At 38.5% G+C, this 285992-nt stretch overlaps 5 protein-coding genes, 1 long non-coding RNA gene and 1 other non-coding gene across 11 annotated transcripts; 5 read left to right on the forward strand and 2 right to left on the reverse strand.

Annotated features, from left to right (window-relative positions):
• The first annotated feature begins 4585 nt into the window (after nucleotides 1-4585).
• On the forward strand, nucleotides 4586-157727 carry LOC118823500 (latent-transforming growth factor beta-binding protein 2-like). The gene is made up of 38 exons (XM_036593176.1): nucleotides 4586-5271; nucleotides 9822-9895; nucleotides 30437-30716; nucleotides 62358-62578; nucleotides 66204-66374; nucleotides 71895-72098; nucleotides 75739-76013; nucleotides 78850-78952; nucleotides 92401-92475; nucleotides 100211-100333; nucleotides 101772-101936; nucleotides 103365-103712; nucleotides 105029-105045; nucleotides 105496-105529; nucleotides 106063-106161; nucleotides 109102-109227; nucleotides 110424-110552; nucleotides 111022-111141; nucleotides 112176-112295; nucleotides 116581-116703; nucleotides 116796-116918; nucleotides 118544-118669; nucleotides 118790-118915; nucleotides 120134-120259; nucleotides 123875-124000; nucleotides 124376-124492; nucleotides 130380-130502; nucleotides 131667-131792; nucleotides 143358-143483; nucleotides 144696-144845; nucleotides 147823-148023; nucleotides 148830-148916; nucleotides 149431-149559; nucleotides 151481-151621; nucleotides 151734-151910; nucleotides 152464-152751; nucleotides 153380-153529; nucleotides 156160-157727. The coding sequence occupies exons 1-38, from the start codon at nucleotides 5090-5092 to the stop codon at nucleotides 156333-156335; spliced, it is 5607 nt and encodes a 1868-aa protein (XP_036449069.1). The 5' UTR covers nucleotides 4586-5089; the 3' UTR covers nucleotides 156336-157727.
• Nucleotides 157728-160874: 3147 nt separating this feature from the next.
• On the forward strand, nucleotides 160875-160956 carry trnas-aga. The gene has a single exon. It is a non-coding gene; the product is annotated as a tRNA-Ser (tRNA).
• On the forward strand, nucleotides 160907-172384 carry hs1bp3 (HCLS1 binding protein 3). The gene is given in 8 exon segments (XM_036593331.1): nucleotides 160907-161458; nucleotides 162361-162526; nucleotides 163728-163935; nucleotides 164027-164064; nucleotides 164066-164238; nucleotides 168993-169111; nucleotides 169365-169503; nucleotides 171361-172384. Coding segments are annotated over 8 exon segments (1116 nt in total). The 5' UTR covers nucleotides 160907-161432; the 3' UTR covers nucleotides 171608-172384.
• Nucleotides 172385-194101: 21717 nt separating this feature from the next.
• Nucleotides 194102-210302, forward strand: LOC118823714. Of its 3 annotated transcripts, none has more exons than XR_005008548.1 (4): nucleotides 194102-194341; nucleotides 194844-194947; nucleotides 199342-199469; nucleotides 206212-210302. It is a non-coding gene; the product is annotated as an uncharacterized LOC118823714 (long non-coding RNA). The 3 variants fall into 3 exon arrangements; XR_005008546.1 differs by having other exon boundaries at nucleotides 194104-194341; nucleotides 206089-210302; XR_005008547.1 differs by lacking the exon at nucleotides 206212-210302 and adding an exon at nucleotides 203734-204251 and having other exon boundaries at nucleotides 194104-194341.
• Nucleotides 210303-213368: 3066 nt separating this feature from the next.
• On the reverse strand, nucleotides 213369-215401 carry LOC118823713 (rho-related GTP-binding protein RhoB). Its single transcript, XM_036593473.1, has one exon. The coding sequence runs from the start codon at nucleotides 215184-215186 to the stop codon at nucleotides 214596-214598; it is 591 nt and encodes a 196-aa protein (XP_036449366.1). The 5' UTR covers nucleotides 215187-215401; the 3' UTR covers nucleotides 213369-214595.
• Nucleotides 215402-217899: 2498 nt separating this feature from the next.
• zmp:0000001267 (b(0,+)-type amino acid transporter 1) lies at nucleotides 217900-230689 on the reverse strand. 3 transcript variants are annotated; one of them, XM_036593373.1, is made up of 7 exons: nucleotides 225820-226062; nucleotides 224609-225550; nucleotides 221076-221209; nucleotides 220790-220919; nucleotides 220459-220583; nucleotides 218724-218811; nucleotides 217900-218613 (listed from the first exon to the last, which is right to left on the reverse strand). In XM_036593373.1, the coding sequence occupies exons 2-7, from the start codon at nucleotides 225317-225319 to the stop codon at nucleotides 218383-218385; spliced, it is 1419 nt and encodes a 472-aa protein (XP_036449266.1). In that variant the 5' UTR covers nucleotides 225320-225550; nucleotides 225820-226062; the 3' UTR covers nucleotides 217900-218382. The 3 variants fall into 3 exon arrangements, with proteins under 3 accessions (XP_036449266.1, XP_036449269.1, XP_036449268.1); XM_036593376.1 differs by lacking the exons at nucleotides 224609-225550; nucleotides 225820-226062 and adding an exon at nucleotides 229964-230689; XM_036593375.1 differs by lacking the exons at nucleotides 224609-225550; nucleotides 225820-226062 and adding an exon at nucleotides 221387-222615.
• Nucleotides 230690-255681: 24992 nt separating this feature from the next.
• On the forward strand, nucleotides 255682-268678 carry LOC118823629 (syndecan-1-like). Its single transcript, XM_036593348.1, has 5 exons — nucleotides 255682-255885; nucleotides 264441-264525; nucleotides 264846-265501; nucleotides 265849-265972; nucleotides 266785-268678. Exons 1-5 carry the CDS (start codon nucleotides 255820-255822, stop codon nucleotides 266949-266951), a joined length of 1098 nt encoding a protein of 365 aa, XP_036449241.1. The 5' UTR covers nucleotides 255682-255819; the 3' UTR covers nucleotides 266952-268678.
• Nucleotides 268679-285992: the final 17314 nt, after the last annotated feature.

The following is a 285992-nucleotide window of genomic DNA, read 5'->3' on the forward strand; positions in this document are numbered from 1 at the left end:
GACCCTTGCTTTTGGAACGCCCCTCCGGACTGTCTGAGGGCTCCACAGACACTTTTAAAACCAGCTTAAAGACATTTTTATTTAGAATAGCCTTGTCTTAAATGTTACTGCATGACATTGAGCATGGCATGGAGGTATTTTATTTAGAAAGGCCTTAAAAGTTCGCTGCTTTTATTGTTTACTTATTTGTTTTTGTCTTTTTCTAAATGTTATGCCTTTTTTTCATTATAGTGAATTTACACCTTGAAATTTTCACCTAAATTAATTTATTATTGTGTAAATATGTCTAGTACCCTTGAGGATGATTATTGATACTGTTGATTATTGTGATAATTTAAATAAGTGCTGATGTTATGCAAACTATCTTTCATTCATTCTCTTTCACATGCCATATTACTATGTTTTTTTAACTGCTTTGCCTTTCTTCAGCCAATCCCTTTTTACAATCATTCTAATCTATGGTTAGTTCAAAAATGTATACAATAGACTGCACTTAATTATAGGCTTTACAAACAGAACATCAACTAACTGCACACATGCATATTTTGAACGCCACATGGAAAGATTGCAATGTAGATTTTCAGTCTGGTAAAGAGTTCATAACACTCACAACATTGTTTGTTGAATACTTAAGTATAATTTACACACTGGACCTACCTCTGAGAATACTGCACATATTTTGCACGTACACTGTATATACTGTCTAGTGTCCCGGACACTTCTGTGTCTCTAGTCTATTCTGTATTTATTGTCTATTTATTGTTTTTGTACTTATTGTGAATATATACAGTCTGTTATCCTACTAGTGCATGTGCAATCATGTCCTTGTCTTAATGTTTATGCACAAGAGAAGTAGACCAAACATGTTTCATTATACTTACAAAATACAGCAGATCATTGCTTCATGTTGTACACATATATATATGCAATGACAATAAGGTTAAATGAACTAAAGTGAATTGAATTTAAATGAATTGAACTAAATTGAATTGAATGCTTGTGGTTCATACAGTGGTTTGTATGGCATGGTGGGTAAAACAACTGCCCTCAATGCAGCAGACTGAGGCTCAATTCCTCACCCAGGCAAACACACCATTCTACACCAAAGACAACCCTTGGGCAAGATTCCTAACAGTGCATTGGTCTGTCTCTCTAACATGAGTTAGAATGAGTGCTGAATGAGTGAATATAAATACAAGGGTACCTGTAAATTAAACTCAGGTGTATGCAAGCTGCTTTTTGGGAGAGAGCAAAACGGCTTGTCCAGAAGGGGGCTGCAAGTATGACAACTTTTGTTTTCCAACCAAATGAATGTGGAGAACCGCTGGATGTTAACAGTGTTAGACGGTGTCTGTGCAGAACATAGTTGTCATTATAAATGATTAAATTATTTTAGAAACTAAAAATTTCTAAAGTTGGCAATTATATGAGGTTATAATAATAATTAAGTAATTATTATTCAATTGTATGGTAATTATGTTTCCATCAGGGAAAATGCACACTATAGGGTCAGGCGCTGTAATGCTCACATATAGTACTTCATAACTAAATCTGAAACACAATGATATTATTTTTGCAAAAGATAATCCTTTGTCTAAGTTTACATTACTGTCCAAGGTTTGTCCAACTGCATAAATCAATTGCTGAAAGTGTAAACAGGATCAGATTGTTTTGGATGTAAAATTGTCCAATTTTGATTCCATTACAATGATGGTGATAGGAACTAGGGCTCACAATGTCTACAGTGCAATTATAGCCATTTTATTTACTACTCAAATCTATCTGTGAACCTACATGTGTCTTCTCAGCCTCTATACGAAATGTTAGTAAGGGTAAAATAATGGTAAATCTGAAAAAGTTAATTTTCTTTATGTCTGATTATGCATTACAATGCCCTGTATATGGCCCTGTGTTATGAATGGATTAAAAAAAATATATTTTAGGCCAAAAGTTTATCACAAAGCTGTCATGAAACAATGTCTCAAGCATCAAGAAGTGTATTCATGACTATTTAATGTAATAGTTTTCTGTAATGCATCTTTTAGAGGCATAAACCCTTAACATGTCTGGTTCCTATCACCACCACTGTGAATAAGTTTTTTCAGAATGGAGCAGTTCACAACAAAAACCCTTATGAATGACTTTGTTCATATGTTTGAAAAACAGATGGGATTGCCATTTAATATGAAGAAGATGTCATTTTTGTACCTATGTTCCATGTTCTTCTGTTACTGTTACACCCAATTTTCCCTTTGAGGCACATCTACACTATATTGCCTAAAGTATTTACTCATCCATCCAAATCACTGAATTCAGGTGTTCCAATCACTTCCATGGCCCCAGGTGTATAAAACCAAGCACCTAGGCCTGCAGACTGCTTCTACAAACATTAGTGAAAGAATGGGTCACTCTCAGGAGCTCAGTGAATTCCAGCGTGGTACCGTGATAGGATGCCACCTGTGCAACAAGTCCAGTTGTGAAATTTCCTCATTACTAAATATTCCACAGTCAACTGTCAGTGGTATTATAACAAAGTGGAGGCGATTGGGAATGACAGCAACTCAGCCATGAAGTGGTCGGCCACGTAAAATGACAGAGCGGGGTCAGCGGATGCTGAGGCGCATAGTGCGCAGAGGTCACCAACTTTCTGCAGAGTCAATCGCTACAGACCTCCAAACTTCATGTGGCCTTCAGATTAGCTCAAGAACAGTGTAGAGAGCTTCATGGAATGGGTTTCCATGGCCGAGTAGCTGCATCCAAGCCTTACATCACCAAGTGCAATACAAAGCGTTGAATGCAGTGGTGTAAAGCACACCGCCACTGGATTCTAGAGCAGTGGAGACGTGTTCTCTGGAGTGACGAGGCACGCTGGCTATCCGATGGACGAGTCTGGGTTTGGTGGTTGCCAGGAGAACGTTACTTGTCTGACTGCATTGTGCCAAGTGTAAAGTTTGGTGGATTATGGTGTGGGGTTGTTTTTCAGGAGTTGGGCTCGGCCCCTTAGTTCCAGTGAAAGGAACTCTTAATGCTTCAGCAGACCAAGAGATTTTGGACAATTTCATGCTCCCAACTTTGTGGGAACAGTTTGGGGATGGCCCCTTCCTGCTCCAACCTGACTGCACACCAGTGCACAGAGCAAGGTCCATAAAGACATGGATGAGCGAGTTTGGTGTGGAAGAACTTGACTGGCCTGCACTGGTCCTGACCTCAACCCGACAGAACACCTTTGGGATGAATTAGAGCGGAGACTGCGAGCCAGGCCTTCTTGTCCAACATCAGTGTCTGACTTCACAAATGCGCTTCTGGAAGAATGGTCAAAAATTCCCATAAACACACTCCTAAACCTTGTGGAAAGCCTTCCCAGAAGAGTTGAAGCTGTTATAGCTGCAAAGGGTGGGCCGACATCATATTAAACCCTATGGATTAAGAATGGGATGTCACTCAAATTCATATGTGTGTGAAGGCAGACGAGCAAATACTTTTGCCAAGATAGTGTATCTGTCTATCTATTTATCTATACACTACAATGATGGTTCTTTGCAGGTTCCTAGGTGAAGGCAATGGTTCTATTTAGAACCATGAGTTAAATTGCATGCTTAAATAATTCTTTGCATGGTGAAATGGTTCTTCAGATTGATAGAGATTATAATGAGATAATAAGATAATTTTAATAATGGTTGATGTCAAGCTTGTAACAATAGCAGAACCCTTTTTGGGGGGACCATACAGGACCATTTTCAAAAAGGCAATGGTTCTATTTAGAACCAGAACCATTTCATGTTTAAATGGTTCTTTGCATGGCAAAACAGTTCTTTGGATTAATGGAGAATGTATTGAATGTGGTTCTATGTAGAACCTTTTTTGAAAATGGTCCTGTATAGCACCAAAAAGGGTTCTGCTATTGTTACAACCTTTACATTGTAAAACCATTTTCAGAAACCATCTTCAACACATGAAATGGTTCTATACAGAACTTGTGGTTCTAAATAGAGCCACTGCTTTAACTAAAGAACCCCCAAAGAACCATCTTTTTTAAGTAATACTGGTTTCAGACACCATTAAGGAACATAATTTGTTTTGTGTTGTCTGTGTTTCAGAATAGTTACCTACACAACATGTTGATGCAAGTTAATATGATGCCAGTGAAGCTTTTTCTGCAAGAGACACAAACTCATAAAACCGTCCAAGGCAGAGATGCACAACTACTGTGCCAGACAGTGATAGACGGTTTTATGGGTTTAAAATACTTTTTCAAAAGAAGCTTTACTACCATAATCCTTCATACCTGATGTCCAATGCTCGTATTCATCGCAGCAGTGTTATTACAGCCCTCATAACACACAGATGTTTTCTCCCATTTACACACACATAAGGCACAAGAAGAAGACCAGAGGTGGGGAGTGGATCCCAAAATGCATCAGCATGTTTTAGAAATTTACATGAACCTATCGCCTACAGCCCATCTGTGCCAGATGCATCCTGAACACAAAGCTCCTTCACCCCGAGCCCGTGCATATATCACGTTGTTCTCGAGCAGCTTTATGGCTCAGTTTCCTCGCGCAGGCAGACAGACAGGGGGAGTCCAGCCCTCCTTAAACTTCCTGATGACTTCAGCCCTGAGGAGGCGGCCAGAGAAGCGCGAGCTCCATTCAAACTGCTCGAGAAGCTACACGAGAGCAGAGTCTGAAACACACACGCCTGCACGAGAGCAGAGCCTGAAACGCACACGCACGCGCTTCGCCATCACCATGAGCCCAGCCGCGCGGCTCCGTTAGCGCGCCTGGAAGTGCAGACTACACTGAAGGACACGGTCAGAAACATCTGAAGAGCCTTTTTCTGCAAACTTCACCAGCTTACCTGAAAACTATGACGCCAGTTTGCGGACTTTTTTCGCGTTTTCTGAAACTTTGCACGTGTCTGTGACAACAAACTGTGGACTCGCTTGATTTCAAGCACTTTTTAAGCGTTGTGTTTTTTTGAACTCTGCACTGGACAACGACTGCACTTCTTCTATCTTCGCCGGATTAACAGCACCACTCACCGTCGACGTCTCTCTCTCTCTCTCTCTCTCTCTCTCTGACACCATACGATGGAGCGGCTGTGGTTTCTGCTCCTGGTCTCCCTCAGCCTATCCCTGGCTGCTGCCTCTGGTCAGCTCTTGGTCAGATCCCCCAGACAGCTGAGGATGGTGGGCAGAGGCCGAAGCAGCGCGAAACAAAGCCCAACTGACCATCAGGAGAGCAAAACCACACACCCCAGGAAGCTCGTTGGGTAAGAGTCAGCCAGTGGTGACAACATCTGGACCTGTAGGTCCATCAGTAGCTACCTGTCCACTCTTAGCAAAAAGTGTTCTGTGCTTTGTTGAAGAGTCTTTGAATAACCATATACAAAAGGTTTTCTGTCATACAGAGGAACCATTTAACCATGCACAGAACCCTTTGTGGGTAATTCTATGTATAACCATTGCCTTTGCTAAAGATGAACTGGTTTTAAGGGTGTAGAGTTGGGTCCGAAAGTCTGTGTGCACTACCAGGAACTGCCTTTATTTCAGTTGAGGCACACAGTTGCTCAGTTACCTTTTTATTCAGCACTACTGAGACTGAGACCAAACCTTTAAAAAAAAAAAACCTTTTTTCCGATAGACTTTAACCCTATTGGGCATCTTTGGGAAAGTGGTGAAACATACCGTGACATCCTAAGACCTGCTGTGGTAGCCGAAATACTGCTGGTTCTCCAATTCTGCAGGAACTTGCAGAGTCTGAAGAACAGAGTTTTTTAGTTGGGATTAAGGCAAATAGAGGACAGACCCCAAATTAAAACTTTTTTACTAGTATTAAAGATGAATGATGCAATCGTCTTGCAATTCCATTTGACAAAAGTGTTACATCAGTTTTTCATAACTGATTTAATAAAACACCTCTCAGCTTTTGGAATTTACTGCACCTATAAACTGCCTGGAAATACTTCAGTGACAGTGAATGGCAGGAATATGGTTGCCACCTTAAGATCAGCAGTGCTTCAGAAGGTTCTGAATGGCTGTTTATTATGAGTTTCCTAAAAAAGAAATTAAACTCCCTTAATTGCTTTCTCGGTCTGCTCCGTAGGCTGTTTGCTAACACTTAGGTGTGGGCAAATATGCAGGCTTAAAACTAACTTCATTGCTCACTTTACTTGCTTTCTGCAAATGACACTTGCACTGAATGTTAAATGGTCTTTGACACATGATATATGACCAGTTCTCTAAACCGTTGGTTGGGCAAACAAGTAGAGCATAGTAAATGAATATTTGACTTCAGTGAGTCCTGGTCCATGAGGGATAAACTTGCCAAACCTGTGGAATGCATGAATAGGATCAGTTTGTACTGTTAATTTGAGACATGCTCTTATTCTTCTCAGTTTCTGATCTTAAAAACTAGTTTTGTAATAATAATTCATAGCAGCTGAGTGTAATTGCACTATTACTGTGTGGACTGTGTTCCCTTTCCATACATTCTCTTACTATCTTGCCTGTGAATAAAATGAGAGCAATTCAAAGCACGTGTACTCAGTTAACTCGATCTCATTTCATTCATTCTAGTCAGTATTTGTTCCCAGTTGTTTCTAAGTTTATAATCAGATTTAATCTGTAGGTATGAGTAAAAGTGTGACTTTAAAGCCTCTTCTGTTATGCAAAAAAAGCACTGTTGGCTACTGGTAGTAACATTTGATGTTAACGCAGCAGCATTCCTTTTGTATGTGCCTCTTCTTGTGACCCACATTGAAGCTATTGTGTGAGCTTGGACTATTCCTGGTGGAGAGAGAGAGAGAGTGAGAGAGAGAGAGTGTTACTGTGGATGCACACAGCCTACAGCCATGTGGTTCTCCCTCAAAGCTCTGGCACCCATTTGCACATTCAATTTGTGATCAGAAACACCTGTTTCTCTTGACGGCCGTCTCTCAATGTTAAAAAGCCCTCGAGATTCTTTTTACCTTTTTTTTTTTACCTAAACAGATCCATCACTAGTTTCCATCTCCCTTTCTTGTCTTACTCAATGAAGCCTCGTGTTTTGAACATTTGTTCCATCACATAACAAGGCATTCTGAGATGAGAGAGAAGTATTCACATGCTTACACAATCCTTTTAATGTGTTTTATAAGTTCAGCTTGGGTTACCAACAAGTGTAAATGCCACATTCCTAGTGTGTCATATTGGGACAGGGCACCAGGCCTTCTGGGAATTGTATAATTTATAGGGGCAATTTCTATAAGCCCATTTATGATCAAAGGAGGGCCCGATTGTAAGTGGTCCACCATCTGCAGATAGATGTAGGTCATGCTTAGAAAACACATTTGCCCCACAAATTCACCTTTATAGGAGCTATGCCAGTGTCATAACATAATCATTGACAAAATCAGAGACTGTGTTTAAGCAAAATACTTTATGTAATAAATCACAGTTAGGCATAATAGTTTTAGATATAGCCTAGTTTAAAGAGCCCATTTCATGGAAAACTGAATTTCCCTCACTTTTTTTTTAAATAAGAATTTGATGTCGTGTGGGGCGTCATTAAAGTTTCAAAACGTGATGTCACAAAAACCAACATGTTTACGTATATCTGCTGATTGAGCCTACAGAGGTTTTACCCCCCCCCCTTGCCCCCGTTACAATTAAGCTATAACTGGTCAGAGGAGCCAATCAGAACAGAGTTAATTTACATGTATGTCTTTAAGGAACAGTGCTACAATTCTAAGGGATAAAGAGGGGTTAGAAAAAGGAAAATGACCATGAAAAAATGAAATAAAACTGTTTTTTGGAATCCACATGAGTTGTAACAAACCTGGGCAATGGTTACAAAGTGTTGTAAGTGGACCTCAGGAAAAAAAATAATGAGACATGGGCACTTTAGCACAAAATGCCTATGACTTTGGTTATTTCAAGGCCTGCTCTGTAAGTCATAGTTCATATTTGGTTTCAGGTAACTGTTGATTCTGTCGTCCAACTCATCACTCAGTGTGATGATGGCGCCTCACATACGCATTTGATCTATTCATGCTGCCAAGTCTCAGTTTATATCTACACCATAGTCCAACTGGGGATTTACTGACTTTAAAACATATCATTGATACTTCGTTCGAAGAACCCATTTTGCTTGTTACTGAAAACAGCACCAAACTGCCATTCAGATATTTCACTGGTCTTACTTTTAAGGCTTCAGTTTTTCCTCAGTATCAGTTGAATTTTATTCTTTGTGTAAGTGCCCGATTGACTTTGAGCCAGTGGTGTTGCTAAAGTAGACTGTGATATGAAACAGGTGTCATAAATTATTAGTCACAGTATTTTGGATAGTTTTTTCATGCTTATTAACTGTAACTAAATCATCTTCGAGTAACTTGTGTGAGCATGTTTGGATGACACGTTTTCTCTGAAAGTTCTTGCCGCTCTCTGACTCACTTGTTTCTGTCTTACTGTTTGGCACAGTATCCATACTATATAAGAAAAGCTTTAGACAGAATTGATCTTATGTATATCCTTTACATCATATATCATCTGTTTTACATATATCCTGTAGCCAACATGCTTTCTTCTCTGGCCAGGTATCACTGTGCTAACTTTAGATCATAATGTTAATTCCAACATAAAAATGCATCTAAACCTCAGAAATGCTATTATCTGTTGACCAAAAGCTTTTAATAAGCTTGACCTAAAGTGTTATAGTATCACAGTCAATACCATCAAACGTCTAGGCCAGGGCTGCCCAAAGTGTGGCCTAAGATGACCCGTGAGGGTGTTTGATTTAGCATGCCACAAAGTTACACTAACCCCACCCCCCTCACCCAGTGGGAGAATAAACATACAGCATTTTTATGCTATTAAATTATAATTTTCTTATTATTATTTTTATAAAATATATAAAATGTAATATAACATTCAGCTTGAAACCTACCTACCTTCTTTATCTGTATATTGTTTTGTCTTTTGGCCATCAGCTCACCACAAACATTGACTTTACCCCAAAAGAAAAAGTTTGGGCACCCCTCATCTAAACCCTTTCACTTACAGAAATCACAACAATCATGTGATAAGCATTTTGATAAAACATGGACAGTATTATCTTGTTCGAAGCTGATTGTAACCGGTTGATGTGAATTGTAATGCTTTATAGTAATTCCAGTACATTATGCCCTTGTTTCTGTCATTCTGACTCATTTACACAAAATACTGATTTTCAGACACATTTCAGCTGTCCTTACATACATTTCAGCTGCACTAAAGTTAATTTTTTTTTTTCTGTTCATGTTGCTGTGGGCAGTCGGTTAAGTCATGGAGAGCCATGTTTGTGGACAAAACTATGTCAGGAATCTAGTTATTGCAGTATTAAACTTGTCATCCTTCATTTGAGAGGAGATTTATGCACGGCACAGGGTGCTTTTCATATCCACGGCTGCTGCTGTCTCCCCCAGTGTTTCAGATAACCTCAGTATTTGTTTTCACATCTCTCCCCATGCATAACACAGAGGCGGCCTGCGTGGAACCACAGCCCCAGCTAGAATTACGCACCCCGCTCGAAAATGTTATTGAATCAAATACAATTTAAGTGTAATTCTCAGAGGTGTTCCTTTCCTGGCTCAGCCACATCAGAGCAAGCTGAAACCATAATGACCAGCTTCGTGAAAATCTGTAGAACGTTGAAGTTTTGGGTTCAGCCTTGAATTAGGGCTTCAAGCTAGGTTATAGACTCGGAGTCCTTTATTCTAGTTGAAGTGTTGAAATACTGTACCATGCTGTAGTGTACTGTATGGTCTTAATAGAAAGGTATTTCTGTAACCCTTTCCTCCTGCAGGCCACATGTGTGTGGGGGTCAGCAGTGCTGTTCAGGATGGGCCGTTGCACCTGGGACAAATCGCTGCATCAAACGTAAGTGCCTCTCTCACAGTTTACCCTATAATCCCAAAAGTAATAGTGCTAATAACTGTTGTTTTCACAGAAGAACCATTTTTGATTCCTTCAGGACCCTTTTAGTGGATGTTCTCTTGAGAACCAATTTTGTAAATGAGAAAAGTTTGAGGAACTTTCACATAAAGCAAAAGTTCTAGGAAGAACCCTTTAATTGGAATGGAACCTGTACATTACATAAGGGTTCTTTTCAACTTTTTAAAAGGTTCTTCATACTCATCTCTTTTTCAAACATGTTTTTTTTAAGGAACCAAGTGTAGTTCTTCTATAGCATAGCTCAAATAACCCTTTGTGGCACCTTTTGGTAAGTGTGCATATTTAGGAGTGTTCAGTATAGCCACAATATCTTGATTAGGGCTGCCCAATTAAAATAATTAATTGTGATTAATTGTGTTATTTTGTGTGTCTAGTCACAATTAATTGCATTTGTCTTATTTGCTTATTTAAATTTTGCTCATTTAAAAAGCTGTACATTTTAGTGTGCAAAATAAGTTTAATCAGAATGTTTTATTACTTTCAAAAATGTAAGTGATTTACTTAAAAATTCAGTGATAAACAAATTCTTTGATGTATCAAGAAAGCCATCAGTAGAACTTATCATTTAAAACTGTATTTGAATGAGAGGGCTACAATTCCACAGCGCATGAGCAGCTGGGCTTCGGCTTGGAAGTATGGATGGTTTAAAATCAACCAGGAGAACACATTAACAGCGTTAATGAAATAGTGCTGTTAAAACTTCATGGCATTGATATGTGATTAATGCGTTAATTTTGACACCACTGATCACTGATTATGATGCAGAATAGATAAAAAGATGCAGTTTTTGGGCTTTAATAATTAGGAACACCAGTAGCACCACATGTCCAATTAAACAGCACTGAATATTCCCTTTTGGGCCTCTAGGGCCACTGTCAGGATTCAGACTTCTCTCGAACTTCTCTATGCTACCTTAGTGCCCCTGCTAAATCACTTTTTAAAACAACATACTGTGGGTCATTGCTGTTTAAGGCAACAAATTATCAAAAAAGCTTATCTCAACGTAGTTTATTGTGATAATGATATCACATCATCTTATTGCCCCATAGTCGTAGTATTACAGAGGACAGAGCACAAACAAATACACGTTTTACATGATTATGTGAATTTGAGTGTATGTTTGCATCTATTCAGTCTTTTCAGGCTCTACATAAAGAGAAGAATTTTTGCAAATTGTTACACTTACACATGAGGGTTAGCTTATGCATGTTTCTAATCAATGTTTTGAGGCCACCACTTATCTGAGGACACCCTGTATCTGAATGTGTACATCAGATTTATAAAGGAATTAATTAAATTACTTAACCACTGTAATGTATCTGTCCAATTTCATCCAGACTGTATGATGGTCCACCACTACATCTATATACATAGGGCCACTGGTGTTTTGAAATATTACACGTTACATAAAACAGTGTTGGAAGAAAGTGTATTGCAAAGCAGCAAATTGGTGTGCATGCAAATATCCTGTTTGCTCTGGATTACAGTCCCAAAATAAGTCATTTATGATTGCCACATTGGGTTTTACATTGTGTTCATCTTAGGGCATCAAGCACAAGCCCTCAGCATCTGGCTCACACAGCTCTCCCTCTACAGCAAAGAAAAGAAAAAATCCCTGACACAGGCGCTTAATTATGGGTGTAGCTCCACTTTTTTATTTGACCACAGCAATATTGGATACCTTAATTGCAATGTAATTAAAAGCTAAAGGGCAGATAATACAGGAGGAGGGGTGAATAGTGGTGCCCCTTTTTTAAAGGTGCAGTTTCACCAGAATGTTAACAACTCTCAAGTGTTGCCCCACTTTCTGTCTGTAATTGTGCCTTTGGTATTTTAGAAAGCTTGTGACTGAACACAATAGGCTGTAGGAAAGTGCTCAGTGTTCAGAGGTGCTGTAACGTTTTTGAGGCTGATACAGATACAGACACTTTGACTTTAATACAGATTCCAGAAGTTTCCAGGTAGTTTTTAAAAGTATTGTAGCATTGGCGTAGAGTAAGACACAGGGGAGGCCATGATTCCACCACGAGAAGTGCTCTTTAAGTACAAACCCACGGGGGAGGTCATTATTAGCCAACTACTTTTACTCCGCAGTGACTAACCCCCCCAACACAAAACATTTAAGTCCCTTTTCCAGAGGGCATATGCCTCAAATGAGCCTCCTCACGAGAGCCTAGAGGCCACTGCCAGCCAGTAGCGGATCGCTACAGTATTAAAGAACACTGACCATCTACATGTTTCAATAATAAGGGATTTAACAGGGGCCCCTGAGTAACGTAGCTGTCTATGGTTTTGTTCTATTGACAGGAGATCATGAAGTTAAACCCTGGCACTACTGGGGGTCCAAAAGGGCATAATATGTCCTTGTTATGTGGACATAGTAATGATCATTGCACTCATTGTTTTTTTCTTTCTCGTTTATATGAACTTTTCAAAGATCAGAGATATTGCATAATGTTGTGCTGCTCAACCCTGATTGGAACAGAGGAAAAAATGTTGCAGGACTGAAACTGTGAACTAGGGCTGGACAATATGTTCACATTTATCATTATTATTATTGATAAGTTACATCATAATATGTCACAATATTTTTTTCTGAGCATATTGTGAATAACGTCAGTGCATAAAAACACTTCTAAACCACCTTAACTGTTTGATTCCAGAGAGAGCATGATTAATCCTATGTGCCCAGCTATGCTGTGAGCCACTTTTGTAGTAGTTGGGGATCTGCGGGTCAAGAATCTGACATTAGTGGCTTGCAGATTAGAGTACATTAAAAAGCTTAATGAAGGCACCATCATTTGATACCAAATGATAGCTTTAATGATTAATGCCTCTTTTTCATTTTTTTTCTGCAGATTTGTCTGTTGTGAGCCGAAATAGCTGGTTTAAGAAAAGCTGTTGCCTGCATTATCTTTCAGTTTTACAAGCTCAGTGTGCATGCATGGCATTTCTTTGCTGAAACATGGTGCTCACTGAAAGAAAGCCTCAGTTATAACTGACCTGTGGGCAGAATTGTGCTTAGAGAGAAAGTCTTTAATGTCTTAGATATAGGTTGTTACTCTCACAGACATTTGTGTATCATTGATAGTAGAGGTGGGTGAAATGGCAAAAAAAGTAATATCATGATACGTGAGATGTCTATATATTTTTTCTGATGTATGATAACTTGGAAAAGACCGTAAAAAATAGTGCCACATTTAAAAGATACTATTCAAAAACTATCAATGCAATGACTTATTTTCAACATTTCACACACTGCGCTGGAGTAAGTTCACTCAAATAGGACAAATTGTGGTGTCTTTGTAATCAAACATGCAGCCGTGAAGTGGTTTTAAGCACACTTTATGCATATTATTATGTAATTTATCACGATAATGATAAATATTATCATATTGCCCATCCCTAATTAATAGTTTGGCAAAAAATAAATGCTTTTCCCCTTTATCTCAGATGCAGCTGATCAGACATGTTTGGTGTTCAAAGTTTAATTCTTTAAAGCTTCTTCAATGAAAAACCATGTAGTAACCGTTTGCACCCTTTTTCGATTATCACTTATTTTGTTTTCTGTTTTATTTTGTAAATGACATTCTGTGATCTATAAAAATTGGACAAAAGTACTGATAAAATTCAGGCTTCATGGTGGCTGCTACTACTGTTTTTAACTATGCAGCATACTTTTTTATAGATAACAGTCAAACTTCAGACACCAAACATGTCCTGGCTGGTCGACTGCATTTGGAGCAAGAGAAAAATTGGGCTTAACTATTCCTTTAAAGCCTGTATGAATATGCCAACTTTAGGTGGGCAGTCGATTTACTTGCTAATCAGTTACATTTTTTCTCTGTCTCTTTGAGTGAAGATGCACTCACAGTATTGTCAAATCTAGAGGTGCTGTCAACATTTAGAGACAGTAAACCTTATATTCACAGCCTCCAAACTGTATAAATTCATCAGTGCCTGTATAGGACATTTCTAATGTACTCTATTGTTATCATTAGCAACAACAGCAAGTTGTCCAGTTTTCATGTTCTTTCCTGTGATATATTTCTCTGCCAATCATACTAATTACTCCAGATACAGCAACTTACTCTCTTTGATCCCTTGAACGACAATCTCATTATTACAGCTTGACACTTTTTAAAATTCTGTCTGGTTATGGTCCGATGAGTCAGCCTATGTGAGGCAATATCTGTTTTGTCCGTGTACAGCATGTTTGTGACCAAAGAATTTCACATAAATCAGGGAGCCTGTGCTCCCACCCCAACAGCTGCAGTCTGACTTTTTAGTCTAGTTAGTCTAATAAAACAGAAAAGGAAAAACAAATCATAAAAACAACAGGATGACTTAATTGTCTAAAGTGAATGGGCAAAACAATATTAGGCTAGATTTTCTGTATACAAGTCTTTTAGGACAGTATACCTCCAAAATTGCAAGGAAAAGTGTTTTATGGGGGTAAACTGTATAGGCTGATGCCTATGAAAATGCATTTGAACAGCACAAGTGCTTTCAAGAAATATGTAAACATTTTGGCTCAGAGAGAAAGTTGTGCATCCTCTCTAAAGCCATTTGCGCGACAGCATCAACTTGTGGCTTGCAGGATCACTCTTCTTTGTACATGTGGTCTCTTTTAGCACTTGGCTCTCAGCCAGGTGGGACTGTACCACACCATCAGCTGACTCTCTAGAGCCAGGGGCCAGGGGCCAATACAAGCGCCATAGTTCCTGGCCTGGAAGACCTCACACTGAAGACCTCCACTGAGATGGAAGCTTCTTCATGTTGCATGCACAAACACTTAGCCACTGGCATACATGCTTTTTTCCCCTTATACACATACACATAGCTCCAAATTCACATTGATATATCCTAGAAATGTAACACGATCAGGCAGTACACATACTTACCCACACACACACACTCACACACACACCCCAGAGACTGCCAACAAGGAGGACTGTTGGGGGGGATTAGAGTTGGAGGAAGGCAGGCCACTAGAGAAAACATACGCACGGTGGGGGAAAGCAAAGGAACAGACTGTCATCTTTGCCATTTGTAAAAACATTTTATATTGGGGTTACTTCTTCACCTCCCAGAATTCTGCAGGAGGGAGCTGGACATTTGATATTAACACTGGCAGTGGTGAGCTTTTCCCACTTGGGTGGATCGGATGTCTAGAATTATGGTAGTGTAAGAGTGCCATACCTCAATAATTCATGTTATGACTGGGCTCATGTATGACAGGAACGAATGCCAACAACAGAGGGAGATTGAGTTATGTAATATTTTTGCAGTGAAAAATACCAACATTCACTGTAAAAAAGGGGCCTGACTTTGGATGGAGCTTACACCTTTGGAGGTCCTGTTCAGGGTGGTCTAAACGAGTAATCCAAAGACTAAAGAATGATAATCTCAACAGTTAGTGTCTTCAGCTCTATTTGGATTGGATTTGTTTATCAGGGGAACGTCTCTAATAAAAGTTTTAAAAGTCTCCTCAGTGATAAAAAATTTTGCACCTGGATGGCAATAAAATTACAGCAAACACTTTCTAATGGGTTGTATTTTCTACAAAACCAGATGTTTTTGCATCACATACGGTCATTGATGTATGATTATATGTGAATATAAATGAAGGTTTTATCCGTGCCATTATAATCACTCCTTAATTTCTTTCTCCTCCTGCTGCCAGTGTAGAGAGGATGGAGACAAAGTTCTACCATACAGACCAAGTAAATGATCAAGAGACTCTTCCAAAGCATCCATCATTTCTAGAATTGTGTACTATGGATACACATATTAGGAGACTAAATATAGTAGCAGCAGTGGTCACAAACCTTTTTTTCCAATGCAAAGAATGTCTTACAAATCTGACACGGCTTGTTTTGTTTGTCTTATTTTGTTCTGTCCTGACCCTCAATACTTGAACATGAATACCTGTATGGACAGTACTAGAGCTTCTTTGCTATTTTGAGGCATTATATTCCTTAGATTTAGTGTTTGGTTTCCCAAAGTAATGTAGGTAGCAGAATGATTCATTATCATTATTTTCCTCTTTGTCAGTTGGTTGTGTTCCAGAAAACATTTAGTCAAGCAGATTTTTGTTCTATTTGTAATAGTGATAAACACTGAGAAACGCAGGAGGTTGTTATTCCCCTCATTCCTTTTCAGTTCACGATCTTTGCGGGGTAAACAAACAACTTCATTAAAGTTAAAAACTTGAGAATATATTTATTTATTTATTTATTTTGTTTGTGTAGAACTTTACAACAAAGTCCAGTCCATCTGTTACTTTTATTGGTGGTCTCCATTACAGGTGAGGTTCTCCAACAAAAGTTATTTCTTTCCAGACCAGTAAAAACCAGACCAGATTCTTGGCTCCACCTTCAGTCACTGAATTGTTTATCACAGAGGTTACCTATAAACAAAGATGAATAGTGTTACGCTCTGTTTGAGCTGGATTGGTTTTACCTGGGCAGGTATTGTAATTTAAGTTATGATATTAATCCAATCTGAATCTGCAGTGTTTATAGCCTGATAGCAATAATTGTGGATTGACTTCTAGAATTGGTGTAACCTGGAGCTCCTTCAGTAACAGTAGTCCTCTTCAAAGAAAGCTCATGCCAATGAGAATGGAACCTGACAATAGATATGATCATGTGCTGTTTTGGTATTTGTTTGCTATTTTTGGAGTGTGGCACCTGTTTTGTAGTCTAGCAAGACAGACTCTGTCTGGTACATTTTGTCGCTGAGCACCAGGAATGGGCTACTTTGACAGGAAAGGGGCTTTTGACTAACATGGAAAATAACTAACCACAAACTGTGGTTTTGCTGATGGGGCTGCAACAGAATCATTCAGAGGGAGTAGAATGTGTTGGAAAACATTCATGGATATCTCTATTTACTAGCTATTATCTCCATTTTTTTGATGTTGTGATGCTGTAAAATTCACAGACATTTGTTCAATTCAGCAGCTATATCCTGCCTTGAAACACTCCTTATGGCACGTAGATCACGCAACTGCTTGTAAAAGTTTGTTTCTCATTGGACAGATTAAACACAGAAGTGTGTAAACATGGACATACAGCCAATTAGAATGAAACTGCCAAAATCCTGATAGTCCAGATTCTGATAGTGGCCAGCTTATCGTACAATAGATATCAGATGCTCTGTGAACAAACCCAATTCCAAAAAGTTAGGACAGTACATGAAATGCCAATAAAAACAGAAATCAGAGTTTAGTAAATTCTGTTTGACACGTGTGTTTTCTTGTAAACATATGCTCATTACAAAAATTCTACCTCCAACACACTCTAAAAAAGTTGGGACAGAAGCATGTTTACCTCTGTGTTACATCACCTTTCCTTTTAACAGCACTTAATGAGTGTTTGGGGACTGAAGACACCAGTTTTGAAAGTGGAATTGTTTTGCCATTCTTCAGGTAGGCATGTCTTCAGGTGTGCAACCGTATGGGGATCAAAGTTGTCATACTTTGCTCTTCATAATGTACCACACATTTTCTCTAGGAGACAGGCAGGTCAGTCTAGCACCCACACTCACTGAATACACAGCCTTGCTGTTGTAACACATGCAGAACGTGGCTTAAAATAAGCATGGAGGTCACTGAAAAAGATCTCCTCTAAAAGGCAGCGTATGTTGCTTCAAAATGTGTATGGATCTTTCATCAATCATGGTGCTTTTATAGATGTGTATTAGTGCCCATGGCATGGGTAACTTAGCCCATGCCTGGCCACTAATACCCCCCCCCATACCATGACAGATGCTGGCTTTTGAACTTTATGTTGGTAACAGTCTGGATGGTCTGTTACTTCTTTGGTTCACAGAACATGACATCCATAATTTCCATAAATTCCACTGTCCATAAGTGTCTTAACTTGCATTTGTGGATGCAGAGACAAAAATGTTTATTGTCAACAACTTGTCAAAGTATTCCCGAGCCCATGTGGTGATTTTGAGTTACAGAAACATACTATTTTTTAATGAAGTGCCATCAGAGGGATCAAGTTCATGGACATTCTTTTGTAGTTTCTGGCTTTGATTTTTACACCAAGAAATTTTTCTGGATGCCCTGAATTTTTTTATGATTTGCTGACGCATTTATTTGCAAAGTGGCAAGACTTGACTCATCTTTGCAAAAAACAAAACAAAACAAAAAAACGAATTGTTAAGATACAACATTAGATATGTTGTCTTTGTACTGCTTTCTTTGCATTGCACATACTGTTCCAACTTTTTTGGAATTGAGTTTGTACTTGTGGAGCATCTGAGGACATTTCAAGCCCATCTGTGATAATTTGGAGAAATTACCCAGATTCTTTATCCTGTATGTATCAGCCAGTCAGTTCCTTAAGAAATATTTTACAGAACTTCCTCTGGTAGAGCTGATCCAGCTCCTGTAGTGCCTTAGACGAATTTGGAAAATTGCGTGTTGTCCATACAGAGAAGCTGCTTAATATTCTGTTCTGCTCTTCTGCACCTCAGAGCAGAGAAATCAGGGCTGTGTGTTTCCTCCCAGCTCTGTATAATGACACTTTGCTCCACGTCAGCAAAACGTGAAGCATTCAACAGCTCCACTCCCCACATAACACATCACTCCACTGCACGCTGCACTTTGATTGGCTCCTGGTCTGTGCTTCTCACATTAGTTGTCCTCTTCAAAAGACTTCACTCTAAGAAGATTGTTGTGCATTTTTATTCATAATTTTGTAAGCGTTAGCCCCTTAAGATCATTTGGTTAGCATATTATAAGGCTTATTATTCAGTAACTACAAAGAAAACAATGCAACTTTATTGAATTAATAGAAAGTTATATGCATGAGGAAAGGATGGCCTTGCTGACAGGTTAATAATAGTTAAGAGGTTAATAGTTTCTCTGTCTTTTGCTTAAATGTTCAATATTCATTTCATGCTGTAGCTGACAGTCATTAAGCATACAGACCTGCAATATTCAGCCTCTCATTTAGTGACAGCAAAGCTCCTTGCACCGATTTGTGTTCTCATTGTTATTTAGATTGATGACATAGGTTGTGACAGATACCACACAGATGATTCTGTTTAGATGGGTTCGCAGTCCTTCAATACATGGATTAGTTGGGAGTTTCTGGAAAGGAGCAGGATCCACTGAATCCTGAAAGTACTTTATAATGCAGAAGTTCTCACTCACAATTTCATTCTCTCTTCTTAAACTTCTCCATGTAATTTTACTTAATCACTACCTGCCTCTGACATTTACATATCACTCTTCAAAAATACTGTTTGAATTTTCTTCCCTACCTTGCATTTGTGTATACCAGGGCTGTGCATGTGTATTCAAGCACTCGGTTAACTGTTCCAGGTGCCAGTATTAGAAATACAGAATTCACCATATGGGCAGTCAATACACAACTTCAGGAAGTCAGAGTGAAAATATTCAGCAAACTACAATGAAATACGAGTACATTATTGTGGGCGTGTTACCCAGGATGCAAAGGACGTGATTGAGAAGGCAGAGTTAATGCAGCTGTAACTAGACCTACTTCTCTAGCTGGTGTTTGCTAGAACTAGAAACAATGAGAAGATATTTCTCTGTTCTCACTGCCTCAACAAACAGTAAAAAATATATGTAGAAGGCAGTTATCACCATCTAGTGTTAGCATTAGCTCAGTAGCTCTTAGGTCATCTGAAGGGGCAGCCTCTGTTACTCAAGTGTAATGACCAAAAGATTTCCCTTGGCTATTTTTAATAATAAGATGTTTTCAACGTCTATGAGTTGTTAAATTGTCTTTTGAGCTACTGATATTTTAACAAAATGTTAATCTCTTGGAAAAGTCTGTTTTTTTTCCTTGTTGTTGGATAACTAGAGTTGAATATTGGTCAAGTTCAATATCAGAATTAGCCAGAATGCATATCACTACTGGTTAATACTGGTCTTAACCTAAGATATTTTAATGCTATATAATCCTTCACAGTCAGCACTATTGCACTGTAGGCCTGTGATGGACTGCCAGCCTGTCCAAAGTGTTTCCTGCCTTCTGCTCAGTGAGCGCTGGGATAGGCTACAGCCCCCTGCGATTCAGGGGGATAAGCGGCTTAGAAAATGTGTATGTGTGTGTGTGTGTATTGCACTATAGTGTTTGTACTTAACATAAAAAGAGCTTTAGAAAATAATTTTTCTGGGTTTTTTTTTTTTATATTTTTAAAAAATTGTTTCTCAAATTGATGTTGGTGCATACTAGATGAAGGGCTTTTGTTAAATGTATGACATGCATTTGTACCTGTTTGAAATCAATAATTCTGATCACCAGCACTGTGAAACTACCATATCACTGTTTTCGGAAGAAAACCTTGTGTCTCCAAAAAGGTAACAGAAAAAGGAAAAAAAAATTGAATGTAAGTCAATGGAACCAGACTTTTGTCCAAGTCATTTTGGGCCATTTCTTTTGGTTCATTCTTCATGAAATTTACACACAGTGTAAAGGACAACAGGCACTTTTAAATTATGTCAAAAACTGAAAAACGAACAAAAATGGAGATGCAAGGTTTTCTTCCAACAGCAGCGATATGAAACAGCAAACAAGCATTAAACTCTCAGTTGGGACTTGTCAAAATTGGGATCATGACTGCAGTACGTTTGTGTGTGTGAGAGAAAAGGGCAGAGAGACAGAGAGAAGCAAAGTCACACATCACCATGTGTCTACCAGCTGGTTATGTATCAAAGACCTCAATATGTGGGTGGTTGAACATCAGTTCCATGAGAGGTTCTATCTGATAAAGATGGTCAAAGTGGTATGAATTGGTGTGCTTAACACATGCTAATACCACCAGTTCATAAGATCAAGATCATTTCAATGTCCAAGCATTTTGAAAAACCATGGATATAATGGAGAGCCATAGTGAAGCATGCTTCCTTTACATGACCCATGGAAAAGCATTTAAAACAGGTTGGCCTCTCTTGTACGGTTATTAAGCGAGGCCTAAGGTAATTTGCTACACAGACAGTCATGGAGCCCTTTTTGTTCTTTACTAGGCCTGGGTGGGTTAGCAGAAGGGTTACACAGTTCACAGTGCAGGGACATAACTCTTTCTGACAGACTGGAGAGTTTTATGGGCCATCAGACAGAGCCTGAAATTAATACACACCATAGGAAGAGGCCATCATTACCCTCACCAAGCTGCTGACATGCTTTCAATTAGTAAGACAGACCAGGGTTGCTGGCTTGTTATTCTTGCTTCCAATCTGTGGATTAGCTGATTATTTCACCAACATTTTATGGATCAACATTTATGAATCACAGTTACAGTAATTTTGAGTTTATTACTACATGAAACAGGGAATTTTGGCCCAGAATTCTCATAGATTAGTTTGTTGTTAAATGTGCTGTAGTTTTGCTCTCACTTTGAAAGACTCCTGTAGTGTTTGGGAAAGATCTACCCTACTGTGGCATAAATGTTGCGTTTCTGAAATAGCTAAGGGTAATAATAGCTCATTTTTACTCTGTTCCACACCTCATTCATGTTCTAACAGCAATGAGGAACCCTCAGGGCCTTCTAGGCCTTCAAAGAAGGCCTAATGATTTCTGGGAACTAAAATACTTTGTGTTTAAAGTCTGTAAGCGTTGTAGCAATACTCTTATTCTGTTGTTAAGTATTAGCAGGACACAAAAGGGTGAAACGTTTTGAAATGGCCAGCAGAAATTTGTCCAAGCAGGATCTTTTTTTACCATAGTCTCTAGGTAGATACAGCTATGTGAGCCACCCGATGGTTCGGCCTTTAAGAGCTGGACTGAAGCCCCTACATGTTATAATTAGGATATAATTAGGAATTGAAAGACAAGTCAACCAATCAGAGTTTGATTTTCAACAGGAACTATTAGAAATTCTATAGGGGTACTAGCAGAGATTAGCACGTGTTTTTTCTTATATTTCTTATATTTATGGCCCAAACTGAAATTCTAGCTCTAATAACAGTTAGCCACTGTGCAACATTAGTATAAAGGCTTCAAAAATATGAGCTTACTGGCCACTTCATAATGCACGGTCAATTGTGAATTGCGTGCATGATTCCTCTTCATTCCCCTATGGAGGCTGTTCTTACTGCATATCATTCTCTTGAGGTTGCTGCTCCAGAGTTTTGGGTGTAACACACTGAAGTCTGGTTTACACACCAGGCACAATGATTAACCTCAGAGAAAGAGTCAGGTAAACTTGTCCCTCAGAGTATTTCATCACAGATCAGATTAATGTTCAGTTAATAGAAAGCAGTAAAAGGTTTAGTACCCCAGGGTCACGGGTCAGATGGAGGTTACTGTAAGATTATATTTATATATGCTTTCAGAGACGCATGGAGTTCAAATGATAAATTATGCTATTAGATTTTAAGTAGACCTACAGAGTGACAGAAATGGTAGACTAACACTGAAAACCGTGTTGTGAAATTCAATCACTGCTGTACATTACATTTTCATTATACAGGGGAATGAACCTTGTGAAAGAGGTAGACCTTAGTCTCTTACTATTCCTTCTCCATCATGATTAATCTTTGTCATTATCAATATACAACAGCCATTCCTGAGATTTTAAGCATTTGAACCCTAGGTTTAGTGTTCAGCTGTTAATCTTAAGACTTATTATTTAGTAACATTGAATTATTCACTAACCATGAACCTTACACTGTATCTAAGTTATGTAGTTATGAGAGGAACTGAAGTGTGGGCAGAAAAAAAGGCCCTAGCAGTTTAAACACCTTTTTGTGATTTAATAAGATTATTCTTAGCTTCTCAGTATTATTGATTTCCAATCTTGATTCTTTTTTGGCAACACTGTATTTATATAATCCAAACCTTAACCTTAACCTTAACCTCAACCCAAAACCTAAACCTGACCCTGGTCCTGGTCCTTAACTCTGGTACTAATAGTAAGCCTAACCCTACTGCGATTGAGAATCATCTGAATTCCACCAGATAGTTTGAATTTGAACATCTGTAGATAATCAATCGGGTGATCCAAATAAACTGGAATTCTTTTTTCTTCTATCAGAACAGTTTTGAGCAAATAGCAAAGCCTGGGTTGCCTTTCTTTTTTATTACACATGAATTAGCTGGCACATGCTTGAAGCTTATTCCCTAATGAAGCCCATGCCTTTCCCGAGCTCCAGAACAGTTGGTGTTCTAATGGATCCTGACAGCATTGTCAACTCTGTTGGTGACAGTGATTATTTTACATGATGAGTGTCCGTACAAGAGGAGGAAACCCACTCAGTAAAAGTAAATTCTGAAACATCACATCCTCTTTGGACTGGCTACTCTATCTGGTGACTGTATTCACTGTGAAACATGTTTAGGCTACATTAGCTCAGGTTCCCTAGTGATTGAAAACCTCTGAGCCACAGTGAAGCATTGGCCATGTATTGTAGAAGCTGTCAAACCCACCTTCCTCCTCTTTCATTACCTATTGCTCTGTACTTGAAAGATATATTAGAAGTTTAATTGTATATTCTTTCTGGGTATTTTCAGAGAGGAGTTTAGGTTGAATTATTCCTGGTTGTTTGGTGGAATTTGAATTCGGTCCCATGGTTGGTCCAGTTCAAAGAGTAGAGAGTAAAATTAGTTGACCGCATTAGACTGTGAAATTTAAGCATTGCTACATCAGGTGTGAACATGCTTAGTTGCATCCTACAACTGTGCCAAGGTAGTCTCTAGAGTGAGATTGTCCAGGTTAAAGTGGAAGTAAACTTTGAAAGTGAAAAAGTTTGATGAGCAGTTGAGGTTCATGTCCCTAATGCTAGCAAGCACTCCAGATACATTTATTAGCCTCTAGATCAGTGGGCATCAGTCAGGATTTGTTGTCTTAGGGCAGGTATTGGCAAGGTGTCTGGAGCCAATGCGGCTTTTTTACTGCCCTGTTGCAGCTCCACAGCAGAATTTGATTTTTAAGTAAAATAAAACAGTCATCGTTTGCAGTAAAATAAAGCTCTGCTGATTGTTCTAACGATTTTAACAATAAATGCTCTTAAATGCTGGAGTTAATGTATAACTGCTAATTCAACCTTTGACCATGAAGGTTGGCGCGCAGACTGTTGGTCACATAGCAACGCAGAAAATAATCTTGCCTAGCTAGTATCTAATGAAAAGGCAAAGAGAAAGATTTAAGATGAACATCGATATTTTGGAGATTAATGGACTTTGCATTTATAAGCACTCAGCTGGTTTCCTGATATGTTTAATCTGCAATGAGAAACTGTCAGTCAGAACTCAGCTTCTTGTTCGCCAGCTTCTCATTCGAATTTTCCCATTCCACTTTAAATGCAGAATGTATTTCTACTGCTAGAATGTAACTGCCATGCCATTTAAGGTGAAATGGGAAAATTCGAACAAGAAGTTGGTGAATGAGAAGCTGACTTCAGCCTCGTAAAAATCAAATGTTTCCTGGGAAAACCAGCTATAGCTCAGCTAAAGCCTAAAGCAGAGCTTAAGTCTGCATTTTCGTTTATATAAAATTTATTAGCTTATACTAATACATTAGCACATACTGAGACATTTACAGCCAAGATGTTAAAATGGACATAAAATATTGTGGCTCCCAAGGTGGTTTGACAAAATGGCTCTTCTTAACATTTGGGTTGCTGACCCCTGTCTTAGAGAACCCCAGTGTTTGTGTGATGTATTAGTCTAATGCTTGCTGTGTATTGTGGGAGATATATATATATATATATACAATATTGTTTCCCCTCCAGCTGATGAGACTGAGGAATATAATGCAGTGTTACAAAATACTGCCTAACATAAAACATAACATATTAAATGATAGTTTTAGGATAGAATACCCCTTTAAGTAGTTGTCACTGTTCTGCTAGACTAGTTAGAACAGTGAGTCCTCTTAATGGGCTAAAAAACAAGCTCTCACTTGTTGTACATGACCCCAGTTAGCTTTATTCATTGTGTTCTTTTAGATGCCCCTATTTCTATCAAAGGAAAAAAATAAAATAATGAAATAAAATGAAGTAATGGTGGCCATCAGAAAGCATGCCACCCATTCCACTGATTAACAGGACCATTACGTCGTAAATGAGCAGTCTGAGTTTGCATCATGCTCACTCTTTGGACCACTGCATCTCTTCTCCTCTCCACCCATGACTGGACTCTCTGTCCCCACTATAATTATTATGACAGTCGCTATGCAGAGAATGTTTCCCATTTCATTTTTCCTTTACAAATTTTTATTTTTTATTATACCCTAATGCGACAATTAAAGCACATTTTTGTCAAATGAAAGGAATGTGAAGCAATTAGTTTTAATGATGTGCAAGACAAATCAGCACGACAGCAATTAATGCAACGTTCTTAGGCCGAGCTGGGCGTGGAGACTCACGAAGGAGTGACGGTGCAGTAAAACTGAAACTACAATCAGACCACAGTGCTTATGGTGTCAGAGGTATTTTTAGTCATATGATTTAAGGTACTGGCTGGTGTAGGGATATGAAGGCGTTACCTAGACCTGTGCCTGTATAAAAGACCAGGAATCAGCAAATGTTGTTAACACTTTATGTATATTGCCTTAGTCTTTCACTTACATGGTTATTAGAAAGTCACCAAAACTGAAAGATGAAATCTGCATGCTCTTCAGAGTCACGCACAGCCAGATGTGATCTTATAGTGAGAATACAAGTCTGGGGATAACTTAGTAAACTTTTATTTAATTAAAACATAGATTGTGGCAAAATCTGCTGCTAACAAGAGTACACCCCTCTAACACCTGCCCCTGAATTCCTCTACTCTGTGCTGTTTTAAGGTAAGGAGTACAATTGATAACAAGATAAAAAGATAATGTGTATTTTTACCACATGTACTGTGTTCCCTGCACACAACATATATCTGCTTGCTTAATTGGAGTTTTTTGGGGGAACTTTTCAGCTATGCTAACTTACCATACATACATGGGTTAATGACAGGCTTGATGCCTATTGGATGTTGTTGACAAGCTCACCATCACCCCTACTTTGAGCTCCATGTTTCTAAGGCATTGGATTGGTGTAGAAACTTCACACCCAAAGTTTACATTCTACATGTTTACATGTTTGACCACGTGAGTCTATTCATAGACAGGTTAATTCACCAATGCCATAATAATGTTTATTTCCAAAATTACACATGTGCTGTTGAGAAGGGAAGAACAGTGCAAAGGCCCGAGAATCTGTTTAGGTTAAATGTTGAAATCAAGTACATGGGAACTTGCCAGACTGCAAATAATCAACCCCTAAAATGTACTGAGTGTGTCAGAACTCAGATAGATTAAGGCTCCTCTGACTTTCATTATGCTATTCACAGATACTAGGAAAGCTGGCAAGCTGGACAGTATTTACTGCTTGCCAAACAGAGCACATCTTAATTTATCCCCTTTCTGGCCTACACATTTACATACATAAGTCATATAAATCTGCCAGTAAGGACTAGACCCTGAGCTTTTCATTTCTTTTAGAGTGGTTAAATGCTGACTGCGAGCATGCTGTTCTTCTTTATATAGAACTGAGTGTACCATAAAGCAGAAGCATGCATTCTGGCTTTGGGCCCTTTTTAATATATACATAGAAATGTGGACTGAATTAAACAGCTTCCTAAATACTTATTGTTGGATCTTGTCATGGTTCAAATGATTGATTATACATCTACTGCTGTGTGCAAAGCTAAATAAAGCACTGCATGAACTGTGCTGTATGCACAGTAGAATATCAGAATAAACATTTACATTTGAGTAGTAAGCCTCTACTTTAAACCTCAGTTACTGCAACATGATGCTGTAAGATATCATTAAATGAAACAATGAAAATGTAACTAATCACAGAAAAAAACATATAATTGGATTGTTATAATTAACCCACAATTAAATTACATTGATAGAAGACAAGGCTGCAAATGTGTATCATTTGCTAATCATTGTTATTATATTGTACTTACAATAGTGATATTTCAGATGCAAATTAGCCCCTAACTAAATACCAAATGTTGAATTGTGTGCTGTGTGCACCCAATCGCAGATATTCTTTTAGTGTTTGTTAGAGGTGTGCAGATATTTTCAGATTTGATATGATTTTTGATTGTGAGGTAGGGATTCAATTTGATTTTTGATATTCTGTGTGATAAAAATGTCTTGATTCTACACAAATCGGTTTGTAAAAGTTCTCCAGTTTAACATTTTCAGTGCCTGTTTTGCTGCCCTCTGACAAAAAAAAACAAAAAAAAAACAGAAAAATCACAATCCCTCAAATCTGTTGGCAACTGCAGAAAAAAAGATGCAGTAATCATGCAAGTTAAATTTAAGGCTGCATTTTAGAGTGAACTATATCTCTTGCCTCGCCAACTGTTGGCCGCTTTGGTCAAGTCACTAAAACATGAGCAGGAGTTGTATTACACTCCTGTGCCCTGAAGCAGCCTAATATTGTTTTAAAAACTTAAAATCAAATAAAAAATTCACCCAACATAATATTGTCCCACTCCTAGTCATGTTTTCAGCCATTAGAGTCATCTCCCACTAGATGTGCACAGAGTGTGTCTGTATCAGTTTGGTCGCTGTGTCTAGTATCTGTGTGCAGACTTATATTTTTGTCTCTCTTCAAATAATTCAAAGGACAATGGAAAAAACAGCATAATGTATTTAGCATTATGTCACAATGTTCATCACATATACACCGATCAGGCATAACATTGTGACCACCTCCTTGTTTCTATGCTCATTGTCCATTTTATCAACTCCACTTATTATATAGGTGCACTTTGTAGTTCTATAATTACAGACTGTAGTCCATCTGTTTCTCTGCATACTTTGGTAGCCCCCTTTTTGTTAGCCCCCTGGACCCTCACAGAGCAGGTACTATTTGGGTGGTGGATCATTCTCAGCACTGCAGTAACACTGATGTGGTGGTGGTGTGTTAGTGTGTGTTGCACTGGTTACAGTGGATCAGACACAACAGTGCTGCTGGAGTTTTCAAACACCTCAGTGTCACTGCTGGACTGAGAATAGTCCACCAACCAAAAATATCCAGCCAACAGCGTCCTGTGGGCAGCGTCCTGTGACCACTGATGAAGGACTAGAGGATGACCAACACAAACTGCAGCAGCAGATGAGCTATCATTTCTGACTTTACATCTACAAGGTGGACTGACATGGTAGGAGTGTCTAATAGAGTGGACAGTGAGTGGACATTGTGCTTAAAAACTCCATCTATATTGTGCTGCCCAAAGGAAAGTGACTTGCAAAAAAAACCATGTCGGTTAATGAACAGTTGTTTGCATTTATGACAAGGCCATTTAGTAGAGAAGGCCAACATATTGTGTGATGACAACTCTAGGTCTTGTTCTATCGCTGGGCAGCCCAGTACCGCATCACAATAACAGGAAACACAGCAGTTCACCCAGTCAGTGGACCATGTAGCTACTCTGCCCCCCAGCTCTCTGCCAGAATAGCCAGAGGAAGCTTTTCTGCTTGAAATCTGTCAGTGTCCCCAGCATCTGTGTCAATAGCATTCCAGCACTGTTGACAGAGCGCCACTGTTTGCTTTAGCCGCTAGAGAGCGACGGCCTGATTTACTGTTGGAGGACAACGCCATAAATTTTGGGTTGCCTTCCAGTACATACAGTCGTGTCACAAGATGGAGAGGTCTGTTTGGTTTGTATGGCATGCCATAGGCCCCTCTGGATGCAGTTAAAGTAGCCAGGCGGCCACTCGCAGGGGGTGTGGATTGTTTTTCAGCCAGCCGTGACCATGGAGTTACCTCACACTGACTGTATTTGCAGACAATTGATAAATATTGCTTGTCCATCAATCACTAATTGTGGAGAGGGGAACGTATGTGGACAGATTCTAGTTTATTTAGCAAACATATGACCTTTGTATATAAAGTGTGAGGCAGAATGAAATATTTACTGTTGTGTTTGACTTGGTGTTTTGAAATGTAGATTTCTTCACTGTAAAGGATCTGGTGTTTGCTTTCTGATTCCTGCTAGCTTTGTTTTAATGAATCTGAGATGTTTTAGTATTTCCTCTCAGGGAGTGAATTAAATGCATGTCTTTTAGGAATTGTTTGATTTGGTGATCCAGCAGTGATTCAACTAATGCGCTCCAAGACTTAGTATAAGAATGACTGAAAGCTAAATGCAGAGGAATGAGTTATGTGATTTAGCATTATTATGTGATTTAGCATTTAATAAAGGTGTGGTGATAATGTTTTAAGGGATTTCCCAGTATAGGACACTGAGCAAGTCCTAGTGTAAATTTATACTAAAGAAAGGTTAGTTCAAGTTGTGTAGGGTGTCCCAGCCTAAAACTAGGGTTTTATGTTTCATTAGTCTTGTTATGCAGCAGTGCTGCAGTATATCACTCATCCTCACAGAATTCACAATTTTAAAACATTTATTGATAAAGGAAAATATGAAAATGTTCTCTCACTTCAATGCCCAGCGTGCACTACACAACCTTCGGGAATCGCCCAATCTTGACTGCCAGCCTAGCCACTCACCTATAGGCTAATTAATACAACCAAGCTAGCATTAGTGTAACTCTTACCTCAATCATTGAACAAAATCATAATAAAAGCACAACATGGACACGTAGACAAGATTTACTTGTTCAACTGAAGAAAGGAGCCAAACTGAGGTAAAGGATCTTACCTCTAGATAGCTTGGTAGCCCTTAGCTGACTTTAGCTTTTAGCTTGTCTTTTGAGTCATCCATTCGGCCCTCTTGCTGAAAATAAACCCCAGAAGCATTTATAGTTTTTCAGAAGTTCCTCCTACCTTCAAGATACGTCATCAGAGAGGGGTTTTTCTGTAAACTGGAATAGGTTCTAGACAGCACCAAAAAGGGTTCTTTTATTATCAAAAGCTTGACATTGTAACAACAGAAGAACCCTTTATGCTGCTTTACAGAACCCATTTTCAAAAAGGTTCTATGTAGAACCATATACAACACATTTTCCATCAATCTGAAGAACCCTTTCATGATACAAAGAACTCTTTAATCATGCAAAGGGTTCTTGGAGTGTTCATGGTTCTATTTAGAACTATTTTCTTTACTAATGAATCCTTGAAGAACCATCATTTTTAAGTGTGTAGAAAAGTGAGTGAACAGATGTAGCAATTGTTTCATTTTTCATTTTGGCTGGTTGTGTCCCATTAACAATACACTATGCGCTATTGCCATTTCAACAGTTTTAGATTCTGTAAATAAACATATCTTTAAGTTGAAACAGTGTAATACACTGTCTGTATTTGACCTTAACTGTACACATAGACAATACTGTGTTACAAAACAGCAACAAACATCTATTTGGATACTGTATATAGCATTGTTATAACAAAATATGTACTTTGGCAGATCATAATGTAGGTCATTGCAATAGTCAGTCTGTTTGAATGACCCTAACATCTGTAGCAGCATGTGTATTAATCCACTGATGAGTGTTCACATTTTTTTGTCTCTATAGCGGATTGCCAGCCTCCCTGTAAGAACCGCGGCTCCTGCAGCCGTCCCCACACCTGTGTGTGCCGCTCGGGCTTCCAGGGAGAGCGCTGTGAGGAGGTCGCCCCAGAACAGGTCTATATCCGTACCGGGACGTCCAGAGTGTTGACCCCTGTCCGGGCTGGCAGCGAATCCAGCCAGCGACAGCCTGGCCGCAGACGACCCACTGAGCGACAGGCAATTGACCCTAACGTCAGAACCCAAACACCCAAACCTCCGACCACCAGGCTGCCCCATTCACCTGTGTAAGTCTCTCTACATCTTTACTGTCTGTAGAGGATTACAAAATACATTAATGAATGAAAATACAGCAGGAATCACAGCCTAATGAACATTAATACTACAAGGTGCTAAGAAAAAAATGAAAATGATTGCTGTCTCTTTTCCAAAAATGTTTGTAATAACTGGTTTATATAATATATTATGTAACTAAATTACCTTTCATAAGGTCAGCATATTTTTTTTGCTGAACACTGTAGCTCGTTATTTGGTATGTTTTGGTCTATGGAAAAGACTTCGGGTTGTCATTATGTTTCCCAAACATGGTCAATTGGATGCAAATGATCTTTCTAGTCCACTTACATAATCCAGAACGACACATTAGAGAATATAGTCATTTTTATGCGAGTTCTGCTATAGTGATTACAATATGTATTGGGCATATCAGTTTATTACCTCTTTTTTGGGTAATAACCACTGCCGATTCTGACAGAAACTTCAGCTTTTGAGATGACAAACATATATGACCATATGTAATCCATTACTATTATATGAAACATCACTAACAGAGCAATTAGGCCATATAATTTCTACTATATGTTCTTGGATGCTCCAGTAACATATTATTACTGCATATGCTTTAGTTGACGTTAGTTATAGCTTGAGACGTATATCAGAGCAGATGACAGGAGTTCAAATTTAATGTGTTTTGATAAGACAGCAGAATAAGACATAGAATAGCAATCGACCCCTGTGGGCCATTTACGAATATGTTATCCCCTAGATCTCTCAGTGGGGATTGGGGGTGGGAGGGGGGGTCTTGGAGGACCCACAGTTGAGGGAAACAATAAGCAAAACATGTAAAACCAAGGAAAAACAACATGCGTGTAATTTGCCAGAGAGGAAAGATGTGGTAACTCTTGCCATTTGCAGCAAAAATAGTCCAGTGATTTGGAGTGAATAATGTATTTTCTTTTGGCTTTATGTAACACCATAAAAATTCAATTTGGTCTATGAGTCATTGGACTCCACAAACAATGACTACTGGTGCACATAGCGTGACAGATTAAAGCAGCACTGCGTGCCTCCCCTTACAACACATCCAGATACTCTTCGAAGACTATTCATCATTCCATGTATTGGCTTAAGCCCTTGCTTTCGACAGAATTCCATGTTTGCCATAATCTGAAAGTACTTCTCAGTATAATACCTGCAAGCCGTACAGTTCTGAATGCTGTTGTTTGCTTAAGCATGCTTTGAATTTTCCATCCCATGCCAACTTCTTTGATTGGACTTTAGGGCTTGAACCCTGTTCTACATTAGATGCTGAAAGGATTTAGTTGTTTGGCAGTACAAAAATATCATTGGATGTGGACTGTATACAAGTGAGGCTTTATCTTGTCATTGTGTTCTTCATGTTAGCTTTAATTGCAGCAGCGTTCTAATCCTCCAAGGGTGCATTAAGTGCTATTTCAGCCAGTGTGAGTAATTTGTAATACCTCAGCAAAGCTCTGTAATATATTTGATTTTACTAGACATTTCAGAGGTGATACTTCAACCTTCCTCAAGCTGATGACACACTACTTTTGGTGGTACAAACACACCACCAAATATGTATATATCTATATTTTATCCAGTGTTTTATAGGTTGATACTTTTCGATACTGATCTGATACTTGAATTCAAAACCAAAACGATGCTTTTTATGATACCTAATTTGTGATATCTAATTGTGACAAACAAGACATGGAAGAAAGAATTAATGTTTATTAATAATAGTTTCATCTTCCTCTCTGCTTGGTCCTCCACATGAATCGCTTTACCTGGATGCTGTAGTTAAAAAGTGGAAAAAAATACATCTCAGATCTCCTGTGGTGTAGATATTTTGTTAATGATTATCTCTAATTTTATATTAAGCTGACTGTAGAATCTGATAAACACTTAATTGCTAAATATATTCATGCAATGTAGGGAAAAATACTCTCCAGGTAGTTAGCCTACATAAATCAGGGAGCTTAAACAGTCAAAAATAGCTGTAATCATTGTTAATGATAAATCAGTTTACTACTCTGTGACATTGCCCCCCAACTGACATCCTTGACTTTTTTTCCTATTATGAAAGATATAGTTTTTCTGTGTATAACCAAATTAGATGGAATGGAGAAGTGGAGAATAACTGGCCCTAGCACGACCAAAGCTCTCACCTACAACATGAAAATGAAACATTGTAGTCAATGGGGCTTATTTATGAAACCCTGGAAGATTTATTTAGTATTTATGTAAACATACATAAATACATGTATTAAGTATGCATGTATCTAACTAGTAAATGCGAGCTTTGGTGCCAGCTGAATCTGAATGTGTTTGTCACAATAACAAACACCGGAGTAGTGAATTTTCTCTTTTTTTTTCTCAAAAGTTTTTCTCTCTTTTCTCAAAAGTCAGAAAGCTGGCTGATAAACTATTGACTTACTTGTTGCTATGTCCTCACTGAAAATATTTGTGTCTGTGTTTGGGGTGAGTTTCGCCCAAGTACTCCCATTTACGACAGTGATGGATTAACTTTAGTTCTGCTGTTCGAGTACTACACTTGGCAACTATCAGTTTAAGGTGCCATAGAATGGAAATCTGTATTTACATTAGCATTGTTGAATAAGGGGAGTTTGATACGTGGAACTTGAAACATGACAAACTGTGAACCTCAAATACTTTTGTCTCCTCCTTCAAACGCAAATCTCGCAAACGTAGGCGATTAAATGGGCCAATTCCAAAATCCGAAACTGTTACATAACAGTCTTGACTCATTTATATTTACGCTCCCAAACTTTACACACGAGCCCAATTTCTAGCCCAGGAGGTATTGTGAAGAACGAAAACAACACAGTGGAGCAGCAGCAACAAAAATGGCAGACTGTGCAGAAATGTATCGTTCTAGGCTGTGAAGGAGATGTCGGTACTTTTCGCACCCCTCCCAAGAAACCAAGCTGTCAACGTGCATGGTTGATGTTCATCTTTAAACAAGGATAAAGTTGTCTTCCTTTTCGCCAGCTTTTTATTCAAACATTCCATTCTACCTACAGCTTATACAGGCGCCAGAATGTACAGAGTCAGAATATAACTGTGGCACCTTTAAGGTGGAACAGGAAGCCAGCTTAACCCCTTAAATGGCCAGGACTCACCGACAGGGCCAACAAGTTTTATTATACACTTCTTTAACCTAAGAATAGAAGTCCCTGTAGTTACTGAATAATAAGCTTTAGTATGTAATAAGCTTGGGATTTTAAGGAGTTAGCATTACAAGCCCAACTGCAACCTGTAAGTAAAGCCATGCTGTGTGATTTTATCCACTTTTTGATATGAAGCAATATCATCTTAAATCGAAAGTTTCATAGTGAGCTAACAACTTTAATTTACTTTGTATTGTTGAGATAGAAAACACGTAGCTAGTATAGGTTAGCTACTAGTAAGCTCCAAGTAACTAGCATATCTAACTAAATAATATGACAACCTAGCTCATTTACCCAGAGGTTCATTTTATTTGTCTTGCCTGTGTCTATTTCGACATGTTGCTTCTGTGTGAGCCACCACGGTGCCTCGCTGTAAACAGGCAAATCAGAGCATTGATTATCATATTATTCATGAGCCCACCAAGATAGGAAGACAGTTTTTTTTAATTCTAGGGCCAAATCAGAAATGGGTGTGTAAAACCACCTCTAGGTCGCATACGTTCTATGTAGACATCAGAGAACAATTTAAAATACTGAATGAATGTATTCTCTGGCACCTTTAAAGTATTTAAAGCACAAAGGACTGTTCTCATCTAACATGATCTTACTTTTACGAACTACCACCACCTCTACCTCTACCTCTGCAACTGTGTTATGGTTGTATTGCTGTCTCTTCATCAAAATGCCAGATGTCACATCATGTTTTTTCTCTTTTCTATTCTTCTTCTTACTATTTTTTAATAATCCTAATAACTGTTATGATTTTTCATCCACTGCTACTAAAAATAGGCACTAATATATTTTTTAACTTTGTGGTAGTCAGCAGAACTGAGATGTTTCAGTCCGTATGCAGCACTTGTGTTTAGCAGAGCGCTTCTCTGAAGTTTTTGTGTATCTTCGGTTTTCTCTCCACATGCTATTCTCTGCAGTCAGTCTTTGTTTTGTAATTAATCCAAGGCTTCTGTTTAAAGTGCACAGTTGCCGTGCACATGTTTTCTTTGATACATCCTCTGTGAACATTTCTGAAGTCTGAGTCACGGGCCTGTCACCAGTAGAAAGTGAAGCTTAATGTTCCAAGAGCCAGACATCAGACCTGAGTCGTACATTCTGAGGTGGTGAGCGGTCACTGCACCCTGGCTGACTAATTCCACTGAAAACAGGTGTTGCTAATCTACATATGAGCCACTGGACACATGAGGCACAGAAAATGAAGTGTAATTCAATATTTGTTGTGGTGCTCTTAATATGTAGTGGTGTGACACAAGCAATTCAGTGGCTAGAGGCTGTGTTACCCCATTAAACTGCAGGCTTATTAATTCATTATTAATCTAAAACACTATGGGTCGGTTTCCCAGACAAGGATTAAGACTAGTCCCAGACTAAAATTTATTTTCAAAGGAGATCGCCATTCAGAATGCTGTGTAGTCTTGGAACAGCCTTAATCCCTGTCTAGGAAAGATGTCCAAAGGTTTGTAGACATGAGCTCATCCCACATTTCATGTGAAAGCAAGAGTATTAATTAAGAGTTTGTCGCCCCTTTGCTGCAGTAACAGCCTCTGCTCTTCTAGGAAGGCTGTTTGTTTGCATTCAGTCACAAGCATTAGTGAGGTCGGGCACTGATGTTTGATGAGTAGTTCGGAATTATAAATGCTATGGCAATTATACAGCTGTATGCACAACTGAATGCTTGTATCAACAAGGCTGAATTCACTAATGTCTAAATACTTATGAAAATTTTGTGAATTATTCAGTAAATACTACCCTGCTCATTTTTTGGTCATACTATGAAACAAATATACAAGTTATATACTAATATACAAGTTATGAAAACGAGAAGCTGAACAGTAGTCCTGCATACAGTCCCTCAAAATCCCAGATTTATTACATTCTAATGCTTATTATTCAGTAATTACAGGGACTCCTGTGCAAACTGGTTGAGCTATTCTTAGGTTATAGAATTGTGTAATAAAACTTTGACCCTGCAGACTGGCCCTGGCCTTTTAAGGCGTTAACAATATTAAGGCTAAATCAAATTTAGGTCAGATTGCTTATTTGCCCTACAATATGTCTAGTCCCATTTTGTATTAAAAAGCTTTTTCCCTGGCAGGAGAGTCCAGAAGTGAACCTGCTGTCCTTGGGGAACAGTAAGTCTGGGTCTTTGTCTCAGATATCAGACCATACTTCAGCACTGCTGTTGAACTCGCCAGCAGTGCAGGAGTAATATGAGGTCAGCGCCAAAAAGCTAAGTGGTGCCAAGCCCACATTAACAAGTGCGGAGAGCTGCCTCCGTGCAAATTAGAATGTCCTGCTGGTTTTACCCCATCATCTCTCCATCCTCTTCCTCAGCTCCATCTGGAGAACAGTCACCTCAAACATCCGGCTCAGAACTTTTCATTAAGGTCAATCTACTGAACCTACTGAAAACTTTTGAGTCAACTCAGTTTGCTCAGAACACTTTCATAGTAGTGAACTCAGTCAGTCTGTTAAGAACATTTCATGAGTCATCTTAATTTACATGGTCAACTTGATGGTCAGCTCAGTCAATCTGCTCAACACATTTCATAAGAGTCAGTTCAGAACCTTTCAAAAAAGTCAGCTCATTTAATCTGCTCAGAACAATTTATGAGTCGTCTCTACAAGCCATCTTAAATCAACAGTCAACTCAATCAGTCTACTCAAAACTTTTCAGAAGAGTCAACTCAATCAGCCTGCTCAGAATCTATCAGCTTTGCCGACTGGCCATTAGCTATGCTGTCCAGTCCTTTCCTGTCTTCTCAAGCAAGAAAGTGTGAAGTAGGTTGTGGTCTGTGTCTGGGAAAAAGATTTGAGCCATTCACGCCAGCAAGTAACACCTTCTCACTGCCATAGCCTGTGCTTCTGTTTGATCTGCTATGCAAGGCCGCAAAAAAAAGTTTGCACTGTATAGGACCCAAGAGGTGTCTTGGCTATGGTACAGAAAAGCCGGACATAGTGAAGGACTTAAGAGGTTGTCTGGCTGTGCTGTGTCTAGCTGTCTGAGTCCAGACGGCCTGCTCCACTCTTCAGCCTGTTGCCAGTTGGCTTCATGCTGCAATGAAATCACTGTTTGTGGACTGTCAGCAGAGCGGCATATGGTGGAAATGCGCTATCTTGCATCTGTATTTTTAAGGGAAGCGGTTTGTCACCAGTGAATACAGGATTAGGTCCATTAAACCTTTACTACATGAAACCAAAGTCCTATTCGGGCAAGATTAGTTTTCCATAGGGAGGTACAGTACGTCTGTAATGTTTGTGACCAATTTGCACGGGATAAAACATCTCAGTATAAATGACTGAGATGGGAGTGGCTACTCAGTTTACTTACCGCCTTTACTCCAGGAAAGTTATTTCATTTACCGTAACCATTTACCTTTCTGTCTTAAGTGAATGCAGTGCATCAATAGCATCACCATTTACTTGGGAATTCATAGTGAACTTCACTGTATAAAATAAAATGTTTTTCTGTAATTTTACATGTTTTGAGTTGTACACATGAGATAGGACAGTGATGTTAGATATTGGCTTGATTTTAGCCACATGGAACACAAGCAAACACTTCTTGGAGTGCCTTAATACTTAAGAAACTCAATTTCTTAGCATTTTTACTGAGATATATATATATATATATTATATATATATATATATAAAAAAATAACCTGTGGTTATTTCTACTGCTCATTTTATAGAAGGTAAAAGGCACAGGAATCTTTACTGATGTGGGAGTGCGTAGTTGCTAAAAATGTTGGACATGCCGCATTCGGACGGGACTAAAATCACTGACAAACATCTGTAAAAATTACATTAAAACACCTCCTGATGTAAAACTAATCCTGTCCAAATAGGGCTCAAGACATTCAGCTTGCTCCAGATGGCAGCATAATGTTGATATAAAGGGGCTAGAGAAGAAATACTACATTATAATATTATACTAACAATAATAATGTGAGCACTATATTATAGACATTACAGGATATGCATAGATAGGTCATGAACTAGTAAATGAATGCTCTAAAAATGGACTTATTGTTTGCAAAGCAAATCCCAAAGAGCTCATTTTCTGTCATTAGGACACATGCTGTTCTTATAATAGATCCTCAAATGTGAAGTAGATGCAGGGCAGCAAACATTTACGTTTTTAAGTGTGGGGAGGGGGAGCGGGCATTGGCGGGACAGGTTGAGGAGTTGGAAAAGGACACGAGGATAAGTGGTATGGGGTTGACAGGGTAAGGGAGTCTGTGGTTTTTTTTCTTCTTTTTTTTTGTATTTTATTTTTTTGTGTGTGTCCTGGTTGCACATTTATCCTATTTACCCAATAGTGCAATTACATTATATGGACAAAAGTATTGGGACACATTACACCTACAATAGCTTTTATAACATTCCATTCTAAATGAATAGGCATTAATATGGAGTTTTTCACCCCTTTGCAGCTGTCACAGCTTCCACTCTTCTGGGAAGCTTTAGGGGTGTGTCTGTGGGACTTTCTGCCCATTCATCCAAAATAGCATTTGTGAGGTCAGACACTGATGTTGGACGAGAGGGTCTGACTCGCAGTCTCCGTCCAAGTTCATCAAGATGTTTGATGGGGTTGAGGTTAGGGATCTGTGCAGGCCAGTCAAGTTCTTCGACACCAAACTCACCCAGCCATATTTTTATGGACCTTGCTTTATACACTGGGGCTCAGTCATGCTGGAACAGAAAAGGGGTCTTCCCCAAAACGTTTCCACAAAGTCGGCATACAATTGTCCAAAATGTCTTGGTTTGCTGAAGCATGAAGGTTTCCTTTCACTGGAACTTAGGGGTCCAGGCCAACCCCTGAAAAACAACCCCATAGCATTATCCCTCCTCCACCAAACTGTACAGTTGGCACAATGCAGTCAGGCAAGTAATGTTCTCCTGGCATTCGCCAAACCCAGACTGTTCCATTGCTAGATAGACAACCGTGATTTGTCACTCTACAGAATAAGTTTAAACTGCTCCAGAGTCCAGTGGTGACATGCTTTACACCACTCTATCTGACGCTTGCCATTTTACTTGGTGATGTAAGGCTTGCATGCAGCTTTTTCGCAATGGAAACTCATGCTATGAAGCTCCCAATGCACAGTTTTTGTGCTGATGTTGATGCCAGAGGAGGTTTGGAACTCTACAGTTACTGAGTCAGCAGAGCGATGGCGACTTTTATGCACTATACGCCTCAGCACTCTGCAACCCCGGTCTGTAACTTTACATGGTCTCCCACTGTGTGGCTGAGTTGCTGTGGTTCTTAAACGCTTCCACTTTTTCAATAATACCACTCACAGTTGATTGTGGGATATCTAGAAGGGAAGAAATTTTGCAAACTGACTTGTTGCAACGATGGCATCCTATTACAGTACCACACTGAAATTCAGTGAGCTCTTCAGAATGATCCATTCTTTCACAAATGTTTGTAAAGACAGACTGCATGACCAGATGCTTGATTTTATACACCTGTGGCAAATGAAACACCTGAATTCAATGATTAAGAGGTGTGTCCCAATACTTTTGTCCATAGTTTATGCTCACTATTGTAGGCTCTAGATGCACATTTTACCACTTGAATGCCAATACATATAAATGTTTAACACAGAAACTTTTTAATTTACTTTCTTTTGAGCTCGCAACATTAGATTTCTGTTAGGAATACAGCCGTTTCTAATTTTCCAGCCACTGAAACACCATCTCAGATAATTTGAAAAACTTGCATCAAACTTGCATCTTTACCCTGCTCAAATCTGCTGTTTCCACATCAACACTACATATATATCCATTTAAAAATAAAGCCATTACTTTTAAGTAAAATATAATATGTACAAATATATATTATTAAAAACATAGTCATAAAATAATACTCTGTCACGTTAATTGATTTGATGAAGAGTGACAACATTTAAGCCTTCAGAGGAGCAAAGTCTGAAAGCTGGCAAGTTCTGCTTTTGTTCAGCACTGATAATTTGTTGTTATCCCTCTGCTGAATTGTTAGCCTGCTCTAATGAGGGCAGAATACAGTCCAATTACATAAAATGTAGGATATAGACCAGTTAAAAAGTGCTTGTTATCGGTAACCAGCGGTCAAATTCTTCAGATTCATCGGTAGGTCGTTTTGAGGAGAGACTCAAAAATGCGTGAGAAATGTAAAGTGTGGCGTAAAAGAGTGAGATTAGCCCTTAATGAATGAGTCTCCAATGTGTGAGAGCTGACTGCCCTGTAGATGGAAGGAATATCATTTTACCTCAAAAAAATTAGGCAGGAAAATTAAAAACATCCTGTAGCTTTGTGTTACGTTCCATGGGGAAGAACAGGCCATATTGAAGGCCACCTGCACTTTTTCACTGGCTCATTCTCTACAGTTTTTTATTGGCTGTCGTATTAGAATAATGAGCACAGCAGCTTTTTATTAAACCTAAAGTCTACTATTTTATGTTCTGTTGTTAGCTGATTTAGCTAACACAAGCTAACATTTAGGGTAAGCTAATGCAAATTACTTGTAGTATTACCAAATGTACTAAAATCTAAAGTTACATTTGATGTTTCATTTATGTAAAATACCACATTTTAGACAAAGTGCAGTACCCTAGCTTTCTTAAAACATTTTTCTGGGTGAAGAACTGCTAACAGCTAATGCTAACAGCTAAACTCTTACAGCTAGCAATCAGCTGTCTTGGCAATGTTGGAATGTATTACTGCCTTCGAAGAACGTCTCAAACGAACACAGCCATTGTTTTATTCATCAACAGATACACCCTTTCCTCTTCTGCTGTACAGAGTACAAGAAAACTGCTGTAAGGGCGCTCCTTTCCATAAGCCATGTTCCTCTCCATTGAAGGTAGTGCCCAGCTCCTGGGTGCAGTCAGACTTTTCTCCTTTTATGAGGTACACCTACTATATACTGTAGGAGTACCTTGGAAGTTTAGAATTGCTGACTTTAGCCCATCTGTTGCTGCACGATTAATCAGCCCTCCTCTACATTGTCCATCAGTGAAAAGACACAACCTATTTGAGGGTGATGGTTATCTCACCCTGCCTCACCTTTAGAGAGCTCCAAGTGTTTAGTCAGAGCTGAAGGGTCATGGAAACATACTCAAAACCTTAAAATAAGGGCTTCATGTAATCAGAGCCAGTTGGTTCCTAAAGCCCCTCTTACCTCTATACCTGGGCTCATTTTAATGGCTTTTGGAACAATCTTTAAGCCTTTTCCTTTCATTCTTCATCTGTGGTTTCCCAGTCATCCGGAACAGCTGGTGAGGTGATATGTTGTAGGCAACAGGTTTGGCCCTGGTGCCTTTTTTGGCCTCCCCTCCCATCCTCTCTGACATCAGGACTCCACAGGAAAATGATGAGGGCTGCTTCAGGAAGTATGTGCCTTATGCACTTTCAGTGCTCCGAAAGGTGCTGTCTGTAACTGGCCAACTCTTACATAATGGTAGATGAATAATGGTTAGCTTGGCTTTTGGGCTGTTTTGGAGGAAGTGCTGTCTTGCTGCACTGGGCTAACCTTGTGCTTGGAAAGTCTTGAAAAATGACTGAAATCACAAGGCTTAGATTAAAATGTTAATTACAGCAGAGCTCTGAGGACTTCTTGGCTCTTAGTCTTGAATTGGGCCACAACAAATGTGCACCTACATTCTATACAACTAAACTGTTCCCGTTGTTTCGTACATCCAATATACTATAGGAACAGATGTTCATAGTAGAATTGTCAGTTTTATATACTTGCAAACTGGTGTAAATATAAAGTGTACATTTATTAACTGGACATTAATTTAGCAGTGTGTATATTCTGCATTGTTACACAGCAGAGGGAAAGTAAGACAATGTGGGTGGCTTCCTTTGGTAGGATATTCACATTTTCACTTTTGGCCATTGTTTAGCATCATCTCAACCATACTGCTGAGTGACAAATTGAGTAAGTGCATGTTTTCTTTTGTACTGGTCTTGGTCTTAGTCATACTACGCTCACTTGTTGCTGTATGACTAAACCCAGCAGTGACTGACCTAAGGCTCCTCAGACACCAGAACCCTTCTTCGGAGGAAATTTGAGGTTTCTGTGGGAGTTTTAAAAGCATTAATCATGACCAATCATTTCTTTTATTGTAACCTCAACTCTAAATATAGGTCTGTGGGACAACTGCCAGTAATGACTGCTGTTATTTGTTTTAGAAGCAGACGTGTTGATATGAAGAGGTAATACTAATACTCTAAGGGCTAGTAGCAGCCGTAGTGTCAGTAGAAAATCTGGAGCTGGTTTCACACACACACACACACACACACACACACACACACACACACATACCTAGAATAGAATGGAGTACCCTTTTTTGCTACAGTGACAATAGCATTCAAGTATACACACGATACTTAAAATTACATAACATGATCTGCTTCCTGTACCCACATGCAGATGGTAGTAGACATAATAAACAATGGTCCTATTCAGAATAAATACAAAACTCATCCTAACCCACCAAACTACAAACCACATAGCAAATGACTAAGTACACTGAGTAATTCTAGATTTCAAAAGATCAAAAGAGAATACTTCTAAAACTCCTGCTAATACAGAGTCCAGGGAATAATCATCAACATCACAGTCTAATTATATACAGTGCTGCGCAAAAGCCAGAGGCCAGCTTTCATTTATTTTGCATCCAGTCAAAATAGCCATTAAGTCCAATAGTAAATTATTAATTTTTCTGGAGATACTTCTAAGGAGATTAGAAATAAGATAAGGAAGGGGAAAGTCAAAGGAAAATAAGTAAAAAAAAACAACATCATTTAAGTGGACCAGAAACCACAGGAACTGGTCTACAAAGGTGTGGAAAAAGTGATCTGGTCAGATGAGTCATCCTTCACATTGTTCTCCACAAGTGGGTGGGTGCATGTGTGGGGATCATCAAAAGAACGGTACAGGCCTGAGGCCTTGACCCCCACGGTGCGGTGGCTCTGTTATGCAGTGGGAGCATTTTGCTGGCATGGGCTGGGTCCATTTGTCCCCTTAGAGGGAAGATTCAGTGCAGTGTTATTCTGACTGATCATCTTTATCCTATGAGTTATCATCTGTGGGAGATTATTGACATTACTAGACAGTTCTTACCAGCACCATCATCAAAACACCAGCTGAAAGAGGAATTAAATGGTGTACAATTCCTCCAGTACAGTTCAAGAAACTTGTATAATTTAAGCCCAGTTGTGTAAACCATGGTGGCCTAATTAAAAAAAAACCACCTAATTAAGACAACTTAATTTGTTTTATCCTTCCTCAACCGCTGCAATTTTACAATTAATTGTGGTATAATTAAAAAACAGTACATTATTATTAATACATGCATCAATTTTAGTAATATTATAAATAAGAAGCACATGCAGTTGTTTGGGTAGCTGACAAAGCAGAGACAGTACTCGTTGTGAAGCATTAGCTGTCAAACGTCATATATCAGAGTATTGGAAAAAATTCTAACCCACTTCACATGGCTTTGCTCTTGCATAACCTGTGGTCTGTGAACATGTTCTCGTCACAGTGAGCTCAAAGCCGGGAAGTTTTGTGTATAGTTCAGCAGAAGCAGGGCCTCAGCCTGGGAAAGCTATCCCACTCTACCACCTGGAAATCTGCTTTCCCGATCTAACAGGAAGGGCCAAGACAAGCGAATGAGCACTCGGACACCTCATCCTGTGGCCCAGAAAGGAAGCCACTCTCCAGGCCCCTGAGGGGGATAGAGGGTTGGGGGGCAGTGGAGGGCCAAGCACTTCCATGACAAACAGCAACCTTCACATATGGAATATCTCTTGCTGCGTTTCTGACAACCACTTAGACTCCCTTTCTCAATTTATGTTAACCTGGGAAACCCATAGATCTGTTTGAGCTGCATGTGTCCTCAGAGTTGCTGTGCCTGGGTGGAGTTCAGCAGTGTGACAGCGGTCAAGGCTGGAGTGTGTCAGAGGGGATGCAAGTTTACCGCTGACACAGGGTTGACCTCTAACCTTAGCGTTCCCTGTTGAGCAGTGTCACTCCATGCTGTGGAGGGCGTGTGAGGCATCAGGGTTATCCGTATTGGTGGTGACATCCTCTCCGGTGATTTAAAGCAGTCTGTTTTGTAAGGTTTCTCTGTGGTTACTGGATTACGTAACGTCAACAGGACAGACTACGGGCTCAGCAATCACCACGGCCTCACATGAACCTACAACCTGCTCCCCAGCCCAAACATGTCATTACATCTTCAGCACTTTAAAGGTGCTCACTTAAACTACCAGTGCAGAATAAAATCACAGATCTGTAAACATTGTTTAAAATGCATCAGAATTGTTGATATTTATTATTTTGTATATTATTTTGGTATTGTGACCTTGGCAAGGTGGCACCAGGAAGCATCTTGAAAAAACATTGTGCTCTTCATCGAGCAGCTTAGCAGGTGTTTGGTGGTTAGCCATAGAACTGACCCACCTGGGAAACAGCAGGAATGTGATGATTTCAGCTACTCTTCACGTGAACAGTGAGGTAATTAAACATTCCCAGACTCACTGGCTAGTTCAATAGACACACATACATCCATGTAGTTCATAAAGAAAATGCTAAGATAGGCTTAATTCAGCTATATTAACTGTACCAGATCATGCACATATCGACCTAACCATCCAATACAATGGTATATGGAATCTTTCAATATTTAATCTTTAACTAATTATATTTTAGCAATCTATGCCTATTACAGAGCTGGAATGAATCAAGGAGGGAAAAACGTCTGAGTGAAGTTTATAGTAATGAGGGAGACAGGATTTCAAAACATGTGGTAACACTTTTCTCTCAGATTTCCTTTTTGTGTTCATGAAATTGCCTGCAAGCCATAAACTGCCATCACATTGATATATTTATTATTAAAATGTGTTTTCCTTATAATTAATTAGGGGTCAAGTATTACAATTGTTTGTAAGAATCGAATTAGCAGATCTTAGCTGTGAAAAGCTTACAGGACATGGTGAGGCCTGGCCTTCAGCTTTCCTCTGTCCCCTCTGCTTCACAGTCTGTTGTGCACCTGTTTGGCTTGAGTGCAAGCCCACAGAGCTGTGTCAAAGCGAAATCTTTATGTTTTTAGGACTTGGCATCACACAGGGCCATTTCCGCTGTGGCTGCCTCCGTCTAATTTGGCAAATTAATTACATATATGTATATGGCTGGAATATTCCAGAGATGTTTTGCACGATCTCTTAAGTTCGGCACTTTGCCTGCAAGCCTGTTGGGCCAATGCCTTTAACCGCAGAACCACAGCCCCTCATCCGCTCCCCCCACCTCCCTGGAGCCAATGGTCTCTGGCTGTCCTCTCCGTCCTCTATTCTCACTCCTCACTTCAAGTGCTGAGGGGAAAATTGATGGGCTGGTGCATGTGACATGTTATATGTGCCTCCAGGGGAAAACAACAGTTTCAGTTATTTCACAGTTTTCAAAGACCTTAGCCAGAAAACATGCACACATGAAAAAGCATCTGCAAGTATCAGGATGTGATCATCTGCTGAAAGAGCTGCGTCATTTTGTGAATGCAGTCCAGAATGGTCATTGGTCACTGGCTTATCTCACAGATTTTCTTCTATGTGATCCGAATGCCTCTGTTTATATTTACTACAAAACTTTAAGATTTTGCATCATGATTCTGCATGGCTCACAGGAGGATGGGTTTCCCTTTTGAGTTTCGGTAACCTTTCCCACTCATGTTCTTGTAGAGTTTTTCTTGACATATACTGTACATTAGGGCTGTGATATTTAATAAAGCTGATGGATATCACAATGCAGTATGAGAAGTGATCAATTATGTTTAAAATATTGTGCCTTTGACAAGGTGTGCAGTAAAGACCCTGTTGTTTTCTGTGAAATTGTAGCAAACCTCTTTTTTAAGCAAATACCACATATGTTTTAATGTCTACGTAGGCCTACAAAACTGAATATAGATTTAAACCCTAAAAATGTTTCTTATGGTGATGCAGGTTTGTTGTGACAATTACTGTTCACACATTTACACATAACACTGGGAGTGAGAATAATTGTCATGTTTGAGACCTTTTTACAGGCTAGGAGTAAAGTGGTTTTTGAGCTAAACATGCATGGCTCTCTAGCAAAGTGGTTAAGTCATCCACTCTATACTCTATTGTTTTGCCAATCTAATATTTCACTCTGTTTTGATCTACTCTGTCATCACAGCCCTTAGTGTTTATTGTGGAAACTCATCTGATTAATTGTACAGCCCTGATATAAATGAATATCAATCCATAAAGCTTAATGACAATGTCAAAAATACTACATGAATAAAAGTGAATTGGGTGAAAATAGAAAAGATCAGGAAATTCAAGTCAGTAAAAAATCACATATGAGAAAAAAAAGTCTGTCTATTGAAATAAAGCTCAAGAAAAGAGCGTGAGTACGTAGTACTTGTGAGTGGGTGACTGGTTTAATATAACCTCAGTTGCCATTACTCAGATACCATGAACTCAGGCCCAGCATCTATATCTGCTACATTAATAGCAGGTGGGTAGAAAAGAGGGAACACAGATTGATTTGGCCTTTGTTCCTAAGGAAGTTTTGTCTCGTGACACAATTACTTTTTTCATAAGGGAGGCAGTATATGCCAGAGTCTGCAATTAGCCAAAACCACAACAATTTGAGATGCTATCAATGAACAATAGGCTAATCGGAAACATAATTGTTCACTGATGTTTAGCCTTGTGCAGTATGGGTAAATGTGGGGACCACAAGCCCCCTGCTTAACGCAGGAAGATGGTCAGTGTCCAAGGCACCATCTTAAATACCAGCTGCATGGCTGTCTTGCAAGCAGAGTAAAAGAATATTCTATTTATGGCAGTTTACTGCTATTAATTTGAGTCAGGATTTATATGATTCATGCATCAGAATCATTGGTTTAATTACATTTGCAGTTTTCAGAAAATTCTTAGCTTAACAGTGAGAGTAATTGTTTACATGTGTTCATCTGTCATTTAAATCATAACAAAGCATTAAATATTTTACTGTATTTTACAGTTTGCACAGGTATTGGACATATGTAGGTAGAAACCTTTTTAGGAGCAATGAAGAGGTTGAATGCTTTCTTCCAGAGCACAAGACCAGCTCTCTATAGAGCTAGTCTTAAAGCACATGCTGTCTTTGTCAATTTCCTCCTCCTTATCATATCCTAGCATGTGAACATGAGAGTTTTCTGTGCAGTCTTCTCGAGAGTAGCGTTTAACATGTCTTAGCAGTTTGTTGGTCCTCTTAATGTGGCAGACGAACTGTAGCCAGCAGAAAGAAAAATGCTAATAAAACTCTCAGCTAGCTTCCTAGTCTGCTGTATGCCTGCTCCCATAAAAACAGAGAATAAAAATGGAAAGGACAGACTTTTGGAGAAGGGTGTAATGAGTAGACTCGAGAGAATGTTCTCCTTACTCCTTCATCATGGAGTCTCTGATTGAATCCACATGCTTCTGGTAAAATATTACTACATGGTAAATTGATAATGAGAACGTTGGCTCTTTACATACCATTGAGTCTAGGGAAGACAGATGTTGATAAAGTCAATTACAAAATGTTCAGATTTTTAGAGAATTTCAGATGAAATGTAGCGATGCTTCCTGGATGGAGATGTCATGTTTGGCTAATGTTGTGTCTTCAGTAGAAAAGTGGAACAAAAGTTACAGTGTTGTGTGTAAGTAATTGGACGGTGACACAATTTATGTTGTGTTGGCTCTGTACTCCTGCAGACTGGAAGGAAACTATGGCTATGAGGTTAAAGCTCATAATATCAAGTTTATATTTTAATTCAAGGATATTAATATCTATATCGGGTGTATCGTACAGGAATAACAGAGTGCCCTCATTTGAAAGCACTGTAAGTACTAGTACAGTTAGCTGCTCAGTTGTTTCTTGGCCAGCTGTGCATTGTTACATCATTAGTCCATGTACAGGAGAGCTAAGAGAAGATGTAGAGTTGGTTTAAATGTGACATTTACATTAGTAGTCTGTTGATATCTATCAGCATGAGTGCCAAAGTGTAAATGCTGATAATGATGAGGCTGAAAAATCAAAATAATCAATCAGAGACAGAACCAAAACATTAGCTGTGTGAAAATAACTGCAAGGTATATTATAAAAAGAAAATATGCACTAGTGACCTTAGCAATGGCACATTGGCACACAGCTGACCGAAAAACAACTGAGCAGCCAGTTTTCTAATTATTGAAATGAAGGACTGTTTTCAAGTTTTGTTTCCTATGTGATTCACCCAAAATAAATAACCTTAAATTAAAGCAAGAAGCCTCTTTCTGCAGGCCCTCTAGTGGCCGTTCTGCCAGCAGATATGTTTAGTCAGTATTATCAAATAAAACATTTCCCTCTGTATCTCTTTTATCAGATTAGCATTGAGTTGCTAGGGAACAATTAGAAGTGAGAAGCCCCTGCTGTGAAAACAGTTCGTATCTCTCCACAAACGTGGTCATGCAGAGATAAAATGGACAGCAGAACTGCAGTTCTCTTGATATCAAAAAATCCTGTACACCTGCCACAATAAAAAAAAATTAACACAGGAAACTTATATAAATGTTGATCTGCTTGCTCTCCTACGAAGACAGGAATTCAGTTTGCTTCCAACTAAAAGCATATGTCTGTCACACAAATACCTCCCATCAGCATTATCAAAGTAAAAGGTGCATAGTTTAACTATGGGACCTCCAAAAGGTGGAAATTGCAGTTTATGGCTACTGTGAAAAAAGGTATAAAGATATTCTGCACTTGATAGTCATCGTTTCATTCCAGTGTGCTGGACTTGAGAGCCAAAACACCACAAACTGTGCCACCGTCCAGTTATTTACTCCAGTGTGCCGTATATGTGAGCTGGCAGAAAAGGCTAAACAGTGTTTCTCCTAAATCCCACAAAGTAGCAGCTCAGCTGAGACCTAAGAATAACCACGAGAGATTTAACTTCCCCAAAGGGCTACAATTTACGTTCACGCTTTGAAGTGACATAAACCCCTGGGTTATTTTAGTTTTATTCCTCTGAGGACAAAGACCATACCAGTTCGCCTCTGTGAAAAACACCATGTTGTCAAGAGAGATGCGTCACAACAGCTTTTATTGAGCTCTAATTGACATATATTGAGGGAGAAAAAATGTTGCAGTTTATATGACAGAGGCATGGTAAATGTTCTGGTACAAGGGCCTCATTGAACAGAGCATGGGAGCAACCTCAGACTCTACATATAACGCCTGGGAAAGTGGAGCTGTCAGTTAGGGGTGGTTGACCACTAAGAGGGCAGCTGGGTGTTATTTTTGTGAGTAATAGCGGATCATAATGTGAAAACGGCATGGCTACCGCACCCCTACTGCCTCCCTCACATCTCATTTAGAATTTCCCAGAGACTTCCAAAAATGAAAAGGATTAGCTAATCTTATTCAGGAACACACTGCTTGACATGTTTCTCTGTCCTCCAGTCGTGAGACTGTAGGTTTGGGATAAGGCTGTGGCAGCGTAAAAAAGAAACATGTCACAAGTGTTTATGATAATTAGACTGTTATCATGTTCGGGGACTCTGGAAATATTACACTGTGTTTTTCCTCATAAATCATAATGACAGATATTAAGTCTAAGGCTTGGACTCAGGGAAGACAGGACAAGTCAGCCAGTTGTGATTTTGTTGGTGAGTCCGGTTCTTACTTAAGCAAAATTCAGAAAATCTAACTTCCTACAATTTATGGTCCAGTCTTTGTCCTTGTCTTTGCATGGCAGTTTTGGGGTCATCTCATAACCTTACAGCAGTAGAAGCATGCAGTGCTCAGTGCACCCAGATGTCCAAGCCAACATTTCCTGCTTTACTTTACTCAGTCTAGATTTACAGAAATAATGCACATTAACCCCTTTAAAACCCAAGCTTATTACATTCTAAGGTTCATTATTCAGCAGCTGTATAGACTACAGTGCAAACCTAAAGGGCTACATCACACACTACAGTTTTCTCCCATTAATATTTTTTATCTCCTGAGTTCCATTTATGTGGTTTGTATGGTTTAATATACCAAATACATTTTCATACATGACCTCTCTTCATCCCTTAGCATTAAACAGGATGTTTTGTTGTCGTGCCTTTGAGACTGATATATGTAAATCATTGGCTGGATTCTTGTGCGGTGGAATGTGTGAGACATAAATCTAAAGCGTGTGGCGCAAATAACTGAGCTGTTTGTAGGAGCTGCAAAGCAAATACTTGTGGTTGTGTTCAAGGGAACATACATCATCACACCCATTCAGCATGACAATACACCTCCACCACATAGTGAATTTTAGTCATGCTTCCACCATCATTGGTTGTTTGTGTAAAATATACAGTAGAATTACTGTATTTTTTGGTAAGGTGAGAACACCAGGAAAAAGACACAGCAAAAACCCCCTCAATTAAGCATGTATTATAACACAGAGCAATGTAAAATAAATAAATAAATAAATAAATAAATGAAAAATAATTAGATATATTGTAGATGATGATTATTATTATTATTATACAGTGAACCTATTCTGTGTTGTGTCTGACAGACAGTCTCTCTAGAAGAGGACAGGGCCAGGAGATGATCTAAAATGGCTCAAGTGTGCCATATTTTTGGACTAAAATCAGCCCAAAGAATTGAAATGAATGTGGAGCGTCTCTCAAATAGCCTAAGTGTGCCTAAGCAGCTCATTTCCAGGGACATCTTTTGAAAGGCAAAAGCTGTGGCCCTTTTTCATTATCCAGTATATCTATTATCTCTCTCTCTCTCCCTCTCTCTCTCTCTCTCTCTCTCTCTATATATATATATATATATATATATATATATATATATATATATATATATATATATATATATATATATATATATACTATCATGTTTAAAACTGCATTTTCATAGTTATTACAGAGAGTTATACACTGTTAGAAATAAAAGTTCTGTGCAGGTACATTTTACGCTCATCAAGGTACAAACAATGTAAATGTTCTCTCAAAGGTACAACAGTGGTTTTAAGGTCTAATTGTGAACCGTACGTTTTTCCAGGTGTAAAGTACGTAGTCGTACCTTTTCATAACCTGTTTTAAAACTGAACAATAAAAAAAAAGCCTGGAGACGAGACGGGGTGTGTGGAGTCAATACAACTTATCATTTCAACAGATTATGGTACAGTTATGTTTCCTGACTAAAGGTACTGAGATGTACCCTTGAGGGTGCCACCCCAGTAACGAGGCATACTGTCTGAGTGACAGTTTACTACCTTTATTTCTGAGCTTTATTTCTGACTGTGTAGAGGCCGATTAAAGCACCAGGTTTAAGTCACTGATGTGTAATCTGTGAGCAGATGTCCATATGTTAGGCCCTGTGTTTTCGCTGGTTAGGCATCATCTACTAAAGTAATTTAGATTGATGATTATAGATTCTTTCAGCAAACGTCATTATTCTTTTTTCTTTGATTTGTGTACCTATGCTGTCTATGACAATTTACAACGTTTATGGCATTTTTAGATCTATCTGCACTGTTGGTGAGACTTGGCCAGATGTTAGTTTACCTGATACAGGAAAATATTGTTGTGTTTAAAATCCATTTTTACTGACCATTGTAAGATCATAAATTGGTTTCAAACATTTTTGAGTCAGCAAGTCATGCATTTGCTTTATCTTATGTTTTTATTACATCTGATTCTTCCACATGTGACAGATGTGGTTGTGTTTACATGCACAAGTGGTATGATTGCATGAAAAACAGGGCAATACTGCAGACTCAAATGTCTGTTTGGAAGAAACATAGGCTTGAGTATAAACAACTGTGGTGGACTTTAAAAGCAAAAGCACCATCATTTGTTTAATGTTGCCGAATGACCTTTAGCAGAGGACCAATGGACTGTGAAAACACATTATGACTCAGTTCAAAGTAATAAAAGCAAAATATGAACTGGCGGAAGGCATTTCTGCAAAATCTGCTACAAAAGTCGTAATATAACACTCAGATATTTTCATCGTTATGTAATCTTTCCTTTTTGTATTTATATTACTTTTTTCATAAACAAGCAATTAACTTCAATATTTTTAGTCTAAACACACTTAAAATGTCTCAGTTGGGACTGTTGTATAATTTTTACAGCCTTTTTTTGCCTTGGAAGCAAAGAGATTTTGCACAATGTCCCCCCTGTTTTAGCTACAAGCCACAAAGCTCAATAACAATTATGCCATTTGCCAAAGTGCTGTTGTTCCAAATTAGTCTGATGATCTACATGTTCTGTTACTAGCTCTGAAATTAAGAGCGCTGTGGTTTGAATTTTTTTTTTTTTACAAGATCTTTGAGCATACTTGGATTTTCACTTGACCTCCATCAGTCGCCACTTACTGGCCTATTTGCCAACCAGCTTTTTGATTGCTGCTAATTATGCCGAGCTCTGAATGCCATTTGGATGAATCGTCAGTTCGTTAAGAGGGGAACAGGAACATTAAGCATATTGTGTAAATATAGTTAAATCTTTCTTTTTTCCTTTTTTTACAGGTTATTTCTTGTCCTGATGAAGTGTCTCAGAGTGCTCAGAACTGTGTGCTGAATTGTTCTAATGCTCTAAACTGGGCTTTGGCCACTGCAGGCCCCTCTTCTCAGGTTATTTCCAGTCCATTGCTAAATATAAGGCTCGGGCATGGGCCGTTTTCACTGTTCCTTTGTTGCTGGCAATTTGAGCGCTGTGCGCTAAATCCCAGACCAAGCAAGCAATGCCAGAGAGTCCTGCCTGATGTCAGACAGCTTTGTTTAGACAGTCAGTGCATAGCCAAATGACTATTTCCAAGCCCCAAACACACTCCTCATATCAGGCTATTTCTGCATTAACTGACCGATGCCAAATACTGGGACATCAGATGTGGGTTCACTACTTCCAAACAACTCAGGATGACAAATGGGCTTTGCCATAGTATGAGAGTTTCTCTGAGCCCACCTTTTGATGTTCAGAGACCACTGCAAACCTTAAAGTCGTATTGTATGCTTGGTCCTCCGCAGAACAAAGACTCATAACCAAACAAAATGAAACGTGTTGACTGATATGTTTGCTAATGCTACTCATAAATCAGAAGTGTGGATTAATTTTTCTTAGCAGAAATGCTACAAGTTAAACAGTGCAGTTTATTCTGGACCATGTACAGGGACAAATGTATACTATAAAATGTTAATGTTGACTTAAACATGAGAGATGCAGTGTTGTGCCTTAAATGGCATCATCATGTTAGAGTATTTTGTGATTTAGTGATGGAAAGGAGCCAACTGAGACGATTAGCGCTAGACCTTCAGTTCAGGCCATAAATGTCAAAACTAAAATCAAAAACAAGGAATAAAGCACCTAATTTCTGCTAGCTAGACATTAACATAACATTAACATAACATTTCAGTGAAGAGCCCTCGCATACAGCCGCCACTGTTTTCTATTTCTAACAGCAGACTTAAGTAACGGACTTAGACTTAGTCAGACATGTGTGGTTAAAGTGCGAAAAAGAGACTTTACTAGTTTGTCCAAAATCCACAGTTGAGGTCGAAAGACAGGTGCAGGTCAAAACCGAAACCAGCCAACGATGTACAAACATTACAGAGATAAATCCAGGCAGCCAAAGTCCAAAAAAGGCACAAGGCTTAAGGGAGAGTCGAAAATACAATCAATGGGTCAGATACAAAAAGTAGATCAGAACATGGAAAAGAACACTCTACAAAAGAAGCAATACCTCACAACTAACCTAGCCTAAAGCCCGGGCTTATAAACTAACTGGATCTAGACACATGATAGATAAAACAGGTGAAGAATAAAAGTAGTCAGGGGAAGCTGATCTCTGATAGGTGAAACCAGGTGACCACTTTCAGTTCCTGATTATGTTAGTGGTTAATCGCAGGCCTTCAGTTCAGCTCCTGATGTCCTAACCAATGGGAGAGCTTGCTTGGCTGTATCTAGATGCCTCAGCAAAAAAGATATTGCAAGAATTGAATCTTTCTGTTTTCAGCCAAATGAAATGAGTATAACACTTTAGTTTACATACAACAAGCATGATGATAATATTAAATTAAAATGAACTAAAAATTACAGACATATATATTTTTCCCAGAAATCATAAGACCATGAGGCTTCCCCTCTGGTGTAACAAGAGATATTGCAAATCTTTTGACATGTAAAGAAACAAACCCTAGCTGTGCACTGTATGGGGCGGAGCGTTGTCATGTAGCAAAAACAATTACAATTTATGTTCATTCTCTCATGTGAATTATTTTGTAGAAACTAGGTCAAGTGTGTTTAGCTGCCCGTGGTTTTATTTCTGCACCCTTATGCCACCAGTGTAGTTCAATGGGACCTACAGGGTTGCGGTTTCCTAAAAGCAAACATGAGTGAATTCAGAACTATAGGAATGGAAATGAAACTGTTGTAATGGCTCTTTACTCACCTGTCCAAACCCAGTGGCTGGCAGACCAACAAAGCCCACATCCACACTGTGACAGCGGAAACGCTCCTTCACCCCCTTTAGCTATGGAATGCCAGCCATTTTGCTTGGCTCATGTCACTCAGTATTTTTTGCCCCCTATTTTACGGGAAGTCAGCATCATGAAAATATTTGTGGAATCTCTTTTTTTGGCTTTTGAATGCCTTCCAGTATCCAATATTCATAAAGTTCTATTTTATTGCCCTGGTTTTACCCAATCTGTTCGTTAAATGGTAGCAGAGGGGAGAAACGTGCTCCTTTTCTCCTCTGGAAAAGATGCAGTGCACATGACTGAATGCTGCTGAGATCGTATGGGAAATAGAGCGCTTTGCCAAAAGAACTGCAGTATGTAGAAGTGCGCTGGAACACAAACAAGCAGAGATGTTTTCCTTCGCTGAGCAGTTAACATGATTAGTTATTTCCCAGGCCTGGTAAAACTCATTTAGTAGCTATACATGCTATACATCAGGGGTGATAAACTAACTCTGTCACTGCCAGATGCATTGCTGCACTCATGAACTGCTTCTTCTCCATCAGGTGCAGTCCCATGGCTTTGAACCCAAACTGACTTGTATGTTTAAGGTCCTCGAGGGCATGACAGAGTTTTGATTTCGCTGCAGCGAGTTTTTGACTTTGTAAAGTAGAAGCAGACCCACTGCACTGGGAGTCTCACCACTCAGAGCAAACGATCAAGTACATCCAGATCTCACACAGCCATAGTTTTCCCCTGCTTCTTTGCTGCTGAAAGAACAATCCTCATAATGGTGTCATTGTAACTAGTCTGCAGATGCCTATAGAGCCTGAAAAGTGTGGGAAAATGAAGATGTTATCGTCCATATAGGCTTAAATTTCATGTGATATTTGACTGTGGACAGGACAGTGTTTTTCAGATGGTTCTATGTTGTATATCTCAGCAAAGAATAAGGAGCATTGAGTATATCTTTAACTGATTTGTTCTGTCTACTAATTTTAACTCCCCTCTTTAATATTCTTTTAGATGTCCCAATCTGATCTAAAGGATCAGGACTGAGGCTGTTCCAGGCATGTTTTAACCCTTGTGTGGTGTTGCATCTGTGGGGCCCGTTTTCAATGTTTACCAAAAGAAAAAATGATGCGATTTATTATCATTTAAACCTCAGTTTCTTTGGCCTTTGCTCATTTTCTGTGAAGAACATATAAAATAACACATTTTTAATGACTTCACACTGTTCACCCCTACACAGTTATATTACACGTGTTGTTGAGGGTGAACCTGCAAGGAAAAAAAGTATGGAGATGCTGTGTCCCTTCACTCTGTTCTCCTCCTAGATGGCCTGCTGTTAGTGTGTGTGTGTCTGTGTATGTATGTGTTTGTGTATGTGTGTGGGTATGTGAGGGTGGACAACATGGACAGGCTGCTGACTGGCTAAAGCTGCTTAAGTACAACCCTACGCTGACCACTTATTATATTTTAAACATCTGGTATTTTTTACATAAATTGTTATGGCTGTATTGATTTAAGAAACAGTAATGCGGTGGGTCCACCAGACCACGACCCCGGGTAACAAAAACACGAACACCACACAAGGGTTAAAGAGCCTGTATCTTGGAAAACTGAATTTTCCTCCCTTTTTTTAAATAAAAAAGTTTGATGTAATATGTAACATTGTTAAAGTGTCAAAACATGCCATTCCCCAGTCCATACAGTCCCTATATGGACACTAAGCAGGCCATTTTGAATTCATTGTTTTTGTGATGTCACAAAAAACACATTTACATATATCCACCTGCCTATTTAGCCTACTGCAGTTTAGCCCTGCACATGTTAAAGTTGTAGAGTGTTTCAGCCTAGACTGCTTTTTCAGTGAGGCGCAATGCAGGGTATCCAGGCAAAACAGAGCTCATTTACATACCACACATTTACACATCTGTCTTAAAGACACAATAACAGAAACAGCCTGTTTAATTCTAATGGATAATAAGAAGTTGATCATGTCAATATGAAATATTGTGGTATATAAATTAAAATGAAAATGTAATATGTGAGACAGCAGCTGTACACTTTGAGTCTGTTTTCTGCCACTTATTGCAAGCAGGATGCCACCAGAAACATGTACAAAATACACTCCCACCAGTTGCGACCTGTTGAAAACATTCGACTTTACCGGCCACATTGTGTCTGGTTAAAAACCGTATTTAAAACCAAGAGAAAGGAGCAGCTACTGTGTATCCATCAGAGAAATATGCAATCATAGTATATTCCTGACATTCAAAAATGGTTATTTCACACAATCATCCCACCAAAACACTAAATATATAATTGAGTATACCACCATAAATCTTTAAAAAATGACATGATTTCTCTACATTATTTTAAAGTAACAGGCAGGTAGATCAGGTAGTTCAGTCAGATTTAATCATGAGCCAATATTAAACACACCATAAAATGGTCATTTAGAAAGCATGCCAAAAACAAGACATATCCGGCATATCAAGACATATTTGCAAATACTAACTGTAGTAGTAACTATCAGCCTGGCATATCTTCCCTAAATTATGTGGCTGTATTATCTATGAAAATACATCAATTACATTGGATTAATATCGGATGATACTCAACAAAGTATCCAGATCGGATCGGGGCAAAAAACCTGGATCATGACATCCCTATCTTTTAGTGAGCTGTTGACCACACTGATGTCTGCTGCCTTCTTAAATATTGTTATGATGATGATATAATCTGGACCTTCTAAATTGTACAATTTACATTATATACATTATTTACTGTACATTGTATATTATACACCGATCAGGCATAACAGTATGACCACCTCCTTGTTTCTCCATTTTATCAGCTCCACTTACTATATAGGTGCACTTTGTAGTTCTACAATTAGAGACTGTAGTCCATCTGTTTCTCTGCATACTTTGTTAGCCCCCTTTTACCCTGTTCTTCAGTGGTCAGGACCCCCATGGACCCTCACAGAGCAGGTACTATTTGGGTGGTGGATCATTCTCAGCACTGCAGTAACACTGACATGGTGGTGGTGTGTTAGTGTGTGTTGTGCTGGTATGAGTGGATCAGACACAGCAGTGCTGCTGGAGTTTTTAAACACCTCAGTCTCACTGCTGGACTGAGAATAGTCCACCAACCAAAAATATCCAGCCAACAGCGTCCTGTGGGCAGCGTCCTGTGACCACTGATGAAGGACTAGAGGATGATTAGCTCATACTGTACAAGAAATGAGCTATCGTCTCTGGCTTTACATCTATGGGGTGGACCAACAAAGCAGGTGTGTCTCATAGAGCAGACAGTGAGTGGACAAAGGGTTTAAAAACTCCAGCAGCACTGCTGTGTCTGATCCACTCGTACCAGCACAACACACACTAACACACCACCACCATGTCAGTGTTACTGCAGTGCTGAGAATGATCCACCACCCAAATAGTACCTGCTCTGTGAGGGTCCAGGGGGTCCTGACCACTGAAGAACAGGGTAAAAGGGGACTAACAAAGTATGCAGAGAAACAGATGGACTACAGTCTGTAATTGTAGAACTATAAAGTGCACCTATATAGTAAGTGGAGCTGATAAAATGGACAATGAGCGTAGAAACAAGGAGGTGGTCATTATGTTATGCCTGATCGGTGTATATAATTACACATTTTTCTCTGCCGCCTTCTGTGACTAAAGATCTTGCTACAGCAAAGGTCAGCATTGTGTTGCTATTTGATGTTAATTTGCTCTTTGCTCTACAACAACTACACTGACTACATAATCAAATGCATCCGATAATCAGCTTTGTATACATTTGCTTTAATTTGTGCCTGCCTGTATCTCTGTAGGGACTGTTTAGAGTTGTCTGAAGTGTGGTCCTAGGCCTTAACCACATAAAGCCCATCAACAACAGCAAGGCGTTGCAAAATCCATAGCAGGGAGAATGCTTTAATCATTTGAACAGTAATAGTGTTTGGGCTTTATCTTAGCTGAGTTCACTGAGCAAATGTGACCGATAATTTGAAACCATGTGCTCTTTAAACACACTCTACAAAGTTTTGCTTACCCCCTTATGTAATTGGATTTGTCTGTTGGGATCCCAGAAAACATGACTTGGAGGTCGCACGGCTCTCGTCATGCTCTTTTTGTTGTCCAAGGGACCATTGATGTCTAGGGTGTATGTGATTACTCTTAGTAATGACCTGTTGGAGCTGTTGTTCTCATTTAGAACAGTTAGAATTGTGTTGTACAATTCCCTCTTCTTCAGTTACGCACTACAGAGTCAACAAAGAAAAAAGCCATCATTATTTATTTAATCATTTATCTTTTTTGAGCAGAAAACTGGATATACACAGAGAGCACGAGAGGCAAATTAAATAAATCTTTCCACTAATTTAATCATTTTTCACAAAATCACTCCCCCACATCATGACCACGCATATATATGTTTTCAGATCCAGATTTGATTAGCTGCGTCTGCCATTATTTGACCCTTAAAAGCATTTTTCCTGCTCCCCAGCAGGTTTCCATAGATGTAATCTTGGCCTCGGTCTTTTCGGATCGCCTGTTGTTCACCCGAAGCATCCAAGGGGATTCCTCCCACCTTAGTGCAGTGAGCCTTGAAGTCATAATGATGACATCAAACAAAGAAAATGAGGCCTCTCCATCCAAATATAGTGAGGGCAATGGTGACCTCATACTGAGAGGAAATGGATCGAGATTGCAAGGCGAGACATCTGGTGGGGCAGAGCGAGATCAGCCAGGTGTCTCTCACAAAGCCAGTGGAAAAAAAGGCTGGCAGGAGGGGCTCAGGCTGCTAGACCTCTGCCAGTACGAAGACTGATAACACCACATTGTTTTGCTCCATCGTCTTCCCTGTAAAGAATGTGGCTGGTGCATCTAGCAGCTGGGAACTGGGTCAACAGCTGTCTGCTAGGTGTAGGGTTTTTGGCCTCGTTGAAGGATGGCATGACAAACCATTATCAAGTGTTGTTTTTTCTGTCTTGCTTTTCATTGTTGGCCCTGTTACACTGGCAGTAAGAATGTAGCCTGGACTCAGAATACAGGGACATGCTGAGACTTGCCTCAAACTATTCAGTTAAAACAGAAATTGTGTTTGTGTGTGAGACTGTTAGGGTACGTGTTCGGAGGAATTCTGTAAGACTTTGTTAAAGCATGTAATCTGATGGATAATAATAGAGTTTTTTGTCTGGTACCCACGTAATGCAGGCAAATGAAGGCCCTGTCCATGTTCTACCTGTAGCCCACACCTTTGATCCTACTGTCTGCTCTGTGCGGTGAGGTCAAAAACTTCTCTTAAGTGACCTTGATACACAAAACATACATTTTTGATACTCTCCATAGTTTGATATTAATCTTTTTGGGCCATCGGCAACTTTTCAAAGCAATATCTCGCAGAGAAGACATCTCTTAAATCACATTAAACATATTTTTAACTCCCTTAACTCCCATAGACGTTGAGAGTTATTACTTTGACTTTGCTGTAATCCAAATATAATTACATTATAGTTGCATATAATTATTATTATATATACATATGATATCATGACATATTTTATTACACAGTGAATAAATGAATTACATTTACATTTGATTTGCTTGCTGTATTAACGGCTTCAAGATTTAACTTGGCAATTACAAAAATTTGGCAGCAGTGCAAATTCTGTTTGGTAACACTTTTTTTGAAGGCTTGCTACATAACACATGCATAAATGTTGAACATTTATAAACAGCTTATGCCAGTGATCACCGAAGTTGCCAAAAATCCTGTACTTCAGTAGTAATAGAATCCCCTTGGTAAAAGGTTCCTGTCTGCTTTTCTACTTAAGTACCAAAGTAAAAAAAAATTTAACTTTTTAAGTTTCAAAAATGTACTTTAATGAGTTATTAGAGCTATTATGTGATATTATTTTGATAAAAAATATGTGGCAAGAGTTAGCTGTTGCAGAACAGAAAATGTACATTTGTACTTTAATATAGAAGTTTTAATGCTGATATATGGCATTCTTTACTAGGCTTCTGCCTTAAAAACCTGGGAATGATCCTTCATTACAGTGTAGTAACAGAACAAGTGTCCATCACTTTAGTTTAAGATCCTTTATGTCACTGCAATGCCATTTACTTGATAAAACATTATGTCATCTTGTGATAAACTGTTTAAAAATGTTCGATAACACTGCTATAGGGCAGTGTTCATAAGGCTACATGACATCTACATAAATCCTTCATGACAACACTTATAAAGGTGTATTTCAATAGCTGTCATTTTTCATAAAGACTATTTATCAATCTTAATGTCAAGTTGATGTTACACCTTTGGTTGTGTCATGGCACTTTTTTGGGTGAAATGACTTTGCAGGCTTTGTAATAATCACATAATGCTGATGATGTAAAAAAGCTTAAATGTTATAAATGGTGAAATGAAACTTATTTTATACAGTGCCACAGTGCAGGCTTCAATCAGTCTGACTTGGCAAGCTATTTCATATAATCAGCATTATGTCTCTGTGACATACACCGGGCTACAAAGTCTATATCATTTCACCCCAGAAAGTGGGGATGAAATAGTGTCATGACACAACTATGTCACCTGATGTAGATGTTACATCAACTTGACATCAAAGCTGGCAAAAGCAACCTTTATGTGAAAGGTTGCCTATTAGAATAAGCCATTATAAATGTTTAAGTAGGTCTTTGTCAGTTTTCGTGAAGGGCTTATGTAGGTGTCATGTAGTTTTTAACACTGCTATACAGTGAAGTGTTACCAAATATTCAAGTATTGCTTTAGAAATATATTATTCAATGCTTTTGCCTGCCAGTTTTTTCAACAAATTTCCTTCCTTGTTTTAATGAGCTGTGATTACTATAGATTACTTTTTACTGGTAAGAGTTATTAGTGCATTGTTTCAGTACATAGTCACACTGCTCTCAATGCGGAAGGTCTATGATCTGTCAAGTTGTATGCACACCTATAATTTACTGTACTCATACGCCATTCATTTAGCCAGTACAACAACAACTCCTGTAATTTGTAACAGCAGTGTTCATGTACCTACATTTTTTGATGATGATGCAGCCAGAATACAATTAAACAGAAAACATAATTACAACCTTTTGTGATTAGCTGATTGCAGAGGCCAAGATTTAGACTGTAAAGCCTTATATAGAGTGATTCTGGCTTCTTGCCGATTTGTTCTTCATTCTCCTGCTGTAGCTGTGATTAGCTACAGTGGAAAGCAAGTGCTAACTAGCTCAGTCATCTCATGCTTTATTTTCTGCTAATCAGCAATGACTGTTATTATGCTATGGAATGGTGTAAATATTAAACAGAAATCTTCGATTAATTAGTCCAGCTCGCGTGTCTCTGACACGCTCCAGATGTTTAGTGAATCACAAGAAAGGGCCTTAGTGAGGTGGAGAGATGGCTCTTGATTCAATTAGTCAAAATTATGTCCAAATCATGGGATCTGATCTATAGGATCCATTAGCTAATGCTATGACCTAAGATGAAGTGTATCTTTCCATGCATTCTCTCTCTCTCTCTCTCTCTCTCTCTCTCTCCCTCTCTCTCTCTATGTTGAGGCAGTTGCCTTCACTGTGAATGTGGAAGGATAAGTGAATGATGGTGTATCTTTTGAACTGTATGGTCAGGGAAAGTTCCTTCCTTTCATGATTTATAATGGAAAAGAATGGCCAGCAACAAAGAATGTACCAAGTATCTCTCAGCAATTAAATGGAACAGATTATTATGTCTTTGCAGTAATATTCCATTAAGAAGTGTGGAAAATTACAGCTTCAGCACTAACCAGTGTGAATATTTACCAAGCACTTGTTGCCTTTGATTTGTACGTCCTTTTTTTTAACCATATGATTAGTGATGAAGCTAAACTCCAGCCTGACCTCCAGCTCCCATGTGTTCCTTTTCTCAGAACGCAGGTCAGACGCGGCTCACCAGACATTTCGCCCCAGCAGACCGGAACGTCTAGGACTGTGAAGCGTTACCCTTCGTCCTCCGGACCTATCACCTCCAATGCTCTGCCCAGCGGCAATGGAAATGGACACAGCAGCCGTGGATACTCACACACTCAGCACCGATCATCCTCCAGCGGTCAGCTACATGATACCCACAGCAACTCCGTGTCTGCAGCAGGTTATAACCCCAGCTATTCTCTCACATTTGCCATCACTAGGGGTCGTATCCATGGAAGTGAACTGTGTTTGGGTACAGCAGATACTCTTGTTAGTTGATAGATGGAGCACTGATATGTCTCTGGGGAAATGCGCACGTAAACAGGCACATAAACACAGGCATAAACACATAAACAGAGTCATGAACAAGTACCCATTTATCGCTCACTCAAGATCATTTGAACACACTCACAAATACACATGCTGAGTTTCTTGCCCTTTTCTTTTGTATGGTTCTTACCAAATTTTCTAAACCTAATCTAAACCTAAGCTTAATATGGCCTTTGTTTTGCCTTTAAACAAGTTTAAAAAAATGAAACATAGCTTTGTAAACAACTCATACAATCAGGACCATCTCTTTTTCTTTGACATTCCTACAAAATCAGAAATATTTGTCCTCAAAATACACAAAATCAAACACACTCTAGGCCTGATGTTTGTGCCTTGGCATAACTGCATGTGCCCAAAATGCATCTGAATCGGAACATTCAGTGTACTAAGACTGCAGGTTACCATGCAAAGTGTGCGCAGCCCCACTCACTAACTACTCACTTGTGAGGCTCAGAGGCTAACCCCTCGAATGGCCAGCCTCGATGTTTTATTGCACACTGTTATAACCTAAGAATATCTCAACCAGTTTGCATTGAAGTCCCTTTAGTTACTGAATTATAAGCTTTAGTACGTAATAACTCTGGGATTTTAAGGGGTTAAAAGGCTCAGTGAAATAATGGAGCTGCCAGCAAGCTCAAAACAAAGGACAAAATGAAAGTTCAGTGATGAAGAGATAGCAGGGTTAATAAATTACCCCAAAAGCATTCTGCAGAAGTGTTATTTTACTCAGGTACCTCCATCTGATGTGCCTGCTCCCTGTGTTAAAGGAAATCTCTCAACAACATGTCTTTTGAGACACGCAAATTTATGTCTGTTTTCAATAGACAGAGGAACATCTACACAAAACTGGCTGCCCTGAGTTGCTCAATTTTTAGTAAATTAAGTATAATATGTAGTCAGCCACACCCATGTTATGCACAGCCATCCCTCACTTGCACGTGTAAGGAAGAGAACTTGCATTTTACCATGCATACAGCTTAGAAACTGTGCAGTCAGCCTTTTTCACCAACTCTGTGTGTAACACACAGGCTTAACGCAACTGAAACTGTCGCAAAAAGCTTTGTACTTGTCTCTGAGTGAAACATTAGTCTGAGGGAAAGAAATGGCATGCCTTCAAGCTGCTTCTTTTTGATTTCTGTCATAGAAGCACCATCCGTTTGATATATTACTCTTAATGCCTTAAGGCCTGGTTCCCTATCCCTGACTAAACTCCGAAGACACGCAAACCTGGAACAGTATAACATGTTCTGAGCCATATCTTTGTACTCTGGCTTCAAAACCTCCTTTTCACTCAGCTCTCTTCGGCATCAGAGCTGGGAAATTTCCTGTAATTTATGTAAAGTGATAATTGCCATTTTAGGCGAAAAAATTCATGCCCCTTGATCTTGTTATGAAAAGAAGAGAAGAAAGACTACAAGTGAACAATATCATACAACACCTCAACAATCATCTTACAGGGATGAGCTGCACAACTGCACAAACCTGGAACAATATGGCATGTTTTCAGGCATATCTCTGTACTTTAGCTTCAGAGCTTCTCCATCAGACCAGTCTCTTCAACATAAGAGTTGCAAGTTTTGTGCAATTTGAATAAATTGATAAATGCTATTTAAAGAAATAAATCCACACTAATTTAATGTGTTACTAAAGGAAATAAGAAAAGAAAGACTGCGAACGGAGAGCACCCCAAAAATCATATTGTAGGGATGATTTTTTTTCCACTTTGCTCCTCACATAACATACATTATATTATTATACAAGACATCAGGAGTTGAACTAAACAAATCTGGAATTATTTGACATGTTTTAAACCACACCTTTGTACTTTAGCTTGCTTTTCATCGGCTTCAACATAAAGACATTTGAGTAAAGTGATAAACGGCATCCAAAGAAATAAATCAATGCTAATCAAACTTGTTACCAAAAAAAAAAAACCCAGAATGACTTTATATGGACAACAGAGCCCGACGGATATATCAACAGATGTGTACAGTTGGATGCAAAAATTTGAAAATCCCCAGTAAGTGAAAATAAGTTAGCACATCCTCTACAGGGAACAAACTTGAACTGGCATTTTTTCTGCATATTTTAGTGCAGTATTTCTGTTTAAGTCCAGCATATTGTAAAAAAAAATAATTGTGATCCCACTTTTGCACAGGCCACATTTTGTGTTTTTTGTTTTTTTCAGTATGTTGATTTCAGCAAATAAACAGTAATTGTGCCTTAACGTGTGCAGATGTTTCAGTTCATCAACAAAAAATCTAATTTGACCAGGGGTGCCCAAACTTTTGTATATGACTAGTAATTATATTACACACTATGGACAAAGGTATTAGGACACCTACACATTACACCTACAGGAGCTTTTATAATATCCCATAGGTGTTAGATGGGGTTGAGGTCAGGGATCTGTGCAGGCCAGTCAAGTTGGTCCACATCAAACTCACTCAGCCAAGCCTTTATGTGCACTGGGGCTCAGTCTTTCTGGAACAGAAAAGGTTCTTCCCCAAACTGTTCCCACAAAGTTAGAAGCATACAGTTGTCCAAAATGTCTTGATTTGCTGAAGCATTTCCCTTCACTGGAACTAAGGGGTCTAGGCCAACCCCTGAAAAACAACCACATAGCTTTATCCCTCTTCTACCAAACTTTACAGTAGCCACAATGCAGTCAGGCAAGTAATGTTCTCCTAGTATTTCGCCAAACCCAGATTCGTCCATCAGACTGCCAGTTTAGTCACTCCACAGAATACGTTTTCACTGCTCCGGAGTCCAGTGGCAGCATTAAACTACTGTTTATTTGAGTTTAAGAAGTTTGACAGTTAACCATCAGAGTATAACATTAAAAGCTAAAATATATCAGCTGAAATGATCTGTTACTGGAATTATGCCTGTAAAATCTGCATCAGCCACAAAGCGTTCATACTGGTCAGGACCTAATGTACCTACCAACACTCTAAAAGTCATATTACACTGATGCTTTGTTGGCTGTTTGATCCTCATAAACATGAGTGCTCTGTTTTGGTTTTTTCCCTCATTTACAAGGCAACAGGAGTTGAACCTGTTCCCACCATTACACACAGCTTCCCTTCCAACCGCAAACAGATACACAAGCACACACACACACACATTCAAGCTCTCATACACACCCAACTCACCACACACACACATATAAACGCCTTATCCTCATGATAAAGTCTCCTGGAGCTGGGCCCAAGCTTTTAACTGGCCTCTCTCCTCCTCTGGAGAGTTTTTCGCAGTGACACATCCTTCCACCAGCTGCACCGTGCCACTATCCAGGCGCTGGTCTACACACACACACATTTACACGCATACGCAAGTCCACTGTTATAAACCTCCGTTCTCTCAGTGCCCGGACGAAGGGAGTGTGTTAGTGGTGAAGATGCAGCAGCTGTACTTCTGTCTCCTTTGCGTTCAGCTTTTCTTCTCTCACTGTCTCTCTGATCTGCTGTATCCAGGAGCCAACCTGACGGCCGGCGTGGACCGCATCAAGATCGTCTTCACCCCCATGGTGTGTCGGAGGACCTGTAATGGGGGGCGCTGCTACAACAGCTGCGAACGTGGAGATAAAACTACTATATACAGCGAGAGCCAAGGCCCAGAACCCAAAAGCCAGGGCTTCAGACTCTGTAAGTGCTTTCTCTCTCTCCTCTCTCTTCTCTGTCTGTCTCAGTTCAATTCAACATAGCTTTAGTGGTGTGACAGCATCAAATACAATGATTCCAAAACATTGTGAAGTTAAAAGCTTTGTTGAACACACTGAGTAAATGTAACCGTAATGATAATAGTAATAGTCATGATAATAACAATGGTACCACAAACAGTAATTACAATAATAAGCAAGCAAATCTTTCTCTTTCTCTCTCTCTTTCCCTTTCTGTGTCTGTCTATCTGTATGTCTCTCTCTCTCTGCTCTCTGTCTCTCTCTCTCTCTCTCTCTCTCTTTCTCTCTCTCTCTCAATTTAATTCTAACTTTCAATTCTTTACTGGCACAACTGTATTGAGTATGATGTTGCCAAAGCACGGTACAGTATAAAGGGCCCATATCATGGAAGACAATATAAGTTTCCTCACTTTTTTAAAATACTGTGATGTAGTGCATAAATCTTAACCCCTCAAAATCACATTCTAAATTACATCCTAAGGCTTATTATTCAGTAACTACACAGACTACAATGCAAACCAGCTGAGCTGTTCTTAGAAGTGTAGTAAAACTTTGGGCCCCTTAAATAGCTGATGGGCCCTGGCCACTTAAGTAGTTAAAGCATCAAAATGTACAGTTTTTTGAATTAACAGTCTCTTTTTGAATTAATTGTTTTTGTGATGTCACAAAAAAAACATTTATTTACATAAATCTACCTATTCAGACTACAGCAGTTTAGCCTCACCCATTCAGACTGAAGTTAGGAATGTTTCTGCTGCTTTTTAAATGAGGCACAATACAGAGCAGCCAATCAGAACAGAGATTATTCACAAATATAATTCTTAAAAATACAACACCAGAAAAGCCTATCTAATTCTAAAGTATAAATAGAGGTTGGAAAATAGTCATGTCAAAATAAATTAAGACATTGTAAGTGGACTTTTGTGGAAGAAATAAATTGCAAAAAATGTAGAATATGGGCCCTTTAAAGCCCAGAAAAGTGTAGGATATGGGCCCTTTAAAGCCCAGAAATATGTGGGATATGGGCCCTTTAAAGCCCAGAAAAATGTGGGATATGGGCCCTTTAAAGCCCAGGACAACATCAGTAGAGGTAAAAGTAGTAATGGAGTTAATAACAGCAATAATAGCAACCATATAAATAAACACGGATAACAACACAGTGTTATTTTATCAATAATAATAATAATAGCAGTAATAAGCAAACAAACCAGAGATGTTTGAACTTCTTACAGGGGGTCTGAGAAGAATCATCGGGTGGGAATTTGTCCCTGATTGTCTCACTGTGTCTGTGTTTCTGAGTCAGTGTTTCTGGATAGAGTCTTATGTAATTCAGCACAGTTTTGTTTTGTTTTCCTGAAGTGTTCTTTCTCTCTGTTGAGATGCACTCAAGGAGATATTGAAACACTGACGTTCAGAGAAGTGGACAATTCTCTCCATTCCGTATTAAGAAGTAAAGGAATGCCAAGGAGAAAAGCAGCCATGTAGCTGATTCTATGTTCAGTTAAACACAGAGCTTCTTTACTTTTCCTGAAAACTTTCTCTCTTTTGAGATGCACTGAAACGAAACATTGAAATCCAGAGAAGTGGGGATTTCTCTCAGTTCAGCATTTAATAGAGAACAGGATGAAACGAAAGGTAGTAAAAGAGCTCTGTGGCTGTAAATAGGGAATGTAGTGGTGGCGGGATATGGTTAAGCCACACACGTGGGTGTGCTTGTCCCACGCTCCCTCTGCTTTGCCCCGTGTGTGTGCGGTTTACACCTCACTTTGAACCTGACTGTTAACCATTTAAAGTGCTCCCCAGGAGAGAAAGAGTGGGGAGAAGAGAGAGAAAAGGAGCGAGGTTTTACACGGATTACTCTAAAGCCACTATTATCCACATGGTTTATCCCGAAGCTAGCTTGGAGGGCCTGAGGAGAGGGGAACAATGCTGGGGGATGGGGGGCTGCCACACAGGGACAGCATACACTACCCCAGTGGACCTGTGTGTGGTTAATGAAGCATATTTTAGACACAAGAGATCAATTAACACCAGTGGAAAGCTTGGCGCCATCCCAAATCTGTCCAGTGGTGAAGGTGCGCTTCTGTTTGAACTTGCCCATGTTTCATTAACTGCGTACAGATCTGGGGCTGAAATTATTTCTGTAGATTTTTGTTTCATGCCATTTTAAATCACATATTACATATCATTACCAGAGGCAATTTGCCTTAAAGGGGTCATATCCTAAATTTTCCTTCAAATTCATTTATTTATTTATTTTTGGACATATAAGTCTTTTAATGTATGTGTAGCTTTATGTACCACAAGCAGTCATATTTCATGTTTACTTGACCAATTGCCATCCTTTATTTATCCCTTAGAAGTAAACAGGCTGTTTTTGTTACTGTTCCTTTAAGACTGATTATATGTAAACGACCTCTGTTCTGATTGGCTGCACTATGTTGTGCCTCGTTCAAAAAGTGGTCCAGGTTGAAACACTCCTTATAACTTCAACATGAATGGGCAAAGCTAAACTGCTCCAGGCTGAATGGGTAAATATATGTGTTCTTTGTGACATCACACATTCAATGTATATCAAATAGGCTGTTTTTATAGTTTAATTTCCATATATGAACTGTAAGGATTTGGGAAGCTAATGGTATGTTTTGAAACTAACATGCCAAACTCTTTTATTTGAATAAAGTTAACTTTTTCTTTATATAAGCCCTTTAAAGTATGAGAAATGCTAAAATCTCTATATAATCATGGTAGTTGGAAGCATATTCAGCTGATGATTTATCTTATTGCAAGAAGAAATGATCTTTTTCTCTGCAGTAATGACCGTGCTTTATTGCGGTTGAACCCTAAATTGAATTAATCTTTTACTGACAGAAATGTTTAAAATGTGTCTTTGACATGCATTTTCTAACCACACACATTGTGTGTGTCCATATTATTCATGGAGATGTAATGCATTTGCTTGAATTACAAATGTATAAACAGGTTGTTTTTCAGATTTATACTCACATTAATAGCTGTTTGGAACATGTCGGGGTACTCCAAACACACACAGTGTCTTGGCAGTGTTGTGTGTGCAAAAATGCATTCCTGGCGCCTAACGGCGTTTGAGCAACGTAAGAGAAGTACATTGTGTTTTTATTCCTGTTTCCTTACCGACGTGATCTCGGATCATTAAAAGCCTGTAAAAGACGGAAATTGTTCACTCGTGCAGCGTGTTTGATGTTGTTGGTGTTCCATTAGAGGTGTGAGGTGGCAGGTAAACACTTATCTCATGCATGAGTTATGTTCAGACTTCCAGGCTGCATAGCTTCCCCAGTTCCTCCGTGTTTAACAGTTACTGTACTCCTAAATTTAGACGTGCCCTACTTTAGCTGGGTCTGTTTGGAGATGAGCAGTGAAATCTGGTGACAGTTAATGGGATGAGAGACAGTGAACTAGAGGGGCTGTGAGTGAGTGTGTAGGTCACACACAAACACACACACACACACACACACACACAGAAAAAAAGACACAAACCAGCATGTTTGTGTGTGGTTACTCTGTTGGAGAAGGTAAGAGGCTGAGACAGAGTGCCGGAATTCATGTCGCAGAATAGTTCCTGCCCCATGCTGGGACCGTTAGTGAGGCTGCATTAATTACGCTCTTTGATACTTTGGCCAGTCTGTAATCATTATGGTGCTCTCTCTCTCTCTCTCTCTCTCCTCTCTCTCTCTCTCTCTCTTCTCTTCTCTTCTCTCAGTTTCTCTTCTCTTCTCTTCTCTTCTCTTCTCTGTTTCTTTTCTCTTCTCTTCTTACCTCCTCTCTTCTCTTCTCTCTGTTTCTTCTCTTCTCTTCTCTTAGTTTCTCTTCTCTGCTCTTCTCTCTGTTTCTCCTCTCTCTGTTTCTCTTCTCTGCTCTTCTCTCTGTTTCTCTTCTCTCAGTTTCTCTTCTCTGCTCTTCTCTCTGTTTCTCCTCTCTCTCTTTCTCTTCTCTCTTTTCTCTTCTCTCAGTTTCTCTTCTCTGCTCTTCTCTTGTTTCTCTTCTCTCAGTTTCTCTTCTCTCCTCTTCTCTTCTCTTCTCTTCTGTTTCTTTTCTCTTCTCTTCTTACCTCCTCTCTTCTCTTCTCTCTGTTTCTTCTCTTCTCTTCTCTTCTCTTCTCTTCTCTTCTCTTCTCTTCTCTTCTCTTCTCTCAGGTTCTCTTCTCTTCTCTCTCCCTCTCTCACTTGTTCTCTTTGCTTCTCATAACAGTGTCACAGTTTCCATGTACAAACTTTTTCAGATAAATAAAGATAGAGACAGGAAATCTTTTCTTTCTTTCTTCCATTTCTCTGTCTTTCATTTCTGCATCCCTGTTTTCCCAATACTGTTCAAACAGTGCTTTTAAAGAGATGAGAAGGTGTGCCTTCCTGAGGTCAATGCAGAAGTATTTTCACTGTTATGTGACTACAAAAGCCTCTGCCTTTTATTGCCCAAGCTGCCTAGGTATTTTTCATTGCAACTCTTTGAAGTCTGACCGCAAGCAGGTTCAGTTTGGGGTGTTTTTACGCCCCTGGTCGCAGGTATGTGGGGCATTGGGCTCTCCTGCCAAAAAGATAAGGAGAATTAAAGGGCCGGCAAAACTCTCTGTCAAACTCCAGCTGTTGTATCATTCCATTGTTGCTCTCCATAAGTGTATGATTGCAGTGCATAAATCTCAGCCTACACAAAGGCACTGTCAGGACTGTGATCTTTCAGAGCTTTCTCTTACCTGCTCTACTCAAGGGGAGATGAAGGCCTGGCTTGTAGACTGAAATGGATCAGTGTTCTTGCTGTGTTGGTGGCCATATGTTAGCATTGCACAAGAAACTTGGAAGTGATCTTAGTGTGACAAAATGTCCATAGTTCTTTGTAGTTCTGTCTAGTGTCATAGTATTCACATTAACAGCCAGTTAGGTTACACCAAAGTGCAATATCAGTTTCTTTTGACCTTGTGAACACCCTGCACATTTGCTCGGTTTGCCTGAGTTCAGTGGTTTTCGCATTGAATCCGTCTGTTCATTGGCATACAGGAAGTTATTAGTGGTGCTCAGGAAGGCATTATTAGTTGAAGGAAGCAGAGGTCAGCCCAGTAATGTCTGCTCACTAATATGAGGACCATCTTGGTGTGCTTCCCCTGAGGGCGAATTTGAGACTTCGTAAATCCTTTCCTGAACAGGAGCTGTGCTCATGAATGAAGGATGTTGCCGTATACGCACAGCAGCCCACTTCAGGAGCTTTGCTGCCCCCAGAAAGCCTCATTACTTTGCCCCCTGCTTGTGCCTATTTGTTGTGACTCAATTTGGTATGGGGATACATAAATCAGTCCAATTAAAAGTGATGTTCTTCTGGTTTGGTGCCATTCTGTTTTCAGGTTATGAATGTGTGAGTTATAAGTTACAGTTGGACCACCTTTTCCATGTTTGCACTATTTTGTATCAGAATATGAGATTGTTTGTCTTACTTTTCTTTCTTTCCTTTTGTCCTCTAGTCTTCTGTCAGCTTCCCTGTTTGAATGGAGGACGCTGTATTGGGCAGAATGAGTGTTGGTGTCCCTCAAACTCCACGGGGAAGTTCTGTCACCTTCCAGCGCCCACTCCCAGCAAACCCACCCCCAGCAGAAGGGCCAATAGCAACGGAGCGCAGAACGGCTCCTCCCAGTCCATGTATACCCTGCCTCTGTCCAACCAGCAAGGTAAAGACAGTACTTTTAACACTATACTATTGTAGTACAGGTCAAACCACTGTATAAAACCCTCTGGTCAACAGAGAAGGAGAGGTAAAGGGAGCAGGAGGCTGCTGGAATGTGAATGTTGACTTGCTGTCCAGTAATGTGCTTTTGTTTCTATTTGGTTTGTTTGGTTTATTTGTCCTGCAAGATGTGGAATGTGCACACTGTTTCTTGCTTGTACCTTTTTAACTCCAAAAAGTCTAAAGTTACTGTATGATTGTCAATTTCCAATTGGCTGTTTAAATGTACTTATATACAAGGGAATTTGTATGGATGATTCCAATTCCTAAGCTAATTTCTTTATGCCTTAATCATTAATTCATTTTTGTCTTTTTTTGTATAGTTTTAGAAGCTCACACTGTAATGGCTAAATGAATCCATGAAACACACTAGCAAGTTTCCAATACTTTCAATATAAATAATTACAATATGGATTATTTGCTTTTTAATGGGCCATAATAGCATTTTTATTTTGTAAAAAAAATATCAATTGTTTATTTAAATAATATGAATAGTGCTACCATGCTACATTGAAAGTAATAGGCAACTGGCTATTTAGTACAGTGAGCTTTGCATAACAGCATTCAAATACAGCATCAGTGCATTTAAATTACCTCAGATTATTCACATCATGGAATTGCAATACAAATCTGCCAAATTCAAATTCTGATCTTGGCAGTTTTTTTTATTTTGCATCCACATTATATACATAAACATTAACAAAATCTGTAATTTACATTGCATACATTTAAAAATAATATAACTAAATTAGCTCAAAAACAGTAACGTTTGAAGCATTTTAGTCATCTGTCTGACAAACATACTTTCATTCTAATCAATGTTCACACTGGTTGTGCTATTTATTGTCTAATGTCTATCAAAATGCAAGCTTTTTTTAACTTATGCACAAGTGAAGCGTAAACTCTGAAGTGTTCCAGTCCAATCACACACTCCCACTTTCTATAGCATTCTAAACTACATTTATGACGGTAATTTACCAAAATGTGGTGATTTTGTTGGTGCGGTATTTGCAGAGCAGCTCCTGTGCTGTACTAACTTGGTGTGGAGGAGACTGATGGTGTGAAAACCTGATTGTGATTTTGTCGAAATAAACAGATCTTAAAACTGGTTAATTAGAAAAGAAATTAGAAAAAAAACTGATGCTCCCTCCCTAAGCAAATACTTGATGGAGCTCAGTTGGAGGTAGTGTGGATTGGGTACAGGGAGATGGAGGGGTATGGAGAAGCATCACTATACTTACATATTTGAGATGATTCAGTAAACTTGTTATGCTTCCATGATACACAAAAATTTGAATTTCCTTATTGCAGATTAGATTTTTAATGTCAGATAACTTAAAGTGCTTCCACATGTGATTTCTGAAACATCTTTGCTCTTTTAGCTTCAGTAGCCACATGGAAAGTGATGGAGTTTGCACCTCTGAGGCAAGGTGATGTGGATGTCTCACAACTGAATCTAATTAAAGTAGCTGCAATTTATTTATTTTTATCTTCCATATATCAACAGTAATTGCTCTATCTGAAGGCCTTTGCTGATGGATTTAATTTTACACTAGAATTTTTGTGATTTTAATAAAGAGGTTTCTGATACTAAAGTGAGTAACAAATACCAACCTGACTAGCAAATACTCATGTATTAAAGTAGTTTGAGACAGCCCTAAACATGTTTGATTTCATAGATATGTAATTCATTATTTTTTATTTACATTCTGGATCAGCAGATTCACATCTAACTTCAGCCATTTGTTTCAATGTCAAACAATGGCCAAATGTGTATTTTTGTCAAATTCAAACATAATAATATATCTCCTCTTTTCCTTTCTCTATCTCTTCCTCTCCTACTTAGAAACACAAATGTGCTGTTGATTTAAAGTGTAGAATCTGCACTTAATATAGCTTTAATGTGTCCAATAACTGCAAGTTGTAATGGTTAAAGGAATGAAACACTGTTCAAATGGACAAATTTTACTGGTCATATTTGATTCATGTTTTCTACTGAAGATGAAGCACATTTTTGGAGCGCTTCATATTGTTCACAGAGTGCTCTTTTTTCCAACAAACTCATCACGAATATAAAAGCCAGAGTATGCTTCACCAATGCCAAAAATGTACACCATAACAAAGAACCACTGTCATGTTTTTCATATTCTTTCGTATTTCTTCCAGTTCCTTCCCTAGTTAATATTAAATGTTCCTCGTCTCTTGGCTTTTCCTGCGTTTTGTCGTTCCTTCTCAGTATGCAGCAGTAAGTAGAAGCAGAAGCTCCCTCAGATGTTCTACAATCCTCTACATTCCATTCTGCTCTTTTTCGCAGCGTGACCCCTGTCCTGCATTCTAATAAGACTAATTCAGTGGCAGGGATCACATCTGGCCGCTGTTACATCACTGTACAAACATCCTAGTCTCTGTGTGGCAAGCGATGGTGCCTCGTTGATGAGACAGAACCCTTTAAGAAGCTCTCTGTATTCTATCAGACACACTCTCCAGGACCGGTGATTTATGGAAGACTTTATGAGAGCAACATTTTCTGTGAAATTTTGCTTGGCACTTTCAGTGATGGACTTTCTCAAGTGTCAGATGGTCAAGGGAGGCTTACATTATCTACTATTTATTAGTCAAAGCACCCATTTTATCTGCATTTTGATTCATTATTATGAAATAGTAAACAGATTATGTGCGTTTTGATTTAATAGCTGTTTTGGAATTAGGGTCACTTGGTAACACTTATAAAAGAGCACAGAATTTGTGAAATGGTGTTTTAGTAAAAGACAATTAGATGCAGGACAGCTGTGTTGTGGTCTAATCCTGTACAAAGCATTCTGTAAAGGATTTATAAGTGGTATTAACCACGTTTTTGTCATTTTATGTGTTTATCAGATGGCTAGCTAAATTTGATGCGGTGTGATTGTCAGGGATTAGCTGTTAAACTAGCTTAGGCTAAAATATGACTTTATTTGTTTAGGCTCATAGAACTGGCTAATTAGGGTCAATCCCCTAAAGAATTCCAAGGGAAACACCAAGCCCACCACCTGCAGCATTGCTGGGTCACTGGGTTCCTTTGGCATGTGCTTTGTCTGCGCTGTGTCAGCTTTGTTTTATTAGCAGCATCACTGTTTCTGACCCCACATTGAAGCGTTCAGGCAGCTCGCTGAGTGTAGGTCAAGGTTTTGTTTGGTGTGGTGGAAAAGGTTAAAACTGGTTTGCAGGAAGCCTGCTCACAGAATGGGTCATGATCCAGCATCACTCCTTTGATTCTGATAGAAGTACAGTATTTCCAAAAGATGCTATTTTAGCATTTACAGATGTGCCAAACTTACAGTCCGACTCAAGCCTTCATGAGCAGAATTGACACAGAATGAGAGACGCTTCCTGACTGTCTTGTTTAAAGAGGAAGGGCATCATTAAGAATGAGCCAGTGCACTCTGGCAGACCCAAAGTCTGTTCCACAGCTTGAAAATCAGAGCAGAGTCTATTTGAATGACATGTGCTGAAGCTGTTGGGAAAAACCTGCACTGTAACGGCTACAACATCAAAAACTAATTTTGTCACACTGATGTCATGTTTTTTCCCTGTTTTTTACTCAGCCTCAATGCTCCCCTCTCTGGTGAATGTGCACGTCCAGCACCCTCCAGAAGCTGAGGTTCAGATCCACCAGGTAGCACGAGTCAAACAAGGCCAAACTGCCGATGGGGCACACTCAGTCCAGCAGCGCTCTCAGCCTGGCAACGGCAATGGGAATGGCAGTGGGCACTACACTGTCCACAGCTATGGGCAGAATGGTGGGCACAGTCACCATGGGCCTCATCACAGGCTAAACGGATATGTGGGAAGATGCTTTCAGGAAACAATTGATGGGCAGGTATGTAAACATATTTATATCACTGATTGATTGACTTGACTGAAATGACACAAATAGTAAAGTCTATAGTAAAGTCATAAGGAAGAGTTTCAGCCTTGTTTCTAATATTAACCTTAAACGTTACTTGACCTCAACTCATTCCCGTCCACTGCTAACTTGTTCAGCTGTCTCCAACTTCACCCCCTCTGATCTTGATTTGGTCCTGACTGTACACCAGAATGCTCATCTCTCTAACATTATGATTATAAAACAGTTTGGAGTTCTAAAATCTGATTGGCTTTCATGGCATTCATGGTCAAAGCTATTGATAAAATATGGGCATGTGAAGAAGTCACCACCCCCCATCCCAAGTCAAATTACATGTTTTATTCATTTTTTAAAATGAAAACAAGTTACCACATCCTCTACAGGAAGGAGACTTTAATGTATATATAATTTTTCTGCTGATTTTAGTACCTAATTTCTGTTTATTTGCTGGGTTTAACATGTTACAAGGGTTAAATTCAGCAAATAAACTGTAATTGTCACTGAACAACAGCACCGAAAACTGGAGTCAGATTGTTTGTGTGTAAACTATGTACTTGGCCAATAAATTGCATGACTGTGTGAAAAGTTGCAGAAGTGTGCTCTCTGTAGATGATGTGTTAACTTATTTTTTTGACTAGGGGTGCCCAAACTTTTGCAAACAACTGTACATGTTACGCACATTATTAAGAGTAAGAGTAAGAGTAACAAACCTCTAATCTTTATTTACATAAAAATTATATGATCACACATCCCGAAAGCTCTGTTTTAATGTGCCGAGTTCTCATCACAAAAGGGAGAAAGTTCATGGACTATTTCCCATTTTGCATTCGTTCTCACCATTTCTGGCTCCACCCTGGCTCCGCCCACTCATGAGCACACACACCTGTAGCTAGTTCTGGTCTCATTAGCTCTAGTGTATGTGTTCTTTCTTCTTTTCTTCCTTTTTGCAGCTTGAAATACACAAATACACAAAGTTGTGGCCAGGCAACCTGCAAACAGGAAAGAAGAGGCATATACTAGAGTTAATGAGTCCAGGGCTGTGTCCAAAACCACGTACTACCATACTACATTGCTGAATGCACTATTGGTGCTGTACTATTTTGATATACTGTTTAGTACAATAGTAGAAGGTGGTTTTGGATGCAGCATAGATGTAAGCTTAAGTTCGAAAACGTTCAAATGCTGAAAATAACTTGTGTAATCAGAGAGGCAGACACAATATTTAAAAGTGTGACTGGAGCACACGCGGTGTTTGACTGTGAATGTAGCTGAGTTAGCGGGTTGCATTTGAACACTCGCATAGATCCGTTCACAATGCTCAACTTTCTCAGGACCGGGACATTCACATCTGAACAGATTTTGAACACAATTCTGGTCACTCGTCATGAAAGTCAATGTTGTATACATCGTTAAAGTAATGTTAAGGTTAAACTTGGACAGATAAGGATTTAGGATTAGGAAACGGGAAGCATTTATTGTTTACAAACTGCGTTGCTTTGCTCAACAGTGGTTTACTGCAATCATTTTCAACAACAAACAATTATTTATTGAGCATTGACAAACTGTTGAAAAACTCATCCACATACATTTTCTGTGTCCATGTTTCATCAAGGATTTGCCCTAACACAAACACGATTTTAAGGAAAAGCTCCTTCAGGCGTTGATATGGAGGAGAAAGAGAAACAGAAAGAAATGGAAAATGTGGCTAGTGTTTTGCTGTGGCACAGGAAGGGGACTCTGCTTCTGGTCTACACCTTAGTCTGAGTTTAATTTCCTCACCCTGTGAAGTCTGACGTTCTCAGGTTCCTGTCCCGGCAGAGGAGTTATGATTTGAGGCTGATGGGGCATCTGCTCTTAAGCAGCATACGTAACTCCATATATCAGTCTGGAAGTGCAAGAGAAATAGAGTGTAGCTAATATGATCCTTCACTGTGGTACTGCAAAGTTTATCATACCATGAAAGTTACTGATTTTTATGTTGATAGGGAAAGAATTCACAAATGCTCCAGTAAAGGGGATTAATATGCGTGGTGCTAGAGAACTGTAGAATGTAAGCCAAGTAAAGAATTTCCCAGTGGCTGAAGGATGGTAGAGACATGTCCTGGATATGTCTCTTAATTGTCTCTGCTTGGCCAGTCAGTAGCCTTGACAAGAGAATGCTAACAGAACTCATTATGATTCAGCATTGTTTCCATTTAAGACGGCACGTCGGTGTAATTCAAATATTGGCCAGTGTATCGAGAATAGAAGGTGGTTGCCAGTGCCCTAGTAAGGTATTTGACACAGCGCTGGCTTGGCTGTCCCATAATTCACGAATTACCAGGAATTCAGCAGGGGCTGATCCTAATCTGCTCTCACAATTAGCTCAGAGCCCTGAGCGGCGTGCCAGGGAAGGAGAGAGTGGAAGCAGAGGCTGTTTTTGTCCTCTCTAACCAGACTCAGCTGCTCTTAGACTCAGACCTCACTTTTTCAATGTGAGGAGGCACGCTCTGCCTGTAAGTCGTTTCAAACACAGCACGCCTCCCTATTTAGATTAGGAGAGGAAGGAATCCCTCTGAATCAGCGAGAGTAATACGGGACACTCCAGAAGAGGAGATAACCCCACTGATTATTCTGGCTGCCTGCATTTCACGCAACTCCGCTGAGGCTGGAATAGGCCTGAGTTTCATAATATACCTCCAATGCCTGTTCCAAAGCCTTTTGTAACATTTAGCCCCTTGAAAAAGGCCCTTGTGTTTGTTCAGCCCTGTAACAGGAGTCGATGGAATTCTGTGTTGTGCTATTGTGTGTTTGTGTGCTTATGTTGCAGTGTGGGAAGCCTCTGCCGGGCCTTACCAAGCAGGAAGACTGCTGCGGCAGTGTGGGGGCTTCATGGGGTCTGAACAAATGCACCAAGTGTCCAAGCAAACCCGGTAAGACTCGCAAAGACACGCATACACCACAGTCATAAAAAAGGCTACTGTACAGGTACATTTTTGTCCCCCAAGGTACAAACACTGTAAACATACCCTCAAAGGTACGGCCCTGAAAGGAATCGTTTGGTGAAAAATTAAATTTACACAATTTTCCACTTACCCTAGTAGTCGATCAGCCAAAACATGTTTAGTGTCCAAATTTTGCTTCTTTGGTTTAGCACTAGAGCTATGAGGCTAACGATACTAACAAACACTAGAAGCCAATAGTCTTTTCTGTAAATAATTCTCCAAAACTTCTCTCAACCTGCTCAATCCAGATCCAGATCTTCATTAAGGTTGCGAAGACTTGACACTGTGGTTTAGAGAACACTGTGGCTTACTATGAACTATGAAAATGAGCAAAACTTCACCAAGTAGCTGAATGCAGCAGGCAGACAACACTGTTGTCCAACTCCCCTTCACATGCACTGGATATGGATGCTACAGATTACATTCAGAATTCCTGTTCTATTTTTAAGTAATTGTTAAGCTCAAAATTTTTAGCTAAAGGTGTATGTTTATAAAGTAGCATACACATGACTGCATGACATGCGTGTATGCGAGTCACGTTTTGGCACAGCACCTCTGTTGCCTAAAGTGGCTGCCTGCTGCATTTGGCTATAAGATAAAGTTTTGTTAGCGGTAAAAATGAACAGTAAATCTTCTAAATCATGTCAACAAGACTGCGCAATCTTAAAGAAGAGCTGGATGCAGTTTAAGCCGCAGCTTTGGGGACATATTTACAGAAAGGACCCGGGTGACTATTGATTTCTAGAGTTTGCTAGCATAGTTAGCCTTGCAATTCCAGCACTAAACTAAAGAAGCAAAAAACATGACTTGGCTGATTGACTACATCTGGGCTAAGTGGGAAATTGTGTATATTTGATTTTTTGCAGAACCATAACTTTAAGGCCTAATTGTATATATGAAATGGGTTGTAAATTTACAGTACATTCACTTTCACAGGAAAAGATAAATATTTTCATAACTTTTTAAAATAGAAATAGCCTGGAATCAAGAATCAAGACAATGTGTACAGTGGTTTCACATGAATACAATATATTACATAACACAATTGCTGCCTGTTTTACTTTTGGCTGTAATTCTGTTTATGTAATACATTTGTTTCATACAAAATTGATGTACACAATTTAATCCAGTAAATTCAAAGCACTTTTTCATTGTAATAGAATCTCCTGTCTCATCATACTACTTAAGATACAGTGCATTCACTCTAAAAGAGATGTCTGTGGTTGTAAAAACCAAACAATGCAACAAATGCAAGCCAGCATTTCCTCTGAATTGGCAGAAGTGAAATGCTACCCACCATGAGCGATATCTTAGTTTTGCCCAGCTGCAAGCAAGCCCCTCCTCTTCGCCAATCTGTGGTCCTTTTGAAAAGCCACAGTTTACCCTCGGGGTGGTTTTGTTTGTGTATGCGAAATAAAAGTTGACTGTTGTCAGTGCTGGCAGCCGTTCATGCTGTGTGGGTAAGTACTTTTACATTGTGGTCACACATTGTGATTCAGATTATCGTACTTTGTATATTGATACATATTTATTGCATCACATAACTGTTCACTCCCCACATCCATCTATTGTTTCTTTCATGAGGCAGGAACGTGCACTTGCCCTTATACTGTATATACCAATTGGCAAACAAGAAAGTCTGTCACACTCAATTCCCTGTTAAGCATCTGCAATTGTCTCTAATCTGACGCAGACATCGGCTCACTTGCGGCTATTCTGTAGATCATTGGCAGCCGTCAATTCTCTTTTTTCTGCCTGCCAGAAGTTCTAGTACCAAGATCTGTTGGCATGCCAAATGTGTCTCTGCTCCCTGTTCTTTGAAGTGTGGATTAATAAAAATTTCCATCCGTTCTCTCATTTTCAGTTTGTTTGGGAGCAGTTCTGAGAGCAACTGCTTTGGGAGCATTGGGAGTAACTCTGCAGGCTGTGATGGTGTTGAATAGATGCAACACTAAACATGTGAACAATAAGATTTCACGCAGTCTCACTCCAAGCATTATTAAGCTGATCAAAAGCAGAATTCAGAACATGCACAACAAATGAAGATGTTGCATGAATTAGACAGCAAGGGTTATTGGCTATACAGTGCGTTGTTTACGCAATATGGAGCAATAAAACATTTCTGCAATTTGGAAATATTGTTAATGGAGAGCTCTAGCTTGACCATTGTTTTAAGTGTAAACGTCAGTGCAGCTAACACTGTGCATTTACCAGCATGCACAATAGCGCAGCATAAAATGTGCCTTGATGCAACTTATGCCCAATTTACTGCTATTGCATTTACACCGGTCTGGCATGGCGACAGAGGTGAATACAACATCCAAGTCCAATTTAGTCTTGCTAAGTAAATATTTGATTAATTTAATTTTTTTTTATGTTGTATGCATCATTAAACTAAAATGCTGATAAGGTTAAATTTAACAGATTTGGTTATCATTTGCAGTCCACATCAATTATTTCATTTTATTAACACCCACCTGATCGTTTCTCTGCAGATTTTAATTTAGGTGCTAAAACAGTTGTGTTCAAATATAACTGTTTGTGCTGCTGCTCCTCCATGTTGCACAGGATCGTTTGAAAAGCGTAATGAATATTTACACACTGAGCTGCCGACAGACACGAATCACACAAACAGCACCTGCCTCCTAAATGGGTAGGTGCAACGCATTGGCCGCATTTATTTGCATCAGTCAATCAATCAATCAATCAACCTTTGTTTAATCGCGGAAAACATTGAGGGTGACATTTACATTGTTGCTGAGTTAATACAGGAAAAAGGGATTGATAATGTGTAAGAACATCATCATCATCATCATCGTCGTTAACCGCTTAGTCCAGCTTGGGTCGCGGTGTGTAAGAACATATCAAATAATAAAAGTAAATTTAATAATAAAAATACACAAAAACAGTGGAAAATATAAAAGAATATTAAAGCATAACTAAAATGTAAAAGTTCAAATCAAGTAAAGCAGCTGCAGGCAGAGTGGAGGTGGTTAGAAAATCAAAGTTTAAAATGTCTGAGTGACCCAGTGAGCTGGGCTTTAGTGTTTCCTGTAGTGAGGTCCAGTTTGCTGGTGCTCTGTAACTAAAGGCAGATTTTCCCAGTTCGGTAAAAACTCTCAGTATCTGGCATGTGATCCAACCACTGGAGCGAGTCTGATAATTATCATTATTTATAGACATCACTGAAGTAATATATGCTGGCATATGGTCGGAGAGTGTTTTATAAATAAAAAATAAACCAGTGTGTTTCCCGCTGTGCTGCTAGTGAGGACCAACCAATGTTTTTCTTTTTCATAAAGATACATTTCATAAAGTTCAGCTCTTGAGTGGAATATGCACTGAGACACTTTTCGTGCAGTCCTGTCTCATTCTGCAAGGAAGAAAAGTGCATTTTGCATTTCACCATGCACACGGCCTATAAGCTGCATAGGCTTGTGCGGCAGTTTCAAACATAAAACATGGGCAGAATGTATCCAATTTGTTCCTGAAACTGGCTTAGTAATTGAACTTCTTTAACACAGCATAGGTTATTCTTTATTGCATACTTTGGTTTCTTTGTTGTAAAAAAGTACTCCCTACCAGATTCGTGCCAAGCTAACGTATTATTTCTGGCACCTGTGATATTTTTGACTTTTTCTATCTGTCTGTTAGCAGAGGTATAGTGGAGGGTGGGGTGGTGTTTCGGATGTGCAGGGCATGTGCACAAACTCAATGTAATGGAGCCGATGACAGTGAAGAGTGCCCATTATTTCCATCTTACATGCAAGTCTACATCCCTTACGGATGCAATGCATTACCATCTCAGACATTGCAAATTTCAGACGGTAATGAAAACCAGACAAAATAACAAGGAGTCCACCAGGCTTAAAGGATAAGTTTGGCAAAAAATCAAATTTATGCAGTTCCCCCTTACCCCAAATGTAGTTGATGTGCCAAGACATGTTTCTGAAGTTTGCTTCTTTGGCTTTCTCTGGAGCTATAAGGCTAGTATAGTTAACAAGAAATGGAAGCTTAAAACCACCAGTTAGCACTGTACAAACTGCAGGTGTAAATCAAACATTGCCTCAAATTGAGTGGAGTTATTCTGATGCACAGTAGTCTATAAAAATGGACAAAATTCAGATCTAGAGGTGATTTAGAGTACTGTTAGCCATGTGATATACTGCTTATGACAAATGTGTTATAAGTTAGGCATGCAGCTTGCGCTAAGCTTATTGTTCACATAAGCTTCCATTACCTGTTAGCTACATTAGCGTCATAGCTCCAGTGAAAAACTAAAGGAGCAAACTTTGGACACCATGTCTGGGCCTGTGGACTGCATTTGAAATAAGGGGTCAGTTGCATAGATTTGATTTTTTTGCCAAAAGGCCTCTGCTTTAAGATCTGGATGAGCATTAAAAATAGGCTGTGTCAATTACTAAACCTCAAAGACACATCAAAGGCAATTCTGAACTCTATTAAAAAAGTCTACTTTTAATAGATCTTTGAATCAGATCTTCCTGATGATTAGGCTTATGAACTTTACTGACATAAGGACATTTTGTAACAGTAAAGAAAGAGTCCAGGAGATGGACTGTAACTGAAAGAGGGATAGATAGAGTTCATATCCATGTTTCGGGTTCTTGTGTTACACAGGCCATGGGAACTGAGGCATCACACTGCTCTATTGTGATCCCAACTGGTTTAACTGAGCTATTGAGTGGCCAGAGAGCAATGCCAGAGGGTTTGAGGTCAAAGCTAATTGATTAGCCGCACTGTTGTCTGTGTGTGAGTCCCGTGCGCAATATCTTAGCCAATGTGTAACAGTGCTGTAAAGCAGAGTGCTACAGATGGGCTGAATCCTGGCTGTGGCGTCTGCATGTCCAGAAACAGGTGTCTGGACAAGGGCTTGATTTTCTCCAAGGATCAGTAGGATTAGCAGAGACATAGACACACAAAGAGACACACGAGTGCAGTGAAAGTAGATTGAAACTCACAGGATGTGAGAAAAAATGTGAAGGACATGGTTTGAACGAGTGCAACATGTAGTAATGAGAGGAGCCAAAAGTGTATTGGCTGATGTAAAACCACGCCAAGGGGTCAGCACAAAATGTCACGGCTCCTAATCATTTCCAAAGCAAGCACGGTTTGCCAAAATGGACAGTCAAAGCAGAGTAAGAGAAAAACGTACTGACTCATAAATGAGATATGAGCAAGTAATAAGTATCACTGCTCCAGAAATTTTTGTAATTCATATTAAAAATAATTTTGTCTTATTTGCCATTAAATACAACAATACTAGATGGCAGTGAATTTGTCATTTCTATTGTTTTAGGTGGGCATGTTTTAGAATTTTCTCAGTATTTTAACTGACACACATCCTGAAACCCAACCCTATTTGAGGAGTAGGGGAGCTGCATAAGTTTATCTGTTGGAGGTTCTATAATGTATTATGTAAGGGCTTTGACTTATTTTGACTATTTGTGTTTGTATGTTTTTAAGATTGAAGTTGTCTTGTTTGGTGTCATTTGGGAAATTGATTAAGCTTAACTAATGCAAGATAGAAGAGCGTTTGGCTAGTGAAGTGGACTTATTCAACTTACCAAATGACGCCTAACGAGAAATTTCATTTGAAGAGGTAAATTCAGGGTATTTCATTATCCTTCCCCTTCTAATTTCAGCAAAAGGGTTGTAGTTTACACTAGTCCTGTATTGAGGATGACAGAACTGTGCCAAGTTGTGCTTTACGTATAGGGTTGCCAGGTATCCATTTTTGGACTGATTTTTGAGTCCAATTTAGAGCTCCAGTGTCCCGTTGATACTGTCGCCCGGATGTTAAAATGTCCGGTTGAGTCTCTCTCCAAATGTTTGTTCCCCTCTCTCTCTCTCTCTCTCTCTCTCTCTCTCTATAGAACAAATAGTATGCTGTAACCTTTATTTGTACAGCCTATTTGCTTAACCTAAAATGTTCATTAAAATAATTTGAAGAAAATGTAAACTCAATGCCTACAAACCCCCACCCATCTGGCTTGGCCCTCAGGCTGTCCGGTTTTGCCATGTCTGAAATCTGGCGAACCTATTTACACATCTTGTCTTCTTGTAATTTAAAAATATTTGAGCAAGATTATTTTTTAAACTCCACCCAATGATGTGGGATAGGCTGTAGTTCCCCTGCAACACAGAAGGATGAGTGGCTTATAAAGTGTGTGTGTGTTTTTTATACACATCTCTGTGACAAATAAAATTGTAAAACTTTGTTTTCAAGTATGAGTGCAAATGTTCAAGTTTGAGTGCACAGCTTTCCCCATAGATGGGGTAGATGGGGTAACAGACTGAGGGACTAGTTGTAACAGTTGTTAAAACATACAAAATACAATTAATTCAACACTGTTTTTAGTTATTTGAATTAGACAAGCTTTCCAACCTACACTCGTAAAAATATGTGCATTAAAATAAACGTGATTAGTAAAAGAGGCAGATACTACAAATTTATTTTGATCAAAACGTTGGACAGCAAATAATAGCTTGGTAAAATGGAAGTGTATTTTACTTGCATGACATCTGTAGCATAAAGTCCAAAAATAGCCTGTTTTGGATTTTTATGAAGGGAAAATTAGTTGTAACACTTAAAACTGACTAAATGCTTCCACACATTTTACTTTAATCTGCTGAACAACAAGTCTATGTTACGTTTTACCTCATGTTACGTTGTGCCCTGTACGCTCCCTCCTCCCTTAAGTAGAACTAAACCATTGAAAAGGGCTTCATACTCTCATATGCTGTCTCACTGTATGTGGCATAGTGCTGATCTGCTCTCCTAATAAGTATGTGTGGCTGGGATACTTCCCATACTGCTATACTTACTCTCCCAGCGGCCCAAATAAATCATGCCTCCTACAGGAGCCCTGACCCGTACCCTGTTTCCTCCTAAGGGCCAGTAGAGTCACAGTGATCTCAGTTGCCCCTCCGAATCCTATAAATCCCCCACAGAACCTCCCCATCTGAGCCATTTCCCCTGCTGAGGGGACGACTCTGTCTTGGAGATGTTTTTCACGAGTATCAGGATCAATAAAATCTGACAGGATGGAGCGTCCAAGCCAAGTTCCACATCCTGCCACATGAGATCATCCTTTTCCCTCAATCTGCATCATAGCGTCGTTTAATCTGCCATTAATCGAAGACAAAGAAATACTCTTATTACGTTTTATGGGGCACGATCAAACATCGAACACTTGTTAATGACCAACATCAAAGTTAGCCGTTTGGACTACAAGGAAAAAGGGATAATTGGACATATGATCTAGTTCCTGTCTTTTCCCACACAGCATCACCTTAATGCTGTAAGGCACAGAGCTTAGGCTCCGTCTTGAAAGCGAATAGAAATATTTTGCTCCACGTCACTTTGGCTTAGCGGCGTCTTCAAACTATCAACGGGTCTATTAAAGGGATTTCTCTGATTATAGCTAATCATAATTAGCTCTGAGGTCTCACTGTTAAAAAATGGAGTGTACATACCTTTCTTTATATGCAAGATGCTATGACCGAATATTCATGGCGTAATAAATGACATGTAGCGTAGCTCAGAAATGTATTTCTAATGAGATCATAATTGATGCACGGTGTGCCTTGCCTGTGCCTCACTGAAAGTGGAGCTTTTGAGGATGCTGGAATAATTCATAAAGGTTCCCATTGAACTCCCTCAGCCACCTTTTGAGGAGAGCAAGAAAATCAAAAACTGTCCAAGAAGAAGAAACAACAAAGTCTTGCCTCTTTATACATTATTCAGGAAGGAATCGTTGACGTCACCGCTAGCCTGTCATCTTTATTTTGTTGCCAACAGACACCAGAGTACATGAAAACAGCTTAATCACACAGGCGGCTTGAAATGCTATTTGTTTTCAAAGTACTATACTGCAGCTGTTAGACAGCAACCACATCATACAGTTTCACAACTTTGTATCGGTCATCCAGTTGACTTTCTTTGATTAATTAGAGAACAGTGTGTGATTTCCTTCAATACCACATTGCTTAATCTGAGTTGTTTACAGCTAATGCTTTCAAATTTCTTGGAAAAAAGACACATCTCTTTGAAAAATAGGGACTTTCTTTAATCAAGCTCAGTCTTTGGAAATGCAGGGTGTCTGCATTGCGATTAAATAGAGATGATGTTGTCATGTCAATGGTTGGGAGATGAAAAGCAGTGATTAAAGAGCTTAGGTTTTCTTCTGATTTTGACAATTAGCATTAGCTAATCCCGCTCCATTTCTTTCAGGGGTCTCACTCTTTCTTGAGTGTCAGTCTAGCCTGCTTGATTTCAGTACTTAGCAGCATCCACTGAGTGGAGAACTTGAGGAACATTGTTGTCTGTTCTCCTGCTCATTCTACTCCCTCCCAGTACTCTTTGTGTGGCTCTCAGTGAAGCATGCTAGTCCTGTTTTTGGGCCCTGTTTCTCCGTCCAGCTCACAGAGCAAGGCGTGCTTTGCACCCCTGATGTTATTCATGCTGTAGTTAAGACTCCACTGATCTCCATCAAACAGGGTGGTCTTGCCTGGTGAGGGCACTAAATTATCAATAAGAGACTTCTGTCAATGAACAATGACGTTCCTGAGCCAACATAGCTCCTATTTTTGGCCTTTCTAGCCAAAGCAGCCTCCCACGCATCTTCTTAAATCTTTGCTAGGACAGCTTGCTTCCCATATGGTTCTTCCATAAAGGTCTTTTCGAAACATGTTTGCATTCACTTACATACATCTATGTATTAGTGTGATCCAAAACTCTGAAAAGGGAATAAGAAGAGCAGGGTTGTGCAGAGACTCCCTTAACGTGGCAGTTTTGCAAAAAATGCATGGAGTGTTAGAAACAGCTTTGACACAGAAGGACAGACACAAGTGGAACATAAAGCTCATGTCACGTAGTCCCACCTTCCAAACCACAATGGATTTATCACAGTGCTGGACGATGTATTTACTTTTCCATCTTGTCAAGAGTAGTCCTAACGTTACACTCAGTTCACTTGTGCATATTAGTGAGTTATGTGTAATAAAATGTGTGGTTTGAAAGTAAACATTTAGATGTCCTGTCAATAAATATCCTAATTCAATTCAGTGCGGTTAAGTACAGTTTGGTTCTGTTCACTTCAATACAAATTCAGTCCAATCCAGTTAAATTCAATTCAATTCTGTTTAATCTAGTCAAACCCAGTTCAGTCCAATCCAGTCCATCTTAATTTCAATTCATTTAAAGAAAACTCAGTTGAATCCAAGTCAGTTCAGTTCAGCTGATTTCAATTCAGTCCAATCCAGTCCAATTCATCTCACTTAAACTGAGTTCAATCCAGCTCAATCCTGTCAAATTCAATTCCAATCTAATAAAATGTTTTTTTTATTCAGATTAAACTCAGATCAGACCTATCCAAACCAATTCCAATCCAGTCCAATTCAATTTAATTCAGGTGAACTTAATTCAGTTCATTCCAGTCCAATCTAGTCAAACTCAATTCCAATCCAGTTCACTTCCAATTTTACTCAAGACAGTTCAGCTTAATCCAGTCCAATTGAATGCAAATTCAATTTAATTCAATGTAGCTCGGTTAAATGAAAATAAATTCAATTTGATTACATTTTGTCATCATATCAGTGTCTTCAGCAGTAAACACAGTTATTCAAAACCTGCAGAATGTAATACTGTAGACAAATACTAGTGCAGTCCATTGATGAACAGGACTAGCATATTATGACTGTCACAACAAAACTCTGTATGTCACCAATAGAAACTTTAGAAACTGGAAAAGTGATGCGCTGTGATACACTTCATTGAAATGTCCACATCATCCACATCAGACCTAGCTGATTTGCTGAGCAGTGATCACTTGTTTCCTCTCAAAGGAAAGTAAAACTGAAGCATTAGAGATGCTTTCGATGATTTGTTCATTTCCTGACACCCTCCCCTTGGTCCCTTACCAAAGGTCATTCCACCCTTTCACCAGCTCCTGTGACCCCCATTTATCTCCTCATCAATTCTCTGTGCTGTCACTGCCTGAGAAGTGACCTCTGCTGGGAGAGCAACAGCTGACCACTAAAACTCAGTGTTTCTGGACAGCAGGATGGGATTACTGTTTGAACAAGGATATAGTGGCTCACTATTAATCAAATGAGCAGCCATGATCCCTGACCCTGAATGCTACATGATATGCTGTGTCCCGTTTCTGAACCTCAGGCCGACTCCCCAATTTCTAGCAAGACTAGAATTTGAGGAACAAAATAAAGTGAACAGACCAAAGTATGTTGCAAGACTTCCCAATTCAACTGAGACCCTCACTAAATCTGTTCCGCTGGCCAGCGAGTCGACTGGACTGTCTTTTGGCTTTATGAATCAAAACATTAGCCTTGCATAAATCACTTTGAGTCTGAAAACAGTTACAGTTTAATGATACAGTGCAGCAAAGTCAGAGCATCGCTGTGAGAAACTTTTCACACTCGCAAGGCTTGAGACTCATGTGTACATTTCAAGTTTGTCTTTTCAGTTCAATTTTACTGAAACATTTTCCTTACGTCTGTCCACGGATCACTTCTTGTAGGCTCACCTTGACCATAGCTGGTTCTTCTGCATTGACAGCCAGTTTATGAAAGGGAGGTCAGCAGAGTCCCAGAAGGAGAAAGCATTGGCAGCTTAGCGTGAGTTTGAACTCTCTGTAATTTTCTTCCATTAGCACTTGTCGCTTATGTGTGAGGAAAAAGAAAACAAGTAAAGGAGCTTCCTCAGACACACACTGGATGGAAAAGGTCTGCAAATGATTGTATATCTTCTCTCACCGACTGCTGATGCTATGAGAGCCTATAGCAGGGTGGTGTGAATGGTTTTGTACTGTGCTGTATTGCACTGTAGTCTCTAGTGTCCAGTTCTCTAAAGGGTGTGTGGTGTGGGTTGATGTGGCTGGTTTTGTACTAAATTGTCATAGTGCTGGGCAATATTGTCTGAACTGGTATAATGGTAGTTTAGGTAGGTGTTTTACAGCATTACTGATTTGTAGTTTTAATGGCATTGGTAGAAAACAAAAACCTAGCTAATGCAAATTTATGTCATTCACTGGGTGCTTTATAGTGTTTTGAGAGAACTGCTCAAACTACGTAAAAATAAATAAATAGTATGTTTCCTTTCTGGAAATTTGCTTTCTGTTTAATTGTCTGGTACAGTAAGGTGTACAGTTCCTTTTTTGTCATTTTAATACAAGATAAAGGTCAGTTAAGGTCAGCTACATTCGTCTGGCATTGATTAGCCATACTAATCGGAAAAATGGCCTCATTGACTTTACTAAAGCAAACTTAAGTATCATTTGACATCATGATTCCAAGATATATAGTTGGAAAATATTGTGATGTTGAGTTTTATCAATACTTGGTATTGACTGAAAAATTGATGTGTCAGTACGCGGCTTTTTTGTATGTGTTTTTAAACAGAAGTCTAACTCATACAAATTTACAAAAGCACCATTCATGGTTGTACAAAGTCCAAAATAAAAATAATGCATACTGCAAGAAAATCAGTCAAGATTCGCTTAACAGGCCTATGAGAACAATTTAATTCCTTAAAAAGCTTCTTGTGGTGATACAGATTTGGATTGACTGAGCCATTACTGCTTCACACATTTTATACACAACACTGGGATTGAGAGTAGCCACCAAGTCAAGTGCTTTCACAGACTTGCAGTGAGGGACAATAGCTTTTGAGCTATGCTTTTTAATTGGCTAAATAGCGGAGTAGTTATGTTACTCACTCTGTACGCAGAAGAACAGAGTTCCACTGCCTTCTCTAATCTTACACTTAGCTCCTTATGCTACATTCCTGCCAATGTAATTACATCACACAAGCTGTGCATGTGTAATGGAATTTGATAAATAACACACAATTAATCATGCAGCCTTAACTGTCCAGCACTTGTTTGAAAGGTATGTGTGGACCTGTCACAATTATTACATAACCACCTGATCACTGTTATCTGAGCTGATTGCAGTTATTTAAACTGGCTGCAATTATTATATATTATTTTCCACAGTTGTTCGTTTTCACAGCTATATGTTTATGTAACAGCAAAAAGAATGTGAATTGGTTGTGTTTTCATCTGTTGGGTTGTGCACATACATGTAAATAAAATAAAGCGGAAAAAAAAAAAGTTGTATCTTCTTTGGTGCTGTCACACATTTCGAGGGCAGCAGTGAATTGAATTTGTTTATTTTAAGCATGGACACTTTAGGCTTTATACTTTAATGGAATGAAATGAACTAAATAAAACTGTTATCACAGTTATTTATATGCCTATTAATTGTCAGCTAAAATTTCATGATCATAACAGGCTTATGTATGTGTAGTGTGGTATTGTATTTGCTGGTCTTATACTGTACTGTAAACACATCGTAAAGACTACAGTCTAATATTACTGTACTGTACTCCCTTGTTTCCCAATCTAAGCATATGTAATGTGAGATGATGTAACTTTTTTTGTTGCTGTTGTTTTGTACTATAATTCTTAAGATCCAGTTCTATGAAGATGATGGGTATAATGTGGGATTGTACTGTACTGTGTTGTAAGGGGATATGTAGCCTGCTCTGCCCTGTTTACCCACTGCATTAAGAGATTGTGCCGTCATCCTGGATTGGTTCATTTTAACAAGCCCTCACGTGTTCCCACACTATTTTAATAAAGTAGGATAGAGTTTCAGGCAGCTTTATAATTTGTCACCGGTGAGGTTTTTTTTCCCCTGATGAACAGTCCTATATTGCAAGGAAAAGGTTAGGTGAGGTTTTTTTGGTTTGAAAAATGGTAAAACCTGTGATTAATGGTCCAGTTCCGCTCAGCCTTTCAACTCGGGTTACGTTTGCTTTCCCCTGCCGTCTACTCCTTTAATCCATATTCTCTACATGTGCTGGTCATCGGACCATCTCAACATCCTTCCTCTTCCCAGGGAAACACCTTAATGTGCATGCACCGTTTGGGGAAAACTGCCTTTGTTGATTTATAAGACACTTTATGGGTTGCATTTGGAGTAGAGTTTTGAATTTTGAGAGAGATGACTCAAATTTGACAAGAATATATTTCAGCCTGTGAGTGCTGCCCTGAGTTATGCAGGTATTTCTCATCGTTTGCATGATTTACACACTTATTTTTAGCTTTCTTAAGAATCTTGACACATGGCATGACATATTTTGTTGCTGTATTCTGCTTGATGGCTACAGAAACCTCTAAATGTAATAATGGGGATCAGTTTACATATCTCACTCTTACATCTTATTTGGCTCACCTAACAGACTCCTCATTTCCCTCCCTGCCAAGAAATGCACATCTGTAATTTATAGCTTTAGGCTCTTTTTCATTCGCTCTTCTCACTTTTCTTCACAGCTTACGCAGTGATTGCGAATGGCCAAGTGGAATGTCCTAAAGGCTATAAGAGGATGAATTCAACTCATTGTCAAGGTAAGTAATCTGAGATTGCTCAGTAGCTGCTAACCTGTACTTGCTCTGACTTTTGCGTAGGACCTCGCAGCTTCATATGTCCAGATGGACCAGTAAGAACTTTAATTAACGGCTTGTGTTTTCAAATACTGAATGGAAAGAAGGCTTTTGCCCCAGTTTCACAGTTCATGTTCCACTATAAAGTTTCATGTGCTCAGTGTAGGTTCTTATACATTTATAAATACACTCTCCAGACATTCATAAAAGTATTGTGAGTAAAAATACCTATGGGAGCAAAGTAATCAGTTAAGCAAGGTTGAGCTGAGGTCAAATACCCATTCATCTCCTCCTAATGAAAAGAAATGCATTACTTACCACAAAACATCACACATGGCCTCTGGACTCTTCACACTGCATAAACTACTCATCTTCCCTGGAGGTCAGATTGAAATGATGAATTAAACTTATATTCACTAGTCTTTGTGTTTGTTGTGATATTCATGATATTTCAAATGTCATATTTCTTCAGCTTTTCAGCTTCATTCTGTTATTTGTCCTGCTTTTCAGCATTAAATTATATCCTTATAGAGAGTGGGAGAGTGATTGTGTGTGTTTCAGTGAGTTGCTTAAATTAGTTCCTGATAAGACTGCATTAGGGTGGGTAACATGGCGAAAATATAACATCACAATTCTTTGACATTTTCACGATAAACATTTTACAATTTATAATTTTACAATATATGTCATAATATTTAGTTTTGTAGAGTTTTATAGAGGTTTCATAAGTTGAAACAGAGAAAAAAGAACCAATAGTACCACATATGGCCTCTGTCTTCAGGCCCTCTAGGGGCCCTTCCACTGCTGGACTGGAAATCAATATGTTTAATTAAATATAATCCAATTAGTTATTTTCCCCCATAACTTAGTTAGCAGATTCATTAGGACACTATTGGCTCTGAGTGTGTCGAATATTTTGGTTCTGTGTTGAACTGCAACAGCGGCTTCAGAAATGAAAACACTTCCACAATAAAAAAAAACCTAGCTTAAACACAATAAACATAATGAACTTTTTATAGGTTGACTTGCGGTCTCACCTATGAAAAGATTCACTTCTGATTATGTGATTCATATATAATTACATTGAAATATATTTTAATTATGTTACTGAAGAAAGAAAAAGGCATATTTCAACTAAGAGACCAAATTGCATTTTATGACTACTGCAAAAAAAGTTTAAAAAATACTGTCGAAAACTAAAAATACAATGATTTTTATTCAGTGTTTCACATACTGCACTGCACTAAATCAAATTATGCAGGACTAATTATGTGTTTTTTGTAATGAAACATGGAGTTGGTCATTGTTCTTTAAGTGCTGGTGATATCCTCAGAAAAGCGTATAAAACTTTATCACAAAAATAATTAATACTGTCATATTTCCCACCCCTAAACTGCAAAGTATACAGTTAATAAACCTTATCAAACCTGGTGGTGTTTTTTCTTCTCAAATATTTCAACAGAAGGAGAAAACAAAATACGTCCTCAATTATGATTAAGTTGTTCACAGGTGTGTAGAACCACAGCACACTTGAGGGAACTTTATATAACCTTTATATTTTGATAAGTCATCCTAATTTTCTCTCCATTTTCTCTGACTTACTAAAAAGCTTTGATTCACTTACTGAAACACAGTGATTACACTAAAATTTTTCTTCTTGCATAAAATGCTGTGGATACAGACATGTGCAGTCTGAACGGCTGTCAGGAGTTGCCAGCAAACTCAGTAATTTATCCTGCTTTGATTCAGTTCCCTCCCCTATGATCACTTCAAGATGTTCTCCTCCCCCTCAGCCTCGCGTTTTTGGGATGCTGCAGAGCTAAACTGACAGTTATTCACAATATTTTCTGGCTGGCTTCAAAGTCTCATTCCTCTGCTTCTCCCTCTCCCAAAAAATTATTTTTAATTTCTACCGTCAGATGAACTGCCAGAGCGGAGAGAGGGCTGATTTTTGTGGGATTCTGTCATTGTCAGGCTGGTGACTTTCTGCCAAGTTGTGTGTGTTTGCATATTCCCAAACACACACAAACACCCATGTGCACACACACACACACTTGTACATACAGACCCGAACAAAGACATTGCCTTATATCCTTGTATCTGAATGCTTGTTAAGGGTGGGCAATGTGGCAAAGATATTATGAAATCTGAAGACATTTCACCATACGTATCACAATATTTAGTTTTTGTGCTGACTGTGGCTTAAAGTTGGATTGGAAAAAAACAACTACATATAACTACATGCTACAAATGTTTTTGAAATAAAATAATATTAATAACATATTTCATTTATATATTGCCTTTCTTAAACTCATGGATGCTTTACAATCACAAAATGCTTCAAATCAACATCAAACAAAACACAGCCAGATGTACACAGAAGTGCAGCCGCAGCACAGAAAATTTCTTGATGTGACTGCAGTGCACCTAAAGTACATGCAAATTTAACATTCAGTTTACCGAGGCAGCAGCTGTTCACGCAAACTGCGCACAGCTCCATCCACTAATCATGCACAAGATTTAAGTGCTGTGAAAAAATGGAGCCACCAACAAAAAGAGACAAAAGAGAAACTGAAAGTTCAGTCATGAAGAGATAGCAGTCTTAATACACAAAGTTCTTCACCAAAACATTCTAGAAAACGGAGTTTGTGAAACATGGACACGCATGCACAATGGCAACAACATGTCATATGGAATATTTAATATTTTGAGCTCTTTCATGCTTCCATCTGAGAGCTGTTTCATTAAGTTTACCACATGTTGATTTTTTTTAGCCTTTATAAAGAAATCACAATCCCAGACAGTGAACACATATCACATATGGCTTTTCACCAGCAATATAGTTTGAGATCAACTACAGTTTTGTAACTGCTAGATACCAAAGAGAACATTTTTAGAAGACCCTTTTTACAGACATTAGAGACCATACAACTGGCCTTTATTTAAAATGTAAGCTAATTAGAAAGAGCTTTTAATAGCCTAATGAGTCCTTTAGGCCTCCTGTATGCACTAGTCATGAGTTCGTATACACATAATAAATAAGTGTGATATAAGTGTGGGGATACTGCATAAAAACATTTATATAAATAAACCAAAGTAATAATAATTGAGTCACAAGCTTTCTTCCATTCCCAAACAAAACAAACATCATTTTTGACCTGAGAGGGAAAATATTCGACCTGAGAAGAAAAATATTAACATTGCTTTAGTGAAAAAAACACCTGATCCTGAGAGTTTTAATATTGTTATTGTGTTGGTAAATATTATTTCAGAATATGTGAGAGTCTCATGTCTCCATCTATGCTGTATCTGTTTTCAGCAACACATCTTTTGAGACATTAATGCACAATTTTTGCCTGGTTTTTAAAATGTGGAGAAAAATCCATGCAGATCTGGCCACTGCAAATTGCTGAAAGTTAATCGAGTGGAATGTATAATCAGCCGCACTTCCAGTGTCTCCACCCAATTTTGGCACAATTCTACCACATTTTACATGGAGAGAAGCGTATTCTGTGTTTTTCCACACACAGAATTGCATCTGAAACTGAAACAAAAGGCTTAGTACATCGGGCCCAGAGTCGTATGCCTTGCATCCCAGCTAAACTCCATTTCTGTGGCAAAAAGTCTAATTCCTCGCGGCCCAGACAAACTCCACTTCCATGGTGAAGACTCCCATGGCTCGGTCAAACTCTGCTTCTGCTGTGAAGAATCCCGGCTTGCGGCCCAGCCAGACTTAGCTATCATGGTGCAGAATTTCATGGCTCATGGCCCATTCAGACTCTGCCCCTGCAGTGATAGCCTTCCAGCTTGTGGCCCAGTCAAAGTCCACTGCTGCAGTATGGCGTCTCTTGGCCACTCTCAGGTCTCCAGGGAAAGTTCAAAATAAAACAAATCACAAACTTACCCCAAACAATACAAAGCAAACAAACAAAAATCTGATGTAAAGTGCACACAGCATTCTCACACTACAGTATTCACACAATAAAAAGCAAACTAAGAATATGACAATTGCAAATATGAATTAATTAAGGAAGAACAGGGGAAAAATAAATATTTATTACAAAGATATTAGTAAAATAAGATGATGTCTTAATGGGCTGAGATCCAGTCAACTACTTGTTACTATGCAGTTTGAGCAGTTAGTATACACTGATTGTTGGTTACAGGCTTTCTTTAATCATAATCTTTTATGATACCTGTGGTTGTTCAGTGTTCTGATGTACTGGTGATGCCCATGATATACACAGAAAAGTGTATCGTGACATATTTCAATGCGATGACAATAAACTATCATCATATAACCACAACCCTAGCGCACGTGCCTCATGAATCTGGACCAAGAGGGATAAGTTTATTATTCTACATCATGGACACAGCAGGGACATAATTCAGTGTGGCCGTTCTCTCTGTTCCAGTCTAACAGGGCTGACGCAGTAAAGTGGTCAGATAAGAGTTCCTCAGAAAGAGGTCCAGCTCCACTGACCCCTCAACACTCCCTACTCCATATCCCCAAAACACTCCAGTGAGTCCAGGGCAGCTGGACTTCACATCAGTCCCTCTATCACCTTCCAGCCCCATGGAAAATGAAATGAGTCCTATATTGGCAGGCAGTTATCTCTACAGAAAAAAGCAGCTAATAGCTCTGAATAGTTGATATGGTTCCAGAGGATGACATGGCATACTAGCTATTTAGCACCATGCCTTTCCTAACAGACATAGCAAAACATTAAGATACCAGCACTCTGTATATGAGTCACATTAGCATAATTACAGTGAGTAACTCTTTATATCTAAGACTATCAACTCTGTTGAAGTCACAAGCCTGGGGTTAATGCAAAATAGATACGTGCACTTCAGATTAATGGCCTAATTGGCAGCGCTTTGAAAAGAAACATTTACTCTTTCCTAATATACAAATCAGTGGGTTCTCTGACACAGTTTACTTAAAGTGTCTGATATGGAACATTTTGACTGTTTTCTGGTACAGGCCTTTGCCTTTGATTTTGAGTGTTTTCGGCTACTGCTCCAGTAGCACACCTCCTGCTTAGGATCAGATCAGAGCTGAAGTAGCCCAGATTCTGTCATTATAATCTAATACCAGCATGAGAGTTTGTGGAATACTTTAAAAATTAACGAAATCACAGACAAAATTCAGACTTAAGTTGACCACCGCTACTGTTTTACCTATAATACTTACACTACATGCTTTTTTATAGAAAAGTGTGTCATATGATGTCAGAAACCATATTAACAAATGAGATTACTTAGAAATGTTTCATGATTTGAGGGGAGTGCATGATGCTGATCGGTGTAGTATAGGCTTTTCGTTACTTGTTAGCTGCATTAGACATGTTTCTGACACCAAACATGTAATAGCTGAATAACTACATTTGGCAATAGTACAATGACTAAAGAAAATCTGTGAATCAGAATCTTTACAAAGTATTGCTTAACATAAGAGTATTGATAAGATAATAAATTGCATTATTGCAGAAGCACCACAAGACATAATGTCATAAGTTTTGTATGTGGGTAAGCATGGCAGTGTGGTATGGCCTTGCAACCTGTTGATGTGCTGACTCCCATGGTCACCGTGTCTGCAGTGAAGCTCTCTCAGGTCCCTCTTGCAGTCACTTTTTCCAGCATGTACCTCCACAGCCAAACAGTGCTGGCGACATGCTGATTAATTGTTATTGGGAAAATAGGGATGGCAGCCTGACAGGCTCCACTACACAGTGTGGAGGGAAATGGCCTATCGTTGTCTTGAGAGGACAAAGAAAACAAACTGTTTGAACAATGGCAGGATTTAGAGTGTGCACATCTAAATCCTAATAGTACCCATGAAAACAAGGAATAGATTGAAAATATAATGCAGTATATTGCATTTACATTTTAGAATAGATTGACAAAATATATACATAGACTACATTGCAATGTAGTAGATTTATATTTTGTAATATATTGACAACTTATATAGTCATTTTAATAAAAGAGGCGTAATATGGCTAAACTAGTCCAATGAAGAATCACTCTTCATCATTTCTGCTAAACAAAAGGCCCTCTCTGGACCTTGGTGGAAGTGAGCTAAGATATAATTTAGAAGCATGTTTTATGAGTTTGAAAGACCAAAGAAGGTTTGTTCAGTGTATTACAAATTAATGTTAGTGCAGCAAGGCATTATTGTACAGGGTTGTCATGATACCACTATGTTAATTTCGATACCAGTAGCAAGTATAACATCACAGTGCTTGATACCAGACAATAGCTTGACAAGAAATATTGTCTGAACACCAAGAGTTTATTGGGTTGAAAATATTCAATAATAATACTACTGATTTAAAAACAAAAAAATTAAAAAATATATATATTACATGTTAAATAAATGAAATAAGTAGTTAAATATTTTAAAACATAACCTCATTCAGTATGTTCTGAAGGCAAGATCGATAGTGAGATGAAGAAATACAATTTAGTCTCACATTCATTACATAAGGTGAAGCATAACATCATATATTTTACTGAATAAAATTCTTCACATGTTGTTTAGATATGCTAATGGCCTGATTCTGCCCATCTTAGTTGAATTAGCATACACGGTTTGACACCTAAAATGAAGGTTCCTAAGTGGTTCTTCACTGGAACAAACATTCTGGGACAAACCTTTGAATGGTATAGGACCATTACATTTTGTGGAGGTTCTTTAAACTTTAAAAAGGTTCTTCACACTCACATGTCTCATTTACAAACATTATTTTTTTAAGAACCATCCATTAAAAGCTAATTTAAACCCTTTTTAGCACCTTTCTTTTCAAGAAAGTTGGCAAAATACAATGTCAGCCTGGTGTTAGCTTATTAAATACTGAACTGAAACTACTGAAATTACTTAAAATTAAAGTATTTAATTTAATGCCACATTGCAGTATTTTTTTGAGACTTTGATATATTGCAACTCTTTTAGTGCATACAAAATACCGCTTTTTTTGTCCTGCGCTTGTGCCCTTGAGAAGAACTTAAAGTTTAAAGAACCTCCTCATAATGTTAGGGCTCTAAACTATTTCAAAGTTTTGTCTAGAACCGTAGCCATGAGCAAGTTAAAGACCTTTATTTTTTAAGAGTACAGGGCCATGTGTGTTTGTGTTGGAGGAGATCTGTGTTAGGGGAAAATCAGCTGTTTACATATAAATGCCAATTTAGATGTCACGTTTTATTATTCTTTGTTCACACTTTAAACTTTACTGCCCACAAAATATGTGCCTGTGTTTGAGAGAGAGAGAGAGAGACAGAGAGAGAGAGAGAGAGAGAGAGAGAGAGAGAGAGTTCACCTCCTGGACTATATCATATTGCCTACAGAACTCCACCACTCTCTCATGTCTTTGCCAGTTATTCATATCTCTGATCAAACTGTCTTGCCAGTGTGGAGCTTGGACACCTATCAAGGCATAATGATAACAAAGGAATCATGTTCAAATACGCTCCTCATAAACCTTCTCAAGTATCGCTCAGAATTCAGATTTCCACACATAGGCCTAATCCAAATTGTCAAAGTGATAAAAGAGGGGGGAAAAATGGAGGTGTTTGCTTTAATTTGCTCAGTTAGTGTAAGATCAGATATTACAATATCAGATCATTGTAATAAAGTCAAATATAGAGCCTTACTGTCCTGATGTTGTTCTCTTGTGTCTCATTCTTGCACTGACAGATATCAATGAGTGTCTGATGCCTGGCATCTGTAAGCATGCCGAGTGTCTGAACACTAAAGGCAGCTACAGGTGCAAGTGTAAGCCTGGTTACATGCTGGATCCTGCCCGCAGCCACTGTGTCTGTGAGTGACCACCCTGCACACAGCTACAGTAACACTCTGCCAGTTCTTCACAAGATAAATGTCCTTCAATTTTTGGTCCTGGTCCTGGAGTACCCCTGCCTGCACATTTTGGTGTATAACTGCTGCAACACACCTGATCTGCTCTACAAAGAGGCCCTTGGAATCAACTTCTTTGTTTTGGTTTGAAATTGATGCCTACAATATGTTCCAAAAAAGGTGACATAGGTGCAATTTAGGACGAGGAATGTTGTGAAATGTTCAAAAATCATCTTAAACAGGTGATGCAGTCATGCTTGGGAATCAACTGAGCATCTAGGAAAGGCCTAGTCCTTTATGAGGCAAGGACGGGTCGAGGCTCACCACCTTCACAATCATGCGTGAGCAAATAATCCAGCAATTTCAGAACAAAATTCTTCAACAAGCGATTGCAAGGATTTCAGGTATTTCACCCTCGACAGTGCATAATATCATAAAAAAATTCAGAGAATCTCCAGAAATCCCTGTACATAAAAGGCAAGTCTGAAACTGCATCCACAAATGCAGGTTAAAACTATTATGCACAGCAGAAGCCATATGTCAACAATGTCCGCCATCTCCTCTGGGTTCAAGTTTATCTGAAATGGATTGATGCACAGTGGAAGCTCGTATTGTGGTCTAACAAGTCAACCTTTCAGATTGTTTATTTAGATTGTTGCCAGTATAAGGTGCCCATGGCATGGGTAACTTGCACGTCTGTGAAGGAATCATTAACACTGAAAGATATAAGTGGCAACAAATGCTGCCTTCTAGATGACGTCTTTTTCAGGAACGTCTATACTTTTTTCAACATGACAACACCAAACCACATTCTGCTTGTGTTACAACAGCATGGCTCAATCATCAGAGAGTGTGAGTGCTCGACTGGCCTACCAGCCTTCCATACCCCACGTCTCCCACTGAAAACACGTGCCACCATTTAAAGTACAGAATACGATAGTGAAGGCTCTGTCTTGATTAATGGAAGAAATGTCACATCTGTGATGTATGGTTGTTTCCCATGAACAGTAATTTCAATATGTTTCCATGTACTTAGAAAAGAATAGGAAAACTGTTAGATCGAAAACTTAAAAATAGAAGCCACTGGTCAGTTGCAGAATTCCATGAATAAACGTTGAACATAAAGGTTGAAAAATCCCTGTAGTATTTCTGGAGTGTGTTTTTGGGCAGATTGGATCCTGTGGTGGTCCCTGAGGACTGGTTTGAGAAACACTTTACTAAACTAAGCAGGACAGTGGGGCTCCAGGACCAGGACTGTGAAGCACTAATTTAGAGAAAAAGAATGTGCTGTGTTCAGTTTAGTATTATTTGTATATTATCTTTGTGTTGTGTATTGTCTGTTGTGCGTATTGTTCTTGGGTCAGTGCTTATTTGTTTGTTAATGGTTTTGTGATGTTCACAGCGGATAAAGCAGTGTCCATGGAAAAAGCCTCGTGCTACCGGTCAGTTTCAGCTGGCTCATGTAGCCTCGCGCTGTCCCTGAAAATCACCAAACAGATCTGCTGCTGCAGTCGGGTGGGCAAGGCCTGGGGCTCCAACTGTGAGAGGTGTCCATTACCTAATACAGGTACTTCACTCTCATCTGTGATTATAACTAAATGAGAAAACAGCCAGTTCTCTGTAAGATTTGTTGCATGCTGTAATAAAGCGGCTGATTATATGTGCTGAATTACTTTATTATCAGCACACCTCCAGTAATCTAGGTCCTCAATCTGTAACACAGGCAGTTGATTCAGCAGAGTGGCTTTATTGTCACAGTGCTTGAAGAGGAATAGACTAATACGGTACGATGCAAAAATCAGAGACCCTCCAATTATTTAATTTCCAGTTTCAGTGTGAGAAAAGTAGAAAACGTACATACTAAACATAAAATTGAGCCGCAACAACTAAATATATGTTTTATATATTTATCGTGTCCACTCTTTGCCTTTATTACAGCTTCCTTTCTTTTTCAGGTATTTGCTTTCAGTTTTTGAATATTTTTCCACACATACAAAATTAAGTCTTAGAAGTTTTAGAAATTTTCTGCTTTTCAGGTTCCAAACCTACAAACTTTCTATCTTCTGTCTAATCTCCTCAGAAATACCTCTTGTAAAATGAATAATGTACTCAATGGCCCTTCAAACTGAAAACTAAATAAATGAATGTTGGTCTTTGACTTTTGCACAGTACTGTGGTTAAACAAAGTATGTCGCAGAAAGGGAAAGTACACAATGAAACAGTGAAAAACATTGTCATTCTCTTTTCCTTTTCCTGATTTCATCTTCAAAGACAAAGAGAAGACTGTGCTTTGTGTGAACTGACTGTGTGGTGATTTATAGAGAGCATCATGGTAGCAATTCCAAAGAGACAGACCTCCGTGCTGAGCAAAAGCAATAGAATGAACCGTGGACAGTACAAATGTAAAGGAAATGTGAATGTAAAGTGACCATCAGTCTTCCCTCTAAAACTCCATGACCTGTCTTCCTCACCTTCCATATGTTCTGAAGAGACACTGTAGATCAGAAAAGTATGGTGGAACATTTAACATATTTTCTGTTAGTCATGCTTTCTGTGGTGTAAATCCATTAGTGGAAAAGAAGAAGGGTTCTGACTTAAAAAACTTTGATGAATGGGGCCTCAAAGTGTAGGTAAAAGATAAGAATCTGCATGAAATCCACCATGTGTCTGGTACATTGCTTTGTATGTAATACATATTAACATGCCCCACCATAATCCATTCTTTTTGTCTCTGTGTCTGGCAGAAATGTCTGAAATCCAGTCTCTCACTGGTTGCTGATAATAATCAGTTTTCTGTGTTTTGTCATATAAACTGTAGTGCATTGTATAATAATGTCAGAACTAAAGCATGCCTTTCTGACCACTTACAACTGTCCTGCACTATTCCTGAAATGGAAACATATTTGCGTAGCACTTGCATTTAAGTTGGCTCTTGTTGTAGCTGTCTGCTTGGATTGTATTTGCCTCTTGACACTTTGGGTTGCTCTTTTCACAGACCACTTCAAGGAAATCTGTCCTGCAGGTCATGGCTACACCTACTCTCGCTCAGACATCCAGATCACACTGAGAGAGCTGGAGGAAGAGGAGATTAGTACAGTTGAATCTTTCCTTTCTCAGATTCCCACATATTCTCAGCCAGAACAGACCCCTCCGGAGACCTCCCATCACCTGCCACAAATACCTGTCTCCCCTCAGCCTCCTTACCACCTTCCTCAGGCTCCTACACGGCCACAACCACCTAAAACACCCCAGCCTGGACAACCACCCAGGACCGCACAGGTCCCTCATTACACCCAGACAGACCCCCAGCACCCTGTACATGTGTCCCCTTCATTACCTGATGGTGAGTATAAAGAGGCTACACTGGAAATGACCCGTCCACGTTCTTTGGAGTGATGCCATAGAAGAACCACAAAGTCTAAAAGACACCTGCTCATCTACTGTTTCCTCTGAAATCGAGGGTATTAATATTTGTCCCTCCTTTGCTGCAGTAACAGCAAACTCTGCTCTTCTGGGAAGGCTATATGTTGGAACATTGCTGTGAGGATTTTATTGAGTTCAACATCAAAAGCATTAGTGAGGTCAGGCACTGATGTTTGGATGATTAGTTATGGATCATAAACTCCACTCCAGCTCAACATAAGGTAAGGGGTGGTGCTCCATCATTCCAGAGAAAAGAGTTGCACTCCTCCACTTCCCAACGATGAGGGGCATTATATCCAACACTTGGCATTGTATGCTACAAAACATAGAGATTAGGTAGAAAAATGCTGCAGAATTTCTTTTAAGAGCCATCCATTTCAAGGTTCTTTATGGAACCAAAGTTGGCTCTTCTATGGCATCACTCCAAAGAACGCTTTTTGGCCCCTTTGTTTCCAGAAGAGCCATCCATTTCAAGGTTCTTTAGGGAACCAAAGTTGGCTCTTCTATGGCATCACTCCAAAGAACCCTTTTTGGCCCCTTTGTTTCCAGAAGAGCCAGTACAGAGTATCAGATATATAAGATTTTCAATAGCTGATTTTATTGTTGAAGTTGGTGTATGGCATGCACAAATACAATGAAGACATTCATAATGTAACGTGTCATTTTTGTGGATTCATTAACCCCGATTTCAACATTATCTCTCGAGTATCAAAAACATCCCTTCTAGTCACCATAGGTTTACATTTGCTTAATTCTTATACATCAGACATCACTTTTCCTAAGCTTTAGGAAAGAGATCTTAATCCAGGGAGGCCAAACATCTGTGACCTCCGAGATTTCCCTTAAACATCTTTCTGATTTATAGTTCTGAGATAATTCATTGGCATTGAGGAGGCCATGTAATTTACATGAGGATACTGTAAATATTTATGAATTGTGTCCTCATAAATAATGTCGTCTTTTTCCCACTCCAGTATTTGCATTTTTCTGTACAGTGGAGCTTGTTTTCAGCTTCTTCATGCTTTGGAAAGCTTAAAGGATGGATATGCTCTAAGCTCTGTTTTATTAGAAATAAATACTTTAAGATGGGTTATGGGTGGAGAACCACCCGGACACAACATGAGCTAGGCTTACTGTGCTAATGATGAAAAAATGTGTGACATTGCTGTGAGTTAACCTGCTTCTTTCTTTTCTCATCTTCTCCTTCTTACTCTCCCATGATCTTCCATGTTATAGATGAAACACTGAATGTGGTAAGCTGGCCAAATATATCATAACTTCACAATTTACAGAAAGTAGTTGTTATATGAGTACTGTGTAAGTCTGTGACTACACTTATTTATTTTTATTTATATGTCAAAAGTACAAGTTATTCATTTTCAGCATCAAGATAAAAGTAGAAACAGCTCTAAAGTTCACTCTCAAAAGTTGGGTGCATTTTCTGTTTGTCATGGTCCAATAAATCTCAAACACTTCCAGTAATTGAGATCTGGACTCTGGGGTGGAGAGTCCATTGTTCTGAGAACACCAGCAGCAAGAGGATTATCTTATGTCTTCGGAAACATGAAAATGAATAACTTGTACTTAATGGCTGTTTTGACTGCAGATTAAATAAATGAAATATCTCTGATTTTTAAACATATTTCTGTATATAGTTTATATATTTTTTATTTCAATTGAATTACTGTATTTTATCCCAACAGCCAACCTTTACAGCATCGCCTCCTTTATATCCAGGTATTATTATTCTATATTTGATTTTCTTTTGGCTCATAATGATTTTACATAACTTGATGGCAGGTGAGCGAGAAACGTTGCATTAACAGGCTGTTCGTGATTTTTTCTTTTTGAAACTCATCAATTTTAAGGCCTGGTAAAATAAAGATTAGTCTTGGGGCGCTGGGGTTCTAATTCATTTTCTATAAATCATCCTTATAAAGCTCAGGCAACCTACAATCGAGTCTGCTGCCAAAGAAAACACAGAGAAAGCCCACGTGCACCATGCTGGAGCCCTTTGGGCCCCTGATAATCTCTCTGATTTATGAATGTTTTTCTGCTGGTTTTAGCTGGCAGACAGACATATTTTATTTTTATGCCTCTCTTGCTACTGTAGAAAAACGATGTGAGTGGTTGTTAGAGATGAAGATAGCAACACACTGTATTCTGTAAATCATATATTACGAAGACTCATAAGCGAATATGGCCACCATGCTTAGCATGTAACTGACGTTCAGCATCTTCTGGGTGTCGATTTTGGCTGTTTTTTGCAGTAGATGTGGTGGAGGTCACATCCCACTCGCCCACCCAGCTAAAACCAGAGTCTGATGGCTTGGATACAGCTCCAATTAATGTTGCCACACAAGCCACAGGTTAGTCACTGAAAAATTCATTATCCCTATTATCAGAACATATTATCCTGTACCTTATGACTGCATGACAAACTGTATTTGTATTGTTTCTACAATAAACACATTATTAAGGACTGGGTTGACAGATCGGATCAAATTGCCTCACAGCAACAGAGTGATATAATTAGATTTGCAAGAATGTAGCATTAGAAGTGCTTCCCTGTGATCGGCTTGACCCCTGCTTTCTTGTGTGTAGAGCAAATAACATACCCATTTCGGTAAATGACCAATCATAAAACCCACACTTGCACAGCTCAAAAACTCATCAGCTGTCTAAGCGTTGGCCCTATCATCAAGAGATCGCGAAGTCAATCCCTGGTGATGCTACAGCCATTTGTGGCCGGGAGTTCAAGAGAGCTCAGTTGGTCTTGCTTTCCCTGGGTGGGTAGGATGGCCCCCCATCTCCCCCCATCACCCAGCGCAGTGTTAGCCAGCGCAGGTGTCTCTTAGCTGACATAGCAGATTGACGCTTTGGTGGTTGACGCTTTCCTCCAAACGCTTTCAGCTGTCCAGTGACGTTGCATTAGCAGCAGATGTGGTGGCTGGCTTCACAAGTCTGGGAAGCCCGTGCTAGCTTTCGCCCTATAAAATAAAAAGATATGTATTTGTTAGTTCTTGTAGCCTTTTACTTAAAGAAGAGGCTAGTTAGACACATCCAGTCAAAGGCGCCTCTATTTTAATCATAATTTATCACTTATCATATTGTCATTTTGATATCAAACAGTTATATTGAATTCTATTCATATCATGCAGACTTGCTTTCCATATCTGTTACTTTTTACCTTGGAGCAGTGGAATTTTCCTGAAAATATGGTAAATGAAATGGCTTCAGATTTCCAATCATCAGTCATGATTTTGTTGGAAAAGGTTTCTTCTCTATTAGCGAAAGGTGACAAGTTCTCTCAAAGGAAGAAAAGATTCCATGCTTCTTTTTTCTTTTACTTATGAAATCCTTCTTTTTTTCTCTCTTAATTTATGTTAATATTAACCTTCTAAGCCGTTCCACACATTTAAAATCAATGCAAATGCAATGCAGTCACCTTTGAATTGTAGTCCTCACCTCAGTCAGCCTGCTTGCCAAAGTGCGTGTGGTGGCTCGCATTTGTTTAACAGGTCAAGTTTTCGGAGTTCAAGCTAAGCTTGTGTAGGCTGTTTTCCCCTGTAGGCCAGCCAAGCTCCATCCATTCAGACGCGCTCAGTGGGTGATGAGGCAAACAGTCAAAGCAAATGTGCGTTTTGTAATTGGAATAACATGACTGTGTTTCAAAGTTTGAATAAACTCCACTCAATTCCAGATTGTAATTTGAATTGCTGAACTGGGAGAAGGCCCATTATGTATGTAGAAAATATGCTTCCAAATCTGTGTGTTTAGAAACAGAGCAAACTTGAGTGAAGGACTCAGTGTTGCAGCCAGATGCTGTCTGACCACTGTAAACTCCTCTATGGCCTGACATGAATAAAGTCCTAAATGAGTAAAGGGATAGTCCTGACTTTTAGAGAAGCAGGTGGTCACTGGTCAGAGCAGCACGCCACTGTAAAATGTGACCCCTGAGCCCCCTCATAAAATCTGCTCTTCTGTTTCCGTAGTGAGCTACATTTTCCAGAGGGATACATGTGTCTGCTGAGTAAGAGAGTGTTAGTATGTGTTACATTACTGACAACAAAGGCAACGTCAGTCTGTTTTCTCTCTCATTGATGTAGTTTATTTAATATTGTGTTGTAAATTAAAGATGAATAGTGTGCACTAAAATTACAGTCGGCAAATCAGAGTATACAGTATTTAAATATGTGGAAAAGGTCATGAAGAGTTTGTTTTCATTTAATTTTGATAAGCAGTTCACTGTAAAAATGTAGTACCTGGTTTAATCTAACTTGAAAAATACTTTAAATGAAACAATGCAAAGCAAAATAAATAGGTTAGATGAACAAAAGCAATATTTTACGTAAATTTAAACACCAAAAACAAACTGTCTTCTGCCATAACGCTGTGGGTGTCAAAATGCCTTAGTGCATTGATGAACTACATTGATTTTTTGAATAGCATTCATAAATTATGTGCTTACAATAAAAATATTAGGCTGTTTTCAAATGTAAAAGCTCTCCTAGAAAGTTTATTGCTTTGTTTTGATTATATATATTCCACTACTGTGTAATTAGTACTGTGTTCATTGTATTCTTTGAAATACTTATGAATCATACAAAAAAATTGAATCATGAAATCATGACATCATGCAATTTAAATTACATCCCATCATCTGATTGTAATCAGTCGAACTGAATTCAAATTGAGTCTTTGTGAGGTCAGAGATTTATACCCCTAAGCAGTGAAAGGTCTATCATTGATGGTTAAATAAGATAAGGCCTCCCCTGTTCTTTTAACTTTTTCTTTAATGGACCCATATCATGGAAAACCTAATTTTCTTCACTTTTGAAATAAACAAGTTATGAGTATGTAAAGTGATGAGTATGTAAACATTGTTAAAGTTTCAAAACGTATCATTCACTACTATATGGACACTGCCTTTTCAGCCTACAGTTTAGCCCCACCCATTCACGCTGAAGTCATAAAAAGAGTTTTAGTCTGGACTGCTTTTTTAAACGAGGCACAACACAGGGCAGCCAGTCAGAACAGAGCTCATTTGCATTATGTCAGTCTATATTTGCATTAAATCACTTGTTTAATTCTAAAGAAATAAGAGAGGTTTGACAGGAAAATTTGACTGGTAAAAATGAATGATGACTGTTTTTGGCACATGAACTCATTCAAACATCATTAGTGGATCCCAGGGTAAAAAATGAATGAGACGTGTAGGATATTGGCCCTTTAAAATGTCCTACACTACACATCGGGAAGTGTTCAGGTGTCAGTTATTCACTATCCTCTTAAATCTCTTCTTGCAGACATTGACAAGTGTTCCCTGACCCCAACCATCTGCGGCCCAGGCCAGTGCGTGTCAGTGCAAACTGGCTACACCTGCTACTGTGACCCAGGCTACAAGCTCAACGGTCTGCAGACCACCTGCATCGGTGAGTCTCTTAAAGACTTGGACCGCAGTTAGCGTGGCCTAAAAGAGCGCTTCAGTGCGTTCCAGTCCATCCTTTCAGAATGATTCTCACACAGTACTGCAGCTCTAGCAAGTGCCTGAGAAATCCTGAGCGGATGGAAAACGATCTGCTTGTTTATGTTGAGCCATCGCACGATGTCTAACCGTGGAGTGAGAGCCATCCAAAGGACTGCCCTGGTGCTGTCATATATGACTTCATACAGCACTCCGTATCCAAGTTAAGCCCTGGCTTGGGCCATCACAGAGGAATGCCTGCTTGCTGGAAAGGCCCCTGAGGGAGAGGTTACTTTGGATGTCTGCAAGAGCAGTGTCATACATATTCAGTTCAGTTTAGTTGACACTGATTTCATTCCTTTCTTTTTGCTTAGTACTGCCTTGTGCTGTCTTACACTACCAAAATCCATATGCATTACGTTTGGCTACGCTAGTAGAAAACATGTCCAAATATTTTATCATAATTTCATTTACCTTAGCTATCTCCTGCCACAATAAATCAAACTTCCACATACGTCAAGATATGTCATTTTATGTGTTTTAATATCCAGAGTTGTACACTTGAGGTTGGAAAAAACATTTGGGCTTGATTTGGGACACAGAGTAAACAAGCAAATACTTCTTTGAGTGCCTCCATACTTTTTTTGCTTTGTTTTGTTTTTGTAATTTAATATGTATTTAAGTTTAACATAGTGGATAAGATTAGACATGAAAACAATCAGGAATATCAAATTCAATGAAAAGTCCCCCTCCACCTTCCCCAATACACATTTTGTGTAGATTGTTTAGCTCCGTTAACTCTAGCCAAGAATAATTCTAAATAAAAGATATTTAATAAGGTCTGTAGCCAGTGTTTAGTTGTTGAGAGTCTCCATCTTACACAAAAAACCCTTTTCCACAGGATGTGACTGAATATATACCAATGTGTTGTTTTTCCACACAGGATTAACGTGACTTGGGCTCAGTTCTATGGATTGTTTTATAGTAGACAAAAGCTGCTTTAATCTTTACTTACATGGGAGCACAGAGTCCACAAAAAGTACTGACAAACACGAGTAATAATCACCCCACTCCTCATATAAAGCTAATTCTGTCCAAAGAGTACTCAGTAGTAGAATCCAATACTGTAGCATTCTGTGACTAATGCATACTTGTGCTATTCAGATGTGAATGAGTGTGAAGATGACCCATGTGGAGGGAAGGGACATTGTGTGAACACCTATGGCTCCTACACCTGCCAGTGCTTCTCAGGCTTCAGCCTTCTCATGACGCAGAACAAGAAGACATGTCAAGGTGAGCAAGCTGGAATGTCTGGATAGTGAAATTCTTAATAGAATAATTAACCAGTTAGTGCACCTAGGATCTATTATTTAAACACACATACTGATGTACAGACAGTGTAACTGTCCAAACTTATTTTATTGACAATAACAAAATAATTCAGTGTATTTTGTTATATTTGTTTGTCACTTGAAAACAGGGTAGATTAGAGTTGGGAACATCTTGCAACATTATGTCCTTTTCATTATTTTTGTGTTACACTTTATACACTTTGATATTTTTATATGGATACCACCGATATCCCATTTTTGTCAGACTCTTCCCTTTGTGCCCTCAGAGTTTTGGAGATTTTCATATGACAACAGCAATATAAGCAATGTAAACTGCTATATGATTATTCCCAAAAATACTCAGCGTATCTCAGTTTTCCTCTCTGTTCTTTTCTCATCTTCCCATCATTACCCAACAAATCAACTGACAGACATAAATGAATGTGCGATTCCCAATAAATGTCCCAATGGTCTCTGCGTCAACACTGAGGGATCCTTCTTATGTGAATGCAAGAGTGGTTTCACCAAGAACTGGAGAGGACAGTGTGAAGGTACGGTGTCCCACCATTTAACTGAGACATGTGCTTTTTCATTTGGTTACTGGAGATTATTTATTGGCTTGTTGATGTCACTTATGTCTGGTTGGAACTGTGAGAAATAACAATAAGGTACAACCTGGAGACGGCATTAAAAATCTGGGATCTTTTTTTTTCATTTAACCCTAGAAATAAACAACAGAATGTTTTAGAATTAAAAAATAAAACGAAGAGATTCTGCACTATTTCTCGTCACAGTTCATTTAAGCAGATTTGTGACAGGGACCATGTTAAGGCCGTGCTCAATCTTGTAAAACTGTGAAATTAATGCAAATTTAAAGGATTCTACTTTTCACAATTTTTATTCTGGTAATGTAATTTGTAATCAAAATGGATTAAATTAGAAAAGAAAGCACAAAAAAGCATGTTCACTATTGGCCCCCACAGTAGCTATTTTTAAGTGGATACTTACACAGTTTAATTCCATTATACACATTTAAAGTTTGCTTCCTGTCTGCAATTCCCTTTTAATCTAATGACATAACAATGATTGTATTTTCCCCAGTCTTGCCCAAAGGAAATGTAAGGTATTTGGTTGGTAAAATGTTTTGGTGTGTTTGTAGTCCTGTACATACACTCTTAAAAATGTAAATAATTGAATTGAATTATTATAAGACAATTCCGTTATGTTGAGATTCTTTCAAACCTGAAAAAGGGTCTTCACACTCACACTTCTTCAAAGAACCGTCTATTGACAGGTACTATATGGAACTAAAAGTGGCTCTTTTATGGAATAACTCCAAAAACTCTTCATTTTGGCACCTTTATTTTTAAGAGTGTGTGTAAATGAATGATGGAGATGGGAGTTTTGTGATGCATGTGTGTTTTAGTACTGCATATTTATGTTTGAGGGTTTTGTTTGTTCCCCTGTTGTATCCGCCTCTGTAGCATTTAAGCTAAACCCATGCACACATGATTAGTCCACTTAATCTAATAGAGCTGTGTGAATGGCCGCTTGTTCAGTTGGAATTTCCCTCTCTGTCTCATAGATGTGGATGAGTGCAGGAGCCCCAGTGTCTGCCCTGGTGGCATATGTGTGAACACCCAGGGCTCCTTCCAGTGCCAAGCATGTGGCCCTGGCTTCAGGCCTGCTGGTGGGAGATGTGTGGGTAAGAGTCCCTGGAGGCCCCATATGGAAAGCGGCTCTGCCGCAGTGTGGGTTTTCCGTATTTCATTTTATGATTGTGTAGTAATAATATTCCCTCAGTCTGGCATAGGCTAGGAGTGTAGACTTGGTTTTGGCAACAGTCAGGATGACTTAAGGGGGCATGGCGACAGTGAATGCCCCTCCGAAAGTGTTGACAGTCCTGGATATTTTGCAGGAATAGCCTTTGGGCCTCGACTAGACTGAGAAATTGATTTGCCTATGTGGTTTTATCCTAATGATTAAACTGCTAAGGCTAATTTAACAAGAAAGCACAATCTTTCTAACTTTGAACTTGAAATTAAACTCAGAAACCCCATTTAACCTGTGACATTTCCAGACATGATCTTATGTGCTAGAAAATTAAGGGAAACATACTGTAATGCAGCGTAAAGCCCCCATATTGGCAGGTTATGGTGTGCAATAATTTCTATCGGCTAAACCACATTATCTTAAGGTTTCTGTAGGGGCTGAATGGGCATTTCCAACTTCTTTGACCAATATTCTTACACTCATGCCTCTATGTATGCCTCTATGTTTTCCAGTGGCTGGAAGATTTTAATCTAATATCTGCCTCCTCCACTTCGCACCAGGTTCAACCCCAGGAGTTACACCAGCACTCTTTAAACACATTGTCTTGTTATTGCGGATCTTTTGCTGCTGTAAAAGATTGTTTGCAATACTTCAATTTGGGAGAGTCAAAATATTTTGCCTTGGCCACAGCCTTGAACAAACAGAATATTATTTTTGGATGGTTCTGGACACTGCGGCAAAACCCTGGGGATGGACTCTTTATTAGGGGCTCTCATTTTGAGGACAGAAAGGGAGGACAGAGATATACTGCTTGGGCAAGAGGTCATCAGATTGCGTATTACTCCCCAAGCACAGTCTTCACTCAACTCAGTATGTGATATGGCTGTAAAAGCACTACGTTTAACTTCATCTCTAGTATTATAATTGTTCTGAGTTTCTCAGTGAGAAAAACTGGGAACTGGAGGAAATGTAAGTAATGCTAGGAGGACAAAGAAATGTAGGGGTTTTTAATACTAATGTGAAGGCAAACTGTGTGGAAAGTATGGGTACCTCTTACAGTGCTCTCTAGAATTATTGGGACCTTTAAAGATGAGCACAAAAGACCCTGATGGTCCAAGGTGTTGTGCAAAAGTTAGAGACCACCCTTTCATTTATTTAGTTTCCATTCACACAAGTTATTCATTTTTCAGCACCAGGAAGAAAACAGAAAACATATTAAACAGAAAATTGCACAGAAGCCTCAACAACTAAATATATTCTAATTATTTCAGTATTTTGTATGTCCACTCTTTGCCTGAATCACAGCATCCATTCCTGTCAGGAGCCTTGCTAAATCTGCAGGGATATTTTTCCACACCTCCGAAGTTCAGTCTAAGAAGTTGTTTGCATTTTTTGTTGGACTCAAAAGTCTATTATCAGTTGCTCTGCATCTCAGATGTCTGACTTGAGTGTTTTAGTGCAAATGCTCTTTTTTTGTCTGTTTCCTTTTCTCAGTAATCAGCATCCTTTCAGACTCATAGTGTTGAATTGTCTTCTCACAGTGGAAGAATGAACAGAAACGCTAGTGGATTTTTTCAGATCTTAAGCAAGTGTGGAGCTTGATTTTCTCCTGTGTTTTAAAAAATAGCTTTTCTTGAGGCATGTTCATGTGTTAGCCCCGAGTTTATGTTCAGACAACAGGCCCTAAAGAGTGGTGCTCAGTGCTAACCATAGGAAACAAGAGAGTGTACAGTGCATTTCAGGATCAGGACAAAGGAGCCGTGCTTGACTGAATTAAAGATATAAAGCCCAATCAATCACTGGGCACTGCAATTTGTTGCTCTGCATTCAACAGGCATTTGGCAGCGAATGCCTTACAGGATGTGCCACTTCATTAAAATGAATTACTGTGGACCTGTGATACAAAGAGAGCCTTTTTCTCCAGTGCTGCAGAAACTCTTTACCTAACTTCCACAAAGTTAGCGGGTCTTGAGGTCTCACGCTACGTGCAAGCATATGTGTATTGCAACACAAAGCCCTTCTTGATTTCAATGAAGTTCAAATTACTGTTACTGTTTGGCGTAACTTACTGAGTGTTTGAAACAGGAACAGGCGAGATTAGGATCATTTTTAAGTCAGTGGTTTTCATTTTGGAGTACCTTGACAGCTGGATAGGTGTGCCACAGTATCTCTATTCATTTCATTACAACAAAAAAATTAGCCCTCTAATCGTGCCCATCTTTAGTCTCTAATTAAGTTCCGTTTAGAACATGTCAAAGCAGACAAATTAACTGATAGACATTGTCATCACAGTTATTAGTGTAATATACACAGTCTCGTTTTGCAGGAAGGAAAAACATCGTCAACATTTCTGCCAATTTTTTGTTATTATTTGACATTTAAAAAGAACAAGTCAGAAGTACCTGTTGATGCAGAAGAAAGTACATCGAATGTGGAGTAATTCTTTATATAACCTTATAAACCATCATGTAGTCATAGTCTATCATTACAATTACAATTGCCTATAAATAAGTATTTAATAAGATATACATTAGGAATTGCTAATTGAATGTATAGCAAAGGGCCAATAATAATTTTAGACTTAAAAGAGTTAAAAGATGATATCAGATGCACTTTTATTTATATCACAAACAGATGTACAGTAGTGTGCAAAATGAGGCCACTCTTCATTTATTTCATTTCCACTTAAAACTGCCTGTACAAGTTTTAATATTTACATTTTTTAGGAGATTTTGCTGGAGATTAGATATAAGATAATCCACTTGCAAAAAGAAGGAAAAAGTCAAATGAAAGTACGTGAAAAAACAGGCGCTTCTAAAGCTGGAGTTCAAAAAATTATTAAAAGACATACAAAAATAGGATTCCTAACAACAAGGCAAGACCTGGTAGACCACCAAAACTCTCACTATCAGATAAACCATACTTACAGCTCCACCCTTGCTTCAGATCAGGTGTTTCTGTCCTCCTTTCGCTGTGAGAAGACATCTCAGTACTGTGAGTCTGAAAGGATGTGTAGCTGCCAAGAGGCCACTAGAACACTGAAACTGGACGTCTGAGACACCTGAGAAGGTTTTATGGACTGATGAGTCTAAATTCAGAATTAGGATTATTTGAATCATGAAAAGCATAAAATGCAACCAGTTTCTAAGACTTTGAAGGTGTGGAAAAATATCCCACACCATCCTTTCACTCAGTGTGAGAAATACCCCTTGGCATTCTGCTAAAAATATTCTAATGTAATATATAAATTCTTCTGCTATTTTCCCTGACACTGAAAAATGAATGACTTCTACTTAATGATCACTTTGACTGGAAATTAAATAACTGAATAGTGGTCTCTGGCTTTTGCACAGTACTGCATAAGGCTTTAAAAAATATGATGGTGCATATTTATGCTAAAACTAGATGTACAGAGCTGTACACATATTTATGTTCTTTTTTTTTGTGTGGTGTTCATTATTTGAGAAAACAGGAGGAAAAGGCATGCTAAAATGGGTTCACCTAAAGTTCCTGACTTCATATTGAATGGTCATCCTTCATGTAGATGAGGTCAACCAAACGAGGCATGCTTTCTAACTGCCTGAATGGAGTATGTAAATAATGTTCCTTTCTCCAGCCATTGCCTCAGTCAATTGCCTGTAGCACAGTAGTTAGTGGCCAATTGGCTGGCCGGTGGATAAGGCTAATTGGTGGTGCGATAGGGAAAACAGCCCAGCTTTCCTTTCAGGCCTTATCAGGGAGGACTTTGAGAAATAGCAGGAGATTGCAGAAACAAAGCTTCAGGGGACACTGACAGACGTCTGGCAGACGCAGAGGCAGCGCACACAAAGCTCTGCTTGTGTGCGTTTCACCCCAGAGGTCCTCCAAGTCTACTGTCTCTCTCACCCTCCTTGAGGCCGTCAGCCGTCTGGAAAGATTATGGAAGATGTTGGAGTAACGCACAAATACAGTACACAGGAGATGGGCCTGGCTAGTTCTAGACGTTTTGAAATACGAGCTTGGTGTTTATGACTTGTCAGATTTCACAGAAAACATTTATTTCTCATGACGTGACTGATGAAACGTCTTATTTTGTAGTTGTGCTGTAGGGAGGGTCTGTTGAGCATTGCTTTTGAATGAATTTCTCTTATTTTTCATTTGCTCCCTTTCACTCTAATATAAACACATACATTTTGCCTTTCGCCATTCAGACTCTTCGTTCCTTTTTTCTCTTTCAGACATTAACGAGTGTCAGACAGCAGGTGCGTGTGCCAACGGCCGGTGTGTGAACACAGAGGGTTCCTTCATTTGTACATGCAACCATGGATACCAAACAACTCCGCGCAATGACAGCTGCCAAGGTATACATATCAAGCACACATTGGTGTACATACTTACACACTATTACTACAGCTCATTTTCAGACTCCTCACCCAGACTGTGTTCCTTCCAGATGTGAACGAGTGTTTGGTCCCAGATGTGTGTCCACACGGCACATGTGTTAATCTCCCAGGCTCCCACAGGTGCAACTGTAACACAGGTTACCAAACCAGCGCTGATGGCAAAGCTTGTGAGGGTATGTACTTTACGGTTTATATGCTGGAATAATAGTCCGCCTTTTGCCGAACTTCACTGCTCTCTGCAGAGCTGCTCCACAGGGACACATACAGCTCGCGGTAGAACTGTATTCAGCTTGTCCCTTTATGTCCACTTGTCCCATTTCTGGAGTAATTATGGGACTCTTTCATGTAGGTTCTTTAATAAATCCCAAGTACCAGGTAAAAAAATTATATGTTTGTTATGGATGCACCAACATGGAAAATGTGGGCAGTATTGGAATTCTTATGGCAACAGCAGTTGTGGATTACAGGAATGGGTTTTTTAATGTTTTTAAACTATGATATAATTCCAGTGTCATTGTGCAGACTTAGTATTTATGGTAGTTAGTAGTTTTACCAGTATTGATAGTTAACAAAAACTTAGTTGACTTTAATGTATGTCATTTGCTGGGTGCTTCAGATTGTTTAGTTAAAAATGTAAATTTGTTCAAAAGCAAAATAAATAGTAAGTCTCCTTTCTGGAAATATGGTTTCTGTCTCGTTAGCGGACATCTGTGTAAAAGTTTCCTTTGGCATAATTTTAAGGGAAGATAACAGAACAAAACAGTCCAGTCAAAACAAGCTATGTCTAGTTTTTAATTCTTTAGGCATATAGTGTAGCCGTACCCAGGAAGCATGAGTTCATTAACTCTATTAATGTAAATGAAGTATTATCTAATATTGGGATATATTTGGAAATGTACAGTCATGCAACCATTTGGGCACACCCATGCTTTGTTGATTTTCTAGGTGAAAAAAAGTTAACACATCCTCTGCAAAGTACAAATGTCTGCACATTTGAATGTACAATTACTTTATATCGGGAAAAAACATAATATTACCTTTAAAAATATTTTATATTTAGTTTTTCCCAATATGTTAAACTAATATGTTAAAGAAATTGTGCAATTAATAAGCAAAAAATGCCATGTTTAAGTTTGTTCACATTAGAGGATATAATAACTTATATTCACTTAGATGGTCAACAAAACATTGGGCCTCATTCATCAATATCTTTAATATCAGTATGTTTTTTTCTCAAATTTATTCTTGAGAAAAGTCCTAAGAAAAAGTCTACGTCAGATTCATGACATGTTCTTAAACCATACAATTTTTTGCACTTTTGTGCTCTTGAGTGTGTGTAGATTCTGTTCTTACCTGAGAACAAGTCCCAAATAAGAAAACACTGGTGAATGTCAGAATCTTTGTGAAAACTACGTAAGTACATTTTTGTACAATACACATTTAGTGGATGAGGCCCATTGATTTGACTAGGGACATTCAAATTTTTATGCAACTGTTTACTGAATTTTGTTAATAGCAGCCAGCACCACTGTTAGACAGGGTTAGCCTTATTCAAGGGTATAATGACAGTTGAAGAGCAGAGACAGTACCTACAGGCTTACCACAGGGTTCTGAATAGGTGACCATTTGGTTGTGAGTATTCACAAGGGTTGCACAATATATTTTTTGTTTATTGTTATCGCGATATTGTTTTTTGCAGTTGTAACCCTAACCCTAATCTAAAAATTAAAACTAAAAGTTACTAGAGCTGAAGATTTTTTGCTATGGAAAAGAAAGAACAGTTCTGTCTCTTTTACAGACGTGGATGAATGTGCTCATCCCAGCCTGTGTGTGGAAGGTGTGTGTGTTAATACTGTTGGCTCCTTCACTTGCACCCAGTGTGAGGTGGGATACACTCTCTCTGAGGACAGACAGAGTTGTGAGGGTGAGTCAGGCTCCACTCATTCAACCCTAGGAAGTCTGTTTATCCTTACATCCTTTCTTTTGTGTTATACTTCTATGTTTATAAGCTACACATTTGAATTTTCTCATTTCTTCCTCACAGATATTGACGAGTGTCTCTCCTTGTCTGCATGCCCAAATGGCATCTGTTTGAACTCGGATGGATCGTTCTCCTGTGTAGATTGCCCCATGGGGTACAGTGTCTCAGCAGATGGAGAGCGGTGTGAAGGTATGTGTTATATTACACCACCCAACAACACTGTAATGAGAGACTGTTGAGTCTTTGTTCACTGCCTGTCAAAGGTTTGAGGACATCTAGCTTTTCAAAATGCTTTAAAACACCAGTGAGGGTTGTTTTCTTGACTTAAAAGAATAGTTCTGCAAAAAGTAAAATGTACACCATTTCCAACTTATCCCAAATGTAGGTGGCCATCCAAGATATCCAAGGTGTCCAAATTTTGCTTCTTTAATTTAGCGCTGGAGTTACAAGGCTAGCATAGCTAAAACTAGAAGTCAGTAGTCACCATGTGAAAGTTTTCTCAACCCACTCAAACCACATCCAGTTCTTCAATAAGATCATTCAGATTTTTTAGGGGTTTAGTACACAGATTGACTTTCTTCAAACTATAAAAATGAGTCTGTGTCACACAGGCACTTCAGTTTGAAAATTCAGTTATTTCTGAATAGAAATAACAGATATCGTACATGTGATCTGTAACATCCAAATGCCTGCATGATGTGCATGCACGCTAAGGGGAGCTGGAACTCAGCACCGCACCTGATATCTAAAACAGGTGAATTTTTGTTTAGTTTCATAGCGCACAGTAAGTCATACTGTCCTCTGAACTACACTGACAACTCTGTGTGACCTTAATGAAGACCTAGATGTGGTTTGAGCAAGTTGAAAGAAGTTTTGGGGATGTATTTATGGAAAATGATTTGGGTGACTATTGACTTCTACTATTTTTAGCACCATTAGCCTTGTAGATGCAGTGTTAAACTAAAGAAGCAAAATTTGAACTCCAAACATGTCTTGGCTAATTGACTACATTTGGGGTAAGTGAAAAGTTGTGTAAATTTGATTTTTCCAACCATTCCTTTAACCTAAGGAATAAGGCTAACCGAGTCTATTTTGAGAAAAACAAAATCATACCCAACCACACCCAACACATTTATGAGCTTTCAACAATACCAATATCATTCAATATCAATATCAAATCATTATTTAGGCAAAACCTGCTCTTCATGCTAAGGAAGGCACTTTGATAAACACACTGAGGGTTGAAACATAAGTATTAGTAAATACTAAACAGCTATTTTCTGTTAACAAGAATTTGTGGGTATGTAGTTTTGTTAAAGTTTTCTACCCAAGCCTTGGTTGAGCTGAACTGTCATTGTGCTACCTGCTAGTGAATTCTAACCTTTTTATTGCTGTTCCTCAATGCAGATATTGATGAGTGTGCATTACCCACTACCTGCCCTCAAGGAAAATGCACTAACACAGAGGGCTCATACACCTGCACTATATGTGGTCCTGGATACAGAATATCAGATGATGGGAGCCACTGTGAAGGTGAGCCTTCTGAAAAAGGAAAGAGAGAAAAGAGTGAAAAGAATAGATAATGAAAGAGAAAGAGAAAGAAAAGTGATTGGAATCATCCATCAATTTATTCATTCACTATTCCCTGTGTAATTATTACACACAACATTGAATGTGAACCAGTGCATGAAGCACTATCATGCTTCTGGCTATCATACTTAGCTAAACAAATAAGTTATTGCTTTAATATCTTATGTTTCAACATATTGGCATTTCCCAGCCTGGAGCCATGCATTGCTTTGTGGTATATTCCAGCTAAAGAAATGTATGTTGTCTATGCATCATAGTTTACAGTGATTTATGGTTAATGTGTAGTGACTCTGTGGGGAGTCAGATGGTCCACAAAGAATTCACCCTTATGAAATGTTGGCACCCAAAAATAGAGGCTAATATATGGCAGCCAGAGAGAGATTTGATGAGATGCAGTTTGCTTCAGTACTGGCTTTTATATGATGCTTTTTCATTGAACTCTTGACAGTACGCCTCTAAGTGTTGTCGCAGAAAATGAGAAGTATTGGGCAATGTAAGACTTGTCTGAGCTAAGATGCTATATTCAGATATCACATCACTTTTGGTTCTGGAGGCTGTTGGCGGCATCCAGCAGACAGATGTACCAAAAAATGACTCTGACCACAAAAACGGATGAAGTCAACTTTGACTGTGTGATAAATCCAGTTCGAATGAGAGTTCAGTTGTGACCACAAATAATGTGCTTTTGAATGTCAGGGAGAAAATGTACGTTTATGATCCCAGCTGGTATACTAAATATACTAGTGTCATACTGACAGGAAGAAAATGTCAGGATATCATCATTTAATATGATGCGTAGAATTAATATCTGTCAATCTCTCTGTATTTGCAGAACAGAACTTGTCTAGCTGAATAAGAAGGGTTCATTTAGTAAGCATGTAGTCTTTTGGGCACATAGCCTAGGACTCTATGGACGGTCATGTTCGGCTGTGTAATTTCAGTATTAGTGTTAATGTGTCTCAGCCAAATGTATTGGTAAACGCCTTTGGCTTTTGATCCCAGTTGCGGAAAAATTGACCATGACTGTTTCATGAGGTTTGCGCTCAGTTGCGTAATTTAATGAAGAATCTGTTGAATCGTGCAGTTCTTTCCATATGGGCCAAGTTGTCAGACAATACAGTGCAGCATGTTCATTTTCTTACTATCTTTATCAGATGGTCTCTAGATGTGCTACAGGTATTGGTTATAGTTTGTTTGATCTTACTGACCATGACTGATCACTGATAAAGTCTAGCGACTGGTTTCATCTGGAACTGTCAGATGCACCGCACTGTCTGGTCCGACTTTTACATCACAGTCTATCTATCTGTTGTCTCCGTAGATGTTACTCCAGCTTTTCATCAGAGTGATTAATTACCACATCTGGCTCTTCTTTCCATTTTTCACTCTGTGTTCTGGTGTTTGGTCTCAGTGTGTCACATATTCCCCCCCTGCACTTTATCTATCCATCTTGTATATTAATGTCATTTACAAATTTTCTCTCAGAATAAACTGCTCTCTGTTTTTCATTTTTGTATGACTGTCTGCCATCTCGCCCAGACTTTGATGAATGCTTGCTGTCTAGTGTGTTCCCAAGCCAACTGTGCAGGAACTCCTCAGGCTTCTACTCACGTAGCATTTGTAGTGCTGGCTTAGAGATGTTTGAGGATGGTCAACCAGTGCCAGTGTAGATGAACAGCACACAGTGAAAGAAAATAGATATACATATTGCTGGAGAAAGGAAGAAAGATTAGTATTGTAGCACACTGTTAGCATTGTCCTGCACAGTTGTGGCTTACATTACACATACATTTTCTAAACCACTTATCCTTCTGGGTCACAGTGAGAGCCTATCCCAGCTGTCATTGGGCAGAAGACAGGATACACCCTGGATAGGTCACCAGTCCACACCTAGGGGCAATTTTATCATGCCCAATTAGCCTGACTGTATGTCTTTGGACTGTGGGAGGAACATGCAAACTCCACACCCCGGTCACCCGACCAGGGAATCAAACCCTGGCCCTCATTGCTGTGAGGTGACTGCGCTACCCACGGCGCCACCATGCCTGTACAAGTACCAGTTGTGTATACAAGAGATACAAGACAGTCCACTTGCATAAGAAAGGAGAAAGTTAAAGGACAATCAGTGAAAAAAACAGGGTTCAAAAAATAAAAATGAAGATACAGAGAAAATGAGACTCATAACAACTGTGCAAGATCAGGTAGACCACCAAAACTGTCCCCATTAGATAAAATGAATTCAGATCTGAAAAAAATAAAATGAGTCTGAAAGGATGTGTAGCTATCAATAAACCATTACTGATGAAAAAAAAAAAAAACATTTTCAAATCCAACAAAGAAGGTGCTGGAGCTCAGGCCTTGGACTGGCCACCCCAGAGTCCAGATCTCAACATTATTGAATATGTCTGGGATAAATTGTAAATAAATTGTGAGAAGCAGAAGATGCAACCAATTTTGGAGGTGTGGAAAAATATCTGGAAACAAATAGAAGCTGTAAAAATAAATGAAAGCTGTAATAAAGGCAAAGTGTGGTGATACTAAATACTGAATAAATTCTATTGTATTTAGTTGTTGAGGCTTGTGTGTAATTTTCATTTAAATATAAGAATTACTTAATGGCCATTTTGACTGGAAATTTAAAAAATGAAGGGTAGCTTTTGCCTAATACTATATTTTCGAAGCAACTTCCTATAAGACTGGGGATAACATTAATTAAAAAAGCTTGCCTTTTGAGCTTTACATAATAGTCCTTGAACCATCACCAGAATTTAATTGTGAAATTGCCAGATGTGTGTTACATTTGCATTTGCTTTCGGAACATTTCAGATACTTTATCTAAGTAGGTTCTGCTTAGATTTAATCGACACGTCTGCACTCACTGTAAAAAGATTAGCGGCTTCATTTGAAATGAAAAGCCAGCTTCCTGCTTCTACCTGTCCAGCACACACAAACACACACAACACACAATGAAATTCTGTACCCTAACAGTGCGTGTGCAGATGGCTGAGCAGTGCCAGGTTATGGAATTTCCAGTTTTCATACAGTGCCTGTGCTGTGAGTGTTTGTTGATACAGTCATTATGAAGCACCTGTAATAGCTTGCTGTTTTGGATGGAGTTCCCCTGCCTGCATACCTTATCTCTCGCCTCCTCCTCATCAACAGCTCTGTCAATGCAGTTTAATAAAGCAGGAGCCCACTCACTGCAGCCTACGTGCAGACTAACAGACTTCAGCTAATTCGCTGTGGTATGCAGTCCGTTTTGTTTGGTTATCGGCAAATCGTTACGGGCCTTTTTGTCTGCGTTCGAAAATAGGTGGATTGGAATCGACTTGCGTTTTGATTGAAAAGTGAGGAGGTATTGATGGTATCTAAACGAACGACTGGAACTTAGTGTAGGGCAACATCGTAGTGCAGCAGGAGATGAAAAATGAAGACCACCAAGGCTTCTTTTTTAACCAGTAAATTTCAGTTAATAGCCCACTCCAGATTATTTTTTATTGCTTATCCACTTTTTGATGATTTTGATGACACCACATTTTGTTTGGCTTTGTGTTGCAGACATTGATGAATGCCAGTCTCCTGAAGTGTGCCCACAGGCTGGCTGTATGAACACTGAGGGTTCGTACTCCTGTATGACCTGTGATCCCGGCTACAGGCTCTCGTCAGACCGCCACACGTGTGAAGGTAGACAGCCATGTGCTTGACTTTCAGTGGTGAACTGGACACATGAACTCCAGAAACCTTTTACTTTGTTAAGCGTATCATTAGTCCCTACGTGATCATTGGAAAGCATATTACTTTAATATGCATATAATGTAAGCCCAGTTTGCCACATGTGGCCAAAGCCACTAAACTAAATATTTTTTTAAACAATCATAATTTCTTTTGTAATCTAGTCCAGGACTAGTCGTAGATTTCTGAGAAATGTTGCTTTAGTGTTGTGTTAACCTTTTTTTTTACATTCCATTGTACATTTTGCTCTATTTACTGTTGTTATCCTACTGATACATATCAAACGCACAGTCCTTACAAATCGCTTTGTGTCACCTGTTCCTGCAGATGTTAATGAATGTGAGGACATGGCGATGTGTCTGAGTGGAGACTGTATAAACACTGCAGGATCCTACCACTGTGACTGCCCCGTAGGCTTCGAGCTAATGGACGCTGACTGCAGAGGTGCACCTTTACTTTTGCATTTAACTTTTAGGCTGTTTTGCACATAATGAATTTACAGATGTTCATATTTATGATGTGTCAAAAATTATTCATCTGTTCTGCTGTCGGTTAGAACCTAAATGGTTTTGAAACACTATATGGTGATGTTTTTGACCACATGCAAATAAGTTTGTTTATATTCAACAAATTATTCAATATGGGCAGTGAATTTGGCATCAGTGTTAATATAAAATGTAATGTAAAAAAGTTTTAAAGATGAATTCCCCCCATTTTTTTGCATAATTCAGTCATTAAGATGTAAACAATCATTCATAGTGGTTTAGTATAAAATATGTAATTCTAGAGAAACTTACAGTGTCAGAATTGTTCAGAATGGTAGTGATAGGAACCAGATCTCTGAGGTATTTAATGCCTCTAAAAGCGACCTCACAGAAAGATATTACATATTTCTTAACGCCTTTGGTCTATAACAAGTTTTTTTAATTCAATCATGGTAGAGAGGCACATGTAAGGTGTCCTATGGCAAAATAGTACCCAAAAGAACTGATTTACCATATTGTTACCATTATCAACATTACATGTAAAAACTCAGAGGCCATTGTATGTTCACTGGTCATTTTGGACAGTAAATAAAGTAGAAATAAATAAATTTAAACCCCCGGTTCCTCATACCACCATTGTAAAGAAATCAAAGTGTGTACGTTTCTATACAACACACCATTTCACAACAAAACTCTTTAATTCCCCTCAAACCCTGTAAGAAAGTAATGCTAATTGTATGTAAATGGATTGCCATCTGATTCATTTGACCTTAGATTTTCTGCAAAAATGTGTTGAGTACACCAGATCCCTAGTTTGCATGGCGAGAGCCAAAGTAAAGAGTACTTGCAGAGAGATTGGGGCGAAGTTAAGGGCAGAGCGCTCGTTGAGGGTTGCTGAACGTGTAGACCGCACCCTGCTTACTGAAACAACCCTAATATGGAGACAAGCCAAACATATCTACAGCACTAAAGTCGACCAACAAACTTCATAATCGTATTTTTCTTTTTCTAAAGTCACAGCATAATCAAAGTAAAAAATGAGAGGCAAGGGCATGTAGGGAGAAGGTGAGAGGGTTTAAAAACAGTGTTTAGAAAAAAGCATTTCATAATAGGAGAAAATGAAAAAAAATGGGATGGGGTGGAATGTGGGGGAAATTAACCTGATAAAGCTGATAAAGTAGAAGGAGGAGAATGATGTCCAAGGAGACATGATGAACAGAGAGAGTGGGGGGGGGGCTATCAGACTCACTTATCGCTCCTAATGGACCGTGGCAAGACTTCATCAGTCTCTCTTTTTCCCTGTTGTTGTAGTGTATTGAGTTGTATTGGAGGCCAGAGCCTCACCCTGTACACTCTACACTGTGTCGCTGACCCAGCAACCTCACTCATGTCTGCTGTCATTTCACACCACACTCAGAGTGAAAAAGCCCAGAAACACCATGCTGGAAACAGCAGTAGGAATATCACCAAGCATAACATTCACTGCATCCTGACTCACTCCTGTCTAGACTTTCTGTACATGAAAAGCATCCAGAGAGAGGCTGTAAGAAAACCTGTCTAAAAAATTGTTGCAAGAATAGTGATAGTATGAAAGGATATATACAGTCTTATGCAAAAGTTTGGTAAAATTATGTTTTGTTGATTTTCTAGGTGAAAATAAGTTCCTCCACAGAGATCAAACTTCTATACCGTTGAATGTAGAATTACTGTTTTTTTTCTTGAATTCAAAATATGGGGAAAAAATAAAACATAAAATGTTGCATATATAAAGGTTATGGCACTCTTAATGTTATGTTTCCATTTTATGTTTACGTTAAACAGCAAAGATATAGAAATTGTGCTTTATTTTTACATTATAATTTGCAGCAAAATGCCACATTTAGGTTTGTTCTCTGTAGAGGATGTGTTAAGTTATTTTCACTTAAAACAACATAATTTGACCAAGTGTATCCAAACAGTATGCGCATATATGTAGAGTCATTTTAACCACATAAAAACCTCACAATAACATATTACGTGCTGGTTTAAGGGCTGCTTTCCTGGACAGGAATTAAACCCAGTCCTGGACTACACAGCATTCTGAATGGAGATTCCCTGCTGAAAGGATAATGTAGTCTGGGGCTATGCTTAATCCCTGTCCAGGAAACTGACCCTAAGTGCTCTATTGCTTTTACACCAAGAAAAGTAGAGCAAAGAAGCCCTGAGTATTGTTTTAAAAAACATGTTTGTTGGCAATTTATACTGTCAAAATAGCTTAGCAGTTGGCGGTCAGCAAAATGACCAAAAAAAAATCAGATATAACACATTTAATTCCGATTTCCATCCATTTAGACTGTGTGATCAGAGCTAACTGTTACATATTGAAGCCCTAAAGCTGTACCCTAAAATTGTCTTGTTAAAGGTTGAAAGAGGTAGCATCACTGAGTTGCAAGAAAAAAAAACAAAAAAAAACACAACACTAAAATATGCTGTGCATGAAATAATTATTCAAAAATCAGATGCGTCGGGTTGGATTTTGCAGTTTTTTTAGACCGTATCATACATCTTTACACGTTAATGTGACCACAGGCTCAAAAAGAAGGTTCGGCTCAATGTTTAGGTCTCAAATGCAAAATCAACACTATACTGATGACAATAGTATATAATGTACTTACATTCATGGAAGACACGTCCTTCACCAAGTTTTCTTAGTTTTTTTTTAAATACTCTTTTAAGACACTGGCAATCATGAAATTCATCCACTTGGGGAAGGGGTCTGAAGCACAACTAGAGTTACAAAATATTTTTCTGCACATTGCATGCAATTATGCATTTCCAAATCCCCAAATCTTACATAGCATAGCTTTAGTAAGTAAACTTAAATAATAAGCCTGAAGTTTAAATAGTTAATATACTCAAATGTACACTTGATGAAATGGATCTTTCTACAGTGTCAAGGAACTTAAGCTTAGTTAGAATTTATACGTTTATGCAGAAAAGAACTTCTTCACAAGACGTGGGCCTTTTTTTCATGGCAAAAAAAAAACCCTGACTTGTTCCCGAAACATGGCAAGCTGCACTAAATATTCTTAATGTTGTGCAATGCCATTCAACCTGCACATAGGCACACACACCCTTCTGGCCCAGTGCCACCGCAAATACTGGGTTCTAATTATGCTATAAATCAGACTAAGCATAGTTTCCTCCGTCTGTGTGTGTATCCCGCTGCGTGCAGTCATTGGCAGTGGGTCACTAGCATGGGACATGAGAGATGGAGTGGTGTGTGTGGGTGTGTTGGTGTGTGGGTACATCATTTTTTCACATCATTTGAAATTGCCAGCTGCCTTTTACACAGTGTCAGATTTTCATGTTGAATGGACCAGTAAAAATGGTTGAAAATGACGTAGAATACATTTTTGTTATATTAACTTACATGAGGGAAAAATGTTTTTACCCTTTCCTGTAAAGCTGCTTTCTTGGAGATTCAAAGTTTTTCCCGACAACAATGGTATACACACTTGTGTCTGTGAGTATAAATGGCTGTCAAAAGTTTGGGGACACTAAGCTTTTCACAAATGAGCACATTGTCAGTTGGCTGAAAGCTGACAAAAGTCAGTCATGATACTGAATTTAATGTGATAAATTAAGTAATAAACTCGCCTTCTAGCCATATGGTTTGGCTGATTTGAAAAATGTCTTCAGGCAAGTTCAGAGAGCATATGGGAATTAGAAAACAAAGAAAATGTAAAATTTCAGAAATCCATATGGACATTAACAGGTCAATGTTTGTAATGCAGGTGTTTTTCTTACATAATTAAAAAGTGACTGGAAATCAAGCACTACTCAAAACGTTCAGCATAAGAAATATCCTCATATATTCAGGTAGGTACAGAAAGCAAAAGTGTATATGTGTCTTTGGTGTATGCATATACATGTTGTGCACATAAAGTATATAACCTCAAATTCAGGAGCCCTTATCCTTATCATATATAAAGATTGATTTAAAATGTTCATTTTTTGTTTTTGGGTCTTTAAATACATGTAGTTTGTTTCTCTTATGTTCTCCACATCCTCCACACAAAGAGCTTTCTTACATGAAATGTTCTCAGCTGTTCTTATTATCAGGCCTTGGAACACGTAAAGGGGTTCTTTAGGTAATGTGTTCCACTGTTCGTACTCCGCTGCCTTCACTTATGACTAAGTTAAGTGGCTTGTAAGTTATGTGGTAATGTAACAATTATCCTCCAATCCTTATTTAATCAAGCATGTAGCCGTCATTATTAATTTTTTACTAGTTGACTTCAGGAATGTTCCCAGCTTGTGAGCACAGGATATTATTATTTCTTTTTTTCCTGTTGCATGCTTGGAGAGTGCAGTAACTTGGGCACTGTACCATTGGAATACAGCACTGGCTGTGCTTTATTTGGATGTGATTGAAACATGGAAACTACTTACAGTCTAATCTGTAGATTAAATCATTTCAAAATTAGTTCATCCATTCAGATTGCAAATGAGCTCTAAATGCTGTAATTAGTGGTTTTGTACTAGATGCAGTTCATATGATCCAGAAATTATATTGAGTTTATTTCAGTCGTGAAGAGCAATATTAATCATTTTTCTTTAAAAACATGATTTATACTGAGGTAGAGTTCCTATCTTTAGCTTGATTTATTAGGTTCTTTGAAATGAGGTGGCTTTGTGCAACATCCTGAATTCAGTCCTCGAGCTACCAGCTTTTAAAGCAATAGAAAAAACAAAATTTACATAAATTTCTCCTTACTTCAAATGCTGTCGATCAGCTGAGAAATACAGGACTGTGCGAAAGTCAGAGACCATTCATTTAATTTCCAGGTAACACAGCCATGAGTTTTTCAATTTTCAGTGTCAAGAAAAAAACAGAAAAACATATTGATCAAAAAAAGGCACAGAAGCCTTAACAACTAAATATAATATCAAAATTCCACTCCATGCCTTTATTACAGCTTCCATTCTTTTCTGGAGTCTTGCTTTCAGTGTTTCAAAGAAATCTGCAGGAATATTTTTCCACACCTCCAAAGTTCAGTCTTAGAAGTTGGTTGCATTTTCTGCTTCTTGCAATCCAAATAATCCAAAACACATTCAGTGATGTTGAGATCTGGACTCTGGGGTGGTCAGTTCATTATTCTTAGAACAAAATAGCTTCTATGTTCTTTTGCAGGTGGTCATTTTTTTTCTTTTCCGCTTCTTGACAGCTACACATCCTTTCGGACACATAGTGTTGCGTTGTCTTCTTACAGTGGAAGGATGGACAGAAGAGTGGAGCTTGATTTTCTTTCAAAGATGAAATCTTTAAGTACTGTTTATCTGATAGGGACAGTTTTGGTGGTCTACTAGGTCTTACACGGTTGTTAGCTAGTTTTTATCTAGCTTTTTTTTTTTACTTATTTTTCCTTAACATTCTCCACTTCTTTATAGCTAATCTCCTCAGTAATATGTATAACTTACTTAACAGCTGTTTTAACTGGACATTAAATAAATGAAGAATGGTCTCTGACTTTTTTACAGTTTCAGACAAGTGTGTGATGATTTAGGCATGCAGTTTGCACATTGCTAATTGGTGGGATATAAGCTTTCATTACTTGTTAGCTACATTAGCCTTGCAGCTCAAGTGCAAAACTACAGGAAACATCAGACACCAAACATGTCTTGGCCGATTGATTACATTTGGAGTGAGTAGGGAAAAAAGCTCTGCCAAACTGTTCCTTTAAACATGAGGCGGTCACCACAAATGGGATCATCATGTTCAGGAAAGAAGTTCTCCCTTCACAGTTTCATCTTTATCTTTCCCTCTCTTCTACCTCTCCTCCGCTCCTGTCTCTCTGTGTTAGATGTGGATGAGTGTGCTGTAGCAGGAACGTGCTCTAATGGACAGTGTCTGAACACAGATGGCTCCTATCAGTGTCTGTGTGAGTCAGGCTACAATTTCTCCACTGACTCTAAGGAGTGCGAGGGTGAGTCTGTGTTTCACTGTTTTCAGAAGTTGTACATCAAAGCCAAGTGTATGATACATTTTGTCACTGTAATATCAAAATACTGTAACTAGACCTGTCATGATTATTACATAATCATCTCCTCGCAGTTGTTTAAGCTGATCACAATTGACTCTGCAAAATTCTGAGAAAGTCACGCCTCCTGTTAGTAGTACAGTACAAAGAAAAGTTTAGAAGCACACAGAGTAGTACATGTGAAACATTTCTGTCAAAAATAAACCGGCTTTACAAGATATTTAATCTGTTTGAACTGTTTGATTCTTCAAGCTAGCTATCAGCAGCTAAATTAAGAAAAGCTAGGTAGCCAACGAATGTTAACATTTTTCTAAAACATTATTTGCAGTTACATGTGGTATTAAAATAATTTGTAGCAAATAAAGTGACTGAGATAAAGCTTAGCTTACCTTAGAGGCAGCGTAATTCCACTATTTCTTAGTCTACAAGTCTTACTAATTTACTGCCAGCACCGTTCTCACTGCAGGTTTCTTTTGAGGTTTTCTGTTAATGGTTTTCCTCCATTTGACAGAAGAATGTAGAGACAATTGTGATTGGCTGAGAGGCTTGTCAGTGCTAATTTTTCAAACAGTCAATTATTTAAGCTGTGTGCAGTTGTTAGATTTCACAGTCCTGTGTGAATTGGGTGTGTTTTCATCAGTTGAGTTGAAGCAAACACCTTTAGAGGGCAGCAGTGAATACTGTTTGTTTATTTGAGCTTGAGCTATCTTTCATTAGTTGGAAACAAGATAGCTAGTCAGCCATTCTGACCACTTTAGGCTCATGCTTTAATAGTTGCATACGATGAACAAAATCAATGAACAAAATTGCATCAATCACAATTATTTGTATAGCAAGTAATTGTCAGCTATAATTTCATGATCACTACTGGCCTAATTGTAACTTTTACACCATATAAAAAATTCAGTTTCTCTTTACATTGTGTTAACATTTTATGATGAGTGGACAAATAAAAAGCATTCAAAATGCATCCATCCATTAACTTTAAAAATGTTTTTTTTGTTCTTCTGTAAAATTTGCATTTTGCCAATATGAGGTTTTGTGTGAAATGACAGCTGAAATGTTCAGTAATACCTGCATCTACAATCTGTGGTGTGTGTGTGTGCGTAGATCTGGATGAATGTAAGGAGTACAGTGACGTGTGTGGAACATGGAACTGTGAGAACACACTGGGTTCGTACCGCTGCTTCATGGGCTGCCAGTCAGGCTTCTATGGAGAAGAGAACAAAGACTGTGGTGAGTGCTCAGTTAACATCAGGCCTGCAGTAACCCTACATGAAATGCCTTGAGAACTGTACCTCGTGTTTTGTTGCCATTGGCTATTTCCTCACACTCTTAGAAAAAGGTACTAAACTGGACTTTTTTGGGGTACAAACACTGTCGCTGGAGTGGTAGCCTCAAGTTTGTGCTTTCAGTACCTTTAGTCTGGGAATATAATTGTGCCATATTCCGTGGCAGTTCTTCATGTTTTTCCATTTTTATGTTTTTCCAGTCTTCAGGCTTTTTAATTTTATTATGAACATGTACATATATGCACCTTTCTCATGGGAAAATGAATGCAATGTACCTTTTAAACTCATTCAAGGCACACTTTTGGACATTATGAATCATGTTGTACCTTGTTGAGGGTACTTTTACATTGTTTGAACTTTGAGGGATAAAAATGTACCTTTTTCTGACAGTAAAATAAGTGTTAAAATAATAATAATAATTTCAAAGTTAAACTGTTTTTTTCTTCAACTTCTTGGTTTCTTTTTTTGATCCAATAGGCAGAAAATTATTGTAGCCTTAATTCTCTCTTCTGTGACAAAGCAGTTGTGTGTGTTGTGAAATCCGTAAATGCTGATAAATCTTGGAAGGGGAATTTAAGAGCGCTCAACGCCAGAGAATCAAAGCATATATAAATGTTTCATAACTGAGGTCTCTGAGACCCCAAACATAAAATGTGTATCTGTTAAGGCTTTAAGCCTTTTTTTAATAACTGCTGATTCTGTTTAAAGCTGCACTATTTAGGATTTTTTTGTTGCCCTGGAAAGCCTGAAATAATAATTTTCAGTCAGAGGTGTTGGGTTTTTTACATATTAACATGCAAAGGATCAAAAAGAAGGTCCCGCTTAATGTTTAGGTCTCCCATGCAAAATCAACACAGTGCTGATGAAGATATGTGACAATAGTAAATAATTTACTCACATCCTCAGAAGACGTTGCTCGGAGAAAGGGGAACTAAGCACAACCTACGTTACAAAATGTTCTTCTGCACATTGTGTGCAATCACACATTTCCACCACAGAGGTCTCCAAATCCCCAAAACTTGCATGATGTAGCTTTAAAAATTCCAGTTTTTTCGAGGCCTTGATTCACTTTCACTGTATGTTCTCTGTATGCTATCTCAGTCACCCCACCCTCTACTCCTGGAGATGACACAGATATGATTCTGGCACAGACACACACACCCGCTAAACTCGAGTGTATCAAACTGCATCAGGTGCACTTGCTTGTCCTGGGCAGGACAGAGGGAGGAAATGGCTCTGAGAGTGAATGGCATTGTGCACAGACAGCTCTTTGTCATTTGAAACGACTTTCTGTTGATCGCCCAGAGGCTAAAGCTGCAGGCTGGAGTGGGTGTAGGGGGTAGATAGACACGGTGTAACATGAGTACACTTGTTCTCTGCTCTGTGTGAGGATGAGCCATAGCCAGAACCTTGTGTTCTTTCTGTCAGTGCTGTGAGGAGCCTGGTCTGCATTCTCCAAATGCACTTGCCCTGGAGCAGCAACAGAGCCTCACAGCACTGAGGAACGCACTTAGTCATCTGGCTTTGTTGCAGTTAGTACCTCTCCTCCAGGATTGTCAGGGAACACATTGAACAAATTTTGCATGTTTTCCTCTCATTTCAAAGTCTTGTGTAGTTCTGATCTGGATTACATAAGTCTTGTGAATCCTCTGAATGGATGGCTCCAATCTTCAGCAAAATAATTTAACTAGATATGAAAGGTGATATATGCATATATATATATACACCGATCAGGCATAACATTATGACCACCTCTTGTTTCTACGCTTATTGTCCATTTTATCAGCTCCACTTACTATATAGGGTCCATGGGGGTCCTGACCACTGAAGAACAGGGTAAAAGGGGGCTAAAAAAGTATGCAGAGAAACAGATGGACTACAGTCTGTAATTGTAGAACTACAAAGTGCACGTATATAGTAAGTGGAGCTGATAAAATGGACATGCCTCATTGGTGTATGTACTGCATATATATGTGTTATATCTGTACGCACACTGTATGACCAAAAGTATGTGGACACCTGACCATCACTACTAAATGAGCTTGTTGTCAAAAGAGTATTTGTGAAGTCAGGCACTGATGTTGGACGAGAAGCCCTGGCACGCAATCGATATTCCAATTCATCCCAAGTGTTCAGTGGGGTTGAGCTCAAGGCTCTGTGCAGGCCACTGGAGTTCCTCCACTCCAAACTAATCAAATCATTTCTCTATGGACCTCGCTTTGTACAGGGTCACGGTCATGTTGGAACAGGAAAGGGCCTTCCCTAAACTGCTGCCGCAAAGTTGGAGGTAGATAACTGTCTAAAATGTCTGTGTATGCTGTAGCATTAATATTACCCTTTACTGAAGCTAAGGAGCCTATCCCAAACCATGGAAAGCACCCCCAAACTTTACTGTTGGCACTGTGCATTCCGGTAGGTAGTGTTCTCCTATCATTTGCCGAAGATTACTCCACCAGACTGCCAGATAGCGAAGCCTGATTCATCACTCTACAGAATGTTTCCGCTGCTCCAGTGACAACCTGCTTTACACCACTCTGACTGACGCTTGGCATTGCGTGTAGTGACCTTAGGGCTTGTGTGCAGTTCCTCAGGAATGAAAACCAATTTCATGAAACTCCCATCTCACAGTTCTTGTGCTGATGTAATTCCATTGGGCAGTTTGATGTTCTGCAGTAAGTGATACAAGAATAGGCCATTTTTAAGTGCTATGCGCTTCAACACTCGGCATGAGTTTGTGAGGTCTGCCGCTTTGTGGCTGAGCCATTGCTCCTAGATGCTTCCGTTTCAAAATAATAGGACTTACAGTTGGCCGGGGCAGATCTAGCAGGACACTCTATTATAGTACCACATTTAAAGTCACTGAGCTGACTGGCTAATGGTGGTCATTTAGTAATGGAATCAACTCTCTTACAGCCTAGCTCAAAGATACAGAACCCATTTTTTTTACCTACAAGTGGTTTCCAAGAAATAGTTACCTGCATGGCATAGCACCCCAGACTGGATAATTAACGCCAAAATTGGCACACTGCGTCAAAGTCAACTAAGGTAAAACTTTTTGAGTTCAACGTATCTTGCTTTTCTGTCCTTTTTGTGCAATGATATTTAGTCATTTTTGACCAAATGATTGAAATGTGGGGGCCATATTTTTAGCAACGTTCAACATGTTTTTGATAATTATAGAGGTTCAGACTTTGTGAAGATAATAGAGTGGTAGGAATGGGGTGAACGTCCAATGGTTTACAAAAGTACACTTCAACAAATCAGATTAAAACAACATGGTAGGTGTGCTTGAATTCATAATGAAGAGAGTCTTATTTAACAAACAGCACACACTTTTTACAATTTACACTAACTTACCTTCTTTGAACAAATAATTTGAACAGTCATTGGTGTGAAAACATATGGACATCTAGGATAATGACATGTAGGAATGAGTAATTGGAGTCAGGTGTTCCAATCAGTTCAGGTGTGAGTTTGACCCGCCCCGACATATAAAAACTGCTCAGTGTCAGACACCTGCTTTCTCGACAGAACCTCAAGTCTGGTATTGCCTGATCAAAAGAGATTTCAGCAGACTTTAAGACAGAAATGTTGTCATAGCTTATTAGATTTAAAAGGGTTCCAAAAAGATTTCTAAAGATTTCTAAAATTTCCACAGTCAGGCAGGTAGTTTATAAATGGAAGAAATTAAGCATCTCTGCTTCTCTCCTTAGGGTTAGTTGTCCTTCCAAGATCAGTGCATGGACACAGCATAGAATCCCCAAACAAGTGAGCTTAGGATCTGCAGACAACCATTTGTGCTTGGCAATGTCTCTCTGAGTTTACTAAGTAAGTTAGGCAAAAAGAAAAGAAAATCACTGCACATCTCAGTATTTTTTGTTAAAACCACCGACTGCAGCAACTGCTGGAGCAATGTTGTGATATTCTGTGACAAAAGTTAACTTTTTGGTAAATGTGCACAGCATTGTGTTTGGAGAAAATATGTTACATACCAACCCCAAACCCTCATCCCAACTGTCAAGCATGGTGGAGGGAATATAGCTACTATGCAAGACTTGCAGTGATTGAGGAAAATTGTATTACAAAATTCCTGCGTGTCTGTCTCTGGTCTAAATATCTAAAGAAGTTGTTGCAGTCACCGTGACAGTGATCTAAAACACAAACAAATCAACAGAGCAGCTAAAAAAAAAAACTATTTTAAAATGGTAGTCAGAGTTCTGACCTCCGTGCCATTGAAATGCTGAGGATGATTTGATTATTTACTAAGTATACAGATTCAAAGAGGTTTCTCCACCAATGTCCTTGAGATTTTTTTTAATCATTTGTTCAATGAAGTTATGACACTAAAATATTATGTGCTCTTTGTTAGATGAGACTGTCTTCATGTGTTTTTCACTAAGATGAAGGTTAGATGACATTTTAAGTGCAATTCATGCAGAAATCCTGATAATTCCAAAGGGGTCATAAATAGCTATATATGCAATTGTGTGAAGTTGCAAATAATAGCATAATAATTCATCTGTTACTGTACATTTAATCAAATAATTGCTGGCCTCAAAATGCAATCTGGGAACAAACCCAAGCTTCAAAAAGCTTTGAACATTTTACCACACTAAAGACACGCATTTGTGAATTCACATAGGCACATAACATTTTCCTAATGTTTTGAAGTCTTTCTATGTGGTTTGACCTTGAGGTTTAATTCTTTCTTTCTGTGGATCTCAAAGGTTTTGAGACCTTTCATTAACTTTGAACAAACTGTGACTTTGCTCACGCCTGGTTTCTTCCCAGGCGTTGCTTCCTGTGAAGGCCAAGTCTTCTCTCAGTGTTTTAGAGGTTCCAAATAGGCAGCACCAGAGAATAAAAGGGTGAATACTGAATTATGACTTTTGATTGATAGGTTGTATTAGCTCCCAGCTGGAGAGAGTTGGAGTGCTGTTGAAATATACTGAACATGCCATTGACTTCAACGTTTGCACCAAGCCCTGTGCATTTGCTGCATTTTGTTGGGAGTCATGACAGCCAGGCCTTGATCGATGACCAAGCCTTTCTGGGTATGTCCCTCCCAGATTTGTACCACTTTTGGTGGGATTGTGTAACTGTTCATTAGTCATTTTTGACAGTGCGTACCATGAGCACTGAAAGTCAACTCCACTAGATAAGCATCAGTATAAACTTAGAAATCGTGCTACATCAGGACTGACTGTTTGCGGGTGTGAGTGTTTATTGTTGGCAGGCTGCTCTCACCTTGGCCAACCTCTCTAAGGCACTCTAAATAACAGCTCAGACGTTCACCCCTAGGCCACATCATGTTCTGAACACAGACCTCTTGACAAAGCTCACTTATTCCACTTCATCTTGGAAATGGCAGGCAAGGTGCTTCCATCGTCCCAGTAAAGCAGTGGAGCAGAGGACTCCACACCTTCCAATTACTCAGGGAACTTTTCATCCACTTAAAAGTGTTTAGCGTAAGGTCATGGTTGGACTGTGTAATCTGAATGTTTCTTCAAGAAATTGGAAGGGTGTAGATATGTTTTCTCTCTGGTCTCCAGTGGCAGTGGAGGTTGTCTTTGGCTCTGCTTGACTATAGCTGTTCTCTGATCAGAAGACGTCAGGGTGTATGTGCGTTTGTGTGTGTGTGTGTGTGCTCAGTGGTCAGACCAATAAAAGACATAATGGTACTGTAACTGTGAAATATATCCTTACACCACACCCTGTACACTGTATGCTGTAATTCTGGGGAGGCATTATGATGAACTGAGGCATGTACAGTACTGTGCGAAGGTCAGTGACCACACTTTTAATTAAGTTTCTGGTCAAACTGGTACAAGTACAAGTTATTCATTTTTCAGTGGTAGGAAAAAAGCAGAAAACATATTTAACAGAAAATTATACAAGCCACCAATACTAAGTATATCAAATCTATCCGTATTTTATTTGTCTGCTCTTTATCTTTTGTGCATCTACTGCCACTTTAACTCTTTCATTCTTTTTAAAATTGTATAGCTGTGTCCTCCCAACAAAAGCTGTTCTCAAAGGAGTCACTGTCATTATGTTCCCCTTGAAAGAGCTATACTAATGCACCTGAGCTCCCTTGCATATTTCTTTGTCATGTTAACCTAAAATGGTAAAGGAAATATTTCTGAGAATATTAGATATTAGAATTAATTTGCATAAGGAAGAAGAAAATCAAAGGAAAATAATTAGAAAATTTATTTTATTATTACAAAACTGGAGTACAAAAATTAAAATATATAGAAAAAATGGACACCATCAGATAAACAGCACTTAAAGCTTTCATCTTTAGGAGAAAGAAGAAAATCAAGCTCCTTCAGATCTGAACAAAAACCCACAGGTGTTTCTGTCCAACCTTCAACTGTGAGAAGACAACACAATGCTATGTGACTGAAAGGATATGCAGGCTGTCAAGAACAAAAGGAAATAGATAAAAGACGAAAATTTGCATTGGAACACAAACTGGTGATCTGAGATGTAGAGTAAAATTTTATGAACTATAAAATTATGATGTATAATCAGGATTACCTGGATTGTGAGCACCAGAAATCAAAACTAACTTCTAAGATTGAACTTTTGGAGGCTTTGAAAAACAAATACTCCCAAACAATCCTTCTGGGTTGCGGGGGTGCTGGAGCCTATCCCAGCGCTCGTTGGGTGAAAGCCAGGAAACACCCTCGTCAGGTCACTAAGACAGAGCAGACACACAGATATACACATTCACACCTATGGCCGATTTAGCATCTCCAGTTCACCTGACTTTGTCTTTGGACTGTGGGAGGAAACCAGAGTACCCAGAGGAATCCCGTGCAGACATGGGGAGAACATGGAAACTCCACTCACAAAGGACCCTGGTCGCCTGGCCAGGGAATCAAACCCAGGCCCTTCTTGCTGTGAGGCAACCGTTCCATCCTTTGTTAAATAGTTTTGTTAGTTTTGGTTTTTCCTGACACTGAAAAATGAATAACTTTATGGCCTTAATGGCTGTTTTGACCTAGAAAATTAAATAAAGAGTGTCTGACATTTGCATAGTATTGTACATACTTTGAGCAGACGGAGGTTCATAAGCATTGAAAATAATTGAAAAATCTCTGAAAGCTTAAAGCTTTCGTGTTTCATTTAAATTTGCATCAAGTTATCACAAGCTCCTCTGAGTATTTGAGCATCATGTTCTTAATCAGAAAGCGCATAAGCTCCTCTGTGCTTTTAGTTTTCTTGATAGTGGTCAGTATAATGACACAGGAAAAGAATTTCAGTTCCTCTTAATTTCCAGTCACTAATTATGATGGAGTCATATAATGCGTAAGCCATGGTCTGCTCTCGCTGAGACTTCCATGTGTGTTCTTATTCTCTGACAGTCATAATTGCACTGTGTGGTTTCAGTGTTCCTCACATCAGCGAGAACTCAGTTGAAGCAAGTTTTGGCACTGATTCCTCTCCTTCCGCCATGATATGTGATAGTCCGTGCTATCATGTAGCTTACAGGGGGGAAGTCCTGTTTTTTCCATCTTTCAGGAAAAAAAAGGAGGAGAAAAAATGTGATTCTCCGATTATTTGATGTAGCAGCTGAACTCTCCTGTTACCTTCTCCTGGGGTTTCACAGCTGGCCTGACCACTCACAGTGTTGTTCAAAAGCCCACTTAAGCTTCTGACACCAGAGGAAATGTTTTACAGAAAGATATAAAAGGCTTCTCCTAAGTTATGGGCTAGAGTTTCCCCTCAACCCACCCTGAGGATTCAACGACTAGACTGTGGGTTTATTATGGCACTGTGGTGTGTGTGCATGTGTGTTGGAGTGAGAGTGTATCTACTCATTTGGACAACATATCTGCACATGACTGTGTGTTTCAGTGGAATTATAAAGACAGTGCCGTATCATATTCACACTCTATTGCAACCTTATTAAAGCTGGAGTAGTTTTGGCGCTGATGTAGTATTCCCTGACCACTCAATGTCTGATTGCTTTCCAGCCGTTTGGCTCCTGTCCCGTTAGTTCACCCGCAGGCTAGCGCTGCTCTGTGGGAGTCCGCCTCTACTGACTGCCCAGACTTTTCAGGAAGCATTCACTCCAGCCCCTCTACCTAGGCCTAGCTTTTTTCTGATCAAAAACACCCAGCAAAGTGTTTAATGAAAATTCTCTCTCTTGTTCCAAACATTGTCCTTTGTTAGGCTGTTGTAGGCTCCACTGTAATTTTCTAAGCATGTCAAATAGCAGTAGCTCCCCTTTTGTACTTGATTGCCAGGTACTAATTAAAGGTCTTTGTGCCTAGTCAACAATCAAGCAGATTGTTGTGTGATTTGTATGGTTCGCATCTGATCTTCACAATGTAAAAACCTTTATGATCATCTTTACAACTAAAACATCAAATAAAAGCTAATGGGAATATTGGCTGAATATTTGTTTTGGGGTTTGATTCTGGTCAACAAACATTAACATTATTGGTTTGTACTATATACTACAGGTCAATAGGTGATTTGAGGTCTAAAGTTTCTTTTTTTTCAGTATGTCAAAATCAAATTTTATTCTCCTTCTGGCTTGGCTCACCATTTGTGTTACTAATGCCAGCCTTATACCAAATGACTTTTCAAGCGATTTCACTGTTGCAGACAAAGTTCCAATGTTGAAAAAAATCATGAGAGTCTTGCAAAAGTTACATTGTGCTCGCATCATCTCAATCGTTTAGTGTGAGGTGGTCAGAATGGCTGTCTTAAGTCTGGCGGCAATAAAATGAACTGTGTTTAATATTATTATAAGTTTTAAGTCTTGGCTCATGCAGATAGTGACATGCCAGGGGTGCGCGTGACAGCAGACGAGCAAGTCGCGTGTGCAGCACGATAGACAGCAAGAGTGCATGGGAGAAAATACATGCGTGAGTGCCTGAAATCTCTGTCCACTTTAAAACAATCAAATTAACTTAAAAATGTAAACCGTTTTTAATATTTCAGGTTCACTGAGCCTGTAACAGTAATGTAAGAAAATGTGCAGAGGACTTTAAGAAGCATTCTGACATTATTGAAGATGTTGGAAGAAAACCTTGTATCTCCAAAATGTACCAGAATTATTTCCACGTAGTTTTGGGCCATTTCTTTTGGTCCATTCTTCATGAAATTTATGCACAATGTAAAGTGCAACAGGCGTTTCGAAATGATGTCAAAAAACGGAAAATGGCAAAAATGGAGATACGAGGTTTTCTTCCGACAACAGCGATATACAATTCTACAGTGAACTGGGCTGAGCATTCCCAGCCACCATGTCTTACCACTACAGAGTGGAGACGGAAAAGAGTTTCTCTTCTTGTAAATTTCCACCAGATGCATGATGGGAAATAATCTCAAAAATCCTGTTGCAGTCTTGCAAATAGTGACCCTGCAAGATCCCCAGTCTTCGCAAAATCATGGTCTGTGACTGAAAACTCTGTGACATTGTCCTTAGATGTGAGAGGTTGTCAGACTTCAGTCTTTTAAGTCTTTTCAGAGTCTTCTAGTGTATGGTTATCATGACTGAGCCATTGGTTTTTTGGGGTGTTGCTAATTTGAGCCATTGGCTTTGGCTTGGCTTGGCTTGGCTAATCAAGTCACTGAGTGTTACTAATCAAATCATTTGTTTTTAAGGTGTTGCTAATCGAGTCTTTGGCTTTGGGTTGATGCAAATCAAGCCACTGGTTTTGAGATGTTGCTAATCAAGCCATTACTTTTAGGTTTGGCTAATCAAGTCATTGGTTTTGGGAGGGGGCTATCCTAGTCTACTTTTAGTTTAACATTATCTAGTGGTTCATTTTATATATCTCAGAACAGTCATTGCTATTAAGGATTTGAAAGTACCCAGTGAGTTTGTTTTTTCAGCCAGTTATAATCAGGCCTTCCTGTCCTTCTGTCTCATGTCTTGGGCTTGAATTGCCACTTATCCAAGTCCATAATCCTAATTATGTATTCAAGAAGAATTGAGGCACTGGTTTTTGGGTTGTTGCTCATCGAGACATTGGCTTTGGGGGTTTTTAATCCTTTCAACTTTGAGGTTAACATTAACCAGTGGTTCATCATATATACCACAGAGCAATCACTGGTGACTGAGGTGTAAAAAATCACTCTGTGTGTTTATTTTTTCAGCCAATTATAATCAGCCTTTCTTGCCCTTCTGTCTCATGTCCTGGGCTTGTCTCCCTATTTGCAAAGGCATAATTCAAATTATGTATTCAAGAAGAAATTGCTAACAAATGTCTGCAGTGAGATGGAGAGGTTTAGTGCCAATATTCCAGACTATTCAGCCATGTGGAATATACACAGAGAATGGGCTGTGTATATGCATGCAGCATGGCTTTGATTTGTTGCTGTGCTGTTATATATTGTAAAGTTACTGAGCCACAGTGCCAGTTTTGTGTTTATCCTTCACTTTGGCCAGCAAAGGGACCCAATCCCTTTGGTGTGGGTGAAACATTTTGTGCTTTTTAAGTGCTGAGTTACTATGTTATCTTACGTTATGTAATGTTTTCTTATTCAATTCATTCGTTTTTGGCCTCCTGAAAAATAGCTTGAGTGAACACGAATGACATCCCGCTGACACCACACAAAGGAATAAAAAAGGCCGGTATTCTTAAGGAGGACTCCTCATATTTAGACTTGGCCAAACCCTGACCAAAGAGTCGATGACAAAACAAAACTAATCTACTTCTGATTAATCGCTGCCTGTAGACCCTGTTTTTGAGCGTGTCCATCCGGCACTAATGAAAAATGAACTGACGCGTTGTATTGTTCCATAATAGGCAAGTAATGATTGATATGGAGATCAACTTGGGGATAAAGCATTTCTCAGAGCTTCTTTTCTTGCCAGACGTGGGACATTAAAGTTTTCAACTCATTTTTCTCCTTATAAAACATCGGTTAAGTGGCCTACGAGAAAGCTGAAGGCTTCACACGGTTACATAATCTGACCTCCTAGGTCTGTTAAGTGAGCAACGAGTCATTCCACAGCCCCCATGTTCCAGCCTGAAGCTTTCCAGATGCATGTACACTGTTGTACACTCTTGTTGTACATATGGGGAGCCAAAAAGAGCAAGAGAATCACATTTCGTCCAGTTTATGGGCCACAGGTCTCCTGTTTATCCAGTCCCAAACATCATTTGAATGAAATAGTGGTGCAACTTGATGAAAGGTAAATGACAACAGTGGGGGCACTGAAAATGTTTAGCTATTCATATTCACTTCAGGGAATCATGATTGTTGTTATGGATGGTGGTAAAGAGTGAGACTGATGTTGTTTTGGGACAGCACTGAGTAACACAAGGCAGGTCGCTGTCCAATATTTGAAAGAGTGTTGATAACTATTACATGATTATAGCTGCACCACTGAATTATTTTCACAACACTTGGAAGCGTATCAGCACCACTCCACTCTATCCACACATGCTTACACTGAAAATATGAATGATTCCTCAAATCCGATCCATTTGTGTAATTTTTAACATTGCTTTCTGTCTGCCATTGCTTTCCTTTCCAGACATTGATGAGTGCGAGGATGAGACAATCTGTGGCAAGCATGGCTACTGCGAGAACACAGATGGATCTTACCGCTGTCAGTGTGACCGAGGATACACCAACTCTCCTGAAAGCCAAATCTGTGTTGGTATGTAGGAAAGCAGTAACTCTGTATCTAAATGTGTGTGTATATATACTCACTGGCCATGTCATCAGAAAGCCCTCGCTTGTAGCCCCACGTTACTGGTGTAATTTGAGACGGTAGATCACATTAGCCATCCTCTAGTCCTTCATTAATGGGCAGCTTACAAGCACAGAATTATTGTTAGGTGGATATTTTTTGGTCAGAAGCGCCGATAAGAACTGGCTTGTAACTCGCTTGCTTAACTTATGTTCATCTGGCTGAAATTTCTCCACAAGAGGGAGCTATTAGTCAAAAAGCTTTTGACGCTTCATAAGAGCAATACTTCTTATTAGTAGCTCTGTTTCTGTGCAAATTGCAAGTGATAAAATGAAATTAAGTAACATTTTTGAATTTTTGCGATTTTTGCTCATTTCCATCAAACTGATTTTTAGTGATAAAACTGCATCGCATTTCCCTCTCAAAGCACAAAATACTGGGAAGAGATTATTATAATGAAGCACCTATTCTTATTTATCAAGGGTAATAGTAAATGCTGACTATTTTTTAACAACTGAGAAAGGATTGTCTTATTTTTTGTGTTAACGCGGCTGCCATTATTTCTGCTCAGAGAAAAAAAGGCAGTTTTTCAAAAACATTTATTTTTGATAAGAACACTTGTAAATATCACCAAATATGCCACACAATTAATTTAACAAAGGTAATAAAAACCAAACAAAATAGTTTTAGAAAAATTATGTTTTAAACAGCTTTTTCCTAATATTTTGAGTACATTTTTAACACTGTCAAAGAGCTGGTTTTGCCTAAATGTGCAAAACGTTGATAGACTGTCCATAATTGGTGCCTCTTTTCTTCTCTGCCCCACTGTGTGTCCTTGTTAGGTGGTGGACCACTCAAACCAGCAGTGACACTGATGTGTGTAAAAACTCTGCCTGCTACACTTGTACCAGCAACACACACACGCACTGTAGTGTCACTGCTCGGTTGAGAATGGTCCACCCACACAAACAATATCTGGTTACTAGTGGCCTTGTGGTCAGAAATTGACCAATGATGAATAGGGTAGGTGGCATAGAGGCCCGTAACTATACACCTATACAGCAGACCTGTAAGGTAGGTGAAGTTCATAAAATGAAAGGAAGTACAAGATGGGTGTTTGAAATAAAGTGGATTTAAGTGAATGATTTAGGCCAAAGATGTGTCTTTCTGGCTCCACAGATGTAAACGAGTGTGAGACACGTAGCGACCTGTGTGGTGAGGCTCTGTGTGAGAATGCAGAAGGAAGCTTCCTGTGCATCTGCCCCAGTGAGAATGAGGAGTTCGACCCTGTTACTAGCCAGTGTAGCCCCCGCAGTACTGACTTACCAGGTAAGAAAACAAACTCATACATACAGTGGGGTCCAAAAGTCTGAGACCACTTTTGAAAATGCATATATTGTGCATTATTTTTTTTATTTAATACACAAAATTTCATTACAAATTATATTATCATCAGAATAACTTTAGTAAAAAGTCAAATCTTTGAAATATTTACATGGTCTCCACAAGTTTGTGCAGAAGCCTCTGATCAGTAGATCAAATCAACCTGAGATCCATCATGAGCTTCAGTGGAATAGATAGAAAATCTGTCCTTTTTGTAAATTCACACAGTCACAAAAATTGTTTAAATTTGAATAGTGACCTAGAAATTGTGCAGAATCTTGAATGAAAAAAATATACATAATATTTTACTACAGTGTTTCAAAATTGTAACGATTTCTGTTTGTCTCCAAGTTTGAATTAAATAATTCCCAGAATTCCAATGAGGTCTCAGACATTTGGACCGCAATGTACATGCATGTATATTCCCAAATCAGAAAAAAAGTTTGAAAGGTATGGAAAATAGAAAAGAAAGTGATTTTCTAAAATTTCATGTTGGTCTGGTCGTTGGAACTTCATTTCACTTGGGAATATACATCCATTCCTGCCATTCAGGCCTGTAACACATTCCAAATAAAGTGGACATGGGGGGCAATTTAGGGCTTGTAATGAGGTAAAATAATTAAATAATGATGTGATTTGAACAGGTGATTGTAATCATGATTTGGTATAAAAGCAGCATCCAGAAAAGGCCTCATCCTTTTAGAGCAAAAATAAGTCGAGGATAGCCAGTTTGCCAACTAATGCATGAGAAAATGATTGAAATGTTTAAAAACAATGTTCCTCAGAGAAAGTCAGGAATGGATTTGGATATGTAACCTTCTATGGTGCATAACATAATCAAAAGATTCAAGGAATGTGAAGGAATTTCAGTGTGTAAAGGCCAAGAATACAAGCCTAAGCTGAATACTGTGCTCTCCGAACCCTCACACGGCACTGCATCGAGAACTGTCTATAAGCAGTATAACCCCATGGGCTCAGGATTACTTTGGCAAACCTTTTGTCAAGCATTACAATATGTAGTTACATCCACAAATGCCAGTTAAAACTTTACTGTGCCAGAAATAAGTCTTATATTAACACTGTCCAGAAGTGCCGTTGACTTCTCTGGGCTCTGAGGCATCTGGGATGGACCATGACCAGTGAAAATGTGCGTTGTGGTCAGACAAATCAATATTTCAGGGGATATGGATGCCATGTGCTCCAGACCAGCAGTGAGTCCAAAAGCCAGGGTCTGTCATGGTATGAGGTTGTCAGTGCCATTTGCAAAGGTAACCTACACTTCTTTGATGGCATCATTAATGCCAAAAAGTACGTAGAGATTTTGGAGTAACATATGCTGCATAATGCAACAACAAAGTCCATGCACTGGTGCACATCTTAAAACTTGTTTGCAGGAAGAATCAGACAAAATTACCCCTGAAACACTTCATCGCTTGGTGTCTTCAGTCCCTAAATGTCTTAAGTGTTGTGAAAAGGAATGGCAACGTTACAAAGTGATGAATACTTTACCATCCCAACTTTTTTGGAAGTATGTTGCAAAAATCAAAATTGAAATAAGTGTTTATTCATCAACATCAAATAATGTTGTTGTATTGTTTTCAATGCAGTACAGTTTAAATTAATTTACAAATCAGTTTTTATTTTAATTTAACATAACATCCCAGCTTTTTCTGAAATGGAGTTGTATAAATTGTTTAAATGGCTTTATTTGTGCAGCAGGTGAATACAATTTGAAATGAATGGAATCCCCATGTTTCTATAACTGAAATACATGACCAATTTGCACCAAAGCAGCCAAGCTATCTTTCATTCTGACGTAATATTCCATCTTCCACATGACACAGACAGCCTACGAAAGCCAAGTTTCAGTCAAGTTAATTCTGTTTCAAGACAAACATGGATTTAGTATAGCAGTTGGCAGTGCATGCGTGGAAACATTTTTTGCAACCTTGAACACAAACAGATTACTGACATTTAGTGTGACTTGGAACAAATTCAGTAACCTTACCTCCAGATATGAAATTGGCCTGTCCTTGTGGTATCACTGTTGTATTTCCAAACAAAAGATATTTACATAAAAGCTTGAAAAATCCTCAGGTATGTGTTTTTAGTCCCTTGTACATTCTGGTATGTTGCCTTTTTGACATGTGTAAATCAACTGAGTGAAAAAGTATGGCTTGCTGACTGTACTAGAGATTTTGACTAAGCTCTTTGTTTAGATATGAGTGGCCAGCGTCCATGGAACAATGATCGGGGTCGTGTCAAGCTGTGCTGGAAATATGTGATAAACATTACAGCATTGTGTGATCAATGATTCCGCTTTCCCGTGACTAAGCTGATCTCCTGCAGCCTACAGGAGAGCCTCAGGTTTACATTTCAGGCTGTGGAGTCTGAGACACGGATTAGTGACTTCTCAGTCAGTTAAATGAGTAGTTCAGCAAGTCCAAAGTCAAGTATACTTGCTTATGTGCTTTCTGCTAATGAATGGTATACTGCTATCTACAGAAATGAACAAAAAACAGGTTTAAGATCGATGCCATTACCATTATTAGCTATGCAACATACTTTTAATTTGTATAGATAACAGCATTTCATACATTGACAGTCTATTTGGAATTACTCAGTTTAATTTGAGGCAAACACATGAAGATTTAGGCTTGCAGTTTGTATTAAACTAATTGTCTTCCAGTATATACACTTCCATAACTTGTTAGCTACATTAGCCTCATAACTTCTATGCTAAAGAAACAAACATCAAATATGTTTTGGCTCATCATTTGGAATAAGGGGAAAATTGTGTAAATTTGTTTTTTCACTGAAATGTTCCTTTAATTAGGTGCTTTGAAAAACATCCTTGCCCTTCTGTTCGTCTGGTGTTCTGACTGTTTAATTTTTTATGTGTTACATGTGGGATTCATATCAGACTCAGCAAGGCCTGTCTTCCAAGCTCCTCCTCCGGTTTCCTATGATGAACAGAGAAAGGAGTGCTACTACAACCTAAACGATGCAAACTTATGTGAAAACGTGCTCTCCCGTAATGTAACAAAGCAGGAGTGCTGCTGCACTGTGGGTGCAGGCTGGGGAGACAACTGTGAAATCCACCCCTGCCCAGTCAAAAGACAAGGTACAGCAGCTAGGCTGTTTTACATTAATAATAATAATAATAATAATAATAATAATAATAATAATAATACAAACTTGAACATCTTAAGATTTATCTATTAGAGGTCCTGTTAGTATCATCAATATATGATATATACAACAAGATAATGTCATATGCCTTGGGTTAAAATAGATCATAATCCTTGTAAACAAGGGTCTGAATACTTAATTGTTGTTATTTATTTTTATTTATTTATTTTATCTATTAAAATATATTAAGTATTCAAAACCTTAGATGTTTATGAGGATTATGATCTATTTAAACCCAAAGCATCAATTGAAACAGTAATAGGCTACATATATACCAAGTATGTACTAAATCATCTCCATTACCCAAAGTCTGAAAATCAGTATGTAACATTAAGAATTGCCACCAGGGAAAACACATTTTCTGCAGCTATGTACACTTTTTTTGTGTTTGCTAGTCATATACTGGCTAGTGTTATTGAGTTCTGTTTAAATTTTGCTCAAATTGTCACTACCGAAACGTTTGGTGGTGTTATGATTGTTTTTCTAGTGACAAAATGGAATGTTTGGTCATTTTTTAAATAAAATAAACATAATTAATAGACAGGGGCATTCAGAGCAAAAAAGTCAGTTAAAATTCTGAAATGTGTTTTTAACTCTGAATCAGTTGATAAATATAAAAAGTCAATGTTTTATTTAAATTCCCCCAAAAATATGCCTAGTTTATGCTTATTAAGCCATTTGGATTGATTGTTTTGTTGTTGATTTGTTGAATGTTTGAGTTGTTTGTTCTGTCCTCAGCGGAGTATGATTGGCTCTGTCCACATGGCTCTGGTATTCTCACAGTCATCTCCTCAGTGCAAGGATTTAGTCAGCTCCAGTTCAAAGGTACTTCTGCATCTGCTGCTTGTTGTTTGTAATTAACTGAAAATATACCCTCTGTGTGCTTCTGTGATTACATGTGGGACTGACAGTCAAGGTTAGCGCACTTGTTTTGGTCAAAACTTAATTACAATTTTTTTTTTCCTTTTCTTTTCATTTATACATATTTTACTTTTGAATGTGCCTTTACCCTGAGACCTCACCTAAACATGCTCTAAATTAAGTAGTGACTCAAACGTGGACGTTAAAGAGTTTATATTGCATCATGTCTGAGAAGCTAAGAGCCTTCATGCTGATGATATTTATCCTCCCATAGTTAGAGGACAAAAACCAGGCCTATTATCCACTGTTCATTGGAAAAAGCCTGGTGTTCTGAATGCTGTTCTTGATATTTGTTTTGTAATGTTTTGGTCTGTTTGATTGCATTGATTTTGGTATTCTGTTGACTTTCAAGGCATGGCAAGTTTTCCATTATTTGTCAGCTTGTAAGCCCAGGGTACTTTTCTGTTCTTGCCCACAGATGCAGATGAATGTGAGATGTTTGGCCCCGAAATCTGTAAAAATGGTCGTTGCTTAAACTTCTACTCCACTTACTCCTGCTCCTGTCGTAACGGCTATTACTACGACAAAATCCGTATGGAGTGTGTGGGTAAGTAATGCTAATTTATTTGCATAAATAATAAGCTTAATTAATGGATTTATATAGAGCTTTTTACACTTTACAGTGCAGGTTAAAGTACTTAAAACAAGATTTGTGTAAATGAGGCTAACAAAAAAACATGGTATTAATAAACAATAATTCAATAAACACACGCTGATAAAAAGATAAGAATAAGAAGCAGACAATGTATAAAATAAAAAGAAAATAAACCACTAGAGGTGGTCGGATGAAAGCATTGCTTCAAAAAAGACAGCAGAGAGCCCAAATGTGACTAAAAATACAGGACCTAGAGACAAGATTGTACACTGTAAACAAACACCTATGAAAGGTTAAAGCATGAATATCTATCTAAAACTGTATTTTTTTTATTCGTAACAAAAGTTAATAAAATCTTGAAGTCAGTTCTAAAGGAAACAGGCAGCCTATTCACTATTGCAACTTCTATTTAACCTATAATACAGTGTCTAAACAGAAAGACAATATACCAAATGATTTAGATGAAACATCTTGTCTAACAGGTATGTCTGTGCATTATCAGTAAAGCTGTGAAAGTTGAAACCATGCTTATTAATTAATGTAACTAAAGGTATTAAATAATGTAACTAAAGGCATCAGCTATAATGAGAATACAAAAGGTACCCAGTACAGATCCCTGTGGTACACCATAATGGATACCATATCTTTTTGAGACATGGTAATCTATTTTATATTTAATGTCTACCGGTTAAATATGTGTCACAGGAAATCATGTAGAACAGACATCATAATATGAAGAAGTCACCCTTCCATCCAAGGAAATAAGTGGAACCAATCCATGCCAAAAAAATGGCAAAATAGCAAAACAGAGCCATTGGACATGTATATATTGTTCAGCATTAATGGTGCCTTCACAGATGTGCACGTCACCCATGACATGTGCGCCAATGCACCCCTATACCATCATGAATACAGGCTTTTGAACTGTGCATTGATAACAAGCTGAGTGGTCTTTAGCCTGGAGGACACAGTGTCCATGATTTCCAAAAAGAATTTCAAATGTTGATTTGTCGGACCACAGGACACTTTCCCACTTCACCTAAATTTTAAATGACCTCGGGCCCAGAGAAGGTGGCAGCATTCCTGGATCCTATTTATATATGATTTCTTTTTTTCTTTTGAGTTTTAACTTGATGAAAAGCAAAAGTTCTTTGCTATTTTATGTTGAGAAACATTATTCTTGAATTATTGCACTATATGATCATGCAGTCTTTCACAGAGTGGTGAACCCCTCCCCATCTTCACTTCTGAAAGACTCAGCCTCTCTGAGATGCTGTTTTATACCCAATCATGTTACTGACCTGTTGCCAATTAACCACCAGGTTTTTTTTTGTTAGCATTACACAACTTTACCAGCCTTTTGTTGCCCCCGTCCCAACTTTTTTGAAACATGGTGTTCTTGGCACCAAATTCAAAATGGGCAAATATTTTTCAAAAAAACAATTAAATTTCTCAGTTTCAACGTTTCATTTGTTGCCTTTGTATTATTTTCAATTAAATATAGGGTTTAAATGATTTGCACTTCATTGTATTTTGTTTTTATTTACATTTTGCACAGCGTCCCAACCTCTTTGGAAATGGGGTTGCAAGTCAATGGAACCAGATTTTTTTCCAAGTCATTTTGGGCCGTTTCTTTTAGTCCATTCATCGTGAAATTTATACAAAATGTAAAGGACAACAGGAATTTTCAAATTGTCAAAAACTGAAAAACGACAAAAATGGAGATACAAGATTTTCTTCCAACATCAGCGATATACTTCATTCAATAATGTCAAATGTTATGAGACTCGATTTTATTGTATTTGAATGAAATAGGTATATAATTATGAGCTTAATGTTCTAAGGATGTTTTCTTTCTGTGAATGTATTTCAGACTATGATGAATGTATAGAGGAGAATCTGTGTGAACATGGAACCTGTTTGAACACACCTGGCTCCTTCAGCTGCTTCTGTAGCCCTCTACTGGTCCTGGACAGCACACAGCGTCGTTGCGTCTCTATCAACAGCACAGATGGTGAGGCATAGATCCCCACTAAGTTGAGAGAGAGAGTGCATTAAAGAGCATATCTGTTTGCTCTATTTTTCTATATTTATTCATAGTTTACTTTCTCTGTTTCTACTGGTAGGTGATCATGAGCTTGATGAGGATGAGGTTCACATGGACATCTGCTGGCAGGAGCTGAAAGATGACAGAATGTGTTCCCATCCTATGTTGGACACATCGACCACCTACACAGAGTGCTGCTGTCTCTATGGTCTTGCCTGGGGTGCACAGTGTGCCTTGTGCCCCTTGAAAACATCTAGTGAGTACTTAATGATAACTCATGACTGGATAAAAGCATCTCATCATCGTGGAAGAACACACAGTCTCAGTACCAAACGCTTTGATTTCCTTAAGAATGTCTGGAGACAAGAAAATTTAACTTTTGAATTTGAATATAGTGGATATGATTGAGGCTATGCAGAGTCCCCCAAACAACCCCTGTAGCTTTGGTTAATATGAATATTAGAGAGCATGTGTTTTACGTTATCCTTGCAGAGGCTTGCCAGATTCTTTTGGTTGATTCAGTGAAAGACATCCAGTGCCTTTTCTTATGAATATTGATTTCCAAATGGAACATACCTGCATGTTTCAGTATTTTGAATTTGCCCTTTGTGGCTGTCATTTGCTTAAAAAAAGGCATCCCTCAAGAAAGTGGGCTGATTCCACTGCAGTCGCTGTATGAATCCAGGTGATATAATACAAGGCCACACAAGCATCATAGAGACATTCTCCTGATTCAATCTGAAATGACAGCTAACTATACTGTACTTGATATCGACTGCAACTAACAGTTGTGACGTGTCTCCACATAGGTGATTTTGCCCAATTGTGTAACCTGCCTCAGAGAGGCTCAGACAGTCTACGAGAGAGACCAGGCTTTGAGTATGGACCAGATGCCTCTCCTGATGTACCCTATGAACCACCTTACTGGGATAGCTATGGGGTTTTGGGAGGTGACACCTACTATACCCCTGAAGGACCTTTGACCGGCCCCATCTTCCCTGATTCCTCAAGTGATTATGGCTCCAGAGAGGCAGTGCGAGTACCTGTGCACAGAACCAGGGAGAACCAGCCACCCCACCGAGTGGACCCATACATGGGTAACATATATTACAATAGAATGAGCATAATTGTGCATGCACAATCAGGGAACATCTGTTTATTACAATTCTAATGTGAATAAATGACCTCAAAAATATTCGTAGTTAATAGAGATGGAAATTAATATGGATGTCTAAAATATTTGAAGTATTGGATGAACGGATGTTCAAATAAAAATATATTGGAAAAAAAAATCATCTTGTGTTAGTAGAAGTTTTTTGCCTGAATGTTTGATGTAGAATTACAAAGATTGTTGGGACAAAAGCAGCTGATATTATGTATCACGTTAAACGAAATGGTAACATCTAAGCAGAGATGTATATGGAAACATTTCAAATAACTGATGATTTGTACAGTCTAAGTAAAATTATTGTACTGTAGATGAACTGAAGGGTATGTTTACTTGCATATACCTGAAACACAAATGATATAGCACTAAATCAACTCTAATCATCAAGTATGCAGCATCTCTCATGCTAACTGCTCACAGTAAATTAATATTGAACCTTCATTGTTTTCAAACTGGTTAAAATGCTCATCCCTAGTAGTAGCATTGCATCAAACAAACTGATCTTCTTTATGTTACATGAACATACTTGTAACTCCATGGTTCTTGTTTTTCGTCAGGTCATAATGAGGGCTTTGAAGGCTTACAAGCAGAAGAGTGTGGCATCTTGAATGGCTGTGAAAACGGCCGCTGTGTTCGCGTGCGAGAGGGCTACACCTGTGACTGCTTTGATGGCTATGAACTTGACCTAAGCAAGATGGCATGCATTGGTAAGGCCCTTTTTCTCCCTTATTTCTCCTAATATAGTTACAGCCAGTTCTGAATGTAATGGCATTTTCCACTGACATCCATCAGCACCACTGATCTGGCAGGCCAGAAGCTAAGATATGATATCAAATAGAGCCAACTACTAAACATGGAATGTAAAGCTACCGAGGACCACAATGCAGAAGATGCTGTTCCTGCTGTTCATTCTCACTGCAATGGGAGTTATAAGCTGAAGTTTGTTAAAGATGTAACAATGTGTTATAATCCATAAATACGTCCAATCTCCATACTTCATCCTTAAGTAGAGCCATATTATGGTTCTCTAAATTCCTCAAAAATGATAAAACTATGTTCGACAAGCTTCCAAAAGTTTCCAGTTTTTTTCTGTGTCCTTTTCAACTTCCAATAGAAACTATAATTTTAGACTTTGGCAGCCAAAAACCTTCCTTAGGGTGAAAAATCAATAATTTCCATATTCCATGCTGTTTTAGGATTATGTGACTGAGGCGAAGTTTGGATGCATTTCAGTGCACTCACACTCAATCAAAGACATTCACAGGAATCGTCCCTTAAAGAGACAACTCTTGGATGTCCCTCAAAAATGTTTCTCATCATGTGCTTGGACAATTAAGGGTGCTGACAGTAATGGCCGTGCATTAGTCCATGTGAATCACAATTACAAGTGAATGATCAAAGTGTCATCTGCACTATAACATTAAATCCAAGCAGAATGATGGTGCCTGCGAGCCAAAATCCTTGAATCATACCCACATTATGTATTATGTGGATATAACAAAAAAGAACTTTTCTCTGTTTGCTTGACTTGATTACTGTTACAGCACCGTCCAAGAATCTGATTACATACTGAATATGCACCACAATTATGAAACAGAACAAATGACTTTGGTAAATAAGCTTTGTGGTGAGTCACTGAGATCTTCCAACGAGGCTTAGAACCTTAGAAATAAGTACACAGTTTATATACCGCATGGCAAAAAATTAACGAAGCAATACAAATTCTCCAGTGGATGCACAAAACCTCTGAGTCATTATCTGATTTTGACCTTTTTTCAGTATTGCTTACATTGAAAGCAATACAAGATGCTAGCTGACTCACTGAGCAGCTGGCAGAGGGGGCATCTGAACAATTACATAACTGAGTGGAGAAGAGAGGGCTTCTTCAGTTTGACAGAGAAGAACATTGTTGGAAAGAAAACCAAGGCAAGATAAGGATGCGTGCTTGGAGAGAAAGTGCATCTTTTATTAAGGGGGCTCTGTCACTGACACGAATCTTCTTTAAAAAGCTTGCTTGGGGGCAGTCCAGCATTCTTTTAGGTCTCTCTGGAGAGGTGCTCTCGGCCAAGTCTGTGTGCCATGCGCATCCGTGTGTGGTAGTATGTTTCTTTCTGTACCATCAAATCCAAGACTTAATGGTAATAGTATAGACTAACTGATGACTCCATTGGTACCAAAAGCAGAGCTACTTAATGTCTAACCTTACAATGTCTAACCTCTGTGCTAAAGGGAATTACATCCCATTTTTAGAATTTAGGAATACACTTTTCTGTCGCAGCCTTTGTCCTCTGACTGCACTGTGCTGTGCCTCATTGCTTCAGTGTGAATCAATGTAGACCACTGCAGACTGAATAGGTGGATATATAAAGCTTCAAATTTCATGATATCAAAGAAACAATGGATTCAAAACAGGCTAGTTTTGTACTTTAGTGTCCATATATGGACTGGGGAGTGAAAGGTGTGGTTTAAATTTAACATACTACTATATTTTCCATGATATGGCCTCTTTAAAGAGCACTTACAGTGCTGTGCAAAAGACCTAGATGATTCATTTATGTATTTCATTTATGTATGTTTCCAGTCAAAATGGCAGTTTATTCATTTTTCAGCATCAGGAAAAATCAGAAAATACCTTTAACAGAAAATTACACAGAAGCCTCAACAGCTAAATATAATATCAGGTTTTTCAGAATAATTGTTGTTTCTCATGATACAGCCCATTGTATTGAGAGCACTAGCAGCTTCTTTGTTTGATTTGCATATTTTCTTTTTTGTCTATCTCCTTTTCTCAGTAACAGCTTCACAGTTACATCTTTTCAGACTAATAGTGTTGTTGTCTTCTTGCAGTGAAAGGATGGACAGAAACACCTGTGAATTTTTTCAGAACTGAAGCAAGAGTAGACCTTGATTTTCTCCTCTCTCTCAAAGATGAAAGTTTTAAGTGCTGTTTATCTGATGGAGACAGTTTTGATGGTCTAACAGGTCTTGCACAGTTGTTCAGAGTCCAATTGTCCCTATAACTTTTAAATAATTTTTTGAACATCAGTTTTGGAAACTCCTGTTTTTTCACTTATTCTCCTTTGACTTTCCCTTTTCTTATCTTCCTTCTAATCTCTTCAGCAATATCTCCTAAAAATGAATAACTTTTCACTGGGAATTAAATAAATGAAGAGTGGCCCTTAATAAAAATGGACCTTTAGGTTTCAAACACTACTGAAAACTGTTGTTGAGATATAAATGTCTCACATGCCTCATCGTTTTAGTCACTTGCTGAGCTAAATAACTTTCCTCTGTCCGGCTCAGCCAGAAGCTCAAATTGTTTGTTCTCTTCTTTCAGATATAAATGAATGTAAGGACATTAGTGACAAAGTGGAGCTGTGCAAGAACGGAGTTTGTTCTAACACAGAAGGCTCGTACACCTGCACCTGCCTGCCAGGCTTTGTGGCCACCTCCAAGCCCCATGAGTGCATCCCAGAGGACCAAGCGGCAGCCCCCCGTACTGAGGGGAAGTGACGTGCTTCTCCTTCACATTCCTCCACCACCGCTCTAATGAACTGAACCTAAACCTGCATCAGTGAAGCCAAGCCAGCTAAGCTCTAAACATCCACACAAACAGCTCCCACTCTGTACTGCTCATTCAGACTTGTACATAAAGAGTAATGATTTTAAAAAATCATACATGTGGTAAGATGACCTGTGAAATGACTTATTTTTTTGAAGGACTCCCAGCACAAAAAAACAGTCGCACAGCATTTTGAGCATCACACGCAAACAATTATTACGTATTTTTATGCACAGTTAATACACTAAGTTTGTTATTGGAGGTCATTCCAGCTCAGGCTTGTCACTCAAGGCTTCATTGAGGGGGGTTTGGACTTTTTGTACAGATCTAGTACTATGTATTAAATTGGTTTGTTACATATTCTAATAATACATTCAGTACACTCAATATTTTGTTTGACCAAAAAGGTATAAAAAGTACAAAAAAAATCTGATTAACCTTGTAGATTTATAGATTTCTGTACAAATGTTTTTATAACACTATCTTATGTATGAAAAAAAGTGGTTTACACTGTATCAGATAAAGTGTATGTATCCTGCCCTGTGGAGCAGACAATGAAATGTAATTTTATGGAATGACTGCACTTTTTAACCGATGTTATGTGGTGCCTTCAATCCAGCAATCACATAGTCCAGAGATTTTCAGCAACAGGTAACATGTCACATTTGCTAGATCATATAGCCTACTTACAATTATAATTTATGCATACATACATACATTTTGCTGGCTAGACATTCAACAGATTGTAATCTGTTTTAAAGGTAAACAAAATGCAGTCCACTTTTGTAGACAAGGTTTTCTGCCCTGCTTAACTATTTCACATTAACATTTCACCACTGGGGCTGAAACAGAGGATTTACAGGGATGCGCAGGACTAAATACTATACAAGACAGTTATTTAACTGCAGTGGCTCCTCAGTGAGGCCTGCAGCGTCTTCAGGTAGGTATTATAACACCACCAGAGCTCTTCTTTAAGAAAAGACCCTAACTTGTCATATGTGTGGGTGGTGCATGTTTTGAACACATTCCTGTAGACGCTGCAGTCCTCTGAGTCACTTTAATATCCCTGTTGTACAGTGTCTGTCTTGGTGTGCACTGTGTAATCACTACCGCCTGTGCTCAGTACGTGCCTAGAAATGAAGTAACTCCCATAAGCAGATTTGATTTTTGGCATTTTGGAAGGCAATCTTAAACGTGATATATGATGGTGTTTGTAGGCTGTAGAACTGCCCCCTGTATCGGAAACTGTGGTCTACCATGTTTTGTTCATTCTGCTTTGATTACCTCTGACTGTAGTTGTGTCCAGACATTAAAGTCTGAAAAAGAAAATGGCATTGCTTGTGTCATTATTTTTAATGCTGTCTTACTGGGGACAATTGCATACAAATTGAATCCTAAAGCGCTCACTCCTACACCTTTAAGCACCAACAGTAATAAGAAATTTCAAAATGTCTGCATAATTCGATCATTAAGATGTAAACAAACTCATTCAGTGAGTGATTTCATATGTAATGCTCCGTTGTAGAGATACCCAAATTGTTCACTCTGGTGGTGATATTAAGCAGACATCTGGAACATTTAATGCTTAAAAAGCTACATCACAGAAAGTTATTACACAAAATGGTTATGAGTATGTTGCCTGGTGCCTGAGGCATTGTTTTACTATAGTTTTGAGACAAAGATTTGGCTTTAGTACCCAATAATTTTTATTTATCAGATTTACCCCTATTTTACCCTTAGCAACATTCCAATCAGCAGATGTGTACTTCCACAGGTCATTTAGATGGTAAATAAAATGCCTATTTTTGTGTTGTGGATATTGCAACCCACTGATTCCTATCACCACCACTATAAGACAATAAGTTTCTCTACAATGCACCATTTCACATCCAAACATTCTGAATGACTGTTTAGATTTCACCAACTGAATTACACAATTTGTGGAAAAAAAATGGTGGAATCGTCCTTTAATCTGGAGTAGTATCTTTGTTTTTTTTTTCCTGAAACAAGTTTATGGCATAATAACATAATAAATTTTGATGTCCTGTTCAGTGCAGTCTTTAAATTCTGTTACACATTCACACAGTACACCAAAAAGATTTTTAATGAATTATTTTATTTGACAAAGTTAACCAATTCATGTACAAACTTATTCTTTTCAATATCTAAAACCAAAACCACTTACTGATTTCTTTCATTTCTTTATTACTAACGTCAACAGCGTGCCCCCTCACATGCACACATTTTTTTAGTTTGTCACAAAATATCTCTTGTAATAACACAGCATTATTTATTTAAATGCACTATTTTGGTTTGCAGTGGGAGAAAAACAATTGTTTAGTTTTGACAAAATAAAGGTCTTGATGAACTGTTTACAAAGGCAGGCCACTTTGGCATGGGTTCTACCTTTTCCCGACTAACAACAAGGCTTTAAAGAAAGGCGATCATGGTGGCCTTGGAGTACACACAGGGTAGGCGGGGTGGGTTATGGGGGGGTAACAGCTCCTGCCTTTTTTGTTGAAGTTATGTAAGTACCCTTTCAGATAGCAAGTAAAAAAAAAACTCATTACCAAAACAAATTTTTTTCCAGATCTATTTCAGATTTATATTATTTCATCCCCCTTTGAACTGTCCTGCCACTACTGCCCTAAGCATCTGTTCTATAAATGTGAAGGTTCTATAAAGAGTACCAGACCCTGCCTGGCCCTCTCTCTCTAAGCGCCCTGTACTGTACAGTGCTTTACACTACACGGATTTCTTTTTTCTTTTCTTAACAGTATGTTATTGTATTTTTGAATTCTGTGAGCTAATGTCCACTCTTACCAGTTCACTATAAAACCTTTCAGTTTCCTGTAAAAATCAACTATACTAGATCTAGAAGAATTAACACAAACTTCAAAAAAAAAGGAAAAAAAAAAAAGAAAAAACAGAAAACCTGTGTATATAAAGTGTAAATGCATCATGTATGATAGAAAAGTGAGATAATAACCATGAACTTGTTTCTCCTTTAAAGGTCTATTAGAGGAGCAGTCAGGGAGTCAGTAATGGGTAGCATTATAGTGTAGTTATTAATACTATGTAGTTATTAACAATTTGTCTTTTTTATTATAGATTTACACTTCTGTACTCTTTAGCTGTACAAATGTGCCCAGCATAAGAGCATTTTGTGTGTTTAGTCACAGTAAAATGTCTTACAGTCCAACTTATTGATTGTACAGTGTAGGTTTTGCTGGGCCCCTGCAGGCCCACCTTGTCCAATAGCCAGGGCACGTTCAATCTCAACACGCTGTGCACCGTTTTGCTACGATTTCAGGGTTGAACGATATGTCTCAAAGAAACGGTGTGAAAACGGTGTGCAACGGTCTTTCTGTCACTTGATGTGTGTGTCAGTGCTATTACCCAGCGACGTTATAAACCCCGCCATATTAAAACTGCAGTGACCAGAGCGGATTCTTATAAGTCCTCTATAAATGCGGGCACTGCAGCTCAGTGTCCGCAACAACTGAACACATTAGAAGAAATGTTGTCGTATTTAAGTGTAAAGTTTTTTTTTTAAAGAATACGATAGAAGGACGCTAGGAATGGCCTTCTCACCTGCCATATTTGCAATGCTAGCCTAACACAACAGTGTTAACAGCAACACCGTTTCCGTTTAAAAAAACGTTTTGCTACGTTTGTCGTACATCATTACAGGTGCCTCCGCAGGAGCCAGCAGCTTGAAACCGTAAAAAACAGTGATACCTATGGAAAACATCACAGGTGTCCAATCTTGCAACAAAGGGCTGGTGTGGCTGCAGGTTTGCAAACAAGCAGACGCACATACGACTAATCAGTCTTTTAAACTGAACGTCTTCTCCTTCTTGTACGTAATGTTGATGATGGTAAATAGTAATAAATCTGAACAAAATCGTTTTCTTTGGGCACTATTTGTCTTACAACGCCCTGCATGTACGTTACTCCGCTATGAGTGGATTAAAATACATTTTATGCCATTTTTAATCGCAAAACTGTCATTAAACAATGTCAGATATCAGGCTGTGACCGTTTCCTGTAATAACAGCTTTTAGAAATGGACGTCCGGTTCCTGTCACCACCACTGTGAACAATTCTGATTCGACAGGTGTCTCTAGAACGGAGCATTTCGCACAAAACCACTCTGAATGACTTTGTTTACATATTAACTATTTGATTATGTCGATTTTTTGAAAAATCGGTGGACTCCTCCTTCAGTGTGAAACTGTGATTTGAAGTGTTAGCGCACCACCAAGCGGAACAACTTGTGAAGTTTCGTAGCTCTTCTTCACACAGGCAGTATTTTAGGCTACATTTGAAGGGACGGTGTAGCCTAATTTGGTGACATACTGTATGTGAGACGTAGGAATGGGCACCCGAGATGAGAAAAGAACAGTATACATCATTCTTAATGACCTGATAGCAACGTAGTTTCGATTTCTTCGTTGAAAAACCGTGATTCTCGGAGGTTTTCGTGTGTAGTCGTGGCCGAGTGGTTAAGGCGATGGACTAGAAATCCATTGGGGTCTCCCCGCGCAGGTTCGAATCCTGCCGACTACGATGGTCCTTTTTGGTATATATTGCTGTATAACTTAGCTATCTTAGCTAGTTTAGTCACTTACATTTTTAAGACAAACAAGCCGGACCTTACGCTCTACCAACATAACGAATTTAGGCAAGATGACAACAGACACAGCTTGCTATGTCTTTTCGCTAGCCAGTCAGCCAACAGTTAGCTAGCTAGCTAGCTGGCTAAAAGTAAGTTAAAGCTAACGCCAGCAAAGCTAACGAAGGAAGCAGTTTGGGTCTCATGACTCGGGTCTGATTACAAGGCTGAAGTTGGTTTCCTATCCGCCAGCGTTTTGTTTTCCCGTAAATGCTGCACCATTTAAGGTGGAACTGGAAAATTCGAACAAGAAGTTGGCGCATAAGAAGCTGACTTCAGCTTCGTGGTCTGCATAGCTGGCTGTGTTTTTCACATTCACAAGAATTATGCAAAGCTAAATGACGACAAAGCTTCATTAACAAGTTTGAACATGCCAGATGGACTTATTACGAGCAGGTAAAGTTAACCCTTTTTAAAACAACTTCAACTTAACGAAGGGACCTATTTGGGAGCTTTCTGTTTTGGCAGACATGAAGAACGATTTTAACTAAGGTTAACTTAGGTTATATCACAGACAAAATGTGTACGCTGGGCTACTACGAGACTAGCAAAGTGGCAAGTTCTGGATAACTGCTTATCGTAGAGGGGCATCCTGAAGGAAAGCAACTTACGTCCTCGGCTGTATGTTTATACTGGCTTTAACTTTAAGAATACTAAAACAGAGGATGTTGGAACTGCCACTAAAAAAGCATGGTTCTTCAAGGGTTCTTTAGTAAAGGTAGTGGCTCTGTTTAGAACCATGAGTTCTGTAGACAACAATTTCATGCGTAAATCGTTCTATGCATGGTGAAATGGCTCTTCAGGTTGATGGGGTGTTGTACATGGTTCTATATAGCACCGAAAAGGGGTTTTCTATTGTTACAAGCTTGACACCATAACAACTGAACCCTTTTGGTGATGTATAGAACCATTTTCAAAAAGGTTACCTATAGAACCATATATCTAAAGCACATTCATCAGTCTAAATAACCATTTTACTATGCAAAGAACTATTTAAGCATTAAATAGTTATGTACAGACATCATGGTTCTAAACAGAAATATTACCTTTAGTAAAGAACATCTGAAGAACCTATTTAAGTGTGTTGGTAACACATCTTGCGTCAGGGAAATTCTTAAGCTCCGTATTTCATGTGGTTTCCCATTTCAGATTTTCATTTAATTGCTGTGTTGTGTCATCCATGTTGGGGGTCAAAGTTCTGGTCAGATATGCCTTTAGATCCTGCCGCATTGCCAGACATGAGAGAACTGAAAATTCACACAAATAAACTGTTTGTTTGTTTGTGTTCTAATATACAGGCCTCTGCAGAATGAGGCTACTGGTATCGATCTGCAGGTGCCACAGTACCAGGAGATCAGAGGGCCCATGATGACTGGCCATGTAGAGTACCAGATAGTTGTGGTCACCCGCCTTGCTGCCTTCAAGTCTGCTAAGCACAAACCAGGAGATGTTGTACAGTTAGTGGTAGGTGGTCAGTGACTATGAACATGAACATTCCTACTGAACTTTATTACATTTACATTATTAATTTGAAAATAACCATATTTTGATCCCAGCTGGGTCTTCATTAGGTTGAACACAACATCCACAATCGTCATCTACATCCAACCACCTTTCTTTGTTTAAGAAAGGGGGCACTTTTCCCCAGTAAGTTAAATATCATAAGTGCTCTAAAAGCTTAAAAGCACCTTGAAATGTTAATGTGACACATTCGGTACCCCAGTACATAAGAATAGTAACAGATTTTCCTGCTTTGTAAAAAGTCATAGCAACTGGACTTTTATTATCACTACTGCTAACATACTCGCTCACCTGACTTTTGGCTATCTGTGAGTTTTTCCTACATTAGCAATCCCTCAAGGACATTTTAGTAAATATAATATTCAGTAAATGTGTTCTACCACATCATCCTGCATTATAAGATAAAACTCAGTGCTGTAGTCTTGGCAAAGGGATCTTGCACAGTACTAAATGCAGGAATCCCAATAATTGTGAAATATCTGGGGGGAAAAGTCATCAGAATCAATAATATGCCATGATAGTCTCCAGTCAGATTCATTATATATACTTTGTTTTTTGTCCTTATTGCATCCTCCCAAAAAAAACATTAAAGCTTCTTGAGAAAGAATTAAGCTGACTTTAAATGTAAAGTGTGAGATTTTAATTAAATTTTAACACCAAAACTTTATGCTTTTTCTAAAACTTCTGGAGCTGTAGGTGCTATATTCAAACTGATGCTGACACAACTGGATCAAAATATTATTTTCTAATAAGTAATATTGGAAGTGTTAAAAGCAATGCCCTCATATTTCTCAGTAGTGTATTTTCTGTTTAGTGGTGATCATTTGTTTAAGTGCATTATAACGTTTTTCTTGAATCTCTCTGCATACCCTACATCTTTTCTGACGTTCCACACTCTTAAAGGTTCTTTGCATAATGCTGTTAGAAAAAATAATTCCTTACACATTAATTACACAGAAAATAACTATTTTGACTTTCAAATTATGCTTATGGAGAGCGTCATAGGAAAGTATGGGATCTATATTTTCCTATGTATGTCCATTATATTAAAACCTATTGTGTTAGCCTACTTGTCAGTAATAAGTAATGAGTAACACCTCACAGGTAATTTATTAATGAATTCCACTATGTTATAATCCTGCAGGTCTCAAAGAAGTACAGTGAAATTGATGAGTTCTGCCACAACCTAGTTGCTCAGTATCCCAGTATCCATCTCCCTGCCATGCCCCGAAAAGCCCTGTTTGTGGGTGAGACTGACATCCGTGAACGCAGAGCAGCCTTCGACGAGCTTGTCCGATTTATTGCCAAACACCCAACTCTGTCAACCTGTCCAGAGTTATTGGAGTTCTTGGGTGAGTGACCATCTGATTTGTTGGATTTTTACTTGTTTTTTAATTTGTAAAACAACATTGTCATTACAGCTGTATTAAATATTATAAACAGGAGCGAAGAGTAACGTCCGTGATGTCACATCTTCAAACATCCCCTGACTGGTTAGTAGAGGAAGACGATGATGGGCTGGATTTCTTTGGAAAAGAAAATGAGGCTTCTACTACTCAGACTGACCGAGTTAAAAAGCCAGCGAAGGCAGTCAAGCCAACCCAGGAAGAAGAAGAAGATGAAGAGGAGTTATTTGATCCCTTAGGAGGTGTGAGGTAGGAGTCTTAGCACAGAGAGCCCTGGTGTAGTGTTAAAACTGTACTGTTGCAGCATCATGAGCTGGCAACATAAATACAGTGTTGAAAACTGTAGATTGTTTTAATAGTGCGCTGCTTTTGCAACACCAGACACAGGATAGTCACACATGGGTGACTGTTCACTGTGCACCGTTTTTAGTGTAGCACACAACAAATATTGCAGTAGGATCACTAGATGGCAGCACAACATCTCTTAATGACTGCTTGGTCCAGAACCAGACAGAAACTAATAGAAAATGTGTGCCATATACCAGTGGAGTTTTAAACACTTTTGTGTTTAACAAAAAAAAACCTTTCACATAAACAAAAATAGACGAACATTGTTTAATGTCAATACATATAAAAATTTAAAACATCAGTGTATTTAATTTGATTTACTTTAATTATCATCCACTTTCTAGCTTTTAACTGTGGCTATTTGAAGTTTGTTGACACCCTATTCATTAGTAAGACAGTGATAGTCTAATATTTCACTAGTTTTCACCCTGTACAATGCAATAAAAAGAAACACAGAGCAAGAAGTAGACAGAGATCTCTGTGTATGTCTGTTACAAGGTTTCTGAATCCAGTACAGGTTAGTTAGTTGGCCTGTCCAGTTGTAGACTTCTTTTATTATTTAATGATCTGTTTGTTCCATTTAAATTGTAAAATCTGGTTAATTAATTGTGATAATACTTTGAGAAGCAGATGCAGGTTCCACAGTTTCAGATTCCCTGATGATTTGCCCAGTGAACTCCATAAGATGCTCTTGGGCTTATTTGGCTTTTGTAGACTTTTTTACTGCTTACACACTGGTGCAGTGAACTTGACATAATACTAATACCATGATTTAGTTTGTAACTACAATGATTTTATTGTAAAATAATGTAAACATAAACAAGCTGGAATTTTGAAGAACCTGATAATTATAGGGCAGTTTTTCAGGTGCTGTGATTTGATGACTGTGGTATATCACTTTTTATTGTAGTGTTCATGGAACAGTGTTTTTGTTTTTCCTTTCTGAAATATTTGCAAATCAGGATCAGACCAAACTTTTCATTTTATCTGAGTAGTTCGTTTGCTCCAACTAAATGTCTTCCAGGAATATGTGCTCTCTAGCACTTCTCCAGAAGATAACTATAAAAGGTCACTTATTCTCTTTTGCTTTGTTGTGGTAAGCTCTTGCCCTTATCTCTCTGTATGGGAATGTTTTGTCTTTTATTTAAATCCCTGCTGAGAATTCCTTGAGAAAATGATGAGGCACCATCTTAAGAGACTTTCCACCTAACACTGCTGTTGAAATAAAGTCAAGTCGAGTCAAGTCAAATTTATTTATATAGCGCCTTTTACAACAGATGTTGTCACAAAGCAGCTTTACAGAGAATCCGGGTCCACGCCCCCAGTGAGCAAGCCTTGGCGACAGTGGCAATGAAAAACTCCCTCAATAGGAGGAAGAAACCTCGAGAGGAACCAGACTCAAAAGGGGAACCCATCCTCCTCTGGTCGACACTGTATAGCAGCACAGACACAAAACAGTATAAGTGGATACAGTTTTACACTTCTGTGCAGTGCGCTGGCCGCGTCAGATCCCCCGTGGGATGTGATTGAGTGGTGTTCACATCAGACCCTCTTGGGACGGGCAGCCGCTCAGCTCCAGGAAAGAGAGGGGGAGGGGGGGAGAGGGGGGGAGATAAGGGGGACAGATAGTTAGTTCAGCACCAGCGCCTTTTTCTAACAGGAAAACTAATTAACCAAAGGCTCGACTAAACAGGTAAGTTTCTAGCCTAGACTTAAAGATGGAGGCTGTGTCTGAGTCCCGAACACAGACTGGTAGGCTAGTAGGAAATAAGGTCACTGAGGTACTGAGGAGCAAGGCCATTCAAAGCTTTATACGTCAGCAGAAGAATTTTGTACTCGATGCGGAATTTAACTGGCAACTAATGTAAGGTACACAAAATTGGGCTAATGTGGTCGAATTTCCTGGTTTTGGTGAGAACTCTGGCTGCAGCGTCCTGGACTAACTGAAGCTTGTTAAGGTTTTGGCTGGAACAACCAGAAAGCAGAGCATTACAGTAATCTAACCTGGACATGATAAAGGCGTGAACTAACATTTCTGCATCCTGTAGCGACAGTGCATTTCTTAATTTAGCGATGTTACACGGGTGGAGGAAAGCTATTCTGGTAATATTGATAATATACTCATCGAAGGCCAGACTGGGATCGATCATGACACCAAGGCTTTTTACAGATGTGCCTGGTGCAGTTGAGAAACTATTGAGATTAGGAGTTAATGTAGGCAGATTATCCCTAGCAGCTTTTGGACCAAGAAGAAGAACTTCTGTTTTGTCCAAGTTTAGTAAGAGGAAGTTACTTGACATCCAGTCTTTAATGTCTTTTACACAGTCCTCTATCTTATTAAGTTCAATTTTGTCCTCTGGTTTAGTTAAAATATATACAACTGTGTTTCATCGGCGTAGCAGTGGAAACTGATGCCATGTTTTCTAATGATGGTACCTAGTGGTAGCATATATAAGGTAAATAATATGGGTCCTAAGACAGAGCCCTGTGGAACACCATACTTTACTCTTGTGAGAGCTGATGGTTCACCATTTACATTAACAAACTCAAAGCAATCACTAAGGTAAGATTTGAACCACGAAAGAGCTTTACCTGTCACTCCTACTAGTTTTTCAAGCCTGTCTAATAGAATGGAATGGTCTATTGTGTCAAAAGCTGCACTAAGATCAAGTAAAACATCAAGTTCAAGTAAAGTAAGGATATGTTTCCTTTGTCAGCGGATAATAAAAGATCATGTACAATTTTCACTAACGCTGTTTCAGTACTATGGTGAAGCCTGAAGCCAGACTGAAATTTTTCATATATATCACTCCTATGTAGATGGGAACAAAATTGTTTGTCCCTGGCTTTCTCTAAAATTTTTGATAAAAAGGGAAGATTTGAAATAGGTCTATAGTTTGATAACTCAGAGGGATCAAGACTATGTTTCTTAATTAGGGGTTTAATTACACCTGATTTAAGAGACTTTGGAACATAGCCGAGGCTGAGAGAAGAGTTTATTATAGATGGAAAAGGCTTGGTTATTTCTGGCAAAACGTTTTTAAGTAAACCTATAGGAATTGGATCTAGTATACAAGTTGTTGTTTTTGGAGATGAAATTATTTGGACAAGCTCTGTTTGTTGGAGTGAAGTAAAAGACTCCAGTGTCTCTGTAGTGGTTATACTGCACTCTAGATCTAGATCAGGTTTATAGGACACTGCACTGCAGTGCTGCGCATTTTGAATATTGTGCCTAATCGATTTAATTGTAGTACTAAAGAAGTTCATGAAGTCATTGCTGCTGTAGGCTGATGGTATCTGGGCTTCAGTAGCTGCTTGAGTATTAGTCAATTTAGAGATTGTACTGTATAGTAGCCTAGGATTATTCTTGTTATTTTCAATCATTGACGAGAGATAGGCTGAACGTGCTGACTTTAGTGCTTTTCTATAGTCTGTAAGACTCTCCTTCCAGGCAGATAGGAAAACCTCAAGTTTAGTCAGACGCCATTTACCCTTTAATCGCCTAACAGTCTGTTTCATAACTCGAGTATGATCATTGTACCATGGAGCGAGCCTTTTCTGCCTTATTCTTTTACTTTTTAGTGGAGCCACGTTATCTAAAGTAGAGCGAAAAGTGTCCTCCAAACATTTAGTCAGCATATCTAATTCATTAGGTTCAGGCGGACAGCTAATTAAGGATGAAAGATCTGGAAGGTTTTCAAAAAAGCTATTGGGTGTACACGATTTTATAGTTCGTTTAGCACTATAGCGTGTGAATGAACATATATTACGACTAAAACTGATTTCATATGAGATTAAGTAGTGATCTGACACTGCTGTGGTCTGAGGAAGGATGGCCAAATGTTTAATGTCTATACCTAAGGTCAATATTAAGTCTAGAGTGTGGTTACAGTAATGAGTAGGCCCCATAATATTTTGAGTGAAGCCAAAACAGTCTAAAATAGATACAAATGCCTTGCTTAGCGTATCCTGTGGTTTGTCTATGTGGATATTAAAATCTCCAACAATTATTACTTTATTCGAGATTGTTATTAAACTAGATAACAGGTCAGTAAATTCCTGTAAAAACTCAGAGTAAGGCCAAGTACAAAAAAGTAAGAATAAAGCCAAGTACAAAAATGCCTGTGTAAAAAGATGGCGGGATTTCAACCAACTTACCTTTAAAGAATTAGACATTGTTTAAAGATGCTTAAACATTTACACATTGATGTTATATGACTTGAAATTAAACTACAATCTATATTTATCCTGTCATGCTTTTACAAAGGCTTTTTTGCAGAAAGGTCTACAGTGGAAAGTTTCCTAAGATAGCGCCTCATTGGTTTCTCAGGAAAGTTTCAGCTGACATTTAAATAAAAAGTTAATCTTTAAAACAATGAAACATGTACACATTGATTACTTTTCGCAACTATATATTGATTTTGGCATGCACTTGCTGTTGCTTTCAAGGAAATGGTTTAATATTTAGTGTATGTTCTATTCCAAGAATCCATGTACACAATGTTGTGAACTTTATGTGAATTCTCAAATCTACGTCATGGCGTGCTAAGCATTATGAAGCAGTTTGCACTGTATTTGCTCATTTAATGTGGTTATTTTGGAATCTGTGCATTGTAAAAATGAGAAAATATAGATGATGCACTTTGTGGTTGTAGATCAAAGAAACCCAAGCCTGTACAACCTGTGCCCAAGCCTGCACCTACACCCAAACTGTCCCTCTTTGATGAGGAGGATGACCCAGACAAGGAGCTCTTTCAGCCTGCAGTAAAGGACAGTAGGTGCTGTTTTTGTTTTTTCTGACATTAAAAATGAAGTGTAGTAACACTCTGCCAGGTAGAACATATTCCCCAAATGGCAAGTCCTGTAAATTTGGCAGACACAAGAACCATATTAAATATGCAAAACTATTCACCCACTCAGAACATGGTGTACCTACTCAACTGAATAAAATAAATAAAATGCTCAGCATGGTCAGCACCATGTGCCGTCAGTTACCATCAGCTCTTACACCCACAGTGTTCCTACAGGTAACCTGAGACTGTTTGAGGACCCAGACTTAGGTGGACCTGTCACTGTTGGAGACACTTTGCTCCTCTCTAATGCCTACCAGAAGAGTGCGGCTTCTGCTGCTCCCAAGCTAGATGAAGACGTGGATGAGCTCTTTAGGTCAGTTCTTCATCTACTGCAATGTTTTATTCCTGTCAGAAGGTCTTGATTGAGGCCTTATTGACCCATCATCATGGCTAAGATACAAAGGTTAAAACAGAGAGGCATCAGGTGTAAGAAAGCATTTTTGGCAGAATAGGCCAAAAGTAACAGCCGTGAGAGATGCTTATACAAGTGCTATGTAAGGATGCACTGGTAAAATCTGAGACCTGAGATATGTACTTGGCTACTTCCCACAGGATTTTGCACCTGCATGCCTTTTTTATTGTTTTGTAAGTGTGTGTAACTGTAGCTCTGAGGCTGCTGATGATAGATTGGAGAGGATTAACTGGAATGAATATGTTTGAGCTTTGGCTGCCAGACGGTTTGGGTTACATAACACTGGGTCGCTGGCTGGGTAGAGGCTTGCCGTGATCTTGAGAAAGTTATTTTTTTCAGCCTCCAGGCCTTAGAAACACTTGTCCTTTTTAATAAGAAAAAACCTCAAAGCTTGTATTATGACTTTCTAGATATTTCGGAGAATAAACACTTACATAAATTAGTTTACTTTAGATTACCTGGGCTTTTTTTTTAAGGGGTTGCTTGTTTGATGAAAATCAGAAGTTAATAATTCACTATACATGTGGGACAAGGACGATTATACTTTGTTTTTTTTCTAGGCTTGCAATGATTCACAAAATTCATACTTTGGTTCAATACGACACAGTGGTGTCTTGATTCAGTACATTTTTCGATGCAAAAATAAGTGCCTGAAAATCTACCTAATGTTTAAAGGTTGTTTGCGGTTTCAGTTTTTTACAGCGTTCAACATTATAGAAGTACAGGGTTTTACAATATTATGCTAGCCACAAGCTAATATGCATAAGAGATGTGCTGTTCTTCCATGCTTACAATTTTGAGGTAAAGAAGAAGCAATATTTTCAGAGGAGGGAGAGTCTGCCCTCATGAAGGGTTTTCTTGTTTATTTGCATTATATATCATGCAATATAATCAGTATTAAAATGAGTCCTTTATTTGCTCCGACCTGTTGATGAATGTATTGTTCAGTGTCTTTGTATATTGAATTCGGAGGCTAGTATAGACCGGTATAATATATCTCTACATGCCTATTTTTCCCATTATGGGCTACTTTTTTGATCATTTCCTGGCCCAGAAACATACAGAAATTCACTGTGGTCATGTCCCATTTCCCACATGGTGGTTATGTCTCAACACCTCCCTTTCACTCACTGGCCACTTTGAGTTGCACACAGTCAGTGTTATAGTTTCACAAACTATTTTCTTAGCTGGAGGAAGTTGTTTTGTCTCCAACTGATTGACGGCCCCCTCAATTCACAATTCGCCTTGTGAGCAGTTGGTGGGAGGGGCTGTGTACAATTTGCTTGATAAGCTGCAGTCAGCATTCAAGTGGTGTTGGAAAACGGGGAAATACCAATTTTTCTACTTATATATTGCACTTGAACAGTCAATGAAGTCCTATTGGAAAACTTGGGATTCTAGTTGATATACGAGTTTTATGCGATGTGATTTAATAATGATATTCTACAAAATTGCAACACTGGGGAGGTCCAGCGAAGTTTAAATGGGACACAATTGTAACAGGTCAATTTTTCTTTGACTATATGATGTAGCTGTGGATAAGACAGGACAAGAAATTTCCTGTTTTTTTCCTAACCAGAAGATTTTACAGTGTCTACAGCTCCATTAAAGAAAACTTTATTTTCATCCACATAAGTAAAAAACAGTTGTTTGGTTTACAATTTCGTATTGCTCATAAAAACATATATCATGTATTTTCTGACTGTAAACCCCATGTATTGAAATCTCATTTGAAATGTCATGTTTTTCCCCAATTAGGGTGGAGGAGGATTTGGACAAACTTCTAGCAATAAGTAAACCTGTCAGACCAAAACCAGCCATTGCCCCGAAACCCAAACCAGCACTAAAGCCCAAGCCAGCCGTTCCTCAGAAGCCTCCTTCTCTGGCACAGGCTAGTGGAGCCGCTCCTCAGTCAGGCACTGCCCAGGCCATGGATCAGCTAGACATACTAAAGTACATCCAGCAAAACGAGGCTGCTGTCAGTGAGGACCTTGATCTTTTTTAGCTTTGCTGTTCAGAAACCAAAGCTCAGCAATCCTGAACCTTAACCTGACTTTAACGTCGGCTTATTTGGTGTTGAGAGTGGGACAGAATGTATTACCTGACAAGTAGTGATGTTCATTAATGATGCAATATTGGTGATTTCTGAAAACAGCTTCGTTATCTGTTTATCCTTTTCATCTCATTTTGAAACCTTCAGTTCACGGAGTTCAGTTTTCAGTCATGAACACCTATCAAACCAAAGAGCTGGACATGATTCTCTTTTATAGAATTGAAGTATACTTTTTTTCAGTGACCCTCAGCAAGGTGATGACAGTAAGAATATAATTACCTAAAATCTCCCTCGTTACTCTTTGTAAGGGCAGATTCTAAGCATGGATGTTTGTACATTTGTGACCTAATTTTGTTGATGGAAACGATGGTGATTGCTGAGAAAGAAGTCTCATCTGGTGGTGCAGCTCATTGGTTTATGGCATGTTTTGCATTATGAAGGATTTTTTCATTGTATCAGTGGTAAGGTAGTAAACTTTTTATAGTGAAAATTATTCTGCACAAAAGAGCTCAGCCACTCAAATGATGATCTACAGGAGTGTTTGGTATGTTTTAGTAAATCATGCAGACCAAATTTTTGGATTTCTCATTGGAGAGTTTTGGTTAGCAGTGAATATCAGGAGTGAGCTTTTGAAATAGCATGGCATTTTGTTGGATCATGATAACCCATTATGTTGAGCACTTTAAGTAACAATGCACAGCACTGCCAATTAAAAGAATGACAACAGAATTGTGTTTGTATTTCTTGCCTTTTGTCAGTTTTTTTTAAATTATCCATGACTTAGCTTTGGAAATATGACTACTGCTGCTGCTGCTGCCACTACTGCTACTGCTACTACTACTAAGGCTACTTACTGATACTGTTGCTGCTGCTACTACAACTACTAATGTTACTGATACTGCTGCTGCTGCTGTTATACTATTACTGCTGCTGCTGTCATTACTATTACTGCGGCTACTATTGATGCTACTGATACTGCTGCTGCTACTACTTTTATTGCTAATGCCACTGATACGATTGCTGATGCTGTAACTGTTACTGCTACTACTGCTGCTGCTACTTCCAGAGCTGCTACTACAACTAATGCTACTACTACAACTGTTGCCACTGCTACTACTTTTACTGCTACTGCTGCTAATGCTACTGGTAGTAACTGCTGCTGCTATTAGTATTACTGCCACCACTGCTGCTGCTGCTACTACTTCTGCTGCTGCTAATACCTTTACTGCTACTAATGCTACTGATACTACTGCTGCTGTTTTACCGCTGCTACTACAACAGTTGCTACTACTATTACTGCTACAACTGTTGCTGTTACTAGTATTATTGCTACTGATACTACTGCTGCTGCAATTACTATCACTGGTGTTACTGCTGCTGTTATTTTGCAAAATGTATCTTTGAAATATTTACGTTTCAGAATTTCTTGGTATTTGGTAATTCCCCCTTCGCCTCAATGACTATGGGCACTTGAGCTGACAAGGGATCCGCAAGTCTGTGCAAAAGTCTCTGATGAGAAGATGAAATCCACCTGAGAGTCGCCTGGACACGAGCTTCAGTAAAAGAGATCAGACAAAAAAAACTGACATATTTGTAAAAAAAATTGCTTAAATTTAAATAATGACAAAAATAATGCATTTCGTTGTTTTTAATTTTTCAAAATTCTACAACTTTCTGTTGTTATTTTCAGGTTTAAATGAACAGATGTTTCATGTGGTCTCAGACGTCTTTTTTGTAACTGATAATTAGAAAGAGATCCTTACCCTCTGAAAGGTCCTGGAGTAATGGATAACACAAAGTTGCAGTGTGGTATGTGCTGGTTTAACCTTAGCTCCCAATTTGTAATCCAGTGTTGTAAGTACACGAAATTGTAAAATTCTCGGCACTAGTCAAAAAGATGAGCAATGTAATGATGAACTTGTGACTGTAGAACATTCATCAAGAATGTTATTCTACTTATTTATTATTTACAGTAAACGTCACCACTTGGTTATCAAAGAGAGAAGTTGAAGTGGAAAACCTGTGTTTTGTGTATATATATATACACGTGTCTTTGTGCTCTTTGCTGTTATCTGTGTGAATAATTTACTGAGATTTGCAGAAACAGCCTTCAAGGATGAATCTCAGGATGACAAGTATGAATGCTGGGTAACTACTTCAGTGAAGCACTAGGGGGCATTAGGTTCAAATTTCCAAGTAACATTCTTGTCATTTCACAGTTTGCCAGAGGTAGCAAAGTGTTAACCATTTGAACTTCTTGAAATGTTTTAATGAATTAATCTTTAGATTCATTACTCAGTAATTACTATGATGTATTTAGTAACTACTATTCAACAAATATGTGAGTAATGAGCAGGGCTCAGTTCAAGGAGGTGGGGCGGGGGGGCGGGGGGGGCGTGCTTAATGTCATTATGTGAGATCACCTGAAATGTCTATTATTTGAATTTCATCCCTATTTGCATCTATTTGAACTTCAACCCAAAACCTAAACCTAATCACCCTCAAATCTTTGTTTAAACCGAAATACTAACTCTGCCCTAAACACTGTTGAGAATCAGCAGAGTTTCGACAGATAGTTTCATTCATTTAGTTAATAATTTGAACATCTATATAATAACTGGGAAATGGGAACCATCCAAATAAAGTGAAAAATTAACAAAATAAAAAAAGTAACAAAATTCATTTTGTTAATTTCAGCTGTATTGTAACTTATGAAGTAATACTTTGGGTTTAACTGAACAACAGCAAGCTAGAAAAGTTTCACATAACCCGCTATTTAAAAAAATGTTGGGACACTAATCAAAATGTCCAAACAAGAAATCTTGAACCCAAAGCTACTTCTGGAGAGACTCAAAATTTTGGTATTAGGATTTTGAATTAGAATATTCAGTCAAGTATTCAGTCAAAGAATAGTGTCTCTTACTAACACAATGTCTGTTATCTCTGGCCATACAGAAGACAAAATCCAGCAAACCTGGCTGAGCATCAGCTGTGTAAACTCATGCTCTCCATGCTGAGAAGACCTCAAGCTGTCCTCCAAAAGAAGGGATACGCAACAAAATACTAACCTAAATAAAATTCTAAATACTGACAAAGATATAGGAAAAATGCATCAGTGTTAATCCCACTAAAGTTTAAGTACTTTTAGTTGTTGTACTTAAGTTTGCAGTTAAACCTTGTCATTATTGCTGATTGCTATAATGTTTACGATGGATGCAAATGAATAAAGTTTTGAATAAACAGACATAATTTGAATTCAGTGAGTGTCCCAAGACTTTTTTTCCTCCGTCCCCTGCCATTTTTATTACCCTGGACTTTTGAACCCACCATCCCCCACTTTAAAATGTTTCTACAGTTTGACTGCTGGTTATGAGGGTGAAGAACTGAAGTGTGGGCCACATACTGAGTAACACTAGAGACTGAGTAATTATAGAGCTTTTAGGAAATTAACTACAGGGAAAAGGCTGTAAGAGCCCAGAGTATGAAAGCTTATTGACAAGTAACTGTTGTTTATCAGGACGTTTCAGTGGAGGGTCTGTTGTGCACATGATGTTTTGTTCCCTTCTATGTGTCCTGGACGTTGAATGTTGATTTTTTCAGCTCTGATAGAGCTCTATGACTCATAATTATCAGTAAACTTAAAGGTCAGTGGCCAAGTGATCATAAAACTCATGGCTGAAATGTCATGGCAGCACGCAGAATGGCTTGTGTAGAGGTCAGCAGAGTAATGATTCTGTCTTATGTTGTAGGAGGATGTTTGTCAGATGCGTAATGTAAAGAGAGAATATCGCTATGTGCTGAGAGGTCAGCACTGCAGGACAAAGAGTGGAGTAGAAATGGAATGGCACTGTATATAATGAATCGTCACTTTTATTATAGGGCTCTGGTCTCCTCCACATTGCTTGGAACTCTGGAGAGAGCTTTTATACCAGGCACGTTTCTCTTATCTTCTGTGTGTTAAAGGGGAATTCCACCGATTTTTCAAAAGTTCTGCATAACTCAATACATAAACATAGCCATTCAGAGTGGTTTGATATAAAATGGTTCATTGTAGAGCCCATGTGTCAAACACAAGGCCTGCAGTCCAAGTCAGGCCCGTGACACAGTTCTAGTCGGCCCATGAAATTATTTTAATTTTCTATTCTTAGTAGCCTGTTTCACCCTGGGATGCACTACAGTCCCCAGTATGCACTGCAACGTAGTGTGCGTTCAGACCCCCTTCCCCCAACAACAATCTATGGCCAGCGGTTACATGAAAAGAAAAGATGCCTGGTGTCTAGTTCAAGCAAATAGGCAGTTTAAAAGAAAAATAACCTAAAACAATGTATTTTTATGTAAATTTATTTTTGAATATGTATTTAATGTCTATGTAAAAAAAAATAATAATAAAAACACAGCTGGCCCACAGATTTGCTGCGATTTTTTAATATGGCCCTTTCAGTGGTTGAGTTTGACACCCCTGCTGTAGAGGAACCTGTGAAATTATATTTCTTTAAAGTGATGGTCATTGGAACCAGGGGTCATGCTGTCTACAACACAAATATGGTCATTTTATTTACTATCCAAAGCTACCAGTAATCATATACAAGTTTTTGTATATAATATTTATAATGAGGACTTCTTTGACTTACAATGACCTGTGGCTGTCCTCCCTGAATGAATTTACATGAACGGAAATACATTTAAGATGCATTTATAAACTCAAAAATATCATTAAAAAATGCCTCAGGCATCAGGCAGCATATTCACGACCATTTCATGCAATAACTTTCTGTGAAGTAGTTTTAGAGCCATTAAATGCTTTGGACGTCTGGTTCCCATCACTACCACTGTGAACAATTCTTGCTCAGTACGTTTTTCTAGAATGGAGCATTTCTCATCAAACCACTCTGAATGACTTGATCAAATCTCAAGCATTTAATTATGTGGGCATTCTGAAAAATTGGTGGAGTTCCCCTTTAAGCAGCTGCAGTGGCATGCTTTATATTGAGTGTGGAATGACTGCAGCCTGAGGGTTACAAAAAAAGTGATTTATGTGTTCTATAGATATGACTATTCACACATATGAGCTACCGAATTCTAGCCCACTCAATCTTTATATTGAATTAAAGGCGTCCCTCAGCTGCTCCATTTCTTAGGTAAAAAAACTTGTCTGTAAATTCTTTTTCGGAAAAGGAAAAGCATCATTCATGTGTTTTTAATTATAGCATACCAGTAATGTAGTACTTACAGTAAAAGTTTGCGTTTGGTAATTGCGCTCTTGGATGTTTGAACAACTGTGATGAAATATTTCTAGGAAATGCCAAAATCAACCTAAAAGTGGGTTTTTGTCCAAGAACATTCCAGCACAGCGCATGATTCATGGCTGCTGAGCTCCGTTTGTCTAGCAGTCTGGGCAGCTTTCAGACTTCAGCTTGGATTCCACCATTTGCAAAACATTCACATTTATGGAGAGAACAGCACTCGGATTAAAGTGTCATAAAACTTTTAAAATGTGTTTTTCACCTGTGGCCTCAAAACTATAAAGCCTAAATAGCCTAAATACTGTAAAATCTAGAAATATTAGAAATGCTTGCTGTGTTATTCTAATCTTAAAGGGAAATTCCAATGATTTTGCAAACATTTTGCATAATTAAATGGTTAAGGTATAAACAAAGTAATTCAGAGTGGTTCGGTGTCAAATACTGTGTTCTGTGAGTCAGAATTGTTCACTGTGGTGGTGACGGGAACTAGACGTCCAAAGTTTAATGGCATTAAAAGCTCCCTCACAGAAATATGTTTATAAACACATTGTTATTATGCTATGTTTTAGAATAGCCCAGCTTAGCACATATGACCAAGTGTCATAGAGTTGCAGCAGACATATTTTGGAGCTGTCACTGTACTTTTACACAAATTGAATTGCTGTATTAGATCTTTATTTGCATGTCACAGTCTTTGTTGGTCTCTTCAGGCTTGTTTCTGACCACAGAACCGGCCATAACTGCATATTGCAAACATTTCTAAATAATAGTTGGGCCTGAGACCAGGAAACAGCTGCTACTTAACTTTGAGAGCAGAGTGAGCAAGCAAGTGCGTTTTTCCCACTCTCTCCTAGGCCTACCAGGTCCAGCAGTGGGATTTATGTCCCTAGTGTCCACGTCAATCCCTCTTTGTGCTGCTAGGGGGAGGAGCTGTGCCAATTTTGTGGGAGAGTGTGGAGATTACGGTCTGATGATATCCACCAGTGAGTGGCACGGGGCATTCAGACGAAACCACACGTCTGATAGCCTGGCTTGTGTTGGCCTTGACACAAAGTCTCAAGCACGTATCTCTGTTTTGAGCCACATCTGTACAGGAAGAAGGGTCATGTGTGTGGGACCTTATAATCTGTAAAGAGGATTAAACTTTTTTTAAGCTTTAACTGAAGAGAGTTAGAAACTGGGTGAGATTTCTGAAGGACTTGTTCCAACTGCTTTTCCATAATGCACTTGGGGTGTATGAAAAATGGTAGGTGTACTGAATAGGCCGGCTTAGCACATGTGACCAAGTGTAGTAGAGCTGTAACAGACATATTTTGGAGCTTTATCTGTACTTATACTTTAAGTGAATTGCTGTAGTAGAGCTTTATTTGCAAGTCTTTGTTGGTCTCTTCAGACTTATTTCTGACCACAAAGCAGGCCATAAATGCATGTTGCAAACATAAATTATAGTTGGGCCTTTCAGTGAATGGAGACTCTATTTGGCACACCCCTGTATATGCTGAACTGCCTAGGCACAGATAGTAGCTCAGAGAATACTGTCTACACAGGCTTCTGCCTGAGTAATGAGTGTCTGTACAAATTGGAGAGAGAATAATAACATCACTTAATGAGCACAATGTTTTGACCATTTAAAGGGGCCATACTCTGGAAAAACAAATTTTCCTTGCTTTTTTTAATAAAAGAATTTGATGTAATTTGTAAAAGTTGTTAATACTACTAACTTCAAGTTCCCATTCACCCTCCAGTCTATACAGACTGTTTATTAAAAAAAAGCTAAGCTCTGTTTTGAATATTCTGTTTATGTGATATCACAGAAAATGACGTATTTACATCTATGCACATATACTGCCTGCAGTGGTTTAGTCCCAGCCATTAATGCTGAAGCTGTAAGGACAGTTTCTGCCCAGGTTGTTTTTCGAATAAAGCACATTATAGGGCAGTCAATCAGAATACAGAGCACATATCAGTCATTTACATATATCACCAATAAACATATATAAACATCATGAGTGAACCTCAACAGAAAATACAAGAAAACTATAAGATATGGTGTCTGAGTTTCTTTGTAAGTCCACAATCCTGATATGCATATTCAGGAATTGCATGCAAGGCAGTGCAAAATGATTGAGTGATAGTTAAGAGTGAGCAATGAAAGGCTGAACACAACAGCAGGTTTTTAAGGGTTAAGGGGTTCATATCATAGCTAGCTCATCAAGGGGGTGTACAAAATAATGGAAACAGCACATGAAATATTTATACTCTTTGGCCATTTTATCAGGCACACCTACCATGTAAGTGCACTTCATAGGTTTACAATTACAGACTGTAGCCCATCTGTTTCCTCACAGTTTATCAGCCCCCCCTACCCCGTTCATCATTTGAAAAGGAAAACCATAGTCAAAGAACCACAGCTGAGCAGATATTATTTGGGTGGTGAACTATTCCCAACACTGTAGTTATACTGACATGGCAGCGGCTATTAGTGTAAATGGTGCTGGTTCAAGTTGATGAGGCACAGCAGCGCTGCTGGAGTTTTTAAACACATTACTGTCACTGCTGTACAGGTTTATAGCTATAGTCTCTACAGCTACACAGTTGTGGGCAACAGTTTGAACATCCTGGCCAAATTACATATTTTGATGATTTTCTCAGTGATTTTAAGTTAACACCTCCTCTACAGGGAGGAATTCCACTGATTTTTCAAAATTTCTGCATAGTTCCTGCATAATCCTACCTCTCTGCCATGAATAGTTTTTTAGACCAAAATCTTCTCAGAACTATCAGAAAACAATGTCTCAGGCATCAGGAAGTGTGTTAGTGTGTTAGTATTTCATGTAATAACTTTCTGAGAGGGAGCTTTTAGAGGTATTAAACTCTACAGACGTCTGGTTTCTATCACCACCACTGTGAAGAATTCTGACTGGTAAGTTTCTATAGAAGAGAGCCTTTCACACGAAAACGCTGTAAATGACTTTGTTGACATCTTAACCATTTAATCATGCAGAATTCCTCTTTAAATATGCCATTTTTCTTCAATTTCAACATATGCACAATTCTAACATATTTTGACATATTTAACGTAAAATAAAACAAAATTTTTAATTGCGCCACAAGCTTTGCACAGGCCACGTTTTTAAAAATATGTTAAATTCAGCAAATAAGCAGTAATTGTGCAATAATATTATCAGAAGTATGTTCTCTGTAGAGGATGTTAGCTTATTTTTTACTTTTCAACAAAAACGTAATATGCTCAGGGGCGCCAAAACTTTAGCGTGTGAATGTAGTCTGTAAATGTTCAGGTGTACCAACCAGGTAGTTATCTAATGATGAGCCAATTAAAGGTACAGTGTCTGTGCTTTTATTTGTTACGAACGATGACTCACGCAACAAAACAAAAAAACTATTTCTCTGCAGTTGTTGGATCATGAAATGGTGTCCAGAGATAGGAGGCTGAGTTTGAATACTTTAATTTGGTATATTGTGTGACCAGATCACTGTAACATCAAGTTTAGCTGAATCTGGTTCTGGTTCATTTCGACCTGTCAGCAGGCCTCTCCTAGTTTGCAGGCTAATAAATTAGCCAGTAAAAAAACCCAGTGACGCTGCTGCACCTGATACACTCCTATCAGCACAACACATACTAACATGCATTTACCATGTTGGTATCACTTCTGGGCTGGAAATGGCCCACCATCCAAATAAAAAAATGCTCTGTATAGATGTAGGACATCCAAATGTCTTCTACTCTCAGCCCCTCCAACTGTTCTATTTGCATCTGTTCTGGTCAAAAGAGCAGTACACTGCAGGGCAATGTGACATTTTAAATTCTGCTGATAGGCACTGGTATTAAACAGTCTTTCAGAGACTATCCTCCCTTTAACAATCAGTCTTTATGACCTAGTTGGACGAATATGAAGTGCTGTTATAAAAGAATTTCTTCTATTCACTGCAGCAGAGAGGAAATGAGGAGACTGTTCATGGCACCAGCGATTCTTTTCCTCACAGCATTGCACATTCAGCACCCACTTGTTTCCACCCTGCGTTTGACACATTGAGCCAAACAGCCAGAGTCAGTGTGCTGGGTGCTGCTGACCCGTACTTCAAGTGCTTAATGTTATGTTTAGACTGTTATGTCTGTTGAAGCTCAGATAATGCTGGGTTCTCTGTTTAATTCAAGCTAATAACAGAACTTGAGCACCAGTGCAGGTCACAGGTGCAAATGGACATCTAATAAAGTGCTTACTATGCCAGTAACCAATGATAATTAATGAGCAGTCTATGATGATGTAGACAAATGTATCCATTTGTCACATCGTCATTAGTAATTAGTTTAGTCTCAAGATTAGATGTAAAATGATTCACTTGCATGAGGACGAACTGCAGTTCAAAAAATTATTAAAAGAAAAAATGAGCTAACCATACAAGGCCTGGTAGACCACCAAAACTGTCCACCTCAGATAAACAGTAATTAAAACTTTCATCTTTGAGAGAGAGGACAAAATCAAGCTCCACTCTTGCTTCAGATCTGAAAAAAATCCACAGGTTTTTCTGTCCATCCTTCCACTGTGAGAAGACAACTAAGTCCTATGAGTCTGAAAGGATGTGTAGCTGTCAAAAAGCTCTTACTGAGAAAAGAAATAGACAAAAAGGAGAAACATTTTCATATCAATGAAGCTGCTGATGTTATCAGAACAATGAACTGACCACCCCAGAGCCCAGACCTCAACACCACTGAGTATGTTTAGGATTACTTGGATTGTGAGAAGCAGAATATTCAACTTCTAAGACTGAACTTTGGAGGTGTTGGAAGAATCCCTTCATATTTCTTTGAAAAACTGAAAGCAAGCAAGGGTGGTCTCTGACATTTGCACAGTACTGTACTCTATAATAAGTTAAAGATTTGTCCATTTTGACATGTCTTCACTAAAAGTCGGTCTAATCTGATTTTGTGTTAGCATTTCTGCATCTTGTTCATGTTTACAGTCTCTGGCAAGCAAGTTTAACATGTCTGAGAAAAACCTCTGTGACATATACACCCCCCACATACAGAGCAGTGGCTTTCCTGAAAAATCCCCTCAGTAGTCATTCTGCCGGAACAGCACAGTGGCTCTCTGTGCTGTGGAGATGTGGAGAAGCATTTAGCCTTTGGCAGGAGCAGTGAGAGCGAGGCCCACTGCTACGTTGTGATTAATGCTGCGTTGGTGTGGCTTTTGTCAGACATCAGGTCATGCCGAGGCTCTCTGGCCTGCTGCCCAGGCTTGTTTAGAACATCCGGTAGCGTCTCGTCAGTTTCTCATGCATCGCATATCCGTCTGGGATGCGTTACGCTTCAATCTGTGACCGTCATGTTCTTTTGAACTAAAACCTCACTGTCATCTGCTAAGTTGGGCTCACTTAAAGTACTTTATGTCCTAGCAGTCACAAACTGGACACATCCAGTCTGAGGAGTAGTTAAATTAAGTTTATTGGATGTATGTTGTTTGAGGAGTAGTTGGATTAGATTTGTTGGACGTATGTTGTTGGACGTATGTTGTTTGAGGAGTAGTTGGATTAGATTTGTTGGACGTATGTTGTTTGAGGAGTAGTTAGATTAGGTTTATTAATGGAATCAGTGCTCTGCTGCCCTGGCTGAAGGCTTCTTTACTTCTGTGTACTGCAGCTGTTGGAGCCTGTATCCTGCTGACAGCAGCAGCTTTAAGGATCAGGAGCCAGCTGTTCCAACACGTCGCCATGCAGTCTGACTCAAAAATAACTAGAAACTGCATTTTTTTCTGTCTTACTCCAACAGCTGGATAAGAAACACATTAAGAATGATAACCTTGTATTGTGTATTCTACTCACCGATGCTAATAAATAAATGTGTTGCTCAATAGATTGATTGTGGGGGCGCTGACTCTCAGTTATGATCTCAACATGCTGATAACTAAATAATGGTCAGTGTATTTGTTCTTTCAAAGTAGTGATGCATGGTTTAAGAAATTGACCGGAAAAGCCCCAGATTGTAGCACACAGCCAAATCCTCACAAAATAAATACACATCTGGTTCCCCAGAGCAACTGAAATCTAGGTTATAGTGTCTTCAGTGCTTTTGACAGTGCTACAAGCAATTGACCAATGTGAGTTGGCACGGCTTAACCGTTCAGATGGCTGGCCAATGTCTATCCCAGTGGGGATGTCCAGTTGCTTGGAAACAGCAAGATCAGGCTCTTCCATTGGTTACCTGAGGTAACCAAAGGTTAACCATTTGACAGCCTGGCAGTCTGATTTAGGTCATTTATTATTCAACAGGGTGATGTTGGGACATTTTAGTGATCTGAAAAGGTAAAAAAACATATTGTTTGTAAAATTCTGGAATATCTACAATACTCTGGAAAGCAAACAAGGCAGATTCAACGCATGGAGAGCAAGAAAAGAATTATGAGGGCATCTGTGAGCTACGTTAAGTGGGTGCACCATGGTTGTGATCCACTTTGTAACACTTCCACTTAGAGCATTCTTCAGCCTGGCTCTAATCTCTGTACTGCACCAGAGTGCATGAACAAGAGCAGGCCTTATTCGGCGGTAGAGGGAGGAGGAAGAGGATGAGGAGGAGGAGAAGGAGAGCCTGCGCTCCCTTGGCAACAGTGTTGGCATGGTGCCCAGACTGTCTTTCACGCTAGTGGCTCTGCCAGTCTCCTGTTTGTGACCCTGGAGAGAGTGCAGCAACTTCCTAAAGCAGGGCCCCATATGAGGCATGAAAATTTTAGCAGTTATGTCTGGCTCTCAGGTTTGAGAAGCCGTCTGACTTTCTTTGTTTCAGTCTTTAGACAAATAACTATGGAACAGTGCCAAGCAAATGCATGAAAATACCTTAAATAGCGAGGCTGGTGTGCCTTAACAGACATAATATATGGCAAACAACAGGCAGTTCTTGTAAGGACAGTCATACCAAAACATAGGAGGTGCATACTGCTCAATACCAGACTAAATACCAGGAAACTGGAAGAAAAATAGACTCCTTGCTTGCTGAGAAAAACAGACTGTTGAAAACTTTGTCCTCAAAATGCAAGAGGCAAAGATTTAATCACAGGACTTCCCTTAATAATGTCTTCCTTTCTTTCAGCACCAGGGCTGTTGCATAAAGCGACATCAGGACAGGCTTTCCGATCTAAAGATTACCCGTTGTTGTTAAAACCATCATGCTCCCAACTTGGAACAATGCCTGAAGTCTTGTTAATTTCATTGCTTTGAAAGGACACATGATAAAATTTGAAAGAGTAAAATAATGTTTTTTTTTTAATGTGGAATTTGATTTTACATCCATACGCTATTATATGGCATACATAAGATCTTATAACTACATGCATAAAACTTTAAAAAGGTATAAGACTTTATAATGTCAGGTTTTATAATGCATAATATTGCATAATGCATATAGTTTCTGTATCAGACCCATGCATACATTCAAGCAAATATTAGTTAGGTATAATTAATTCTGCCACAAACAGCTATGGCTGTTAGTGCTTCGCTTTTCTCAAAATGTCAAAAGGAATCAGTAAATGTACTATTTTCTCAACGCCAAACTGCGTCAAGGTTAATCAGACACACAAACAACCTAATGTTAGTTGCTTGAGTAAGGCTGAAGTTCTTATTCATGTTGTTCATGCAAAACCTTTTTGCATAGTGCAGAGAACAAGGAGTGGAGAATAAAGTACAAACCTTTACAAGACTACACATTTAATTCTTGGCTCATTATTGCAGTAACCCACAGTTACTAGTCAGTGTTTTTGCTCTGTGATGAACAGCAGGCAGTAAAAGTGTTAGTCTTTGTGGTTCCGCTGAGAATCAAGAGAGTCTGAAAAGTTTGTTTTCAGTGGCTGAATGGCCATCATTAATGTCGACTATTGTTTTTCTGTCCTTTGCTTAGTAACAAGAGACTCACAGTGCACTTTGTTATACAGTCACAAGCCAAAATATTCTGAAAGGCACTAAGGCACAATTGTTGTTCATGTGTAAAAAATAAAACATAAAATGTGGCCTATAAAATGTTTGCAGAAAATCCTATATTCAAAGTTATTCCCTGTAGTGGATTTGTTAACTGATTTTCACAACTGTATGTTCAGCTGATGTAGTGATCTACAGCGTTCACTACAAATTACAAGTGCATAATGGGAGTTGCATTTTGTGTCCACCTTAAAATCACTAGAGTTTTACGACTCAGGCATGAAACGAAAAATGTCCAACATTCATAAAAGTGACCTAAAATTATTTTTGGCATTCTTAACATTTGTTTTATAGGAATAGTAGTGAGGTTCATGTTGGATAACTATCAGTAATGTCCTTTCTCTCTTAAAAATAAAGGTGCTGAAATGAACCAGTATTGATTGCATGAAGAACCTTTTAACAGATGGTTCTTTATTGAAAATGAGATTTGTGAGTGTGAAAAACTGTTTTACAGTGCAAAGATCCTACACATAATGTAAAAGTTCTGTCCCTGTTAATATTTATTCCTGGAACCATATGTTGAAGCCAAGAACTATTCTATAGCATCTATTTTTATGAATGCAGAGGGAACCTGAAGTATACACATAATAACAAAAACAGTGCTTTAGCTCACCGACAGGCCATTTATTATTAATTCTAATTCTTTCCACCATGTGGAATTTGCCTGTTGTTGATAGAGGACAGAGTGGAACTTGTGAAGAGTCTTCCCTGGAGCATTTGAAGCCATGATGATGTCATATGAGCTAACGTGACTGCAGACAGCAGACCAAGAGATATTCCTGGGGAACAAAACACCCAGAGAAAAACAGGATCCAGGAAAGTAATGTAAAGCATAGCAGGACTCATCCTGTTGTGGTCTAAGCTGTGTTTTCAACCTGCTCATTTTAAAGTCTGGTTTCCTGTCTTTCCTCTTACTTTTGACATATCGGACATTATCTCAACAGAGAGTCATACCCTGTTTTAATGGAGAGAACAGAGCGCACAGGTGCAAAGACTTGAGTGGATTAAGAAATCAATACTCAGATTATGATAAAGAACTGAAATAATGAACTTGCCTTGAATATTTGCCTTGAAAATGTATCAGTGGAAACCTTCTGTAACCTAATCTGGTCATCAGGTTGAATGATTTTCCACTCACTGTAAGAGCAATAGAGAGTTAGAAAAAAGATGGTCTGTTATGGTTTGTTTTTGAGTAGCTCTCTAACTAAAGCCTTAAATCAATAAATCTAGATTATCATGCAATTATAGAAAGGTTCCTCTATCTTGAGAGTGCCTTCCAGCAGCAATTTAGTCTGGGCTGATTTTGGCGCCATGTTTATTTGTCCATCCTTTAGTAAACTCTAGCTAGCCAAAATATTTCCTCTTTCAGGGCAGGAAAAGAGTCCAGCTGAAGGCTGCAATGTAAAGAATGCAGACCTTTTATACAGATTGTGAGAGGGATACAGATGGTGTGAGATAGCATTCTACTTCCAATCAACAATAGCCATGCAGCAGTGCTTTTTGATGTTTAATTACATCAAATACATTCAGCACCATCTCATACATCTCATACATTTCTCTTGTTTTAGGTCAAGAAGCAGAAGACGTACATTATATATGAATTTAATAAACATTAATACTATTACTATAGTAGCTGTATGTAAGTGTTTAGAGATTTTACCTATTTGATACCAATTTTCCCAGATGTGCGAGTACATGAATTAGGCCCATCACACAAAGTATATATCTTTTCAAAAAAGCTTCAGTATTATTATTGGTCAGTACCAAGAATAGTTATTCTCTCTTTATTCTACAGAGTCAAAAGTTGCATCATTCAGTCAATTAGACCCAAGTGCAGGAGAAATACTACTACATCTACTACTACTACTACTACTACTACTACTACTACTACTACTTCTACTACTACTACTACTACTACTCTACTACTACTACTACTTCTACTACTACTACTACTACTACTACTACTACTAATAATAATAATAATAATAATAATAATAATAAACTGAATAGTTAAACAGTAAACCATGTAAAAAATCTAAGACTACGTGTTGATATAATAACTGAAATGTTGTATGTAGGTAGTGTATATTACATGTATCATGTTTAGCATATCCAAAACTTCAGAAAAGCTCAAGCTGTATGAAAGAAATCAACTTACAGTTCGGATTATCAACAGCAAATGTGATCTGTTGTGTTCTCCCACTGGTCACAATTGTGACCAATCATATGTTTGCGTCACCTGTGGCCAGTTCAATTTTATTAAAATATCAGTAATAGACACTTTAAAGATTACATTTTCCAAATACGGCAGTTGGAGCTGTATTCTAACAAGCTCTGATTCAATCATCACTGAAGTAAATGTCTCTAGTCATGTGACCAATTCCACCCTCCATGTAAACCTTAATAACTTTATTTATAGTTTATAGTTCAGTAGAAAATGCTTTGCCATTAGAGATTTACATTTACATTAAATACAGTAAATTCAGGTCATACATTTTATATACTTTCATTGACCCCTTACCATTTTCAGTATGTCTCATTACATCCTAAGGCTTATTATTCAGTAATAACATATAAACAATATAAACTGTATGAGTTATTCGTAAATTAGAAGAGTGTGAAATGAAACTGTGAGCCTGGCAGTTTAAGGGGTTAATTTAGAGCATAAGTACAGTGGATGTTGAGATATTATATTAAAAATACCTTTACTGTGGTATGTAAAATTGTATTTAATTTAATATATTTGATGATAAATAATATATATAACACCACACAGACATTGAAGACATATTCAAATGATCAAAGATTAACACACAATAAAGCCCAACAGCTTGTTTCCACTGTGGTCTTCTGTAGCGATGTAGGCATGACCTTCGAGTTTGGCAGGTGCTCATATCTGCAACCATCATCAACATGGACACCATTGAAAACCAGTGTTTTCAGGTGAACCATCACGCAGCTGGTGTTTCTGATCCTAACTCAGGATCAGTGTTATAAGCTATCTACAGACTCCTCCCTATATCCCAGTCCTCAAAAATTAACAAAATGTCATGCAATAAAATAAAAGGGTCCCTCTGCTACATTTTTCTTGCATTCTATTTTTCCCTGAGGTCATCTATGTGGGTTTATGTACCAAAACTAGACATAATTAAATTTTACCTGACCATTTTCCAGCCTCTCTTTATCTCTCAGAGTTAAACAAGCTTCTTTTGTTACTGTGCCTTGGACACCCATATATGCAAATGACCTCTGTCCTCTGTGGCTGCTCTGTATTGAGCTTCATTCGAAAAGCTACATCAAACACTTTCATTTAAAAAAAGTGAGGAATGTCCAGTTTTCCATGATATGGGCCCTTTAAGTCAGTTGATTAGGAACAATTAGATGTTCTATCTGTCGAGCAAGTTCTCTTTTCTAGTGAAGTCAGGATAATTTTATCCAGAACAAAATGCATGAGGTTCAGCCGGATTTCATCGTCTGTAAGCAGTGAACCTTCTATTAAGAATTAGCCTGCCACTTTAGCTAAATCAGTCAGTATATTATGGGATGGCTTACATTTGAATCTTTCATACCAGGCTTTAACGTGGAGTCGGTATACAGCAAAATGATGTCTTTATTATGATTAAATGCCTCTTTACTCCATTTATAGCTACACATCTGTGCTGTCCTAGAGGCAGAAAGCATCTCCTTTCACTGCTCTCACTCAGTCTTTAAATCATCCTCACTGGCTCAGCATTAGCTGCCGTAGTGCAGCAGGGTGTCATGGGAATAGGTGTGTGCTTTCCATTTTGTCTGAGTGTCTACAGGAGGGGGGCAATAAACAGGCATGAATAATGGATCAGTGCTTTATTCCTGAGCATCCCAGCCTTCTCAGAGTTGCAGAGCTGGAAAGGACAAGGACGTAATGTACTGATGGTCCAAAGATGAAACACCATTGATTTATTCCGTGATTCCACTGACAGCAGTATAAAGTGAGATTTGTTTTCTGTTTGGGCCTGTAGTGCTACCACTCTGAGCACAAGATTTCATTTCCTCCGCCTCTGCTATGTGGTCTTATATTAAAGTTGTGGGGGTTAAGAAAACCTCACTGGACATATTGTTGCTATTGTAACAAAATCTCATAATGTCTGTTAAAATGGCAGCTGCCCTGTATATTATGTGAACAGTCTGTGATGATGGGACCAATAGAAAATGTTCAAAAATACTAAAATCTCTTCACCTTAACATACATCAACATTTTGCCTTGTCCTGTAAAACTCCCATTTTAGATATTTGATGTTTTGTTATGACAGCAACAATATGCTGCTGGTAAACAAGTTCTTCATTTTTCAGGAGAGATTACGGAGGAGATTAGATATAAGATATTCCACTTGTGTAAGGAAGAGAAAAGTCAAAGGAAAATATGTTACAAAAACAGGAATTTCAAAAACTGCAGTTCAAAAAATGATTAAAAGCCATAGAGAACATGGGACTCCTAACAACCATGCAAGACCTGGTAGACCACCAACACTGCCCCCATCAGATAAACAGCACTTAAAGCTTTCATCTTTGAGCGAGAGGAGAAAATCACGCTCCATTCTTGCTCTCTGTCCATCCTTCCAGAGAGCTCAACACTATGGGTCTGAAAGGATGTGTAGCTGTCAAGAAGCCCTTACTGAGAAAAAGAAATAGACAAAAAAGAACATTTGCAAATCAACCTAGGCTGCTGGTGTTTTTATAACAATGGACTGACCACCCCAGAGTCCAGACCTCAACGTTTCTTGTATTCTTTGGCCCACGAGGAGCAGAAAATGTGACCAACTTCTAAGACTGAACTTTAGAGGTGTGACAACATCCCTGCAGATTTCTTTGAAACTGAAGCTGTAATAAATGCAAAAGATGACACTGAAGTCATTAATTACTGAAACATTTGATATTATATTTAATCTATGTTCTGTGTATTTAGCAAAAGTAAGTTAATGTTAGATGAGATCTTTGTGCAGCAAGTGCTTTAAACTAGTTGTTGCCAAGTCTATGTCAATATGTCATATCTGATTTTGACCAAAGTTTGCCAAAAATGAATCATGAAAACTGCACTAATGCTGCTGCTGTCCGCACTGGACTGGATATATGGATACATACTTTAAATCATTCTTCCAGGGCTTCATAAATGAGGCCTATTAACTACATCATTCATGTTCATATTGTAGGTGACAGCTTTCCCATGCTAGGGCCAGTTCTTTTCGATCTAATGAGGTCATCCACGGGAAAACCCCATCTTTCGTTATAGCAAAAAAAATAAAGGATTTCAGTTGACAGGGGGATAAATGACATAGAGCAGTAACCAAATATTACCATTAACAATGATTATAGCCTTTTTTGGCTGTTTAAGCTCCCTGATTAGGGTAGGCTGACCAGCTGGAGAGATATTTTTCCTGTATTACATGACTAGTCACTAAGTGCTTATCAGTGTATTTTACAGTCAGATTATTATGGAATCAGTGACATTATTAACACTATAGCTCAGCACAGAAGATCTGAGATATACTTTTTTTCTTTTTGTTTTGTGTGTTTTTTAACTGCAAGTCAAGTGATTCATGTCCTGTTTGTCGCAATTAGACAAAAGGTATAAAAAAGTATTGTTTTGGTTTTAATATCGAATTCAAGGTATCAGATCAGTATCAAAAAATGTCACATTCAGCTCTAATGACGTCTGACTCTCTCTCTCTCTCTCTCACTGTCACACACACACATACATACGCACACACTCCCAGACATAATAAGATTAAAGTGATTGTACTTGATCTCGCTGAACATCAATTATTCATTAATGCTGCTATTATCCACATTATAAAGAATGCCTATTAATAAATACAGCAATAAAGATTTCTGTCAAACTTTGTCTTCTTTTACAAATCGATGACTTATTGTGGCTATCGGAATGTCTCTATGGGCTCCTCCTTCACAGCAACACAGCCTCTATCCCTCCCAGTCCTCATGGCTCTAGCTTATCCCCATTTAACGGGGATCTTGTCACTGTGTGACTACAAAGCTGGGAACTGGCTGACCCAGGCTTTTTTACTGGGCTCCACAGCTGTCATCGGCACAAATGGTCTGAGGGGCACTTCCGCTCCGGCCTGGCCTAGCTTTGATTTTTTTTCCCCAAAGCAGCATCTCTGGAGCATAACTAAAAACAATAGTGACATTATCTACAGAGCTCTGGTTGAATGTCTGGAGCCTAAATAAAATACCATTGAAGATGTTCAAAACATATGAATTTCAAGCAAATGTACAAGATACAAAGAAATCAACAGATACTTACCCAAACAACTCTATATTTATATACTGAGCTGTTTATGTAAGCCTCCTCTTTAGCATTTGCCTCTGCTTTGTTGTTTTCCTATGCCAGATCTTCCCTGGGTGGCGAGAATAGCACAGAACTATTGAAGACTGAGCAGCAGACACATTAATTGAATATTGATTGCAGTGCTGTGGGTCCCTGCTGTTCCTGACACACACATTGACAAATGCTTTGTCTCTGCTCTTTTTGTGCTGTTTGCAAAATGCTGTTGTGGAAAATCAGGAGCATGTTCGGAGTCATTTAGTTGAAAATATAACAAAGTTGTATTGTATCTGAACAATATGTGAGGCAGTCCAGTATCTTAGTCCTACTGAACACTAATGGAAGTGTTATTGCTGCTGAAATCAGTAATGAATTGAGAACCATCTGCTCTGCAAAGGCCAAACCGATTGCTCTGAATGTTGACTGTGTGCAAAACTGCACTATATCTGCTTGAATTGTTTGCTCCCTCACAGAAAGGCACAAGCATTTCACATGTGATCATAAGTGAAGTGGTTAAAAAACACACATTCACAAGTAAATATGTACTTCAGTTTAAGGAACACATATAGAGAGTTGAGTAAGGTCTTGTTATGTTCAGTAAAGCCCAAATTAGACGCTTGTAAAAGGCTTGTTCACTGTGCATTAAGCTTTATTCATTATGACCTATTTTAGTACAGAATTGTACATCTGTTATTTGAAAATCACAAATAATTGCAAAGTTATAATAATGCACAAGAAATACTTTGTTACAGCATCGTTATCTTTTATTTGTCATTTTATTATTTCAACAAAAATCAAACCACAACATTTTATGTCCATTTTACCATCTTGGCCGTAAATATGTCTCAGTATAGGCTAAAAAAATACCATAAATAAAAAAAGCGCAGACTTACTTTGCCCTGCCTTAAGCTTTAGCTCAGCTATAGCTGCTTTTCTCTTATCTCCGGCAGGAAACTTTTCCTTAAAAGTAGAATAGTTTCTTGTAAAATGTCTCTCAACATTTGACTTTTTAAGAGGCTGAAGATTCTCATTCGCAAGCTTCATGTTCTAATTTTCCCGTTCCACCGTAAATGGTGCCTGAGGCGCCACAACACAACTGCAAAGGTAGGTAGTGTCAAGTGACTTTTGAAGTTGACTGTATTTGACCTAATAAGGGTGTTATAAGTCACTAATGCTTGAATATGTGCTCCAAATTATAAAGTAAAGTTTCAGTCATCACTAGGAGGCCAAAAAGCACTAAACAAGTTTTTAATAAGTCAATTTCCGTCCCATATTTTCAAGTAAAGATCACTTCATGGCTTTTTGGTAACCAAAAACATAGATGCTGAGAATATTTTAATTAATTAATAAATTAATTAATTTTCAACCTATTTTAACACCAAAATGCAGATAAATTGAACTCTTACATGGAATAGTTTTTGCAATCAAAATTTTATCAACAGGCATTGTATTTGTGATTCAAATGGACTTGTTTAACCTTTAATAAGTGATGACTAAAAGTCTTCTTTGTAATATGGAACTCATCTTGAGGTCTTAGTTGACACTACCTAGAGGAATAAAATGTTGACGTTCTGCATGAATCTAGTTGACCAACAATTTGCATAACAAGGTCCTATCAAAGTGTTTATTGTGCATTATTACTAATAACTAATAATAGCAATTTTCACATAACAGACCTTCAGTGTTGTACTAAAACAGGTTATAATGAATAAAGCTTAATGCACAGTGAATAAACCATTTACAGTTTAATATTTCCTTTACTGAACAAAGAATGAGACCTTAATAAACCTTCATATTTGTTCCTTAAAATAAAGTGTTACCAATACATGTTATATACTGTAAATAATGTTGTGAGAAAATGTCTATCAAGTGAAAAGTGCACATGTGGAAAAATAACATGTAAAGTTCATGTGATTATTCTGTAAAGGATGGCACAGGGCCCAACCAAAACATCAATTGGCTGAAAATTTGATAGGAATTTTGAAATTTGAATATTAGATAGGAAAACCACATTCAGCACCCAATTCAAACAAACATGTAAATTCAAGTTCAGCATCATGAGACTGTATCTTATTTAGCTGTCTTGACATGAAGGTTTGTGGTTAAGTTATAAGGTTATTTGGCTTCAGTATCAATATCAAGATGTTTGACAGTTCACGTCAGTTAGTAAGGCACTGTTTAAATAAAACTATTGGAATGTGTTTCATTTTAGACTGAATAAAATTATATTGGTCACTATTATCAGTCACCAAAAGATTGGTGACAAAATTTTCATTTAGTTTAAAACCTAGTTTAGTATGAGAATAAAAACTGATAATGACTTTGAAATAAGAATTGTATATTAATCCTAACATCAGATTCCATTTTTCTATGCTGTAATTAATGATTATTGTAATAATAACATAATATAATCTAATATAATTACAATGCAATTATATGGTAACATAAGTAAATATATTTATAAATCTATAAAGCATATATATATTTGTCAGAACTTGACTTTACAATACTTACTATGTGTTTCCCTTATTAGACATTTAAATGTCTAAATAAACTCTGACTATGTACCTAATTTGAAGTGCTTTAATCTGAAGTGCTTTAATCTCTTTCCTGTAAAGCCTTAGCTGTCAGCAATGCTATAAATTACAGCCACTGCAGTAACTCCAATATGCATTAAAACACTTTGTTTTTTTTAAGGGGGGGGGGTGGATTGGGTCAGCTGATACAAACAGAATTCATACAACAGTAAATTACATTCACTCTTTGTTAAACAGTTATATAGCTTGCTTGGTTCTCTTTCACTGAATGTCTGTTTGAGCACACTGTGTACTGTAAACATTGGTTGCCTTGGCCATCGTGTTCTGCTGCCCTGAATCATAAGAACACATGGCTGTTCATCAGCTCTTATCTGTCCTATTGATTTTTATGCTTTAAAGCTGAGCGAAATGACATGTTCTCATGCCAGCTACACCTTTGCAGTAAACACTATGCACTGCTTCTGAAATTCAAACAAATTAAAAAAAAAAATAATGAAAAAATAATAAGAGGTGCCTCAAGTATCAATCTCTTTTACAGAGAATGCGTGGAGTGAGGAAATCTGGCTTCTGTGATTTAGGTCAACTCTAGCAGAGTCACCCCAAGGTAAGGAGCAGCTGGCTTTAAGAGTGTCTTTCCTTGAATGAAGACTGGACTTCTGGATGTGCTGAGTAGTTTGTGTTTGTGAAATTAGAAGTATCAGTGTTTAAGAGCAGGAAATATGCAGTGAGCCAGGGCTATGGCCCATTTAAGGAAATCTCCAAAAGGGTCAACAGCATAGTCGCTTAATGTGTGTGTGTTCTGCCTTTGTAGGAAATGTCAGGAGCAGCACAGCTGTTCTGACTTTGTGAAGTGCTTTTTGTTTCGTTGTTTAAAACTGAAAGGGTAAAACAAGTTCTTTACTGAGGTTAAAGTTTGGGTAAAGTTTGGGTGAGGTTAGTCAAGCTCAGAAAATTGTAATATTTCTATCAGCTATCAGCAAAATATGTATTATAAACAAAACATATAATTTAATTGTAATTGTAGGTGTGCATATATATATATATATCTGGAGGCTAGCGTAACACCTTAAACTCTTTGTCATGTTGTTTATCCAAACCATTCTCAGATAGTGTGTGAAGTGTGGCATTAGAGCGTATTATCGTGCTGAAAGAGGCCATCTGGAAATACCATTGCCAGTAAGCGGTGTACCTGTTCCACAATGATGTTTAGGTAGGTGGCATGTGTCAAATTGACATCCATGTGAATTTCCAGACCAAGAATTTCCCAGCAGAACACTGCCCAGTGCATCACACTCCTTCCACCAGTGTCTCCCAACAGTGTATCCTGGTGCCATCAATCCCCCAGATAACGCCACGGACGTACACGCCCGTCCATGTGGTGTAAATGAAAGCGGAACAGTGGGTCGGTGGGTACTCGCCATTGCTGACCAGGAGCACCTCACAAGCCTTACTGTTCTGGAGATGCACCAACAATCTAGCCATGACGATCTAGCCATAAGTTGCTCAGGTCTTCACGCTTGCCAATTACCACATCCAACATGTGAACTACATGGATTGACTGTTCGCTTATGTCTAATATTTGTCAGACCTTGACATGTGCTGTTATTATGAGATAATCAACGTTATTCACTTATCTGTGAGTGCTCATATCTTAGTTTATCAGTGTGTGTGTGTACATGTATATACCAATGTGCATATTGGAGTATATCATATTACCTTATTATACAGTTATAGTTATATATGGAACTGCTTAGATGTACTTTTTAATGTAATTTGAACATACCACCTGCTGTCAAAACTTCTGTACAAACTGGCCAATAGAAATGACATTGACTTGACATATAAGACATATGTGTGTGTGTGTGTGTGTGTGTGGCTGAAACAGCAGGGGGTCAGATTCTTCTCTCACTGCTTTACTGCCCACTACAACAGAGACGCCTGCATGGCTGCACACACCCCACAAAAAGACATCTGTCTGCTGCTCCCAAAATGAAAGATCACACTGCAGACGGCCCCAGAACACTACTGTGCGTGCTACTGCTTTACTAAGCTTAGCTTAAATAGTGTAAAAGTGGTGTGTTTTTGTTGGTGTAGGGGTTTAATCTGCTTGCCCAGCTGTTTCCTATAGGAAAAAAAAAACGAAAAAAGAAAAGAATTAGGAAACTCCATGCTCTCAGTTTCACTGTGACAGGCAAGTGTGTGTGTGTGTGTGTGTGTGTGTGTGTGTGTGTGTGTGTGTGTGTGTGTGTGTGTAACCATTATTTTTTTCCACGTCATTTTGGGCCATTTCTTTTCGTCCATTCTTCAAGAAATTTACAACAGGCATTTTCAAATTATGTCCAAAACTGAAAAACGGCAAAAATGGAGATAAGAGGTTTTTTTCCGACAGCAGTGATATATATGTATACATACAGATATACATATATATATATATATATATATATGTATATCTGTATATATATATACACACACAAACACACACACACATATGCACGTGTATCTCTCTCTCTCTCTCTCTCTCTCTACATATATATATATATATATATATATATATGCAACAGTCGGATATATACATGGTAATAATGGTACAAAACCCGATGCCCTTTTTTTTCTCTGAGATGACAGCTTTTCCATTACTGGCATGGCATGGTGTACAGAGTGTTCTTACGCTGGGCAGGAGCAGGAACCCAAAAGGGAAATGAATGGTACTCCAGATGCCAGTGCTTCAGCCTGACTCCTGCTGTACAGTACATTGAACAATGGGGCCTGTCTGTGCCATACTCTCCTAAAGAATACACGGATACCATTAACAAGACCAAAGAGGATGGCTAATGCTTTCATTAGGATGTAACACATGCAGAGGCAGCACTGCTTATGCAACACATGATTTTTAGACAAACACACCACACCTCCATGAAGAAATCCAGTATTTCATTTAGCTACGACTTGCATCAGGTTTTATCACACCCTCTGTTCTGGATCACACAGAACATTATGCAACACCTTCTAGTTTCCTTAGGAAGGCTGCCATTGATGTTGAGAATGTATTCTGTTCTTACACTTGCTTCTGTTCTGATCTTCTTTGGTAGACAAATGCAAAACATAAACACGCAATACTGTTACGTCACTAGAAAGTGTGATGATGACACCGTGGTACTTTTTGCATAGGAACTAAAAGCAGGTGAAATTTACTTGATGATTTCTAGTCTTCAGCTTGTTGTTTATGGAAGGAAAAGCCATAAAACACAGTAGACGTAGTGCCACTTGAAAAACACATTGTTCTCATCCTTTGAAATTTGCAAAACTAAATGTTCCAACTTCTTACAGTGTTGTCAGAGAGCTTTTGTGGGAGGCATTTACTGAACCGCACCTTGTGGACTTGGACAGGCTGGCCAAAAGAACTGAAGCACACACAGATATGAGTCATTCTATTGAATTGAAGTCAGAGTTAAAAACACATTTTGGACTTCTAACTAGTATGGACCTTAGACAAAAATACTTTCCTTGCTTTAAATTGCTTTAAATGTTAATTATGCATCAATAGAAGTGATTAAATATTCAATTCGTCACCACTAATCAAATAATAACACCACTGAAACATTAACAAATATTTTGTTGTGACAATTTTATCTAATTTTGAGCAGAACTCAAAAACATTAGCCAGTATATAACAAGCGAACACAGCTTTGAACAGTTCACTGAAAAAAATGCTTTACTTGATTCACATTTGTAAAGGGTTTCATCAACACACATTCCTTCATTTGTTTCTTTCAGTTTACTCATTTTTGGCATGAGTTGAGTTGATGTAATTTATTTTATTCATGTGAAACCGATGTCTATAGTATTGTGCTATGTTTTGGTAGTGACAATTCCTAATGTTACACACTGATTTTCAGACTTTGGGACACATTTACGTCAAAACAATGTGATCTAACCCCATGAGGTACAGGGATACAGTCTCACTTCCTGCTCTAAAATGCAGGGGTGTGGCTAAAACAAGGCTCTGCATATGGACTAAAATTCTGTTTTTCATTAGTGACATTAAAATGTGTGATAGCATTTTTTTTTATGAGGTTTTGTTATATAAATGAAACTCATGACAAATCTAAGTCTCTCAACTTCACTTCTTTCAAGAAATCAATCTTTTTAAAAACAATATTGAAAATAAAATACAAAAAAACAAAGTACCTTATAAACGATAATTTTTGTAGATATCTAACTTATTACTACCTAAATCAATGCCTTGGGTTTAAACAGATCATAACAATAAATATCTAAGGCTGAAAACTTAATCATATTTTCAAGTATTTTTTTTCTTTAATGTGGGACTGTAGTTTAAACTAATTCTGTAAAATGGTTCATATATCATTGTTGTCACAACAAAACCTTGTATCTCTAAAATGGTAACTTTACAGGAGAAGCTAAAATGTTAACTTTTAATGGACGTTAATGGAACAACAGTTTTTCCTTTCCTGTTTTTTGGTCGATCTATCATGAAATCTTACTACATTTTAAGGGACAGCTGAAATGTTCTAATTCTGAAAAAAATGGAGATATGAGGTTTTGTTCCGACAGTGATGATATGTAATGAAAGGACTATATGAAACGAACTGTACATGAATCTGTAAACAAATGCATTGGGATTAGCTAGGGGTCCTTTTGGCCAGTACCTATTGGACACACAGATGCATGTGCTTGTTTTAAGCTGTAAATTAGATATCTCTGCAAGTAAACAAGTGCATTGGGTTTAAAAGTAAACAATTAAACAAGTGCATTGGGATTAGCTGGGGGTCCTTTTGGCCAGTACCTATTGGACACACTGGAGGGTGTGCTAGTTTGTATATTGAGGTCATGTTGAACAACTTATTGAGATGGACTGAAACTAACAAAGACTCTACAAAGTAAGCAAAGCAAGCTGAGCAAAAAGATCATTATTGCGAATGATATATAGTGAAAACACTGTTGCCTACAAGGTGTCAGCTAACACTTAAGAGATTTTTTTGTCAGTTAGTGGGAAAGTTATGCTGTAAAGATGTGAAATGACTATGTTCAGTTGCTTTTAAGTGAATATTGTATGCCAGAGGATGGAGAGTCTAAGTGATTAATCTTAGAAGTGGCAGCTGCCTCTGAGGAACAACTACTAATTAAAGACCAGTCATGTTTTATGGCTGCACATTATAGACAAAGTACCATGGCTGTGATTATGTTGCTACATTTTAAGGTTGAGATACACCTTTCAACACATTAAAAACTCATTCATAGGCCTGTCACAAACGTAATATTATCTTATGATTAACTTTCATTGCAATAATTGTGATTAAAAATTTAAGTGGTTTTACGTCATTGAAGTATAAGCATAAGTAGTCAGATTGGCTGATTAGCTATCTTGTTTTCTAGTTGTCAATATTAAGCTCCCAACTAACAAAAGATACAAACAAATAGAGCTCAAATAAACAAACATTACTCACTGCTACCCTTATAGGAATGATAACATTAGCTCTTTTTGTTTTCTTTCAACCCAGTGGATGAAAACATGCCTAGTTCACATTCTGTCTGATGTGACAAACGTATAGAAGTACAGTGTTTCTGTTCACTTTCACACAGGAGTCAGAGTTTTACATGGTGATACTTCACACTTTCCCACAATGGCAAAAACAGCAGTCTTCTGTCGCAGCAGGTGTTGAATACAATGCAGCCTGAGTCAGATGAGCAGGTGAAGCTTCTTGACGCAGGTGAGCACTTCTTTTTGTCCCTTGTGCTAGCCATTTACAGACTATTGAGTGCTCCTCTCCCACAGCTTCCCCTGCTTACGCAACACATATCTCTGAAAGACTTTGCTAAAGCTTTCCACTCAGCAGGAGGCCACTGTGAGCTCTCTGAGATACAAGAGTCATAGCTTTTGAAAATAACTATTGTCCACCTGCACAACAATAATGTGAATGACGTCATTTGTTTCCTGTCATTCCACTCTGGGGAATTAGAAAAACGAACATGCTGAGCTGAATTTGAAATTATGTACAATAATACAGTACAATATGTACAATGCTATTTATCTAATTGTACATATAATTATGTATATCACTGCTGTCAGAACAAAACCTCTCATCTCCAAAATGGTAACACATGCTTTACTTTTAATGTAAGTCAATGGAACCAGACCTTTTTCCAAGTCATTTTGGGCTGTTTCTTTTGGTCCCTTCATCATGAAATTCACAGACAATGTAAAGTGCAACAGGCATTTTCAAATGATGTTAAAAACTGAGAAACGACAAAAATGGAGACATCTGGTTTTGTTCCAACAGCAGCGATATGTACAATACTAATTAGATAAATACTACTATCTAGCCTCAACAGCTAAATATCATATAAGATGTTCAGCCTTTGCCCTTATTTATTTAAAACTTATTTTCAGTTTTTCAGATAATCCGCAGGGATATTTTTCCACACCGTCAAAGTTCAGTCATAGATTCAGTCTTGCATTTTCTGCTTCTCATGATCCAAGTAATCCCTCTGACTTTAGACTCATCTGTCCATAAAACCTTACTCCACACCTCAGATGTCTAATTTTGGTGTTCTAGTGCAACATTTTCCTCTTTATTTGTCTGTCTCCTTTTCTGAGTTACAACTTCTTGTTAGCTACAAATCCTTTCAGACTCATAGTGCTGAGTTGTCTTCTCACAGTGGAAGGATGGACACAAACACCTGTGTTTTTTTTTTTTTTAGATCTGAAGTAAGAGTAGAGCTTGATTTTCTCCTCTCTCTCAAAGATGAAAGCTCTAAGTACTGTTTATCTGATGGTGATATATTTGGTGGTCTGCCAGGTCTTGCACAGTTTTTAATAGTCCAATTTTGTCTGTATCTTTTTATCACTTTTTTGAACTTCACTTTTGGGAACTCCTGTTTTTCCAATTATTTTCTTTTGACTTTTCTTCTTTCTTATCAAAGTAGACTATTTTATATCTAATCTCCTCAGAAATCTCTCCTTAGCCATTGTAAATGCGTACGAGAAGGAAAGGTGTGTTTAATAGTTGGTTGCCTGAATGTTAGTGTCTCTTTGAAGGGGAACACAATGCCAGTAACTCCTTTGGGAACAGCTTTTGTTATGAGGACACAGCTGTAACTGGTTGGTTTTAAGATTGGGAGAGTTAAAGTGGCAGTAGCGTGAAGAACAATAAAAAGTGGACAAATGAATACTGATAGATTTGATATAATACTTATGATATAATACATAGTAACGTAAGAAATGATCAGGTGGTCTCTGAATGTTGATCAGTATTGTAAGGTAAGGTAAATAAACATAATATGATACATTTGTAATTTGTAATAATAACACTGTAACCTTTGGTAGAAACACTGTACATTTTGTTGGCATGAATAATCTTACATATCACACTGTTTTGTAATGAACACAAACACATGCTCATGTACTTCCTCCAGGGATTGTTCTCAATTTCATACCAGACGACACAAACACATACAGATATCCTCTGGCTTTCTGTCTCCTATGACTCATGAGCACACATACATATACACCCTTGCGCCACCCTCTTTTGCCAGACGCAGCGTGACAGCCCTTAGCATGCCTAATTAGTGACTGACAGATGTGGGTCAATGCAGTTGGTTGAGGACAAGCTCAAGGCTGTTCTGAGCTACAGCCACTAGAATACAACTTCCCTTTATTACACTGCAACATTTACAAAACCGCTGATTTCATAGATTACAGCATCCAATAAAGCACTGATGATGATGAAACACAGCATGCAGATAGAAGTGGCAAGTTTGTTTCCTGAAATTCCCAGATTTATCACATCCTAAGGCTTATTTTTCAGTAATTACATGGAAAACAATGCAAACTGACTGAGTTATTCTTAAAAGACTGAGGAATAGATGTAGCTTTTAAGGGGTTAATTTGTTAAAAAATGACACGTTTGTGGAGAGTCTGAGAAGACACCTTGTAAATAGTACTGAATTATTTACAAAGTGCATCATACGTCAGTTGTTATTCTTTCAAACCTCTTTGTCCAAAATTTAGGGGCATACCTAGGAGTTTTACAATGGGATGGCCAGATAAGACCCAGAGATTGTACTGGTGTGGCATACTGCTAAGGAAAAAAACTAAATAAAATAGTGTTACCATATTAAAATGACTTAAAAGGTGACCCATTTTTCTCTGCACGTAACTAAATCTGCCCATCATTTTCCACATGAATAAAATAGTACATTAACGCAATTATTGCCATAAGTTAACTGAAAGACATTCATGAGGAAATTATGTTTTTGAATCAAGTAAATTTAATGTGTACCTTAATACAGTGCACAACATTAACTTTAAGATAAACAGTTCACATGGACAAGCCACAGAAGTTACTAACCCCTTAAATGGCCATGGCCCAAAGTTTTATTACATGTTTTTATAACATAAGAATAGCCCAGCCAGTTTGTACTAAAGTCCCTGTAGTTACTGAATAATATGCCTTAGTATGTAATAAGCCTGAGATTTTAAGGGGTTAATGTACGTTGCATTCCCTACAGGTTATACAGTCCAATGATTAAAGATAGCCAGACAGCACTGTATAAGGAAACCTATAACACATGCATGTGTTGAACTGTAAAAAGAAGTTAGCATGATAAACAATTATAGCTGACTAATTTTTGATTGTGAACTCATCCTACTATTGAATAGCCTACTTCATAGTGTAGCTCATGGAGCAGCACTGTTGAAGGGACATAGCACACATTTACTCTTGTTTGCTGAGTGAATTAGCTTATCACAGGAAGAGCGCTAATTATTAAATGCAGCATCATTAGACTCTCATTACTCATTGCTAACTAGCCTGATGGCAGGTTTTCACAATAAAGCCTAATTGATGCTTTATTAATGATGGCTGACTGATGATGGCTGTCTCACTTTCACTAACTGGGGTGACCAGAAGGGTGGCCATGCTAATGCCAGCATGGCACTGGCTACCCCTGTCTCTGCCGAAACAGTTTGGCACAGTAGTAGGGGGAAGTTCACAAAAGTGTAACATAAAATTTATTGCCTTCTTGACACACATTATCCATTTGATTAATGTTATATGTCAGCGTGGGGTAACTTTTAATCTGTTTAAAAAAAAAAATAAAGGTCTGCCTGAGTAAATGCATTATATAAATATTTTTAAGAGATATTCAAAATATGTTAATTTTAGCAGATATGATAATCAGCTATATTTTGATAGATGGTTTTAAAAGCCAGTGATAAATAATGCTAGCTAGCAAACATGAAGTAAATACAGAGTTGTGTCCTGATGAGGGTGAGGTTAGTTGGCACATTGATTTTGGGGTTGGTCAGCTTGCCTGTGTAGGGCTATTTTCACAACAAGAATGCAGTACTGTTCTTTACAATTTAAATTTATAAAATTTGTACCAAGTTGTTGTTGCTTAGCTCTAGGCCATTTGATGATGAGTGACATGCAAATAGAAGACCTCTTCTTTTACTCGAGTTATATATTATTCGGCTTTCATTTGCTGCTAGTTGGTTTATTCTGATATATAGTATGCCTGGAATATACAGCAGAGAGCGAAAACTGTGCCAACCAACACCACTCTCCCCTACACTGAATGTCATACATGTACACACTCATGCAGATAAACGCCTTTAATGTGTAAAAATACTTGGCAAAATAAAACTTGCCTCTATTTGACGGTCTGAATAAAGAGAAGCCTAATGTACCCCCATCACTATTACTGACAAGCAGTGAAGCTCATGCTGTTTTGACAGTACACTATTTCCTCTGACACAGAAAGCCCTGCAACTTCAGGTTAGCCTTCTACTTTTCCCCATTCCTTTCCTATGTGAAAGAAGTTGAGCTGTATAAAATGAGAAAAGTTTGATGAATTAGACAGACTCTTGGCAAAAAGAGACATTGTAATCACTTTAAACCACTGAACAAAAAAGTGGAGAAGTGGCCCCAAAAGCTCACTGGGTGTTTTGTAATGAGCTTTTTTGTATTCTAGGGAAGCAGTGGCTGAGATGTGAATGGATCTGAATGGGTGCGTGACAAATAAGCCGTGAAGCATGGGAGCAAGCTCATCCATGAGTAATGGGCAAATGTAGGCCAAGCCTGCACCAGCTGAGATGGACTCTCTGCTGCGCCTGGGGAGCATCCGCACCCGGTTTAACCTCTGCTTCAGAATCACAGCATTTCAAACATATTTGTGATTATGGGGGTTTTAACACTTTGCATATAAACAAATCTACAGTTTTAACAAACTGTGAATGTTTTTGGTTCCATGAAGAATGGTCCTACAGTTAGCCATGCTGGTTATAGACCTATAGGCCTGTGTGACTGACCACACTAAGGTGTTTTTTATTACAGAAGATTCTCACTGCTCATCCATTCTTCTGATTCTCCTCAAATAGCACAGCTGTAAGGACAATGACTGAGAAAGACCGCAGTTTTGTGCGTTTTGAGCCTGGATATGTTCTCTTTTCATTAACCTCAATGCAAATAAAATGACACATTTGAAACTGAGCATTCTCTCCCTCCTCAGAATGAGGGCTAATTCCATTGTGTTGGTGCATGCAATACTTTAGGCTAGTAGCGAGACTAGTGTCTTACTAATAGACTGGCAAAAATGCAGATGCATGTTTTCGGTGAATTTAAACAATGCCAGAAACTGTTCCAAGCTGAGTGACTCCACTCAGTAACACCGAGCAGACGCACAATTCAGCAGATGCCTGGCATTCTTTTCAAACCCTATTCTCGTAAGAAGTGATGCTTTAAAACAAGTCAGCAATTAACCATTAACAAAGACTTGGATTGGCTAGATTATTTTTTTTTTTGTTATTATTTTAAAAATGACATTGCTGATCCCTCTAGACAAGTAATGCTGGAGCTTATTCTGGAAGTTAAATGTGACACATAAGAAAACGTTAAAAAAAATGATTTATAGCAGCGAATTAATCACAGTAACTTCTGTTTCAGTACTACAGAGTTTTTGGGCTTTTCCCAAGATCAGATAAAGCTTATGCCACCTTCACTCAGACAGAAGGCCATTAAAGAACATTGGGAAGGTTTTAGCCATGGAAACACGCGGTTCAGTCATGCGTTTGCTGGCTTATGTAAGTTTGAATCAGCAGTGCTGTGCCTGGGCTCTTAGTCTGAGACAGGGAGGTTTGATTTCTCCACTGTTGAGTTGCCATGTATAGATCTGTGGAATGTTGAGCTCTCTATAAGTCAATGCCATAAACCTGTCTTTACTAGCTGATTGTCCTTAACAGCGTAGCAGCAACTGCACCACATAGGTTCTTGTCTATGTAGCAAAGGTTTTTTCCTCTGAAGATTCAACTAAAAGTCTTTCTGCTGTGAAATAAGAATAGTGAAGAAAGAGGTCGGTGCAGACCAGGTCGTAAACTCAAACACTGGCTTTTCACACAAACACTGACGAGGTAATGTTTACAGAACATGTTATACTTCTTTCACAAACTGTGAGCAGGGTAAGGGAACATTGTCCATTCATACTGTCACTTCTACTGTTTTCAGTAAACCATAACCACTTAGGTTTTATACCCATACATGGATAAAAGGTGCACAATTGCCAAAATTAAAGGGGAATTCCACTGTTTTTTCAAAATGTCTGAACTATTAAAACATTAATCGTCAATCATTAAAAGTCATTAAGAGTAGTTTGATTGTTAATATGCTGTGGAATGTGCTCTTGAGAAACTATTGCTCATAGTGACGGTGATGGGAAACAGAAATGTTTAATACTTACAAAAAAACATGAAGTTGACTGATCGTTTTTTTTATTGCCACACATGTCTGTGGTTATTGTTTCCATCACATCAGCATATAACTCAACTCTGCTGACAGCACTATACACAACTGACAACACATACATGCAATACATGTTTACATTCAAAACTCACTTCCAAAAAAGTTGGGGTAGTATGTGAAATGCTAATAAAAACAGAAGGCAGTGTTTAGTAAATTCTGTTAACTTATTTTTAATTGGAAAATCAACAGAACATGTAATTTGACTGATGGCATTCAAACTTCTGCATCCAACTTTGCACATTTTCAAAACAAATAGGCCCATTAGAGGCTCATATTCTAATGCACACAGACACATTTACAAACAAAAGCTAACTTCTGTGAGATTGCTGACAGGCACACCACCGTCTCCCAACCTGAAACACATTATAAATAGCCATTCATCCAGAAAAATCCTGGCTTTATACGCTAGGATGTCATTCTACACCGGGCTGTAACGGAACTGTTCTATTTAAAGTGCTGTGAACACTTCACCCAAAAAATGTACCAAGGCTTTAGTGTATCTTATTCTTCCTCTCATCCTCTTTCTCAACAGATAGACAGTACACACCCACACATAAACGTGACTAAAAGAGTACACAGTGGTGGTACTGCTCGGTTCACGCTGGCTCTGAAAACAAGCAGGCCTGAAGCCCTTCTCCTGTGACTCATTCATTAGGCTGATGACCTCAGTGTGAGGACTTGGCTGGGGGAAGTGTTTATCCACAGCAGCCTGACAGAGCAGAGCAGAGAGGAGCGGAGAGGAGCAGACCACTGCCCTGAACCACCACCCACCGCTGCGTGGAGGCAGGGCCTGAGCTGAAGAGACCCTTCAGAATTTCCAACTCGCACTCAGTGCTGTCTGAAACATGTTGCAATCGCCTCTGAATCGTGCACTTTTATCAGCGCTGGTGATGTGTAAGCATGACTAATAGGATATTCTAGCTTGATCTGGTTTGAACTGACACTGGTTTGAAAGTTTATTGTTTTGTAGAGTGAGATAAACCGCAGTTTGTGTCAGAGTTCTCTCTCTGGAGCTCTGGGTGTTTGTGCTGTACTGTCCTCTCAAGTTTTCACCATAAAAGACAGATCAACCTCCAATTTTAAGGAACGTGCCTGAGAAAGCAAGAGAAATCATTACCAAATAAGCTCCCCCTGATTCATCACTTTCATGGTACATTTCTATTCACAGTGGAGATGGAAGGAAATGGTTACTTATTGCAGAAAATGACCACAGCTGACCTGTGAAGTCATGGTTACTCTGTGTAATCTGTTGCTACCATCTCCGCCCTAGCCTTGATACATATGTATCCTCTATTGCACGCGTGAGGCACTGGGCCCTCTGATTCAGCACAGTTTGCTGAATTCCCTGCCATGACACAACAACTAAACCTGGGAATTAACTGATGAATCGGGCGTGTTTGAACAGGAAAATCACCAATCAATACAGCCCCCCAGGACCAGAGTTCCCCACCCTTGGCTTTTTGTATAGATTCCTTCTCTGTTTTCCCATGAAGATTTACCCGACAACCACCGCAGAATTTTGTTTTCTTCTTAACTGTCAGCTTGGAAGGGTTTAGGCTTCTCGCATAATTAAAATGAAATCAAATGCAAACTCAAAAAAGAGGTTTTCGGCCTGCTGCTATGTTAACCCCTTAAAATCCCTGGCTTATTACATACTAAGGCTTATTATTCAGTAACAGGGACTTCAGTGCAAACTGGCTGAACTATTCTTAAGTTGTAGAAGTGTGTAACAAAACTTTGGGCCTGCTGGTGGGCCCTGACCATTTAAGGGGTTAAGAAAGAAAGGCCCTTTTCATCATCACACTGACAGTCATATGCTTCACCCCCTAAATATCCAGGCATATTATTCAAAAACAATGCAAACTGCCTTTAGAGTTATTCTTACATTATAGGAGTGAGAGCCTCAGACCTGCTGAACTGTCCTGGGAAATAAAGGGGTTTAAGTTCTCAGTCAAGTCTTTTGGCCTGTAGTCAAAACCACCTTTGTTGAGTCCAAGATAACTTGATGACAAGTCGAGATTGTGACAAGACAGAGTCTAAAGGAGGCTGAAACCAAATGAGAGCAAGACTAAGTCAAGATCGAGACCCAAAGAAATGAAACTTCTTAGAGGTCAAGTTTTAAGTAGCCTTAAACACCTCCTGGTCTAAATTTCTAGTTTTTTTGTTTGTTTGTTTTTTCAAATTGTTCGGATAAATCATTTTAAAGTGAGCTATAACCCTATAGATTCACTTTGAACAACAGAAATAGCGCTTAGAATTCTAAAGTCATCCGTTTTAATTTTGCTATACTGTTTAAACGACATTATATTGTTACATACTTAATTACACAGATTACATGGAATTTCTATTCAGTGTTGTCAGATTTGTGTGTGCACTTCTGACATTTTTTCCATTTGTTTCAATGCCAAGACACAAACATGGTAAAAAATTAAATTAGGTTTTTTTTTTCCCGCAACAAACAGAACACATTGTTCACATTGAAATCATAACATCTTCTCTTTTATTGACCAGCACAAATGTGGCTCCAACAGTACATTTCTAGGTTTAGTCATATGTGGGGAAGTTTTCCTTCATTGCTCATTCAATGCTAAATCATTGCTAACAAATGGAGTGGTTTTGAGCTGCATGAGTGGGAGACCAAGAGAAGAGTACAATAACTATTCAGTCCAAGTCAAGAACAAAACAAAAGGAAGAAACATTCCAAGTCCAAGAGTCGAGTACTACAGCACTACATATCAATATGCCAGCAGCTCAGACGAGAAGGGGGACACGATCACAAAACAAAACATCTATGGAACAAACTTCCTGACTGTGGACTGTGTTGACTGTGTTGAATAAGTGATTTTATTGTGCAAGTGTTATAACAGTCTTGCTAGATAAACAAGAGGAGGTTTTGCATAAAGGTATGGCTGAAAGAGATAAACACTATATCAGTCTGACTTTGTCCTTCATGTTTTTAAATGTGTCCAGACAACTGTGACCATTTATTCTGAATTCATACAGAATGTAAAAGTCTTCTAAAAATGCCCACTATCCTAAATCATAACCCACATATGGTGATTAGGGAAAATAAACCTAATCACCACATGTGTGATATGTATCAAGTGGTTCATACTTCCTTTATGGCCCAGCTGACTATGATCTGATGATTTTATTTTAGGTTCAGTTTTTGAGTGCTTCCTGCAGTGATGAACGAAGCTGCGCTTTGTTGGCGAAGTTGCTGTTTGTGAACTGTTAAGTTGCTCATATCCTGTCATTGTGTGAAATGGGCATTTTCCCCTTTGGAAAAATACAAGCGACCTCTCCTTTTATACTGTTGGCTACAATGAGTAACACTTTATTCAAGAGCTACCAACATAGTGACTTCACAACACATGCAGAAGCACTGGATAATGTATTTTAAAACAATTTATGAACAGCTTATATCAGTAATGACAAGATGACCAGAGATTAGATGTTTTATAAAACAAACAGCACTATATTGATATAAGGGAATATATGTATACCCATGTTATTGGTCAACTATGTTATGTAATAATGCTTTTCTTATAGCATTACAGAAGGTATATCATGACACCCCTCAGTTATGAAGAAGTAAATGTAATGAAACAAAATGTAATGAAATTACAGAGGCCTACTTTAGAGCACTTACACTGTAAAAAAAAATAATAAGTTAGTTGCCTGGCTAACATTATGCTCTGTCTGACTTATTATTTCTCGTTTCGCATTGCTGTGTGTCTGCACTCTGTGTGATGTGCTGCTGTTGGGTGTTGCACCATGGGGAACATATCATTCTTATGTATACTGGTTATACTGAAGAATGACAATAAAGACCACTCGACTTGAATTTCATTTAAATCATATTGAATCAAATTAAAGGCAGCATGGTTACTCTAAGTTAAAGCTAAGCTTTTTTTTAACAGTGCATGCTTTTTTAACTGAAATTTGAAATTTTTATTTCTTCCATCACTGTGCTGGAAATATCTCACTTGGACAGTTGACATACAGCGGACCCAAAAGAGTCCACTAGAGAAAATGCTTGTATTTTTCTTTACACATGATGTGATCAGCATAACAACTTGATTGAAAAATAGAAATTTACAATTTCAGAATTTCTTAGTATTTGGTAGAGCGTGTCCCTCTTTTTGTTTTAATGACAGCGTGCACTCAAGCTGGACTCCACAAGTTTTAAAGCAAAGGCCTCTGATGAGAAGATCAAATCCACCCAAGAGTCATCTGAACACGAAATTCACTGGAAGAGATAAGACTCAAAAAAACAATGTGAGCTTTTTGTACAAACGCCTTAACATGGTCAACACTACAAATTTGAATCGTGACCTAGAAACAGTGCAGAATCTTGAATATTTGTTCACTTTATAATTCACAACTCTTTTTGTTTTAAAATGTTCAAACTTTTAAAACTTCAACTTTCCAAGCTGAAATGGAATAAATTCCAGATTTCTGTGTGGTCTCAGACTTTTGAACACCACTGTAATTTTTAAATACAGAATCAATTAGTATGTACTTTAATGGTGTTTTGTCATTGGAAAGGATGGGTATGATCAAATTGACAATTCTGCACTGCATCTACTGTTGAATGTTTCTACAGTTTTATGTCACATCACTGCTTTTATTTTCTTCACTGTTATTTGCTGCTTTTTGGTATACTTCTCATTATGCAAGCATATATGAATACTGGCCAGTATGAACTTTTGTAACCTAGAAATAAAAGTGAACCATTTGAAATGAAATGAATCATGTAAGATTTTTGCACCTGCTCTGCACAAATCTCTTTGATATCAGATAAAGCTCATTAGTATGTTAGCGTAACCTCATAAATATGTAGGATTGGGGTTTGCAGGCTGTACACCCTTGAAAAATATGCTTCTTCAAGGGTTCTTTAGTAAAGAAAATGATTCTATACAGAACCATGAACACTCAAAGAACCTTTTGCATGATTAAAGGGTTCTTTGCATCATGAAAATGTTCTTTAGATTGATGGAAAGTGTGTTGTAACAAGCTTGATACCATAACAATAGAAGAACCCTTTGGTGCTATATAGAACCATTTTCAAAAAGGTTCTATATAGAACCATGTACAATTGAACTATTTCATCATGCAAATGGTTCTTTGAGTGTTCATGGTGCTATTTAGAACCTTTTTCTTTACTAAAGAACCCTTGAAGAACCATTTTCTTTAAGAGTGTAGATCCTTCAGAAGACGTTTTCCATTCGATTCTGTTACTACCCCAGCGACATGGAGTCTGGGAACGGAGGACGAAAGGAAAGTTAAAATATATAAATAAATAAATGAGACCACCCCTCCCCCCCCTCGACTTAACTGGTCAGCCCACACATTTCCCCATGTATGTCCCCTTTGAGCCACCCGCCACTGAGCACTCTTCATGTGCCTCTTCTCCTCTTCGATGGCCTATATTTCAACCCTCGTTCGCTCAAGAGAAAGCAGAGGTTTCAGCAGGAAAATTCTTCCCTCTTTCCTGTTCAGGTGGAAGGCCTCTATCACCAGCCTCAGATTAGAAAGGATGCAGCCCCGCATGTTTCTAAAAGCCTTGGCAGAATCTAGATCGGGGGATGCATAATAGATCAGTCAACTGGCACTCAGCAACATTAAGTAGGTCAACTATTATTATTTCTTTTTTTTTCCTTCAACCATGAAGATTTTGCCCAGCAACAAGCCATTTTACACCATGGTACCAAGGGAAGAACGTCATAACGGCAAATAAACATGAAATGAAACTGCTTGTATGATGATGAAGAGATGAACTTGCACTGGCAATAGTGGCTTTTATCCATGTAAAAATCATTAATGCTGTATTTTTACTGATATTTCATATTTAGCTGACTGCACTGTTGACTTAAATTCTATTTATTGGTATTTAAGCTGATTATTTTTCTTTATGATTTACTATTGAAGTATCTTGATCTCTAGGGATCAGCTTTTCAAGTCTCATCATTGAGTAGTTGCATGGCTAAGGGTCTAAACGTGCATTGTCAGAAAGGGCAAATATCATGATTTTTTATTGCTCTAATGCATTTTCTATTAGATCATGGAAAAAGATGTAATATCATAACATGGAAAAAGTGTGTCCTGTTGTCGACTGGGTGCATTATTATATAGTTACATAGTTACATAAGACATTATCAGAGTTCGCATTGTCATACAGTACTTCTTCTGTTTGCCCCTTTGTTTTAGATGTTAGTATTTGCAAGTGGAAAAAGACATTATGTAATAACAGTACAACAGCACTGTCACATGATCATATGGCAATATTTCCTTTGACATCAAATCAGCATGTGTAGAAGCCTTTCATATACCACAATCTAACAATCATCACCAAAAGGTAACTTTAGTGTGGTCAAAACATTTCAGGACAGCAACTGCATTGATGTAGCCATGTGTTTGGGATAGCTACCCTAAAAAACTGTCTGAATGTTCCCCACATATTTGAAGACTCAACTCAAACTTGTCTGGGCATGTTAGCCCATGTCAGACCACTGAACTTTTATGTGGTAATGAAGACACTGAAAGATAACTACTCACTAAAATAACAATGAAAAACACCTTCAGCTGCCAAATGTCAACTAAAACATGATAAGCCATGGATTACGAGAGGATTTACATTCACCACAGACCTAAAAACATGTGTATTGTGATGCAAGTGTGGCTGAGAACACATCACTTATTCAGTTACAATGAATTAGCCTATGCAAATTTCACCTGAAATTAATGAGTGATGTTCTTCTTGAGACCAATGCATTGTAAAGCCATATGTCACAGCAGTTGATGGCAGTAATTGATGGTCTTACAGCAGACAGTGCCTACTAAGCCTTGATAAAACTATGAATCAAACTATTCTTTAGTCAAAGATTGCTGCAAATGAATCTAAATTGCAAACCTGCAGCAATTGTGCCACTTCACAACGGTGTACGTCACCTATGGCTGGCTTCCTCGGCTTAAGTCTCGGACTAAATTGCAGTGCTAATGGTGAATATCCATTAGACATTCTCTTTAGTCTAGGATTAGGCTTAAACTAGGCCTGGGAAACTGGCCCTTGGTCCAAAGTTTTAAGCTGTTAAAACTATGCGTATGTAGTCCTGAATAAATGTATCGTTTTATTCCACAGTCACATTTTATAAACAATGCTGAATAACTACAATGCAGTAATTTGCATTACTTCCTAATCCAACATGAATACAATGACAGTGGAACCAATTTCATATGTGGTCTAGGTTTACATAGATACTAAGACTTTTAAAAAGGGTAGATTATGAGCTGTTTCTAGATTTTTCATCTTTTTGATGCTCATTTTGGTGTCAGGAATTTATTATGAAAAGATATTCTATGATCATAAAGCTGTGATTATTTTTGTTTTCTATGCCAAAAACCACATTCATCACAACTCCTACATTAGTGTCTAATTCAGGTGCACAATGAATGACAGACTACAGGAAGATTTGCAAACAGTTAAGACTGAAACAAAGGTGGCATTATTACTAAATAAGTACTATTTAGTTCACATCACCGGTAATAAGTCTGTGTAAAGATGGCATAGATCTTTTTTCCTGTTCATAACGTGAACCAGAAATAAGCCATAGGAATCCATGAATGTGTTGTACACATAGAAAAGAGACTGCTGGAGATGAACAATGCCTGCTTTGGTGATGGAGGCAGTAGGACCATGAGGCAGCTGTATGCCGAGCAGACCCCACCCGTCCTGCCCTTTTCAATTCGCTTACCAGTATTTTTAATCACTTAAAAGCAGTAAAAAAAGAAGCCTTAAGGCTCAAACAATACGTTTTAAAGGTTTATGTGCACTTATACATGAACACAAGACACAAACGTGTATTGCAATTGAACATTTAATACTTTTATTTTATTTAACAGAAATGTTCCTTTGCTGGGTTACTGTAAACATGATAGCCAACGACTTGGAGCTGAACCACGTCAGTCATTTTAAAACTGAAGTTAATGGTACCACAGGCATTCAGAAATATAAAAGTCTTTTAGATGTACAGAGCTTAACTTCATCAACCTTCTCTGAAACAGAGGGTCTTAGTGTTTCCTGTTCTCTAACGCAAAGCTGAAGGGCTCGTGGCTCGTTAAAGGGGGACAATTCTCCCACTTTCTTTTAAAAAAGGCAGTCCACAAATGCTTTCAGTGCAATCGTGACAAACTTCGTTCGTGGTGCTCAAGCAGAGGAGCTAAAGTTTACCGAACGCTAGGGTGGGGAATCAGACTGCATGGACACCCAGTGCAAAAAAAAAAAACAATAACAGTAAAAAAAAATAGAGGCAGACAATGCTGGGCTAGCATGCAGATCTTCCACCATGGGCCCAAACTCGAACGCACTAAAACGTTTAGTCGTGTGTGTGCGTACAATGAAGCGAGGTGACTTTTTTTGCAACACAATACACAGTCCCGGAGCACACTGACCACTCGCACCCATCCCCCCCTCTCCCCCCTCTTAGTGCTGCATCCAGTCTCTCATCGAGCAACAAAAGCACAGCTGCCCTCCCTGCAGTCTCTCCACAGCTGGCAGCGACTAGCATTTTGCACAACAAGTCTACTCTTCGGGAGAGTATCACACATCCCGATGACCTTCTCCAGTGAGGGCTTGTCCCATTGCAGTGGCAAGGCGTCTTTTATTATTTAAAAAGCCCTATGCGTGTAATAAAGAAGGCTGTTTACAGTGTTAAGCCTATTGTTCTGTACTTTGTAGTAGCAGCTGCACCCAAACCCACCCATGCACCGAATCATACAGAGCATGCTGCTGCTGGTGGTGATGGTGGAGAGAGTCTGTGCACGTCTCGGCTGCCACAGCGCCAAAAATAAAGCACAAAAGGAGAGAGAGCGAGAGAGAAAGAGAGAGAGAGACAGAGAGAGACACTGGGGGTGGGGAGGGTGCCCTTCTCTCTCCGTGTCCATGCTTCTTGGCGCAGGGCAGCGACGGGAGACCCCTTCAAAACCCTTCCATGTGTGAGGGAGGGAGCACCGAGTCTCGACCGAAGAGGGTCTCTCTCACAGGAGTTTACAGCAGTTCGCGCAGCCTCCGGGCGGCCTCGACCTCTTCTGGAGCGCGGCGCGCGTTGCCGTCTCGAAGACCTCGCGCACGCCGTCCTTGGTCTTAGCCGAGCACTCGAGGTAGTCGTAGGCGCCGATGCGCACGGCCATGGCGCGGCCGTCCTCGGCGCGCACGGGCTCCTGCTTCATCCGCGCGAGCTCGCCGCGCACGCTCTCGTCGTTGCGCAGGTCCTTCTTGTTGGCCACGAGGATGATGGGCACGTTGGGGCAGAAGTGCTTCACCTCCGGCACCCACTTCTCCGGGATGTTCTCCAGCGAGTCCGGGCTGTCCACGGAGAAGCACATGAGGATCACGTCCGTGTCCGGGTAGGAGAGAGGCCGCAGGCGGTCGTAGTCCTCCTGGCCGGCCGTGTCCCACAGCGCCAGCTCCACCTGCTTGCCGTCCACCTCGATGTCGGCCACGTAGTTCTCGAAGACCGTGGGCACGTAGACCTCCGGGAACTCGTCCTTGCTGAACACGATGAGCAGGCACGTCTTACCGCACGCGCCGTCGCCCACGACCACCAGCTTCTTTCGGATAGCGGCCATGTGCTCGGTTTTACAGAACAACTAACGTTAAAAGTAAAGAGTCAATATAGGCCTGTTCAACAGATTAAAATAACAGCTCGAAGTTGTATCTCCTGTGTCAAGCGTTCACCAGCTGTCCTCTCTGTTGACACGGCCTCAGCTGTCGACCATTCCTTTTCCAAGGCTTTTAAGCCCAAACTTCTTTATAAAGTGCCTCGCCGCTTTCTTAATATAGCCCTCCAATGGGAAGCCGCGGGATGACCTCATGGTTTTTTTCCCAGTCGCTGATTGGCTCCATCAAGATTAGAGGTGGGGTTTTACTCGCTCACCACGAGGATTTTGGAGGCGTGGAGTTTTTTTTTTTACCCACCTCTATTCTGTAAAGCCACGCCTTCTGCGCTGGGATTGGCTAGCGGTTAAATCTTATTTACGCAATTTTTATACATGAGCATAAATCTTATACTCTTATTCATATACATTTACTATTATCAAATATACTGGTAAACATATACATATTATATACATATCCCACACAACCACCCTCCTGCTTCCGGATTGGCTAATAGTTCACACAGTGCCAGCTGTGCTTGTAGGAATTCTGGGAGTTGTAGTGTACAGCTATGCTGTAGTCGTGGTTTATCATGCCCACTCACAAACAGTAAAAAAATTACAAGAATTAGCCGGACTTACAGATACAAAGCTCAGTTAGATAAATGCCTTTTTCTAATAATAAGAAACAAAATAAGAATAAAGTCACCAGTGTTCCTGCCCCAAGCGGTGCTGTTCTGCTGGTGATGCTGTGCTGCTCCCAGACTGGGAATATTTAGACACTACAATGACAAATTTCCTTTGTAGGATCAATACTGTATAACATAAATAGAGAAGTTTCATCCCATGTGTATTTCAGTTATTCCTTCTGTTTGAAATGACGGCATTTACCTCGGATCTTTCTTCCGTTTGCCTTTGCTGTTCGCCTTCTATTTTTGTCAGACTTACAAGTCATAAGGGGATTGACCAGCCCCCCTCCAAATGTCTTAAAGCACCCGAAAGAGGTCAGTTTTTGGTACTGCAAAAATATCGGCAGCATGACCACACCTATTTTCTAATCTGACCATTACTCTAATGTGACCCTGCTTTCACAACCAAGTTTCTGATTGGTTCAAAACACATCTCCATTCTCTTGCACTGAAATTTCAAATGTCCTTTTAGTACAACTTATCTGCTTGAATATTTCACTGAGATTATAAGGAAGGGAGCAAGTGAACATGCTGTATTAACCCAGCCCTAAAGGGGAACTCCACCGAGTTTTCAAAATGTCTGCATAATTGAATGGTTAAGATGTAAACAAAGTAATTCAGAATGGTTTGGTGTGAAATGCTCCATTCTACAGAAACTTACCAAGTCAAAATTGTTCACAGTGGTGGTGACAGGAACCAGATGTCTGAAGAGTTTAAAGCCTCTAAAAACTCCCTCACAGAAAGTTATTACTTATAATAGTTATAAACACTCCGCCTGATGCCTGATACACTGTTTTATGGTGGCTTTTGCGATAAAATTTTGGCCTAAAATCTATTTAAATCATTTTATTTTAATCTATCCATGGTGGAGGGATACATGATAAGCCAGTTCACTCCAAACCACTCTGAATGAAGTATTTTATATCTCAACCACTGAATTATGCAGACATTTTGCTGGAATTCCCCTTTAAGACTAACCTTTGGACTAACTATGGCATCATATTTCATTCTCAAGACCATTGTGGCCAGAAAAAATGCCAGAATTGATATGTTGCAATCATTTACTACTACATTTTAAAGAGATGTCTGTGTAAACATTAGCTGAGATTTGAAAATAGGACAACAACATCAACAACACTGTAAGACTGCACTCACAGAGATTTGACATCTACCACATTCTCTGTTAGCAGCCATAAACTCTTAGATGAAGTTCATACTGGTTTTGTGAAGATTCCAAAAAGAAATGCCTCTGTTTTGATTAAAACACTAATGTTTATTTCACCATGCCTGGTTTCGACATTCTTTATATCAAACTTTTTGTCTCAAAGTGCAGTGTTTGTGGTGGGCTGAGAGCAAAAAGTCAGAAAAATTTACAATTAAAGAAGTTAGGTTGGTTTGAAATTGTTTTAAAAATATACATTTAAATAATTACACCACACTTTGTTATTGAAATACTTGGACACTTTTAAAAGGAAAACAAGAACCTAACCAATTAAAATTAAATACTAATCTTTCTTATTCAGTAACTACAGGGACTTCAACGCAAATTGGTTCTTAGGTTATAGAAGTGTGTAATAAAACTTTGGGCATGCCAGCAGGCCCTGGCCATGAAAGGGGTTAATAAGACATATATAGTTTAAAAATATGTTTGCTCTCTCATTGGGTGAGGGAGTGAAGTTAGGGTAACTTTTCCTTAGCTTGTGAGTTTGAGGGTACAGAGTTCAGGCACTTTACCACTGTAATATTAGCAATATATAACATTACTTCTACTCAGCCATACTGCTTCTGGACTACAGGATGTTAATCAGCATTGGTCTATGCAAATGTAAGGAAATGCCCTGTGAAAGATTTTTCATATTTCAAAAGCAAACATGATTACTATTCTGAATACCAGAACTCTAAATATAAATCATCTTCATTAAAGCTTAATGATGGTGGTTTTGATGAGCACCGTTGTTATGTGATCAGGCTGAAATGTGATTATTTGAAATAAGATGGTTTAGAGAGTCAGAAAGTCATTTTAATGATAACTGTTTTACACAGAATTAGTCAAAATATCAACAACATTTGAAATGACATACGTAGTTTCTCTTTTTAGTCCCTTCGTTTTTTCTTATATTTATCTAAATGTAAGAAATCAGAAATGTATATTTTCGACAGTGCCTAAAGGTTTCTTCAATGGCTGTTAGGAAACACAGTATGAATTAGGAAAAAATAATATATTTAAAAAACTATTATATATTTGATGACAAATCATATTTTTGAGGACTACCACATGACCCATGAGCGTTTCTAGCTCAAGTACAGAAAGTCATGCATATTTAACTTCATTATTTAACTGAATTTAAATGAAAAATTATGACTCAGCACTAACTAATAAAGCAGTGTTAATAAAAAACAGACATACTTTGAAATTCTTAGTACTGAATGGAGGAAGCAGCTGAGAAGTAATGTCTTCAAATCCGGAAGGCCCTAGAACGTCACACGTTTTTATCAACTGGCGCCACCTCCAGGAAGAGCTGGAGGACCACTGTGAGTTTGTTCAGGAGGCCTGGGAACAGTTTGTAGTGAATGAATGGAACATAAATTATAACTCCACTGAGGACGAAGATGGTCACGTACAGGTACTCGATCCGAGGGTTATCAATGATGGGTGCAAGAACGAGGAACACTGCTGCCAGCAGTACCAGGATGGGGATAATTATGGGGACCTAAGAGAGTCATAAAAAGAGACAGTTGTATATTCTGTCTCTCTTGGAATGTAATCATGTTATAGAGCAACCTTGAGCAAATATTAATATTAAAACATGACATCTCTTACCGTGTATGTCCGAGGAAGATCACGTTTCTTGATTTTTAGGTAAAGAAGTCCTGATAATGTGACTCCATAGAAGAACCAGGCTGTAAAGCTGACAGATGGAATGAATTTAGAGCAACAAATACTGGATGAATGCATAACTGATATGAAACTAAGTTATCAGCTCTAATTTCCTTTTTTAGAAATGACTACTTCACACAACACACAATAATATTATAATATATTGAGAGTGTGACTCTTCTTGTTAAATGTCTAAACTGATGAAATGCTAGGTCTTGTGCTTGGTGCTCAATAACACTAAATTTGTTCGTACTAAGTGGTAATATATTAATGATTCACAATCATTCAACATGACGTATAACAAGCATACATAAACTAGATGTCCAAAAGTTTGTAGACACCCTCTCATCCAATGTTTCTTTCAAAAAGGGTATTAATAGGACGTTTGTCCCCCCTTTGCTGCAGTATCACTCTTCAAGGAAGGCTTTACAAAGCTAGAGGTTGGAACATTGCTGTGAGGATTTGATAGCATTCAGCCACAAAAGCATTAGTGAAGTCAGGTATTGATGCTTGATCACTTGTTCTGGATCACAAACGCTACTCCAACTCATCCTAAAGGTACTGGATGGTGCTCCATCATTTCAGAGAACACAGTGCTGAGGGCTTATAAAGCCCTCTACCTGATGCTTGGCATGGTGAATTTCTGTTGTATTCATGAATACATCAGAACCAGGAAAGTTTCTGACTTCCAAGTGGGAAATACCTATTTGCATGGCTTTTTAACTCGTAATTCCCACTCTAAAAAGTCAGTTTCTCAAGAGCTCTGATATCTCAGAGTTGCACATCCCTGATGTCACTTCAACATGGCAGTGCTCATAGAGTAAGAAGTAACAGCATATTTTAAGTGGTTTTAAGCAGACTGTCGGGTTTCTATTTGTGTATAATATGCTATCTATGCATGATAGCTATAGCACCTAAAATAAAATGAAGAACTAACCAGACCAATTTTGAACTGTAGTGTAAAAGCTTTCTAAAAGCCTTTATGTTCTGAAACCAAACAAATGCTAGTTTACTGTAAGTGTCCACTGTTTTCAGAATTCAAACTGTTCACATGGCATGAACGCTTTAAAATTGGAAGCATCAAGCTCTGAGGTGAAAAATTCTTAGGTGTGCTAAACACAACATTAGGCATATTCATTCTACTGGCAATATTTTCTGTTGCTCTCTGTGCGCAATTGAACATCTGTGACATGAATTATAAATAAAGTAGCTGAATTCAACTGTTAGAAGGGGTGTCTGGACACCTTTGGACATTTTTGTGTATTTATGTTGCTGTAGTTAAGAGAATGGAGCCAAATGTTTTGTCTCTTGCTATAGAATCATTGTTCATTTATAATGACCCTTACCACGGATTTTGGCATGTGTTCACTCATACGTTCAATCACCTCATTTATGCGCATGGCAATAATGTTTTATTAGGCTGATATAGTCCATAAATTGATTTTTGTGATGTCGAGCGAATTCATTGGTTGGAAGGATCATGTGATTCTAAACAGAGCCCTTTCTGCATTGTTTGTGTGAACATGAGCCATTTTTGTCCACTAAAGGACTGGCAACATAAAACAGTACAGTTTTAAGCATTTGTTTTTGCAGTATAAACTCACTATAATGCCAGGTAAACCTAACTGTATAATAAATATTTTGACTTTATCCTTTGGAGCACATGCACTGTGCATACCTGAAGAAGTTCACTATTCCCTCAAAGTCTCCAGGGATGAGCACAATGAGGGAGATGATGGTGGTGAAGATGAGAGCTGGAGATGGAGTGAGGCGTCGCACATGAGCCATGGCCAAGATATCAGGCTGAAAGAGAAAAAAAAATTGAGGAAGACTTTTCATCTTCCATATTGTCAGAGCTGATGTGTTTTTGGTACACAAACTGCAAATCAGTGTCATCCAAATGAATGAAATGCCTTGGTTATCAAGATTCCTGCAAGGTAGAGTGATGTTATTTGCTTGACCCAGCTACTTATGACCATCCATAGTGAACTACTCTTTTTTTTCCTTACCATATGTCCCTCTCTGGCAGCTACAAAGCAAACTCGTCCTCCACTGAAGAAGGAGCCATTGAGAGAACCAAAAGATGACAGAGCTGCTGCAACAGACATCACCCAGCCCCAGCCTCCCAGCACCTTATTCCTGTTATCAAAGAAAAAGGTTGGCCACTTGATCTCTTACAGATCGACAAACAATAAACACATCAAAGTGTAATAACATATTATGGAATGTTTCTTGTACCACATATATTGATTTAGGGCCTGACTGAGTAAACTTTTTTTGTGCATGAAAACTTACCCCCACGTAACAGCCACAGCACTGGAAAACACCATCTCTCTTGGAGTCATGACAGCCAGATAACTCACATTGACCAGCAGGTAGAGGACTGTTACCATGGGGATGGCAATCATTAATGCCCTAGGTAGATTTACCTTTCAGGAAAGGATGTAATAAAACATCAGTGGAAATGTACAACTCTTCTAATAATCAGTCACTCAAATTCTTACAGGTTTTCCACTTCCCTCATGATAAGCTGAAGAAGCATGGGCATTACAGTGCAACTAAGTATACCACATTAAAAGATCATCTTAAAACAGAAAACATCTCACCTCTGGCTTTTTGACCTCCTCAGTCACAAAGTTTAAGCTGTACCACCCTGCATAGGACCACAAGCCCTGATACAGAGCCATTCCAATGGGACTGATCCCCAACTTTGTGCCCTCAAAAGCAATGTCTGAACTGCTAAGGCTTTCTAAGCTACCTTGAGCCATGGTCACTATACCCCCAATCACTATCACTGTGAGAGCCACCACTTTGGCCACCATGAAAACAACCTGAATGGCCATGGTAAAGCGAACGTTCAGGATGTTGGCTGTAGCCACCACCAAAATGCAAGCCGCAGCGGTACACTTCACCACCAATGTAGGTGGTGCGCAGCCTGGATAAAAAGGAGCCACAGCATACTTGGCAAAACCCAGGGCAATAGCTGATACACCTGACGGACCCACCACGGTCAGGAACGTGAATGCTATAAAGAATGCAGGGAAGGGTCCATAGATTCTCAGGACGTAGATGAAGTCGCCCCCAGATTCTCTGATGAGAGTGCCCAGCTCAGCATAAGACAGTGCAGCGCCCAACACCACCAGGCCACACATGGCCCAGATTATCAAACAAGCTCCAGCGCTTCCTATGTTAGAAAACACAGTCTGTGGGGACATAAAAATCCCTGATCCTATCATATTGCCCGCCACCAGAGATACCGCACTGATTAACCCTACCTCCCTCTTCAAATTGAGCTTTTCATGGTCTTGGCTTTTCATGGTGCCGAGATAGAAGCAAAAAACGTACCGCAGCACTTCACTAATCCTCCACCAAAAGAAATAAAACAGAGCGAGGCTGACAACACACTGAGTGCAAAGTGTTTCTGTTTAACTTTTACAGCACCTTAGTGTTTATTACCACAGTTTGTCTTTATTACTTATCAGATTTTCAAAGATACTCTTATCTGTGCTCAAATGATAGCATTGCATGTACAAAACTGTACAAAGGGAAAAGGGACCAACTGTTGCTTTAATATACAGTGATATGCATTTTGTCACAGAAAAAAACAGCAGTGTGTCAACACAATAATTTAGTGTTCTGAGCACAACATCCTGCTCAGTCATGCAGTGATAGAGATCCTCACTGTGGGGGACATTATTTGATATGCCATATTAAAGTTAAACTGCTTTTAAAATAATACATCATTCACAAGAATACAAAAAGAATGACAAAGCTAACTTTCACTAATTAATGTCAAAACTATTACCTTCAAATGAAGTGTTCCTTTAAGAAGCAACATATAAAGACAGAGGAATCAGTCAGGACAGACTGTACAGCATAGCCTAACTTTAGTGATTAACGTAAACTGGAACATTTTATCTGTTTTAGAATCTGAAATGCCAAATATGCTGTAATAGCCATAGAAAAAGTTGTGAACTTTGATTTGCTGTGCACTAAGACCTTCTTTGTTCTCTACTGACATAGCCACAAAAACACGTGTAGATCAAGCTCTGGAAAAAGAAAGTCACCACTAAAGTTTCATTTAAATGACACTGGCAACCAAAAACACTCTGAAAGCAAAGCCCATGTGGAATGCAGAGTACGTCAGGAAAGTGAGGTCTCTCACTACGGCAATAGTCTAGACTGCATCAGCATACTTTCATATAATGACATACTTTCATATAATTAAGAGAATGCACTTATAGAGCATAAAACAGAACAATATTTGTCTAAGCAAAGTTTTTACTGTGGAGTTATTACAAGGTTGGCCTGCAAAAGTAAAGGTTAGCAGCTTGTACCCATGTGTATGCAACATATGTTGGATATCACTACAGCTAGACATTTAAGCAATAGAACACAAGAGGGAGTGTGTTGTAACACAACCTCGAGTGTTCTATTGGTTTTATACAACAGTTAAATAAATAAAGTACGAAATGAATAAATTGGGCCGTGAACGTGGCATTTAATGTTTTAATGTTCGCAGTTCCTTCTGCCAAATTATAGTTCCTTAACAAGCAGCTTGTTGCTACGTCAGAGTAACGAGCTCCGCTCACTCGCTGCACAGCCGGCAGTTCGTTCTCCAACTCCACACAGACCAACTGACAGTTTGGGAATTTAGTGTCGTCTCATCTTCAGAGTCTGACCAAATCGGCTGTCGGTCAAATGTGATCTGAAAGTATCCATTTTCTGTTTGTAGCAAAGTAAGAAGTAAAAACACTCAAATGGCTTGAGCCTCTCCTACAGCTGTCAAAGTCGTTGCTTAGCAACGGCGTCTCAGCGGAGTGATACAGTGTGAAAAACTGATGTTATGGCGAAATAACAGCATGGTTAGAACGCTCGCTTCTCAACCCTCAAATCAGCTAGCGTGACGAACTAACTGTTGTATGTACATATATCTATAAATAATGTGTGAATATGTATATATATATATATATATATATATATATATATATATATATATATATATGTATGTGTGTGTGTGTGTGATATATATATATATATATATATATATATATGAATATATATACACAAATATTTATGATAATATCATAAATCATGATAAAAGGTTAGAAAGTGATCACAGTATTCAATTTATATCGACAGTACAGCATGTCAACTGTCAACAACCAGTGCAATTTTTTAGTCTGTTCCAACTCCTGATATATCTGAGGCAGGTAAGGAGCAATAAGAAAAACCTTTGAGCCCAGGAGTGCTTGAAAGTAGAGTAGAAAAAACATGTAGACCGACAGACTGGTTGAGAGGCAGAAAGAACCGGACCGAGAACCTCTGGAAGATAATGTGCTGATGTGAATAAAAAGTTCTGTTGCACCATTCAGTGGTACGTACAGTGTAGAGTATGTTGGAGTTAATTCAAACTTTATTACTTTTATAAATATGCAAACTGACTTCATAGTGGTTTTCAAACCAGTCCATGTTTTTTTTTCTCTTACTCAGCTTCTAACACACCTGTATCCTTTATTCAGTGTTCGCAATGGCTCGGTTTAGGTGTGTTCGGAGCTGAGATACAGCTAAAATGTGGATTGTCTAGGGGTTCTCAAGGACTGGTTGGACAGAGACTGCTGTATACTATAATATACATGAAACAGAAAGTTAGACACCTGTGAATAGCCAGCACTTCTGTTTAAATGGACATGGGAACCAAAAGTTAAACACTGAATCTCTATCTTATAATGATTGCTTCCAATTTTTTTTGTTAGAATAATTAAATTATACACTATCTGTGTTTTTATTCTTGAGTATTACTAATATTATAAATTAATACTTATTACCTCAGGGCGTTTAAGCTCTTCAGTCACAGAGTTCAGGTTGTTCCAGCCATCGTAGGACCACAGACACTGATAGAAGGCCATTCCTATGGCACTGATGCTGAGGTTGGTGCCTTCAAAAGTATTCTGGAGGTTGGCAGTGTTACCTTGAACAAGAACCACCACACCGCCAATCACAATAACCACTAATGCAATGAATTTAATCACCATGAAGAACACTGCGACAGCCATGGCAGAACGCACATCGAGGCAGTTCACTATGGTCAACAACAGGATCCCAACAGCAGCGACAGACTTCACCACCACAACTGGGGGTGAACAGTCCTCATAGAAGGGTGCAACAACGTACTGTGCAAAGCTGAGAGCCAGTCCAGCCAAGCTGGTTGGCCTCACAACCACAATAGATGTAAAGGCAAAGACAAAAGCCATCAGGTTGCCTGAAGTCCTCAGTATGTAGATGTACTCTCCTCCTGACTCGCGGATGACTGTACCAAGCTCAGCATAGCTCAGGGACGCCAGCATTGACAACAGGCCGCAGCAGGCCCATATCAACAAGCTGGCACCTGGACTTCCAATGTTCAGCAACACAGTCTGAGGGGACATGAAAATTCCTGATCCGATCATGACACCCGCAATGAGGGACACTCCTCCCACCAATCCCACCTCTGCTTTCAGGTGAAGTTTCTCAGGTGTGCTGTCCATGTCTGCTGCCATACTAGCGGATGCTTTGTTCCAATGGATGTCCTTTTTACAGGCAGGATTTAAATGCAGAATGGGATGCTACACTGCGCCTTGCTCCTCCTGCAATTGTGTCAGGTGGTAATTATAGGACTGTAGGCCACACTTAAACTCAATGTTCCACTTTAATATTCTGCTCAGCATAAGAGAAGCTGAATTTCTCTCTCTGGCCATTCATGTAGCTTCCTCTGCTCTAATAGTGTTCCTCTGAGACATGAAGTTAAAAAGGAACAGAACAGAGGCTGTAAAAGGACAGAGGTTCACACATACACACACACACGTTTATGACAAGCTCTCGTTATTTAATAACTACTCTAAATGCACCCTCAGCAATTCACAGCACAACAATTATTTAGTTTTTCCAAAGCTGAAATCTAATCTAATTTATTTAATTAAAAACCACTCACAAAATATCTATAGAATATAGATATTTTATAAATATCTATAAAACTTAAAAAACTAAAAACTGAGGATACCTTTAAAGCCCTCTTCTTCAGTGTTTTCTAAGAAGTAAAACAGCTAGATTTTAACAGCAGTAGGTATGTTTAGATCCAAAGAAGAAGGGACGTCCAGAGTGAAGAAACTTGAAGACACAATGTTATTCCTCCAAAGAAGCTGAAGAAGAAATAATTGGTATTCCTCTTGGTCTCTTCAACACATTCAGTCCTAGCCCGCAAACCCTTTGCAGCTTCTTATTCAGGGTTAATCTTGTGCATTCAGCCTTGCTCTAATCAGCGGGTGGCTATAAAGTGGGTGGTACAAAAACCCTCAGGATTGCAGCGGTTCTGCTGCTTGTACTCACTTTTTGCTTCACTACTTAAACTCTACTGAGAGTGTTGTTATTTACCACAATGTGATTATTCTCTGGTTTAGAAAAACCTCAAAATTTACCTCAGGGCTGAAACTTCAACACTGACAGATACAGCAGATAATTGTAAATAAGACTAAATAAGACTTTAAACATATGTCTGGATAAGCAATGAAACAGCCTTTCTTTGTGGATTTTAGAGTGAGAACCATCTTGAAACTGCAATTTCTGTAGGTCAACATGAAGACAGTTAACTCAGTGACAGTATATCGGGTCCAGCACGTGTCAGTTAAAACCTGGTTTACAAATCTGGCTGCCTGAAAGCACCATGGGCCTCGGCATGTGTGATCTGAATTGTAAGCACTATAATCAAAGTAGCCAAATTTGAAAAAAGTTGACTGACCCCCATGCAACACTATGGGCCCATACAAAAAAGTCTTTTTTATCAAATTTAATGTCTTTGTAAGGCCAAGAGAACAATTAAATTTAGGTTGGCAGACATGACAGTTAGCTACACATCAAAATAACTATCAAATACAGTCTTCATGTGTACCAAACAAGACTTCAATAGATGTTCAACATGGAGGATTTTGGGGATCCTTCACTAACAATAAAAAGCCAAAACCACATGGAATTATGGGCTGTCCTATCATGTCCTCTTCAGAATTCTGAACATCTCTGTCTCATTGCAGTGTCCCAAAAAAACTGACATCATTTCGTAGTCTAATAACATAACCAATTCTCCCTCAAATGATCTCAAATTTTAACAAAATGTGTAAAAACTAACCAAGTTTAATTTTTAATGTTTTTTTCCGGTTGAAGAATGGTGTTCACTAGAAATAAAAAGGCATTTTGTGTGTTAGAATATGCTCGAACACAGTCAAACAAGAGTGTGCAGCATGCATTTTCGAGAAAATTCAATAAAAATGCACCAACTGGAAAGCAGATTTGGACATGGCACAAAAAATTCAAAGAGGAAGGCTGTCTGTGCAGGAGCTGGACTACAGACTTGACCTGTGTCGTGTCACAGGCGGTGCGCATATTGAACATTTGTGAAGCTTTGTGAAATCGGTTATAAAATCTACATCCCTCTGAATTTCTTCAAATTCAAATTCAAATTTTGATAAATAAATCTTGTATTGTTCAACACGAATTTTGTTTGCCTAGGACGAGTAGTTACTCAGACATTCACATCTCAAATGATGTCATTTTTTTTGGGACACCCTGTATAATTTCTCCTGATTTGTGTGCTACTGGTTTGCGATGCCTTGTTTCCTGCCATCTAAGTCTGCACTCTTGATCCTTTTTTTTAAAAATTAAAACTAGCACGTGTGTCCACTCTCACATCAACATGTTTTCATCATTAACACTTTAGAAGGTAGATCAACCGCATGGTTAACCATTTTGTCACGTTGTAATCTGAAGCGCAAACAACCTCTGCCTTCAACTTTAATCATTATTTCATGTGACTGCAATGAGAGCGTGTATCCACAAGGGAACATTGTTTTTCTTTGAAACACAACAAACACACATCTTTCTACTGACATTCTTGTGCCTTTAAATAAAGGTATGACATAACCATCATGCCCACACAAATGACCTGTGTTAAATCTCAGGTGAATTATGTGTTTGATCTGACTGAAGCTGCAAGTGTTCTGCAGCCAGCCAGTCTTGTTATGTGTGCATACGACACCACCCTCAGATCCTGCTCTAGGTCCTAGGGAAAACCAGCAACATGCATGGTGAGTCCCATCCACCTTGCCATAGATCATCACATCAGAGAGGCTGCTGCATGATTTCACACCAAGTGACAGGCCCACTATGAAGATCTAAGTTAGCCACAAGGCTAGCCATTAGACACCCAGACACTACAACAACTGCAGACAGACAATAACCACTGTCCTCAAATTATTGGTGGCTTTGATTGAACACAGATATACAACAATTTGTCAAATAATACACTGTGTGTGCCCAGACTAAGACACTAAGTCAACACTTTTCATCATACGTTCATTACACATCCAAAGGTTTAGACACCCGTTCATCCAGCGTTTCTTCTGAAGTCAAGGGTATTAATAATAGTTTGCTGCACTGACAGTGTATACTCTTCTACGCAAGATTTATGCTAGATGTTGGAGCATTTCCATGAGGATTTGATTGCAGTCAGCTGCAAGACCATTAGTGAGGTCAATTACTTATGTTGGCTGAATAATTCTGGATCAACAAACAGCACATCCCGAAGGTATTCAATGGTGCTTCATCACTCCAGAGAATGAGCTTTGGTTACACAGTGTTTTCTTGATCGGTTGTGTGTAATTATTTTGATGGCAGAAAAGAGTTAATAAAAGCAAATGATTTTAGATTTTAATTTTTAGAATCTAGATACCATATGTACTTGAAGATGTTGCTGGGGAGGAAAGAATGAAGTGTCAATGCCAGTAAAGCAAGCTATCATGAAGCTGAAAAATAAGACAAACCCAAAATATTAGGTGTGTCAGAATTAGGTGTCTTATTTGTTAAGAAGCAAGAACTTGTGAGCTCAGCATTAGCAAACAACCTGCCAGACCACATTAGTAGATGACAAAGAAATCTTTCAGTTATGAAAAAGAGCTGTTGAACAGATAAAGAGCACTTTGCAGGATGTTGGCATAAATGTGTCACACACGACCATAAAGAGAAGAATGCACGCTTGTATAACCTCAGTGGGTTTACCACAAGACGCAAACCACTGGCAAGCCTCGAGAACAGAAAGGTCCTTCAGATTACAGTCTGAAAAATGTGGACTGACTGATAGTTACAGAGGACTGGATTAAGAAACTGGAAGACAGTGTAATGATGTGAATGAAAACTACTATGGCACTCTTACAGCATGACTAGCTGTGTCTGTTGCATTATTTGTGGTAAAGCAGTCCCCCAAAAATTTGAGGCTCAAAAACGTCCATAAACAAAACATTTGCTGTGTTGGAATCAGATGGTTGCCACAATGTTAAGAGACAACGAGTGTTTTATTCTGCTTCTACTTATCTCATTTCACGTCACAGTAGTGAGTGAACAAAGAATATTTTCAATAATGAAGAAACTCTGAAAGATGTTGAACAGGTCAAGAACGCTATACAGGAGGTAGGTATAAGTATGTCAAAAGAAGAATACACCAGCGTGACCTTATGATTTCAAACTTGTGGGTTCGCCACAGGACGCAAACCACTCGTAACTCTCAAAAACAGAAAGGTCAGGTTACAGCTTTATAAAAAGTACATAAAAGCCTGCAGTTTACCCTGTACCAGAGTGATAGAGTGAGGAAATTCAGAGCAAACCATCTCATCTGTGAAACATGGTGATATGAGCATGTACGGCTGCCATTTGTTTTTCACTTGTCTTTATTGAAGAGTCATCCTGATGGATTCTGAAGTGTAGAGAGGTATCTTAATGGCTCAGATATAATGAAATACCTCAACATTCAGCAGATGGCACTTTACAGCAATGACCCAAAACTGTTATTAAAGCAGCCATAGAAATTGTTAGGGACAAAAAAATAATCTTGAAAATATGAGCCACATGCAGAGCACATTTTTCACTTACTGAAGAAAAATCTTTGAAAACATCTAAAACAAAAATGGCTGAACTGAAGAACTGCAGTATTATTAAAAAAACAGAAAAATTAAATAGCTCTGTACTACATAGCCAGTGATACTTCAATGGCAAACATCGCTAAACAACTGAAAATCTTAGAAATTACATATTTACGTTGTCCCTTCACTTCTGTTTTACAGTACCCCGGTCTCTTTTCTTTGTCATGAGTTAATAATTATTACCTCAGGGCGTTTAAGTTCTTCAGTCACAGAGTTCAGGTTGTTCCATCCGTCATAGGACCACAGACACTGATAGAACGCTATTCCTAAGCCGCTGATGCTGAGGTTGGTGCCTTCGAAAGTATTCTGGAGGTTGGCAGTGTTGCCTTGAACAAGAACCACCACACCTCCAATCACAATAACCACCAGTGCAAGAAATTTAGCTGCCATTAAGTACATCGTAACAACCATGGAACAGCGCACATTCAGGCAATTCACTATGGTCAACAACAAGAGTCCAATAACCGCTACAGACTTCACCACCACGTCTGGAGGTGGGCACTCCTCATAGAAGGGTGCAACAGCATTCTTGGCAAAGGCAAGTGCCTGTCCAGCTGAACTGGCTGGCCTCACAACCACATTAGTCATAAAGGCAAACAGAAAGGCCATCAGGTTGCCTGCAGTCCGCAGTATGTAGATGTAGTCTCCTCCAGACTCGCGGATGACTGTACCCAGCTCAGCGTAGCTCAGGGACGCCAGCATTGACAACACTCCAGCACAAGCCCATATCAGCAAGCTGACACCTGGACTGCCCACGTACAGTAACACAGTCTGAGGGGACATGAAAATTCCTGAGCCAATCATGACTCCTGCAATGAGGGACACTCCATCCACCAATCCCACCTCTGATTTCAGCTGCAGTTTCTTAGGTGAGCTGTCCATGTCTGCCATTATAACAGTGTATGTTTCATTCCAATGGATGTCCTGCTTATTGGATAAGATGCTACAGAGCGCTGGGCACCTCCTACGATTACGTAAGTTAATAATTACAGGTCTGCAGACTATGCGTAAACTCTACACTCACTTCAGTGTTATGCTCTGTGTAGAAGCTGCATTTCCATGTTTGGCAATTCATTTACTTTTCTCTGCTTCATGTCTGTGCCTGAGTCTTGAAGTTAAAGTGTTATAAAAGGACAGAGGTTCACAGTCTACATCAGCATTATTTTGTACAATGTTACCAACATTCGTGTACTCAGAAAAAAAATCTGAAAAACAGATTTTTAAGAGAGCAAAGTGGATCTAAATTGTCTAAGCAATCTTGATATCTAATCTTGATATCAGAAGTTGTAAACATATGAAGTAGTTAATGATCCCTCTACTTCTGCATTTTGCTGCATTTCTGAATCTGATCATTAACTTTCCTCTATTTTTTTCCTGGGGTTGAAACACTTGAGTTGAAAGTTTTGTAAAACAACAGACTAAACAAAAACAAAAAAGAACAAAAAAGACTTTTTCAAAGCTTTCTTTCATCATTATGTTTTCTTCACTAAATTTGATTCTGACCAACATTTGCTGTTTTTAATATGCTTTATAAATAGACTTGACATATTGAGTATCTACTTTCAATTATAACTCTTATATTCTTTGTATGTGCAGGGCAATTCCTTCACTTGATGTACAGAACATTATTTAACACATTTATTTATACAAATTCAAATATTTTTCCTTCAACACACAAAAAAAAATCTCTATCCCACACTAGATACCAATCGATATACTGGTTGGCTGATGATGTCAGTCAATATTGACGATGTATCAACAGTATCAACAAAAATACCATTGGCATTGACAATCAGTGACCAGCCTGTGCTGGTAAATTTGAATATAAAACACCATCACGGTGAAAAAAGCATAAACATTTTAAATATATACAAACCTACTTTACTATAGGGATAGCATGTTGTAACACATTTTTCATTAAAATAAAAAAATGAGGTAATAATAAGAGGTAATCAACAGTTATTAAACAAGAATTCTGGGAAACTCTATTCTCACTGATAGAATGAAACAGATTACATTAAAACCAGATTTAATATGTTCTTGTCTTCTTATTTCAGCATTTCCCCCCATATATTTCCATATTTTGTGAAGCATTCTACTCCCTTAACATGAAACATTCAACATTAATTACCTTACCAAGCTGGTTTTCATGCACTTGAATTCCATTTTATGTCTAATTTAGGGGCAAACATTTAGGGGTATTAACATTTCAGGGAAACTGTAGTATATGCTGACCCTGATTAATGTAGTCAGCATCGCTGTTAAAAACTGGAAGTCAGGAAAAGAATCTAAAAAAAATAAACACATTTTACATATGTAAAAGTCTAAATATCCAAATCAGATATTTTGTTGATTTTCTACATGAAAGTAAGTTATCACACCTTCAACAGCGAACTTAAATATGGTATTTTTCTGCAAATATCAATGCACAATTTCTATTTATTTGCTGAGTTTAACATATAAAAAATTAAATGATAAAATATATATAAATTTTGCATAAGCCCTATTTTACGTTTTTTTTTCTCACTATGTTCAACTCAGCAAATAAACCAAAACTGTGCATCGTAATGTGCAAAAGTGTAGTTCTCTGTAAGTATTAACCTATTTTTACTTAAAAAAAAATCAACAAAATGTGATTTGACCAAAGGCACCCAAACATTTGCATACACCTGTAACCACAGGATAGTTTGTATGCTAACGAACAGCTACTTTAATTATTGTAATTTTAACTAATGTTCAACACTGTAGCCACATGTCTAAGTTAACACTGTGACGAAGATTTTTTTATGGGTCCCATGTTGTTAGCAACACAACTGAATTTATCACCATGGTGATGATGAAGGTACAGTTTTCTCTTCTCCTCTCGCTTGACTGATGCCTCGGTGAAGGGACAGTACGACTATTCAAGCACATGTTGGATGCTGGGTAGTTTTACTGTCCCCTCACTGCTTGCAGCTATAACTTCTTTAGAAATAATACTGAACAACATGTACCAGTATACACCTTCATAGGCACTCCTTTTTTAAGTGCTTAAGCTCCTAGATTTTCAACACCAGTACATTGGTGAACCAAAGACACTCAGATCCAGCTTTTTCTCAGAGAAAATCAGTTTGCTCCTGTTCTCCTCAGCATGTGTTCAACACTGTGCTCTGTCCTCGGCCATACATTTCAGCCCCCATGTTGCTTGCTACTCAGGGTTAATCTCGTGCATTCAGGCTTGCTCTAATCAGTGGGAGCTTTTAAAGTGGGGGGTAAAAAAAAAGGTTTTACAGCAGCATTGCTGTCTGTACTTACTTGCAGCTGAACTACACATACTACGTACACAAAATTCAATAATTAGAATAAGATCATTACAATTGAGGATCGGATGAGATTTCAAACAAGTCTGTCTGATCAATAGAAACAACTTTCAATGTTTTTAGAATGATGAGCATTTTGAAACTGAAACTGCTGTAGGTCAACATAATGTTAATTAACTGCATGCCAGTATGTTGTAATGGCCTACTAGTCCAGCAGATGGCCTTATAAAACTAGTTTATGAATTTGGCAGTCTGAAAGCAGCATGGGCCTGGACATATGTGACTCAAAGCACTGCAATCAAAACAAGGAAATCTGGGCAATCCTGACTGATGTTCATTCAACTTTACAAATCCATTCAGAAAAGTCATTTTTATTAAATTGAATGTCTTTTGTAAAGACTATTTGTCAAGAACATGCCCCTACACAGTAAAATCCCTGGCATTAAAATATTTGGATGGACTTGAATGAATATTGATTCAGTACTGGGGTTTTGCTGTGTGGGCACATCATCTAGTTTCTAAATGTTAAATCTGTTAAACATATTCCATTCTATTACTCCATGCTATCATCAGTATTTCTTAGTTACCTCAACAATTTGAGACTGCTTTTCAGCCAGATATGTAGCAGCAGCTTTTTAAGTAAAGGCGTTTTAGTACCTGCTTAATTAAGTATGTATATTGCATATATTACTGAAAGGTCCATCACCTATTCTTTTAAATACATAGTTCTTCAAGGGTTCTTTAGTAAAGACAGTGGTTCTATATAGAACCATGAACACCCAAAGAACCAGCTTGCGTCTTTAAAAGGTTTATTATAGAACCATATACAACACATTCTCCATCAATCTCCTGGCTAAATTCTAATTCATAAAGTGTCTTAAAATGCTCACAACATACATCTACCAAAATACACTACATTTTGTAACAGAGATATGGACAAGGTTCAGTATTTAGTATAAAACATACATTACAGCATGCATGTGCATTTTATTTTATGGTTATACACCTACTGGTAAGCATATTACCTAAGCAACTTGGAGTTAGACAACAATGTAAAGATATGAACAATGACTTTAAAACATGAGTCAGTTGAGAGATTAGTGTTTAATATTCAAAGGACATCTTTCATTAACCTAACCTATCAAGCTCCCAGCTCATTGAGTGGGTAGAGCTTTAGTGTGGCAGGAGGTAGACCCAGACATCTGATCAAAAACCAGCTGCTTCCAATTACATTACAGCAAAGCTTGTGTGGGATTCCCCACTAGGAATGAATACCCCAAAGCCTCATGGCCTCATTTGCTTCGGCAGCAAAGCCTCCAACAGCTCACCGCTTCCACAGGAGGACTCACCCAATAGTTTGTCACCCTGCACACTCTTACACTAGCTCTAACTGGGAGCCAGGAATACCAATTATTTATGTTAATAATAATATGTCACTATTATTTAAAATAGTGGAGTGTATAAGGATTTTCTTCTTCAGTGTTTCATTTTTTACTTCCAATGCAATGCAGCCCTCTTTCTCACTCGTGGTCCAGTGCACTGAACTAGCCTGCTGGGCCTGTCTTTGGAGCAGCTTATGTCCCACTCCATCTGGCTGATTGATTTGTTTCATAAAAGAAGAACTAGGCACAAAACTGCCAGTCTTATTCACTTGCCAGATGGAGATTCAAGACAAAATAAAACTTACACCTGAGGAAAGGCCATGGCACTCATGCAGTGAGCTCATTGTCATGCACATATCGGTGTCTCTGATTTTAATTGCACAGCTTTTTGGTTTACTCTGGTTTACTGCTGCCCCAAACTCTTTGGATTCCAGTCGAGCCCTACTAGCCACCCCTCCAAGAACAATCCCTAAATGGGAAACCCTAAAAAAAATCCTTATTATAATATTTTAAGCACAACTTCTTTGAATTTTCTTATTTTCTTTCCATAGCCAGCAGCTCTTTCTGGAGAGTGTTTGTACTGTGTTAATGGAAGGCAGCTCCAAGTGCTTAGAGAGATGCTGAGCTGAGTCGAGTGACTGAATCCAGTATTCTATGCTGATGATGAAATGACATGAGTCAGACTAATTTGCTGAACCAACTGGATTAAAAAAAAAACTCATAATAGCTGATGTCATAGAACTAGGAAGGCATTCAGGATGAAAATAGGCAAAAACCACTGTAACAACAGCAAAAAAGCAGAAAACAGTCAAATAATTATGGAGTCTACATTGAAATGTATTGAAGACACAATTAGCTTAAGTAGAATTTGTTCTTTTTCACTGCTACGATAGTGCTAAATTTGTCTCCTACAGAATTTGAAATGTTATGTTAGTGCCAAGCTGGCAGTGGTGCACGTTAAATTATATGGCAGCTCTAGTTAAACCCTGGCATTTGAAGCTTGTAAAGACATTTAGATGAGATGATATTTTCTTTCTTTGTATTTTATAGTTTTATAGTATAGTTTCATAATGGAAGCCAGTTCGACAGTCCAGTTACAGAGAATACAGAATGCAGACCAGTTAATGACTGTGTATTAACAGTAGCCAGTGGTCTCACACTATCAAATCCTTCACTTGGCTGCACTTAACGGTCACAGATTTCAACAATAACTATGAGGCAATGGGTAAGGATGTACTCTTAGCATTGGTTACTGTTTAGCTTGTAAGTAGACTTATTTGTTAATCAGGCTTGCAGAACCGTTTAGTTTTGCATTGCACAATGATTTTTTTTTTGTTATCTGCTGACAACAGCAGCATCCTCAACTACATCAATATATTTAATCCTAAAATATGTTCAGTTAAGAAAACAAGTTATTTTGGACAGCAAATAGGGAACACATCTATCCAAGCAATGTCTTTGCAATTGCGGAATTTATAACATTGGTTAGCACCTTCTACTGAGGTGTGATGAGTTTATATTACTTCAGCTGTAGAAATCCATAAATTTGGAGATTGAGTTGAAAGAAAATGTGGACTGGCTAATGGTTACTGGATTGAGGACTGGATTGAGAAACCCTGGAAGACAGTATAATAAGGTAAATGAAAAGCTCTATGGCTCCATTCATTGTTAAAGTCTGTAAATAATTGGATGACAGGTTTTTTGTTGTTTCAGCTCTTGGACTACAGAATGTCAGTTGTAATTTGAGATACAGCCATATCAGTTAACAGAAGTACAGCCCCTTTCATACATAGTATTCCCACTTTAAGGGATCAAAGCAATGGTAAAGTTTCTTAACCAGCTGTGTGTTGTTGCACTGTTTGTTTATGCACAACATGAGGACCAAAGGTGTGTAAGTGCTGTTAAGTCTGGCTATTGCTAGGTTGAAAAATCACAAACAGTTATGTCAGAATAATATGTCTTTTTGGATTATTAGGATAGGATTAGGACTAGGTTTGGCTAAGTTAAGTTCACTTTAATTTAGTGCAATGCAGTATGTAAAATGTTGCGTAAAGGTAACTGTATTAATAGTTTTTGATAGTATTTATTTTTTTAAATGTTTTTCTATAAAACTAAACATCATGAGGCATATTGCATATCGCGAAAATACCTAGTATTGTAATATTATATTTTTGCCTTATTGTCCAACCCTACACTAAAAAAGACATCTTCAAGGATCTTTACTAAAGACAATGGTTCTATATAGAACCATGAACGGATGCTGGCTTTTGAACCGTATGCTGACAACCAGCCAGATGGTCCCTCTCCTATTTAGCCCGGGGGACTCAGCGTCCCATGCAGTGATTTCCACTATAGAATCATGTCTGTTTTTAATGCAGTGTCGCCTGAAGACCCGAAGGTCACAGCCAGCCAACACTGGATTTCAGCTTTGTCCCTTACATACAGAGATTTCTCCGGATTCTCGGATTTAATGATATTATGTAACGTCGACAATGAAATCCCTGCGTTCTTTGCACTTTGCTATTTTACACTAAGGAACATTATTCTTGAATTGTTGCACTATTTGCCCACACAGTCTTTCCCTCCTCCTCAGTTGTTTTTTTAGTATTACACAACTTCACCAGTGTTTTGTTTCCCCTGTCCCAACTTTTTTGAAACATGCTGCTGGTATCAAATTTAAAATGGGCACATATTTTTCAAAAGCCAAAAAAGCAGCTCAGTTTCAATGCTTGATTTGTGTTGTCTTTATTCTATTTTCAATTAAATAATTAAATGTTTTGCATATTAATGCATTCTGTTTTTATTTACACTTTGCAAGGCATTCCAACTTTTTTGTACAACCTTTTCGAAAATGGTTCTGACACTGTAACAATAGCAGAACCCTTTGTGTCAAAAAGGTTCTATATAGAACCATATACAACACATTCTCCATCAATCTGATGTTTTTCAACTGGACAGAATCTGCCTAAACCAGTACTGCATAAACCAGTGCTCTAAGAAAATGTACACCTTAAATTATGAGTACAGAATTATTACCTCAGGGCGTTTAAGCTCTTCAGTGTTACCTTGAATGAGAACCACCACACCTCCAATCACAATAACCACCAGTGTAAGAAATTTAGATGCCATTAAGTACATTGTAAGAGCCATGGCATAACGCACATTCAGGCAATTCACCATTGCTATCAGCAGGATCCCAACAGCAGCTACACACTTCACCACCACGAGCGGAGCTGGGCACTCTTCGTAGAAGGGTGCGACAGCATTCTTGGCAAAGACGAGTGCCTGTCCAGCTGAACTAGCTGGCCTCACAACCACAACATATGTGAAGGCAAACAGAAAGGCCATCAGGTTGCCTGAGGTCCGCAGTATGTAGATGTAGTCTCCTCCAGACTCGCGGATGACTGCACCCAGCTCAGCATAGCTCAGGGATGCAAGCATAGCCAAGAGGCCACATGAGGCCCATATCAATAAGCCGGCACCTGGACTTCCAATGTTCTTTAACATAGTCTGTGGGAATATGAAAATCCCTGATCAGATCATGACACCCGCAATGAGGGACACTCCTCCCACCAATCCCACCTCTGCTTTCAGCTGCAATTTCTTCGGTGTGCTGTGCATGTCTGCTACTGAAACACTGAACACTTCTTTCACATGGAGAGAATTAAAGAATAGGATGCTGAAGCACACTCTGCACCTCCTACTTATACTAGCTAATGATTATCGTAGACAACTCTAAAACTTCATTTTCACAGCACAGAAGCTGAGTTTCTGTGTCTGGCAACTCATTTAACTTCCTCTGCTCCTTTGTTTTTTTTTTTGGTGGTTGAGATGAAGTTAAATTGTTGTAAAAGGGCAGAGGTTTACAGCAGCAACAGCTTCGACTACAGCAATATTTTTTTGCAAAATTACCAAATGGCATTCTTATTATATGATAAAATCAGAAAACATAACCGTCCTCCTTCAGCCATATGGCGAAGCCTATAGCTGTTATTGGGTTTCTGCTGTTAGTGATACGGCTGTCACAGTGTAATTAACGGCAGCTGAGTTATGTATCAGTAACTTCTGGTTACTGTGTTTGATGCTATGTTGATTCTTTTACAAGCCAGTTCTTTAAGCAAGCAAAGAGGACCACATTTGTGTAATCCAGGCCTGCCCAAAGTGAGGCGTGCTGGCCAGAGTTGACGCATGAGGACATTTGACTTAGCCCGCAAAGAATTTACCCTAATTAGAGAACAAACATAATTTTTATGGACGGCAGATATTTACTTAAAAAATCATCAGCATTGGACAGAAGTTTAGATTTGACCGATATTTCAAACCAATATTTGATTAGACGTTTATTGTACTCCAAAAGGGTAGAACATTTAGTTAACACTGGGCTACTGTGTTTATTTAATCTGTAATCATCTATTATAAGTGTTGTATTTCTCTGAAATGCTAATTCAAATATTATATATATATATATATATATATATATATATATATATATATATATAATATATATATATATATATATTTCATGATGAATGGACCAAAAGAAACAGCCCAAAATGGTTTGGAAAAAAGTCTGGTTCCATTGATTTATATTAAAAATAAAGTAGGTTTTTTCCTTTTAATGTAACGTCACCATTTTGGACATGAGGTTTTCTTCTGACAACAGTGATATATTATATATATATATATATATATATACAGGCTTAGCATCTACTGTCTAGGTTTTAGCGCTCACTTGGTAAAGGATGACAAAAATAACTGGAGATGAAGGGTCATTTCGGTATTCTCAGTATAAAAGAAGTTTTTTTTGTGTCTGGCACTTCATTTAACTCTGCTCTACTTTTCTACTGTGGTGGATAGTTAAAGTGTTGTAAATTATGGCCTCCATACTATATTATTTTGGGTTATTTAGGTAACGTAGACTCATTTTACAATAAAGCTCTCACCCATAGTCAAATGAGTGTATTCGTAGTGCCCAGGGCAGCAGTAAACCTTGGATGAAAGAGGAATCAAACCTTGTTAGCAAAACAACTCAGTAATTCTTAACAGGATGTACCAGTGGACACCTGCATTTTCGTCTTATTCAGTTGTTTTTTTAAGATAAAGAAAACCACCTTGATTTTTCACAGCAGTAGGTATATTTAGGTACATCTAGAGCTCAGAAAGAGTGAAAGTGTATGTCTGCCTGTCTGCCCTGTGATGGACTGGCGACCTGTCCAGGGTGTATCCTGCCTTCTGCCCGATGACAGCTGGCATAGGCTCCAGCTCCCCCCACGACCCAGAAGGATAAGCGGCTTTAGAAGATATGTGTAGAGCTCAGAAAGCCTGAGACACAAGGTTATTCCTCCAGAGAAGCTCAGATCAGCTAGACTGAAACGTTTTCCAAGAGAAAGAGATTTCCAACAGATTTTCCAAGGGAAAATTGCTTTGCTTATGGTCTCCTCAGCACATGTTCAGCACTGTCCTCAGAACTAGTCTGCAAGTCCTCCATTCCTTCTTATTGAGGGTTAATCTGCATTCAAACTTGCTCTAATCAGCAAGTGCTTAAAATCTTTTGCAGCAGCACTGCTGTCTGTACTCACTTTCAGTTAAACTACACCTAGTGCTTACAGTGTAGTTAATTATGCAAAATCATCAAAATCAAATATTTATTTGTTTAGGAACACCACGCATTTCCTTTAGAGAAAAAAGCCTATAGACTGATAGTTGTAGCAGAAAATTATTGATATTTACATGAGAGCAATAGTAAAGCATTCCAGTGTTTATTTAGAATGATAAGCATGATGGAACTATGAATAATTTAGGCTAATATGAAGAGAATGAATTCCATGCTAGTATCTTGTAATGACCTGCCAGTCCAGCAGGTGTCCTTATGAAACTAGTTTATGTTTTTAGCTGTCTGATAGCAGCACAGTCCTTGCCCTGTGATCCAACTGGTAAGCATTGTAATCAAAGCATGGACATCTGTTCATGAAACTCCATTTTGAAAGATAATCATGGAGATTCAGTGGGATTTCCTACTTATATAGAGTTATATATTTGAGATTAGATCCTAAGTTCTGTTTTTAGTGGAAATATGTTTATTTTGAAAGTAAGGGATTTTAACTTCTACATAACTGCCTGCTTTAGATTTATTTGTGCTGGGTTTATGTGAAAATGTATTTATTATATGCACTACAGGAGTGCCTGTAGCGCATTGTTCAGTTGGAGACTGTTAACTTTAGGCTCAACCTATCTGGCAAACTCAGAAGTCACTGTTCTTAAAAATGTCTCTCAATGCATGCGATCATGCATCTTTCCTGAAATGCAAATTTTTGCAAATTTTTTATTACGTGCACCTAAACCTGGTCATTTTATCAGGTACACCACTGCCTAGGTATTATTTGGGTGCTGGGCCATTATCAGCAAATCAGTGACACTAACCTGGTCTTGGCACGATAGCAGGTGTTGCAAAATTCTGAGAAAGTCCCGCCTCCTGTTATCATTGCACCAGTTTGGACCACCTGGTATCATCTGTAACACGTGTTCTAACAAACTAAAAAGTCCAGTAGCTCAAAGGAAAGTTTAGCAGCACACAGAGACATTTTTCATTCGAAAATGAACTGGCTGTACAAGATGACATGTTTGAAAACTGGTAGGTCAATTAAAGCAAACACAAATGGATTCTGAAACCATGTTTATTTTAATCAAAATGGGAAAAACTTTTAATTAAAGCAGCAGGTTTTTTATGTTAATTATGCAGGAGGTTTTAGCAACATAAGCAACTCCTTAAGATGAGCTAATACTAAAGCTGGAGCAATGTTAGAGACTGAATGTCTTTTAAAAAGCTTTAATAAAGCAATACAAAAATGGAATATGTACAAGTGTATTTATATTTATCTTTACCTAGAACGTTTTGATCACAAATGTGAGCGCTGTACTGTCCTGTTTATTCTGACTTTATTCTGATTACCTAAGCCATAATTATGCCTGTTAATAATTCAGCATAATGCTGCCATATTGACAGTTTGAACACTAATCTGTGGCTTTGGTTTTCTATTGAGTTTAATCCAAAACATTTTTAACCTCAGGAATGAAATAAAAACAGCATTACCTCCTTCTGGTGATCAGGATGGTGTGGGTCAGGCATTATATGCTCCTCAGTAATTCTTTCTGACCATTTTTTATCCTAACACTTCGGATTAATTTATAGCCAGAGCCATTCTCGCTGCAGGTTTGTTTTTAAGGAATTCTGTTTTTAAAAAAGAATAAGGAGAAATTTACAGAGACAACTGGGATTGGCTAAGAAGCGTGTCAATCCAAATTTTGCAGTCACATGGTATGAGTGTAGTAGGCATCGCAAGGTGATTAAAGATCTAATGTGTGTCTAATAAAGTGAACCATAAGTGTACAACCCCCAACAACACTGCTGTGTCTGATCCACTTCCATCAGCGCGCCACACATAACCATGCCACTACCATGTTGGTGTTGCTGCTGTACAGAGAATGGTCCACCATTAAAATGAAATCTGGTCAGCTATGGTGGTTCCTTGGTCAAGGCGCTCCTGTGGTAGTACCTAATAAAATGACCAATAAGTGTATATTCGAGGGCTGTCAGCTGGGCTCAGAAATTACATTTAAAATTTACTTTATTTTTTTCTTTAAATGTGCATACATATTTGAATTGTAGTATTTCCAAATGTGAGAATAAGTTATGTAGGCAGACCTCTAAGTCACTGTCTCCTAAATCCATAAAAGGTGCTGATCATAAGTATCAATCATCTTCAAAATCTCAGAGTGTTATAGACCACTGGTTCTCAACTTGTGGCGGTTCAGCAAGATGGTTGTCAAAAAAAAGAACATAGGCTGATAATTTTACTAACATATTTTTGAAAACTACTTAAAAAGTGCTTTAAAATACTTAATAAAAATTAAAAAGCCTCCAACATCAAAAATATCATTTTAGAGAGCTAAAGCAGAGTGGCTGTATGAGTGAAGGTGTGTGTGGACCAAGTAGAAAAAATGTTGCAGTTAGCAGCAGCATTCAGCAGCACTTAGCCAAGCAGCTAAATATGCTGTTACGGGTATCAGCGTTATGAGTGGGCTCGCTTTTGTCTTAAAGCAAAGCCATTAGAAAACAGAAGCGGATGTTATGACTAGCGTTGAGACTAGTGATGTGTCATTCATTAATGAGTCAGCTAACTGAGCTGGCTCTTTAAGGAGTCTATCTCACGAAGGCAGATCACTTTTTAAAAGGATGCATCACCATTTCTACTTATGCTGCATGACAGACCCCTACTCCTGAATCATAAACAGCTACTGGACCAATCAGGGATAGCCTTCTTTTGGACCCCACCGGTCCTTTTAAGCTCATTTTTATTATTCCTAACCCTTGTGGCACTGTTGCCTCACAGCAAGAAGGGCCAGGGTCCTTTCTGTGTGGAGTTTGCAAGTTCTCCCCTGCGTGGGTTTCCTTCCAAGGTCCAAAGATCTGCAGTCAGGCCAATTAGCGATGCTAAAGTGCCCCTATGTGTATGTGTGTCTGTCCTGTCTTCTGCCCAATGACTGCTGGGATAGGCTCCGACAACCCAGGAGGATAAGCGGCTTAGATAATGTGTGTATAAACAGACAATGCTAAACATTCATTTCTACCTCAGCTAATGTTTTCCTTCACCTCAGCCTCAGGTGAACTTATATCACCTCATACCTTTTAGCTGGAAAGCAACAAGTCTGTGATAAGTTAAATGGTGTTTAATTAAATTAAATCTGTGCGAGTAGCATGTAAATTAGTGACACAGCGCTTCTTGTCCACTGAAGCTCTTTTTCTACATTTTCTTTGTTGGACAAATTAATTTCATTGTCTACTTTTAACAGATTAAAACCTCTGACCTAAACATAAGACGCAGGCTCAGTGCCCTCTTAATGCAGTATAGAGTTCTTAAATATGAGAACATTTAATGTTAAAAAGAAGCTAATTTGCTTATAAAAATCCTAATTTACTATTAGCGATGTTAAGTGACTGTTTTAATGCGTATGCATAAATCATGACACTTCCTCATTCTAAACTCATCCAAACAGCAGTAAATGTGCTGTCCAAGCAACTATACAATTAGGGAACAATGACAAAATATGAACAGTATTACAATAAACACTTGCACTGCAGAAACTTATAAGATTTTAAGTGACTTAAAATGGACAATTTTGCTATTCAGTTTACAGCACTCTATTATATAAACTAGGCCCTGATTGTACAAACTAGAACACCATACCCACAGTGAAGTACGGAGGTGGAAGCATCATGACATGGGGCTGCTTCTGAACAAAATGGTACTAGGGCATTACATGTCATGAATGGAGCAATGTATTAGAGATATTAGAGGAGAATTTAATCTAATTGGACGAAAAACTGAATCTGGAGAGAAGATGGACATTTCAGTAAGACCACAACCCCAAAAACACAGCCAAAATAACTCACTGAAAATGTATGGATGATTTTAAAACTGCGACTCCATCAGGGGAACCATCATAATCTTGGGGAATTGCAGATGGTTTTCCAAGACGAATGAGTCTAAATTGAACCACAATGCTGCAATAATGCTAATTACATTTACTGCAGACGTCTTGAAGCTGCAACTGCCAACAACTGCTTTGCAATAAAGTACCAATGTTATTAATCTATGGTGTCCCAAATACCTTACAAAGAAACTTTACCTTGCTTTTTCCTTTGTTACTCGCCTGTTTCGTTGCTAAGTGGTTTTACATAATCCAGCATATCACTAGGCTTTTCTGTGACCACTGATTAAATCACTACGGGTGTGCTACCAGAGACAGCTTATCAAGATCAGAGCAAGCAAGCATGACTGGAGGTGCTGTGTGAGACAACTGAACGTGCTCAAATACAAGCACATGAGGATTGCAAAGACATGTTACAACAGAGAAACAGAAAAAGAGAGAGAGAAAGAGATTTGGTTAGAGAGTTACATTTCTGAGACTCTGGACAGACACACTGTGTAACTAGTGCATCACAGGATTTCAGTTAAGCATGTACATTTTACATTTTGGCACCGGACAATCCACATGGCATCACACTAAAGCTGGCGGAACCATGACAAGGTTAATTTTTCCATGAAATCATTACAATAAAAACCACATGATGGATTAAGGTTTCAGCTATAACCTGATCCTGACATGGACAATAGAATAACACCACAACGTAAATATTAAAAACAATGGGTTCAACCGCACTGATTTAATGTTGTAAGACAGTAGATAAATTGTACTTAATTTATGTAATTCTTCATGTCGTACAGAAGAACACACCTCTAAAGCTGTTTATGGTCACCAGTGATAATCCCCTGGTTTTGTTTGAAATTTTGCAAGACGTCTATATAAAGAAACTAAAATACCGGTTCCATTTAAATTCAGCTGAATGCTTTAAATGTACATTATACTTCTGCTCAAACAAGCATTTTTCTTTGCTAAGATTTCCCCTTTTTGCTAGGACGTTTGCTTCCTCATTTACCATGATAGTATGTTCATCTTTCTGGTCACATAAGCCAGTTGAGAGATCAATGTGTAATGCTCAAAGGGCATCTTTGCTCACATCAAGCTTCACAGCTTGTTGAGTGGGCAGACCCAGACATCTGATCAACAACCACCTGGTCCCAATTACATTACAGCAAAGCTTGTGTGGGATCCCTCATTAAGAATGAAAACCCAAAGCCACATGGCAGGAACCTACAGGAATCATGGGGGCAATAAGAAAGTCTCCTTACCACATCTACCCTGTCAACATGACACATTCAAGTGCTCATAGACGTGTAGCGAAAAACCCACACGTTTTCTGTGTCTGCCCTACGGAAGACATGAGCATCTGCGCCAGTTCTCTTGTGACCCTGATTGCAAAAATTGGACCTTTACTGTGTAAAATTTAAATGTTTCCCAGAACATTGCAGGGAATCAAGTTTGCTTTGATAAAAATGAATTAGTTTAACCCCTTCACAATCCAGGTTTATTTCATACAAAGGCTTATATTTTAGTAACTACAGGGACTTCAGTGCAAACTAACGGAGCTATTCTTAGGTTTTAGAAGTGTGTAATACAACTTTTGCCCTGATGGCGAGCCAATGGCTTGTTAAGGGGTTAACTTTTGCTCATTCTTACATGCTTCAAATCTGTTTCAGCCTGTTACGCAAATCAGGGCTTTCAAATGATTCTACTTTCTGATACCTAATCATTCTGTCTGCGTTTTCCAAACCGCTCGCTCTCAGTAAGCAGCAGCTCTGCAGCCCGCCGGCAGCTCTGCAAATCGTTCCACATGTACCGTTCAGTCGGGAGCCTCTCCCAGACAGGCACGAAGGCCATAAGCAGTGATGCACTGTATAATCATGCTGACCACAGAGGGAAAGCCACCAGTTCTGTCAGGCTCCGTGGGAAATGCCATGACTCCAACTGCACAATCATCATTTTCTATGAGACCCACTAAAAATACGAAGTCTTGTGAAAATCTACTTTCAGTATCATTAGTCACCGGACTGTCAGGCAGTGATTATACCTAAACCCAGAGACCGGCTGCGAGCTTGTCTTGAAATATCTTCAATGGCAGCTCAATTCATTCAGCAGACATTTTGCATTACAGTACTGCAGCATTGTTTCAATTGCTGAGGAGAGCAGAGAGGCTAGTGAGAGAAATCATGAGACGTCTGGAGCAGTAATGGTGACACTGAGTAGGAAATAACTCAGTCATGAATTTAAGTGGCTGGCTGAGTCCTTTATGGGTTTCCCAATCCAAGTGAAGTTTTAGAATAAGATGACTTTTCAATACAAGCTCCAGTTATTCAAGTTCCAGTTATAGCTCTGAGTTCACAATCATACATGCTGTACTGTTAAATTCAATTTGAGAAGCTGCAGTTTGCAGCCACTAGGACAGGACTGGCCACAGTGTGGCACAAAGGCCAAAGCTGACCCATGAGGACATTTGATTTGGCCTGCCAGAAAGTTACCCTAACCTTACTCCTTCACTCAATGAAAGAACTTGTTTTATAACAAGGTTAGCATCTCTCTCTCTCTCTCTCTCTCTCTCTATATATATATATATATATATGTATGTACAGGCTTAGCATCTACTGTCTAGGTTTTAGCGCTCTCTTGGTAAAGGATGACAAAAATAACTGGAGAACTATGGATTAGGATAAAGGACTAGAGGCCTTTGTTACAGGAGCTAATATATGAATTAACCAATGTTGAAGGGTCATTTCGGTATTCTCAGTATAAAAGAAGCTGTTTTTTTGTGTCTGGCAATTCATTTAACTCTGCTCTACTTTTCTACTGTGGTGGATAGTTAAAGTGTTGTAAATTATGGCCTCCATACTATATTATTTTGGGTTATTTAGGTAACATAGACTCATTTTACAATAAAGCTCTCACCCATAGTCAAATGAGTGTATTCGTAGTGCCCGTATTAAATTGTGTATTTTTAAAAATATTTTAGTAATATACTGTAATCTACTGTGTATTAAAAATGTCCCAATTTAAAACATACATAACAATGGGAACCACACAAATGCAAAGAGAAAAACATATTGCATAACATTAGCTTTAACTCTTCTGTAGCTTCTCCATCACTTTTCCTAGACAACAATGCAATCAGATGAAAAGACAAAGAGTCTCCTGGTGCTCAGACATTTACCCATGAGCGAAATACCCCAGTAACCTCACTTGTCTCTTTTTGAGTTTTAGTAGAGATCTCAATAAAGTCACACATTGTGCTCAGATTTCCTGATAACGGTCACCTTTATATCGTCACTCTCCGAAAAAAACACTGTTTTCACACAAAGAAAAGGGCAGTTGTTGAGCTCAAATTATGTAGAAAACTACAAACTACAAAAATGGACGAATGCCACTGAGCTAAAGACAGGAACTCAATCATTTCTCATCCAAGACTAAGAGCCATCAGTTTTGATGCCGTCAATAACCACTACAATTTTACCTGGACCAAAAGTCTCTCATGTCTCCTTTTTGTGTAATGTTATTCCTCCTAAGGAATTTTAAGAGAATAACCATTAAGTCTCCTGAGCCATAAACAATGGCCCAACATTAAGCAATAAAACTTTTCACTAAGCTGCACTTTGGCCCCTTCAGGACAAAAAGTTTGGGCACCTTTGCACTAGGAAGTTCTGCCTGGAGCTTTAACATAGCAATTTGGTCCAGGACTCTGTCAAAGGAATTGACAGATTCCTTTTTTTTTCTAGTTGTTTTTTTCCTTTTTTTCCTAGTTGTTTGACAGCTTTTTGACTTTTTTTTCATATATATGATCATGTCTGTTTTACTGCAGAGGAATCTACTCAGCCTCACATGCTCATCTCTAGCTTTTGGACCTATCTATGAAAGTATTTCATGGTTCACTTGTGATCCCCATCGTAACAAAAATCTATACAACAGATCTGCTCTTCACGCTTTTTAATGGGACAGTTACTTCATTCTGTCCATGGATTTAGCTCTCATTTTCACTGTGATATGCTCCTAACAGCGACTGATTATCATCTGTCTCTCACTGTTACTCTGATAGGCCTCTAACAGGAGTCATCGGTTATCATTGGTTAATCTAAATACATCTATCCAATGACAGGTTTCTTTTTTCTTTTTCTCTGTACTTGATATTTTATATTATTGCTCTTGTTGTGTCATTGTTTTGCTATGTGATGTTGACCAGAGGAGGATGGATTCCTCTTTTTAGTCTTTGTTGCCATTGGCTCCGAACCAGATTTTCTGTAAAGCTGCTTTGTGGCTGTTGTAAAAAGGGCGATATATATATATATATATATATATATATATATATACAACAGGAGAGTCAATGCAAATGTTATGTAATTTATTTTTCTTTGTGTTTTTCTGGTTTCCATTGTTAAATATGTTTTAAATTGGGACAAAGCGAATAAAGAATGCTTTGATAAGACGCAGTGTAGTGTTCCTTACCCATGAAAATAACCACAGTGGTCAGATAAGATGGCGGCTCCCAGAGGGGAGGAATGCGTCAGATGCCACAACCTCTCTGAACTTCTCCACTTAAGATCTCACATTAACACAGCTGCCTGGCAGACCCCTGAAATACAATATGATGTCATGTCACACAGCTAACAAACTCACAAAAACAATAATCAAATTGGTTACAAGAACTATTCATAACCATTGTATTTCCTATTCATTTTGATATACAGCTACACAATGCCAATGCAGGACACAGTTTCCCTCAACCCTAAATAGTGCTAAGATCATCTTAACCTCTTAAATGCCCAGGGCCCAAAGTTTTATTACACACTTTTTTTAGCTTAAAAATAGCTCAGCCAGTTTGCACTGAAGGCTCTGAAGTTACTGATTAAAAACGCTCAGTGTGTAATAAGACTGAGATTTTAAGGGGGTTAACCAACAGACTGACAGAACTGACCATCACTCTTTCTGCTACCATAGACTTGGTAAACCTAATATTAGCTTTTCCTGCATAGGACTGCATGGAAAAAACCTGCAACATGGGTGGGTAAGTGGGTGTAAATTATATGCTTCCGAATGAATATCTTGTTGCACTTCTTGTGACATAAACTTGATAGTGACACCTTGTTGTTTGATTAGCTTGGAAGTTTATTAACAGATAGTGTATCAGAAGCACTTAAGGTTTGTAATTTAACACAGATGTGAACCTTTATTGTCTTTAAATATTGCTATGCTGTGTGCTATTTTACTATTATCATTAATAAATTCAAAAAGTGCACTTAAAAATAAAAGACACCTAATTAAACCAACAAGCGTTCTTTGGAGTGATTCCATAGAAGTACCCCTTTTGGTTCTAAAGAATCTTTCAATTTCTCAAAAAAACCATTAGTGGTTCCATAAAGAATTTTTAAACTAGTCTTGAAAGAACTGTAAATGTCTCTTCATGCACTTTTTCTATGCAGGATTTCTCCATAAAAGCTTCCTTATGTATACCTAAGGTGTTTCTCCAGCAAGCTTTGTTAACTGACCTACATATAAAAAAATTAAAACCTATACTGATAGAAATTACAGGATCAATCAAACTAACCCAAATTCCAACCAAGGTTATCAAACGTTAGCTAGCTATTCAATTAGCTAGCTTGTATCTCTCAAATGCATAACATAATCTTACTTATTAGCTATCAACCAGCTAACAGTAATATTTCTAAAATTAGTTTGCTATTAGCTAATTAATTGATTAACTCACTACGCTAACTAATTAGCTTTCATTTCTGAAACAAACGTCTGGACAGAGATAGCAAATAAGAGTAATGTATCATTATATAAGCTTGGGAACATTACCATAGTTTATATTGCCTCACTTACTCATTTTTTACACTTCCACAGTCTGAGCAGCTTTAGGAGATTCATACAAACTGACACCAGGGAAGAAAGTAGTTAGCTAGACAGCTAGGAGAAGAAAGAAAACATCTACCATCTTTTTCACTCTCAAACTAGTTGTGCTATTGCTGGAAAGTTTGCCCCAAACTGTGGAGAAACGCAAACGTCTACAATCTTTTGGACATAAAGCGTAAATACAGTCTGAGGCATATAAATATCTCAGCTGCTAGCTGGGACTGATAGTCGATCCCGGAAAGAATCAATTCCTGGATTCCAGGCACCGGGGAATCGAGAGTCGATTCCAAAGCTTTGGACTCGATTCCACACCGTGACGTTTGGGTTTGTTTGTACTCGCGTGACGAACAGTGAAACGTTCTGCTGTCATTGTCTAGACCCCGTGTGTCGAACACAAGGCCGGGGAGCAGATCAGGCCCGTAGCATAATCCTGTCTGGCCCGCGAAATTGTTTACACTGTCTATTAATATTAGCCCGTTTCACAACGCGCTGCACTACAATTCCCAGCATGCACCGCAGAATAACGTGCGTAATGTAATATAATACAGCCTATTGCAATGCACGTAATGTTTTGTACTGTAGCATATTTATTTGTTTTTTGTCTGTTTGTTCGTTTGTTTGTTTAATATTTCAAGTATTCGTTATGTAATATTGCAGGGTTCACTACAACTGCCTTTATTGTGATGTTGGTGTTTTGGCATATTTTGAATAAACAATGGCCAGCTCACGTTGTAGCAAAATGTTATTCAACAATAAATAAAAACAGACGTTCTCTGGCCCACAGATTTGTAGAGGTGTTTGAATTTGGCCCTTTTAGTGGTTGAGTTTGACATTGCTGGCCTAGACCTTGTCTGAATCTAAAACTGATGCTATACTGTATATACTAAAGCAATGAACGGAGTACTATTTAGTATGGTAGAATGTGGTTTTGAACGAAGAACATCTGTAAGAAAAACAAAAATCTTTCCACAACTCACACATCAATAGGCCATCATATTTTACTTTATACAAAGTGGAAATGAAAGTAAAAACCCAATATCTGTATCTAAAAGCTGGCTTACAATCAAACCACACTGCCAGCGCCAAAACATCTATCCACCTGAAGAAGTTGACAGGAGAATCAGGTATAACTTAACCAACTCATATTAGTGAGCTCAGTTCATTTAGCTAGCATTAGCTCTCCAAGGTAAGGTATTGTACTCTTTATTTTGCCAGATGTACTTCTATATGTCTTTGTTTTTGGAATCAAGATTATTGTGTGGAATTGTACAGAGTTAATTTTGTGCACAAAGATTTGAATAAAATAATAAAATCCACAAGCAAAATGTTAATTATCAAAGTCTCCAAAATATGTTGCAATAACAAACATCCATCAAACCATCCATCCATCCATCCATCCATCATCTAAACCGCTTATCCTTCTAGGTGCAATAACAAACAATTTGAGTTAAATCAAACTTATTTACACACACTAACACCACCACCACCACGTCAGTGTTACTTCAGTGCTGAGAATGATTCAAGTCTGTAGTTGTAGAACTACAAAGTGCACCTATATAGTAAGTGGAGCTGATAAAGGTGGTCATAATGTTATGCCTGATTGGTGTACGTACTTTTCACCTGGAAAAACTTTCTTAAGGTACACAACTGGATCTTAAAACCACTGTTGTACACTGAGGGAACATTTACATTGTTTGTACCTTGATGAATGAAAAATGTACCTGCACAGAACCTTTATTTCTAACAGTGTATACTCAAGCCAACAATCATTCAGAAGCTTTTATTTTTAAGATTGTGTCAGTGTTTTTCTTTTTTCCCATGGTTGAGTATATTTTCAATGCTCCTTCTTCAAGAACTCTGGTGAGAGCTCTCAATCAAATAAAAAGCTCACTGGACTCGAAAAAAGGTCACTGGGCACTATTACAGACCCATGACTCAAAACAGTTTTCAAGTGAATTATACGTAGGCAACTTTGATAGACTGGATGTTTTTAAAATAGTTATGAGTTAATATGAATGAAACATTTTCATACTTTTGTTAGATTTGCACAGAAGGAATGTAACGTTTTGCTTACCATGTCACCATTTATTCAGTTTATTCAGCTGGGCAGTGCAACACAATTCACTGATAAAACTGAAAGGAACTTTGAATGTGAAGTTATCTACTTGTGTCCCATATTTACAATACATACTAATAATTTAACTGCTCATGTGTTACATACCTATATAAGGCAGTGTACATGTTTGCAAATGGGAATTTGCACTTGGAGATAGGTTCCTCCTTTTATTTTGCATGTTATGTAATTTGTGAATGTTGAATTTGCAAATTATTTACAAGAAAGAAATTGACAGTACTGTGCACATTTCAGAGACTTTTATTTCATTTCCAGTCAAAACAGCCATTAAGTACATGATAAGAAACATTAAGATATGTCTGTGGAGATTGGATATAAGAAAATCCCCCTGCATATGAAAATGAGAAAGTCAAAAGAAGTTTCCAAAACCGGAGTTCAAAAAATGATTTAGACATACAGGGAAAATGGGGGTCCTAACAACCATGGTAGACCACCAAAACCAAAACCGGTTGGCCCTATACGCTCACTGCGCACATTGCCTGGGGCCCTGCCACTTATGCAAGGGACAAAGCTGTGTATTGTTTACCTCTTTGATGAGAGGATGAAGCGGAACTATCTTTCTGGTCACAAAAACAAAAAGAAAAAAAACATGAGAGTGAATTGTGAGAACAACAATCAGGTAAACTTGTGTTCCTTCCTCTCCGAGTTTGATGTCAGCAAATAACAGTAACATTATTTTAAATGAAAGTTGATATCCTAGCTGGGCACAGCGTCTCTCTCTGTCTGTGTTGCTAACCTAGCTGGGCAGTGCGTCTCTCTCACTAGTCTGTCTGCCTTGCTAACCTAGCTGGGCAGTGCGTCTCTCTCTAGTCTATCTGCCTTGCTAACCTAGCTGGGCAGTGCATCTCTATCACTAGTCTGTCTGCCTTGCTAACCTACCTGGGCAGTGCATCTCTCTCACTAGTCTGTCTGCCTTGCTAACCTAGCTGGGCAGTGCATCTCTCTCTAGTCTGTCTGTATCACTAACCTAGCAGGGCAGTCCATCTCTTGGTCTGTCTGTCTTGTTAGCTACTTCCACAGCTGCGTTCTGTGACTGGAAAATGTAAGCATGAAATACAACTGCTTAATACATTTCAAATCAAATCAAATCAAACCAAATTACGTTTATTGTCACATCACATTCACACAGGTGGAAAGTGAATGAAAATCTTAGGTGCGTAGCTCCCTTGTAGAATTAAAGTACAAAAAATATAAATATCTAAGAAGAAAAAGAAATATATAAATATATATATATATATATAGATATATGTACCGACTCTGAATATACACATATACACAATATACACTAGTATTGCACTATTCCAATGTACAGTTGTACAGTAATGAATTATGAAAAAAGACTATGAAATGGACTGTTGTACACATTTCCATATGTGCAGTTAGTCTGAGGTAGATAAATAAATGAGATGTACGTACACAGGGATAGAATACTGATATAGAAATCTTCCAGATTATATAAGATATGGATATGACATGTACAAGATGTCAATCTGTATGTGTAAGTACAGATTTGCTAGATTAAAGGTGCAGAGGATCAGAGTGAGTCTGATGAGATTTGGATGAGGTGTAGATTGTCCCTGGAGATGATGACTCAGAGGTGCAGTGACAGACAGTCAGAGGTGCAGTGACAGGCCTACAGACCGATACACCAGCACTACTGGCTGTTCAGCAGCCTGATGGCCCAGGGGGAAGAAACTGTCTCGGAACCAGCTGGTTCTGGACAAAACATTTGTGAACGCCACGGTGCTGTAGGCAATGGTGCTTACAAACCGCAGTTCAGAAAAGATAACGATGTTGCGTATAAACGTGTTCATATGCGCATGCACGAAATGAAACCAGTCCACTCCAGACAATTTATGGGTGTGATGGCACACTCCTCATAGGAGCACATCACTTTAAAACAAAACAATGATTATCTAGTCTGTCTGTCAAGGTTTAGTTACAACTCTGGACTAATGCAAAATTGAAAGCAATGAATTGACATTGACTGTTGATTAAATATTGAATTTAAAATGTTGATTAACGAGGTGTGATAATGACCGTCAAGTATTCAGCCAAGCCATAGTACAAATAGTATATTATATTTGAAAATATATAAAAGGAAATCAGGGAGCCACTTTCAATTTGCCTGATGCAGTTGATAAAATTAATAATATAATACTTCTACTTACTCTTAGACCGACACATGGAGCAAACTGTTTTAAAGGATGGAGGATTGTAGTAGGAGCATTAGGCTGTCAGGTGTGACTGTGTGGCAATTGCAAATGGTTTATATGGCTCATAGGACAGGAAGGAGGGCCCCTTTTGCAGAATTTTGCTTAGAGCCCCAGGGAGGTCAGGACTGGCTCTGACCAAACCCGTCACCATCAGATAAACAGTACTTAAAGCTTAAATATTTGAGAGAGAGGAGAAAATCAAGCTCCACTCTTACTTCAGATCTGAAATAATCCACAGGTGTTTCTGTCCATCCTTCCACTGTGAGAAGACAACTCAACACTATGAGTCTGAAAGGATTTGTAGCTGTCAAGAAGCTGCTACTGAGAAAAGGAAATAGACAAAAAAGACGAACACTTGCAAATTCTACAAAGAAGCTGCTGGTGTTCTGAGAACAGTGGACTGAGCAGCCCAGAGTCCAATTCTGTGTAATTTCTGTTAAATATATATTTTCTGCTGAAAACCTACTTAATGGCTGTTTTGATTGGGAACTAAATAAATGAAAGTGTGCTCTGCATATTTTGTATAGTTTTGAATATGAATGCCAGCCTCAAATGGTCACTATGCCCTGTGTAGCGTACTAGGTCACAACATAAGGACTTTCACCCCCAACCATTTGCACTATTTCCCCTAGATGTCCAGAAGGCAGCCATATGAGATTCAGCCCAGACCTAAGCCCAAAAGTCTCAGTGGACATCTGAACTGGACAAATTGTTCAGAAATCCGCTTTTGTTGTGAATAACCAATTGGTGCTGGTTAAAGTTTTGCGGACACTATCAAAACTGGCTGTGTGATCTTTTTTCTACTTGTCCGATAACACATAGTTCATAACATATATGAAAGATATAACTTTTATTACATACTTGGCAGGACATATTGTCACTGTTCCATGGCTCTGTGACTGAGGTTCAATTGTATTACTTGTTTATTTTACATATTTTACTTATAAATGTAAGCAGCTATGACTTAAATCTGGAAATAGTTACATAGTCATCTTATGAATTCCAGTCTGTCTGGATTTAAAAAGGTTAAAACATACAGTGGTAAGTAAAGTCTGCACTGAAAGTACTTTTTATTTAAATTTCTTTCAGATATATTTAAATATGTATGATGTTTATATGTTTATATATGGAGTTTCATTAAAAATTTCTGTACATCCACTACAGTTTTGGATATAACGTATTTGTAAAAACAACAGCAGTCTTATAATGTAAAATATGTAAAAGTTAATTTCTCATATTAAGGTGGTATTAATCATAATATAGCACTGACATTTCTTGTGTAAACTGCATTTCTAAAAACGTGTATCATGAAAAAGTGCTTGGTCTTTAAAGCTTTTTTATTTATTTATTTATTTAATAATGCGTTTTGTAATTAAACCCTTCATTTGCGCTTATACGTCAGAGTCCGAGTTGGCTTGCCTGCTAGGGGAAGTGGCCAAATTTGGTGCTTGGGCGGAGCCTGAACTCACCTTGGCCCAACCGTGGAGGAGGGCGGAGCCTCGAGTCTTTTCACCGAGTCTCTCCTTATGAGCCTCTACCGGCGGTCTTTCATACAGTTGGCGGAGCTGGACGGCTTGTTGGCGCGTGCAGTACATTTTCAGTCGTGTGAAATCAACCTGAAACGACGCCGGTCGGTTCCTGCTGCTTGAAAATGAGGATTGAGTCCATAGCTGCGCTTCTTGTTTGCCTCTGCCTGTGGATACCTGCTGCTCAGTCGGTGAGTCTGAAACACGTTCTGCCTCAGTCAGTCAGAATGGTCTGAATGATAGCGATCAGTAGCCTAGCCTGAGGTGTGTTTCTGAGAGGCGGGTGAAAAAAATTGATCTTTTTTTCTCCACAAAGAGAGCTTGAGACAGCTAAAGGATTACTGTGTGCTTGAAATAACGATTGCTATTCTATTTTTGTCCATTTTTGTACTCAGAAATGTCAGGTTTTATCATGTTTAAAATGAGAAACACAACTGGAGTACTTCAGCCGGCGTGTAATTCCAGTATCTTAGTGATGGGTATTTTTTAAATCGTAGACTAAACATGATTCGGACCCCTTTTACCCAGCGCACATGATCCAGACTGGCAGACTTGCTTAGTCTACCTAGTATGGCACAGCTTATCATCAGATCAGTTAGCAGAAGGCCCCACTCCACAAAAATCTGTGACTTTGTTCAAACTCGTTTAAACTTGTGTCACTTTTGTTTTACATAGTCTCTTATCGTCAAACGAATGCCATGTTGACCTCCCCCATAGATCTCACACACCTTCTTGTTCCTCCAGCCACTTTGCTGTGCACATGCGAGTGCCTCCGCGTCAGATATATGCGTGGGTCTGCTGAATGCTACTGTTATCATAAATCTCCATGGGAATGAGCTGAGATGCTGTTGCAGAGTGAACGTTTTGATTTGACTGATTTCCAAGTTCCTCTCCACAACTGGTGAGAGAGGAGTCACGTTTCTCACCTTGCAAACGTTCCCAAATGACTGCCAGGTCAGGAATGCTGAAGTGGAAAGTTTGTGCGGCTTGAGGCCATTTATTGATAGTTGTACTTTCAGCCAGGCCTTAATTATCCCAGAATGCAAGGCTGTTCCAGCTCTTAACTCCGAGATATAATGTCTAAACAAGCTTTTAGTTTGTGCTGACTGCACTCAGATTTGTACAAATAGCCCTGCTACATACCATCCCATCATAGTTGCAGGGGAACGTAATTATGGTACGCACATTTTTATGGGAAGAGCCAGGCACTATGTATAGATTTGGAGACCAATTTGGTTGGTTTCTTACTTCAGTTACCGTACAGCAATTCAAGAAGCCCTTATTCTGATGTCTTTGGCTAAGTCATTCTTGGCCTTTTGTCCTGCTCGCCTCTGCGTTCTGTAATTTAGTCTACAATGCAGAGGAGAAGGTATATGGTGTTCTTTACTGGGAAAAACAGGAACTAGCTTCCATCTCCTGTTTTACAGGCCATTTCCTTAAGTCTGTGTTCAGCTAGGCTTTCGTGACGTACAGTAGCTGTGCGCTGTGCGTTTTAACACCAAGTATGGTACCAGGTGCTGTCTGCCAGCAAACACACAGAAATGTAAAGGCTGAACACACCCAGTTAGTCAGTCCATTATTCCGGCCATTAGTTCCCCCCATCTGTCATGTTCTCTTTGCGTGTTTGGTTTTCTAGCCTCTCTAGTATTGGCTTTGAAAGCGACTGGGAAGGTACTGCCTTTTTAAAATGTTTTTCTAGTAGTGTTCTGATAACAAGAGAGAGCATATGAGAGATTAGATTGGTTTCTTCCACTACAGATTTTAACTAATGGCTCTTTTTCCTAGCCATTCCATAGTGCCTTGTATTGTCCAGTCCCAAATTGAACTCTTGGCCTGCATAATTAGAGCAAAAACAGAACCTGGATGGGAAAGTGAAACTAATCTGATGAATCTAAACCCACCTCCTCCTTGCTCCAACTAAATAAACCCATATTAACGAGAAATTCCAGCAAAGGCATTCAGAATGGTTTGTGGCAAAAGATGCAGTTCTAGAGAACTGTGAGTCAGAATTGTGCACAACAGTGTTGATAAGAACCAGACATCCAAAGAGTTCATTGCCACTGGCGAGTTATTGCACACAAGGTTTATGAGTGTTATTTGATGTCTGGGATATATTTTTCAGATAAAACTTGTTTTTTCATTTCCAGAAGTACCACTATTTAACCATTACTATCAACATTGCATGTAAAACGTCAGAAGACACATGTAGGTTCACTGATCATTTCAGATAGCAAATTACATCGCTGTATTTGTGTAGAAGACAATGTGACCTGGTTCTTATCGCCACCATTGTAAACAAAGTCTGTAAGGTTCTCTACAGTGTATCATTTCACATCAACACACTCTGCATGACTTGGTTTCCATCTCAGCAATTAAATTATGTAGCAGTTTTGCTATGTTATGCGTCTCTCGTGAACTTATTTCAAGATTCTATGTATGTATTTATGTACTCAACACCATATTCACACATTTTTGTCAAAAGGTGATTGAATGGCTGGCAATGTGTTGTGGATTTGCTGTGGTTGCTGTCATAACAGACTAATTGCTTTGACTACAGGCTTGTTCACATGGCTGTGTCTCACTGAGCTAATGTCTGAGAGCTTTGCTGTAAGCATGTAGGTAATTCTTAATGCAGCTTTCTCTGTGGAGGATTTTTTTTTGTTTTTGTTTTTCTGTTTATGAAGAACAACAATTAACTACCATGATGATGATCCCTGCAATATTTGCTTAAGAGCAGTTCAGGAGACCCCATCCCCAACCCCCAAGATGTGGATCTGCGTAATCCCATCTTGTTTCATTTACATAACAAATGAAGCAGTCTGATGGCACCGCTTCCTGATGAAATGTGAATGGATCACCAGAGCTGTTTTCACACTTTCTTTGGAGAGACCTATCTATCTACCTACTATTGAAGTCTTCAATTAACAGTCTTTTTTAAAGATACCTGATTGCTAATCCTGTTTATTGGGCTAATCCTCCTCTACCAGTGAATGAATGCTTCTTGGCTGCAAATGCAGGTTGTCTGAGAAATGATGTTCAAAGCAGATCATAATCTAGCAGTCGTCATAAATAGCAAATTATTTATTAACACAAGGTTGTAATATAGTTTCACAATAGTTTCATTGTATGTTCAGAAGGAAAATGAGAACATTTTATAAAGTAATTAACACCTAAACTTGTTGTATAGCTTATTTTTAAAGTCCTTGTAAATTTGATAATGTTTTAACAAAGAAGTACTTAAACTCCAAAAATAATTCTGTGAATTACACAGAGTACAATATTCTCAGTAAAGTTGGTTCATGTGTTTATTAGTTATTTGATAAAAATATTTTCCTTTTTTTAATTATTAGTAATGATGATGAATTTGTCCTGCATAAAACTGGCCACTCAGGGCCTGTTTTTATTATAATTTTTTTTACCATTGTTTTAATCCACTCCCATGAAGATCACTTGGGAACAGTCTTAGGCAATGTACTTTTCATGGTATATGCTTGTTTGAAGAAAATCCCAGCATCAGATGCAAGTCTTCAGTATGTCTCGGCCTGTTTGTCACATGACCGAAAGCATAAATTATGATTGTTGAAGCATGGCCTTTGAATGTGAGTCATCTTTACTTGCACGTCCATTGGCGGACCCGAGTCACACCCAGCTTGTTGTAAGACGTTCTCTTGGCAGCACAGTTTGCCGTTCATTGAGCCACTGGCCTAAGCTTACATGACATTTACAGGTGTGCATTACATCATGCTGCTTTCCACTTCTCTTCAGCCATTATCCTGGAACACTAGTGACACTTGACTACCTGAAAGAGTTGAGACTTGTCAGGCAGAGGTAGTTGTGGGATAGAATTGGCACACATTGGTATATACAGATGCTCCATCACTTCAATGTCTGTAAACTCCACTTGTGATTGTGTGTAAAATGCTTGATGTGAAGTAATCATCTTTTTTTGAGGCATTTCACAGGTAATTACCCCATCAACGGGTTGTTAAGTCAGATTTGGCTTTTGAATAGGGCCACGACACTCAACGCTAAGTGCGCTACTAAATGTCTGCTAAATGTCTGTGCTTGCTTGCTCACTGTTATCATCTTAGTGCTCAACCAGACTTTTTCTTTTAGCTCTGTTTTCTGTCTTTTTCTTTCTGTCTTTCTTGTTCTACCTTTCTTTCCTTTCTTCCGTCCTTTCCTTCATTCTTTCCTTCCTTCCATCCCTTGCATGCTTGCGTCTCCATTGTCTCTCTTTTTTTTTATTTCTGTCTTTCTGACGTTTTCTTTCTTTTTTCGTTCTTTTCTTTTCTTTTCTTTTCTTTTCTTTTCTGTCTTTCTTGTCAACCTGGGCAGGTGCTGAAAGCCTCCTGTCAGCGTATTCAATATAACCTCAATCCCCCTCGGATAAGACACATTCCAGAGGTGCCAGTGTTTAGGCCAGTCAATGCAGCCCTTGAACCTGAGTCTGCCGCTGTAGCAGTTTATGTGGGGATAATGAGGGGGGGATGGGAAGAAAGGGGACCTAGGAGCAAAGATATTAGACCCTGGAGATTTTTTCTCATAGGTTTTACATTGAGTGCCAATGCAAATAAGCCTATTTAGTGGCTTACTGTGAAACCTCTAAATAGCATAACATTGTTTTGAGTAGCTGAAAGGTCAAACCCTGTTCAAAGTACATTGTCATTGGCTACATAGGCATGTCCTGGTGTGGCGCATGACATCAGTGTAGCCCTTGAACTAGATACCGTTGCTTTATTGGAGTCTATGAACAAAAATCTAAGCGACACATTGATCTTTCTTAGTCTGAAATAAGGCCTCTTGTCTTTCAAATGATGGAGTTTTTTTTAATAAGCAAATGGAGAAAAGGCGGATTTAGATGTGCTAAGTGAGTAAAGGGGCCAGACTTGGTGAGAAACACAGTGTTCCAACATAAACCGGTAGGGACTCCCTCTGAGGCCTTGCCTGCAAAAGACCAGTGTTTATAGAGGCTCTGTCATGGCCATAGAGTGGGGATTAAAGTGATGCTGAGCGTACCAAGCAGAGAAAGATAACGTCTTCCTGTCAGACTTGTTGGCTGAAGGCTTCCAGACGCAGCCAGAGTCACACTGTGATCGTCAGCAAAGAGCGTTTAATTTTGAATTAGGCCCAAAGGAATATTTCTTGCGAAGATTTGAATATGTATTTCCGTACCAGACAAAGTGCTTTGTTTGTGTACAGTCAGTGCATTTTCCTTTGTATTTCCAGAGCGGGTCATTGACCTCGACTGTGTATGGGAGGAAGTTGATACTTCCTTATCTTTTGGAATGCCAACATGTATGCCGTTATTCTTCAAACAACTCTTCAGCGCTGCTGTTTCACTGTTCATTGTGTTTGTATATTCCACTATGTTTCAGTGTTTTGGGTTTAATTCATGAGAACCATGTGTTTAGTAGCTTGGCAGAACGTTAAGTCTCTTCTGACTTTAGTGATCTCAGGAAATCAGTAGATTGTGTGAAATGTCAACCTCCTTTCTCTTCCCTCAAAAAGCCCCTAGCTTAACCCAGGGAAGAGAGGGGCTGTGTGAGTGTGGAGGTGGGATATCACACGTATGTGAGTGTTCAGTGGCCTTCACTTGCACTGGGCTATTTATACGCTGCCTTATGCTCTCAGCAGTTCTTCTACAGCGTAAACCTCCGTAAACAAGTGAATTACCACGGTCATTTACTGTAGTTCAGCTGAGTGGTGTCAGATATCCGTGCTTTTGAGGGGCCATTGTGTTGCTATGAAGACCCTGGATTACTTTTCAGAATAGAAAGTCTGGGAGTAAATATTATGTAGGTAAATAACTTGCCCTGAAAGGAGTGGATCTCAGCGTTAATGAAAATTTAGTGATGAATTGAGCCGTTTAGAAATCAAATGGCAATTGTAATGGGCCTCTTTTCTGTCATTGTAATGGAAAAGGTTGTCTGTGCATGCACACAAATGCCTGTCTGGTTCTCAGCTTTGCAGTGTGCTATATATGTGCCTATACCACACTGGCTCTCTGTAAATACAGCATTGGGAAAACATGCCATGCCAAATGGCCTCAACTGAAAAAAGTATGTTAAGGATAGTTACAACTGCACCTCCTTCTAATCATAGGACAGCAGCACAGTGTGATTTTGGAATGAGAGGCCCAGGGATTGAAAAAGATTCAACTACAACCGCTCACAATATGGCAGATCAGTCCAATAATTTCTCAGAGTTTCTGTACAATTCAGTTGTTGAGATACCAGCAAAGTCATTCAGAGTGTTTTGCTGACAGATGCACCATTTGAGTACTTACATGTGGTCTTCAGATTCTTCATATGTAATGTTAAGGATTGTAAAATAATAGTAATTCTGGAGATAAAAGTTTTAGTATCCAAAGACTTTGCCTTACAACACACAGCGTATTCCTGTCCACCATAAATATATTTCTAAAAATAAATTGTAGGCCAAACCTAATCTTAAAACTCTTGTAAATGTCTTATGTATCCGGCAGCATAATCATAATCATTTCATATGATATAAATAACTTGAGGTAGCTTTTAGATGCTTTAAACTCTTCAGACAGATGATTCCTATCACCACCTCTGAGAACAGTTCTCACATTCCATCTTAATGATTTATGCAGAGATTTAGAAAAATCAGTGGCATTCCCCTTTAATTGTGCCATGAGGGTACTGATTGTCTGTACAGCTGATGGCTCTGGACTGCACCTGTTAGCTGACAAAAGTAGTTTTCGATGAAACTTGGAAGTTGATTGGTGGTGGGTTGCCTCAGAACAGAATGAAACAGAGCTTTAGGATTTCTTTTTATATTTTTCTTTTTTCACCTTGTTGGAGGAGCCAAGCCATCTAAAGCTCTAATCACTTTTTTCCAGCTGTAATATGATCCTGCGCCGCTGTGCTCCATTGTGATTGGCTATTGAGCTGAAGCATTGTGAAAAGTGATAGCTTGCCCTGTTGAGGCCAGTGGCTGCTACCATGAGGCCTGCTCAAGCTCAGCCCTGCTGTTACTGCTAAACAACTAATACAGTTAAATGATTCAACTCAAGCAACTCTTTACACATCCTTCATGTTTAGAGGCTTGATTTTCAATAGAAATAATGATAGCGATGTTGCTGTTTCTTTGTCACTTGAACTGTGAGTACTGTATTTGGTGTCCTCACTGCAGATATTATTTTTCATTAAAAGCTAGCTTAACAGTGATTATAGTTTTCTTACTTAAATCATCAAATACTTTCATGATAACATCATTTTGCACTGATGCTCTCTCTCTTCACTGGAATTTAAACTTCCTTGTTGGCTTGCTGCAGTGTTTTGTGTGTTGACTGCCTCTCACCGTCAGTTAAAGCTGCTGAACAGCTTCCTTGTTTGAGAAAGTATGAGGTGACACTTTGAAGTTTTAACTAATTAATCACCCTTATCTTGCTCAGCAAGACAGTTTCCTTCAGGTCATGTAATTTAAGGGATATTAATAAGAGATTTAACAGAATTCTTTATTTCTAAATAGCCCAAAAGTAGCATATTCTTTAGTGTTGTGTGTGTGTGTGTGTGTGTGTGTGTGTGTGTGTGTGTGTGTGTGTATTTTCTTCCTGAGAATAAAAATTAAAAATATTCTCATTAGTGAGGTGACTTGAACAACTGCTGCTAGAACACTTTAGATAGACTGGCTCCATGGAGTCCCTTCACAAGCTCATATTCAGAAATAGGGCTGAGGGGTCACAGGGCAATGAGTCATAAAGTCACAGGGCAGGGGACTCTGTGGACTGCATGGACAGAGGACTTGGGCCATTCACTCCATTTAATGAATCTTGTGATCTGTATTGCTCAAGAGGTTTGTGTACCAGAAATTGCATGAGCTATTTTTTTAATGCCACTGTCTGAAGGATTTTTTTTTTAATGAAAATGTTTAACACTTCAAGAAGTTTGTCAGTATAGGCTATGAAAACAGAAAGTGCTGGTAATATTTTACATATGTAGAGACAACTTTTTTTCCTTTCAGCTCCAACAAATAAATTGATTGATACCTGAAAAGTTGCAAAAACCTACAGTTTTTTTCCATCTGGAAAGATATTGCATTTATGCATAAATTTATCATTATGTGACAGATTTCCCTCACATACCCCTTACAACAAACACCAGCAGCATGGTGGAGAGGTAGTTGGACTGAGAAGGAGATGGGAAAGCTGAAGTCTTTGTAAATGTAAAGTGCTCAAACAGCTCTATATGGCAAAGAAACATGATCTCTCGTGTAACAGTTCCCACGGGAAAGTAATATGATGTAAAACAATATATGAGTAGGTAATGGGGGAGTCGGGGAAAGCTACACAAGTTACGACAAACAGGAAATTATGTTTCTGAGATAAGATTTCAGTGTGATGAAAATATGTCAAACAACTTTTTTCCCCAGTAAATGATATCATTACAGAAAGCACTTTTATTATAAGAAGTTATGTTCATGGAAACAAAATCACATTAAAGCATTTTCATTTTATCACTGGCAGTTTTCACAGAAAGCCAATGGAAAACATAGCTGTTCATGGTAAAAGGTCACATGATTACATGAAAAAGCTTATTCTATAACATTATATGGGTTCCTAAAACTAAAACTGATCAATAGCTTCTAAATTAATGATAAACACAAACAAATCTAATCCTCCATTGGACAACTAGCTCAATCTAGATTGACTTATAGAACTAGAACACATACAATATGTTACCAGTGACAATTAGAATGTGTTCTTCTCTCTTGGCAGTACTCTTCCTCTGCTACTCCACCTGAGGATGAGGACACATCAGGAGATGATTGGGAGCTCTCTGGGTCAGGCTCAGAAGATGAAGGTACAAAAATCTCTCTACTGTTATGCTGTGTTAATGAGTTCATGACTAAAGAAGTAGCTAGCCTACACTATTGCTGCACCGTGTTGTGTGGACACAGTGAAATGGCTGGATGCTTGAAAATAATAATGATGTCAAGGTGGAGTTTAGTCAAGACTGTTTCATACATAAGCCTTGTCTGAAGTGACCAGGCTCATCTTAACCAGTGATCTAAGACACCGCAAAATCACATTTCTTTTTTTAATTATATGAAATAATGTCATAGTGTTAGATTGTTGTGGTTGCTTATGTTTTATTTAACTTCATGATCTTTCCATTTTCAGGTTCTGAAATTCCCGAAGACTTAATTCCCACTAAGGTGTCAACAGTAGCAATCACAAATACAACAAAAATAGCCTGGGTCACAGATGCTCCGGTTAAAGTTCCAGAACAGACAGTCACCCAACTGTCCTCAAAAGTCATCCCCCTTGCTGATGTTGAAACAGCAGGCCCCACCACCAAGGCTCCTCTGCTGCACACCACCAAAATACCAGAGACTTCGCCGTCTCCAACCTCTGTTGAGTCACTTATCCATATTAAAGAAGTATCTGGCGATGAAACCACAACAATCCATCATGTAGACTTAGACATTACCACCCTTCCAGATGAGAAGCTGCCTGTGGTGCCTGTAACTACAGAACGTTCTACTATTACTACTCCCCCTGTTGACGTTAAGGAAGAAACTACAGTGCATGTTGTGCTGGATAAGGAGGAAGATGGAACTATAGATCCAGTTGTAGTTGCTGACCAATCAACTGATGCTCCTGACATGGAGACCACACCATTGCCTCTGACCACAATGTCAGCTAAAGAGGTAGCTGATCCTGAAGCTTCAGGTGATATTGTGAAGTCTACAACAATTCAGGCCACTGTTGACGACGGCTTTATTGAGAAAAACATGATTCCAGACGTGAACCGTGGGACTGACACACAAATCCCGGTAAGAGGACACTCTTGGCTTTGGCGCTATCAGTACTGAGCTTAAAATATATGAAGGTTACAACTCATACATGTGTTCTGTGAAATTATTACTCATTTAAAAACAGGAATGATGAGGTTCAAATAGGTTTTAATGGCTCATGTTCAGACATCCTTAAGAATCATTAAAAAAAAACTTGGTGCCCTTTTTCTATTATATTGTCGCTATATGCATGTGACTCATGGCACATATAGACAGAGTTACTTGCATTTTCTTTTGTATAGTTATAGGATTCCCATAAAAACAAATGTCACTTTTTATTAATGTTTAGACACCATCTTTCCTTACACTTGCTTTTCTTTGAACAGGACGATAGTGACTTTGATTTTGGAAATGAGATCAGACCTGGTTCACGAGCAAATCTCCCTGAGTCTTCTCTGGGTGCCTCATCTGATGGTGGGAGTTTACTGGAGAGAACGGAGGTCCTGGCAGGTATGTATTGCTTAAGACCTGTATCATTCCAGGGCAATTACAGTTTGGTTTTTGCCCCCCAGCAAAACATGTACTGCATGTCTTTTAGCACTCATAATGCATGAGTCAGTTCATTTGCTCTCTAGACATTTATTGCTGTTTTGTAGCTCTCTTAAAGGGGAGATCTTTTGTTAAGACATAAACAAAGTCATTCAGAGTGCTTTGATGTAAAATTGTAGAGTAACTTGCCGAGTCAGAATTGATAGGAAGCAGACATCTGAAGTTGTATTCCTCTAAAAGCTACCTCACAGAAAACAATCACTTGAAATGGTTACCAATTATTTTTAAATCATTCCATGAAAGTTTTGAGAGAATGAATTCGTTGAAAACATGTTTTGAAAAAGCATTTACAGTACATGCAGGGCATTGTAAGGCTAACCATTACCAAAAGAAGACATATCACAATTTTATCATTATCCACATTACATATAAAAACTTGAGTTCACTGATAATTTACATAGCAAATAAAACGGCTACACTTGCATCGAGAATGCAATGGTCCCAATAACTGCTACTGTAAAAGTCAGTACTTTAAGTCCTTTACAATTAACCCTTTCACATCAAATCACTCTCAATAACTAGCTTATGCTGAATTCCCTTTTTAGAAAATCTTATCTCGAGTTTTTTTCATAGTTGCTTTTTTTTAATGTTACACAAACTGATTTGTTGTTAATTTTCTTGCATTGTGTATAAAATCCTTAACCTCCAGCAGAAATAATTTGTAATAAACTAAAATAATAATAAACTTCTGATTTCCCGTCTTATCTTCACAGGTGTCATCGCAGGTGGCTTGGTTGGCCTGGCTTTTGCCATCATGCTCGTGGCTCTTATGGTCTACCGCATGAAGAAGAAGGATGAGGGTAGCTATTCGCTGGATGAACACAAACACCCTAACGGAGGCTACCAGAAGCCAGTGGCACAGGAGGAGTTCCTGGCATAAAGACTGTTAAACACACTGTCTCATCTCTTGTTCTATGCTTGACTGCCACTTAAAACTTCCTCACTCACCAGATTCCATTTGCTTGGTGACACTTTGTTTTAAATCCATGCTGGATGTGCAACGTAGATCGGATTTGTTTTGAAGTGCTCGAATTGGTTGACGGATCTTCAGGAAAGGTTCACTTTTGTTTTGTATGGGTTTCTTTTTTGTTTTGGATCCTCACACTGTGGACTGAGAGTATCCTCAAGAGCCCCCACCCCCTTATGAGTGAGAAACTGTGGGAAACTGCCTTATTTTCTTAGGGTTTCTCTGCCAATGTTGGGGGAAACCCCAGTAAATGTGAACTGGCTTCTCATTTCCAATGTGCCTTATTTCCTATTACAGGGAACTGAAGTACACTGTGCAGTAGCAAGAGCAACGGCCATGCATCCCTCACCTACTCAACCTGTTTGTTGCCTTGGTAACCGATTGTTGCCATAGGGACGGAGAAAATGGCATGCACTTTTTTCACATGCAAACATCACAATTCTGAATTACAATCATGAGTCACTTTCTTTGCTTAGAACATAATCAATTTTTTTGTTTGCCCTGGGCTCGCTTGCTGAATTTTTTTTTTTTTTTTTTCTTTCCCCTCCATGTGGTGTTCTTCCATTGTAGATCAGAAATTGCATGTGTGAATGAAGAGTTGCCTGGTTTACCAGGGGCGTAATCCCACTCACACCCCCCACTTTGTTGATTTATATTTAGCTTAAAGATGGCCTGTCTGTGTGACAATGCAAATTAGTGTTCAAAAATTGAGTTATGGTTGTTAATCTGGCATGATGCACATATTACATTAAATTGTTCTATTTCTAAGGATATTTTGATATTTGCTATCCCCGGAATTATCTCAGAATACACTGTAGACAATCATTTCTCATAAATGACAGATGTACAGTCACAGTTGCTTCTCCAGCTCTTTTTATGTACAGTATTGGATACCACAGGACCAAATCTCTGGTTAAAAAGCCTTACTGAGATAGCAGATGGCTACTGTATATTAATAGGTCAAGTGAGGCCTATTTGTGTAAGTGTGTACATGTTTCTTTGGTTGCTTTGTCTGTTTTAGTTATTACTGGTATGAAAGGACAGCTTGGCTAAAATGAGCTTTGCCAATAGATTTTTGTTTTGTTTTGTTTTTTGTTTTTGTTTTTGTTTTTTTTTGGCTTTTTCTCCCCCAAAAATGTCCGCTGTGTTTACTAGGAAAGGCCATGATGTGTAATACCCAAAGACTGATCCCCACATACCAAGCTGAGCGCATTAAATATGATTTCCGTACAGAGGTCGTTCAATTGGGAAATTTGTGGATTTTTTTTTAAGCTGTTTTTGTGTGTTGTAAATGCTAATCTCTCACTTCTCCTACATTTCTTTCATTTCATGTTGATACCTTTACAAATGGAGAGATGTTTTGACTCTTTAGGTGCCTTAAATCGGGCCTCAAGTTAGCTCAACCATGTGGCCGCAGAATTTTGGAGGAGAAAGTGGCAAAGGCACGTGTAAGTAAGCCCACATCAGATTAAACTTGGACTATGTGTCTTTGCGGAATGGCCAAGCTTTGGAGCTGCCTTTTTGTTTAGCTGCTGTGCAAAAGAAAATCAGACCTACTCACATCGTTGTTTGTACAAATCTCTCTATTTATTATGCGCCGTTGTTTTTCTATGTTCAATAAAAGGTATCCCTTTTTTCACCATTGTGTAACTTTTCCAGTCTTTTGCAGTTGAACAAGTAAATCAGGTCATCTTTGGTGAAATGTGAAAACGCTTATGAGTGGAGGCTTGTAACTTTCTTTCTGGAAGTCTTTGTATTAACATTGTATTATGTTGCACTACTTTTTGCTGTGCCAATATTTAGTTACCGAGCCATTCATTTCAACATAGATAAGCCATGTTAAGGTCTGTTTTTTACATGCTGACCTACTTCGTGTTTGGCTGAATGCTGTTCGGAAATCATGCCAGTGAGAGATCAAAACGTAAACAGAAGTATCTATGTTAGTTTATCCCTTATATCCAACACATTGATCACTGTTGGGTGATAACTTCAAAACACCTGTAGCAAGAAAGGTGAAACAGAACAAGAAGTAACACTTCCTTAATTCACTGGGTGTATATAAGGTGGTGGTGCATTAACGGTGATGTTTGCTAACTGAACAGTGTTCATAGCAACGAGATAACAGAGCAGTTGTTTATCAGAATGGTGACATTGATGTAATAAACAGTGAATATTGCCACTTGGCAGGTTTTACTTTCACTGAAGCAAATCCAAAAGCCAACCTGGAAGAGGCTGAGTCATAACGCTACTCTACCTCAGGCCATCCACGGTGAGCTCGTTAAATAAAAGGGTAGGGTCATATATGAATGACTCATTTACCTCTCATTCAGTTGACTCAAATGACTGTTGGTGCTGACTACAAGCTATAACTTGTGCATAAAGGCCAGAAGTGGGAGTTATGACAAAAGAGCTGAGGACAGCTGTAAGAAATCTGTTCTCTATTGAAAACGTGAAATTGCAAGTACGTCAGTAGCTTTAAGTGTGGAATATTTACGTAATTGATTCTGTTTTGCATAAACTAATAAATACTCAAAACAGTACTGGTCACATTTTTAAAGGGCGCAGTAATGTTTACTCTCTATGATTGGAATAATGTCACTAGATATACGATTACACGAAACAGGAAAGTCAAAGGAAAATAAGTAGGAATAAAAAGGAATTTCTAAAACCAAAAAATTATTAAAAGATACAAAGAAAATGGGACTTATAACAATCACCCAAGACCTGATAGACCACCAAAATTGTCATCGTCAGATAATCAATACTTTGCGAGTTTAGACCGTGCCTTCATCATATGGTGGTAGTAGGGAGGGAAGAGAACTTTGAGAACTTGGGCTGGAGTTCTTGGTGGCTTCTGCCTGGAGCTAGAAGGCCAGACCCCTCCTTTTTAAGTCTGGACTGAGGAACAGGGAGGAGAAGGGGTGGTGGTTGTGGGATTGTGAAAGCTTTGTCACAAGAAACGGATGATTGGGATGGAAATTAATAGGGCATAGATTGGAAGGAGGAGTGGTTTCACGCCTGGTCCTCCTCCCAAATTTCAGTTATTTCATAACTCCATTTAAAGCTTTTGTCCCTCAGAGGGACGAGAAAATCAAGCTCCACTCCTGCTTAAGATGTAAAAAAACTCCACAGGTGTTTCTGTCCATCCTTCCACTGTGAGAAGACAACTCAACACGATAAGTCTGACAAGAAACGCTTACCAAGAAAAGGAATGGTAGAAAAGAAAGAATAAAACTTGTAAATCTAACAAAGAGCAGAAGGTGAGAAGCAGAAAACACAACCAACTTCTAAGACGTAACTTTGGAGATGTAAAACAATATCCCTGTGGGTTTCTTTGAAAACTGAAAGCAAGTCTTTAAATGAAGAATAGGCTCTGAAATTTTCAAATCTGTTTTGTCCAGACCACTTGAAGCCACTTGGGTGTATTTATCTCTCTCAAGGACAGTGGTAAGGGGAAAGCCACTACCCAAAGCCCACTGCTAGTATATTGATATTTCCTGATGCCCCATGAAAATTTAAACCAGGAACTTGAGCCATTATCCACTACGCCATTGTGTTGTGATGTGCTACCCTCAGCGGGGCTATCTGAAGGACGTGAAGGGGCTTGACACTCCATTCTAAGAGTTGAAAAGGTGTGTGATTCAAAGGGTTCCTCGAGCATGTCAAGACTAGCCCCAGAATCCTGAGGAGGCCAATCCCTCCTTCTCAATTGTTCAGCTATGTCTCATCGGAGTGTGACTAATTTAGCCTCGGGCACTGCTAGCCTGTGGGCCACTGCTTAGAGAGGAGAAAAGCCAAGCAGAGAGAGAGAGAGAGCAAGAAAGAGAAAAAGAGAGTGAGGGCTTGCACAAAGACCCCACACACACTGCAAAAAAAGCCCACCATGTTGGAGGACGCTGGGGAGGGGGAAAGCGTCAGAAGAGGAAGTGCATATTGTTCAAAGCTGTGGATGACTTTCATGTCTACAGCGAGGTATTTCTTCTGACAATCGCTCAGCCATCTATCAGATGACAGCTGGGCTGCAGTGTGCACAAACACAGGATAAACATCCTATTATCTACAGAACTCCCCACTCCTCTGGCTCCTGATAGACTCCATATGGTGCAGGAGTGGCCAGAGAGAGAGAGAGAGAGAGAGAGGGAGAGAGACAGAGACAAAGTACTTGCCTCTTATCATTTGTGTGGGCGCTTGACCATTTATTTCTTTCAGTAATACTAAACATTTAGTGTCACAGTCAAAAGCTGTGAACTGTGTATTATTTTGATATGTATGTAAAACATTCACATAAAATGTAAAAGAATGCTCTTCAGTTGCTTGTGAAGCTCCAGTTGTTTCCAAATAGGCAAGAGTCACAGTTACTGACTTTCTTACCAAACGTGTCAACCGGTGCGTCACTTTGGTTTATCAGTCTACTCAGGATTTAGCAGGAACTTCAGTGTTTGCGAAGAAGCAGTTTGTTGAGTTTTCGCTCGAAAGTCCATCTAACAAGCTTGTTTACCGCATTCAGTACACAGTTAATAGACAAGCATTTATATATATATATATATATATATATATATATATACATATATATATATATATATATATATATATATATATATATATGTATATATTTTTTGTTGTTTGTTTTGTTTGGTTTTTTTTGGTTTTTTTTTTGATGAGTCATCAGCAGCCGATAACATCTCACCTCTTATGAAAGTTCTTCAAGCCTGTTGGAGAAGTACTGCACCTGCACTATTTATATTTGTTTAGGGAACAATATTTGTTGTCATATGCGTCTAAGCACAAGGCTGTAGATCAATATGTCTTTAAGATTATAAAAACATACACACATTTGACTGGTAATGTTATTCTTTTACATTTATTATTCTTTTTATTTATTTTATTTTCATCAACTTCCACTTTTTAGTTACTGTTGAGTTATTTTTTCACATTTTCTACTTTTTTTTAACAATTATTTCTTTTACTTTGATCTGTTTTTATTCTTGCAATTTTAATCGTTTACTCTGATTTGATTTGATCCCTTACTATTAAATTTACTATGATTATGTTAATTGTTTAAGAATTGATATAGTTTTACAATCAACTTTTTTGAATCCCTGATTCCTGTATTGGTTCTGCTACGCTGTAAATGAGGGTCATCCTCAATGTACTCTAAGTTTAAATAAAGTTTGATTGACATGTAAGCATTCAAATGATTTTACAAGTTGTAATGTAATGCATTCATTTTTTAAAGGAACAGCTTTCTATTTTCTCACTGTTTTCATACTGCAACCCCATAGACAAAGCAGGAAACGGTCCAGGCTGAATACCATTTTGTACTGCTGACAGTAACTGACTCTGCTAAACTACAGACTGGAGGCGAATTTACTGATTAATTGTTTCCTCAATTTTATTTGAGTAATTAACATATTATTCACAGTCGTCTTGCTTATGTCTGTCTTGGAACATCAGTGAAAGGTATACGCCCCTTCACCTTCTCATGCTTAGCTTGCTGCTGGACATGGGAAAGCAGTGACCCTCTCCACACACGTCTGTCGCATTGGCCCAAATAGTCCCAACACAGCAGGGGCTTTCCCTAATGAGTGGCTTGTGTACTCTGGTTGTCACATTAAATCGTAAAGCAGACTTTTAGCCCCTTTTTATGACTTCCTCTTCATCCCATCTAGTGTTCATGCAGACACGCCTCATGCGCCACCATCCACTGTCCACCTCCAGCAGTGAAATGAAGAAAAACTGTGTACAATGTGAGTGTAAAGCGTCAGCGTGGTTGGTTTGTTTACATGCAGTACACAACTGCATGAGCGCTTGTGTGTCTGAGTGTTTATGTGGGACTGTGTACGAGACCAGAGCGCTTTCCTGTCAGCGTGTGTGTGGGGGTGGTTTTGTGTATAGTTTGTGCAGATCCTGAGTCTGGGTCGTCTGTGAATCAGTGTGGTCATTTGATGATTCATTTCTGATAGTGGTGGGCAGTGGGTGGCTGCAGAGCCATTCTCATGTTCATGAAACATCATCAATTAAGGCTTCATAAAATCATATGACATTTTATGTGAAAACATAAAATCGTTTTCAATAGCATGAAATAAATCATTTTGTTGCAGGTTTAAAATGATTCTAGTACGATGCTAAATTTCCATAGGTTTCAAACCACATGAGGGAAGCTATAAATTATAATATAGGTATAATAATAATAATATTATGATGAGATGAGAATAATAGATTCAGCTGTATAACATAGTGGTGTTCAAAAGTCTGAGACTGGATTGAAAATCTGGGATTTTTTTCTTCACTTAAATCAGGAAATTAACAACAGAAAGTTTACAATTACAAATAATACTAATAAATATTCAAGATCCTTGATGACCTGGTAGGTCACTACCAGGTCACTAGTTTCTACACACTTAAAAAATAGGGGACTTCAGACCAAAAACCAAAAACATGGTTCTGTATAGAACCATGAACACTCAAAGAGCCCTTTGCATGACTAAAGGGTTCTTTGCTGCATGAAATTGTTTTTTAGATTGATGGAGAATGTACTATAGATGGCTCTACATAGAACCTCTTTGAAAAGGGTTCTATATAGCATCAAAAAGGGCTTTGCTATTGTTATGATGTTAGGCTTGTAACCATAGAAGAACGCTTTTCATAAAAAAGGTTCTGTATGGGACCATATACAACACATTCTCCATCAATCTAAAGAACCATTTCATGATGCAAAGAACACTTTAGTCATGTAAAGGGCTCTTTGAGTTCATGTTCATGATTCTGTATAGAACCATTTTCTTTGCTAAAGAACCCTTGAAAAACCATCTTTTTCAAGTGTGTAGTTTAAGCAATTTTGTGACGCAATTCAACAAATGATAAAATCTGACAAATGTTTCAAAACATCTGCATAATGACATGTAAATATCTGCATAATACTGTAAACAGGAACTTGAGGTTGAGATTTCTGTGAAGATGTGGTTGAGATGTGACTGGAACCCAAGGTTTAGATGTCTACAAATATGAATCTAGCCAATTTATTTACTGTCCAAAACAACCAGTGAACCTACACGTCATGTTGTAATGTAGATGGTGGGTAAATAGTGTTAAATCTGAACACAATGACTTTTCCTTAGGGACTTTTTTTGCCACACAATGCCTTGCATTTATCTTTCCACCATAAAATGATTTTTATCCTTTTCTCAAAACCATCAGAAAACAATGTCTCAAGCATCAGGCAGTGTATTCATAAACCTGTCATGTAACAACTGTCTGTGAGGGAGCTTTTAGAGGCATTAAACTGTTCAGACGTCTGGTTTCTATCACCACTGCTGTGAGCAGTTCTGTGACTCGGTAAGTTTCTCTAGAGTGGAGCAGTTCACATCAGATCAATCTGAATTTCTTAACACCTTAACCATTTAAAATTTAGAGAAATCAGTTGAATTCCCCTTTAGGGCCTTTGTACAAAAATGATGTTATCTCATCCATTGAAGCTTGTGGTCAGGATTTGATCTGTTCATCAGAGGCTTTTCTGGAATTCTGAAATTCATGTAAATATTCCAAAAATCCTACTTTTTTGGACTCTACTGTATATATAAAAATAATATCCCAAATGCGTCACATTCAACAAGCCATGATCAAATAGTTATTCATAGTAATTCTGTGACAAGAAATGACTATGAACAGACAGTGGTGGTTTATTATTTAATAGCATTTAATTTGTCATAACTTCTCGTTGCTGCCAAAATACTTTTGAATTGTGAATAGACCTTTTTGTGGTTTACATTTGGGGTCTAGTCTAAAACAACTAAATTTATACTGCAAAGCTGGTAATTGAAACACTTAGTAGCACTTGCTCATATGCTGAGTGATTCCACACTTGTAAATGTTACATCGCATCCAAACTAAGCTGCAAAAACAGCTTGTTTTGAAGTATTTTTTTAGTGATGTCACAAAAAGCAGTGCATTGCTGATTATATACATCTGCCCATTCAGCAGTTTAGCTCCGCCCCTTCATGGAAGTTATAAAGATTGTTACAACCTTGTGAATGAGGCACAATACAATACAGAGCTGTTAGTCAGAAAAAAAACGTCCTTTAATTATATCAGTCTTAAAGGCACAGTAGTAAAAACAGTCTGGTTTATTTAATAATAATGAGAGATTGGAAAATGGTTGTGTAAAAATGAACTGTTTTCAGTACATAAGCCCACAAAAACATCATAAGTGGATCTCAGGAAAAAAAAAAAATGTAGAATGTAACTCTTTTAAACAGCCTTTTCCCTGAAAGTTAACTATTCAATGAGCCACACTGATAACATCTCCTGTATACATTTTGTAGTTATTTTTTCATACTTAAATGCCTTTGCTAAAAGCTCTTCTGGTCAGACAGGAGTACTTGAGGAACAGAAACAACAGAAGGAGGATAAACATGACAATGATTACTTGATAATGTCACATTTTAAATAGTAATGTACAATTTGTTTCACTCAGTTCCAGAGTGAAGCTGCATTAATTTTAGAGGACTGAGAAACTTGGCATCTGGAATGCTTGAGAAAGTAGGTGAACAGTAAAGGTATCACCCGTAGCCTATGGTGCTTTGCATAACTGTGACAAACGGCAAACGCTATGGTATTCAACCATTTCATGGAATGTCACGCTCTCCCTTCTGTGATGCAACAGTGTCTATCTGTCATGCTTTGTGTCATTTAAGTTCACATAAAATCAGCATGTATGGATGTTTGGTGCTAATTTACTGAGTCTGTATCTAGAACAAAATGCTGAGTGCAGATTGATACACTTCACACATCTTTTAATGAAATTAACTTTATTTAAACTTAAAAGAGTGTTTTCTGAAAAACACTCATGTAAACAATTCTCCATTTACCCCAGATGAAGTTGATTAGCCAAGACCTGTTTGGTGTCCAAATTGCTTTTTCAGTTTTAAACAGGAGCCATAAGGCTAACACTTCAAACAGACACTGGAAGTCAATAGTCACCCAAATCTTTTCAGTAAAAAGCCAACTTCTTATAATGCATTCAAACTGTATACAGGTTTTGATTAAATTGTCAATTTGCTTTTAGACACAGTATAACTGTGAACTATAAAAATGAACGAAACCTTAGGGTGTATCTGACCGCATGTCATGCAGGCATACAGATGCTGTGGATTATGTTCACGATTTCTATTATTTCTTTTCAGAAATAACTTTTTTAAAATCTTGATTTTAACTGATAATATATGTTTGTAAATAGAAATGTGAGGAATTGTGAATCTAATCTAGCATCCATATGACCACGTGATGATCATGGACATGAAGGGAAGCCAAACTCTGCGGAGTAGGCAGAATTCAGTACAACACTGATGTCTAAAATGCCTGACCGCAGCATTTGGCTACATGTTGAAGTTCAGTAAGTCAAAATGTGCTCCTTAAGGAAGACCTGGATGCAGTTTGAGTGGGTTGAGAGAAGTTTTGGGGATGTATTTACAGAAAAGATTTTGGTGACTATTAACTTCTAGTGTTTGTTAGCAACATATTTGGACACAAAACATGTCTTGGCTGATTGACTATATCTGAGGTAAGTGGAAAATTGGTGCCAAGCCATTCCTTTTTTTCTAGTAGGGTTTTAACTCACAATGCCAAAGGAGGTTCAGTGCCAAGGCTGGTTCCGTATGACATCCTTATTAGCGCTCTTTTTAACACTACAGCCCTCATGTTTTGGCTTTCTATCAAAACGATACTAATCTAATTATTTTCTCCTGATTGACTCTCAATACAGAATCCAGCCAAGCCTAGCTCAACTAAATGCTAAACTCATAGATGTCACGTTTTGTATACGCAAGGAGCTAATCCCACTAAAAAACTCTCTCACAAAAGCAGAGCGACCAAGAATGGGCTTGCCCTAGCAACGCCTGCCAACCAGAGACATCCAAACCTCATCAGCCTATTGCTTGAGGCCACCCTGAGCAGGAACAACAGGCAGTCAGCCGTGCTCTAGTGAAATAATACTGAAAAAATGTACTCTTCCTCATCCACAGCTATGTACACTTATTCACACGCTGAAGTGAACAGATTTGCTGTAACAGTATGACAAGCACAGTGAAATGGAAACCAAAAGAGCTTTGTTTCTCTTTTTCCTTGGTTTTGCTGTATTTGACAATACCAATGTCAATGTTTCATGTCAATAAAGCAAACCTTGAACTTGAACTTTGATCTGAATTTTTCAATATCAGTTTGATACCTCATAGTTTCTTAATTTGATTAAGCTTGACTAGTCAAAAGAAATGCCTTGTTGTCTCAATTGCAGAAATCTTTAGCCTTCACTATACTCTTCCTATTAGAGTTTATAATGAACATTTTCTGAGGAGTCTCTTGTGAGCACATGGTTCTGGCAACTGAAGGACAGATCAGTAGATATGACGAAGCAAGAACATAGACACAGCTTATTGGATGACTCAGTTTATTGTGCAACTCTATTGTGTAACTCTGTAAAATCACCTGAGCATAAACCATGTGAGAGCTGTGTAAGTTTGCAGCAGATAATATGCTGAAATTTTTCTCTATATTTACTGTACATGTAAAATACAGTGCAAAAGTCAGAGACCACCCTTCATTTATTTCTATAACTTCCAGTCAAAAGTACAAGTTCATTTTTCAGCGTCAGGAAAAAGCAGAAAACATTACACAAACACCCCAACAATTAAATAAATTAAATAAATCATTTTTTCAGTGTTTAGTGTGTCCACCTTTATTACAGCTTCCACTCTTTTCGGGAGCCTTAGTTTTTCAAAGTAGTGCTGTTTATCTGAAAGGGGCCGTTTTGGTAGTCTACCAGGTCTTGCACGGTTATTAGGAGTCTATTTGTCTCTATAACTTTTTAAAACATTTCTACCTGTGTTTAATCTACTCAGAGATATCTCTTGAAAACAAGACTTTTTCAGACTTTTTCACAGTACTGTATATATACAGAATTATATAATTTATTCTTTAACTTAATAAAGTGAAAGAAATGTAGTGCAATGAAAACTATATATTGTTATTATTTTTATCACAATTAATCAAAAATTTAATTACATTTTATACATGTACAATTATAGAAATAATTATAAAAGCATATAACTATAATATGCAGCAAAATATTTTTTTCTTTTTCCTCCTTTTTTCATTTTTTCCCCTTATTTTTCCACACTGAATTGTTATATTTCTCCTTTTATTATGGCTTTTGCCATTTTTTTCAAGAATGCCTGTAATTCTGAAGACATCTGTATTCATATAATTATCCTTCCATGGTTTTCATCTAACCCTTAAATTAGAAGCATCACCAGATAAATGATGTCCAGCAGCCAGTGTAGGAGCTGTAGGCCGCATTGGGGTAAAACTTGATGGAAAGTGCAGTGAGGTGCAAGGTTAACTAAACAATACCAAGAGATCAGTCTCATTCCCGGGATGTCTACATTCCAGCCAGGACGCCATAGGAAACTAATGCCAGAAATTCTTGTGTGAGACCTCCACACCCTTCCAATCAAACCCACATTAATATCATCTCACAAATCAGGGGGATCTCCAGAACTCCATCTGTAAACATCTGTCTGGTGCAAAAATAGGGTGACATGAATTTGTTTGTCACTGACTAGTTGACTTTTGCTGATCACTTTTCCGAAAACGTGGGACATGGGTTATTGTGTAGAGAGCAAACATTTGTTCTGTGATTGTTTGTGTCATTTTTGTAACCTCACTGTGTTACAGATTCATACCACAGTGGCTTAGTTCCAAACACATCAGCCAGTCTCTGACTGATAAGCTTGGAGCACAAAGGCTGAATCATGCAAAGGAATACTGTGGAATACTAATCTCTTCATTGTCCTACTCAGTGGTGGACAAAGTACACAAATCATGTACTTGAGTTAAAGTAGAGATACCTAAGGTAAAATATTACTCCAGTAAAAGTAGAAGTTCCTCCCTTTAAACATCCACATGAGTAAAAGTACAAAAGTGGTTGCCTTCAAATGTACTTAAGTATCAAAAGTAAAAGTACTAAAAGATTAATTATGACTCTAATGTCCTATTACTGTTTTTGTAACAGGACTCTTGCTTTATCAACTAATTTTAGGTGACAATAGAATATTTTAATCGAATGTCGTTAATTGGTCTGACACTGATGTCTATTAAAATTATCATAAGCACAAAACACTGAAGGCAAACAATTTCCATTAGGAAGAACCAAGTGGCTCTGAAATAACTTTTTGCAAACAAGCAAACTTTCAGTTTATGATTTATTTGCAACTTAGTTCCAAGTTTAAGTTTAATAAAAACGTGCTTTAAACACAGGTTCACAAATGAGTTTTCCTTTACTGCATCTGTAGGTCTCTGTTCATAAACATAAACTATCTGTAGGTCTCTGTTCATAAACATAAACTATCTGTAGGTCTCTGTTCATAAACATAAACTAGCAAAAACAAATTTACTATAAAATGAAATGGTGTTTGTATAAATTCAGAAAAAAAAGAAACATGCCAGTCACAACTGCATATGTGTACATATTTCTATATTGTGGTTAGGTTAGGTCAGTTCTATCATTTATGTTGGAATAGACACTCACAAAATTTTATGCTGCTGCACTGACGTTGAACCGTATACTTGCACTGGGTCGGTATGACCAACAGGTCAAAACTTGTTTGACGCTTCTTTCGTTTTGACATGTTACGTTTTTATACACACATAAGCCAAAATGAACGACAGATTTCGCATAATGTAGTGGAGTAAAAAGTAAGATATTTGACTTTGAAATGTAGTGGAGTGAAATTAAAAAGTCGCCCAAAATGGAAATACTTCAGTAAAGTACAGATACACGAAAAAAAATAATGAATTACATTTACTTAGTTACTGTCCACCACTGGTCCTACTGTACATGCAGATAGGTGAAAAATTAGAGGTAATAGCCTGTACAGTACCTTCTATTCTAGAAAAGTGGACTGCATCAGTCTGTTAAATAATTAACATCCAGCCATGCTCTGTGGCATTTTGAATCAAGATAGCAAGATGACTTTGAAAGAGGGGCCATTATTGGAGCACGGGTGGCAGGAATGTCAGTCACAAAGACTACTCAACTAACTAGTGCTTCAATAGGAACAGTGACTAAAGTAACATCTGCATTTAGATCTATAGGAAAGACACTGTAGTGGAAATTGTAGTGCTTGTACATTGTGCATTAATTTGATATGTCAGGAAAACCAGAAGAGCAACTGTTCCTCAGGTGAGAATGTCAAGGATGTACAGGATGTGATCAGACTGCATCAACAAGAACAGTCTGTCCACAGTTACACAGAGAGAGAGGTTTTGGAGTACGGTTGCAGTGCATAAACCCCTTATTACAAAGGCAAACAATGTAGAGTTTAGTGGTGCAAAAAACACAGGAACTGGTCTACAGAGGTGTGGAAATGTGATCTGGCCAGATGAGTAATCCTTCACCATGTTCTCCAAAAGCGAGTAAATGCATGTGTGGCGTAGGGATGGAATCCTGTGGCTCTGTCATGGTGTGGGGTTTGGGTCCACATGTCCCCTTTGAGGGAAGGCTCACTGCAGATCAATACAACTTTATTTTAACTGACTACCTTTATCCAATGATGGAATGTTTCTCTCCTGATGAGAATGGACTCCCACATCCATAGGATCACTGAATGGTTCGATGAGTGTGAAAAGTATTATATTAAATTTAAATATTCTATGGCCTTTGCGGTCACCATATCTCAACTTAATTGAACATTTATGGGAGATGTGTTAGTCAGCGCTCTCCACCACCACCACCAAAACACCAATTGAGGGAATTTCTTTAGGAAGAATGGTGTTTAACCTCTCTAGTTCCAAAGATGCATTGAAGAGATGTATTGAAGCTGTTCTAGCAGCTTGTGGTAGCCCAAAATCTTGCTAAGATACTTTAGGTTGTTTTTTCCATTCATTTTTCTCTTGTCCGTGCACATATATCATTGTAGCATATACATACATATCTGAATGCAAAATTTGAGAAACTGATTTGGTTTAATGCACATCAGCAAAAGAATGACTGTTAAACCACATTTACAGTAAGTGACTGTGTAGTCTTGGAATTAGAATTAGAATAATAATACCCTGTTTTTCTAAACCAGATAAGAGCATGCTTAACTTTGACTATGTAACATGAAGAGGCAGTGAGAAAAAAGAAAATGAACTTCAGTTTTGTGCCAAGTTTTGGCAAGCCTAGATTAAACTGAGAGCGTTGTAGGAGGACCCTTAGACTGAGACTGAAAATGAGAAGATAGCAGGCAAGGCAATGCAAGTGAGGGATAGCATTCCATAGTGAAGGAGGAGGGGAAAATGTAGAGGAAGAAGGAGTGATGGAGAGAGACTTTGTTGTCATGATCAGATATCCCTCAGCCTCATTTCCCCATCAGACTCCTGGATCAGGTAGATCAAGAGGAAAGGCCCCTTTCATGCACAAACCTGGAGAAAGAAGTAACTGAAAACACAATACAAGTTATTACTGGCAAGGGAAATACAGTAGGATACACTTGTCACCATACATGTGTGTCATAGGACTGAAATAAACAAAAGAAAGTATTTATGGAAGATCAGAATCACACACTGTGGTTGTTTATTACTCCCCAGTGGATGCAAGGGAAGTCCAAGTAGTGGACTGTTTCATAATGGTCCATTCATTGTGAACAATGTAAAGGGCAGCTGGCAAAAAGAAAAAAGACAAAATCATCACAGACAACTGTAATAGCCTCCCCTTTTCCTTCTACTTCACAGTAATGTGACAATGCATTGGTTAAAGTGGTACCACTTCAGCATAGAGTCACATTGTTATGTACTTGTAATGCCCTCATTAAGTCTTATGAAGCCAATAGTTATTAAATAACTGGCTGTCCATTACTAGTCTATTTAGCAATAGTGAGGGGAATTATCGTTTCGTCCATTAATATGGATACATATAAATAAGCAAAGCATATGCAGACCCTAGAAGAAGTGATCCAATTAATTAGCATTTATTGTCTTGATAGGGCATTAGAAGGGCATTGTAATGTCCTCTTACACTGAAGTGTTACTGTGAAACATAATATAAACATGCAACCCTGCCAACTGCATCTTCAGAACCATGGGAACAACTTAAATATGGCATTTTCTGCAATTTTTAGTGCACAATTTCTATTTATTTGCTGAGTTGGACATATTGGGAAATAAATAAAACATAAAATATTAAATGTTCCTTAACTACATTATATGTTTTATTTTTTCCATGTGCTAAAGTTTGGGCACCCAAACATTTGGGCATCCAAGTTTGGGCTCCTAGCCTTTTGCATTAGACCTACAGTCATTTACATTTACATTTACAGCATTTAGCAGACGCTCTTATCCAGAGCGACTTACAAAAAATGCTTTGTCTATCCAGAGAAAGTATCTTTGCTAGTTACCAATAGGTTAGAGAGAAAGCCAGTCCTGAGCTCAGATACTGCTAGAATCAGAAAGTCGTCTGCAAAAGGCTGGGTGCCCAAACTTGAACTATACAACCAACTAGAATTCGGACATACCCTGAACTGTATTGTTTCCTATTAAGAGGGTTTGAGTGAAACATGTTTTGGGAAGAGGTGCCTTTAAGGGTGCCCTTTACTTCAAGTGTCTCTTCTTGCAAACTAAGGTTTAGGCATGCATGTTCACTTGTTTGCATTTTGTCAGTGCCCTGCTGTAGAATCTGGCCTGAGAGCTTCGTGCCTGCTATCGCTTTGAGAAGCATCTTGAAACATCTATTAGAGCTTGGTTTATTATGCATATTTGATGTTTGCAAGCAGTTTATAAATGATCATTAGATTAAATTTAAATTCATATATTTTACTAGTTGAACCTTATGAGTTGTAAAGATGCCAGATGTTTTCAGCATACATGCTACACTGTGGGCTCGACTGATGTGATTTTGCTGAACATTTGGAGGGAGATCCTTTGTCCAGGGCCCACTTTTATCCAGGAAAAGTGTTCACATGTCATCATTAGACCATGTCGCCCCCGGGCCCTCCTCCTCAACTCATGGTTTTATGGTGAAAATGCGCACACCAGCCTGGCTCGATCAAAAGGGAAAGGATCTCCACATCCTTGCTGGTCTCCATTAACAAGCCCTGGAAATGGGCGCTGGATTTATTGGTCACTTTATGGAATGGAGTTAGGCTGCTGGTTGAGCCTCGCAGGCCCTTGAGCAACATGCATAAAATGCCCTCACAGCCTGAGTTATAGCACAGACCTTTTAACAGGCTATCATGTTGCAAAAAAGGCATGTGAAGCAATAATCACTTTTGGACTTTTTTCTGTTTTCGGGGGACGACACATCAGCACTGTTGTTTCTCTCTTTCTTCATTTTTCTGATTCTCAGGCTTTTACACTGTTAGTTTGAAAGTGCCGAGATATGGAAGGGTGAATTTAAGGTCATCAGTATTTTGAAATGAAGATTTATGACTTTTCTCCCATTTTAGGGTCATTCATGTCATTGTTGTGTAACTGTTCCTAGTTGTTACATATTCAGTGAAGTTTTAAATCTGTTCTGTGAAAAAAGAAAATATTCCGAAGTCGCAATGACATTTCCAGGAAGCGCGAATTCATTTTCATCCTTGCTCATCCCACCACTGAACCCTTGTCATCATTCTTTTTCTTTCTGATCTCTTCCTCTTATCATTCCTCCTCACACAACGTCCATTCACTCACAGCAGGATTAATGACTTGCTTTTCTTGTGTGATAAACAAACAGGCTTTTTCAACACATAATTAATGCTGCCATGCGTTGCTTTAATGGCAGAGGGAGCCATGCTTTAAAGCAGGTTGTTCTGGGCACCAGATGGTTGGGCTGAAGGGTCAAAAAGAGAAATATCAAAGGCCCCGGGCTGTAATTTATTGTGCGGGCTGTGATCTCGCACTGCTCCCTGAGCGGAATTTCACTGGTGTTTGGCAATTCCCTTACTTATTCCATATGGAGGCCTCTACTCACTGTCTCATCTAGCCTGCTGAAGATGGCTGATCCTTACCACATCCCCAACTCTGTATTAATCTGCTAGGTCTGCAAACGTCTTGACGTGGTCTGCATCTGCCTTTGTGTGCTCATGCATGTGTGCTTGTGTATGAGTCTGTCTGAAAGGAAATATCATCGAGGCTTTGCTTCATCTCTTGCGGTTGCAAATGTTTTGCCATTCAAATCGAGTGAACTGGAAAATAAAAGAGTGCCTTTACCTCCAGGGTTGACAGAGAGTACACTAAACGGCTCATTTTCTGTAGACCTAATAGAGATCGGCTTGCATAAATCAAGACTTGAAGAGAGGCAGCACAGAGCTGGTTCAAGTGGGGCACCTCATTGGAACAGTAGCTCATTTAATGTAAGTGATCACAATTGTGATTGAACTTTTATTTTGAGTTTGTAAAAGAGCTGGTAATGTTTTTTTTTTTTTTACTAAAACCAGCCTCTAATTTAAACGAATTTGTGAGAGAATGATTGACACGTCTCTCAGCCAATCATAGTCATTTCGAAGCATGATTTCCTCAGGCAAGTGGAGGAAAAGCTCAGACAAAACTCTTCATAACAAACTAGCAGTGAGAACAGCACTAGCAGGAAATTAGTCAGGCAATTTAGATGAGGTGGTGCTAAAAAATGGTGGAAAGGTGTTACTGAGGAATGTGTAATGCATGACACACTGTATCATCATCATCTAGAACATGACACTGTTTTTATTTCTGAAAAGCTGAACAAGTTTTGGATTAAGCTCTGTGGAAGAGCAAACTCACAACTTAGGGGGGAAACTATTAATAAAAAACATTAAAAACAATTTGCTAACTAGTTAGCTTTTCCTAACTTATCACATTATCCCTCACCTGCGTTGCTGAGTTAACTTAGCTGCTGACAGTTAGCTTGATATAATATCCAGATTAAACAGGACTGTACAGCACTCACATTTCTGACTCAAACATTGTGTGTAAAGATAAATATTAATACACTCATACACGACATTCTTTGTTTCATTCAAGTTTGCTGAAAGCCCTCTTGTAAAGGACAATGCGTCCTCCACAGCATCTAACATTGCTCTGACTAGGATGAGCTAATACTAAACATTCATATTTTGTCAGTCTACATGGCTTACATTCATATTTTGTGAGTTTTCAAATGTGTGTATGTTCTGAATATCTTGTAAAACCAGTTCATTTGAAAATGAAGGGAAAAGGAATAAAAAATGTTTCAATTATATTCTGTGATCTTGTAAATGTCCCATTATGCCTCTGAACTTTTAATCTGTTAGCTACAAAAGCTACCAGGCAGCATGAACTAAAGATTTGACAGATGTATCAAAAGTAACTAAGAAAGGCAGGACTTCCTCAGAATTGATAAACAGTCAATGGGTCACATGATCAGAGCTGTTTATTTGAGGTATGCACCCAAGAAAGACGATGTCTGCATCGGAGTTCCACAAAAGGAAGGATAGGAAAATGTACAAAAGGCAGTTACAGTTGCCATATTTGGTACACATAATCTTTAAACAGTCATATTATTGATATCTGGTAAGACTGAACTACTATATTTCTTTCATGTTCACAGAAGATGCAGCTTGGCTTTGTATGTGTGTGTAATTGGGTCTAACTGATTATCTGATGCAACTTTTAGGTCTTCCCACTAGTCATTTTGTGACCAAGAATGTTACATTTTCACAAACCTTTCCAAAACATTTTCTGAAAAGGCACATAGTTTGTGTCATGGGGCTGTCCAAGGGGTAAAATTCATATACTTGCATAGCCAAGAGCATTTTGGCATTTAATGGGTTATGATTTTACCAAAAATATAGGCAAAAGGTAAAACTAGCTGAGACCTTCCATGGTTTATAAACTTACAGACAAAAAAGAGGGGGGGGGGAGGGGGAATGAGAGAGAGAGAGAAAGAAAGAAAGAAAGAAAGACGTCTGGAGCTACAATGTTATT

The sequence above is a fragment of the Colossoma macropomum genome, unplaced genomic scaffold, assembly GCF_904425465.1.
Source record: "Colossoma macropomum unplaced genomic scaffold, Colossoma_macropomum, whole genome shotgun sequence".
NCBI classification, from domain to species: domain Eukaryota; kingdom Metazoa; phylum Chordata; class Actinopteri; order Characiformes; family Serrasalmidae; genus Colossoma; species Colossoma macropomum.

What these genes read in the sequence shown, in the direction of transcription:
- LOC118823629 (XM_036593348.1), top strand. Translation starts at nt 255,820, where the DNA reads ATGAGGATTGAGTCCATAGCTGCGCTTCTTGTTTGCCTCTGCCTGTGG. An exon ending in GGATACCTGCTGCTCAGTCG is followed by an intron (nt 255,886 to 264,440) that starts GTGAGTCTGAAA and finishes CTCTCTTGGCAG; the next exon opens with TACTCTTCCTCTGCTACTCC. An exon ending in GAGAACGGAGGTCCTGGCAG is followed by an intron (nt 265,973 to 266,784) that starts GTATGTATTGCT and finishes TTATCTTCACAG; the next exon opens with GTGTCATCGCAGGTGGCTTG.
- zmp:0000001267 (XM_036593373.1), bottom strand. Translation starts at nt 225,319, where the DNA reads ATGGCAGCAGACATGGACAGCACACCTGAGAAACTTCACCTGAAAGCA. An exon ending in AAGAGCTTAAACGCCCTGAG is followed by an intron (nt 221,210 to 224,608) that starts GTAATAAGTATT and finishes CTTTCCTGAAAG; the next exon opens with GTAAATCTACCTAGGGCATT. An exon ending in CTGCCAGAGAGGGACATATG is followed by an intron (nt 220,584 to 220,789) that starts GTAAGGAAAAAA and finishes TTTCTCTTTCAG; the next exon opens with CCTGATATCTTGGCCATGGC.
- LOC118823500 (XM_036593176.1), top strand. Translation starts at nt 5,090, where the DNA reads ATGGAGCGGCTGTGGTTTCTGCTCCTGGTCTCCCTCAGCCTATCCCTG. An exon ending in GACAAATCGCTGCATCAAAC is followed by an intron (nt 9,896 to 30,436) that starts GTAAGTGCCTCT and finishes TTGTCTCTATAG; the next exon opens with CGGATTGCCAGCCTCCCTGT. An exon ending in AAGCAAGATGGCATGCATTG is followed by an intron (nt 153,530 to 156,159) that starts GTAAGGCCCTTT and finishes CTCTTCTTTCAG; the next exon opens with ATATAAATGAATGTAAGGAC.
- LOC118823713 (XM_036593473.1), bottom strand. Translation starts at nt 215,186, where the DNA reads ATGGCCGCTATCCGAAAGAAGCTGGTGGTCGTGGGCGACGGCGCGTGC.